The sequence below is a fragment of the Vidua chalybeata genome, chromosome 7 (genome assembly GCF_026979565.1).
Source record: "Vidua chalybeata isolate OUT-0048 chromosome 7, bVidCha1 merged haplotype, whole genome shotgun sequence".
NCBI classification, from domain to species: domain Eukaryota; kingdom Metazoa; phylum Chordata; class Aves; order Passeriformes; family Viduidae; genus Vidua; species Vidua chalybeata.
In genome coordinates, this window is record NC_071536.1 from 1182711 (window position 1) to 1465931 (window position 283221).

The window sequence follows — 283221 nt, forward strand, 5'->3', positions numbered from 1 at the left end:
AGTAGCTCAGTTAATTCCTCTTTGGATTTTTAAAAATTTGTTTTTTTTTTTTTCTTTTAATTTTATTTTTTAAACTGGCCACTTCCTTCATTCTGAGGCTGACAGCCCCAGAGCTGATGTCTCCTTTTTCCTGGGTCATCCTTCATTTGCCCTGGTGATGGAAAAGGTGATACCTGGATGTGAAATTGTTCTTTCTGCAATACTGAGGAAGACTATTTGACCCGTGAATGCTTCAGGTTTATGAGAATCACACAAAACAAGTGCTGGAGACACTCTGTGGCCTTCCAGTTTTTGGTGTGAGGTGCTGAGGGTGAGCACCATGTAACCCTGTCCCTCTCCGTCTGTCTGATGCTGCCAAATAATTTTTGATTTTTAGGGCTACCTTTGCAGAAAACCTGAATGCCACTGCAACCAAAGGTGCATTTGCAGGCTCCAGGAGCTGCACAAAGGTGTTGTCCCAGGATCCTTCCTGCTGCAGCCTGCTCCTCTCCCGTTAGGAATGGGTTTCCAGAGTAAACTCTGGCCTGGCTCTGCACATTCACATGATCTGGCCCTGTTTAGAGGTGATTTTTTTCCCAAGGCAGTGTAGGAATGCTGTTAAGGTTGCTGAGCTATCTCAGCTTGAGGAGCTGAGTTCTCCTTCAGTTGCAACAGGCAGCCCGCCAGGCATTTTTCTTATAAATATTTTCAGCATTTCTTTGAAGCCACATATTTTGGGGCGGTTTCCACCCCCCTCTCCTCAAATTGTGTCCCCCCCACCTCTTTTTTTTTCTTCCCCCTGCCGTGGAGGACATCTTTTGGTTTCAGGAGATCCCACTGAGGGCTACAGCCCAGGAATTCCTGCAATCCTGAGCCACTCTCTGAGTGTTCCCAGGGCTGGATTCAATTGACAAGAGGCTCTGCAGCCAACCCCTTGGACTGCACATGTGTTTATTTAAATGTCAGTGGCCCACACAAGCTGAATACCTATTAGCTGCAGCATGCCTCAAATCCAAAGCAGAGCTCCAGTTCATATTTATTGTTCAAAGTACAGATCCCTTTATTGTTGTCATTTCAGTCCCCTCATATTTATGGAATTATTCAGGCAGCTCTGAGAAGTTAACTAGCACTTTGCAGTGTTTCTTTACTGCCAGGGTATAATATCTGTCTGTAATAAATATGTAGGTAAGGGATTTCAGAAACAAAACAAAACAGCAACAACATATTGCATGTGAAAACTTTACTAAGCAAATAAAACATTCCCTGCCAGAGATGCAGAAAAAACACCAGCGAGCTGGTACCATCTGAAGTCAGTTAATGAGCAGGAGATGGGTAATTCCACTCTATTCTTTTAACTGTTGTTTTCTGCCATTCTCCAGGGCTCCTCTGCAAAGCACCCAGGCAGAAAGGAAACAAATTGCTAAGGGTTGTAACAAGAGGTTTTTTAAGGGCTGGTGGGAGCTGAGGGTTCTACAAATCCCTGACAGGAGGGAGCAGCCAGGTGGGAGTCAGGTTACAAGAGACTGGACAAGTGGGGACGGCCTCAAGCTGTGCCAGGGGAGGTTTAGACTGGATATAAGGGAATGCTTCTTCATGGGAAGGGTTGGCAGAGGCTGCCCAGGGCAGTGGTGGAGTCACCACTCCTGGAAGTGTTCAGCAGCTGTGTGGATGTGTTTTAGTGGAGAACGTGGTGCTGGGTTGACAGCTGGACTCAGTGACCCCAAATGTCTTTTACAACCTAAATGGTTCTTTTGTGACCTCAAGGCAGTTGGGCTGGGTGTAAGGGCTGCTCTTCTGGTGTTGGGACTTTCTGGGCATGAATAACATTGGAAATGCCAGTACCTGGTATGAGCAAAGCAGCCCAGCAGAGACAGGGAGGGCTTGTTTCTGCCAGCAAAGCTCACGGTGGCCCTGGGAACAAAGGGAGCAGCTGTGGATAATGGGTGAGTTTTGGGCATGGTCACCCCTCCATGACACGAGGAGCTGCAGTGTCCTCATTTCTCTAGGCTGGGTTTATCTCTTCCGAAGGAGGAATGCAGACAGAAAACATCTTTTGCACTCGATAGCCTAAAAACTTGCCCCACTTCAGTTCTAACAGCTGGCTCAGTGAAGAGGCATCCAGCAAAAAAAAAAAAAAAAAAAAAAAAAAGATGCTTTCTGCTAAAAGCAAAGCTATCTCAAGTCAGTTTTTAACTTCACTGGCAGCATTCACCTGTGATCTTTCTTAGTTTGGAATGAGGAGAATGCTTCCATTTGATTTGAGAGAATAACAGTTTAATTAAGGGGGAAGAAGAAAAAAAAAAAACAAACGAACTTTCTGTTTGGCTGGGGTAGTTCTGCTGACGTGAATGTGAGTTACTCCAAGCGGGATTTTGGGCTCAAGTCCAGAAGAGCAAAAATGCTTCTTTAAACCCAACTGTAAGGCTGCTGTTCTGTAAGGGGGGTTGTCCTGCTGGCTCATTGAAACCCACAGAAGATGGGATGCCCTGGGAGCAGGGATCATTTCTCTGCTGGTCTCAGTCCCATCCAGGCTGGCAGCGAGGGGAAGCTGCCAAGCTCTCCTGTGGTTCCCCGGTGGCCTGGCCCCCGCTCCCGGTGCTCAGGTGTGTACATCCCAAAACCAGCACTTCACCTGGTATCCTTGCCACCAGCCCCAGCACACAGAGCCCATTGACTCCATGGAACAGCCCTACAATTTTGGGATTAAGCCTTGAAGGCTGCTGCTGAGAAGGGCTGGCGAGGTGGGCGGTGGCAGCTGGCTTTGCCCCGCGGGACAGCAGAGGAAACCCAATATCCACGGCTGCCGGCTTTGCAGCTTGGATGAGCGAGGGATTCACGGCTTGGAAAGTCAATTTCCCAGGGTAAGTTGCTGTGCAGACATGCAAGGAAGTTGTGGGATCACTGTCCCTGGAAGTGTTAAAACAATGTGCAGGTGTGGCACTTGGGGGAAGTGGGTTGGTGGTGAGCTTGGCAGTGCTGGGTTCAGGGTTGGACTCGATGATCCTGGAGCTCTTCTCCAACCTTCCTGAGTCCATCATTCCAGGAGCTGCAGATATGTATCCTGCCAAAGGTGTGACCTCACACTCTGTAAAGTTGCATGCTAAAGACTGAGGATGCCTTCGAAGAGGTTTCCAGGTCTGACTTCGGTTTCTGCACGAGGAGAAAACTCAGGAGAGGTTTTTGGGGTGTGACTTCAGAGATGGATTTTTAGACAGTCAATAACTGAGGCACCCCAAAATGATGGATACTCTGGGAATTCAGCTTGGAAATATGTAAGAGATCTTCAGAGAACTTCTTTCATGATGGCGCAGGAGTTAACCTCCCAGAATTCTCAGTCTTGTGGCAAGATCCCTATGGCCAAGCACGGGAAAATGTATCACTGCAGATCCCTGTCACATCCAAACGATATTCTTGTACCTGTGTTGGACATAGCTCCTTCCTCTGGTCTGATAACTGCAGTTCCATTAATTTTCCAAATTCTTCTTTTGTTGTGTTAAGGCTATCCAGCTCCATTTTATTTTTGGCTGGCTGTAGAGCACCAGCCTGCAAGCCAAAATTTGATGGTAAATCTGTGACAGTCTCTATCAGGAAAAAGGATAATGATGGCACCCAGGAGTTTTATCAGCCTCAGCTGTTGCACTGTTTGCTGGAGAAATTGTTCTTTGAAATATACAACCAAAATAAAGAGCCGAGCATCTGCAGCACTGTGGATAATTTAACAAGTAATCTCCCCTGAAAGAGCTGTCTGGCTTTACCAACAGCAAGGTGATAAAAAGTGTTCTTTCCTATGGTTGGGAGTGTTCACCCTGGAGAGAAGGGAGGAGGCTCTGGAGAGAGCTTAGAGTCCATTTTAGCCTAAAGAGGCTCCAGGAGAGCTGGAGATGAACTTGGGACAAGGGCCTGCGGTACCAGGACAAGGGGAAATGCTTCCCACTGGAGTAGGATGGATTTTGATTAGACATGAAGAAGAAATTCTTCCCTGTGAGGGTGGTGAGGCCCTGGCACTGGGTGGCCAGAGAAACTGTGGCTGCCCCACACCTGGAAGTGCCAAGGCCAGGCTTGGAGCAACCTGGGATAGTGGAAGGTGTCCCTGCCCATGGCAGGGATTGGCACTGGATGGGATTCTATGACTCCTTTGACCAGCAGGGAAAAAAAGCCCCAACACCTTCTGTCTCCTCTGCAGTTACACAAAAGCACATCCCAGTTCTGAGCCAACCACACTTTCCACCACATGATTGCTGCTCCTTGGTCACTGTGTATGAGCAGAACACGTCCTGCCCTCGTTCTGATACAAGACAAAGGCTCTGCTGATAACTCAGCTTTTAATGTGCAACAGGCCACCTGACAAGCAGCTCCTGATGAGGGTGAATTGAGGTCCATGTGCCTCATCTCCTCAGATCACAGTGTGAACATCCTAAACCAATCCCACTGCTAGGCTGCACACACATCCCCATTGCAGCATCACCTCTAGGGGAGCCGATGGAAACCCTTCCTTTCCCAAAAGGAGGGGTACACAGTCCTCCTTCTGCAGTGTGGGTGTTATTGATCCGTCTATCAGCTCCTCACATTCCACCTCTGGGCTGGTCCCCATTGCCTTGTAGCTTTTTTTAAAATAACTCTTCCGTTTGAGTTTCCATCCTATCCTTGTCAGTCCTGTCCTTGGATCTAGTCCAGGAAACCATGGGGTTTCTGTGATCTGCCCTTTTGAAGAATGGGAAGTCTGCCTTTTTTACTCTCTTTTTTCCTTGTGGAAGAAAGCTAGAGGGACCTCCTGGTCTTTTACAGGCCTGATCTTGCCTAGTGATCCTGGAAGAGGGAAATAGCTCTCCTTTCAGCCTGTGTTTTACAGTCACACAGACATTTCTAGGGCTGCAGAGGTTTTTTACTCCTCTGACCTCTCCTCTTCATACAGTCTAAACTTTATTTTTGTCATTAATGGGCCAGCATTCACTTCTTGCATTTCTATTAAACAATGTATCTGCAAATGAGGGCCGGATTCCAGAGTCCCACCCAGCTATTTAACAGGGTCTGAGTATAACCCTTCAGACTTTTCAGACATTCCTCTCATTATTTTGATGCCACTGTTGCTATTCTGGACACTTCTGCTGGCACATCTTGCTCTGCTCTGATGCTTTTTAAGAACTCGGTGAAGGTGCTCGTAAGGAACACAGATTTTTAAGATATCACATTTAAGGAGCTTGCATTAGGAAAAAACTTCTTGCTCCTTGATAAGCAGATAGAGAAAATTTGAGGTATTTTAGTGCTTTAGTGTATTCCAATCCAAAACTGGTTGCGGTTTTGGTTTTGCCATAGGAAAGGGAAAATGGGTCAACTGAGGTTTTGTCAAATGCAAAGCAGAGGTGCTTTTTGATAGGTATTGATATTCAGGAAATGCAGTGACCACATGAAATGAGATTAAACAACCCTTAGAGCAGCAAAACAGAGGAGGGAAAAATTAGGAATTTGAAAGGTCCATGCAATTTTGTCCACACACATCATCTATCAGTGCTACTTTGGTGTCAAGTGCTTAAAACTGTGAGATCATCTTGGTACCTTATTATGAAGGCAGCAGTCAAGTGGCTTCTGGACTGCCAAGCTCTAAAACACCTTGGTGTTCTGTCGCTGGTTCCTTCAAAACTCATCTAAGCTGAGATCATGGGAAGATGATTTAGAAGGAAATTCTTTAATACGAGGGCAGTGAGGCCCTGGCACAGGGTGCCCAGAGCAGCTGTGGCTGCCCCTGGATCCCTGCAAGTGTCCAAGGCCAGGCTGGACAGGGCTTGGAGCAGCCTGGGACAGTGGAAGGTGTCCCTGCCCATGGAGGAGGAACCCGCCAGGCAGAAGAGGGATATGCACTTGGATCCCCCACACAGTGGTTGTGTGCTCTGAACTCCAATATGCTGCAAGCTCTTGGCATCTCCACGAACACTCCAGGGACTCTAATTCAGCTTTTGAATGGGAGAGTGAGCTGTGGGTCCCTGGTGGGTGGCAGAAGCTCCCTGCAGGCCTTGGTGAGAAGCTGTGTTTAAGGCTTGCTCCTGTGCTCAGCGTTCCCTGTGGAGCGGCTCTCAGCAGCTGCATCCAGAGCACGCTGAATCAAGGCCACTCCTCGTGCTGGCCTTGGTGGATCCCATCCTGTCACATCCTGAATGTCTTTGCATGCTCCCAGAGAGCCCTGGGTTCCCTTCCAGGGGCTGCAATTGTTGGCTTGGCTTTTTATTCCAGATTTGTCCCGAAGTAGATTGGATCCGCGACAGGAAAGACTCCAAGCATGAGCTCTGCCAGCTGCTCGTCGTCTGCAAAATCTAAAAGTTGCTGCTCCTGAAGCCAGGCATTTTCATTTGCATGAGAAAGCTGTAGCTGACTGTAAGATAGTTTGTGATCTGATTTTAAAAGAAAAGGATAAAAATAAGTCTAATTGTGTTCTTGTTCTGCCTCAGTTTAGCTGCTGGCCGTTCTCTTTTGTGCTCCCCACATTTCTGGAAAGCTGGTTGACACTTATTTAGGTTGGCACAAACTAAATATAACCAAGTGTGTGTGAAAGAGCATGGACTGGGTCACAGCTTCCACAGCAGCAGAAAGAAGCATTTTGCTTTAAAATACAAAAATCCAGCTCTTTCTGAGACAGCTCAATGAAACACACACAACCTGAACAAAAAGCGAGCGCTCCATTCAACTCCTGAATGCTGCTGAAATTTTTATTTTTTTTTTTTTGCCAGCTTTTACAGTCCACAGCCTTCTCATTCAATCCTGAATAATAGCTTTGAATCGGGCTGTAAAAGCTTCCGAAGTTTGAAATCTTTTGACAAGTTAATTTAGCTGTATGGTAAAAAGTTTTTCCCCCAGATAGAATAAAGCCATCATCTCATGAATGTAGCAGTCAGCCAAGGGAAAGAAAACACCATTAGGATTAGAAATGATGGGCTTTCTGGAGATAGTTTGTGGTTTAGTGTAATCTACTATCAATATTTCAGTAGAAAAATATCTTACTCGTCATCCAGCTGCAAGTCAGTCTCTTCACGTAAAACCAACACCCAGGGGCCAGGCTGCAAATGTTTTTATTTCTATTTTTCTTCTTCTTTTTTTTTTTTTTTCTGGTCAAATTTTTCTTACATTTATTTAGATTTTAATTGTTTTTCACCCTGGATGTTTTTTTTTTCCTGGTTGAAAGAACAGAAAAATGGATCAATATTTCCTTGAAGGTTCTCACTACAGAGAGACACACCCCACATTTTTCTCCCAGCAGCTGCCATGGATGAAAAGAAATATAATAAATTGATACATTTTCCTTTATTTTTAGTATTACGAATTGGAAAATGAGCGCTGATAAACTAAGTGTATCCATCAGTTATTCTAGCCTCGATTTCACAAGGATTCCATATTAATTTTAGACTTACTTCTGCTTTTTATCTCAATTTAAGCCTTAATGTGCTACTAAAATTGACTGAACCAAAAAAAAAAAAAAAAAAACAAAACCCCATTGAGGGGGGAAAGAGATTTCTTTCATACTCTTAATTCTTCAGTTTAATTTGGAGGGATGATGACACCATAAGAACTTTTGGGCGGTGGTTTGTAATGGCCACAGAATAATTTTTCTCTCTGCAGTAGGAACGATGATCCTTGTGGATGCCCTCCAAGTCAGGATATTCCATAACATAGTTGAGAGCATAGCTGCTAAATAAATAGGAAGCTCATAGAAATCCAGAAAAATACTGAAAACAAAATTCAGCAAACAGTTTTATTTTAAAAGTGTATTGTATTCAGTCATTGTAAAATGACTGCCATAACAATCCAATGTATCTCCATCAGCGAAAATAAAGTGTAGCTATGGAGAAGAAAGCAAACTTTACATTGTGACCTCCACTTTGAACTGCACTTGCTTGTTTTTCCCCCCAAGTGGGTGACAGGGACTTGATTTTGCCCAAAACAACAGCAATAACTTGTTTCTAAGATTCTGGCTCTTACTGCTTCAGGATTTCAGCTCTTCAGGCCCTGAGTGCTGCAGACTTGATGAAGTGTTGGGTGTGCAGACAAGCTGGGAAGCGGCTCCTGCAGCCAAACACAGGCGTGGGGGGCTCAGAAGTGGAGGAGAACCACCTTGTTGTGGCTCAGAGCCAGCTGTGAGGCAAGGAGAGAACGAGGAGTTCCAGCTGAAGCAAAACTCACCAGGATTAAAAAGCCAGGAACAACTGAACAAAACTCCACAATGAAAGGTATGCTGGAGGAAAACACGGGAGGGGGCAATGTAAATTTAACATTCCCTGTCCCATCAGAGCTGTGCTGTAAGTTATGGGGATTTGATGGGGTTTTCCTTTTGGTGGCAAAAAGGAGTAAATCAGTGTACTGTGGGACAGATGCAGAACAGGGAATGGGAAATAAAGCACGGAAAGGTGACAGATAGGACAGGAAAACCAAGGGAGCTCAGTGATGGAGACTGAATGATCGGGAGGAAGGAGAGGGAGCCATCATCACGTTAGAAATTGTGTCTAGGCTTGACTTTTCTCCAAGGACCCAAGTGTCACTGCCACTTGGAGTAGATCTTTGGTGTCTAGGCTCCAGAGGAAGTTCTTGCTGGCTCTCTTCCTAACTCTATCCTCCTTTTTCTTAGGCTGTGGAGTGGAAAACTAAAGCACCCTCTTTTACTTTCACCAGCTCCATGTGACTAGCGAGGGAAATTAGCTGGAGTGTTGTGATGGCTGTTTCCTGCTTGAGAACATAAAAAATGGAATCATTCCTGACAAACAAGGAGTTCAGCTAAAGATGAGGTGGAGGTAGGCGGGAAGTTCTGTAATTGCTTTTTATTTAAATCTTTATGAATTAGCTCTGCCAGGGTGTTGGTTTTATTTTAGATTTATATTTTTTGCTTCAACAGGCTTCTGAGTAAGTTTTTCAGCTGCAAATACACTAAAAACAGGCTATATACAGCTATAGCCAATATGTTGGATTTAACATATAGCAAGAAGCCTTTCCCTTGTGAATCTCTGAGGTCTAATTTCCGTGAGCAACGACAAAGGTTTAATTTTCTGCCATTATGCACAGGTTAGCCTAGACTGGGTATTAATAGAGACACGTACTCACACCCACAGCCACAGGTACAGCATCAATCAAAACCTGAAGGTAGAACTTACACTCCATGGCAACTTCCAGGGCACAGTTCTCTCCTCTCGTTTCCTGTTTCCAAACTGCTCCAGCAGTGCAGCGAGGGAAGGCAGCTGGGTTGGTTGTAACCCATGTTTGAAGGGTTTGGGACCAAATCTCCTCCTGGCTGGAGCAGAAATGGGGACCACAGGGGAGGGCAGACACTCACCTGGCTGCCACAGCCGTGCCCTGCGCCAGCCTTGAGCAGCAGACCTGTTGCCTTGGCAAATATTGCCCTGCTTTGGTAACCTTCTGGCCCTGAAGGCCTTCCACCCACAGGTCTCTTGGCACTCCAAACTAATTCGGGAGGTTATTTATACACACGTTCCTTCCCCCATCCATCCGAGCGCACAAGTTGGCCCCGAATAAAGAGGGCAGAGCAACTCTGCAAAACCTCGCCAGCCAAAGAACAACAAACAAGCTCAGGAGCCTAAAGAAGCTGCAAATGAAACAAAAAGGGCTTCGGCTTCAGGCAGAAGTGGTGTTCTTAATGCCAGTGGTGCTCTCAGGTGTGTATTCCAGGGAAATGTGACCATTTCCTGGAGCCTGTCTACAACGTGGAAAAAAACCCAGAAACTTTAAAGGCCGGATCAATATGGTAAGGGCTTTTGTAAGGGCGGCCCTTTCAAATGAAAACATCGGTGGTAATTATCTCCAGAAAGGTAAAAGAGAAAAGGAGCAGTGTTGATACACCACCACGTATATGCAGAATTTGAGAGAGGGACAAACTTGTTAGCAATTCCCATCAGGTCCCAGAATTTGTGTAAACCCAGATGGCTGAATGACAGGAGTTCATTTTTTTTTTTTTTTTTTTTTTTTTTTTTTGCTATAAGGGAAATCTGGAATTTTTAAAAACAATTTAGCAAGAGCCAATTAATCAAACCCACCAGAAGCGTGCTGGGATGGCTGCCTGCGAGTAAGGAATGTCATGTTTCAGCTTGCCTTGGGCAAGGATGGGAAGAAACTCCTTGGAAGCTTAGCAGGAAACCTCCTTTCCACTATCCCAGGCTGCTCCAAGCCCTGTCCAGCCTGGCCTTGGACACTTGCAGGGATCCAGGGGCAGCCACAGCTTCTCTGGGAAACAGAAATAATGGAATAATACATGGCCAGTGGGATGTTCCCATCGGATTGTGTCCCACAGGATGAACTTCTTGCAGCCAATACTGCAGTATTTGCCTTCCCATCATCTGGAACGTTTGGGAGCAGGACTTGGGGAGTTTTGGGCACTGCGTAAACCAACAAAATACGCTGAGTGAAACGAGACGTGTCAGCTCAACGGGTAATTCCACGTACAACTCAAAAATCAATCAATTGCAGCGAAAACGGGGGTAGAAGGAAGCATTGCCCGACAACTCCTTCTTATTTTCATTTTCTAATTTCCTCTCGGCAATTCAGGCAAATACGTTGAACCGTGCCCTGCCCTGTCTGCCGTTTGCCCCCCGCTTCAGCTGTTTGCTGTTACGGGCGATCCCTGACAGATAACACAGAACGGCCCATGAGGGAGCGGGACCGTGGCTGCAGAAAACCGCGGGGGGGGGTGGGTGGGTAAAAAAACGCCAAAGTCCCACGTTTTATCGCAATACGGTCGACACGGCATGGATCGCAGCTGCTGTGGCCTCCGGGGGTGGGGGGGGGGATCAGGAACCCGGTCCTGCCTTCCCGACCCCCGACCTCGATCCCGGTGGGGCCGCGGGCTCGGTGCCAACATGGCGGCCTCTGCCCCGCCCCCCCGTCGCCATGGCGACGGGCCGCGCGCCACGGGGCGTGGCCGGGGGCGCGCGGGGCGGGGCCCGATTGGTCCCCTTCCCCCGCGCGGCTATAAATAACCCGCGCCCGCTGATTGGCCGCGGGGGGAAAATGGTCGTACCACGTGACTCCCCATCTAAAAAAAAAAAAAAAAATTTCCAAGATGGCGGAACCCGTGACGGGCTGAGTCCGTCGGTGGCGCGCTCCGCGCCGGGGGGGCCATCGCCGCGCAGCGTCCCCGCCTCGCCCGCCGCCCAGGTCAGTACGCGCCGCTCCGCCGCCGCCGAGCCGCGCCGCCCCCCCGCCACCGGGCCGCCGGCGGCGCGGGCCCTTTAAGGCCGCTCGCCTCCCCGCCCGGCGCGCTCGCGGCGCGGCGGGGCCGCTCCCGGGGGCCCGCTGGTCGCCGCTCCGCCGCGGCCGCGGGAGGGGGAGGTGACGGGCAGCTCCCGCGGCCAATCGCAGGCACGGGCGCGGCGGTGGCGGGCGGATTTGAGCCGCGCGGCGCCCCAGGCCGCGCGCTGATTGGGCGGCGCGCCGGGCGGGGCGGGGCCGCCGCGCGCCGTCGGCCCGGCCCGGGCGGGGCGCGGGGGGGGGGCGTGACGGGCAGCGCCGCCGCCCACTCAGCGCGCGGGGCCCGCTTTTTTTTTGTGAATGGGGTGGGCGGGGCCGCCGCTGCCCGCAGCTCCGCCCCCCCGCGCGCTCGCCCCGCCCCTCCCGGGCGGCCGCGGCTCCGCCTCGTCCCCCCCGGCGGCGGCGGCGCTCGGTCCGTGCGGGCGAGGCGAGGCGATGCGGGCAGCGGTGAGTGACCGGCGGGGCGAGCGAGCGGCGGGCCGCGGGCAGCGCCGTACGGGGGCCCGGCCCCGCGGCTTGGCGGGGCGGGCGCGGCCCTGCGGCGGGGGCGACGCCCGCGGCGGGGCCCTGCGGCGCCGGGCGGGCCGCGGCCCGGGGTCGGTTCTTCCATCCTCTCCTCCCGCGCCGCTTTCCCTTGTCCTTATCCTGGGAATAACGCGGGACTTCGAGAAAGTTTGCGTCCTGTCGCCCCGCTCCCCGGGGCTGTCGGGCTCGGGCCCCGCGGCGCTCACCTCCTCCTGGAGAAAAAGCCCCAAAATGGCTTTTTTTCTGTGCCCGGGAGGAGCAAACGGGGGGTGCTGCCCTCAGCAGCGCGGCGCTCTCAGGGAGCCCGGCGGTGGCAGTCGCAGCTCCGAGGCCCAGGGCTGCAGCCCCGCCGCCAGAACTCCGGTTTTGGGGGGTTCGAGAGGGGATAAACCACGTGTGCCGCTGCGAAACCTCAAGCCTTGGCTTGCACGGGGAGAAATGAAGCAGAAAGAGCCGAGCTGTGGGGCTGGCGGAGGATCGCGGAGAGAGGGAGGTGTTGCCCGGCAGCCGCGTGTGGGTTTTGCTGCAGGGATTTATCAGGGGAAGATGCTGCGCGGTCCCGGCGCTCCCCCAAAATATTGCCCGCTGCCCCCCAGATGTGCTCTCAGGGGTGTTTGTGACAGCTCGGCGGAGCAGATGGATTTACATAACAATAATTTGACGCTGTCAGTGCTCGGCGCTGGGCAGCGGCTGGAGGGGAAGGGAACCTGCCCTTCGCTCAAAGCACTTGCGTAATTGTGTTGTGCGCCCACTCCGCGGCAGGGGAAGCTGCTGGTTTTGGTGTTTTTTTTTTTTTTTTTTTTTGCCTGTCAATAGACTGTTTTGGATGATTTGCATAAATCAGACTCGTCGCCGCTAACGCCCGTACGGGAGGATTTCGTGTTCAAGCCTTGCTTCATATTCCGGGCTGGATTACAGCTCTGAAAACGCTCCCAAGGAGTGGGGATCTGTGTCGGGAAGGTGTGGGTGGATTCAGGGTGTGAAAATGCCTTGTAAAACCCTGGGATGGGGCGTGCAGCGAGGCATTAGCTCTCTCGCGTCTTGCCGCTTCTTTCCCACCAGGCAGCTCGGAGCCGGGCTCGTTTCCCCCAGCTGCATCCCCTTGTCCTCATAGCGCCGGTGTGAGGCCGGGGAGATGGAGCAAGCGTTATTTTGGCCCCGGGAGCCACAGCGAGTGAATAATCCCCCGGACCATGCATTTTGATTTACTGGTATTATGCCCCGTCAATAAATGGGACTCGTGCTGCATTTATTCCCTGCCCTCAAAGTGCTTTGCTTGCTGCCAAATCTACCTGGAGTTAATTATCTGAATTGTGCTTTTTTCTTGTTTGTTGTTGTTGTTGCTGCAACGGCAACATTTTTAAAAGCTAAGGAGCTCTGAAGTTTATATAATAATCTGGTTCTTGGCCGGGTTTCCTGGTGGTTTTTTTTTTTTTTTTTTTTTTTTTTGTGTGTGTGTAACGCGGTCGGTCGCGGCGCTGAGTTTTAATCATTTCTGATCTTTCCAGCACCACTGTTTGGAGTTCTCAGCCTAAAAAGCTGCTGCTGTCGCTCCGCAGCCTCGCTGGAAGAGTTGAGGGCATTGAATTAAAGAAAGCTCAGCTGCTTGTATACAAATATACAGCAATTACAAGGCAACAAAGTTATTGCAGAACCCTGCTGTCGCCATGGCAACACGCTCACTCAATTACATTTGGAAATGTAAAATGCCACCCAGTTAGAGTAAGTTTTAGTGACTGCAGATTTTCTGGGTAAAGTGAAATGTGGAAGATGCTGCTTTCCAGGATTCTCTGCTTTTCCCCTCCATCCTTGGATGGCATGTGCATCTGACAGATTCCCAGTGTTGACATTAAGCTGTGCCCTTGGTGGGCTAAACTTAGGGAAAAAATACCTTTAAATCTTCACAATTTTAACTTTGCCACCCTGCTTTTTGTTTGTTTTGCTTCAGAATTTAGCTTTAGAAAGGAGACAGATTAGAGAAAGCATTTTGAAAATCAGCTCAGAACACCAGAAGAATTTGTCATTTGCTCAGCGGGATGGAGGCGTGGAAGGAAGCACACGTATGGCATGAAAAGCTTGTATTCCCTTGGGAGGAGATGTCTGTTGGGCAGCCTGTGTCTGTGTGCTGCCATCTCCTAAAGTCTCCTAAACAGATTATCCTAAAGTAGAGGAGAACAGCTAGGTGTGAATTACCAAGTTCTTGAGAGGTCCAGGGTGGAAGATAACAGGTGGAGGAGATGCAGGTCCTGGTGCGGGATGCCAGTGACCTCCACAGTGGAAATTTAGTTTCACTTTCTTGCTTGCCTTTTGATGGTGAATCACCAGGAAAATAAAGGCCAGGTTGGAGGGAGCTTGGAGCAACCTGGGATAGGGGAAGGTGTCCCTGCCCATAGTGGGGGGTTGAACTGGATGGCCTGTAAGGTCCCTTTTCACCCAAACAATTCCAAGACTAGATGAAAACAGTAAGGATAGTTTCTTGCATAATCTTTGTGCTAGTGAAGATGCAACTCTCTGCTGTGCTTATGTTTCACAGGCAACATCCCAGTAATGCAGAAAAGATAAAAACCAGCAGTGCAGTAACAGCAGGAAAAGGTAAATACAAGAATGAGGGTTTTTTCTTAAACTAGTAGTGATGTGTTTACAGACACCTGGGGATTGATGAACTCCTGAAGAAGTTACCTGGTAGCAGGACCTGATAGGAGATATTTAGGTAGGTGCAGATGGCAGTGGGTTGTCTTGAAGAAACATGTCTTGCCCAAATCTTTAAGGGCTTGAACTCCAGACTGCCTCCTGAGCCCTTGGAGCATCTGGACTGGGAAGGTTTGCATTTGCATGTTCCATGAACCTGTGTTAGCTGAGGGATGATTTTCGGTGGAGGGTTTGCCCAACTTGCCAGGTTGTTCTGCTTTCAGCACCAACCTGTGACGTGCCAGCCTTGTGGTTTGCCCACTCCTGGAGGGCAGCAGCTTGAGCAGAGTGGCTGCAGCCCCCATGGTCAGTGCCTGTTCTTCTGATTCCATACAATCATGGAATGGTTGGGGTTGGGAGGGACCTTAAAGCCCATCCCATTCCACCCCCTGCCATGGGCAGGGGCACCTTCCCCTATCCCAGGTTGCTCCAAGCCCCATCCAACCTGGCCTTGGACACTTGCAGGGATCCGGGGGCAGCCACAGCTGCTCTGGGCACCCTCACAGGGGAGAATGCCTTCCTCCCATGGGCAGAGGTGGAAGCACAGGAGCTGCCTGTTCATAGCCTGCTGGAAAGCTGGAGTTGAGTCTTCAACCTTAAACCCCCCCATGGGACTGCAGGGGTGAGGAGCAGGACTTGTTCAAAACAAAGGTTAAAATTGCCTGTGGGTTTAGCTCAGTTTGCTTTCTTTATCTCTCTTTCAAATGCTTTGTGCTTTTTAGGGGATAGACTTTTTAAAGTCAGCTTAAGGTGTATCTGCGATCCAGAAACTTGCTGCAGTACCTGAAACTTGTCCTCGAGGTTCATTTGCAGGTTTCAAATCGGGGGAAGCTGCAGACTTTGTATATCTGAAGTGCCCAAACACATTGCAAATGAAGTGTTGAGGCTAAAACTTGCCTGTAAATACGTAAGATGGGATAAATAAAATATTTCAGGAGTTTTCCTTCATCTTCCAGTGTTCCCCTCATGCTGCTATGCCACGCTGTGCCTTTGTAAGGTCACTGTAACCAGCTGTCCCCATGTGCTGTTGAGGTTACCCTGGATCTATGTGGGTTGAGTGATGCTCCCTTCAGGGTCTGAGAACCTGAGTGCTCACTGCCCAGATGTGCCAGCTTAATCTTGGGGTTAAAATGTTTCTTTGGTGTCCTCCTCCAACTAAAGGAAGTGTTTTTGCACTCCTCGGCATTGTGTAATTATATTTATATATAAAAAATATGAACCCCAGCTCTTGGGACTGTATTTCACTTGTCTTGTACCTGTGGTTGAGTATACACAAAGGAGTTTATTTTGCTCAGTGGGATCTGTTGCTGGCCTGTTTCAAATGGCAGAGCTTGTCCCAAACCACAAGGAAATATTAATTGAACATTTTATTGGGCCACTGGTAATGACATTTGTTAAATATTTGCCAAGTATTCTTCTTGCTGGCTTCTTCAGTGGTGTCACATTCTACTTCATTGCTCTGCCAGTTCACCTTTAGCTTGTTTCCAGTTTTCCCATCACTTTTCCATCATCTTTTTCAATCCTGCTAACGAGTCTACGCGGGATTAGATTTTATCAGAATCCTGCTGGAACCCCTTGAGTTTGTGCTTTTGCAAGGATATGTTTCACTGGGCAGAGATGCCAATGGGATGTGTCTTGTCACTGAATTCACAATTGCTTTTCAGTTTTGAGCCCCCTTCCCTCATGGATAGCCTCTCCCTTCCATTTACCTTTTCTTCCAGCTTCCCCAGGTCCAAGCATGCCAATGCTCCAGAGCTGTGCAAGGTTCCCCTCACTTGCTGAGCTTGGGGGAAAAAAAACTCCATAAGAATATGTTTGCCTCAAATAGCTGAAGCTGACAAACAGCAGAAACACTAATGCTGTCTGCTTTGGTAATTAGAAATGTGACAATATTAGAGACCGTAAAGGGGTAAATAGTCTTTTAAAATATTAAAGTAAAAGCTGTGTGTGGTGGGGGAGGAAATGGCTGTTAGCATTTTGGTTCGATTTAGGTTACCTCAAATATATATATATATATATATATATGTGTGTGTGTGTATTTATATATATATGTATTTATATATATTGCCTATATTGAATCCTTGGATGAGGGAACTGCTCAGAGCCCCCTTGTAATTAATGCCACTTGCATTTTGATTGTGTTATGCACAAGCCCAAAGTGGGCCAGGTTTACTTTCTCCTGCAGTGGACCGTGTTGATAAGGCAATATATAACAGATGATTCATGAAGTGCTGCTTGTCATTGCCAGGGCTGCTTGAATAGCGAGCAGATTTTGGGCAATGCTTCTTCACCGGAAAGATTTGGGCAGTTTAAACTGAGAGGAGGAGGAGAGAAAAATCTGCACTGTATTTCTGACTGTCTTAAAGGGGCTGCCTCAGAGCATTTAGAAGAAGTTGGTGGGGGGAGAAGGGGTGAAATAAAGCAGGGGGTAGAGAAGCAGGAAAGCACACAGAGGTTGCATAATGATGTTGAAAAAGAGAACAATTAGAAAAGGACTGTAAAATCTCTTGGAAAGCTTCTGTGGTTTTCCCTTTGCAAGAAATTGCAGCTTGGCCTTCCCTTCTGAAAATTCAGGCCTTCTCTCTGGCATTCATTACTGGGCACATCTTGATCAGCTTCATTTTTTTAGCTCATTTTGTATTGGGTATTACCTCACAGAAGTTTGATTAAAATGTGCCTCAAAGACACATCACCCAGTGCAGAGGAATGTGTGCTGGCATGTGGTCCTGGGCACACTCAGCCCTCTGCCCCACCCCCCATCAGTGGGTGAACCCTTGTTCCTCACATAAGACGCATTTAAACCCCAAAAAGTTGCAATTTGAAAACTGGATCTTTGGGTCATGAGAATCCTTATTTTTTTAGTTTGGCCAAAATTAGGTTATCTTAATATAGTTTGGTTTTCTCATAACAAGCCAGTTGTTTCATCTATCTGTGTAGCTATCTGTCTGTATCTGCTGGAAGAAGAATTGTGTTTTAGGGGTTTTATTTTCTACCATAAAAATAAGTTCAAGGGCTGAGCATCTCAGCCTGGGTTTTGGCAGCACAGCAATGTGTTGTTTTAAATGTCTTTTTAAGTGTGTCACTCCTTCATTCTGGGGAGCAGTGACATCCAGCTGAACCAAACTCCATGTATCTTTCATGAGCAGTGAAAAACCCTGATATTTCACACGTAGGAAATAATTCACTTCATTAATTTTTCTGAAGAAGTGGCGCTTTAATGAGGTGTCTGTCAGCGAGACTTAATTACAGTTAAATTCTGGGAGCATTGGTACACTGTGTCTTGTTCCATGTAAAATGAACTTCCATTTGTCACGTGTCTGTGGGAGCATTGGTTTGCTGATAGAATTTGTGTTAACTCCACTTTGAGGAATAGCAGTTACTCATAACTGGGCTGTCACATCCTTCTCCTGCCTGGATTTTCCTGATGTGCTCCAACAGCTTATGTTATGTTATGTTGCATTTGCTCAGGGGAAATAATGCTCAGGCTGGTTTCGGGGTTATGTTGACAAAGTTTCGTGTCCAAGAAAAGGGTCCTCAGTGTGAGCCTGAAATAAGGAATTAATCCTGGCGCTGTACCCAAGAAATTCTCAGGAGTGTTTTTCAAAGGATTTGGAAGGTTACATTTTCCCCCATGTTTTAACAAGTTACCTAATTCTTGTTACTGTTTGTGATGGATTCTGGTAAAATCCTCAATAATATAGGTGGTTCTCCTGGAGAGCCTAAAAATGGGCTGCCTTTTACTGCAGGTCCATATGCCTGTGGAGTGGTGAGATTTGCTTCTCTGCTCAAATCATGTGCACAAGAGTGAGGAAAAATTGCATTTTTCACACCTTTATAACAACGAGGATTGTGCAGACTGGAACAGTCTGTCAGCATTGGCCTTGGGAGCTCAAGGCAGGGAGAAATGGGCAGGTAATTGTGAACCCTGGTTTAGAAGGAGGTGGGATGAGATGGAAGATGGGCTATTGGCCTTGACTTTGGATGCAGTGGGTCCAGCTGCAGACAGACAGGGATGCAAAGATCATGGAATTCCCAGGGAGCATTGGAAAGGGAAGAGCTGTGTGCAGACTTGAAGGAAGAATTCATGGGTAAAAACTGAGCTTTCCTGCAGGCTGGGTTATGTTTTACAGCACTGCATATGTGGGACTCATCTCTTCAAGTGAAGAGAGTTGTTTTCTCCAGCCAGCAGAGACCTGCAATAAAATGAAATTGCTGTCTGCAGTGGTGTGGATGAGTCAGGAGAGGGGACCTGTCCAAGGCCCAGCAGGAACGAGGTCGCCAGGACAGTGACACCGAGCTCAGCCTTGTGCAGCACGGTGGGGTGTGCGTCTTGCTGGGAAGCCTGGCTTATTTCTTCAGCCTGCTTGGGGAAAAAGGGAGCACAGAATGCTTCAGAATAACTCAGAGGATACTGGATCATGTTTCTTGTGGAGGTCTTGCTGGAGGGGGCTGAAGGCTGGCACGTTTTTAAAGCTGGGGAGGGCAAGAACACAGTGAAGTGCAGCTTCCTGCTGCCTTCCCAGGGAGATGGTGCAGTTTGAGTGTGGTTTGTGCTGCTGGAGCATCTTCAGGGGCAGAGAAAGAAACAGACCTGGCTGAGTTAACAGTTGGACTTGATGGTCCTAGAGGTCTTTTCCAACCTTAATCATTCCGTGAATGTGAGCAGGATCTCTGTTGGGTTTTTGCAAAGCTCAGCCTGTCTTTGCTTCCTGTGCAAAGCAGTTTTTCCTCACTACCTGATGCATGGGAAAAAAAAAAAATTACTCTCCATGTGGATTCTGTTGTGCATTTCTCCTACCCAAGACAGATTTCCTGTTTGAGTCAAATAGCAGGGCTTTGGTTGGGAGGAAGTGTTCTTTACTTATTTATTTCCACAACTGATACCTGCTGTCAGATCCTGATGGAGGCTGAAAGATACGTTTGAGTCAGGACTGCCTCTCACAAGATATTGACCTGGAAGCATGATCAAAGGAGAAGGGAGAGGACTAGAAACGAGTATTTATTCTGATTGTACATGGTAGGTGCCTAATGCTTCCCTGGGGGTTGTGTTTGCCTCTCCTTGTCAGGCTTTTCTTCATCCCCTTGTTCATCTCTGTGCCTTGATGGAGCCTTTGAGGATGGGCTTAATCATAACAGTGAATGAAATATTTAACATTAGGAACAACACTTCCTGTGTGAAGCTTTGCAAAAACCGCTGGCTTGTGACAGGGAAAAGTAATCTGGGGTTTTCTGTTATAAATTATCGAACCTGCAGAAAAGCTGGAGACTTCTGGGTCAGTGGGCAAAAAGGCTTGATGTGATTTCAGGGCAAAGTGTGGCTCTGTCAATGGCTGCTTTATGCCTTGGAGAAGATGGCCTTGTCATTGCAATCTTGTTCAGGGGGACATTCTGTGAGCTGTTGAGAGTAGAAAAGACTTATGCTGTGCAGTTTTCTGAGCCATCCCTGCAGATTTTGGGTGGATTTACACAGATTACGTGGTTTTGTTCATCTCAGTTGCTGTATCTGGGTGTCTCTTGCTGCTGCTGCCTCTACTACAATGCGCCTCTTGCTACAATGTGCCTCTACATTGTGTTCTGTCAATGGAAGAGGTGGTGGTGCTACCTGCTGGATCCAATTCTATTATTCTATAATTGCACTGGAGCAACAAGCCATAGTCAAAAGAAGGCAAATATTAGTATTTAGAACTTGAAAACCCCCTTTGACCCCAGAAAGCTGATGATAAAGCTGGGCAAAAAAAGCACTTTGTATATTGGGGCACTTCTCCTTGTCTATATTGGTGGTTAAGGGCTTGATCCAGCACCTGGTAAAGACAGCAGGGATCTCCCCTTTGCCTTGAGCTGGCTGTGAGAGGTGACCCCAAACTGCAAATGTTCTTGTGGACCTGCAAGGAGGAAGCTCTGGGCTCTCCTGGGCCAGCACAGTTCTCTGTCCGGATATTTAGGGTGGACATCAGGAGGAATTTCTTCCCTGAAAGAGTTGTCAGGCTTTGGAAGGAGCTGCCCAGGGAGTGGAAGAGTCACCATCCCTCATGGTAGCCCAGGGCCACTGGTGTGTGCAGCTGGGAGAGCCCATGGGCCAGCAGTGGCCCTGGGTGGCAGCCACGGAGTCACACCAGTGTTGTGTGGCCATCAATCCCAAGTGTCCTCCTGTCAGCTGACAGCATTAGAGTCACAGCTGAATTCTGTTTGGCACTGAAAGTGTGCTGCTTCTGGGCTTTGCTCTAAAAATGCTGGTCTAAAAATAAACTGCTGTGCAGGGATGCTGGAAGCAGGGGAGCAAATGGAGAATTTGAGCACAGAACATAAGGCTTGGCTGACTGCAGGGATGGGATCGTGGAGCAGCACCGGCCCTGGCAGCGGCCAGGCCAAGGCAGAACAGTGCTGCCCAGGGGAATAATTCCCTGGGAAGGAGAGGAGGAAGTGAGGGAGCTGAGAGTGGCAGGTAGACATTGAACTCTTCCGTCGGCCAGCGGGGCTGCCACACTTCAAAGGGAGCGGGCCATAAAAACCCCAACAGCTGGGTGAGGAAAATTGCACCTCAGATATGAAATCCTGCTGTGTAACAGCTCAGCCAAGCTGGCCTCGTGTGGGTCCTCTCAGGAATGGGAGTTTGGGCTGCTCAGACAGTGCAGCAAAAAAAAAAGCACTCATGTTTAATGAGGTGTTTAGCTCATTTAAAATGGCAGCAAACCCGAGCAACCTGAGCTGTACAGAAATGAGAGCATCTCCTTGCAGCAGGCTTATCACCCTCCTCGGGACAGGGATATCCAGCCATTGTACACTTCCTATGCCTCGATCTTCCCAAGTGCCAGTATGAATGACATTCCCCACATTCTTTCCTTAGCTGGAAGGAGCTGATCAGACTCAGAGGTTGGGAGTCATGCTGGAAGCTCAGAGATAGCTCAGGCTTTAGCTGTTGGCCTTTCTCTTCCCTCTTCCCGAGGGTATTCCTGGTGTGGGATGCCTCAGTCCAAGGAGCTGGATATGGACATCTGGTCCTGCTTGCTGCCTTTTTGCTCCAGTAGGAAAAATCTTCAGTGTCTGCGTTTGCTGGCGGAATGTCTAAGAGGAGCAACTTAGACTATATTTAAATAAATAAAAAAAAAAGCAGCATATTTTTGGCAATAATTTAGACTTTTGCTGTAAACTGTCTACATTCCCTGGGGGATGAGGTCTCCTTTTGAGAAAATCTGTTCTGGATTCAGCATGTTTGACAATTTCTTCGTGTGACTACCTTCAGGTTTTTGTTTTGGAGCACAATAACGTGTGTGTGCTTCTAAGTGCTCAGCTTGGGGGTTTATTTCTAATTTTTTTCTTTAAAATATCAAAACCTTCTCTTCAGGATACCAGGACTGACAAGGTTTGCGTTCCAGTATTGCAACACAAGGTGTTCTCTGTTTCAGACTGTAAATATTTATCTCTTGTCAAAGCAGAGCAGTTACTATTGGGAACTGATCTGGCATGTGAAAAGGTTTTCCTTAAGGAATTTGTTTCCTTTTATTTACAGTGTTATCATATATTTAAATTCCAGGGCCTCAGCATATAGCTCTGAGGCTCTTTCCTAGCACTGGCAGCTAAAATGGGAATTATGGCAGCCTCGGGATAGGGATAAGGGAGTTCTGAGCATATGCTGGAGCCAGCCAGCGAGTGTGGCTGTGAAGCCCAGGCAAACACAGGCCAGGTCCTGGTGTTCTCCTGCCAGGGCAGTGCTGGGGCTGGCTGCGATGGAAGGGGCATGGACTGAGCACAGGTGTTCCCTGGGCTGGCATTTCCCAGCTGCTGGGCTGTTCCCTCCTCCCTCAGCTCTTTTCTCCTGGAGCAGGCCCTCTCAGCCCTGTCTGTGTCTCTGCTTCTCCTCCTGCCAGCAAACCTGCTTTGTCATAACCTTCCAGCAGCACTGGGAGCTTTCTCCAGCCACCTCGTGTTGGATTGTTCTCTGCTGTGTTTGCCACAGCTTTGGGGATGGGCTCCTGCTCCTGGGAATTCCTGAGGCTTCCCTGCTGGCTGCAGGTCCTACTCCTGGAGGGCTTGAGCCTGCTTTCATCTCCCTGCAGTGCCTGGCATTGCTGGGGAAATTCCTGTTGTATTGTGCCACACGTGGGAGGCTTGTTCAGCCTGCAAAGGTCTGGGGTTTATTTTTTACATCTCCCTAGCTTCTGTACATGCTTGTTTTTTGATGCTGGTGGTTGCTTGAAGTTCTCGATACTCTTGCCTGTGTGCTGGAGTCTCGGAAGAGCAGCCAAGGGCTGTCGGGGAGGGCTGCAGGTTGTACTCTTTTCCCTCTGTAAGGGAACAGCCTCATCGAATGGAATTAGTTATTGAGGCTGAGTTCAGCCCCTGCCATGGCAGGGCAGAGCTGCTTTTACTTTTGTTTAGCAATGTGCAAAATACATATCTCAGACTAGAGCCAGCGCTGGCCTTTGAGCTCATCTCGCTGATTCAGAGGTGGTAGGCAGATAAAACGGGGTGAAAATAAGAAATGCTTTCTTTGCCTCTGGTGTTTGAATATGCATCTATTTATTTCACATGTATATACTTCATATAAATGAGAACAAATCATGTCTGTACTTAATATTTTCATGCGTCTGTATTTCTGCCTGGTGTGTCTGTCCAAACCCCAAGGACAACAGATGGATGTCCAGGGAATGTTGTTATCATCTCCCGAGTTTATCGTTGCTATCAGGTCACATCAACTTCAGTTCTTCCTCTGTAATCTTTGTCTCCAGGGATGCACACTCAATACACCCTTTCTTTTTCTCCTCTCTGACATCTCATGTGAAATTTGCTGCTTGTGGCTTCGGGGCAGCAAGCCCTGTCTTGGTTTGGGGAAAGGTTTGTGACTGGGACTGGATGGTTGCGGCTTTTCCAGGGTGGTTTATGGCTTTATGTAGAGTTTTTAATAGGACTTGCAGTCAGACTACTAAAAGGTAAATGGCCAAAGTTATTCGTAAACACTGTGATAGTCAGAGTGGAGACTCTGAATAGAAAGCTTTGTTCAGGATTTCCTGGAGTGAGAAGTAAAGCTGTCTTGGTCAAAGGGAGTTGCTCTGTGTGGATTCAGCGCCGGGCTTATCTCTCTTGTTTAATGCAATATATTTTAGCAGAATCAAAGTTGGTTCTGAGTGTTACTGGCAGAAATGGCAGCCTATTTGCATATTTACTGACTTCTGGGAGTCTAGATATGTCAGCAGCCTCTGCTCCTTTTCACTCGATCTTATCTCAGGAAAAAATTCCTGCAATCTCCTTTACCACCCCCCGCCCCCAAGTGTGCTTTGCATGCCGAGTGCTCTGAGGTAATGGGACTCGTGTTTGCTCTGCAGTGGCCCTGCGATTTGCTTGAATGTAAAGCTGGTGCTGAAATGTAAATGTTCAGCTGCCTGACCCGAGGAGGTGTTTGTCTGTCAGAGTGTGCTGAGGCTGTGCATGCTTTCCCTCAGGAAGGGGCCGCACTTGGCTGGAGGTGGCTGCAGGCATTGGCTGTCAGGCCATTTCTTCCCCTCTGCTATAATATAATTTATTAATCATCATGTTCATAGAAACACAGAATCATTTAGGTTGAAAAAGTTCTATAAGACAATCAAATCCAACAGTTGCTCCAGCACTGCCATTAACCCATGTCCCAAGTGCCACATGCACATGGCTTTTAAATCCCAGGGATGGGGACTTCACCACTGCCCAGGGACTGACAACTCTCTTGATGCAGAAATTTTTCTAAATATCCAACATTAACGTCCCCTGGCACAACCTGAGGCTGTTTCCTCCTGTCCTGTCACTTGTTACCATGGGGAAAACACCAACCCCACCTCGGTACCGCTTCCTGTCAGGTACAAGATGGATGCAGATTAATGCTTACACGCAGAGTCTTTGGATTTGTTTTGTTTTCACCTTGTATTCTTTCCTGGTTCATGTATTTCAGAGTATCCCAAGCAGCAGGTGATAAGGTGAGAGGAGATCCTGCAGAGCAGAGCTTTGGTGACTAACGCAGCTTATCTTGAAAGCCCAGCAATTCCTCCTGGTACAGAAGCTGGAGCTGTTAGCCAGAAGTTACAGGAGGATATTTAGGAGCATGCAGAGGTGCAAGAGCTACAGGAAAGCGAATAAAAGACCCCGAAGGTTGGGCTTTGATATTTTTACAGGCTGAAGAGGTACAGAAACAGGTGTAAATTACTTTGCTTCATTCCCAGCCTGAAAGAAGAGCCAGTTGCAGGGAGGAGTCTGTGCTATTTGGTGTGAAAAGCCGCAAAGGGAGTCTGTGCTATTTGGTGTTGGTGGATGAGAAGCTCAGCATGACCCAGCAAAGTGCTCTGCAGACCAGAAATCCCAAACCCCCAAATCCTGGGCTGCATCCAAAGAACTGTGACCAGCAGGGAAGGGGGGGGTTCTGCCCCACTCAGGTGAGACCCCACCTGCAGAGATGCCCCAGCTCTGGGGCCCAGCACAGGAAGGACCTGGAGCTGCTGGAGTGAGTCCAGAGGAGGCCATGGAGGGCTGGAGCCCCTCTGCTCTGGAGCCAGGCTGGGAGAGCTGGGGGTGCTCACCTGGAGAGGAGAAGGCTCCTGGAAGAGCTCAGAGCCCCTTGCAGGGCCTAAAGGGGCTCCAGGAGAGCTGGAGAGGGTCTGGGGACAAGGCATGGAGGGACAGGACACAGGGAATGGCTTCCCACTGCCAGAGGGCAGGGCTGGATGGGAGATTGGGCAGGAATTGTTCCCTGGGAGGGTGGGCAGGCCCTGGCACAGGGTGCCCAGAGCAGCTGTGGCTGCCCCTGGATCCCTGGAAGTGTCCAAGGCCAGGTTGGATGGACTTGGAGCCACCTGGGACAGTGGAAGGTGTCCCTGCCCATGGTAGGGGCTGTAATGGGATGGGCTTTCAGGTCCCTTCTGGCCTAAACTCTAAGTTAGGGCTGTAAGGCTTCCTTGAGGACACAGAAATCCTTTTCTAACTGGTGACTGGCAGTATTGTAAAACATACCTTAAAAAGTCCCCATGGCAGGTACTGTGTCAGTCCTTGAAATATGTCCAACATTTTGTGTGGCTTTACAGTCCAGTTTTCTTACTGCCTGGAACAATTCCAGTTTGCCTTGCTAAGTTCACATTGTTCAAACAGGCAAAATGGGCCACATAAAATGTAAATCCTAAAGTAAATGGATCTCTTCCTTCTCACTCAGTTAAAGAACCACTGTGAGGTTGGGAGCAGCACCTGGAAAGTAATTTCCCAAAAGTTTGCTGGCCTTTGTCAAGGTAACCTGCAGGTACTTCTTTAAAGGGTTTTGCTCCTCTTTGGTTTTGATGGTGTTATAAAACAGATAAATATATAATAAATGACCTGAAACCTCCTCGAGTCTGAGTGGTGCCAGTTGTTCCTTCCTTGCCTTTCTTGCTTGTCAGCTTTTAAGACTGAAATATTTGCCTGAAGATTCTAGTTTTCATTAAAGGATGATGCTGGTCATGAGAAATGTAACCCTGTCAGCAGGGGAGCTTACAGGTTTGTGGTGACTTACTTGGTTTTCTATCCTGGCTGTGGATGTGGCTGGAAAATGTGATTTAAAACTAAAAATGGTGGAACCCTCACGAATATAAAACTATATATTTATTTCGGCTTCCCTTGGGGATTCCTGCCCCTTCAGTTATCAGCAGTCTGGACTTGGAGTCTCAGCAGCTTTGGCAGAGGAGCCAGGACTGAGCAGAGTGCCCAGGACTACCCTGTGATCATCCCTGAGGGATGATCCTGTCAGCAGAGGGATGCTGGGACTGGTTACAGGTTTTCCCAACAAATAAAAGTAAATTATGTTGCACTTTAAAGGCGAAGTTGTGAATTCTTGCTTTCTGTTTGGTGCATTATCCTTCATGCCTGTATGCAAAATTTGGATTTAGGTAAAGATCCTTTGAGTAAGATGCACAAGTGCACTCATAGGCTGTAAGACATTTTTACTGACTGTAGGAAAACAGTCCCTTTAAAAGGAGAAATGGCAGAGTGGCATCACACGTTGGGGTTCAGATGAGAAGCTCTTTCAAACCCAAACCATTCTGGTATTCCATGATCCTGTGCAGTTCATTGGGACTGGGGTCTGGCTGCTTGGGTGGCTGTGGGAAGGGCCAGTGTTTTGGTATCGTTATTGGCATTCAGTGCCAGACAGGAGGGATAAAACATGCAGAAATGTAAACTTAGGAGCCTGTGATGAGGTCCCAAAGCTTTTTGTGGGTGAGGGTGTGCTGTGCCCGATGAGCTGGGTGCCAGCCAAGGTTGAGGGTGCTCGCCTGAGCTCTGCACACATTCCTGCAGTGGGTTGGGAAGCACAGCCCGGTCTGGGGGGCAGAGTTATGGGATATTAGGGGACAGGAGTGACATGGGATGTCCTCAGACAAAACAGTTTTTTGGACGTGGGCAGTGTTGGAGCCAGTAACTGAGGCATGGAAAAATGTAACAAACGCTGAGTTGAAGTGGCTCCTCCAGAAAGAGTAACTGGACGGGGGTGAGCAGGTGTGGAGAGGGACTCCTCTGCTTGGAAGGAAGGTGAGCTCATGCAGGGGCCAAGGGGTGATCCCAGTCAGCCTCTGGAGCAGGGGGACAGTCCAGGGGAGTTTTGCATGGCACCATGTGGCTCCTGACTGGTTTGATGTGCTGGCAGAGGCTCTGCTGCAGATGAGAACGGACAGACTGCCGTGATCTGTGCCTGTGTCACTGTTTTGCAGCCGACAGCAGAGGGGCTAAGTGTCCACTCCACGGTGATGCAACATGTTTGTGGAGACCTTGGGGCATGTTTCTTTCCCAGAGCATGCCAAAGGTCGGGGCTGCCAAAGCCACGGGGGCAGTAGGTGGGAATGGCAGCGAGGTTAACACGGGGCGCTGGAGAGCAGCACAAAGGTTCTGGATCATACTGGCCCTTCCAGAAAAAAACTTTAGGAAATGTCTCACCAGACAAAAGAACTGCACGAGTTGGGTGGCAGGCTTGCTTGAGTGTTCAGACCAAATTATTTTCCCTTGGTAATCAGATAGCATTCAATTAAAAAAAAAAAATAAGAGAACTAGGCTGACCTTAAACAATGTTTGTTCTTTAAAAAAAGTCAATATTCTTTTTCCAAGTTAATGAAAGTAATTAACAGTGATTGATGACACATGTACTCAGCTATTTTCTGTTGGGAGACCAGATGGGTTAGGCACAGCTAGTGACCAGTAATTCTGATTCTTTGTCAGAAGGAACAAGAAGTTCAGATGTGGCTGGAACAGCTCAAGTATGTGAAGAGAAAAGGTAAATGTTTTTCTCTCTGCCTTTGCCTACCTGAGGAACTGAAAAACAACCCCAGGTAAAGACTTGCTTTCAGCCAGTGAGGTGAGCTCCCTATCTGCTGGCCACACAGCCTCTTCCTGGCACTGAAAATGCTGCTGAGGAAATTCTGCTTAAAAATAATACGGAATTATGGAATTACAGAAGGGTTTGGGTCAGAAGGGACATGAAAGACCATTTAGTTCCACCCCCCTGCCATGGGCAGGGCTGCCCCTCACTGGTTCAGGTTCCAACCTGGCCTCAAATACTCCATTTTTAATCACTTGTAAGTCGAGCATTTAAAAGGAATTTTGATTTTTCTGCTGCTGAGTGTGTGTAGTGAGGGTGATCTGCAAGGCAGGGATGAAGAAACGGGATAAACTCCCAGTCTGCATTCACCTTCTGTCAAGCACTACTTTCAGCTATCTGATTTGGACTCCTTCAAATGTGGAAATAGTAGGATGGAGGAAAGACATGGAATTGGGAAAGAAGAGGGCCTCAGAAAAAGCCAAGACAGTCGATTTTTATAGGTAGCTCTGCCCAATTTGTGCCGACTCCTGCGAGGCTCCGGTAGCAGCTGGAACAGGCTCCCGAGGCAGACTTTTATCCTTTCTCCCTCCCACGCGGATCCATCTGTGAGACTGCTTGTTCTTGCTGCTCTTGCTGAGAAACTGGATTGAGCTCAGAAGCATCCTGCTCTTTCAGACCCTCTGCCAGAGCCTTGCTAGTCAAGGAGGGCTCTGTATTCCTGCAGATTCGCACAGTCCCAGGTTTCAAACAGTCGCTTGCATTTCTGAATCTGCAGCTCTTCCTGCTCAACTCAGAAAAAAATTATCTCCAAGCTGTTGGCCACTTTAAATTGGAGCTCCCACGGAGTGAACATGAGGTGGTATTTCCAGATTTGCTTGGGATCTTTTGTTCAGAGTTTTGGGTGACGCTTGGGACGATTTAGGTTCGCTCCTCATGCAGTTAGTTGTTCCCAGAGTGCTTTTGCTTCCCTTTGTATTTGGGATACCTGCGGTGGTTTCAACATCAATACTTGTTGAGGTCTAAAACCTGCTGAGAGATCTGCCCAGTGGTATGGCTGTGAATCATGTGGATGCTCCTGTGTGTTCCTAGCAAGGAAGGAGAAAGGGCACAAAACTTTGGTGGTTTTGGGTGTCTGCCAGAAGAGTTTTCTTTCTAGGCTGTGGAGGCACCTTTGGTTTTCAGAGCAGCTCTAAGTGCTGGTCAGGGTGGTGATTTGCATGTCTGTGTAAAGTACCATGAGGGATTTCCTCAGTTTGAAACTTGAGGGAAATACTGCCAGGGGCAAGCTCAATAATGTCAGTTTTGTGTTAGTTTAACATAGAAATGGGCAAAGGGTGTTTTCACTTAGTCACTGAGATACCATGTTTTCAGTTTGGGCTGATGTCTCAGTGCTTGGACTTCCAGGGGTGCAGCACTGCCACCAGAGATCAGTCTGAGTGCCTGACTTTGAGACACAACTGAGAAGAGCCTGGGAAAAGCAACTTTACTCAGGGAATCTGCGTGCCCTGGAAATCCAGTTGTGGAGCATTCCTTGAAAATAAGAAGGAAAAGGATAGGAAACTGTAGAAAGTGTTTTCCTTGATTATTTTTGTAGAGAATTTCTGTTAATTAGATTAATTATTTCCACCTAGGTTTTCCATCCTTCCATAGCTGTGGATTAGTTCCATGTTAATAAAGCAGCTCATAATTAGTTAATACTGTCTTGCCATTTGTGGCTCTTCATTTTGTTTCTGACAGTGACTTCAGCATGTGTAGCACTGCTTATATTGCAGGGACTTGCTTATGGAATAATGGCAGGATTGCTCCCAGGGACTGTCCAGGAAGGCACTGCAGCTCCTGGATGAAGTGGGGAAGTTTGGAGCAGGTGTTGGTTAGTGCTGGAATCTTGGTGTACACATGCTGTAATTTAAGGTGTAGGACAAACGTGCCCAGAGATGGAATCCCTGATGGTGTCACCACACAGGACCTGTCAGAGGTCACAGTATTCGGTGAGAGCAGCAAATCTTCACCGTGTGTGTGAGCTGGAGAGTGGAAGTTGCAGGGAGAGATGGAAGCACAATGTTTGCTTGGCTCTGGGCTGTCATGTGAGAGCCTCTTGTGATGGCTGGCTGGGAAAAGTCAGCATTTGCTAAACAAATGCACTGGGGCCGATTCCTTGAAGTTTCTGAGGTGCTCTGTGTGTTTGAATCACTGTGCTGAGCTTTTGATCTCAGACACGGGCACCTCTGGTTCTGGTGCTGCAGGGAAATGACACGTTTGGCAAAGATGGGATGTCCTGGCAAAGAGGGCTGGACTGGTCAGTCTGGATCCTCCTTACTGGGGCATGTTTGTACCTGGTGTTCCCTTGGAGAGGAGCTCTTGGTAACAGCTGGACTAGGTTGGGTTTCCTGTTTAATTGTTGCTTACACAGTTGTAACTGTAGTGAAGGCTTCAGTGCTCACACTGCTTGTGCTCCCTGTCCCCCTTCCATGAGGATTCCTGAGTTTTGTATCAACACTTCCACTTGCCAGTATTTCCCTTAACTTTATGAGTGCAGGTGTGGAAACTGGAAAGAGTCTGATAATGTGATTTCAGTGCAATATAGAAACTTTTACAGAGCAAAATTTATATTTTGTGAGATGGGGCTGTCACATCTGTGTGGGACAATGCAGAGCTGAGTTGGTTTAGTGACTGTAAGTTGATGTCCAGGTGAGATTTTAAGGTCTTTAAAAGTACTTGATTGCCATGTTCTCCAGCAGCATCCAAGAGGATGCACTTTGGGAGGCCTTTCACGACAGGACATGCACATGGTGACACTTCTCAAACAGTGACTTGTCTCATGGGTTTCCTGGCCTCGTGCGCTTGGTGTTTGTTCTCTTTTATAAGAAATTTGTCCATTTGCTTTTGGAATTCAGGAGAACTTTTGCTTTTTCCAGCACCCCAAGTCAGAGTTTCTCAGTGCAGCTAAGGAGGAGCAGGTAATGCAGAGAGCACACTTCGAATTGGGCTTTTTCAAAATTGTGGACCCTTCCCTTCCTCCTGGGTCCACTCAGCTTCTCACCCAGCAAAAGTAGGGGAAAAAGTTCTGGCTCTGACAGAAATAGATGGAAAGCTGAATGATCGGTGATTTTTCTGTCATAATCATGATTCTGCATCACTGTGATATCTTTAAGTCACCTCTGTCTGGGCTGCAGATTTATTATAATCTGCTTCACCTGCATGAGAAATGTGTACCACACCTCTGATGGTTTTCTTGCCCTTTTGAAACTCTTACACTGCGTACTTGGAAAAGGAAGGGGAGTGTCCAGATCTGCACAAAATCCATGTGGTTTTGGAGGAACTGGGCTAACACAGCAGCAAATTCACTTCTTTATTTTTATTTTTCATTATTCCATCGTAATCCAGTTGCGCTTCTGGCCACAGTTGAGCATTAAGCTGATAGTAGATTTTACAGTGTCACCTGCTATTCTCACAGTGTGTGTTTAGAGACAGAAAACTGCTTAGAGACTCCAAACTCTTTGAGGGGGGTGTTTGAAATTTGCAAATATATTTCCTGGAAGAGATCTGAGTATTGCTGGAACCGTAGGAAAAGCAGCACTTCTGGGCAGTGGGCAGTGCTTGTGAAACCTGCTCTCCCAGGACAGATCCAGTGAAGCTGTATTCTGCTGCAGAAACAGGAGTTCTGGGGGTCCTAGGGACTGCTGCCACTCTTTTTGTCACTGGGAAATGGTGGTCCCTGGAGGGGAGGTGAGCTCAGGAGGCTGTTTCACACTGGCTCTGCTCTAAATAAAGCAGCCTGGCCTAGTGGAAGGTGTCCCTGCCCATGCCAGGAGTTTGGAGTGAGGTGGGCTTTGAGGTCCCTTCCCGCCCAAGCCGTTCCATCATCCTGTATAAAGACGCAGGGAGTAAATCTCCCTGTGGTCACAGTAAATTGTTTCCAGGCACTTCTAAACCTCTTCCTTCCCTCCTCTTTTCGTGTATGGATCCTGTATTGGCAGTATTTTATAAACAAACCCTGAGAAGCAAAGGCAGCTTTCCCCCTCTCTGGTTAAAGTGCAGGATCTGTTGTCAAAGGAGAGGTTTAATCGATAGAGCTCTGGGAGAGGCTGTGCCTCCCTTCAGGTCGGTGTGTTTGTGTAAACCCTGGGCTGTTTGCTTCTAAATACAGCAAGGAAGGTAATTTTGGGGAAAAACATAATGATCCCGTTGTAATCAACCTGTGCCAGGCAGAAGGATTGGCGGTGACGCCTTTTGGAAGGTGGTGGTGGTGGTGTTTCCGTGGCTTTTGGAGAGCAAACCCCATGGTGCTAGGGTGCTGCTAGAGGAGAGCCAGGATATGGAAGGCCTTCTAGCATCCCTTTGCTCCACTGAGCACTCCAAGGGATGCTGGCAGCAGTGCTGCTGCTGTGTCAGAGAGAGCGGGGCACCAGAGCTCCTGGTCCTGAGTAACCTGGCTGAGTGAGTGCTGAAGGCCCAGCCCCAGTCCAGGATTCTTATCGGGGCTGGAGAGCAATTAAAGCTCTGAAAAACTCTGTAAAGAAAGTTCTGTGGTGACTGTCATTAGTTGCTGCTGCACATCTGGGCTTGTGATGGCACAGAAGCACATCTGGAAGGGGCTGGGAGGAGGAAGGTGAACGTTCATGCTGCCACAGAATCACAGAACCATAAGGGGTTGGAAGAGACCTTAAAGATCATCTTGTTCCACCCCCCTGCACCTTCCACTATCCCAGGTTGCTCCAAGCCCTGTACAACCTGGTCTTGAGCAGTGCCAGGGATGCATCCACAGGCTCCCTGGGCAACCTGTGACAGTGTCTCACCACCCTTGCAGTAAAACATTTCTTCCTAATACCTAAACTCCCACTCTTCTCAGTGTGAACCCATTATTCCTTGTCCCCTCACTGCAGTTCCTGATGCAGAGTACCCTCTTCAGCTTCCTCAGAGCCCCTTCAGATAATGGAATGTTGCTTTGAGGTCTCCACGCAACCTTCTCTTCTCCAGGCTGGACAGCCTCAGCTTTCTGAGCCTGTCTTTGATGAGGAGCTGCTCCAGGCCTCCTATCAACAAATCATTCTTGTGGCAGAACTGTAAGATTCTTATGTTAAAAAAAAAAAAAAAAGAAAAAAAAAAAAAAAGCTTTCTGTTGGGGTAAGAGAAGATCTGGAACTACTTTAAATCCAGGGAAGGCGCCTTGCGAGGGTTAGTGGTTTGCTGAGGCACCAAACCAGGGAGAAACGAGGCACTTTGGCAGGGGCTGCAGCCCCTCAGTCTGTCCTGCAGGAACAGAGGCTCGTTTGGGGCTGTGACAAGGAGGTGACAGCACTCTCAGACCATGGCCACCCTCTGATCCAGGGATGTGATGAGGATACAGCTGCTGATGCACCGGCCCCCGTGGTTTGGGGAGCCTGTGCTCTCAGGTATGCCTTGCTAGAAGCAAGCTGAAATAAACAGGCATTAAGTGGTTCCTTGTGCTCCTGTTCCTGAGATTTTTAAAAATCCAGCAGTGGCCAGACTCTGAAAATTCTCCTGTAAGGCAGGAAGCTTGATGATGCCAGTGCTGGTTAAATAATGTTCGACAAACCTGCTTGTTAGAGCCCACAGTTCTGCTGGGAACTTCCTGCGGTGCCACCCGCTGTCCTGTGCGTGGCTGCTCTCCCGAGCCCTTCCTTGCTCAGTGCCCAGGGACATGCCAAACCTGGCACGGTGCCCGTGGCCCCGCTTGCTGTCTGCCAGAGCAGGTGATCCTGGGGCTTGTGGCATGCTCTGGCTGGCTGTGCCCATCTCTGCTCCAGCTGGGGTCCAGCTTGGGGAGGCTGAGGTGCCCCCCAAGAACCTGGGGTGAGCCTTGCTGCGACCCGTCTGGCCAAGGCAGCGGGGTCTGAGGCTCCCCCTGTGTGCGCAGTGGCAGCGGGCAGGCGGCCCTGAGCCAGCCCCTGCCCGTGCCAGACGGGAATGTGCCTCTGGAGTGATGCTCGGCGTGGACTCGCTGTTCCTCGGGACAGAGGTGATCGCCCTTGTTCTGGGAGTCACTGGGAGCAGAGGTTAAACAAACTCGGCTTTGTTTTTCCTTTTAATCTTATTTTTTTTTTTTTCTAAATGAGATAATTTGCTTAGAAAAACCCTCTAGACCTCCTGATGTCCGAGGCATAGGGAGAGACAGCGTTTCACTTCTTTTAATTTAAGGAGTGTTTTCTTTGAGATGGTGGCAAAAGGACAAATTTACAGAAGAATTGTTGCAGGTGGAGGCCTGGCAGCGACTCATTGGTCTGCATGGAGGTCAGTGCAAGAGCTACCTGAAAATTCCAGTTCGGGAGGCGGTAATTTGAGACAGGACTGCTGTGTCCTGGAGAGAATCATGGAATCACAGAGTGATTGGAAGCATGAAAACCCATCTCATTCCACCCCCTGCCATGTGCCACTGTCCCAGGATGCTCCAAGACCCTGGCCTTGAACTCTTCCAGGGATGAGGCAGAAGTAGGAATAGATTAAACTGGCGGTGCTGTTGAATGGTTTTGGTGCTATTCATTCAGTCCAGTTTCTTTGGGAAACTTTCACTGTTCACGCTCATATTTTCATTCTTGTGCTGGGAAAATGAGGACAGGGAGATCTGGTAACTCCACTCCAAATCCTTCTTGTCTACAGCTGAGATGGCTTATGCTACAACAGTACCTGCTGGTTTTAATGAAAATAAATTATGTTAGTATCTTGCTAATGCCTGGTATAAGCTGACCCAGCTCTGTTTAACAGGATGTGCTGATTAATGGGACTGGAACATCTTGAACATTCGGGATGGCAGAGACCTGCAGGGATTAGAAATGACATTTAAGTGATTTTCTCTCGAATTTGACGCGTAACATGGAATGCGTTCCAGGTCTCTAAGAATGCAAGATGGGCAGAGAGGAACTTGGAGAGTGGTGATGCTGAGACACTTGGGCTGCAGAGAAACAGCCAATTAAAGGAGTTTTTTAATGAAGCACAGCAAGGAAGGGACTGTGTTCAGCAGTGCCTTCCTGTGTTCAGCAGTGCCCAGGCATTTTCCTGCACATCAGGGAAATAACTTTAGAAAGCCCCTCCTGAGCAACTGCCGGTGCTGGAAGTCTCAGACCTGGTTTTGCTTCTTGGAAAGGAACACTCAAATCTGAGTGTGCTAAGAGCTCTTCCAGGAATAGCCAGCACTGCCTGAAATGCTGTGGCACAGCTGCACTGCGGACAGATGCTCCTTGTGCAAGGCAGGAGCAGTCCCCATGGCAGCTCCCAGGAGCCATCCCCCACCCCAGCGGTGCTGCAGGGCACCACTCCTTGGGAGCTGCTGCCAGAGCAGTTTGGGGTGAGCAGAGTCAGCTGGATCCGTGGGGATGGGCTGGAGCTGGCTGCTGCCAGCAGGGTGATGCTGCCAGCAGGGTGACCTCACCCCAGCGCTGGGTGATGCCTGGCCAGGCAGGAGGAGCTCCCCTGAGTACCCAGGAGGGCTGGGCTGCTGGTTTTGTGGTGTTTTATGGTGCAGAGAAGGGAAATCACCTGTGGCAGTGGGGTACTCTGCATAAAGAACACAGCTGGGTTCAATCTGGGCCAGCGGCGTTGGCTGGGAGCTCGTGCCAGTGGCACAGCAGAATCCCTGAGACAACCTGCCTGTAAAACAGGGATGCTTGGGAATCCCAGAATGGTTTGGGTGGAAAGGAACCTCAAAGCCCATCCTATTCCATCCCCTGCCATGGGTAGGGACACCTTCCACTATCCTAGGTTTCTCCAAGCGCAGTGCAGCCTGCGCTGGGATGCTGCCAAGGACAGGAAATACTGGGTGTCACTTGGTATAGTGCCAAAAAAACCCTGACACCCCCCCCTCCCAAAACTGAACTTGAGCAAGTTCTTTCAGTGTAAGGGTGGCTGGTTAGGTCAGCATGGGTCTCAGGTGGGGTTTCTCCAAACCAGGGTATCTACTGCTTCTATACTTCCATATTTTGGGTGGCTGGGGCCAGGGCTTGCTGACTCTGTGGGTGATTTCCCCTCTGTTCTCTCTCCCTCCCTCTACTACACAGCTTCAAAACCATTGGGAATGGTGGATTTTTTTCCCCTGGGGCAGTATGGAGCTGCTTCTTAGTAATCTGCTGGAGGCTTGGGTAGAGTAGGAGTGGAATTGATTGTGTGGGTTTTTTTCCTTCCTGCTCCAAGACCACTTCTTGGCACTGAGGAATTTTTCTTTAGACTTCTTTTGGGGAACAGATGCATGAAGTACAGTTACCACTCATACATATGGCTTTTAAAATATGGAAGCTGTTGGACTGAAGTGGCTTCATATGGTGCTGTTGGAGGATGAGAATTAGCATGGAATTTTGGGTTTCTGAGACGTGAATGTGTCGTTGGAAAGTTGTTTTCTTTAATTGTTTTTTTAAAAATAATGTTAAGTATTAATTTGCATCTTTATGGTTATTAATCAAAGTAACATTTACAATTCTGAAAATTACTCTCTCTGCAGCCCTTAATGCCTAAAATAGCATTGTAGTTTAATCTCAGGGATAAATAGGTTATATAATGTACAATCTAAATGGCTGTTAATCTTCATTGCTAACGCAGACATCTTTTTCTTTAATTGCAGGTTCCCATTTTAAAAGCTATTGGAAGACACTCTGCCACCCTCTTGGATTACTTCCCATACGACTCAGCATGTCACTGTGCCCTGGATTTTACAAGGTGGCCATGATTTAATCCCCACTTCCCACTCCTATGTATTGGTGAAGCACTGGAGCTCTTTTGAGCTGCTGTTACTCCCGTGGGAACTGATCTATCTCCAATCCCTTCTCCCAAGGACTAGACATTGCCAGCAATGAGCTCCCAAAGCCATCCAGGTAAGGGTAAGGCCACTTGGAGTCCCAGCAGTGACCCCAAAACACAGTTTGTTGCATGAACACACCTTTTAATTGTGCTGAAATGGTCATCCGGACCCCCTCCCTTTCCTGCTTCGTCTGAAACTTGGTGTGAAGGTGGAAAGTGCTGTTGGTGTTACAAGGAAGTTTTACAGTTTCAGACTTCTGGTTGTTCTGAAATTTGGGTTTCTAATCATTGCATCAGTGAAAATTGGTATTTTCTGAGTCATGAACCAGATATTTAATTTGTTAAATCTGTGCTGATGAGCCTTAAGGATCGGGAGTGTACTTCCAAGGAATGGGCAGGGTTCTGCTGGTGCCTTTATTGATGTTTAAGAAAACTGTTGGACTTTTTAACAGGAAGGAATAGTTTTGCTGGAACAAAAGTCAATTGATCCACCTCAATGCTGTCTGGGGGATTATCCCTAATGTGTCTTGTAATTTGAGGCATGATTCATCACTACTAAATTGTGCATTTCTTGTCTGTCAGAAGAATCTGTAGCTGCTCAGTTACCTGCTTCCCAGCTTTAAGATGCCTCACACATTTGTTTTTAGGGAGTCTGGGGCAACTTTCATGTGAGGCAGAGCTTTGTAAGAGGAATTTTAATTGTGCTTGGGCTGTTTCAGTTTATGGTACAGAACTGGCTGCTGGGAAGCAAATAATCCAACAACAACAACGCACGTGGAAGGACTTATTTCACTCTGCCTCTGAGAGATTACTCTGTGACTTCAGTTTAATCAGGTTGAGGTTAACAATTAAGGCTGAAATGCTAAAAGCCAGAGAACAGCTCCTAAGATTTAAGGAGCCGCTTGTTTGTGGGGGAAGAAATCCTGCAATAAATAGGGGTGCTGGAGTCTACAGGCAGCAGGGGGAGACCTGACCCTCACCTCACAACTGAAATGAGTTTAGGAGTCTCTAAAATAATCAGAATTATCAAAAACAAACAAACAAACAAACAAAACCCCAAAAAACAAAAAACCTGGCCTCTGCTTCCATAACGTAGCAGTCTTAGATTTGGAAATTTGTTGGTACTTTGAGGAGTTGAGAAACATGTGTTTGTATGAATGCAGGTGTATGAATGCAGACACAAATGCAGAGTGATGTTTTTAAGGAGCTCTGTTCTTCAGATAACACATAATTGTTGTTTCAGTGTTTTCATGACTCAGGAGTGAGGCTGGGAGCTGTGGCTGCTTGCTTTTCTCTCGTTGTGGTGGTGGGACACCTTAAAAACCCACCTGCAGTCCCAACCCAATGGTGGGTATTTCTTGGCTTCTTAAGGAGCTGCTCTCCAGAGGTTTGGGGAGTGGTGATGTCCTTTCTGGTTGGGCTATATGATGCTGGTTTGCCTTGCTTCCTTTCATAATTCATCACTGAACACATGTTTCTCCTGCCTCTTTCTGCTGCTTTGGCTCAGCGTTCCTGTAGATCCAAAAATCAGCTCGAGCTTTGTTTTTCTAACAACCCTGTCTAGAATGGTGCTGAGAATAGTGGTCTGATCAAAACACAGGGTGTGGCAGCAGGGCAGGATGGTGTTGGATTCCCATGTGCCCTTCCTGGGTGCTGGGTTCTTACTCTGGTTGTACTTCCAAGGCTTGGGTTGGAATTCTGCAGTGTTTCCTGGTGGCTTTTCACCCCCGGTGTTCTTGCTGCTCGTTTCTCTTTCAAGAGTCAGTTGTATAATAAGGAGCAGAAATATTTCTCAAGCCTTGCCAAAGATGACATCTGGACTTCTCATGTCAGTTGTCATAGCCATGTGGATTATACAGCTACAGGTAATTATTCCTAATGATGGGCATTGTTTAAGGGAAGGCTCTGGCTTAACTCAAGAGCCTATTAAGCCTTGCTTCAGTGGGTTCAAGCTTTCTTCTCTAATCTTCTCCAAGGCCAGCACTAATGGGATGTTTTAGGAGCTGTGCCATGAAATTGTTGCGGCATAGATGAATGGAAGTGGTTTGGGTTGGGTTTTTTTTCTGTGCTTTTTTTGATTTTTTCATTTCACTCTGCAAAGTTTTTGTGAGAAGTGTTGGGCACTGAGAGCTTCTCGCCGAACAAGGTGGAAAAATATGGAGAAGGTTTAAGTTAGGTAAGAAAAGTGTGACTTCCTCCCCCATCACTGCCTCTTCTTTTGTTGTGTTTTGGACTCAGATTCTGTAGGGAATAAGAAATAGCTTTTGGAGAAGAAGAATACCCAGGTGGAAGAAAACTTCCTGGGAGGCATCACGTGGCCTTTGGCTTTTGGCAGAGGAGTCGCTGCCTCTTCCAGCGCTGGAACAAAGCTGGAAAAAAAGATGCTGAAATTGTGCTGTGAAGGCTCAAGTTGCTGCGAAGTATAATTAAGACAATTAGGCTAATTAAGATAACATTTAGGATTATGACAAAGCTTGGGGGGGCGGGGGAAAGCATGTTTAGTTTCACTCCTTAACCTGTTCACATTGGCCACAATTTAAACTTGCCTTACATAACCTGTGGTGCTCACCTTACCAAGGCTGACTGGGTTGTGAGTAGGTGTGGGGTATTTTTATAGGTTTTTTTTTTAATGTTTTAGGGTTTTTCCCCTCTCTTATTTACCTTAAATGATTCCTTGCAGTCGCCTTCTACCTCTCCCCTTAATTTTCAGTGGCTTGAGTTTCACTATCGTTCGCTTCTTTAATCAGTAAAGATTGTTCTGCTGATACTAGTTATACATAAAGATTAGTTTAAAAAAAACAAAACACTTAAAGTTAATCACTCAACTGATTTGTATTTGTTTAAAGTTCACTTTCCTTTGTAAAAGCTGAAAATCTCCATGTTCAATGAAGCATTTTGTTTATGAAATGTTATCCTGCAGGAATTAACCAGTCTGAATGCAAATGCTCCATCCTTTCTTCAGAGCCACTCTTGCAGAGATGCAAATTTCAGCTACATTTTGCAGTGCTGAATGTTTGATAATTAGGAATATTGAAGTTTTGAGAATGAGCTGCCTGGCTGATAGGGGAAAATCTGCAGCAGGGATCATTAGGGCTGAGAGGAGCTCCCGGAGGAAGCAGAGAGCTCCGGGATCACATGGCACCGGGAGAACTAGTTCGGGAGTCACGTACTGTGATTTGCTGGGTAGATAAGGACTTCTGTACGGGGCTTTATCTGCAGCCAGCCACTCTCCTGCCCTGCTCCACTGCTCAGCGAGGCATGGAAAGCCATTTCATGCAGCACACACAGAAGAGCTCTCCCCATGAGCATCTCCCAGTGTTTTGCACTGCCCGATAAATATTTGATGTGTTCTCTTTTTAAAGATTAAGAAGTTTCTGTGGAGATGCATTTCAAGGTGGCTTTAAATGACACTGACCTACTTTCTGGCAGCAATGAGGCTGTCTGGGGAAGTTACCTAGGGGCAGGAGCATAATTTCAAATAAACACAAGGACTATGGGGGTAAGCTCCAGCCCTCCTGTAGCAGGGCTGGGCCAGGGTGGGTACTTGGTGACTGTGGAAGAACATCTGGACATGGTGTGTCATGGAATGGTTGAGTGGGAAGGAGGCATAAAGCCCACTCCATCCATGGGCAGGGACACTTTCCACTGTCCCAGGTTGCTCCAAGCCCTGTCCAACCTGGCCCTGGACACTTCCAGGGAGCCCTGCTTCCCCTTATCAATCTGGTGCTCTGGTTTTACTGGATTATGCTAGACTGGGAATTCAGAGATGGTTTCCCTGAGCAGCCTGGTCCCCCAGTTTTGGGGGGACTTTGGGATTGGCTGTGGGGTAAACTCAGCAACAAGCTCTGGTTGGAAGAGCTGGAAACTCCAGCAGATGGAACTGGCCATGTCTCCATTCACTTTTCTTTCTCCAGCTCACGACAGAACACCTTTTCCACCTTCATTCCTGTTCTTACCCGTGTGGGAGCTGAGCCTGTCCTGGACTTCCTCTAGGAACGGTGTAATTTTGAGGTCCTTGAAAGTTTTAAGTCTGCTCCCACTAAACCTGTGAAGTTTTCACTTTCTGGAGCATCAAATAGTTGGGACTTTCTGTGCAAGAGTTTGATTGTACCCTCAAAAGAGAAGAATTGTTTTGTGCTTCAGCTTGGGGTTCAAGATGAAGTTCCTGCTAGGTCAGTGTCCCTGCCAAGTACATTCCTCTCATTTCTGCTTTTTCTTTAAATATAGTTCTTGCACTTAGGAATTCTTTAAAAGCCTGTTTCTAAAGTAAGTTTTTTAGCCTGTGATGTTTCCTGCAGTGCAAAGATGAGAAGCAGGTACTTGTGATGAGAGGCAGAGAACTCTGGATTATTTTGAATGAGGTGCAGGGTAGGCAAAGGATATTAAAAATGTTGTACTTTTAAAGTCAGGTGATTCTGTAATAATGTTTGAGATGGTCCTTGGGATCTCGTGTCCCACTTGGAAAGGAGACAAACCTTTTTCTATGAGGTTACTGCATTTTTGTTACTCACTTTTGGTCAACCCTAGTTTGCCCTGTGTCTCATACTTCCCCAAATTCAATTTGTTACCAGAAGAGCGAATAAACAATTGCAATGACATTTCTTCTTTTAGTGTAGTGTTTAGTATATCTTTTTCATCCTCTGACATCTGTAGAAACTGCCTTTACAGTCAGAGGATAGCTATGAGTGAGTGAACATGGAGTGGCAGGTGCCTGACTGGAGAATGAACAGTTGTGGAATTGGTAATTCTCCCATCCTTCAGTAAAGGTTTTGCCAATCCCTTTCTCCTCGTAGCTTGCCGTGTACTAGGAATTCCCCCCCACCTTTTATTTATTTATTTTATTATTTCTATTTAGGCCATTAAGCAGGGAAGGCCTTGACACCTGCACCGTTTGAGCTGCCAGGTGGAGTGGTCAAACCACTGAGAAATGGGGCACACAATTTATTCTTCTGCTAAGAAAGCTAAAATTAATCCATCAGCAGGTCTTTTAAAGGTTTTGTTTCCATAACCAAAATCAAAGTAGTGTTGTTTCATCGGTTACTGGGAAAATCAGATGCTTTACCTGCAGTGCCCTGGCTTGCTTTGAGGTGCTCAGCAGCTCTTGGGGTTCCCCCTGGGGATTGCTGTCACCCTTTGGCTTGATGGACTGATTTACTCAGGTATGGAAGCAGATTTTTAGCCTTTCAGAAGGATGAGGCTGATATTAAACTTCGCACCTATTGAAAAGTGAATTCCATATGGGAATAACTCCAGGTGGGCTTTTCTGAGGCCCTTCTGTCTCAGCTGGAAGCCACCCGTGGTGGCAGCAGTGCTTGTGGGAGTTTCCAGGAGCCCCTGAGTGTGTTTGGGGTTCAGTGGGGCATTGCTGGTCCTGCTTTGAACCCTGGCAGCACAGGCTTTGCCAGGGAATTCACAGGCCAGACTTAATCTTCTCCTTGTTTGTAGCTGCCCCGCTCCACTTTGATGTTGCAAGAAACGTTTTGGAAGCTTGAGTTGCCAAGTGTGAGGAGGTTCTGCCAGGATGGCTGGGCAGGGTCAGCCCGGGGAGACAGGAGCCTGACCACAGCTACCTGGGGATACGTAGGGAAGGGGGGAAGGACAGGTAGGATTGTGACAACAGTCATTAAATACACCCTCTCAACCTCTGCTCATGTGTGATGTGGATTTTTTTTTAGAGTAAATTTTACGTTTGTTTGTTGTTCTGTTGTTTCTTGGGGTTTCTTTTCTGTCATTTTGGTTGTACCAAGGGATGAACAATCCCAGCACTGAAAAACAACTTCTTTTGCTGACTTGCCTGTGAACAGAACAGAAGCAGAGTGCCTCTCCACCAGGAGAAACTTCCAACCAAGGTAGAGCTGCTTGCAGTGGAGGGGACTGCTGGAAACCCCCTGTGCTCTGTGGGAGGGCTGGGATCAGCGTGTTGGAGAAATCGCAGCCGAATTCAAAGAAATCACTTGTTTCTTATAAAAAAAAAAATCAATCCTGACCCTTTCGCTATTCTGGAACCCATGTACTCAATGCTGTTTGTAGCTGTTGTGCTGCCAAACCACATAAATAGCTTTATGGGGCAAATGGTGAAGGGAGCGAGGTCTGGTTTGGGAGCTTTGAACTGCCAGCCTTGGCCTCAGGTACCTGTTTTGTCCTTCGAGGCAGCTGCTTGCGGCCGTGTGACCTCACCGGGATCGAAACCATGGAGCACAGGGCGAGGGGCTCCGTGTGCCCCCCACGGGCTGTGCTGGCTGTGCTGTGGATTTTGAGTTTCTCTTTAGCAGCTGCTGCCGTCCATGAGCTCGGTGTGGTGACTCTTTGCTTGGCCCGTGATCAATAGCCCCGGATCAATGCGGGTGCTCGGCCGCGCGGTTGCGGCCGGCGAGCTGGGAGCAGCTGGGAGATGGGGAGAGCTGCTTGGGTGGGTTATTTGCTCAGAGATCTGAGGGCAGGTTTTTTCTTTTTTGTCTGCTGCTGGAAAGGTGGTTTCGGCAGTTCTGATCAATTGACAGCTCTTCAGGCAGGAAACCCTTAAAGCCTGGTGATGTTAAAATAATCCATTGAGAATTGTATTTTGCTCTTCTGTTCCGGCATTCAAAACTTGCACTTTCTACTCAAACAAGGCTTGACCCTCTCTGTTAACTGTGACCTTTATTTTATGCTGCCTATAAAGAGAAACAGTTTTAAACGTTTTTTTCACTCCTGATCTAGAAAATGCTTGAGCTGCTCCTGTGGGAAGATATAAAAGCCTGAACTAGACCAACCCTTTCTTCTCTGGTTATAAAATCATCCAAAACAGTAAGAAAGACGACCATACACCAAACTCCACAAGTCCATCCAAGTACTGAATCCTTGGCGTCTGTCGCTTCAGGAAAAATCTCTGAAACTTCTCAGAACTTGCTTTATTCTAACTAAGGTGCCAGTGGTCTCACAGAACCTCTGCCAGGGGAAAGCATGTGATTCTCACAGCTTACCAAACCCAGGAGAAGGGCTCTGGCATCTCTTCCCTGCCAGCAGCAAGAATCTGATTGGCATTAGATGGCTTTTTCCCTTCCTTTTTTTCCTTTCCAGCAGGTGCAAGGCCTGTTCTGCAGGCTCGTAACTCTTGACAGGTTTATCGTGATGTCTTCTTGGCAGGTAGGGCTGATGCTATTCCTTCAGCCTGCATTAAAGATGCTTTTCTTTTTCATTTTTTTCCCTTCAAAATGGAGCTCTGTGCAGTAGCTATTTCAAGGAGGTGATGGGACTGTTGCCTCTGGTTTCCTTCTTTTTATCTGGAACTGCAGCAGGTAGAGCCAACCTGAAGGGTCACTACACCTTCACCACCATCTCCACCTCCCCCAGCTAAACTTGAGACAGGTTGATCTGAGCAAACACAGCACCAAGTCGTGTTGACAGAGGTTTTGGAAAGCTCTGATTTTATTCCTCTAATGTATTTTCTTTTTCACAGGGAAAGGCACGCAGGCAGGATCTGCTCAGGCGCTGCCTGATTCCTGAATCTTTCTGAAGAAGCTGCTATGTGGAAGTTGCCCTTTTAATTTTTTTCTTCCTCTCCTCTCTTTTCAGTGGTGTTTGTCATGGGAGACCTCAGCCTGTTGTTTTTAGCAGCTCACCAAAGCGCTTAAGGAGAATTCCTCCTCCTCCACTGATTAATTTCTGGCATGGAGCACAAAATAGCTCTTGCGTCAATAAATCGTCACAGCCTTTGCTTGTCTCTGTCAGCGTAAATACAGTTGGACTCTAACACGCCCCCAAGTAGGCCAGAGGTTGCTAGTTTTGCAGCTGCACGGTGGTCAAGTCCAAGAGTGCCTGGCTGGGGTGTCAGAGCTGCTGCAGTTCATGTTGCGAGCCCCTCCGCCCCCCACCCCTCCTTAACGTCTTACCTTCTGGAATTCTACTCTAGTTATAAAGTTATTGTTCTGCAGCTTAAAGCATAATGATATTGGGTGCATCTGTTTGATTTACTGGGAAAGCAGGAGTCTGTTTGTGGCTGTGAGCAAGGGTTCTGCTCAGTGACTCCCAGCCCTCATTTCACTGCTTCACCTCCCATCACTTGGTGGGCTCCTTTTCAAGCTGCTTGCTCGGACTTGTTTTTTTTTTTTTTTAATTTTTCTTTAATTTTTTTTAATTTCTTTTTTTTACTGGTATTTCTGATGTTTGCTTTTCTTGGGGAAACCGTGGATAGCAGTTGCACAAAAGAACGTGATGTTTTGGGAGTGATTGCCCAAATCATTGGGCAACAGGGACTTGATCTTTAGATGTTCCAGCCATCAGATGAAAGAAACTTTCTGCAAAGCCATTTGCTGGAAAAACTGTTGTGCAAATGGGGTGGTGAATGCTGCTGGAAATTGGGAGGGGGGTGAGAATCCTTGAAAGTGGGTCCATCCTCCTGCACTTGGGATTCTTGCAGGGAAGCTTGAGGGAGCTGCTGGAGAGGCTGGGACCATCCATTGGCAGCTTCTGAGTCAGAGAGTAGGATGGAAACTGCTGGCTTTTTACAGAGGTTTCTCCTTGGAGAGTGCCCTGATGGAACTGCTCTCGGGGCTTTCCTGGAGCACGTTCCTCCTCCCACTGGCAAGGCTGCCCTCGCAGCTGCCCTGTCTCTAAATGGAGCAGTTGAGCAGACTTGAGAATGAGAATGATTTAGAAATGTTTCTAAAATTTAGATTTTTAAAAATTGTTATCTTTTAATCTACATCTAAATACAAACACAAACTGCTGGTGGAGGGGTGGGGGAAAACTCCTCAATATCCCACCTGTGGATGAAAACTCTTGGCAGATATTTTTGCCAGTTTTGAGAAGCCACCTGTAGCTTCTGTAGACTTCTGCATGTATTCCTTCTGTCCTTTGAAAAACAATCAGCCTGTGCATGCCAATGGATCGACACTGGAAGGGCAGGCCTTGATGTGATTTGGGTTTGGAAGAAATTCCAGAAGTAGAACACCTATTTTGTGGAGAAAACTGTCTGCTCAAGGTGACTTGCATTGCCAGAAAGGAGAGCACAGCTTGCTCTCAGCCTCATGCAGGGATTTGATAAACTCTCTATTTCCTAGGATTTCTCATCTTGTTCCCTAGGCCTTCTTCCTCCTCTCTGGAGCTGTGAACTAATATTCACTAAGAGATTTATGTGTTTTGGCCAAAATGCAGAATGTGTGCAAAGAATATGCCCGCTGCCCTTTTTCCCCATAAGAGCTTGAGGTTTGAGAGTGAAAACACAGGTTTAAAAGTGTTTTCCTGATCAGTTTGTTTATTCCTTGGTCTGCAATGCGCAGGGTGATGCTGGGGGGGCCACAAGGGGTTGAGGTTGCAGGAAAAGGCAGCGGTGGTTGTGCCACTGGAGCTCTCTGGCAGCTGCCTGCCCACGCTTGTGTCGGGGTGCAGGCTGCCTGGGCTCTTCCTGCTTTTCTCTTTCTTGTTGTTGATGCCAGGGTGGTGTTTTGGCTCTGCAGTGGGCACAGAGCAGCTCTCCTGATGTGGCTGCTGTGTGTCTGTCCAGGCTCCTTCTGTCTGAACTGGCCAGAGTTTATTCCTTAGGGCTGGGGCTGGGCTTTTCCACAGCCTGGTGTTGGTTCAGGGTGTTGGGGCCTGCTGATCTCACACCCACTCTCTCATTTTCCCATCTCAGGTGTCTGGATTGCCTCTGAACAGAGCATCATGTGGCGTGCTGTGGGCAGCGAGGGATGCTGGGGTGAACACAGAGCTGCAGTTTGCTGAATGAAGCTGTGTCAGCTCAGGGTGTGCTTGGCTTTTCCTCCTCCCCCGGACCTGGGTGCTGGAGAGCTGGAGATCCCCACTGATCAGGCTGGGACCTAGGGAGGTTGTTGGTTCTGGGAGCTCTCTGGGATGCCCATCCCACATTGAGGAGTCTTTGACTTCCTTTGTGCCTGAGGTCGAGGTTTTTTTTTTCTTGTAAAGCACTGGAACAGGCTGCTTGGTGCAGTGGTGGAGTTGCCATCTCTTGAAGTGTTCAAAAAAACATGTGGACTCTAAAATTAATTATTTCCTTCCTATTTCAGCTTACGTTTCATGGCTGGGGCTGCTTTCTTCAGCAGAAGCAGGCAGGAGAGTCCCTTCAGGAGCCACCAGTCCCCAGAGCTGGGTTCTGTAGTCGCAGCAGCCCAGCTCTGCAGTGGGATAAGCCCTCCCTCCCGGGGAAGGTGAGCTAGGATAAAGGGGTGTGCTTATGGTGTCTTGTTTGGCTTTTCAGGCTCCTGAGGCCAGAGAGCTCTGCAGAAGGAGCTTGTTTTTATTCAGAAATAATGATGCAGTAGTTGGTTTAGGCATATAAACATCTGTGGCTTGAGCAGGCAGAGATATGAGACACACTTGCGTTGGGAGATGAGTCCTGTCTCGCTAGAAACTCCTTTTTCCTCTTGCAAGAAACAATGTGGGACTATTTCCTTTGAACATCAGTGGGTTTTTCACCCTTCCCCCCCCCCCAAATCTTCAACTGGTTTTATTTTGCAGTAAGAAGCAGTAGGTAGTGTTCAGGAACCGTTGTTGGTGAGATTGTATCTGGCAAAGACATCATCTCACCAACAGCTTTCAAAGATTTTGAAAAAGGCAGAATGCTCAGTACTGGCTCCTTTACTATATTTTCTTACTGTTTCCCACCAAGCCTGTATTTCCAATCTTGTCTGTGAGCTTCACTGGTTTTGTCACATTTGCAAGTTGTTAATAACATCTTGGTTTGTTAATATATTCTCGGGATTGGCAAATTCTACGTGATTGATCTGCTTAGATCCGCGTTATTTACTGCTCTGCCTCTTCCAAGTTAATAATTTCCCTGACTAAGGATACCTTTGTGCACAGGGAAAGATGCAGGGAGGAAAAATCCCCCTCGGCTGTTTCTCCTCCCTCCTCCTCCTCCCAAACTGAAACTAGTGGAGGCTGCTGGCCACTTTCACTGGTCATCCGCTGAGTCATTTAATTAGAACGTTTCTGATTCTGAGCTTCCACATCTCCTGGCTCAGACCTTGGATGCAGGCAGAGGCATTTGAGCTGCGCTGTCTCTGGTCCCCAAATTGTAATTTCAGCTCAAGCCCTTTCTTAGATGCTGGGGAAATGAATTGAAGTTTTGTGTGGGGTGTTTTACCCCTCAGCTCTGGGGGGGCTCACGAAATGCTGCTATGGTTGCAGGATGACAAAAGCTGTGACATCTAACGAGGGATCACTCTGAGCATCCCATGCCTTGCTGTGTGGCTTCTTGGAGCTGCTGACCTCTGCCGAGTGTCCTTGGCTGTGCCAGCCTGGCCACGTGCTGGCAGCTGGGAGATGTTTTGTCTGGCAGCAGGTAAAACTTGGTGCTGGTGGGAAGAGCTGAGAGGGCAGAACGTGCGGTGTGCGCCAGGTTTGGGACGGCCAGCGGTGCCTGGCATGGCGGTGGCAGCTCTTCCCTGGTTGCCAGAGATGCCACGAGTGCCAGAAGCTCGGGGGGTGCAGCCCAAACGGGACTGGGGCTCGCTGGGCATGTGTGGCTCTGGATTAATTGTCCTGTGCTCTAAATGAGTGGTTGTACATGGAGCAGGCACGTGGCACGGCTCTGCTCTCAGCAGGTGAAGCTACAGCAGGAAAACACCTCCGGCTCGGCAAGACACAATAGCAGAGCACAGGGAGCTGGGCTGAGGCATGTGAAGGATGTGGGATCTGTGATACCGGAGGCTTAAAGGCAAAAATAGCATCATTTATAATAGTAAAAGCGAAGGCTCCTGTGTGACGCCTTTGCATTCTGCCAGTCTGTAGTGAATGGAGGAGTAGTTTGCTTACAGATGACAAGCAGGGATGAATAAGCATTTAAAATTTTTGGTGATGGAGAAGCAGCTTTTCCATCTTGGCCCCCGAGGTAGTCAGCCCTGCAGTCCATTTCCTCAGAGTGTCACTTGCTGCTTGAAATACAGGTGTTGGGAAGCATGGAATTAAAACTCTGTCCACATCCCTTGGCCTTCCTGTGGGGTTCCCTGTTCTGCCCTTGGCATGCTCCAGGACGTGTTTTGACTGGGCTGTGTGCTGATTTTGGAGAGGACCCCTTTGCTGCCTGGTTTGCCCCCCAGCAGCAGGAGGAGATATCCGAAGCACAATCCATGACCTCGTTCACACACTATAAACATGCCATCACCACAGACTAAATCCCTGATGTGTTTTAGTGGATGGACACCTAGGATCGCCTGGAGGTGAAATGAAAGAATAAACACATTAATTTGGATGCTTGAAGAAGAGCAGTGAAGTGTGGATAGGTGTAAAGTTATGTCCTGGATTAAGGAACTGCTGTCCCTTGAGGTCTCAGTGCTGGGGCTGTTGGCTACAGCATCTCTGCCTCTGCTGCTGCTTTGTAGGTTTTCTAAGGACTTAGTCCAGGGTGGAAACAGAGGGAAAAACACCTCATTTTAAGGAGTGGAATGCAACTAGTGCTTCTAAGTCAATACTATTAATTGCTTTCTTGCTGCTTAATGATAGATTTGTTAAGATGTGGCCAGAAGTGGTTCTCTGGCCAGGAAAATGTCCTTTTTGCTGTTGTGTTTGCCCGAGCTGGCAGTGGAGATACCTGTAGTACCTGAGGAATGGGCCTCCTGAAAACGGGTATTTTGGAGCATTTTTCCACTTACCTGCCCACGACTAATGCCTGCACCATTTCTCGTGTCATCCTCGCACCACGGTGCTTGGATGTGTGCAGATTCGTGTGAGGACAATGTGAGGAGAAAAGCCTTTGGAAACCAGCAGGCGTTGCAGCAATGTCCATCAGGGCTTTTATTGTTTTCATATTTGGCTCCAGCTTAAATGTCAGTGACCTCCTGCTCAGAGAGGTCCCATCCACAGGGAGCCTTGGCAGGCGTTTCCCAAACATAGCATAGGGATCTTGTACCCTCTCACAGGATACATTTTACACCCTTGCATTGCAGTTGAGAGAGAGTGCTATGTTTACTTCCTTCAAAAATAAGTTGTGGTGGTGAGGTTGGCAAGTCCTTATGGGAACTGGTCTCTCCTGAAGGTATGAATCCAGTCTTAGGCTGGGTTGTACCTTAGGAAGCTGAATGTTACCCTGAACAAGTGTCCTGCCTGACAGTCAGAAGCACAAGGTGTTTTGGCCTCTGAGAAGCAAAACAGAGAGCCCAAAATGAGAACAGAATATAGAATCATATGTGAGATGAGTTTATAATTCTGGCCATTTTGGTGCTTGCTAATCTGGCGCTTTTGCTGGCCCAAAAGGTGAAGGTAAAGAAGGCTAGGTTGGCAATTAAATGTGCAGTGAGAAGCTTAGGGGAGACTTAAAGTTTGGGGCTACTTGCTGTTTGTGTGAACTGTGGAAAATACTTTGTGAACAAAATTTTCCATTAATAAGGGGTTTGTGAATAATTCAGGATTATTGCAGATCAAATTTCAGAGAGAAGCACCGAAGCATCATGAGCTCCGTGATTTTCCAGCTCTTGGTGTGTTCATTCCTGCGTGCTGGTGTTTTGGGGAGGGAAGGGGGATTCTCTGGGACCTGAGCTCAGCTGAGTCAGCTTTATTAGCACTGCACGACTTCCTGAATTGCTGCCGAGGAAGGATGTGCTGTTGACTCAGAAGAAAGTCTGTGATGTCTGGGGACAGGGTCATTGAAGCGGATGCCTGAGTTCCAGCATGCTCTTGAGGCTGTGAATCACTGTGACAGCTGAAGTGAGTGAAAAGTGCCATTTTCTTTAAAAAAAAAAAGAGAAGGTGGAGGAAGGCCTCAGAGGTCACGCTTGGTTAGATAACAGGACAGGGTGGAATTTGTGGTTTGCATCATTAAATTTGGCACTGCCTTCACCTGGGTGTTTTGCCCGGCTGTAAACTCATGCGTTCCCTGTGGCTCGCTCCTGTAAACTCCGTCTGCACAGCTGCGAGCTCCGTCGTGTGCAGACTCAATTCCTGAACTGGATCCGGACAGCGGAGGATTTTCTGTACGGAATCTTCTATTAAAAACACGCCCACACTCCCCAATCAGCCTTACTTTTCCTCTGCGAACTGCTCATTTGTCTCAGAGTGCTCTGTCTGCCTCGAACATGCCTGTGTGTGTGGCATAGCTTGAATTTTTATGCCAAGGAATGTAAACACCAAATCCGCACAAGACTTGCTGAAGAACTCTGGGGCTCTGGTGCATCATCTGTTTGTTATGTAACCTGATAGAATGGGAGCGAAATAGAAACCAGATGTCAAGGCAGAGCAATTACAATTTTTCATCTGCGAGTGTTACAGTAAATGCACTTTGTGTTCCTTCCCCCCCTCCCCGAATGCAGGGTTTTATTTGGGAAAGTGCTGCGGGGGACCTTGGAGCTCTCAGCATGGCTCTTGCTTAAAGACTTTGTTATTCTGTACTTGTGTTCCTTAATGTAATTAGAGTTTCTGTGCTACTCCAGATCCACGAGCCAGCGTTATTCCTAACTGGAAATGAGCTGGACACAAGGGCTGAGTCTCAGGAGAGCCCCTCCGCATGTCCAGCTCTGCGGGTTACACGGTCAAGTCGCACTAAATTTAGCATTCCAAGGGAAGCTGCTTTGCTTGTCATGTTTAAATTTGGCAAGAGAATCCCCTCAGAACAGGTTTGGTGCGGGCTCTGCTGGGGATTCCGGAGCTGGAGGAACATCTGGGAGGGGAGCAGATGGGAGCTGCAGTTAGCTTGTTTGCTCCAATTCGCCGTACAATGAGGAGGATAAAAGGGAAAATGGATAATCATTGATTCTCTCTGGTGGGGAAATGGATTCTTCCACCGCTAGTTTATCCCAGAGGTTTATCTCTGCTGTCTTCCATTAAATAAGGCAAGCCCTCGGTTGAGAGAGGGATTGATGCACGTCTGTCTTGCTCTTCACATGCATCTTCACGAGCTGAGGCATGTGTGTGATCTCACCAAGTAGGAGCTGATGGGATTTTTCCTCTTCCCTTCCCTCGTGTTTTTCATCCTCCTGTGCTGATATTTGTTCTTTTGCTGCTGAAGATTTATTTCCTTCTGTCCATTTAAGCTTGGAAGCCCTCGGCAGCAAGTCTTTGCCTGTGGAGTTTGGGCTTGGTCCAAAGGGGCTGGGGATCCAGTATTTCGATGGGAGCAGAACACATTTTGGGCATCCCTCTGTTAAGTACAGATAACTTCAAGAAACCCTTAAATGAGTTGTACATTCCAGATGAAGGAAGAATTAAAGGTTCTTGCTCCTCCTAAACAGCAAGTTTCTTCCCTTAAAACCAGCAATCAAGGCGAAGAGATCAATGTGAGTGCTTGCTGCCAGCCATTCCCAACAGCATCCAAGTTGTGCCACCTCTCCTTTCAAGGACAGCATGGAAAGAGGACTTGGGTGCGTGATAGGTCACTGCTCAACTCTGCCAACACCCAGTAGTGACTTCTGCATGTTGCCCGTGGAGTCTGAGCGGAAACTGAAGATTTAACGGTTGGAGACACTTTTCCCCCACATGAAGCATTTACAGAAAACTTTACAACTGCAAGGAAGCAGCAGAGCCTCTTGCACCCATGAAGTCCAGAATCAGATGTTCCCAGTTTGGAATTGCTTCCTTTCCAGCTCTCCTTCTGGAGAAGAGGAGACTCAGGAGGGGCCTCATGGCTCTCTACAAGTACCTGACAAGAGGTTGTGATGAAGTGGGCTTTGGGCTCTTCTGCTGTGCCTCAACTGAAAGGATGAGAGGAGGTGGCCTCTCAGGAGAGGTTCAGATTGGGTATAGAATACTGGATATAGGAAAAAAAAAAAATCACTGAAAGGGTGGTCGGGCATTGCAGTTAGTTGCCCAGGAAGCTAGTGCAATCTCTGGAAACATTCCAGAGGCACCTGGGGGTATCACTAGGAGCAATTATGGTGGCGCTGTGTTGGTGTTTGGACTGGATGATCTTGAAGGCCTCTCCGACCTTGAAGATTCTGTGATTTTTTTTTTTTCTAAATGGAGATCACGGAGAGCCCAGATGTGGCCACCATGGAGAACATTCCCTCAGGTTGGTCACAGTGGATGTCTGACCAGCTCTCTTGTGAAGGTGTTGACGCTCTTCTCACTGAGCTCTGCAAGGCCTGAAGCTTGGGGAGCTCTGTGCCGAGCTCGGGTAAACACCGCTGTGTCATTGACACCCGGCCTCAAAACCACGGGAGTGCAAAACGGGAATGTTGGCCAGCGGACAGGAACGACTCCCTTCAGTGTCAGTCGCAGAGGACTGGTTTTGAGAAGGAAAACAGGTCCATCAAGGAAGCGTGGGGCTCAGCTCCTCTGCCGTGTTGGTGCTGAGCAGCCTCCGTGACCATACCCGTGAGCCCGGGGATCCCGGTGTGTGCTGGGGACACAAATGCTGGCAGCGGCGGTCACATGTCCCCGGCAGCTCCTCCTGCTATAAAAACAGCAGCTCCGCCGACAGCGACCTTCAGCATGGCTCCCAATGTTCCCCGTGTTATTTTTAACCTGTCTGGGTAAATTTCCAATACAAAGGCCGGTGCCAATCTGATGTGCTCGCTTTTCCAAATCCTTATCTTTTGCTTTCTAGTGCACTGACGCATCAGATGGAACAGCAAGTTTCGGTAAAGCTTTGCTTGTATGGCCGCAGCACCAGAGAGAAATAAATATTTCAGCTCTGTTTTACTGCTAAATACATTTATTTTTCAAAAGGATTTTTTTTTTAAGATGGGCTTTAACAATTTTTTTTTCTTTTTAAAGAAAAAAATACTTGAATTGTGGTTTAAAAATAGCTGAAGGCTGTACTTTGATTAGGTTGCTGTGGCACTGACGTCAGCGGGTGACATTTATCTCTGTATGGATTTGTCGCCCTGTTGACTAAGGCTGTATTTACACAAATGGGGATATTTCTGTCTGCTGTGGGGGGAACCAGCAACAGCTCTGCCCCAGTTGTGTCCTTGCCCTCCGTATTCCTGAACTCTGCCTCTCTCCTGTGCTGCTTCATTCTGTGCTGCAGTGGGGATTTTTTGGAAGTGTTCGAGGGTAGTTTTAGGTATTCATTTTGCCATGAGGGTCTAGGCATGATGATGATGATGGCTCGGTGGAGGAGGACACGGGCAGAGAGATGCTGAACTTGCCTTGGTAAAGCATCAGGTATGAGCCTGGGTGGGTCCTGGCTGGATGGCTCCATGAATAGACAGGTAATGGATGTTCTCCAAGTAGGAATTATAGAAAATAGGCCCTGAACAAGTGAACTAAATGTGAAAAAGGAAGGAAAAGAAGTGAGCAGTTTCAGCCCAGCATGGCTTTGAGAGCAGTGTATTTCTCTGTCACTTATTGAATGTTTTCATCTAGCATAGTTGTAATTCACTTTTTTTTTTTTTTTTTTAAGCTTTAATTATTGCTCTCAGGGTTTCCTTGGCCCCAAATCCCACTGTTCCAACAGCAGCAGAAAGCACTAAGTTTCCTAGAAGCGCTTGTCTAAGATCTGGTTCCTGGAGCATAAGGTTACCCAAAAGGAAGTTTTCATAGAATACCAGAATGGTTTGGGCTGGAAAGGACCTTAAAGCCCATCCAGTTCCATGGGCAGGGACACCTTCCACTGTCCCAGGCTGCTCCAAGCCCTGTCCAGCCTGGCCTTGGACACTGCCAGGGATCCAGGGGCAGCCTCAGCTGCTCTGGTCAAATTTTCTCTAAGTTGTGCCTGTTTTAGGGGGATGCACTTGGAATAACTTCTAATTTATCCCTGACACCAAGACAATAATAAAGGGAAACCTTTAGAAATTAACTTAATTAAAGGCTGATACAAATTAACTTGCAGACTTTGTCAATTTATCACACTACTCCAGTCTGTTTTCCAAGGAATCGTGGGTTTAAATCCGTGAGTCTTGTCAGCTCTGCGGGGAGGAGGCAGCTGATGCCGGCTGGCTTCAGGAAGGCATGAAATGTGTTTGTGTCTTCTGGAGCTGTGAATTAACTGTGGGACTCCTACGTGATGGGCAGCCAATCACAGATTTGGCAGATTAATCACACTGACTTGTGCAGAGCTTTTACCTGGCCCTCATCCCGTGGCAGGAGGGAAAGGAGGACTAATTAACATCCTGGACACAGAGCCTGCTGACACAGGAGTACATTTTGGGGCTGGTTTCAGGCAGCTGGTAATGTACGTGTGGAATAGATTTTCCCCAAATTTCATAGTGGATGAAACCTGTGGAGTGAAATGCTGTTATCTCCGCTGCTAACCCATCTGTATTTGGGGACTTTTTTCTGAAACAGCAATTCTGTGGGCTGCACTCACCTGCAGGCTCACTGCCACTGCTGCAAACGATGTTTTCTCTGCGAGCTGGAGCATGGCACAGAGTAGCTGATTGTTTCACATTTCACCCCAACGCAGTTACTCCTTTCTAAACCTCTGTAATCTTCTCTTAAAAAGACAAGGGATCTGTGAAGAGCTGCTGCTGGCATCCGTGCTGGGAGGGAGGGCTTGCTTTCATCCCCTGCCACTGTCCCCCCAAATTCCAGCTTTTCCCGTGTCTTGCCTCATAAGTGTCTGGATGAAGACTCTAAGGTCAGTCAATAGAACAGGAGTTTGATAAATAGAAATTTCTATTGGCGTTAGATGTGCTTGGATGTCCAAAACAGGTACTGAATATGGATATTTATGCACAAATATACCAATGCATAGGTGCATTTCCTGTGCAGAAAGCAGCATCTAGGTGACATCTCTGTCCATGGCAGGGGGGTTGGGATGAGATGATCCTAAAGGTCCCTTCCAACCCACACCATTCTGTGATCCCATGAGCTTGTCTCCATCCCCAGAGAGGGACAGCAGCCAGCAGTGAGGACAGTACTGGTTAAATACAATATCTTGCATTCACTTGGCCAGGGCGGACTTGAGTGTGCCTTTTTTGTATCTAAAGGAATGAAAAAAAGTCTCCTGGGCACTTCTTGTTAAGATGTGAGGAGGAAAATGCCTTCTCACCTGCTGAGGCTGCAGCAGGATGTGTGTGGAGTGTGTTAGCCTGGAGGTTGAAGGGTTTATGACTCTTTGGGAAAACTCTTCCAGGCTCAGAGGGGGTAGTAATTGATATTTAGTGATTTTCTGTTGGGGTAGGTCTGCTGTTTTGGTGCTGGCTGAGCTCCTCTGGGTTTTAAAGCAGCTGCTCAGGTGAAACCTTGGGATCCCTAATGCGATACACTGCTGCCTCAACTGGAAGAGATGAATTTTCTCTAGCAATGCTCAGCATTAACTTCTGCAGTTGTGACAGAGGTCGGAGCGTTGCTCAACAGCCCCGCAGCCCTTGAGGTGCCTGCTGGTTTTGCAATGCACAGCCAGCAGAATTAACCTGGGTACATCACTGGGGGGAAAACAAAGGCTTGCTGGTGGTTTTTCCCCTCTTTTCCAGTGGCTTCTGCTGTAGATGAAAGCGAGTTTCAGGGCCCCGAGCCCTGGGTGTACAGTAAGCAGGCTGCAGCCTTGGCTCTCTCCTCCAGTTTGTCATTAAATTTTAAAATGGAAAAGCGATAAGGAATCTCTGTGCAGGGAACATTCCTCATACCGTAGAGTTTAACTGCAGCTTTTGGGTCCTGCTCTGAAAATCTGATTGACCCGAAAGAGATGAGGTGTGCCCTGGATGATGCCAGATAAAGCAAAGTGCTCACATGTGTGGTTATTGCTTCCCTACCTGTTTATAGCAGCTTCCCAGTCTTTATTTGCTCTGATAGAATCATTGGAGAATGCTGTTGGGCAGGAGCAAATAACTACTGAAGTAGAAAGAATAGCCTTCAGAGAAACTGGACTTTTCCAAAACAGAAGCTGGATACGGAGCTTCCCATAGAAATCCTCCAAAAGGCTCGTGCAGATAGGCTTAAACAAGGATTTATGGTGAGTGAAACTGAGAGAATTTGCTTTAGGCATTTTTAAACAGCAGAAGAATAGCGTGGAAGGAGATTACGGCTCTCCTCTGCCCACATCCAGCTGCATGTGACGGCTTTTGCAGCTGTATTTTTGGAACATCTTCCCCGAGCTCACCTAGAATCCCCAGCTCGAGGCGTCGCAGCTGCTGCCAGCTCTGCCGCCTGCAAGCAGCTGCTGTATTGACAGGCACGTTTTTACCCTGGGAGATGCCGGCGGTGTGGAAATGAGGGAGAAACAACTGTTTATATAATCCGCCTGTACAGATCAATTCCTGGGAAAATAAGCTGCTCCCTGTCTGCAGCAGCAGCGGCAGCACACACCTTGAGCTGCTATAAATAGTTCCAGTGCTTCTTCCAAGGGCCAGCTCCAAGGCCTTTGTCTTCTGCTGGGGTGGAAAACTGCTCAGTAAACTGGCAGTGATTCCCACCACGGGGAAAGCAGGGACTCAGAGTCTCCCTGCTCCTCAGGGATTTTTTGGGAAAGTGCCCCTTCCCTACCTGGATCTCGGCTGTACTGAATTTCAGGGAATTATGGAATAGTCTGGGTGGGAAGGGACATTAAAATGTATCCCATTCCTCACCCTGCCATGGGCAGGGACACCTTCCACTATCCCAGGTTGCTCCAAGCCCCATCCAACCGGCCTTGGACACTTGCAGGGATCCAGGGGCAGCCACAGCTTCTCTGGGCACCCTGTGCCAGGGCCTCACGACCCTCACAGGGAAGGATTTCTCCCCAGTATCTCATCAAAACCTGCCCTCCTTCAGCTTAAAGCTATCCTTTCTTGTCCTGTCCCTCCATGCCTTGTCCCCAGCCCCTCTCCAGCTCTCCTGGAGCCCCTTTAGGCCCTGGAAGGGGCTCTGAGGTGTCCCTGGAGCTTTCCCTTCTTCAGGTGAGCTCTCTCCCCCCAGCTCTCTCCTTCCCCTAAATGCCAAATTGGTATCCAAGTGATGTAAGTGGTTGATCAGCCAAAGCTCTTCAGGAATCATATCCCTGACATATCTGGAAAATTCTGTGCAGTTTTACAGTAAATATTTGGACTTGGTGATTCTTTAAGTCGCAGTCAAAACCCTGTGTACCAGGAACATGACTGGGGTCAGCTCTGCAGACAGTTCCTCGGTGATGGCAATATTTGCTTTATTTGGGTAAATGACATGTTTTTAATCAAGACAGAGCAGCACAAAATGAACAAACAAACCAGTACTGAGCGTTTCAGCCACACAGAGCAGAGCAGAGCTGAGGTTCTGCAGCCCTGAGCCACGGCATTTGTAGTGGTCCCCAGGTTTTAATGGCTTTGTCCCACGTTCCTCTCATGGTCTGGTCACTCATTACACAGGCGGTAAAATTCTGTTCCTTGATCATGCCATGAGCTGGAGTTCCAGGAGAAGCTCCTTGGAGCCAGGGGAAAACTCTGCTCACTGTGTCAAGGACTCTGCCTTTGCTGATCTCCTGTAAATTAGGATTTGTGGTTTTTACCATAGTGGAGGCTGTTACCTGAGTGTTTTCGTTGGAGGTGGACTGGGGAGTCCTGGGAGGGGTTTGCTGTGCTGCAGGGTCACTTCCTTGGGTGACTTCTCTCTGCTGCAGCACTCTGAGAGCTTAGCAAAACCACATTTTCTTTCCACAATCATAATTCCTTACTCTTTCTCTCTTCCTTGTCCTTTCTCTTCTCTAATGCTGGACAGAGGGGCTCAAGCAAAATCTTTTAGGGGTTTTGCATTTTTCCTTTTTTTTAATGAAGCTTTTCAACCATCGCTCCTGCTTAAAATTTCTAAAAGGAAGCAACCCATATTTCTGCTGCAGATTGGATAACTGGAAATCACCCACAGGAGCTCTTCCAGAGGTGTGAGCACAGTTCCTTGGGCAGGTGTCTTTCACCTGGTTTGCTGTTCCAAGATATCCAGTGTGAGATTAGATCCCTTAGTGCTGCCTTTGCATTTTAACCACCTCTTAATATTAATTAAGGTGGTGCTGTGGAACACCCTAAAAAAGATCTGCACCCTGAACAGGATTGTCATATTTACAGAGGATGCGATTTATTGTCTGTAATTTTAAAATGTGGCTGTTACATAGACTGGTCCTGTGGAATCCCAGAATGGTTTGGGTTGGGAGGGACCTTCAAGCTCATCCCATTCCACCTCCTGCCATGGGCAGAGACACCCTCCACTGGACCAGGGTGCTCCAAATCCTGTCCAGCCTGGCCTTGGACACTTCCAGAGCTCCAGGGACAGACACAGTTTCCCTGGGAAGCCTGTGACAGTGCCTCACCATCCAATCCCATTGGGCAGCACGGATCCTGAATTGGCTCGATATTTTTAGGATTTCACACAATCCAAGTCCTATCATTAGAAGAAGCATCTGAATGAGGAAAGATTCTTGTAAAACCATTTCTTTAGGGAACATTGTGTGCAGGAAGATTTTAAAAACCACACCAGGTTTAAGGGATGCCTGGCAGGATGAAACCTTTAGGAGCTGCTGCTTCCACTTGGAAAATTGTTGGAAGGATTTTTGGGTACCAAACAGCAAACTAGTTCAGTGACCTAAAGCCATTTAACTTTTAAAATCTTAGTTTTTTTTTAAATTCTTTTTAAATGACATGATTCTTTTTTTGTAATTTGAGGTGATTCTTCATCAGCTTGAAGTTTTGGAACGCTTACATCACAAAGTTTAACACTGTTGAAGAATACAGGATATGTAAAATACTGATAGGACAAGGGGTATGGGATTTAAGCTAAAAGAGGATTGATTTAGATCAGATATAAAAAAAGAAGGGTTTTTTACTTTGAGGGTGCTAAGCCCCTGGCACGGGGTGCCCAGAGAAGCTGTGGCTGCCCCTGGATCCCTGGCAGTGTCCAAGGCCAGGTTGGACAGGGCTTGGAGCAACCTGGGACAGTGGAAGCTGTCCCTGCCCTGGAATGAGATGAGCTTTAAGGTCCCTTCCAACCCAAGCCATTCTGGGATTCCATGCAAACAAGCTGGACAGTGGTTATTCTTGATGATGAAAAATCTGTGTCTGTGGTTGTGCAAAGTGTGAAACTTCTCATGCAATATACTAGGAAAAGCTGAAATACAAAGAGGTGATGGAATTGCTTTGAAATAATTCTTTTGGTCTCTTTTCTTGAGGTGTCAGTGTGTGCATTAAGCATTCTGTGCAGCTGGGAAAAATGTTTTGTTTTTAGTTTTAGCCCTGCTAAGTCTTGTCATGTATGTCAATGAAGCAGAAAGAAAATTACTCCAGAGCTAACTGTAGGTTGTCATTAAAGCTGATTTCCTGTATTAAGCCAAAAACAAGGTAAGATTTTCATTTCTGGACTTCCTAAAGATGTTAGTCACGTTGACAGTTTCCTAAGCCCCAAACCCTGAGAGCTATAGAAATTTATCCTGTATATGAAAGTATTTGCTCTTGTCTGTCACCTTGTCCTGATCTTCACATGTTGATCTCCTGCTGCCCTCTCTATTTTTAAAATAATTTGCTTCAGCTTCCAGCTGTTGACTCTTGCAGGCAGCTGCTTGCAGGGTCCTGCCTGCAGAATCCCTTCCTGAAATAAGAATAAGAAGTGATCTGTTGTTTGGAGAGCACAGCTGAAGGCACATCCTGCCAGATTCCTGGGCAGCAGTGCCGGGGGAAAAACTCCTGCCACGACTGCATGGGCACTTCTAAACTTCAGGAGGGTTTTGTCTTTGAGTCGTATTTGGGTTTTTTTTTTTTTTCAAAAATGACTAAGCCAGAACCTGAGGAGGGGTGACAACTGCAGTGCTGTGGGATTAAACTTTGTGTGCTTCACTCTTTCGTGGTAATGTGTTTCCGAGAAATCTCTCCTTGTGTTCTGCTCCCCATCCCTCTCTATTTTCACCCTCAGGAGTTAGTTCTGAAATGCTGGAGCTGATGGAATGACTTCTCCTTAGGCTACTCCAGCTGCAGCAGTGCACAGATGTTGAAGGCATTTTTGAACCAGGTGGAAGGGTTGTGTGGCACTGGAAGCTCTTTCAGGCTTTGCCCTTCATTTAAAATCTCTTCTCCAAAGTGGAGTAGCACTGTTTCCTAGAAGCACAGAATCTCCAGAGCTGGGAGGGACCCACAAGGATCACCCAGCCCAAGGCCTGAGACACAAAGCAGAGCCCACTGCAGGTGCTGTGTCCCAGGAGGTGCCCGTCCAGAGTGCACTGAGCTGAGATGTTGATGTGGATGTACCCTGCCTCTGGTACTCTCTGCTTGGAGTCTGCCTTCTCACAGGATCCTGGAAGCTGCTGCCAGCTTGGTTTAGGGTTTATCTCCAGCTAACCACAAGGCAGAGGTCGGCGGAGCTGAGCCTTGTGGAACTGGGAGGGAGGACACTTCCACTGCTCATCCCGAACGGAGCTGCTTTCCCTGGGTCACTGTGGGGCAGCTGGGCCCAGATTCCAGCTGGGATGAGAGGTGAGGGGCTGGGAAACCCAGGTGGTGCTGGGAGAGGCTTCAGAACACCAGGAGCCAGAGGGCTGTGAGTGATGCACGGATCAGGGCAGCTCTTTGGGAAGCTGAGGTGCAAACATGAACTTGTTCCAGCAAAGCCAGCTCAGGATCCAGAGGCTTTGGCCTGGATTGTTGTACTAGCAGAGCTGAAGGCTGAGGAGTAGAGGTTTGATGCAAGCCTCTGGGCAGATCTTGACACCCTTTTCCACCCCAGTGTGTTCCTTGGATTCATGAGTGACCTCAGAAGTCATGGATGTTAGAATTTTCTTACCTACAGTCACGTTTGTCTTGAAATGGTTTATGAGAAAATTAGAATGAAACAATGTCTTCAGTTTATTTTGTGGTGTTGGCAGGATCTTTGTACATTCTCATTTGTCTTCTAATTGTTTGCAGGAACGTAATGGTGTCATTTTCATGAGTTAATTATGGTAGAAGTTTGTTTGCTCTTTGTGTGTGGTGCAAGAGCTGCAGCAGCATAGTACCAGCCTGCTGCTGGTGGCAGGGACCCTCCTGTGGCCCAGCAGCTCTTCCCCCAGTTCCCACTCTTTTCCAGCTAGGAGAACTGGGTGTTTGTGATCTGTGCTGTTTCTCTTGAATTTGTAAATCTTTTAGGTAAGTTGGACTGAGATTCACAGAGTATGGAATGATCCTTGTGCCATGTGCTCCAGGATGATCCTGCTTTCCAGCCTGACCCATTCTGTGATCCCAGCTTTATCCACACCCGTGACTACCCTGTGCAGAGCTTCTTGGAGTGTGAGGAAAGTGGGGCCAGTTCGGGCCCAGCACAAGAGCTGCAGCCTGGGGCTCTTTCTGAAGGCTGCCTTATGAAATGGGGGAAAACTTTTTGTCCCAGCGCCAAACCAGCCTGGCCCTCCTCTTGAGAAGCTCAGGGGATAGCAAAAGAGGAGGGAAAGTATCCTTACTGTGGAGAGAGAGGGATTAGGCTGGGGTTGGGCATGGAAAGGTCAGAGCACGTCCGTCAAACTGCAGGAATTGCCTGGGGTGTGGCCATAGGTTCCCCCTCAGCTCCGCTGGGATTATGCCTTTACTTTATTTGACACACGAACTTCCCTGCCGAGCTGTGGGGAGGTAAAGCGAGGTGCTAACTACACATTTGCGCCCGAGGATTTATTACAACCTGGGAAAATCCGGAATGCCTTTTTGAGGGGGGGAATAACCCCTCCCTTCTGTCGAGGGGCCCGGTTCGAGTGCGGCCCCACAGCGCTGGGCGGTGTGGGACCCATCAGCGAGCCCGTACCGCGCTGGCTTTGTGCGAGCCGTGAATCACCCGCTCCGCTCCTGATCTGCGTCAATCAAACCACATTTAAGGGCGCCTTTGTTCGCAGTTTGGAACGCCAGGCCGGGGCAGCGCTGCTCCCAGCGGCTGGCTCCTCTCCGGCAGCCCGGGCTCAGCTGCGGGGACAGCGCCTGTGCTTTAGGGGAGAGCTGGGCACTTGCTTTTCCTTTCCCTTCCAGCCCTCTCCCGCTGGATGCTGGGTGAGAGGTTTCTCCTTGACCCAGGTCTCAGGAGCTCTCAGAGAACCTGTCTCACACCCGAGGCAGCTCAGCTACTTCGAATGGCACCAAATTAGCAGGATGGCTTGTGAGAGACAGTGTTGGAAACGGAAAAAGTTCTAATAAAAAAGGCAAAATAACAAAGCTCTTACAGAGAAAAACCCGAGCCAGGGCAAGAGGTTCTTGCTCCTGCTAAAACACTCCACAAAAGCGATTACTTTCTTTGTTCTTTTTCTAGGGAATTACCTTGGCGGGACCTTTTGGCCTCTGTCCAATTGGCAGCCCCAGGTCTGAGGTGAAATCCCCAAGGTCCTATGAGGTGTCTTTTTAGCAATTTGAGGAGAGAAACTTCTGGGCTTTTTTTCTTTTTAAGCAGACAAGGGATAATTTGGTCACTCTGTCAACAGGGGGCACATTCCCACAGCTGGGTCTATAAATTCATCTTGGAATGCACAGATTTGGGCTAGTCTTTGAGAGGCTGATCCGTGAGGTCTTGGTGTGGAAGCACAGGGCTTCTGCCCAAGGTTGCTGTGATGGGTGTTTTTGTGTGAAGGGATGCAGGTTTATCTTTGCATTTCATTACTTGTGGGTTTCAGTTTCTTGGTTTTTTTTCTTAATAAGAATTTCAATCGAATTAAAATTTCTGCAGGACAACGCTCTCAGGCACAAGGTGGGATTCTTGGGGTTGTCCTGTGCAGGGTCAGGTGCCAGGATGATCCCTGCGGGTGTCTTCCAATTCAATAAATTCTGTGATTGTTACAGAATCCTCCTTCTGCCCTAGAAACTGTGACTGCCATGGGATCACGAGCCAGGCAAAGGCAGCACCGAAATGCAGCTCCCAGCTTGAGGGGGATTGCAAGCCCAGGAATAAATCCCATTGGCAAACTCAGCCCTGGGGTGGGACACGACTTGATGCTGCTGCTGCTGTGCAGGAAGGCTTTTGGAGAGGTGCTAAAAACCCCAAAAAACAGCCAAACCTCACAAGAGTCTTCTCTGCTCTTCACTTCAAATCTCTGGTACCTTAGAGAGGTTTCCAAGCTGGATACAGAGCTGTTCTTGGGAGCTGGCTGAGGTTTTGTGGGTTCCCTTTGAGCCTGCCTGGTGAGGGCAGATGGTGCTTCTCTTATGGTGTGCAAAGTCCACTGGAAATCCTCCTTTCTTTTCCACTTCTAAGTATCCCCTTTCACTTGTAACTGAGTGTGACAATATTACCTCCTGTCCTCTCTCGTCCCAGCCTTCAGGGCTGGCAGTCCTGAGGTCCTGCCTCACTCCCATGTCCCATGTCCAGGCATTTCCTCCTCTCTCTTGTCCTAAATGCACCCCTGACCCAGTTCATTCCCAAACCACTTCCCTGCCTCTTCCACTCTCTGTGCTTTCAGCCCATTGAAGTTGCTTCTCCTGCTTCCCGTCCCCCTCTGGCACAGGTCCTTGTGCTCATCAAAACATTGATCTCATGGGCTATAGCCTTGCCAGCATAATAAGGCCACTGCTCTTCCAAGCACTTTTTTCCCCCGCCTCTTACAAACACAGAAACTATTTTTATTTTTATTTTCTTCATTGGGCTTGCTCTTGCTATTTTTCAGGCTGAAATTAGAGGATTAATTCCTGCTTTCCTGCTGACAGTTGTGAAAACGAGCTAATTTCCAAGTGTCAGGATGCTGATCCTTCTCTCATTCAGTTCCCAAAGAAGGTAATAAAAGAACTATAAGAATAAATCGCTGTAGCAGATGCAGCACATGGGCATATGGTGGTCTATTAATTCCCCATGTTCCACCCAGCTTTTAAAATAAATCAATAAATGTTGATAAAACACTAGAGAGCATGCAGGGTTTTTCCCCTCCACCCATCTTTTCCTGGTCTGGACTCTCCGATCGTTAATTTTGGCAGGTTTTGGACAACCTCAGAGTTTCCCCATGGAAATGAACACTCACAGGCCTGCCTGCCTCATTCTCCACACTTGGGGATCTTGTTCCCAGCTGCTTTTATTCCTTGGAGGCAGTCCCTGGCACAGGCTGTCCACAGGGCAGTGATGGAGTCCCCATCCCTGGAGGGATTTAAAAGACAAGTGGATGTGGCACCTGGGGACATGATTTAGTGGTGGCCTTGGCAGTGCTGAGGGAACAATTGGATTCAATGATCATAGAGGGCTTTTTTTTTGATTTTATGGCTCTATCAAATAGGTCTTTTCTCTGTTTGGAATTTTGTACTGATCTTTGGCCCTGTTTAAAGGTGTGTGAGAGATGTTTAGGAGCCCCCGCGGGAGCTGCCCTTCCTCAGCCTGGCTGGGGTGGGAGACAGGTGGGAGACAGGGAAGCCCTCTGGAGTCAGGTGGATCCCTAGGGCAGAAGTTCTGCTTGGGTTTGTGGGTTTTTAAACAAGTTCTAATTGCTCTATGAAGCACCCCAGTGGATTTCTAGCATCTTCTGACTCACCTTGTCATGCAGGACAAGTGGCTGCTTAATGCCCCAGTGTTTTCATGGATCCTTGACCACCTAATACTGCTTTCCAGGCTACCCAAGCCTCAGGAATAGAGGCTAAGGCCTGAGGGGAGCTGGGGACCTGCCCAGACTGATGCTGCTGCTCCCCTGCCCAGAAGTTACCAGAGCTCAGCAGTCACAGCTGCAGGGACTGGATTGTTTTGAAGCACCTGCCGACCTTTGATTTATGAACAGCTGCATTTTGAAAATTGGGGATGGCTGCAGTTAAGGCTCAGGAGTGAAGGAGAGGGCAGCCTGCACAAAAAGGCAGAGACATCTTCCACTATCCCAGGCTGCTCCAAGCCTCATCCAGCTTGGCCTTGGGCACTTGCAGGGATCCAGGGGCAGCCACAGCTGCTCTGGGCACCCTGTGCCAGGGCCTCAGCACCCTCCCAGGGAACAATTCCTTCCCAAAATCCCATCTGACCCTGCCCTCCTCCTGCTTAAGGCCATTCCCCCTTGTCCTGTCACTCTGTGCCCCTGTGACAATCTCCTTTCCTTGCTGTGTATCATGAACAAGCTGAAAAAGCAGGAGAGAGAATGCTTTTTCCACCCTCAACCAAAGGAAAACTTTTGGTAATTCAGTAATTCAGTGGAAATTAAAGTTCAATCTTTCTATTAGTTTGACTTAAGTGGAAATTGTTAAATACTCCAGGATGCTGTCATTGTTGAACTTAGGACTGCACTTGGAAGTTTTTTGGGGATGCTTCTGCTTTTTTTCCACCATTTTCTGGGTCCTTGATTTGCTCCTCAAGTTTTTTAAGCTCTTCACAACAAAAATTCTTCGTGTTGGGTTTTTCTTTATTCTTTTACTCTTCTAAGTGCTACTTGTGAGTTCCAACGTGTCAGTATTAACACAGAATCCATAGGCCAGGACCTTCTGTTTTATGCTGGTTTAGTGAGTGATGTTCCCTTTCATTTGAGAACTGCAGATGCTTCAAGAAGCCTTTTACCCTTTGGCAGCAGAGCTGCTGGAGTGCTCTTGGTGGGCAAGCTGGAGCCTGGCTCCTTGCTCTTCCCAGGGATTAGACAGACAAAAACTGGTGAAAAATCAAATGATAAAATCTCAGGATTTCCTGAGTTGGAAGGAGCCTCAAGGATCAATCCAGTCCAGCTCCTGGCCCTGCACAGGACACCCCAGCAATTCCAACCTGTGCCTGAGGGTGTTTCCCAAATGCTCCTTGAACTCTGGACTAGAATTTCCATGACTAGGATTTCCAACTGGGATTTTGGCTTGAAATGAAAATGGTTTATATCTGAGAATCTGTGCGAAGACTCTTTGTCCTTTGGAAATATAAATTCAGCTTTGACTGACTTGTTCCTGGTACTTCAAAATAATGAGTTTTAATTTGTATTAGATTGTATTAGATGTGGAGAGGGGTTGTTTATTATTATTTTGTTTTAATCTTTTGCTGGTCTGCAGGCACAGTTGTTTTGCTCCAGTCAAAAAGTTATCACAGAGGCAGAAATGAGATGCAGGAGCAAGATGGGAAAGGGAAGGCTTCTGACAAGAAAGCTGGAGAGGGGCTTTTCACAAAGCCATGGAGTGATGGGATGAGGAGGATTGGCCTTAAGCTGAAGGAGGGCAGGTTTTGATGAGATACTGGGGAGAAGTCCTTCCCTGTGAGGGTGAGGAGGCCCTGGCACAGAAGCTGTGGCTGCCCCTGGATCCCTGGCAGTGTCCAAGGCCGGTTGGATGGGGCTTGGAGCAACCTGGGATAGTGGAAGATGTCCCTGCCCATGAACACCAGCTCCACACTGGTGCTGTGTCTCCTTAAGTGGGCAGATCCCTAAACTGTGGGCAAACAAGAGCCACTTGGATCTGTGCGTTTCCAAACTGCACGTTCAAATTCCTTTGTGGTGGTTTTTACACAGAGCATCTACTTCTGAGGAGAGATTGTTATTTTGTGTGTGCAGAATAAAACCCACCAGCTTGTGTTTCTAATGGTGTCCACAGAGTAAAACTAGCTTGGCCTCATGTGGTTTTGTTCATGGTTTTTGATGTGTGCTTAGGGAACCTGGCCTAAGGTGCTGCCCCAGGTGGGAGCTAGCTCAGCTCCCCCTCTCTGGAAGCCACACTGGATTCCTGGGGTCACTTCTGAACCCCTCATGACAAGAGGGACACCGAGGGGCTGGAGTGTGTCCAGGGATGGGAACAGAGCTGGGGAAGAGGTTGGAGCCTCAGGAGAGGCTGAGGGAGCTGGGAAGGGGCTCAGCCTGGAGAAAAGGAGGCTCAGGAGGGACCTTGTGGCTCTGCACAGCTCCTGACAGGAGGGGACAGCCGGGGGGGGTTGGGCTGTGCTCCAGGGAACAGGGACAGGAGGAGAGGGAACGGCCTCAGGCTGGGCCAGGGCAGGTTTAGGACATTGGATATTAGGAGAAATTTCTTCCCTGATCAGGTGCTGGACCAGGCTTCCCAGGGCAGTGGTGGAGTCACCATGCCTGGAAGTGACAAGGTGTGTGGATGTGGCACTTGGGGGCATGGTTTGGGGCCTGTTCTGAAAATACCCATTTCTGTGCCCCCATCCTGGTACCTTTTTTGCTCTGCCTTTCCCCCACTAGCTGAGGTGCAGTGTCTGGTGTCTCCAGCACTTGTGGCCTTGGAGCTGCCTGTGCAGTCACAGCTTCATGTCCTGCAAAGTCCATCCTACCCAGGAACAGCCAGAGTTTGTTTGAGTAGGAATGAAGTGAATCAAGGAGACACCAGGCTGGAGGACACCAAAGAAACTGAAAAAAGCCCCCCCAAAATCCCCCTCTCTCCTACATCTCCTTCCAAGTGTGGAGGGAATAATTCAAACAGTCTGAACTAATCTCTAATCCCACACATGTCTTTGGCGCTCCACTTAGCCCCAGATGATGGAGTTTGTGGTGGTAATCACAGTTTAAGAAGCAGTACAATAACCTGGCAACCTGTTGATAGTTTGTTCTCTTCTTGGCACACTACAGTTTTTAATTTCTTGGGATGAAAAAATCAGCCATCCTTTCAATACTTCAAGGTGCTGCTTCTGCTTCCTGCTGTGTTTTTTCAGGACATGGTACACTGACTGAGAGGACTGTGTGTGCAGCATATCCCAAACACGTGCCCTGTGTTGGTTTTCAGAAAGGCAGGGGAGAGTAGGAGCAGCCGGTCCCTGGGTCATCCCCCCTCTGGTGGGACAAAGCTCTGCTGATGGCTCTTTCTTCTTTGGCTGCTTTGCTCAAAAGCCTATGGGTAGTACTGTGAAGTCTCCCTTTCACAGGCAGAGCTTCCCAACCAAAGCTGAAACCCAGCTCTTACCCCCAAGCGGGATTAGGAAGGTGTTTTAACCAGCTGTGTCCTATTTTCTTACTTTTTTTCACCTTTCCTAAAATTTGTGCTGCCCATCTCCCTTCTCACAGTAATTCCACATCCTCTGCACTGGGAGCTGCCTCCTTTGCAGTCAGCTCTCAGTTCCTTATCCTCTCTTTACCTTTCTGCGGGGTTTTGGTGGCTGACACTGATCAATGGATATTATTGATGGTGGACAAGACAGATGGAGTGTGCATAGCAGGAGTATTCTAAGAAATGAAATTGCTAAAAGCAGAGGCAGATGCTTCTGATCTGTAACGGTGTTGTACAAGCACATTGGTGTCTTGTGCTGGCAATATCAAAAGGTGATTAAATATAAAATATTTTGGATCTCACCCATTCATTATAAATGGCAGATGAATTTGTTTTGAGGCAACGTTATTCCAGACTGTGCATATGGCACTTGGGGATGTGGTTTAGTGGTGGGGTTGGCAGTGCTGGGGAATGGTTGGGCTTGGTCTTAGGGGTTTTTTCCAGCTTTAATGATTCCATTATTTGGTAGGAGACCAGTGACTGGCAGGGTGGCAGGTCTGGGGTAGGAGGTCTGGAAAAGTGGCTTGGGGAATGCTGCCATTCCTTGAACTCAGCCTTTCCTCTTTGTGCCCATTATTTTCCATGTTAATAAATGAGACGCATCAAAAGGGGTGATTTGGGCACGGGTGTTCTGTAGCACTGAAGGGCATTTAGGGCTGAGGAGAAGCCAAAGTTTGTGGTACCTGCACGAGCCAAGCCCAGGAATACAAATGTCTGAGGAGGATCATTGTTATCCACAGCTGGTCATCCTTATCCAAGAGCCTGTTTCTGCTCTCATACGGTCTCACAGGATGGGAGTGCTGACAAATCATGGAATGGTTTGGGTTGGGAGGGACCTTACAACTCATCCAGTTCCACCACCTTCCACTGTCCCAGACTGCTCCAAGCCTCAGTGTCCAACCTGGCCTTGGGCACTTGCAGGGATCCAGGGGCATCCACAGCTGCTCTGGCCACCCTGTGTCAGGGCCTGCCCACCCTCACAGGGAACAATTCCTTCCCAATATCCCATCCATCCCTGCCCTCTGGCAGTGGAATCCATTCCCTGTGTCCTGTCCCTCCAAGCCTTGTTAGAATCCAGAGCTTTGGGGTTTGGGTGTGCGTTGTAAGTGGTGGATGTATTAGGAAAAGCGTGCCTGCCTCCCTCTGGAGGCTGGATGGGAGAGGAAGATCTGCTCCAGGCTGGGGTTCCCACAGCCTGGGAACACACTGAGGCTCTGTGTGGTGCTGAGACAGCTGAGTGGAAGGGATCCACATAAATCAAGGATACCAGGAAAACAAGCACGGCATCTGCAGCACAAAGGAAAAGGAGAAGCGTGAGGCTGGATGTGTGGTGGGACGCTTTTGGAAGTGTCTGGCTTTCCTTCCTTCTGTTGGAAATCCAGCTGCTGGGCTGCCTTTTTTTCTTTTCCTGCTGCATTCTTCATTTGGAGCATTGTTTGTGCTACCCTTGAACAGTGACTGCTGAAGCTTCTTCACTTGTGTGGGCAGCTCTGGAAGTCTGTTTTCCATCTTTCAAAAGATTCCAGCTAGTTAGGGTTCCTTTGTCAATCAATTTTCTCTTGTTTACCAGGGTATTAGGAAGCTGGAATAGAAGCAGTGTGTGTTTTGCCTTAGGAAACAGCAGCAGCCCAGTCATCATTCCAGAAATTCCTCTCAACTTGTTTTTTTCCCTATCTGTAGCAAAGCTCACAAGGATTGTGAACGCTGTAAATGTAAATCTGAAAAGGTCAAACCTCATGTATGCCAGAGACAGGAGTAGAGGATGACAGCGATGCAGGGGTACAGTGAATTTTAAACTGTGGCTTGAGAACAAGATGCTCAAAAAACCCTGTCCAAGGACATGCCTTGGGTATCGAGGAGGAGTTTGAGGGAAAGCAGTGAGGATTTATTTGTGTTGCTCGATGGCCTTTTAATGTGCAGCAGAGAGGGATCAAACCAAAGGTTGAGGCTGGATATGAGGAAAAGGTTCTTCCCCAGAGGGTTCTGGGCACTGCTCAGGCTCCTCAGGGAATGGGCACAGCCCCAAGGCTGCCAGAGCTCCAGGAGGGTTTGAACAACTCTCTCCGGGATGAACAGGGTGGGATTGTTGGGCTGTCTGTGCAGGGCCAGGGGTTGGACTCTATGGTCCTTGTGGGTTCCTTTCAGGATGTTCTCTGGCTCTATGAAAGGCTTTGGATTGGATGAGTCCTCGTACAGAGCTACAGCAATGCTGGGACCAGCTCTGCCTTGATGCATTTCCAATAGCAGGAGTGAACACCCGTACCCAGTGCTGAGGGAATCTTATCTGCATTGACAAATGTCAAGTGTTTTCAGCTGCTCCTTTGCTCGTGGTGCACAAAGGATGAACGATTCCTGCTGGCTGGGTGTTGGGTGGGGGATTGAAATGTGGGCCAGGATTGATTTTTTTGGGGAGGCCATTGATTGGCGCTGCTGGCTTGATGGGAATGTCAGCGTGGCGGTGCCTCCAGCCAGCAAAAGGCAGAGGATGGATTCTCCATCAGTGGCTGGAGGAAGGCAACCCAGAAGTAGCTGCTGGTGTAAAACACTGGAGGATGCAGCCAAAACTAATGGAGGTATTTGCTATTTAACAAATTTGCAGTCACTGTGGTTTATTATTTTAAATAACATCCGGGTCGGATAACACGTTCAGGCTCACAATGTGCGCTGGTTCTAGAGAATGAGAAAACTGAGCCTCCTTTTCTCCATGTCCAGCACATCCTGGTTTATTATGTGGAGCCCACTCCCCTATTTGCTGATCATATTTTCAATGTTTTTCCCCTCCCATGATAAGCAGGGACCTCTTGGCTGAAGAAGCTCTAAAGGAATTCTGATGGATTTCTGGGAGGTATCAGCTGGATATGGTAGGCATGGCTTTAAGGCGAGAAATGGGAGAGAAATAACTCCAGATTAAGAAAAAAGCTCTGAAAACGAAACCCAAAATCATCCCCTTTTTGCCTGACTACTTCTGAGTACATGGTGCCTTAAGGAGTAACTTAAGTAGTAAACCCAAGTATCTTAATTTACACTTTTCTACTTGGCAGTGATGAAGCAAAACACAACATAATGACACAGAAATGAGTTCAAATGAACTGGAGCAACCTGGGCTAGTGGAAGGTGTCCCTGCCCAATCCAGGGTTCCAACCCTGGGAGGTTGGAACTGGATGAGCTTCAATGTCCCTCCCAGCCCAAACCCCCTACTCACAATTACATCCGGAGACCTCTGCCGAGTACTTTTTAGAACATCTGTTTCCTTTTGTAACACACAAAAAAGTGTTTCATCATGCTGATTGTTCCCAGAGGGATCCTCAGGGACTCAGAGGTCCTCTGGGTGTTGCAGCTCCTGAGATTCCTGATTCCCTGTGAAGGCTGTCTCCAGACAGACCTGGAGCAGTCCATCATGACAGTGCAGCCCATGAGGTGGCTTGGTGCTGTTTAGCCCCCTGTGAAGGCTGTGCCTTGGGGGTAAAAGTTCTGTGCCCTAAAGGAACAGACAACAATACTCATTAAAATGCTTTTTAGTTTATTTTCTCCTCTTTGTCACATTATTTTGAACATAAAAGTCCACCGTTGAGGCCACACTTGGGGACGAGGTTTAGCACTGGTGCTGAGTTGATGGTTGGACTCAATGGTTATCTTGGTGGGCCTTGTCAACCTTTTCTGCAAGTCCACGATTTTGGATTGGCCTTTTGTTAAGACAAACTTGCTTCTCCTTAGCTTGCGAGCAGGAGTTGCTCCTCTACACACCAGGAATTAGAAATACCCATTTTCAAAATGTGCCGTTCTCGTGTTACTGTGTTTAATGCAATTTAAAATGCTTTTACTAAAGCAAATCCCTATTACTGGTATTATCTACTATTACTATATTAGATCGCCATGGAATAATGATCCATTGTGGTAAGGAAAACCCATTATGCATTGCAGGAGCATTTCAGCTTGTGTGAACCCCTTATGTGCCACAGAACCAGAATAAAGGGAGTTTTTGAGCGTGAGGGAGTTGTGGATTATGCCTTTCTGGTGGCAGTAGTGAGATTTTCCTCTGTTGGAGCTTTCAGCTCCAACATCAGGATGAGTCAAAGGAGGTGCTGAGGGTGGGTGCTGGGAGCTGTCCTCTGAGCTGGGATTTGGTGGTCTCCATCCAGAGTTCTCTGTAGAAAGTGTTCAGCTTCTTCATGGCTCTAGTTTAAGGGCAATAATTCCCACAGAAATACTTCATTTGCATATTTTATAATAAAACAGTCTTTTATTATTTATGACTCCACGTTCTTACCTTTATTTAAAAGTAACCATTGGTGCTTGGAACTTTTAGGGGGGTTTGTTTCTTTTGAGGGTGAAGAGCCAATGGTGAAGTTTGGGATATGGTCACTCTGGACATGACCGGTTTTAACTGCATGATCAGTTTAATTGCTGTTTGTTTGTGTACTTCCAGGATTGTTGCACTGATGATTTTGATTTTGACCAAGCACTATCTCCAGTTTTGTTTTGAGCACTCTGAATTAGCATGTTGGGATAGGATTTTGATTTCTGGGTGCCAGTTATTTTTGGCCAAACTTTGTGCACAAACTTTTATGTGCACCTGCTTGAAATGTGAGCAAAGCAAGGAGAAAACTTGTCCTCCTCTCTTTTTGAGAGTGTGGGTGGCACTCAAACTTGTCATGGCATGGGGTGACTTACAGGCTGCTTGTAAGCATGATCAGCTAGTCTGTGATCCTTAAAACACTAGACCAAAAGGATTTTTCCCTGATGAACCAGAGATGTTATGCTGTTACAGGCTTGGTTGTGATATTGTATGTGAAGATGAGTTTTCCATCCTGAAAGATGGTGTGTGTAGGAGAAAGGGTCGTGGAGCACTGGGAAAGGTTGTGGCTGAAAGCTTTTGGAGCCTGACAGCCACTGCTTCATCAAACCCAAGGTCTGATCTGTTTGCTCACCATCCTGTTTCCATGTCTCCATATTTATTTTCCTCAATGAAAAATCCCCCCCTTTTTTTCCCTCTGCTCTTTCCAATTCTGCCATGTGCTCAGGCATCTCCCAAGGCCAGAGGGCATCTGCTTAGACCTGAAATCCTGGATGGCTCCCGTCACCAGCAGTGTCCAGGGAGGGCTCCAAGCCTCAGTTTCCTTTGCCTCAGTTCTCCCTGCAGTCTCTGCTGCATACAGGAATTTCTCCTGGGTTAGCATGAGTGTAGTGGGCTGCTGAATAAGTGTCCTCATGTGTCCCTTTTCTGCACTGGAGAGGATCAGAACCTTTGGATGCAGCCTGTATTGGAAATAGTTCATGGAATCATGGAATTGCCAGAGCTGGAAGGGATCCACAAGGATCACAAAGTCCAACCCCACAGTCACCATCAGTCCCACCCTGGGCATCCCTGGGAGTGGTGTTCAAACACTCCTGGAGCTCTGGCAGCCTCTGCCCATTCCCTGGGGAGCCTGGGCAGTGCCCAGCACCCTCTGGGGGACGAACCTTTTCCTGAGATCCATCCTGAGCCTCCTCAGAATCATCACTTGTGTGGAACAGCCTTATTTAGCTCATGTGCTAGCCAAGCATGGGTCTGAAAGGCAAGCCATGCTCTTTGCTTCCCATCACATACCGTTTGTTCCCTCCTGGAAGGAGGGAAGCCTTTTCTTCCCATGGCGTCTCATTAGCTTGAACATCATGTCCTGTGAGCGTGTGGGCAGGAGCTGGAGCCTTGTTTGAAGCTGTGGAAGAGCCAGGCTATCTTTCAGCTGGATTTCTTCCTGACAGTTTATTCATCCAGAGAGAAGGGAAAATTTAGCAGGCTACTGAACCTTCTCTCCTGCCTTGAAAATGCGCTTCGCCTCTCTCCCACTGCTGACAATTGCAGATAATTTCAAGGTGCTTTCCCCACCCCCCCTCCCTTGCTTCATTCTTGTATCAGCAATCAGTTTTGAAAAACCTGCTGGAACATTTGGATCAAAGGGGCATTCTGTCTGTGGATTTGTGGCTCTCCAGTGGGGATCCGTGTGTTCTGAATAGTGGGTGATTGGGGAGTGGCTGGGTGCCAGCAGCGCCTCTCCTGCTGAATGCTGAGGGAGTCCTGGGGAGTTGGCTTTTTTTACTGTGCTGAAGTTCACAGGACCTGTCTCAGCAGATTAAACACCTCACTTTGATAACGATGATCTCCTGGAGAAACATTTAACTGGGAGGTTGGAATCCTGCTTTTATCCTGTTTGCCTCCCAAGAAGGATGGAAAATTTTATCCACTTCTGTTAAAAGGCTCCGTTACAATTTAAAACCAAAAGAACCCAGCACCACACGGGGAAAAGGAACATTTTGCAGAATGGCTGTGGAAAGAGCCTGTTGGTTGAACATAATATTCCAGAGTGAAGTTAAATGCTTGGACTATGCTAATTTCTTGAGGACAGTCACCTTTTCAGATGGATTGCACCCTGCAGATGGTGGCAGATTGTGCCCTCCTCCACTCCTGCCAGGAGTGTGTGCTCACTGACAGAATCAAAGCAGCAAAAGGATGAAGCTCTCCAGAAGAGTTGATGAATCTCTTGCCTTTAAAATTGAAGTGCTTTGTGCCAGGGAAAATATCTATGAATATATTTATAGTCATGAACAGTGGAGTCTCGGCTCCTTCATTGCAAGTGGGAAAATTGCTGTTCCACCAAGTCTGTGAAAGTGGAATCTACTTTTAGATTCTTTGAAATGGGAGTCTGTTTTTTTTTTTTTTTATCTGGGATTTAAAAATATCTGAAGTCCAAATTTTAGAAATCTGTACATAATTGACATGAAGATGATATATACAGACAATCTAAAGCTGGTGGAAAATGGCAGTTATTATAGAATCACAGAGTCCCAGAGGGGTGTGGGTGGGAAGGGACCTTAAAGCTCATCCAGTCCCATCCCCTGCAGGGACACCTTCCACTATCTCAGGTTGCTCCAAGCCCTGTCCTTGGACACTTCCAGGGATCCAGGGGCAGCCACAGCTGCTCTGGGCATCCTGTGCCAGGGCCTCAGCACCCTCCCAGGGAACAATTCCTGCCCAATATCCCATCTATCCCTGCCCTCTGGCAGTGGAAGCCATTCCCTGTGTTCTGTCCCTCCATGCCTTGTCCCCAGTCCCTCTCCAGCTCTCCTGGAGCCCCTTTAGGCCCTGCAAGGGGCTCTGAGCTCTCCCTGGAGCCTTCTCTTCCCCACCTCTCCCAGGCTGGCTTCAGAGCAGAGGGGCTCCAGCCCTTGTGATAAGGAAATTGTGTCAGGAGCAGGTCAACAGAGATGTTTTTCCTGCTGCCTGCTGTTGATCCTGGTGGCTCTCTATGGGATAAGGGGGATGTGCCATGCAAAGTGCCAGGCTGATCCTGCAGGCAGCACCTCACCTGGGGCTGAGGTAACATCAGGACACGGTGGGTCCTGCAGATCCCACCTTGAGTCTCGCAGCGTTGGGGTTTGCTCTGCACTGGGCAGGAGGAGGTGTTGGGTGGCCACCAGCAGAGTCCTTCTGTCATCGTCCACAGGAGAGAGCCTGAAATAGAGCCGGCTCTGGGACACAGCCCCGTGCCTGGGAATGTCACCCCGGGGGTGGTGCCTGCCAGGGGAAAGCAGCGCTCAGCCTTTCCTGGGGGACACTGGAGAGGCTGAACGGGCTGGGCAGCAGAGCACCAGGGGCTGCACTGCGGCTCCTGCCCCTCCGGGCACGGTTAGGACGCTCCACGGCTCCGTGGGCCCCACACCTCTGTGGGAGGCTGTGTGCCAGGTGGGTGGGAGCAGGTGCATTCCTTGGGTTTGCATCTCTCCTGAGCCGTCCTCGGTGTCCGAGGTGCCACAGGTGATCTGCGCGTTGTTACTTTAGGTGTGTGCTTGAGCTTAGCCCTAATTTTACCTGGCTTTCCATAGTTACTTCCTATGGACCAAGTGAGCTGATTTCAAAACCAGCTACAGTAAAATGGAATGAAAACCAGCATTAAATGTGTGGGGCTTTTTTTCACTTGGAAGAAAAAATAGGCATAAAAAATGTTGCATACATTCTCTTCCTTTAAGATGTTTTATTTTTCCTTCCCTGCATTCTTTGTTGGGGGCAGCGGAAAGGCTGGCTGTGGGGGGTTCTGGCTTTCCTTGCCCGAAGGGGAAGGGAAAAAAATCTGCTGGAATGGGCAGCTCCTCCTCGTTGCTGTAATTATGCCAGGGAGCGTTAACCTCTTTGATGGAGCGGGTGGGTTACTCCGAGCCTCTGCTCACTTGCATCTGCATGTAAAGGTTTATTTTATTCCCGTGGATTTCCAAAGTGACACATCTCAGTTTTGTGTGGATGAAGTCATCGGAGTCTGCTGAGGAGGCTGAAGATTGTCATGTTTAGGAGGAGTTGCTTTATCCTCCCACTGCAAAGAATTAAGGAAAATAATGGCATAGGAAGTGGAACACAATGCTTCCAGGGTTTAGCATTTGAGAAGTGGTGTCTTGTCATTTGGATATCAGTCTGTCAACACCTTGAAGACCACAGCTTCCTGTTTAAATGCTTCTTAGGTATTTTGGCTTATAGGATAACTTCCTAGTAATAAATTAAATGTTGCTTTTTGTGTTAACAGCTGCTGAGCATTAGAGTCCCAAGAGGGTTTGGGTTGGAAGAGACCTTCAAGACTGTGCAGTTCTGCCATGGCCAGGGTGCCACTCACTAGATCAGGTTACTCAGAGCTCCATCAAGCCTAGCCTTAAACTTTTTTTATTTTTCCTTTTATGCTTTTACCTTGATGTTAACCAAACTGTGATCTGCTGGATTTATCTTTATACAAGGTCCAGGGTAGGAGAGCAGTACCAAGCTCTTGTAAATATTGCACCCGGGTATCTTCAGATTCTTCTGAGGTATTTGTGTGGATTCTAATGGAAAAGAAAGCTTGAACCCCATCCTGGTTCTCTCTAGCAAGGTGCTGGGTGCTGGGTTGGACTCCTGGGTTTGGTGGAACCCCCCCCACTGACATCTGGACTCTGGAATGTCTCTGGAGCAATCAGGATTGTCAAGAGCATGAGGGGGGTTTGGTGTTCCACATGTGCCAGCCTCTTCCAGAACTGAGGAAGCCACCAGCCTGACCTACTTTCTACTGCATCCAAAGCAAGGAGTCAGAATGAAGGCAAATTAAATATATATACACCAGACCATGCTGGTGATGGTGATGCATGCTGTCACCCACTGGCAAGGCAAGATGGCTCACTTCAATATTATCTATAGTTGTAATACTCCTAAGAATTAAAGAATTACCCCATATGAATGGGATTGGAGTAACTTTCATCTAAATGGGTGTTTTGGTAACTGACAGATCTGTCTTTTTCACTTGTCTCCCCTCCTCCTGTCCCCCGTTCTGCCCCTGCATGGCTGCAGCGTTTTTATTTTTACCATGCACCTTTAAAGTAGGAGTAAATAGTGCTTAAACCCCGGGTTTGCTTCCATGGAGTTCCACCAGCCGGGCGAGGCGCTGGGTTTTTACAGCAGTCGCAGTCGGTTCCAGTTGAAGCCATAACTGGTATTTCGGCCTGATAGCTGCTGTAAATCTCTGAGAAGGGAAGAGAAGGATGCTCTCATTTTGTTAGGCTGCCTCTCTTTCAGATGCAGAGTGCATCTTCCAGCTCTCTGGGCTAATTAAAATGCCATTACAGTACATGTGGTGCTACAATACAGTCTAGGGAGACTTCCAAAAATAGATCCTTGAGTGCAGACAAATTAGAGAGGAAATATGCACTGAGCATTTTCTCATAGGTTTAAAGAGAAATAATCCATTTGCTGTCCTAATTGCTTTCTTGTAAATGTTGAAAGATTTTTTCCCCCCCTCTGTAAATTTCAAGTGAGCAGACAAATAAATAACGCATCCATGATAATTAGCATTCTCATTACTAATATTGTAACTTGTCACACACGCTTGATATGCAAGTCAGGATGTTCCAGTGGTCTGTGCTTAACGGTCAGGGGTGGAGATTTTTTATTCCTCAGCCAGCCTGTTTTAGCTGCCTGCTATCCCAAGGCTCCAAGGGCAGTGCATGATCTGGTTTTTAAATTCAGCCAAACACTCGAGCAGAGCCACCCACGGACCCTCCCCAGATCCTGCCAGGAAGTAACGCAGAGAAATCCTGTTTGCACATTGTCCTTCCCCCAGCCCAGCTCGGGTACAAAATGCAAGGTGCTTTTTATAGTGAGATACGCTGTGGATACTGAGAGCAGGGGGGAAAGAAGCCCCACGTTCCTGTGCCTGGAGGAGATCCATGGAATTGCTGTGGGCTGACATGTGTAACGGAGACAGCACAGAACTGCTGGGCAGTGCCAGGACCAGCCAGGAGCTCTCGTGTGCTACAGCCTGGGCCTCTCTGTCAGCAGCCTGATGGAAAGGGATGAGGCTTCTGCTGGCTTGTAGAATCCCAGAATGATTTGGAGCCTCAAAGCTCATGCCATTCCACCCCCTGCCTCTGTCCCAGGTGGCTCCAAGCCCCGTCCAGCCTGGCCTTGGACACTTCCAGAGATCCACAGCTCTCTGGGCACCCTGTGCCAGGCCTGCCCACCTTCTGAGTAAGTTCCCTGCCTGCTCAGAAGCCCCTGGTTGCTGTGCAGTGAGGTGCTATCCAGAATATTTATGAGCAAAGGAAACAGAAGTTAGTTGAGTGGCCTCAATTTCTGCTCAAAAAATGAGCAGAAAACTGCTCATCCTGAGAAGTATCTCTGGGTCACTCTGTTGTCTTCCCTCAATGGAGAATAGGCTGATGCTGGCAAAACTAAGTTCTGCAGCCTCTCTGTCTCATTTTTAAAAATCTTCTCTCTGAGGTTTCTCCTTGGTTGCTCACAATTCATCTTCAGGTGTTGAAGCTAAAGCTGTGGCCACCGAGGCTGCCATGTCCCCAAGGCACATCCAGGAGGGATCTTGGATCCTCTGCATCATCACTTCATGTGGACTGCTTGGTTTTGGAAAATCCTTTGGCTTTTCCTTCTTCTGGCCTTGCTTGGCCAGGTATTTCCCATTTTTAGTTGTACTTTTTTTCTATTGTTATCACAGCGAGGACGTTTTACTCCTTAGTCACTGCATCTCTGTTTTTTTTAGCTTTAATTCTGCATTTCAAGCTCCAAAGGGACAAATCTGAGTCAGTAATGCTGATTTTCTCTACCTCTTGCTCCTGCCTTTCTCCCTGTCTCTCCTAAAGTTTTACTTCTACGCGTCTGTAAAACTTCTCCTCTGAGTGTCCTTTAAAGATAATTTTTAGTTGCTCATTGCTTTGCTCCAGGAATTCACGTAGGCCAGGGTGATTTGCATCAGGTTGAAAGATCTGAATAAATGGAAAACTATTTAAATAACCTCTTCGTTCCCAGTTCTGCCCTGCATTTTTAAGCTCATCAGAGTTAATTACAGTCAGGCTGCTTGCAGTTTTCTTTAAGACCTCATTGAATGTTTCAGCCTTCAATTTCTCTTCATTTCTTGTCTTTTTTAAGTGAAGAAGTTGTATTTCCTTGTCTTCATCTGGTTTGATTTTGCCCTGGATGGACTTAATGATCTCAGAGGTCTTTTCCAATCTTGACAATTCTCTGGTTCAGTGAAATTGTTCGTTTTACTGCTTCATCTTTTCCGAGGGTTTTTATCTGTCACGTTTCTGGTTTATTCTGGACTGAACTTATAAATATTTTGCCTTTGTTTTGCTATTTTCAATTTCTTTAAAACCTGCAAACTCAGCTACTTCCAAACCTGTCCTGGCTATATTTTCTGAATAACTTAAACAACTCTTTGGAACAGATTAAGATAAAAACCAAAGTGTTCAAGTTTCCATCAATGAATTATGGCTTCATCTTGTTAATTAATGAGTAGAAATGCCCATCTGGAAACTAAGCTACACTAAATGTTCCCTGACTCGAGCCATGAATCAGCCAGGCTGGTGTCTGCTTCCCTTCAGGCTCTGTGGACAGAGCACTTTGTCGTAGAGTTTTGGGGAAATCATCAGACTGATTCATAGAGAACCAATTTGAGAGGATGTTTTCTTGCCAATTCTGTTTAGCAGCTTAGGACCAATTTGGCCAGCAGAGAGCTGGGGAATATTTTGTAGCTTGTTTGGGCTGTCTCAGTATTCAAACCAGGGTTTGTGGCTTGTGAGGAGAGTCAAGCCCTGATTGCACGGCTTGACCTCTTTGCAGTGCTCCAGAAGCTCCACATCCTTGTGTTGAGGGGGGACTTAGAGATTTAGAGCTTTATTTTCTGTATTTTATTTTATTTTATTTTATTTTATTTTATTTTATTTTATTTTATTTTATTTCATGGAGCTTTATTTGGATAGCAAAGACAGAACCTTGGTCTTGGATAGCTCAGTTTTGCTTCAAGTGTTTCAGGTGTCAGTGCTTTAAAAGATGTTCCTGAATGTTCTGCTCTGATTAATCTAATACTCATTTTGAAACAAAGACTGCAAAGCATTGGTTTGTGGGTTTGAGGTTTTTTTTTTAATGAGTGGAGAAATTAATGTACTTTATTTCTTAGAATTAAACAAGTCTTAAAAATCCCCCAAATTGACCTGGATTTGTTTCACAGAGCACCTGGGTGCTGCTGCAGGGTTCTGTTTTGTCCATGGGTTCTTCTCCCATGAAGGAACATCTTTATCTGAAACTGCCCAGCAGAGAAGCTGAAAATCCTCTGCTCCCCAAGAAAACGGGGAATTCTCCTGGGCTGTGCTCTCCACTGACTCTGGAGCACCTGATGGCTTGATTATATTTAAAATAGTGATGTTTTGCTCTTCCTCTTCCATCTGGTTATGGTCACTGGAGGTGAACACAGGCAAGACATGGGGAAGTCCCCAGCTGTACTTTCTCTCCAGAAAAACAGAGAAAGCAGGGAGAAGAAAACAAATATTAACATTTTTTCTAACACTGTCCTTTGCCTGAGAGAGATGGGGTGGCTTCTTTGATGTCTCCAGACAGGGTTTGGCTTGATCCTATCAGAGCTGCAGCACAGAAAGGGGTTGGAAGGGAAAAGTGAGACAGACTGGCAAAGGTGGAACAAATAGGTTTGAGATAAATTTTCTGTGTCCCAGGGTTCGTAATTACACTGAAAACATAATTTAGCATTTTTTGCTTTGGCTTTTCTGGGAGGGGAATGGGTGACTAGAAACTCAGGTGTGGCAGTCTCCAACACTGGTTGTTCTATTTAACTCTACCTGGATGCAAGATACAATCTTGGAAATATTTTAAATAGGGAACTGCTTCAGCAAGATGGATTTGTGCATCTCATTTACAAAGTATGTTTTTAATGCCTTTCTGAAATCTAAACTTATGCAAAATGGGGCTTGTTATGCATGTCTCTGCATTTTAATCTCCTGCAGTGATTTGTCAGTTTTTCTTAACGTCTCCCTGGCATATTCCAGCCATTCCTCAACTTTGCTCCGTGGGGCTGCATCTCTGTCTTAGCTCAGTTCCCCCAGCAAGGAAGGAGTCACAGTTTCCTCTGGTGAGGTTTGTGAGCTGACATGTCTTATTTCCTCAGCCTGGGATCAGCACCAGTTGTGGACTTAAAAGACCAGGAAACCCTGAGTGTAATTCGGGATAGAGTCTCCTTTATTTTCTGCTTTAGCTGTCCTGGGAATGTTCTCATTTCCATTGATTTGTGCTACTTGTGTTTCTGCTCTGCATCAATAACTGGTTGCTGATTTTTTTTTTTTTTCTGCTTGGAATGGCTAAAAATAGCTCAGCTACCCAAAGTGTTGATGTGATTTTATTTTCTTTTTCCCTTCTCTTTCCAGATGGGCTTTCTGGCAGAGATCAGCCAGTGGAGCTGTTGAATCCACCTCGAGTGAACCACATGCCCAGCTCTGGTAAGGAAAAAACCTCCTATTAAACCTCATTCCTGTTCTGGGGTGTGCAGGAAAACGTTCTGCAGCTCTGCCTTGCGAGTAGGAGAGCAGAATGCAAATGCAGAGTGCTGGAACAGAGTCTGTTAGGACTTGCACACCTCTGCTTTTCCACGCTGGGAGATGGGATTTGGGAATCCAGCAGCCCTGGGAGTCTTGCAGGGGGCTCAGGGGAGCCCAGCCTGGTGGGAGATGCTTGGTTTGCCTTGGAAAGGAGAGGACAGGAGAACAAAGCAGCATCTGAAGGAGTCCCTTCCCAGCCCAGAAGGAGGTTTTGGAGCTGCTGCTCTCATTAGGGAGAAGGAACAGGGGGCCAAGGCTGGGCTGATCAAAGTGTGTCACGCTGGGCTCTGGGCTGTTTGCTGTTCTACCTCTTCTAATGATCCTGCCACAGCATCTCCTGGGGCTTGGCCTCCTGCTCCTCATGCTGGCTGCTCCTTGCCAAGCTGGGAGAGCTCTTCAAGCTCAGGGCTGCAGCTCTACAAGTGATGGAAACCAAAGTTCTGCTCCCAGTACATGGAATTCTGTGGGAAACAATCTGCTGCTGGCTTTTGTGTTTCCCCCTTCTCTCTCCCTGGTACAAGCAGATATTTTTACCAGGGGTGATAGGATATAGCAAACATTATCTGCTCTCCAGGGAGCAGCTCAGATCTTCCAAACCTCCAACTTTCCCTTCTCTGTTGCCTTCCAAAATGCCCTCAGGCCCTTTTCTATTAAGGATGAGATCTCACAGAAGATCTGAGCACTTCTGGTAGTGCCAGTTGGAAAGATGTAAACGAAGTTTATTCAAAACAACTTTGGTACATTGGGAGGGGGGAAAAAAAAAAGTGGGCTGCAACCTTACCTAGATTTTTGTGGACTTGAATGCCTGTTTGGAGAAGGAAACTTTCAAGAAGGTAGAGTTGTTGCACTGGGGGAAAAAAGGAAGAGATGGTTGTTTACCAGGCACGGGTGTTAGGCTTTGGATTCTGAGAAATCCCTCTCCCACCATATGCTCCCAAACGTGTCTGTCAGGAAAGGGAGGTTCTATTTTCATAACCCTCAGAGGGATTCTCATTTTAAAGTCCCTGTGGTAGCACAGGTCAACTTACAGGTTTTACTGTCCACCTCAGTCGTGAACCGGGGTGGGTTTTGTGGCTCTGTGGATCATTGGCCAGGATGGTGAAAGGGATGGGTTTGAATCTTCTATCCCTTTATTTTGGTGTTGATTTTGTTTGCTGGTTAAGTTTTATGTTTCCTTTTGACGTATTTCAGGTCAAAGTCTGGAGGTGGTTGAGAGCTTGGGGTACTTGATAGTAGAGTCTGTTCTGGCTGCTTTTCCCCAGGTGAAATCAGGCTGTTTGATGGAGGCATGCAGGGAGTTCTTGTTGTTTGGACTCCATTTTGGGCATTTTTAAAAGCTCACCTCTCTGCTTTTGGGAAAACAATGAGGCAGGGATCCCTGGGAGCTGTGCTGGGTGAAGTGGGTGAGATGAGAGATGGGCAGCACTGCCTCTTTGTCAAATGGTTCTCCCAGTAACTGAGCTGTGGGAATGGAATTCAGGCTGGGGGTGCTCACCTGGAGAGGAGGAGGCTCCAGGGAGAGTTCAGATCCGCTTCCAGAGCCTAAAGGGGCTCCAGGAGAGCTGGAGAGGGACTGGGGACAAGGGATGGAGGGACAGGACACAGGGAATGGCTTCCACTGTCAGAGGGCAGGGATAGATGGGATATTGGGAATTAGGAATTGTTCCCTGGGAGGGTGGGCAGGCCCTGGCACAGGGTGCCCAGAGCAGCTGTGGCTGCCCCTGGATCCCTGGGAATGTCCAAGGCCAGGCTGGATGGGGCTTGGAGCCACCTGGGACAGTGGAAGGTGTCCCTGGCCATGGCAGGGGTGGCACTGGATGAGCTTGAAGATCCCTTCCCACTCAACCCATTCTGGGATTGCCGTGTCCGGCTTTTATCATTTTTGTCTTTAGGAGTTTGCTGCAGATCTTCCTGAGAGAAGGAAGGAGAAGTAACACCAAGCATTGCTCTGGAAAAACAAGTTGTGTGTGGGATTGTCGGGTGGTGTTCCAAGTCTCAGGCATGACTGAAATAATGGTGTTAAAAACAGCATCAGGAAAAAAAAAATTGCTTGATTTTTGTCTTGGGATATTTTGTTTCAAACATTCTCCTTCCCTAGTCAGGGTAAGGTTGAATAAACTTGAGTGGTCGATGAGCTTTTATGCTGCATTTCTATTTCAGATAAAATCACTGTGGTGTGCTTGTAGGAAACCAAAATTTTTTTCTCTTCACCACGAACCAAGTGAAGGAGAGGTTTGACCCTTGTTAGTTGTTTTTCTCTGATGTGAAATGGTGAGAAAGTTCTAAAAATCCTCCTTCCTGCAGAGCATTTCAACTCCAAACCAAGAAATATTTACAGCAATTTTATTAAATGGTTTTTAGGAACTAATTTGGTTGAATAGAACTGAGTTCAGTCATCAGCAGTGAAAATTATTTCTATCTTCTTTTCTGTATAAATTAAGGATTAATTGAAGGAAGGGAAACATTTTTCGTTTCCAAAGACATATCACCCGTAATTGGCGCGTCTGAATTTCTGAGGTGCTCGCAGAAGTACAACAAGACAAAGCCCCCAGAGCACACGTCCTGCTCTGGAGTACAATAATCATCGTTGGCTAACTCTGCCTGCCCTGCCTCGGGCTGCCTTTGGCCCGGGGAAGGAAAAGGAATAAATTAACTTTATTGAGCAACCTTGCTTCCCTTAATATTTTAATTTTTTTTTTTTTATAATCAGAGCCTGGTACAGATTTCCCAGAGCAGCTGTGGCAGCCCCTGGATCCCTGGAAGTGTCCAAGGCCAGGCTGGACATTGGGTCTTGGAGCAGCCTGAGAGAGTGGAAGGTGTCCCTGCCTGTGGAAAGGGGCTGGAAAGGCATGAGGTCTCTTGCAACACAGAGCATTAAGTGGGAGATTTCAGCTCCTCGCTGCTTTTTCTCCATGCTAGATCTAGTTATCCACTTTCACTTCCACAGTAATTTGCAAAAATAATAATGTTGATGTATGTAGGAGTAAATGGTTTGTACGAGCCTCTGGACTAATATTGTCCCTTGGTTTTGCAGTCAGAGATGAATCCCTGTCTGTGAGGGAAAAATGTGAGGTTTTGTCGTGCCCCAGAAAGGCTCCTCCTCAGAAAGGCTTTCCTTTAGTGTTAAAAATATCCTGATATATAATATGGAGATGTACATGAAGCCTGGGATGGGGGAGAAACCCATCCAAACCCTGCAAATTATCATCAAAAGTGAGTTCTGTCAAAAATCCTTGTGATGTTACAAAGTACACTCAGCAGATTCGACCCTGTTCTCTCGTTAGGTTCTTGAAAAGCTGCAGCTCTTATTGTCAGCCTTGGTGTGACAGTTTTGCCACCATTTAGATGCTCTGGTGTAAGATAAGATTCCCAGAGAAGCTGTGGCTGCCCCTGGATCCCTGGAAGTGTCCAAGGCCAGGCTTGGAGCAGCCTGGGCTAGTGGAAGGTGTTCCTGCCCTTGGATGGGTTTGAGTCCCTTCTCACCCAAACCATTCCATGATTCCAAGGTAGCAGAGAAACTGCAGCTTAAAGCCTTGAGAGTTAAAATCAGCTCAAGACTGTATTTCCTGCAGTACTTATGACTTATTAATATTTGTCTTTAATTTCCAACCCTGAGCTAAATGGACGAACTGTAGCCCATGCAGTGACAACCAAAGGAGTGTTTCACCTGCTGGAGGCACTCCTCAAGCCCAGCTTCAGAGCCATTCCCCAGCAAGGAAAGCCCTGCACAGCCATTTCAGCCAACTCCCTGATTTCCACAGAGGATTTGCTGAATTGTTGTGCTTCTATTAAAAGCCCTCTGCAGTCAGCAAATTCGGGGTTATTTATGCAGGAGAGGGAAGGGAGCTGCCACATCTAGAGCAGAGGAGCAGGGAAGTTCAAGCTTCAGAACCTCTTTTCTGGATTATTGCTGTCCCCAAACTCATGTTCTGTTGGTGATGGGATAATTTAATGACCTTCTAGCTCTGCTTTAGCACTTTGTGCATGTGCAGGGGTGTATGGAAGAGGGATGAGCTTTTTGGCCACCTCTGTCTCAACTTCAGCATTCAATTCCACATGGAATTAAACCACTCCTCTAGCCAAGCTGAGAATCAGAGAATCACAGACCTGTTTGGGTTGGAAAGGACCTTAAAATTCATCCTGTCCCATGGACAGGGACACCTTCCACTATCCCAGGTTGCTCCAAGCCCTGTCCAGCCTGGCCTTGGCCACTTCCAGGGATGGGCAGTCCTGAATCTGATGGTGGAGCCTAGAATGTGAATATCCTGATCCCTGTGGGTTGGGAAGAACAGTAGCCCACAGCTCCTCAGCTCTGCTTTGTTGTCTTTTGTCTCAGAAAACGTATTTATCTGTCATGATTTATCTGTCTCCTTTCTTACCCATGAGGAAATGGTTATCAATTGGAAGAGCTGGCATGAATTATAAATTATTATCCCTCTTTTAACAGCTGAAAGCAGCACTTAAATGTGAAGCTCTTGAATGCAACGCTGGTTTCCTGGATGAAAGGCAGGAAAGTTTGCTCTGCTGCAAGCCCCAACTTGCTGGTTTTCTTTCTTCTTCCCTCACCTTGCTTAGTTCATTAATTCACACCGATCAGCTCTGGAATTCACTGGATTCTCTTAGTCCTGACTCTTCACCAAATGTTATTTTCAAAAATAAGAATTCTTACCGATTCCCTAGCACAGCAAAGGTAGTTTTGTGCTTTTGATTTATATAAAAGCAGGTGATGAAGGGAAGAGCCTTTGGATGCTAGAACTCTGTGAAGAAAACTTGGGGAAGGAGGAGATGGCAGGATGCGAGCAGGCGTGGAGGGGCTCCCTTAGAGGGTTATTCAGGAATTCATTCCCATTGCCTCTGGTTTTGCTAAAAATAACAGTAATGCGTGGTGAATGAAAAGTGATAAATGTTTCATGGAAATAGATCATGGATTGAGGCCTTCCTTGGGGAAAAAATTCCTTGTGCCTCAGATGGGATCTTGGAGGCCATGTCTTGTCTGCCATGTGTGTTTGCAGCCTGGGTGTTTTACCTGGGTTTGCAACCTCAGAGGGGTAATCGGGGTGAAATCTCTGTTGTTTTGCTTTGATTTCATTCTCAGTCCCTTCACTTTTTGTAGGTAACACTCGTCCTGGGCCTGCAGTGGTCCAACACACCCTGTACTCAGTTCCTTTTTTCCATCAGCTTCCCCGCACAGATGGATGCCAGCCTTGGCTGGAGGATGAGGATGGACGGTCCCGTTATTCCCAGGGGCTGTGTTTCCTTTGTCTGCCTGCCCTTTTCATGGCTGTGCCCTGCACTGCAGAGCTCCCCAGGGTGCTTTCTGCCAAAATTAACTGGGGGTAGTTTATTGCCGAAGGGGAAAGAGCAGCCACCTGCGTTCCCAGGATTTTAGGAATTCCTCTTCTAGCATGACACGTGTTTATCATGATCCTGGAGGCTCTTCCCCAGTGTATATTGATTTTCAGGGCTATATTTGGCTCTGCTTTTTCTTCGGGCAGTGGAGGGAATATCAGGTGAATGTTTTGTGCAGCGATGCCTAAAATACAGCAGCAGTCTCCAGATACTTCCCTGGGGAATTGCTGATGGTTCATTAAAGAGACCTCTCCTTGTTGCCCAGGGAAGCTGTGAATTCCCCATTGCTGCAAAGTGTCCAAGCCAGGTTGGAGGGGGCTTGGAGCAGCCTGGGATAGTGGAAGGTGTCCCTGCCCAGGTGTCCCTGACAGGGGTTGGAATGGGATGGGCTTGAAGGTCCCTTCCAACCCAAACCATTCCATGATTCTGTGATTAAATATCTCCTCCTTTGGCTTAACTAATATCTTGTGATCTAAACCACTTAATCATCACTACTTTTCCATCTGTTTCTCATTCAAGGAATTGTGTCATATCAGATGATTCATTCATATTTGATTAGAGATTTCATTATAGCTGGCCTGAAGTTTTTTATGATCTAATGAAAGGCTTTGGAATCACTGATTTGGAACTGCAGTTGTAATGTGCAGAATAAATGTACTGCACATTTTGATGATACTTTTCCTAGGTACTTTTTAAAGCTCTGACAGCTCTTGCCAGTGAATTGTGTACATTGAATTTTTGAAAAAAGTTTCTGGTGAAATGCAATGATCTTTTCATTGGAGAGAAGAACTCCCAAGCTACTATAGGACTTCTTCAAGTTGCATTGAATGACCAAACAGTGAAAGTTAGGTCAAAACTTGCCTTTTTTGATCCATTTATAATCCTGCTTGTAGACAGTCATGCTGTAATGATATTAATGAAACTCCTGAAGATCCTGAGTTGTCCTGCTTAAGTGACATATGGGAAGCTTTTTATTTTCACTGAGGACAGTCATCTACCACCTGTGTGCAAATTGTTCCTCAGATTAAGTAAACTGCTACAATTTTTTTTTCAATTTTTTTTTTTTCAAAAAACAGATGAAGTGGTTGCAATAATGTATTTTAAAAAAACATTAATGGGGGCAGAGTTGGGGGTGCTTGCCCAGGGAGTGCTGTGACTCTGACGATAGGGATCTGGCCAGGCACAGGTGGGGTTTTGTCCCTCTGTTTCTGAACCCCTCCTCTGAAAAGCAGCGGGGTTTTCTGTTTGTTCCCTGCTGGCAGGAGGGGCTGGGGCTCAGCAGCAGGTCAGGGAAGGTATTTGTGACACACTGAGGGGGAAAGGGAGGGCAGCCAGCTCCTGCCTGTCCCCAGTAATCCTGGGAGCTGCTGTGCCTGTCACTTAAGTGGGACCTTCCTTAGGCCAGCTCGCTCTGCCCCAGCCCAGCGTGGATCACAGGGGTTTTGCTGAGCTGAGCAGCAAAACTCAGCTCAGAGAGTGGCAGGGATTCCCTTCACACAATATGCTGCAGCACTTGGACAGGTTCCCCTCACAAAGGTGGCTGGCTGAGCCCTGGGCTCCAGCAGCACACTGACCGGACACCTGCAGACACTCAGCAATCCCAGAATCCCGGATGCTTCAGGTTGGGAGGGACCTCGAAGCTCGTCCCATCCCACCCCTGCCATGGGCAGGGACACCTCCCACTGTCCCAGGTGGCTCCAAGCCCCATCCAACCTGGCCTTGGGCACTGCCAGGGATCCAGGGGCAGCCGCAGCTTCTCTGGAATTCCATCCCAGCCCCTCCCCACCCTCCCAGGGAAGAATTTCTCCCCAGTATCCCATCTAACCCTGCCCCTCCTTCTGCTTAATGGCTTTACAGTGGGAGCGGGATCTTGGGAGCAGCTCCGAGCTCTGTCCCTGGAGCTCAGCCAGACCATGGTGTCCAGGCTACCACTGCAGTGGAATTGTGTGTGTGTGAGTGCATTTAACCTCACAAATCATGTTTTGGGCTTCAAAGCCAGCTCAGATATTCCAGAGGGAACGGCTCCTTGTCTCCCTGTCCTGCCTTTGAAAGCCTATGGGGTCTGAAAAGCTGCCAGCTTTTTCTGGTGGGAAACACCAGGCCTGAACTTCAACCAAATGTTGTGCTGGCAAAGTACAACTGGAATATTATCAAAAAAATCCCCCTAACCTCGGTATTAGAGGTTTGATACCATGTTTGGAGGTATCAAACATTTTTATAGATGGAGAAAATAAAATTCCTTTCACGTTCCATGTAAATCCCTGATACAAGGACTTGTATATACTTCTATATGTACATACATGTGTATATATCTGTATTATGCTTGTATAATCCCTGTCCCAGGGATTTACCATGTCTTGAATTAGTGCTAAACAAAACTCAGATCCCTCTCCCCCATCCCTAAAAGTCTCTAAAGCCTCAGGAGTTCAAAACCCGTTGGGTTAGAAGATAACACTGTGTAAAAGGCAGAAGGAAAGGCTGGTACTAAAAAATAAGTAAATAGATTTAAAATAAAAAATCCCTTTTGGGACCTTGAGGACTTTACCTTGGTGACCCCACGCTGGTGTGGAGTAATCCTTAAATTTACAGAGAAGGAAATTCTAGAATTCTCTGGAGTTTCCTTTCCAGGATGGCGGCGCAGGGAAAGGTTTAACTTCTGTTTTGGCTCTGGACACATGGCCTGGCCGTGTCCCGAGGCTGATAAGGGATGGGAGTGACATGGCAGGGAAGGTGCTGGCTGTGTTGACACGAGTATCAGGTGTCCTGGGTGAGCAGCCAGGAAACTTCATCTGGTTCCACGTGCAGCCAAACGTGCAGCGTGTCCGTGAGGAGCTGTTCCACCTCTGTCCGTGCCACAGGGCATTGGGAGAGCCACCAGGAAAACTCCACTTCTTTTTGGTTTGGGAACATGTTGCAGTAAAGCAGCTGGGGCTCAGTTTCTTCACGCAGAAAAGCCAATTTTTTATTCACAAAGCTCATATTTATAGGAAATACCAGAAGGCACTGTGTTAGACCTAACTGGCTAACAATACACTGACACTCAGTTTCTTGGTCTGTAAATGGCCAGGGTGGACGTCTGTCAAACCTCTCTATTTTTGGTTAGTTCACATATTTTGTTCACTGATTCCCATGGGACAGATTTCTTGTTTATTACAGGTGCAAATGGTTCTCTTACCAGAATAGTTTGTTGTGCTAACTGCTTTCATTCTTGTGATTTTTCACGTGGCAAGTTACAAGCTACCTGCTAGCTTAGCTAGAGTAGCAGGGCCTAAACCATATTTTAGAAGGCCTTTCTTCTATGGTATCTTTACCTGTATGGAACAGGAACACATGCATGAATCCACTTTGAAGGGGATTTCAATCATTCAAGACACCATTCCCCCCTCCCTTTCCCAAATACTCACTCACAGGTGCCAGCTTTTCACTGTCATGGTCGATAATGTGGGGTTTACTCATATCCCAAACCCTCCATGTTTGTTGGATAATCTCTGTTTTCTCTTTAGTTTCAGCATCAATTTGTGTTCCTCGGCACAGAGGGGGAGCTTTGGAATTGTGCTGCTGTTTGCTGGGTTGGAAAGGGTTCGTAGCAGCAGAGAAGTACAAAATGCAGTTACTTGGCAACTTGTCTCTGTACATCACCAAACCCCACCAAGTTCCTGCAGCTTGTAAATACTCATATACTCAAATATTCATGGACATTTGCCAAAAGGCTTAACAGTATATACTTTTCTATGCTGTCTCCTTTGTGTTTTAGTTTTATTCTTTCTTTAGTGTTATTTGGAAATCATTTGGGCTTCAGTGCAGAGATTTGGCTACGTGTTCTAACAAAGTTACTGCTGCTGGTCAGGATGCTGGTGCAGGAACTACACCACAGTGCTGTTCTACAAGAGAAGAATGACTTTTTAAGTGAGGTGCATGAGGTGGCAGACAAATGAAAATTACAGGTGATTTAAAAATCACCATAATATTAAGACAAATTCTAGTCATTTCAAAGCAGCTTTAACAGGGGTTTCAGACAGTCCTGGACCATGTTGGATATGAAGTTTTTGTGCAGTTTAGAATGCGCTTTACTCTTTATCCCATAAAGGATGTTCTTGCACAGGATGAGAATTTCAGCCTCTGAGGAGCTATTACATAATGCAGGGTGCTATTTATGCCTTGGGATTAAATATTATGCTGGTTTCTACCCAAATACTGCTTTACATCTGAAATCCTGAGCTGTGCATCTCTGGGTGGGTATGGCAGGCATTGAGGACAGGTTTCATTTCCAACCCAAACCATTCCATGATTCTTTGCAGCGCGTCACTCCAGCTTCTCCTTTACCTGTCAGCAAATTCAGACTCCCTGGGCAAAGCAGTCTGAAGGAGGGCAGCATTTTACAGGAAGCTGAACTTATTTATTCTTTAAGCCACTGCAAACCAGATCTCGGCACAAATGCTAATTTTGAGATGCTGATCTCCATGAGCAGCAGATATTTAGTCTTACACGCGCCAGATGGGTTTGCTGCTGGCATCACTTGTGAGATTATGGTCAAAACAAGGACAAATCCACTGTAGAATTCCAAGACCTGACTGAATAATTTTGTGTTTGCCTTCCCAAGGATCAGCTAGTTGTCACAGCGCTTTCCTTTGTCACTGTCAGTGCGGTAAAGCTCCCTCAGGCATCTGAGATGGGTCGGCAGTGGGAGGAGAGGCCTTGCAGTGAAGGATCTCTCCCACCTCAGGTTTCATTTACTAATAAGCTTTGTATATTTTTTATTAAGGTTATTGTAGAATATTGCCAAACTTTTGGGCCTGCAGGAGAGCCAGAGAGGGAGTTTTTACAAGGACACTGAGTGACAGGACAAGGGGGAATGGCTTCCCGCTGACCATCCCCAAGCTTTTGCTGAGCCCTTTTCCCATTATCCAGGAGTATTCTGTATTTCCACTGGAATGACACAAAACCAAGCTGCTGCTGGTTCTGACATCTCCCAGTTCATGTGCGGCACGGAGGATTTCAGAAACAACACTTTCCTTGAGCAGAAATCAAGGCAGATGGTAAAACCAAGTGACCTACAAAACATAACAAGTTTTCTCACCAGAAATGTACAGTACAAACAAATGTACTGTCACCTAAAAATACCGAGATGGCATTTCTGACAGAGTGATGATCGTACGGGGAAGTCAAAGTTTGGGTAAGGTCAGGAATGAATTTTGCATCCTCTAAAAACACACTGGTGATCAAACTGACTGTAACGTGCTTCAGCCTCTTGTTTCTTCCTCCTTGGGACTTGGTTTGCTTGGGTTTGTCTGGTTCTGTTGGATCTGTAAAACAAATTATTATCTAAAACTGCCTCTGCTGATGTGAACATCTCAGTGTCTTGTGGCCAACAGCACTGGTCTGGACAGCTTGTGTTATTTGCCTCTGAAAATTGCCCCAACTTCCTTTCTGTTAGTATCTCATGGATCCTTCCTCACATAGGACAGAATCATGGAATCACTAAAACTGGAAAAGACCTCCTGAGTCCAACTGCTCCCCCAGCACTGCCACCACTAAATCATGTCCCTAAGTGCCACATCCACATGGCTTTTGAACACTTCCAGGGATGGTGGCTCTGCCACTGTCCTGGGCAGCCCATTCCAAAGCCTGACCACCATTTCAAGGAAGAAAGTTCTCCTAATTCCTCCCCTGGCCCAGCCTGAGGCCGTTCCCTCTCCTCCTGTCCCTGTTCCCTGGAGCAAAGCCCAACGTCCCCAGCTGTCCCCTCCTGTCAGGAGCTGTGCAGAGCCACAAGGTCCCTCCTGAGCCTCCTTTTCTCCAGGCTGAGCCCCTTCCCAGCTCCCTCAGGGAGCTCCAGCCCCTTCCGCAGCTCCGTTCCCTTCCATCGACACACTCCAGCCCCTCGGTGTCCTGCTCCTGCAGCTTTGATGGCTCCCTCATTTTTCAAGCATCGCTTCTGGACCCCAAACCCCTCGTGCATGGACAGTGCAGTCTGTATGAAATCTCCAGGGTTTGGGATCCGTGGCCAGGAGCTGGTGCTGTCTCACGGTCCCCGCCAAGGCTGGGCTCTGCAGTTCAAGGCTGCTGCCCTGAGAGAAGCAAACTTGAGGCAAATCGGCTGTGAAGTGGAAACTGTGGGAATGAAAACAGGCGAAATCATGGGAGGATTAGGCTGTGGTGATTTAAGGCAGCTTTATTTCGGGATGGAAACACTGACGCAGGATTTAACGCGCTTGGAGTTTGGCTCGTTATCTCCCTTGTTAAGAGGGGTGGTCTGACACAGGCGTGTGCAGGAATCCATCTCTTTGCAAGACCTTTCTATATGCAAAAAAATGGTAATAATGGCATTTTGGAAATGCTGTTCCCTGTGCTGGCTCCTTGGGTTGATCAGCTGGGAAAGCAGAGGGACTTTCGTAGGCGTCATGTCCTGTGGGTTTCTGGAACACTGGGAGATGCACAGTCTGGGATTCACATAGAAAATTTGGATACAGTAACCTGGAATAGTGCAAGGTGTCCCCTGCCCATGGGACAAGCCCTATCCAACCTTGGACACTTGCAGGGATGGGGCAGGCACAGCTGCTCTGGGAAGCATTCTCACTCATGGTGTTCTGTTCTAGGAATGTTTCAGCTGGTCTGGCTTTCCCTGGAAGAATAACTTGTTTCTGTAAGCTTTTGGAGGAATGGGCTCCTAAACCTGAGGGATGACCCTGCAGAGTGCAGAGCTTCATTAAACTGGCCTAAAAATCAAATACAGTTAATGTAAGATGTGGTTTGCCTGGTGGAGAAGGGATTAGCTGTGTATCAAGCAGGAGTTTTACCTAAAGAAGATTCTGGTAGTGATTATCTATATTCTTTGGAGCTTCTTTACACAGTGTTTTGGCCAGGAGTGTTGAAGTGAACCTGGATGTTCCATTTCCGTCATTTATTGCTAATACCCAGGGTGTGTAGTACTTCAGGGAGGCAGCAGATAAGCCATTGCCATCCCTCCTTGCCTTCAGATACCACTGAATCAGATTTAACCTTTGTAGACTTGCTTTTAAAAGCCTTCCTCTTCAGCTTGCCTCCTGCAGCTGTTCCTCAGCTGCTGCCTGGATGTCCTTTTCATCTCTTTCTCCCAACTTTCCAAGTGCCTTTTGTCCATGGTGTCCTCCTAAGCCTCGCTTGGCTGAATCCCCGAACCCTCTTCAGGTCCTTCCCCGAGTCTTTTATCTTTTCCCAGTGCTCTAAAAAGTGAGTCACTGTTATTTTGGGTATGTATAGGAGCTCCATCCTTATATAGATATTTTATGTCTCTCACCTTCGGGCTTCTCACAGCATCCTGTTTCTTTTTGTAGAAGGAGCAGGCTGCAATCGACTCCTTGGCAGGGAAGTTTAGTGCCTGAACGTAGCTGGAGCAGAGTTGTAGCCTCCCACTGAAAGAGACAGCCACCATTTAATTTGCCAGAATCCCTAAACCCTGTATTAGGTCCAAGTCTCGCAGCTGAAGTGGCATTTTTAAGCAAGATAATCCAGAATTTATCAGAATTTTTGAGGGAGGACTCGCTCCCCTCTTGCTGGGGTTGTAGGAGATGCAGTGTAGGTGTGATGTGGTTTGGGAAGCTGCTTACCGTGCTCAGCAGGAGACCACCCAGCTCAGAGCTTTTAATAAAAGAAGCAGGAGGTTTGAGACTAGAAGCTCCCAGGGAATAAAATTAAGTTGTTCTCTTTGTTCATTCATACAGGTGTTTGTTCCTTAGGAAGGCAAGTTTAAAATGAGTTGAAAAACAGCATTCAGAGAATCACAGAATCCCAGACTGGTTTGGGTTGGAAGGGACCTTCAAGCTCATCCAGTGCCACCCTCCTGCCATGGGCAGGGACACCTTCCACTCTCCCAGGTTGCTCCAAGCCCTGTCCAGCCTGGCCTTGGACATTTCCAGGGATCCAGGGGCAGCCACAGCTGCTCTGGGCACCCTGTGCCAGGACCTCACCAGCCCCCAGCCAAGAGTTTAATCCATCCCTGCCCTCTGGCAGTGGGAAGCCATTCCCCATGTCCTGTCTCTCCATCCCTTGTCCCCAGTCTCTCTCCAGCTCTGGAAGGGGCTCAGAGGTCTTTCTGGAGCCTTCTCCTCTCCAGGTGAACACACCCAGCTCTCCCAGCCTGGCTTCAGAGCAGAGGGGCTCCAAATGGCTTTGGCACCCTCTGGACTTGTTCCAGGAGCTTCACATCCTTCTTAAGCTGGGGGTTCCAGAGCTGAAGGCAGCTCTGCAGGTGGGCTCTCACCAGAGCAGGGTAGAGATGCAGATTCCCAGTGAGATTCCTTGTGAGAAGTATCTAAAACTCTTTACAGACATACCTGCATTTAACCTGTTGTGTGGTGTTAAAACTCACCCTCAAGCTGATCCCTGCATGGCTCTGGCTCTGTTTGAGGAGCAGCACCTGGCTGGTTCTGCTGAAGGAAAATGCCACAGGCTGGGCAGATTTTCAGCAGAAGCAGCACTGAGTTTTTGTGCCATGTCTAAAAGGCCACCTGGTGTCATAAATGCCAAGAGAAAGCTCACTTCGAGGAGAGCCATCCATGATGTGGGGAATCCTTGTCATGCTGGCATGGGGAATGTAGGGAACATCTGCCCTCATCCTTTAGCATTTGGGTAGCAGACTTCTGGGTTTTAACATGTTCAGTTCTTCTGGTGGGTCTTGGGGAGAAAAAAATGGAAAATGTCTGTTTTTAAAGAGAAATCTTAGCCCAGGTGTGTGTTTTGGTGTATGCATCCAGGAAGGGCAACCCCTGCCTGCTCTGCCAGAATAAAAAGGTGTTGTTGTGCCATTTCTCTGTGCTGTCCAGGGCTTTGAATGGGTTGAGGTTACTTGAATGTCTCTGGGAAACTGCCTGTGTTTGACGCTCTCTTAAAAGCCTTCTTTTTTTTTTTTTTATTTTAACATGCATCTTCATTGTATTGAATAGAGAACAAGTAGAGTCCTGGTCCTAACGCAGCTGATACCTGAGTGTATCCATTATTTGGAAGTAAAGCCCTTCCAGAGGGGGCTACAGTAAGCTGTGGGCTACTTGCCCATTTGGATGGGCTTCTCTTCCACCATGGTCTGGATTTCTACTCAAAACTGCAGCCTTTGAGCTATCTATGAGTTTTCAAAAGCTGTGGAATAGCATTCCTATTACAATTTGCTGTTTAACTGCTCCTTTTGCTGCTTTATTCTTGTCATGATGGAGGACATGGCGTTGCACATTTTGGGGCTTGTTGGACAGCTGGGAGTCCCTTGGCTGGTGACAGAAATGGACTCACTCTCCTGCTAGTAATAACCATTTATTTCCTGTTTGAAATACAGTGGGACAGGAAATTCCTCAGAATTTTATTTCACGTTCTCTTTTGGCAAAGGGTAATGGCCTTAGGCTGAGGGAGGGCAGAGTTGGATGGGATATTGGGCAGGAATTGTTCCCTGGGAGGGTGGGCAGGTCCTGGCACAGGGTGCCCAGAGCAGCTGTGGCTGCCCCTGGATCCCTGGCAGTGTCCAAGGCCAGGCTGGATGGGGCTTGGAGCCACCTGGGACAGTGGAAGGTGTCCCTGGCCATGGCAGGGGGTGGAATGGGATGAGCTTTGGAACCCAAACCCTGCTGTGCCACCAGGTCATCAGCTGGCTTTATTCCTGCCATTGGAGAGCTCACCCCTTGGGAGGCTTCAGGGAAAACTCCAGAGGACCAGTGGGAATGCCCAGGTGTTTGTCTAACCCCTCCTTCACTGAGAATTCCTCAACTTCCCCATGCTGACCCAACCAGCTTCATTTTTTTTTTTTTTTCTCATGGGAAGTTTTTCATGTGTAATCTCAGGATGAGACTTTCTGGCTCCTGCTCCATCTCTTCCATGTTTAATTCTCTTCTCCAAAGTGTCATTTTCCCTTGAAGGAAGCTCAGAGTGAGATTAGAGCGAATCATGTGAGAAATCCGTGTGGGTGTGTCTCTGCAGAAGTGCAGCTGGGCTTCCTTCAACTCTGCTTTTTGTCCTGGGAATCTGCTGAGGGGAGAAGTTTCCTGTTCTGAAAGCAAGACTGATGGATCAAAGAGGTTCAGTTGCTGGGTAATGCCTGAAGCAAAGAGGCAGGTGAAATTCCATTCCCAGGAATCACACAGTCCTGAAGTGATTTGGGTTGGAAGGAACTTAAAACATCATCCAGTCCCACCCCCTGTCATGGACAAGGACACCTTCCACTATCCCAGGTGGCTCCAAGCCCTGTCCAACCTGGCCTTGGACACTTGCAGGGATCCAGGAACAGCCACAGCTTCCCAAGCCTTTTTAGAAGAGCCATACATTCATTTTTGTTGTTTTCTGTTTTATTATTTATTTGGATGGGGTCTTTTTCAATGGAAACTCAAGTGGGTTTTGCTTATCCACTCCATGTAAGGAAACTGCAAGGAAAGGTTTCCCACAATTGTGTGAAGTTTGAAATGAGAAATAGTCCACACTGACTCCTTACATTCCATTATCTTTAATTTCACAAAAAGCTCTGGCTCCATCCAAGACACTCATTTGTTAGAGATGTCACTGATGAAACCAGCGAAGAGATGAAGTGGGATAATGGTTGAAGAGGAGGTGGAGAAACTGGAGTGTCTCCCTTTGGAGCTGCTCTGTCCTGCACAGGCTCATCTGTTGGAGACATCTCTGTTGGAGACGCCTGTGCCATCGAGGGTTTGGTGCTGGCCTTGAACTCTCCTTATTCTCATTAAGTAAATACCCCTGGATATTTATCCATGGGAGTTTATAATTTTCCAAGCTCTGATGTCCTGCTCTGAGGCGAGAGGGGTTGGAACGAGATCCATTCTAGCCCAAGCCATCTGGGATTCCTTGCAAACACTGGAAAATGTTGTTTTCTGTCTTTTATGAATGTAGCTTGGTGGGTTTTCATTTTCTTCAAGTGAAGAGACATTTTTTAATGCTTTGAATCTAAGATGGAGACAGTAGGATAAGTGGTCTGCTCTTCAAGTTTTGGCTTCCTTATATTGTCGTGAATAAAATTTCTGTGTAGGTTCCTAATAAATGCTGATGAGGTCTGTTCAGGGCAGGAATTGGGCTCAGGAAAGCTGGATATGTAGAAATCTAGAATCTCTGCACCCTTATTATGTTTCCAGGTCTCGACAGTAATCAGGGAGAAGTTTCCTTGCAATGAATGAGTGAGTGACATTTAAAGCTCCATCTGTTGCCTGCGGAGTGCTGCCTCACGACGTGTTTCCATGGCTGATGGGATGATTAATTTCAGTTCCCATTCACAGAGCAGGAAATATTCCCTGAGCAGGGAGTGACTCCAGCCCTCACTGAGCTGCAGCGTGTGTGGAGCTCGTAAGAAACCTCGGCTGCTGTTTACTCCGAGCTTGTGCTCCCAGACAGGATCCAGGCTGCCTTTGCAGCCACCCACCTGGGCTGTCCCGAAATTCCTGGGGACTGCTGGGTTGCTGACCTGCCTTTGGTTCCAGCTGGGCTGTGATGCTCAAGCTTGTTGGCTAATTCCAGCCCAGAATACCCTCCCTGGGATTCTGGTCCTTGGAAATGGGATAACAGAGGTAAGAATTGAGTGAAACAGAAGTAACTCTTTCCTCCTGCTGTCCCACCCAGCAGGAGTTTGGAACCAGGTGATCTTTAAGGCTCCTTCCAACCCAGGCCATTCCATAAATCTGTGATAGTTCTTTAATTTGGTGTGGATCCACGGAGGAGCAGGACTGTGCCCTCATCCTGCCCCCACATGATGCTTGGGATGGGCTCCAGAGGATGTTGGTGTCCTGCCGTGACCTGGTCCCACCACCTGCTCTTGGACAAGTTTGGGATTCCTCTAGTCTAGCTTGGCACAATCCTTGTCTAGAGAATAAAAATTCAGAACTGAGTGAAGCTGGTAACGTGTTGGTCTTCCCCCCCCCCCCTATGAATTTCTCCTCCTAGGTGGGATGGGTACTGTGCTGGAGATGGAACCAGCTCCGAGGGTGCTGTGCCACGGCTTCGTTCCGCTTCCCCACCAAATCCGCTGCTTTTATCCCGGCGCTGCAGTCAGATACTGCAGTAGCTCAGTGCTATTTATAGCTCTGATCTCACCGTCTCGCAGTGTTTTGGGGGGGTTTTAGCAATTTGGGAAGCGGGAGCCCCGCTGGAAAGGATCCCTGGGTCAGCCAGGTGGCAGAGGGGATCCCAGTGGTGCTCCAGCCACTGCCGGGAGGGGGGATGGATTTAATTCACAAGAATCCAGTGATGCTCGACTGACACACATCTTCCTGCCAGAATAAACCACCTCAAGTGCTCCCTTGGCTGTGCTCAGAGTCAACAGTAACTGTTCACCTCCCTTTCCAGGCTGATTCTGAAGGAAAACTGGGGTGATGGGTTATAGGAACGGTGTTCCAAGGATTTGGAGACAGCGGCAGGCTCCCCACATGTCCAAGGCATTCCTGCCGGCAGCAACTTGGTGTTTAAATGTCTTTCAAAACACAGGGAATTATTTAAAAATCCAAAACTGCTGCTGGACGCCGAGGACAGCCCTGAGGAATAAAGTCAGGGAATAAATGCACAATTTCTTTGCTTTTCCCTGGGGATGAAAGAGCTGGAAATGATGCTGAGAGGGGGAGATCCAGGCACACACTTCCTCAGCATCCCGCTGGGTGCTTCAGTGGGATGGGGATTATCTGATGGCAGCAGCCAAGAGTTTGGGATCCTGAGCAGATTCTCTGGCTTTGTGTTTGCTTTTTGTGGGTGCCCAAAGGCTGGCTGCTGCTCTTGGCAGAGCCTGGCCCGAGGGCAGGGCTGGCACAGCAGTAATTAAAAAGCAAACTCATTAGCTGGGAATAAAGCCCCAGCCCGGAAAGGATGGAAGAGAGGGAGAAGCTGAGTCCATGGGCTCTGGAAAGCCCTCGCTGGGGAGTGTCAACCACAGCCAGCCCCAGGAACATCTCATTCATGGAGGGCAGTGATTTGGGAGGGCACCAGGCACTGGAGAGTCACTAGAAGAGGTTGGAATGCTCTTTTCTTGGAATTTTGGGAATCTCCCAGGCTTGCTCTGTCATGGGCAGGTGGGATGTGTCCTCGAGTGGGAGCTGATTTCCTCCTCCAGCCTTGACCAGACTCTTATTCCCAGGGTTTTGCAGCAGGTTTGGGCAGGTTGATGGGATTTCTTTCCCTTCTCCAAAGGGAATTGTTGAGGAAAGAGGAGCTGGGAAGGAGCTGTTTGTGTTCAGTGGGACTCACTCTGTGCCAGAGGGAGGGAGAGCTCGGGGAAAGCATTTCCTGTACTTTCCCTTTGAAGGTGATGTTGGATTTCAAATGCGAGAGGCAGTTTTCTGTGCTGCTTAAATTTAAATTTAAAAAAATATATAAGATCAAGGAAAAAAAAAAAATAAGGAAAGGAAAGAGTAGTTTTGGCAGCAGCATTTGATATAAAAAACCTGCATTTTGATGTCTAGTGGAAAGTGTCCCTGCCCATGGCAGGGGCTGGGATGTGATGGTCTTTAAGGTCCCTTCCAACAAAATCCCTCTGTGATTCTGGGATTCTGTGAGTATTTTTTAAATGAACCTTAAGTAAAGGTTATGCTGAAACAAGGTTTGAATTTAAATATTCGTTTGGTGCATCTCATACCGAATTTTTGGTTTAACATTTTAATGTGTTTTCAGGACTCAAACCTGTATTTCCATCCTTTAAAGACCAGCATGAAAATGCTGTATCAAAGGGAAGAAAATTCAATTATTACTGTTAGTTTTATTGAAAAGTATATTCACAAGTTTAGTGTCACCTTCCCCTAATCCCTTCCAAAACACTTGGGACTTATGGAGAAGATATTTTCCATTTTGGAGTGTGGGAGAATCTACACATACAAACTCCCCTGATAGTGTCTTATGTGAAATGTAATGTCTTTATGTGAAATGTTTTTAATTTTTCCAGTGGAGCCAGGCTGGCAGAGCTGGGGGTGCTCACCTGGAGAAGAGGAGGCTCCAGGGAGAGCTCAGAGCCCCTTGCAGAGCCTAAAGGGGCTCCAGGAGAGCTGGAGAGGGACTGGGGACAGGGCGTGGAGGGACTGGACACAGGGAATGGCTTCCCACTGCCAGAGGGCAGGGATGGATGGGATATTGGGAATTAGGAATTGTTCCCTGGGAGGGTGGGCAGGCCTTGGCACAGGGTGCCCAGAGCAGCTGTGGCTGCCCCTGGATCCTTGGAAGTGCCCAAGGCCGGGTTGGACAGGGCTTGGAGCAGCCTGGAACAGTGGAAGGTGTTCCTGCTCGTGGCAGGGGTGGAATGGGATGACCTTTAAGGCTCCTTCCAAGCCAATCCCTCCTGTGATTCCATGATTCAATACTTTTTGTAGGAAGTTCACTTTGCTTTCATGTCAGAGATGGTCACTTCATTTCCTTGTGTTTTGGGTTGTTCCCCTCAGCGTGTTATGGATGAGCTGCGAGATGTCAAATTCCCAATCTCCATCAGCAACCGAGGGGGACTGAAGTGCCTTAGGTCTTAATTAACGTGCAGCATGCAGGCAGGCTTTGATGTAAAGCCATGTTTTATTTATTTGGGAAGGGAAACACCAGAAGAATGGTTCTAACTTAATATAAAAATCATCGTAACATGACCATGGAATCAAAATCAGGCTAACTTGACCACAGGGAAAAAATAATTCCCTATATGCCAAGTGTGGGGAAAAAAAAAATTAAAACTGATGGTTTTCTGTTCCTACAGGGAAGAAATAAAAGCAGGGAGAGACCGTGAGATAGTTTGTTATTCATAATCAGGATCTTGTCTAATTCATGGCTTTGGCATTTCTCATGCCAGCCCTGAATATCGTCTTTGTGCCTTGGCTCACGTCACGACTCCGATTGTGCTCGTGCGTTCTTGAGGCAGGACCTAGAAAAGCAATTTTCGAGCGTCCCTTCAAACTCTCCTGGAACACAGGCGGGTTTTTGTTGTGGGGCTGTGTTCATTGAGCAGGGAGGGCTGGCTGGGGCTCAGCAGGGCTCTGTGGGTCAGCGGCTCCTGGCAGGGCAAAGAGGGGATTTTTGGAGCCTAAATAGTCAAGAGTCAGGGATGACGCAGCCTCTGCCAGAGCCCTGAATAGGAATTGTGGTCCTCATCCTTGCAGCTGTGGGGGGATGATGAGTCCCATTGGATGGGAAATGGGGGACTGGTCAAGTTTTCTTAGGATTGTTTTCCAGCAGGGAATGGCAACTTAAGGCTCTTTTTTGGGGAGTAAAGTAGGAGGAATGGATGTCAAGCCACAATCACAAGTGGTAGGATGTTCCTTCTGCTGAAACTGGGTTGATTTTTGCATGCTTGGGAGGGATGGGGGTGTTCAGCCTGGAGAAGAGAAGACTCCAAAGAGAGCTCAGAGCCCCTTCCAGTGCCTGAAGGGGTTCCAGGAGAGCTGGAGAGGGACTGGGGACAAGGCCTGGAGGGCCAGGACAAGGGGAATACATGGGATCCCAGGATGGTTTGGCTTGGAGGGACCTTAAAGCTCATCCAGTCCCGCTCCTGCCATGGGCAGGGACACCTTCCACTGTCCCACGTGGCTCCAAGCCCCATCCAGCCTGGCCATGGACACTTCCAGGGATCCAGGGGCAGCCACAGCTGCTCTGGGCACCCTGTGCCAGGGCCTGCCCACCCTCACTGGGAACAATTCCTGCCCAATATCCCATCCATCCCTGCCCTCTGGCAGTGGAAGCCATTCCCTGTGTCCTGTCCCTCCATGCCTTGTCCCCAGTCCCTCTCCAGCTCTCCTGGAGCCCCTTTAGGCTCTGGAAGGGGCTCTGAGCTCTCCCAGAGACCTCAGACGCAGTGTTAAGGTGAGTTTGCATGGTTATCTCTGCGTCAGAGTGTGCTGCTCTGTTGCAAAAGCAGACGCCGCACTGCTCTCCCCAAAATCCCTGGCTGCGGCTCGGAAATCAGTCCATGGCAAGGAACCTTTGCTGTGGTCCTGCTGGGGAGAGAGGGGAGCTGAGAAAAGGCCCCAGGAAGGAAAACAATAGGGAAGTGGAGGGAAGAGCTTGTGGGTTGAAGAATAGCAACACTTCCAGTAATGTGACCTTTTGCTGAAAATGTTTCCATCAAGAAAAGAAAGTCTCCTCCTCCTCCTCCCTGGCTGAGCCGGGTGCAGGCAGGGGTGACCATGCTCCTGGACCTCTGCTCCATGAGAGTATTTGGGAAAAACCCTGTGAAAACTCTCTCCCTGGGATGGATAAAATAAATGTCCTGACAGAGGATATGGAGAAAAAAACCGCACCTTTATTTTCCAGTTTTGCTGAAGCTCAGTGTTTCTGAGGAATTAGCCTTTGTTATCCTGTAACTGATGTTCATTCAAAGCTCTCAGCAGAGTTATTGAGGGATTGCCCCGGGATTGGGGGCGGGGGGGGGGGGAAGAGAGAGAGAGAGAGAGAGAGAGAGAAAGAGCAAATGTTGTAAATGCAGAATACCTGTGAAAGACAAAACTGTCACTCAGGTGGAATTTAGAAGGTTTTTAGTCATTCATGGGGTGGCAGTAATGTTTTTTTTTTAGGAGAAACAAGCTGTGTTCAGTTATTGCAAAGGGGTTGTGGCTTGCCTTTGCCAGAGGGCAGTGATGGATGGGATATTGGGAAGGAATTGTTCCCTGGAAGGTTGGGGAGGGGCTGGCACAGGGTGCCCAGAGCAGCTGGGGCTTGCCCTGGATCCCTGGAAGTGTCCCAGGACAGGTTGGATGGGGTTTGGAGCAGCCTGGGACAATGGAAGGTGTCCCTGCCCGTGGCAGGGGTGGCACTGGATGGGCTTTGAGGTCCCTCCCAAGCCAAACCAGTTTGGAATTTATTATAGAACACATTGTGGTTTTTGCATGAGTTGCTTAAAGGGAGTCTCATGTTCCTGACCACGGCAGTACATCAGTTCATCCATCACAAGTCAGGATTAATCCTTTCTGTGAAGTCTCAGATTACTCTTTATCCTCCTTATTTCCAGTGGTGCTGGTTGAGTGGAACAGAGTTCTGTGTGTGTGTTTGGAAGGCACGGATGGGTCACACATGACGCTCTTTGCTTGTAGCAGACACACGGGTTTGTGGGAGGTGGTGCCTGGTGGAAAACTTGTTGATCCCTGAATTCCTGTAGTCCTTGGTTACCCCTAAGGGAACGGTGTGAATTTCATGCTGTTGCTCTTGATTCAGACCACGGTTCCTCCATCCTTTGCTGGATGAGGCCCACGCTCACCCTGCTCTTGCGTTCTCCCCCGCAGTTGATGTGAGCACAGCCCTGCCCTTGCAAGTGGCACCGAGCTCAGTGCCCATGGACCTGCGGCTGGACCACCAGTTCTCCATTCCGGTGACGGAGCCCACGCTGCGGGAGCAGCAGCTGCAGCAGGAGCTGCTGGCCCTCAAGCAGAAGCAGCAGATCCAGAGGCAGATCCTGATCGCGGAGTTCCAGCGGCAGCACGAGCAGCTCTCTCGGCAGCATGAGGCGCAGCTGCATGAGCACATCAAGGTAAGGGTGGCCGGGGACAAGGGGATTGTGGAATTGTTGAGGTTGGAAAAGGATTCCAGGATCATCCATTCCAACCATCAACCCAGCAGCACCACCACAGTCCCCAGGTGCTGCATCCCACACAACTTCTGAACGATTCCAGGTGTGGTGAGTCTACCACTGCCCCGGGGAACCTGTTCCAACGCCTGGCCACCGTTGCAGGGAAGATATTTTCCCTGATCTCCAATATAAACTTTCCCTGGCATGGCTCGAGGCTCTTTCCCCTTGTCCTGTCCCTTGCTCTTCACCCTCCTCTCAGGGTGCCAGAAGGTTCCCCCTGAGCCTCCTTTTCTCCAGGCTGAGCCCCTTTCCCAGCTCCCTCAGCCTCTCCTGGGGCTGCAGCCCCTTCCCAGCTCCGTTCCCTGCCCTGGACACGGAAAATGCCTCAATGGATTTGACCCTAGCAGGAGGTTACCTGCTACTGTGGTCACACATTTTAGGAGTAGTGGCACGGGAATTTCTCATTGGATATTTGCCATCAGCACAAGCTTCAGACTGAGTGTGGGACGGTGGTGGGACTGTGGGAGCAGGGAATGCAGGGGCAATGCCTGCAGGTGGGTCTGGACACGCTCAGATTTTTCAGAGTTAGACACCAGGCAGGTGCTGTGCCCTGCATGGGACAGGGAGGAAACACCCAGCAGGGTCAGTGGGCAGTCCAGTCTGGAAGATGGCTGTTGCAAGTGAAAGCATGAGACATTATATAAATATTTCCCAGTGCTGGACTATTGCTATGGCAACGTAAGCTTTCCGAATTGGTAATAGGCTCCTTTTTTCAAAGGGGGATTAGTGCTGCACATGGTAAATAGCCTTAATGTAATATTAAAAAGCAACCTCGATTCAACCTTATATAACTTTCATTTCAACACAAAATGCATGTCAGAGTGGGAAAGATGGGATTAAAAGTTAATGGGGTGTTATTTACAGACTTCTCAGTACAGAGAGGAGCTGGGCTTTGTGAGAAGTGTCCCTGTTTGAAGGTGGATTAATAGCAAACGCCCCTGTCCCTTGGGGAGTCCTCTGTGCTGTGGCCAGGGCAGAGGTGAGAGGTGCCTGGGTGTGAATATATTGATACATGTATCAATATATTCACACGGATGGATTCACACATGGATGCACAATATGTGCATCTCTGGGTGTGTGTATGGAACGTTTACATATTCCCACGTTTCTGTGGTTGCACATTTGCCCGTGGCTGGCACAAGCACTTGGGGTGGGGGAAGGATGGGGAATTCCTGTAACAAATATTTCCATTATTCCCTTGTAATTGTCCATGCCTGTAGTTATTTCTCTATGAAAAATCAGGCTGGCTCGTTCCCATTTAATGGCCAAGCTCAAAGCACTGGTGATAGGAACGTATTTGCTCTCATTTGTGTCAAAGCTTTGACTGACTCTGCTCAAAATCTATGTAAGGAGGAAGCTGAGCTCTAATTTTGAGACACCACAGTGTATCCAGCCCGTTAGGTAATGAAGTTCTTGACTTGTGTGTAAGCTTGGCTAGATGAGAGCCTTAAAATAAGGATGGTATAATCCTGTACCAAAGGGTGGCCTGCAAGGTAATCTCTGAGAGTAGTAAGTGTGTCAGTGGGACCAGAGTTGCTTTAAAGATCTAACAGCACCTCATTGAAAAAAGCCCTGTGATGCCTCACAAAGAGAATAACCCCCCCACACTACCCCAGTGTGTGACTGTGGTGCATTTTCTCTGGGAAAACATCCTGCTTGTCTCTGTGTCCCAGAGTCAGCCCACATTTAGGTGACTCTTAGAACTAGCAACTGTGTTAAGTCCAGTGGCTGTGAGTGCAGGGAAGCGATTATTTTGCCCAGAAAATTAAAATATATAACTTTAAATTTGGACTTGGAGCTGCCCAGCTCATGAAGAAAGCAGGGCGGGGATGTTAAAGCAAATAAAACCCATTTATCTTCTGCAAGTGAAGCACTGGAGCTATGCAGTTTGATATAGAAGAAGTCCTGAGTGAAGATGCAGAGCTCTTTTTGGAGAAATTTATTTAATTTTTTTTTTTAAATCCCATGTGCACACAGGCATGAGCACCCCATGGCAGGGGTTGGGAGTGGGATGAGCTTTGAGGTCCATCCCAACCCAAACCATTCTGTGATTCTGTGATAATGTTAAACCCAGAATTGCTTTGGAAACTGCTTCAGTGAAGGGGAAGAATTTTTGCATTTTACTCTGTTCTGTGTATGTGGTACTGCCTAGAATTGATTACTTTGGCTTTTTCCCCTACAGCCTGGCATCCACCTTTAATCAATGAGTGCAAAGCATTTATTTCATAAAATCCCTGAGAGCTTTGGGTTGGCAGGGACTGTAAGGATCATCTAATTCCAACCCCGTGCCATGGGCAGGGACACCTTCCACTATCCCAGGCTGCTCCAACCCCCATCCAACCTAGCCTGGGACACTTCCAGGGATCCAGGGGCAGCCACAGCTGCTCTGGGCACCCTGTGCCAAGGCCTGCCCACCCTCACAGGGAACAATTCCTAATTCCCAATATCCCATCAATCCCTGCCCTCTGGCAGCGGGAAGCCATTCCCTGTGTCCTGTCCCTCCATGCCTTGTCCCCAGTCCCTCTCCAGCTCTCCTGGAGCCCCTTTAGGCCCTGCAAGGGGCTCTGAGCTCTCCCTGGAGCTTCTCCTCTCCAGGTGAGCACCCCCAGCTCTCCCAGCTGGTGAACCTTTCAAACAGCTCCTTTGTTTCCAGTGTTGACTCCTTTGCTAGTACAGGAGAAGTCATGGTTTGGGGTTGTTCTATTTCTTTTATCGCTGTGGTTTTGGTGGGAACAGAGGAACTGGTCTGACTTGAGAGGAACTAAGTAGGGGTGAACCCCCTCCATCCCATCCTCCAAACAAAGCAGGAGTGTAAGGAACACTTCAGTGAGTGAAGTTTGGCCTGGAACATGCTGGCACGATTGCCTGTTTTTCTATCCCAGCAGATAACTTTTTCCTATTGAGAGCTGAAGTTTTGGCTTTTTCCAGAGCTTGGAATTGCTTCCATCAGCTCAGTTTTAATCAACTGACCTAGTGCAGGAGGAGAAGGCGATGACTGCCTGAACATGTGATCCTTTCCCCAGCATGTCCCAATCCTTGCTTTTATAGACATTATGTTTTGGCCTTCACATAAAAGTGCCAGATTCCCCAAGATGGTGCAAGGTGGAGAGAGCCAGGAAATGAGTGAAACAGTATTTGTGGAAGGGCTCTATAATGGACATAGAGCTCGGCACAGGGGAGGAGTGGGAGGATAAGGAGAAAACACAGGCATGGAGAGAGAGATAGGAGAAGGGGAAATGGCTTTGAACTGGAAGAGAGTAAGTTTAGATTAGGTATTAGGAAGAAATTAGTGATGAGGCACAGGGCTTGGAGCAAACTGCTCTAGTGGGAGATGTCCCTGCACATAGCAGGGGGTTGGAATGGGCTGACCCTTAAGGTCCCTCCCAACCCAAAGCGTTTGGTGGCGATTCTGTGAAAACCCTGACGTGTTCGGGGAAAATAAGCCGAGCCTTGTATGGAGCAGGGCAGGCTATTTCTTTCACAGCTCCAGAGCAGCTCTGCAGATCGCCCAGGCCTGGCTCCGGAAAGCACCGAGGGAGAGGCCAGAGGCTGGAGGCACCGGCGGCTGCTCCTGCTCCTCTCTCCAGTAGCCACTCACCTTCAGCCAGGTGGATTTTCCACTCCTCTGTGCATTCACCAGATGTGGGACAGTATTTCTGGCCTTCAAATCTGCATTTCTGAACAAAACCAAGGATGGAATAAGAGTCCTGGCTCTCAAGTGAGATGGTGGAAAGCCTCTCCACAGGTCCCGCTGTGAGCTTTGCCCGACCTTTGGTCGTGGAGGAACAGGCAGGGAATTTTTTCCTTTGTGAGTCACTCATTCCCAGCCAAGATCAGCTGGAAGTTACCAAAGGCTTTTCCGTTTGCCCTTCTGGTCAAGGGCTGGCTGGAAGAGGTGCAGGATGGGCGCTTTGGCAGGGCCAGAGGCACCTCGGGTGCTGTGAGCTCAGCAAGGAGGGAAGGACGTCGTGGGGAATGTGGTTCATCTGCTCTGTCCGAGCTTGGAGCAGGCTCTTCCCAGCTCTGGCTGTTTTACAGCCACAGCCAGGAACTTCTCGGGGATGCTGACGCACGTCAGTGGCGGGATAACAGCACAGGGAGGCAGCTGAGCCTCCCAGCTCCTCGTGGGCCTGAAATCCTCACCTGCAGATGTGCAATCCCATTCCGAGTTTTCCCACCATCTGAGAAAGGACTGTGTGCATCCGTAGCACAGGGAGTGCTGGGCTGTGCATGCAACATAGACAGGATGGGCAGGGAAGCAGCAGCAGAGAAAGGAGCTTTATGAGGGTGTTTGCTGTGCAGTGATCCTGAAATTGTTCTTTTTCCCTTGACCAAATGAATTCCTATGTTGAGTGAGGGATAATAGCATATCCAAGGGATCAGCCTCTTGTTCAGATACACGGTGTGAAACTCCTGGGCCATTCCTTTGGTTTCAGGGAGTGAAAATCTTGCAGGAAATCTTCCAGACAGATTTTGCTGTACTGTAAAGAAATGTAATTCTTTCCCAAAGATGTCTAGACTTGATAGTTGTCATGCTGATGCTGAGGGGAGAAACTGCTCCTTGCTTTCATGTGGAGCCACCTGTCCATGGAATGGCAGGTTTGCCTGCAGGATACCCCTGGAGCTGCTCAAGGCCAGGCTGGATGGGGCTGTGGTGGAAGGTGTCCCTGCCCATGGCAGGGAGTGGAACTGGATGATCTTTAAGGTACCTCCCAACCCAACCCAACCCATTCCATCATTCCATAGTAGCTCACTGGGCCCAAATCTCATCGTCCTTTAGTGGGGCTGCTCTCAGCATAGTTCTGACAGTGCCCAGTCCTTCTCTTTGGTGGCCTCTCCATGCTGATTCCATGTTGATTTCTGCTCAGCAGAAAAAGCTGGGCATGTTTCAGTTCTGCTGCTGGGGTTGGTGTCATCTGCTGATCCCCTGTGGCACCTTCCCCATTCCCCCAGAGACACTGCCGGCAGCACCGCAGCTCCTGCAAAGCACCTGCTTCCCTTGGGCTCTGGAAGGGCCAACTTCCATCCACCCCCTGATATCCCAGCTCCCATTCCTGGGCCTGTCTGCTCCGTGCTCTCTTCCTGCAGCAGCCGGCGTGGAGGGGCTCCCTCTGCTCGTTTTAGTGCCACTCTTCCGCGGCACACCCGTTCCTCACAGCCCAGGTCCCTTTCAAGAGGAGCTTGAAAAGCTCAGAGATACCAGGTGTCCGCCTCTGTCTGGATTCTGGGATGACAGGATTATTCATCTTATAAAGCTGCAGCTGGGTACAGTCATTGGTAAAAGACCAGACTGAACATTTTGTGCCTCGTTACTACTCAAACACCTTGGAGCTCGCGCTATTTCCAGATGGCTTCTTGTTCTTTCTCAGTGACCTTGCCTCGCTTTTCTGGCACACCGAGCCCACTCCAAAACTTACACCTTAGATCCTTCAAAACTTAACTTCTGATGGAAGCAACCCTGGGGAAAACTTTTGGAAGATCAGAGCGTTTGCTCCCTTTGAAGGGGGTGGGTGGTGACTTTTCCTCAGCCTCAAAGTCAGGAACTTTTGTGAGAGCAGTGAGGACAAACCTGCACATGGAGGGGTTGGTTCTGTCAACAAATCCACGGAGCAGCTGGGACAACTTTTACCCCATCTCTTGGTTGAAGGAGTCCTGCATCAGGCTGGGATAATTCAGGCATCTTCCTGCCATCCAAGCACTGCTGGTGGTGTCAGGAGTGAAGCTGGAATGCTCATCCAGGGAAATTTGTCTGCTCTGGGCCTCACAGAGCTACTGGAAATTGGTAGAAGAAGCATTTCCTTTTGGTTTCTTCTGGGGTGGGCCATGGTTGGTTGGCTGGAAGGAGCACAATGGGAACTCCAGATGTTTCTGGAATAAAATACGTGTGGGGCACCGTGGTTATTTTTTGTCAGTTTATATGTTCAGAGTAAATGGCAGCAGAAGGGATATTTTGGCAGTTCCCACACCTAAATGTTCAACTCCAATTTTATCTTCATTTTGAACTTAGAAAATAATTGGAAGTAATCAAAGAGAATACAGAGAATCAGGGCAGGAATAAAAAAATACCTCACTGGATCCTGTTGTTATGCCAGGAATATTTACCTGTTAATGTACAGGTAAATATTCCTGGCATAACAGGTTAATGTACACCTGGTGTACAGGTGAATGTACACCACTGCTGATCCATTCATGTCCAGAAATGTGGAATTCCTGTAATACCCAAAACACCCCAAAGCAGTTCATAGAGGATATAACTGCTCCTCCAAGGACCAAGGTCTCATCTCTTACTTAGCATCAAACATCTAGGGCTCCTCCTTTGCAGAAATGTATGTGATTCTTCTGTTTACAGGGATTGGTTTAAGTAAAATTTTCTGATTTACTTATTGCCATCTGTGCTGGAATGGGCACTCCCTGCTCCTGATTCCCTCCTGTTCAACAATAACCACATAAAGCCCACCAGAGGCAAACTCAAAGTTTTCCTCAGCTTTAAAGGGGAAAATTGGAGGGGGAGCTGAATGTGCTGGATACTACAAACGGAGCTTGCTGCTTTCTGGAAAGGCTGTTGGATATTCTGCTTCCAGAGGAAGGGAAAAGTTAGACTGGAGTGGGAGTCAGGGAGCAAAAGGCTCATGCAAAAGTGCTGAACCTTTGCAGGTATTCAGGGCTCAGAGGGCTTTTCCAGCCTTTTGGGAGAAGTAATGGCATGGGTAGGAGACTGGGGTACAAAATTCCATATCCATATGTAAAACTGCCAAGGTAAAAATATGGGATCTTGTCACCTGGAGCTGGCGTGAAGGGAACCTCGCCGTCATTCCCGGTCCTGGAGACAGTTTAACCTTGTAAACCTGAGCACCAGACATTCTCAGGACAATGTGTCTGACTGAGATCAGTCTCCTGCCCAGGGAGCTGCTGGCTGGGAGGGATCATTCCCCTGCAGAAAATTCCCTGCCCATGGGAATTTCTGGCACGGATTAGCCGGCTGTCAGCTGCCCGATGGCGGGAAGGGGGCACGTGCGATGCATGTCCCAGAAAAGAGATGAGAGGTGCTCGTTCTCCCACATTGTCAGGGTCTGCTGGCAAGACCCCAGCAGTATGAAAGTCCTTTTTTCCCTAGCCCGGCAGCCAAAGAAAAGGTCTGGAATGCATGAAGCCGAGTTTTCAAGGTTGTTTATTTCTTCTTATCTAAAAGATTTTCTCTGTGACCTGCCGAGGTCCGGTTAGTACAGGAGCCATGGCAGTCTGCCCCGAGCCCCGGGCGTCTCCCACATTATCTACCCAAAGTTACATGTACCATGTGTACAGTTCCTGTACCAATACCTAAAATCTGTGTTGGACAGTGTGTCCCTATCCTAGACCAATAGAAAAGTGTCACCATCACACCAAGACATGGAGGACAAGAAGAAGGAAGAAAGGCTAGGGCACGCCCAGATTCCTCCATCTTGTACCCCTGAATTACATTCTAAAAAACCCCAAAATTCTACTTTTCCACCCTGTGTCAATTCCCCTATTACACTACTCGATCCCTTTTGGCTTGTAATTCCTCATATAAGGTTGGCAACCTCTCCCATGGGCTAAAATTGAAGCCACAGGTGTTTTGGACTTCTTGCCAAGGTCCCTGAGCCCCCTGCCAGGGTCTCGAGGCATCTGGAGCAGCCAAAGGGATGCTCTGGACTCCGACACCAGATCTTTGTGTCTTGGCTGTTACTGGAAGCCACAATGTTCCCCCCTCCCCGTCTCCCAGCACAGCTGATTTATTCTCCCCGGTGCTCCAGGAGATATCCCAAACACGCCGCCACGGAGCCAGGAGAGCACATCCTGAAACTGGAGCACAGCCTGAGACTTCAGTAAACAGGATGGGGGGAACATGAAGCACAGAGTCCAGCCAGCATTGGGATCACTGTGAAACAACCCAACAGAGCAGTGCTGCCAGAGATCTGTCTCCCAGAAATCCATCCATCCATCTATCTATCTATCTATCTATCTATCTATCTATCTATCTCCCAGAAATCCATCCATCTCCCAGAAATCCATCTATCTCCCAGAAATCCCAGCGCCTGTGCTTTGCTCACACCCATAGCCAAGGGTTTTTCAGGGGGTGATTTGAGGTGTACTTTCTTGGAGAGTTTTTCTTCATCCTCACCTATTACTGGACTTTATTTTTACAGAGCCTGAGCCCAAAGATCATTTTGAATACCTGATTTAACCCCCCAAAACTGTAGAATTTAGCCAGGACAGGTGGTAGAAGAACCTTTCCCTGATATCCCCCCATGCTGGAACTGATCTCAGGTGTGGATTGAAATGCAACTGGGAGCTGGGCACAGCAACTTTGCATGCCAGGGAATATCTATCAGCCAGAAGCATTCCAACTTCTGTTCACCCAGGCTTGTGCTTATTTCCACAATTATTTTGCTCTCCCTTCCACTAATTGCTGCTATTCAAAATATCTCTTATAAACACCCAGGAGCCAGTCTGAGCCGGGGGGGCAGGAAGGATCTCTTTGCTTGACATCTTGTTTGGCAGCTGGAGGAGTGGTTGTGGAAGTCCTAATGCAGTGTGTCTCCATGAAATCCATCCTGGTTCTCTCTGAGAAATGGGATCTTGGTGTCAGCACTCCACGCTTCCTGGGAGGGCACTGCAAAGACTAAAGAGAACCATTTTTGCTGCATTTTCCTTAAAGAAAGGTCTCTCTGTGACAGTTTCCCTATTGATAAGGTGTCAGTCCCCTTCCCAGGCAGACAAGCTGGAGCACTGAAGACAATTGAGGAATGTGGTAGCAAAATCCTCTGGATTGCTGAGTCCTCACGGTAGGCTGACAGTTGATAAATACCTGGAAATGCTCTGCATCCTCCCTGTTACCTTTATTAATATTAATTTATGCTAAAGGAGCACCAGCAACACTAACTGCAGGTACAGTTGAACATTTGTGCAGTTTTCAGAAATAGTGGGAGCAGTGACATTAAACATATGCAGGAATCCCCATAGTTATGAATATTTACAAATATTGATTTTGGCAAGAGCACCTAATTCAGATGTTCTGAGCTCCCTAATGCAGCGTGTGTGTGTCTGTCACACAGTGCTCCTCAGACTTGGGGCTGAGCTAGTCTTAGATCCTGGGATTTCCCTCGGTGAATCACTTTGTAATGAAATTTCAGTGTTTGGGAAATACAGCTGGGGAATAAACCCCCTGCCCCAGCTGTGTGTGGTGAGCACACAGGGTCTGAGTAGGCAGTGCCTGCTCAAATTTGCCTCGATTGCTTTAAATGAACCAGAAACTGGTGTTTTTCCTGGCACCCCAACAATCCCAGCCTGTACATCCCTGAGAGCATTGTCCAAATGCTCCTGGAGCTCTGGCAGCCTCGGGCTGTGCCCATTCCCTGGGGAGCCTGGGCAATGCCCAGCACCCTCTGGGGGTAGAACTATTTCCTGATCTCCAGCCTAAATTTTTGTCTTCCCATAACATTCCTGTTAAGTGTGGAGAAATAACCCAGAGAAGACACCCAAATAGGTTTTTTTCTTTTTTTCTGTTCCCAGGCTACAGCAGACACCAACAGTGATATCTTTTCATTCTTCATGGGCACAGTCAGAGACGTGGCTTCATTATTCTTTTTAAATTTTTTTTTCCCAACTTTGAAACCATTTGAAAAACTATATTAAGAATAGGCTTTGTGGAAACTGGGGTCAAAATGAGCAGAGACAATACATCCCTAATGAAACTTCCCTAAACCATCCAGCGACAAATTGGGCTTTTCATTCTCATTTCACTCCAGATGTCAATGAAAGCACAGCTCCTTCTAAAGCAGCCTAATGTATGTAAACCATTGCAGGAAGCAGAGCCCGCAGAGCCTAGGAGACTGCAGATGGAGAGAAAAGGCTCCTGATTCCATAAAAATAACAAAACCTGTTTTACCATATTGTGCATTAAATATTGTTCATTTGCATACTTTCCATGGCGAGGTTCTCAAAGCCCACCATGTGGTGGACTTGTTGGAAGTTGGGAAAGAGACTCTTTCCCCAAATGGAGACGTGTTAGTAGAAGCTGCTGCTTAATTAGAAAACAAAAATAGCTGGTTTCCTCTATTTTTTTCCTGCTTTTCTAGTTTTGTTTTTGTTTTTTTTTTTCAGTGTCGATTTTTGGTTGTTTACATATAATTCAATAGAATTAGGAGGGGAAGCAGAGGTGCAGTCACTGCAAAATAACTGGATTGCTGGTGTTTTACAACAGCCTGCCTGCTTGGAACAGGCAGCAGCAGGGATTCCTCCGTGGAGAGTTTCCAGCAGATAGCCAGGCAGATTGTAAATAACTCTTAGATTGTTTTTTTTTTCCATCTTTATATAGAATAGTGTGATTGTATTTATTGTGCATCCACAGCTGAAGCATTGGGCGGTGCAAATGTGCAATGCCACAAATTAATCAGAGGAGCGTAGAATATCCAGAGCTGGAAGGGGCTCACAAGGATCATGAAGTCCCACTCCTGGCCCTGCACAGGGCACCCCAAGAATCTCAGCTAAAGGGATTAAAAGGAAAATGTGCTCCAGGAGAGGAAAAAACTTTGGGGTGGGAGTCTTGTGTATGCGGTAGCTGTCAGGGTTTGGAGAAGGATGGATTGAGATGTTCTTGGAGAGAGCAGATTCCCTGTCTTAAAAGCCATGGCTTGGAGCCTGCCCACAGCAGGGGTTTGGAACGGGGTGATCTTTAGGGTCCCTTCCAACCCAAACCATTCCACAGTTCCGTGCTCCCGACCCTCTCCGCCTCGGGGGTTCTGCGGGAGCGGTGGGTGGTATCCGAGCACAGGCCCCCATTAAGCGCAGCCCCGGAGAGGCCGGGCCGTTGAGGCTGGAGGCTGCCAGCTCCGATCAATCCCTTGGTTTATAAGCTGCCAACGTAAAGAGTGCGGGGTGGGCGCGCGCTCCGGAGGGCTCTGGAGGCTCCAGAGGGCCGCGGCATTCCGGGCCTTTGCGGGAGGCCCAGGAGCGGCCCACGCTCTCGGCCCGGCCCGCGCCTTGCTGGGCAGGGTTGCAGATCAAACTGGAAGGTGGGAAGTCATCGTTTCGGCCCTGCTTTTTCAAGAAAAAGCGGTTTTTAGCCCCACAGAGATCCCTTCGCTCCTCTCCAGGCTGCTGGGATGTGCTGTTTGTACACCTGCTTTTCCAGAGCCCCGCAGCACACGGAGCGTCCCCTCACACTGAAGCGATACGTGGAATAAATAAATCGACTCCACAACCTGGGGTAGTTATGAAGTGGGTATGTACGTCAGCGCCCAGCACAAGTGAGATAGCTCTCCAAAACTTGTGCCCCGAGCCTCAGTCTGACCCACACCTTTATTCCCAAAGATGTTCCATATGCAACACATTGCACAACTTTTTCACGCATATTCAACCCCTGCCCCGCCTGTCCTCGCCTCTCATGTTAAGTAAGTCCACGCCCTTCTGGGCACGCGTGGTTTGCTGTGGTGGTCGCACGGGGGTCTCTCGGTGGTCCTGAGGCTGAAGATTTTGGTCTTCCTCAGGGCTGAACTTTTGAACTTTTCCTCTCTGCGCGTGCGCTTTCGGTCCTTTGGCGCTTATCTGAGTACGTCTGTCAGTCTTGATAGGCTTGGAGACAGAGGAGCTTCTTTATCTGGGTTCTTTGCCTCCTCTGGTATTGTTCTTTATGCAAGAAGCTTCAGGATTTTGCATTTTCCTATGCCCTTTGTACCAGGCAGAGGTTTCTTAAGTAAAAGGTTAAACTCTACAAGCTAAAATATACATGCTTAATTCATTTTGTTAATTTAAGTAAACTCCAAAAATCTCTATTTCAGCATGAGCGCATCAAACTGCCGCCCCCAGCCCCGTGGGAATCCCCTCTGCACCCAAGCAGGGTGCTCTGCGCTGGGGATGCACCCCACGTTTCTCAGGAGCTTGGTAGGGGACACTGACACCTCCCAGCTGCTGGGACTTGGGGAGCCCAGGGCGGGACTTGCACTGGGGCAGGAGCCTTTAGTGCTTCCAGCCTTGAATGTCGCATCTGATGGAAGCTTTGCAAATAATTACCTTCATTAGACATCACGTCTCCTGATTATTCCCATGAGTGTGGGTGAGTGGAGAGGGCCAGGGAAAATCCATCCTGGTGGAAATTGTTTGGGGAATTATTTCTTTTATTTGTTGGAGCAATTTTTTTGATAATTAATCACGGAATCTCTGTGTTGTTTGAGTTAGATGGGACATTAAATTCCATCTTGTTCCACCCTCTGCCATGGGCAGGGGCACCTTCCACTACCCCAGGTTGCTCCAAGCCCCATCCAGCCTGGCCTGGAACACTTCCAAGGATGGGGCAGCCACAATTTCTACAATTTCTCTGTGCAACAAATAATATTGAGGGTGCCTTAGTGGGGTTTTATTTAAAATCAGGTGATGCAGATCAAAGGAGGCCCGTGCTTGTCCTTCTTGCCATGAATGAAGCACTGTTGTCACCTGACTGCAGCCTCTGTTTTGGCTCTGGGAAGGCTGCTGGTCTTAATTTACTCCTTTTCCCTTCCCTTCTCCGCAGCAGCAGCAGGAGATGCTGGCCATGAAGCATCAGCAGGAGCTGTTGGAGCACCAGAGGAAGCTGGAGCAGCACCGACAGGAGCAGGAGCTGGAGAAGCAGCACCGAGAGCAGAAACTGCAGCAGCTGAAAAACAAAGAGAAAGGGAAAGAGAGTAAGTGGCCAAAGCACCACTGCTTTGGGTGGTGACAGGCAGATGGGAGCCGTGAAGGAGCCTCAGAAAGCTGGAGAAACCTCCTTGAGGGCACAGGGAGCTTGTGGGAATTGAGGGGAAGAGAGAAATGCATTTCTCCGCTTTATCTTCATTTTTGTCTCACTAAATGCCATTTTAGCATTTTTCAAAAGGAAGCGTATTCTCTCTTCCCTTGATTTAACATTTTTTGAAGTATTTTTGGCAGCATTCCTAATGGAGGCAGAATATTAAGCCCATAAAATACACCAGATGCATGCTGCACTCCTTTTCTCTTTCTGCTGCTCTGAATTTCACTCTTTTTAAGACATAGCTGAGTTCACAGCTCTCCCCTTTTTGAAGCATTTCCATTCATGAGGGGATTTTTTTCAGGAGGTTACAGCTTGTGGATGCCTTCCCCACTCTGTGTCATTATGCACTTGAGGAGATCATTGTGGCCTCACAATGTCCCTTATCAGAGACACTCTGGGCTGCTTGTTCGGGCTTTTTCTGCAAGTGAATGGGAGGAAAAATACCTCGAAATACCTCACCAAGTTGTGCCATCAACTCCTCAGGTCTGGTTTAAGATGGGAAAAGTGGTGGAAGGAAGATGGGATGCTGGCTGAGAACTAGGAATAAGATAAAGCTCCAAGAACTTTTTCAGTAAGGAAAAAACTGGAGTCTGGGAGACCTTTTAAGGGCTAGAAAGACCAGAGGTTCAGAATCCCTAAGCATTTGCACTTCCCCCTGCTGCTCCCATCAGCTGCTGATGTTTGATCCATGTCTTGCTGGGCCTCTCCTTAGAACCAATACCTGGCCATAGTCATTAAAGTAATCTGAAAAGAAATTAAAATGCCTGAATCTCTGGAAAATGGAAGCAAAGCGTCTTTTAGGTGAAACAAAGGAGGTGTAGAGGAAAAAAACACAGAATTTGGGGATGTTAAGTTGAAGATCCTGTTCCCATAGCTACAGTTTTATTTTTAAGTTATTTTTTATTTAAGAAGTGCTGTGGTGTAGAATCATTATCGCACCTCAGTGCTTAAGGATACTTAAGTTATTTTTCTCACATCACAAAATTTGGCAAAGAGAAGCTAAAATTGTCCTGATCTGAAATATGAAGAGAGTGTGAGAGAGGTGGAGTTTGTTCTCCTTACTTGTTAACACCTCTGGTCTGGAGCCAGGCTGGCAGAGCTGGGGGTGCTCACCTGGAGAAGAGGAGGCTCCAGGGAGAGCTCAGAGCCCCTTGCAGGACCTAAAGGGCCTCCAGGAGAGCTGGAGAGGGACTGGGGACAGGGCGTGGAGGGACAGGACACAGGGAATGGCTCCCAGTGCCAGAGGGCAGGGATGGATGGGATATTGGGCAGGAATTGTTCCCTGTGAGGGTGGGCAGGCCCTGGCACAGGGTGCCCAGAGCAGCTGTGGCTGCTCCTGGATCCCTGGGAGTGCCCAAGGCCAGGTTGGACATTGGGGCTTGGAGCAGCCTGGGCTAGTGGAAGGTGTCCCTGCCCATGGCAGAGTTGAAATTAGATGATCCTTAGGGTTTCTCCCAACCCAAAGCTCTCTGAGGTTCTATGATATCTTTCAGCTTCCAGTAAAGGAGGTAAACCTTACACTCCAAAAATATTGAACTTCAAGTCTTCTAAGTAAGGGGTTTATGCCAGCCTGACAGAACACAGCCAGGTTTGAGTGTTCTAAGGATGCTAATGGATTAAGGATGACAATTTTGGAGGGACAAGGCTTTCAAGCATGGATTTGTCACCCCTTCTGCTACTCAGGAATTTATCTCCAGCTCTTTGCTTGAACTTTCCACCAAACCTGTGTTTGTGGAGCTGGTGAGAAATACAGGGCTCCAAAAAAAGGGAATTTTTTCGCTTTGATGTTTGAACCAATTTACAGCTCTAGGAAGTGCCTTGTGGGAACACTGCAGCTCCCTGCTCTTGGAGAGAGCAGGAATTGTTCTCCCAGCATGTCAGACGTCACCTCGTCATCGAGCAGGGCACAGGACACAAGAACACGGCAGGGTGATCTTTTACTTCTTGTTCCCAGCAGAGCCGGCAGCTTCCCTGGCCTTTTCCTTTCCTCTCAGCCCAGATATTTTCCATTGGAGCTCCTGCCTTACGCCACGGTGTGGATGAACCATCATTTTCCACGTGTCCCCTTGCCAAACTTGGGCTGCCTTGATGGAGCCCTGCCTGGGAGTCTGGGCTGTCAACCCGATGATCACTGGGATCCATCATGGCAGGGGAACAGCCCTGCTCTCCATTGTGCAGGAAATCATGATTAGGCATTACACACTTGACATTTTAGCTCTGCAGAATGACTGACTCCCTTTCTTTAATTTTTTTTAAATGTTAGGTTTTCTATCTGAAGCGAGAGATCCGCGCGCTTGTAAATGAAGCGAAATGTTACGTCGGCCGTGGTCGGCACAGAGACTTGGGAACAAAGAGGCCCCTGTTTACAGGAGCTTTCAAGAAAAAACCTACACATGAGCCACTGGGCTCATTCCCCTTTTTTAGATGTGACATTTTACAACTTGAGGGTGCACAAGACCCCTTTTCTTAAATGACTTTGGTTCAAAGAGAGCTGCGATACTCCAGACAAGTGCTTTATTCTGAGTGTGCTTCTATGCAAGTGTAACATCCTCTTCTGGTGAAATAAACCCAATTTCATCTGTGTTTTCAAACATAACTTGTGAACCTATGCCAAGCTAAAAGGATAAAAAGGGAGAGCTCCTTACTGGAGGCACTTTGTTCTTCTCTCTTTAAAAGCAAAGTCCTTTTTTTTTGGACTGGAAACGAAAGATTTGATTTGGGATCTATTTTAGAAATTTAAAATTCCTTCAAGCGTGTGAATTGATTTAATAACCTCTTTTAATTTTTTTTTTTTTCAATCGCAGGTGCAGTGGCAAGCACAGAAGTGAAGATGAAATTGCAGGAATTCGTGTTAAACAAGAAGAAGGCTCTGGCCCACCGGAATCTCAACCACTGCATATCCAGCGACCCTCGCTTCTGGTACGGGTAAGTGGTGCTGGGCTTTCTGCAGGGCTCAGCCAGTGCCACCTTTGTCCCCAGTTCCCTGAGGGAGCAGACCTGATGTGCTTGTGCGATGAGCCAGAGCAGTGACAGGATCCCTGGGCATTCCCAAAACGCGTTTTCCGGAGGGCTCCAGTGTGAGTGGGTTTTGTGTCTGCTGTGATGGTGTCAGAGTGCTCTGTGTGTAGAGAGAGGTCTTCGTGTCATCTGGAATCCACAATTATTCAAACTCACAAGTTCTACAGTCAGAGATCAGCTTTTATCAGTGCTCAAGCTTTTTCACTCAGGATTTGATCCCACCTGGTGTTATAAAACTTAAACTTTAGTCAAATGAGGAATAGTTTTTTTATGTTCAGGAGCTGGAATTTGATGATCCTTGTGAGTCCCTTCCAACTCAGGATATTCTATGATTCAGTGAATTCCTGCAGCTCAGGATAGTTGAGCTTTGCATTTTAAAGCTTTTAAGGCTTACTGTTCTTCTTAATCTCTCAAACTTGGAAGTTATGCTTACTTGGCTCTTACTGGAACCATCTAGTGGGTCCAGTCTACACTTTCAATCACAACTGCCCCAACATCTCCATTTTCAACTGAAAATATTCAACTGCTGGTCTCCAGTTTCAATTTCAGAAATCAACTTTTTCATTGTACTAAAGACACTTAGAAATTTCACGTGACTTGGAAGTTTCCACTGCTATGATTTTGTCGCTGTCTTTACTAAATAAAAAGCCAAAGTGCTTTGGATGTTGGCTTTAGTGACCTCAAAATTCATGAAATTTTGAGTTACAAAAGTCATTTCATTTTGCCATGAAATTAATGTTCAAGCTGAAGCACTGGCAGTGTTTTTAGTCTTAAGAAATGAACGTGTGTACAGGGAGGATGAGGTCATAGCCAGAAGATGCTTCCAAATTCCAGACACTGAGCTGCAATGAAATTGGAAAGCTATCCCAGCTCTGAGCCAGGACAGAAATGCTGAAGTGGAGTTGGCAGAAGAATTCAGATGTTATTGGAGGCAAAGTGAGATTGAGCAGCTATAATACATCTCTGAAAATCTAATCTGAGACTTGGGGATTTCATTAAAGGTGGTTGAAGACTCTGAGCCTCCATTTCTTAAAGGGATGGTTAAAATAACAGTTAATGCAGGAGTGGTACGAGGTCAGTTAGAATTCAGGGTGCCCGGAGAAGCTGTGGCTGCCCCTGGATCCTTGGAAGAGTCCAAGGCCAGACTGGACAGGGCTTGGAGCAACCTGGGATAGGGGAAGGTGTCCCTGCCATGGCAGGGGGTGGAATGAGATGAGCTTTAAATCCCTTCCCATCCAAACCATCCTGGGATTCTCTGTGATGCAAGGCCTTGGCTGCTGCAGGTTTTTAGCCACGTTGTGTTTGGGGTTTCAGGATGTTCCCTCAGCTGATGCTGAGAACTTTCTGAGTGGTTTGGGTTTGTTGTGGCACTTAGGCATCCTAACACCCCTTCCCTGTCATGCTCCAGGGGTGCCAGCAGGCAGAGAACACAAAAACCATTGCACAAAGATTTCAGGTTCTGCCATCCCCTCATTTTCCATCTGTTTTGTGGTGGGGTGAGGATTGTTATTCTGGATTCTGACCCAAGATGGACAAAGCCTTGGGGCCTCACAGCTCTTTCTCAGTGCTGAATTGTCCTGCTGAGCCCTCAAGGAGTGCAGATGGCAGCAGCACAGGACTTTTTAAAAGCACCCTTCACTTGTTCAGGCAGAAGTTGAGGACTTTTTCCTTTCCATTCTATTTTTTAATATTTTTTTTTCCTCAAAAGGAGAATCAACCTTTAAATTCCTGCTATATTAGTATTTATTTATATGGCATCTCATAGGTTACCAGCTGAGCTCTGGAGACCTTCCTGTCCCCGCATAGCTGTGCTGTGATGCAGTTGGGTGGTGGCTGGGTTGAGCACACACGAGCGGGGCTCGCAGGAGATCCACTCCACGCTCTCACTGTGAGCATGTGAGGCAATTAAGTGGTAACAGATGCTGGGAGAGCCTCTCGAAGCAACACGCCTGCTTTTAAGCACTTCCCTTGGTCTTACTAAGGTTTGTGAATTCCTTTTTAAAAAAAAAAAAAAAAAAATGGAAAGCATTGCTTGGGGGAAAAAAAAGGCTCCTAAGGGTATTGAGCACCATAATGGTCTGACATCAGTGGCTGTGACAGGAAAAATGTTCTGCTGGCACAGAATTACAGAGGTATTAGAGCTGGAAAAGACCTCTAGGATGATGTCCCAGCCCTGGAAATGCTCAAGGCTAGGTTGGACAGGGCTTGGAGCAACCTGGGATGGTGGAAAGGGGTGAACAAGGTGGTCTTTGACATCCTTTCCAGCCCAAACCAGTCTGGGAGGTTCTTTGGAACTGCATTGTCAGACTGTCCCTCCCCTGGATTCTGAACACACTGGGCAGCTCAGCTCCCAGGAATTTCTGCTCTCCGTGATTTCCCTGGGAAGCTGTCAGCAGTGCTTGGGAAGCAGCCACTCCGTGTGCTAGCAGCCATGGAAGGGAGTTTAACTGAGTGTTTTTGCATGGTGAGGACGTAGAGAGGTACAATTATATTTTAAATTACACATTGAATCACACATTGAATGATCCCAACATCCAGGCCTGTGAACACAAAACATTCCAGCACAGGTACACATGTCTGAATGTATGTTCAGTGCACCTTGCTGAACATGACTGAAGGATGAAATACCAAGTCATGAAATCATTAAGGCTGGAAAAGACTTCCAAGATCCTCTCTCCAACCTTTCTGTCTGTGCATGTGGGTGTTTGAAGGAGCTCAGGGAACGGAGGATGCCTTGAATGAAGGGATGTGCTTTCAGGAATGTCTGCAAGCTCCATGCAGTGTCCAATTTCTTCTCCTCCCAGAGCTCTGACATTCCTGAAGGGGCATGCAGACCAGTGCATGCTGCTGGAAGCAGCGTCAGACCCCAGTCCTGGAGCCAGGGAATGTATTCCTGTTTGCAGAGCTCAATATCTGTCATTCAGCAGCCCTGGAACACATCTAAACAGGCCCTTTGAATTCCTGCATATTGCCTGATAAAGGGATGAAAATAGCTTAAATGTACTCAATTGTGCTGCTTAGGTCATGATTACAAAAAAAAAAAAAAAAAAAAAAAAAAAAAAGAGGGGAAAAAAAAAAAAGTCTGTTGCTCATAGAGAGCCAGAACTGTCATTGTGTGACTTGATGGGGCTCAGGGCTCTCAGATCACAGCAGCCAGGGTTCCTGGGAGTGAAACACCTCTGTGTGCTGCCTTGCAATGGAATGAGCAGATCCCGGCAGAAAAAAGCCACGTCTCTTCCCAGGAGGGATTTTTTTTTTTCAGTTTGTCTCTGTTTTGATTGCAGGTGAAGATTGAAGTGTGCGTGGGGGCATTCAGGGATGGGGATGTGGCACAGCATGGGGTGGGTGTGGGAAACACAGCCCTGCAAGAGCCCCAGAAATAATTTTTCTTTATGTACAGAGAAATCTGGATAATGAAGAAGGAGGGTTCAGAAACCACAGTCATTCATACTTCCATAGAATCCCAGAATGGTTTGGGCTGAAGGGTCCCTAAAGCCCATCCCATTCCACCTCCTGCCATGGGCAGGGACACCTCCCATTACCACTAGAAGGTCTGTGGGAGTAGAAAATGTTGATGTTCAAATAAAATTTGCGGAAGGTTTTTTTTTTTTTTTTGTAATAATGTAGAAAATTCAATGTATTTTCCTAGTATTTCATTAGCTCCTTATTTTTTGAAGGCTTTAACTTGCAGTGGAATTGATGCTCTGGATCTCAGCAGCCAACTTTTGAGTTGAACTTGCACTCAAGGGATTAGTACTGCTCGAGAAACTGGTGTGAATTTGTGCAATTCTCAGCTGGGAATGGCTTGTTTTGGTTCCTTGAAGAACCTTTTGTAGGAGAATATTTTCAGCTTGGTTTTTAGGCAGTACAAAATTTCAAATAGTCACTTTTGGTTTTTTCCAAAACGCTTGCTTTCCGTTGTCCCAAATCCATGAGTATTTATAAGAAATACGGGGCTTAAATTCTGTTTATTTAAAGTGAAGCTGTGAGAGCCCAGTGAGTGTCACCTGCATGGCTAAATCAGTCATTCTGCTGATGGAGCTGCTCTGCTGGCTGGAGCCTTCTCCCAGGCTGGTGGAGCTCCTGAGAAACAGCGGAGCTGGGCACAAGTCATTAAGCAGGAAAGATGCAGCCAACAAACTGGTAGGAGGCTGAGAAAACTCATTCATTATTTAATATCCTCAGCAAACAGACTGTAATTTACTTCCAGCAGCCTGCTCAAACAAAGCCATAAATTATCATCTCGGGGAAGTTCAGCTGGGAAGGTGCTGAGTGCTTTGGCCCCGTCTCTGCTGAGCTCCTGGGACGGGAGGACAGGCAGGAGGAAAGGCAGGAGGCCACCTGTGTGGCATGGCTGCTGCTGGCCAGGCGCAATGCTTCAGCCTTGGATTCTGTCTGCTAAGCCCGGGGTTTATTTTGGGGAGGGAAATGGTTCACTTGTGCTGAAGTGAGATCTCACCTGTGCTGAGATTCAGGAGCATGATGTAGCAAAACCCGGCCCAGGTTACAGTCTTAGAATTTGTCCTCATGGTTAAATACCTGCATGAGCTGAGCCAAGGTGGAGTCTTACACTGAAAACTAAGTTAGCTACCTTCCTGTATATTGGGTTTTAGTTGGGTTTTTTGTAGGAATGCCCAGAAGGAGAAAGCCAGAGCCTTTGCCTTTGCCCCATTTCCCATTCCCTGAGGTGGCAGGCGCTGCGCCCGTCCCCTCTGCGTGTCACTGGTATAAAGCTTGTCCCTTCTCCTTCTCTTTCCTTCTGTGCAGGAAGACCCAGCACAGCTCTCTGGACCAGAGCTCCCCACCCCAAAGCGGCGTCTCCGGCACCTACAACCACCCAGTCCTGGGGATGTACGATTCCAAAGACGACTTCCCACTCAGAAAAACAGGTAGGGCTGCCCTTCCCTCGCCACGCTGCCAGCCATCTCTGCCATCATGCTCATTCCTCTGATCTGATTTTCCTGAAGAAGAAGGGATGCTGCCAAAAAGCTGGATTCCAGGCCGTGCTTTGTTTCCCAAGCCCCCTCTCCCATCTGCTCCCCCTTCACCTGTCACTGTACTCCCAGTGTTCCAGGGAGCCTGGAGCTGCTCCAGGGTGTTTGAGGAGTGCAGGAGGCAGCAGAGCCGTGTATCGAACTTTGGGAGACGTTTTCCCAAACCCAAAGCTCTCACAGAGATCTGCGTGTCTCCAGCCCAAGTATGTTTTGCTGAGGGAGAAAAGCACTGAGAAAAAGTTCATTTCTTGGGAGATCTGCATTTTATGTACGAGTTTGTACCTGAGGTAAATAAGGAGGTTTGTGCCAGGGCGAGCACCAGGGCTTCCTGCGAGGGTTTGGTTCACACCTAGACAGTTCTCTTTCAGTCTGGCTTCTCCCTGCATGGTGGCTGAGCAGGTCAGTTATTCCTCAAGCCTGTATTATGTAAACCAGGTTGTTTGGCTTGGCTGTGCTCCTCAGATCTGTAGCACATGCCTGAGCCAGCACAGCCTGGGCTCCCAAACCCGGCCAGCTTGGGGCTGCTGCCTTCGGGGAACGGCTCAGCTGTGAGGGCACAGCCTCGCTCAGGGAGCAGTTCTGCTCACTGGCCGTGCTGGGAATCACTTCAGGACAGCAAAAAAAGCTTCTCTGGAAAGATCACACAATCATTAAGGTTGGAAAAGCCCTCAAAGATCATCCAGTCTTCAACCAGCACTGCCAAGGCTGCCTCTAACCCATGGCCCCAAGTGCCACATCCACAGGTCTTTTAAACACTCCCAGTGATGGTGACTCCACCACTGTCCTGGACAGCCTGTTCCAATGCCTGACCAGCCTTTCAGTGATGAAATTTTCCCCTTTTGGGAATTTCTCACTAGGAACCATAGCACCTACCCCATTATGGATGGATTCCCATCTGTGCAGTTGTCTCTGGTCCCCCTTGGGTTGGTTGCTTGATGAGTAACAAGCACTTCAGCTGCACAGGAACCCAGTCAAAAATTGGCTCCAACATGAGGGTTTTCCCTGGGAAAGGTGCCCCTGTGGCTTTGGGGATGGTACTTTTGACTGTGCCCTTCCTGGAGGACTCCAAAAGCCAAGCTTAGAAAACTGTATTTGCTGAAGGACAGGGCATCCTCTCCTCTCTGCTCCTGGGAAATGGAAGAGCTTCCAGGCTGCCCTGGGGATTCACAGCGTTTCCACACAGGGAAGCATCGCTTGGCACCAAACTTATCACTTAGGGCCTCTGGGCAACCTGATTCCAAGAGATTTTTAGCTCTTTCCTATGCCTTGTGATGCCAGGTGATCCGTTCCTACCCTGTTAGCATTACCACAGTAAAAATGGGCTTTGACATGCTCCCAAACCTGCCTGGCTCGTCACCTCAGGGCACCTTGTCAGATTGGCTTTGAGCAGCAGTTGCCCTTCTTGCTCCCAGTGTCCTGGAAGGGAATTCCTGCAGGAGAAGGAAGACATCTGCACATCTCACCCTATGCCACTTCCCAAACTGGGATCTCACCAAAGCTCCTGCTGGATGAACTCCTGCTGTCAGACAGGGGGAATTAAGGATGATAAATGGAGCTAATCACATTATTAAAGAGTGAAAGCCACCAAACCCATTGTTGTTTTCCGGCAGGAGGATGTTCTGCTGATCTTGGTTTGCCAGAATGCTGGTGCTTGTTCTTTTTGGGCACCAGCATTAATCTCCTGGGCACTGGTCTGGGATACAAACGAGCTCACTTTTGTAAGGTTCAGGAGAGAATTTTTTTTTTTTCATTGTTTTCTTTTATTTTCCTTTCAACGCAACAGCACATCAGGCTCTGGCGCAGCAATATCCTGCAGAATTCCCAGTGCCAAGAATGTTAAGTTGCTTGGAGAAGAAAGGCTCCTGAACAGTCTGGTGTAAACAAAAGGCAGGGAAGGCTGGAGCCCATCCTAAATAAAGTTCTTTATTACGGGTGAGCTTTTCAGATTTTTGGCACCAGGCAACGCTCTGGCTTTGTGTTGGTAATTTAAAACCGCCATATCGTGTAGTCCAATTTTATTAAATTTGATTAAATATTTGCAGCTCAAATAACAGAACCCATCACAATACAGCTCTGATTACCAGGGCTGGAATCCAACCAGCACCGTTGCTGGAGAGAGGGCGGCTTAGGGGGTGGTGGGAAGGCAGTTGGAATTATCATTTCTCCCAGTCTGCAGAGCTGGGAGTGTGTCCTGCAGGTTGAGACATTTTTGGGAAGAATAAATATTCCCCATCCCTGGAAGTGTTCCAGACCAGGTTGAACAGGGCTTGGAGCACCCTGGGATAGAGGAAGGTGTCCCTGCCCGTGGCAGGGGGGTTGGAACAAGGTGAGCTTTAAGGTCCCTCCAACCCAAACAATTTCATTATTCCATCAAATTTGCCATTTCCCTACATTTTAGCAGTACTCTGTGTCTTTACTCTAATTTCTAGCATCCTCATGGTCACAGGTTATGGGAGAGGGAGGATGTGCAGGAGTGATGCCTTTAGAGTGCTTGAAAGCCTTCAGCAGGGGGAACAGTCAGCTCCTGCATCGTGCTCCCGATGCTTCCCATGCCCTGAAATCCAGCTCTCTCTGATTTGTTTTCCTAAATTGTGCTCCAGTTTCTTGGCTGTTTGGTTTCAGCATGAAATTGTTTTCCTGGTGCAGTTACTAATTGCTTGAATCCTGTTCTTAGCCTGGCTGGTGGATTGATTTGACTCTGCTCCCTCTCTCCAGCCCTTTGGGACTCTTCCTTTTTTTCACTGATCTAAGATCGGTTTGGTTGGTGCTGCTCCTGCCTTTGCTGTTAAATACCTGGATTAGCACAAGAATTTTTATTTCCCCTTTTGGGGAGTTTACTTTGTTCTGTGTGGGATTTAATGTCAGAGCTTTATTGGCAGCTTTTGAGAGGGGAAATTCTAAGTGACCTCTTCTGCTCCCAGATCAAGGTTCATGTCTCCCAAACTTAATAACATTTGTTATGTGCTGCACTGGGATCCTCTAAGGAGAATCTCTGGAGAATCCTTATGGAGTGATTTTAGACTCTGGGATGGGGACAGCCTGTTTCGATAACCCCAAGAGCTGTTTGTCAACACCTTTCTTTGGAGCTGCTGAAGTGGGTTTTAGCAGAGCTTTTCAGTTTTGCATTTCCAAGGAATCCTGTCCTCGTTTTCTCCCCAGGAACGAGGTTGTTGATGGCATTCCCTGCTTTCTGAAATTTGAGCACTGGATGAATTAGAACATGCTGTTACTTAGAAAGCTGACACCACCACCATCATGAAGATTTAAAGGGAATTATTTCACTTCTCAATATGCTTTTTCTCTTGGACTCGATGATCTTAGAGGGTTTTTCCAACCTAAATGATTCTGTGACTCCGTCTTTTTCATGCAAAAAAGAGGAGCCTGAGAGCAGAAAGCATCCAGCATCCCATGATGTTGGTGTTGCAGAAAACTGGAGTTGTTTGGATATTATTTGCAGCTAAACAGGTGAAATTGGTGTGAACTTGTTGCATTTAGAAAGAAATAAAAGGGAAAATGAAAGGATTTGTCAACAATTATAATGCTGTATTTGTCAAGGAAAGCGTAATGTCCCTCTGAACTGGTCCTGATTATTGGAGTGTTTGGAGTGGTTTGTTTTAGGACAAAAGGTTGTTTGGGGGAAAATAGACTAGTGAGAAACCCTGGTGTAATGTGGGAGTATAATCCAGAGGAAATCTTGGAGCTCTGCGTGGCATGGAGTGTCACTCCAGTTCAAGAGCATCTCTGCCTCCCCACCCACGTTGTCCTTCCAGCCAGCATGGATACCTGGCTTCCCACAAACCCATGCACTGAGAGGAGGCCCTGACCCCTGGAGAAATCCCTGCTGGAAATACCCTGTCCTGCTCCAAGTGAAGGATGTCAGTCTGTCTGATCCAAAAATAACACTTAGCTTGGATATCGGGGAAGATTTCTTCCCTGACACGGTGGTCAGGCACTGGCACAGGCTGCCCAGGGCAGTGGTGGAGTCACCATCCCTGGAAGTGTTCAAAAAATGGGATGTGGCACTGGGGGACATGGTTTGTGGTGATGGTGGATTGATGGCTGGACGAGGTCATCTCAGAAGTCTTGTCCAGCCTAAACAATTCTGAAGATCATGAAGACACTTCTTGTGAGTGGTGCACCAGAAGAGAAATCTCTTCTAAGAGGAGACCAAACAAAATCTTGTGGTTTAGTGTCACCTTTGGGGGATCCCAGTCACTCAGGGAACCCACCCTCCTCCTCCTTGGTCCTCCCAGCTCCATCTCTGCTTCCCTGGGGCTGCCAGGGGCCTGCACTGTTCATAGAATTCCAGGACTGGAATTGGGTTGGAGGGAACCTCAAAGTATGTCCCATTTTACCCTTGCCATGGGCAGGGACACCTTCTGCTGTCCTGGGCTGCTCCAAGCCCTGTCCAACCTGGCCTTGGGCACTTCCCAGGATCCAGGGCAGCCACAGCTGCTCTGGGCACTCTGTGCCAGGGCCTGCCCACCCTCACAGGGAGGATTTCTTCCCAATATCCCATCTAACCCATTCCCTCCTTCAGCTTAAGCTCCCTCTCCTCATGGAGTTTTCTCATGGATGTTAGAAGGAAGACCAGATAATTCTGTTGGCTTTTGCCTGACTAGTAAATCTTCGTCTGAAAAAACAACAACAACAACAACAACAACAATAATAATAATAATAATAATAATAATAATAATAATAATAAATGTCCCTTTCCAGTCCCCAGCTACTGAAATGAAGATGTTCAAGGACTGGGAGCAGGGGTTTCATGCTGCACTGTTTGCTTTTATTCCTCAAATGTAGACAGGCAGTGGGAACAGGGCAAACTCTGCCCAGGACTTGGTGAGGTTTTGACTTCCACAGACTTAATGTCCGATTAGTTCAGCAGCTTAGGGGGCTGCAATTCTAGGAAAAAAAACAATGGGAATGACATAAATGTTGGAAGAATTGGATTACATGTGTCCTGCTGCACACAGTGATGTATAAGAGGGTTAGCTTTGTTTGCAGCCTGTGAAAACCAGGGAAGCTTTTGGCTTATGTTCTCGTTATTAATTTACTTGGAGGAAAACAAAATATTCTTTGTATAAATCCTTATTATAGGCCAAATTAAGTATGTCAGTGCTTAAGAAATCCCACTGGCTTAGTGGGAGCTGACTCAGATTTGGGCATGGGCTTCATTTGTTTGCTGAACGGGATTTTTTCTAATTTTATAGCATTTGTTTTAAATACTTCACCTGGAGATGCAGAGGAGCAGTAATTTTTTAACTTAGGTTTGGTAATTTAGTCTCCAGTTTTTAAATGTACTCCAGTTAGGAAGGCTTTGTTTGGGCATATTGCCTGGCAGGGTGAATCTGGGGAGATTTCCAGTGGAATTGGTGCTCCTGAGGCAGCATTGAACCTACACTGACTGTCAGGTATTGATGTTTCTGTGTTGTTTAAATTCCTGTTTTATACTTGTGAAAGATATCTCTCTTCACCTTTAAAATATTTTTATTATATAATAGTTTTAAAAACCATGTGAACAAACCTAAATTATTTTACTATAAAATAGGTTTTATGTAAATTCTGAGAGTCTGAGGCTGTGCTGTGCTGCCTGTGCTGAATTTTAATTCACCTACTTTGGCCTCTGGAGCACCCAATTAAATCCATGTAGGGATTATGCTCTCTGAGGTCCTGATGCCATGTTAGATTTGGGATTATATCAGAGGGATAAACAACAAAATCAGAGCAGGGCTTTAAATAGACCTTTTGGTGTTTCAAAACTCGATCCCCTAGCAGAAGGGGAAAACACAGAGTGATTTTGCCTTAAAATAGTTTAATCTGGCAAATTCCAATACGTTGCTTTGGCAATCACTTACACTGGAGGTATTTTCTCTTTTAATGCTGTCATTTTCTATTTTTGTTCACCTCTTTGTTATATGGAAGGAGCTTTTAATTGTGGCTTTTAATATGGGGTCTGTTAGGTAACCTGTGACCCCAAATCTTTTGTTTCCCTGCCCACTTTCAAGATGTTTCAAACCGATTCCTTCTCTGTATTTAAAAGCCACCTAATTAATTGTGTGTTCCCAACAGAAACCATCCCTCATCTGAACACCAGCAATAAAATTTGGGCTGAAATACAGTTTTTATTGCCATGTTTTCCTTTGTCAGAGGACAGATCCTTCCAACAGGTGTGGCATGGGCTTAGATTTCCTTGTTTTAAAACAGACATATCAGCATCCAGCTGTGGCATCTTCCGCTTCCACAGAATCCCAGAATGGTTTTGTTGGAGGGGACCTTAGAGATCATCTCATTCTAGCCATGAGTGTGGGATCCAGGCAGCTATTAATGCTCAGAAATTGGGACAAATTAAAGCTGGGAATGTAAGGATGTGGGATGAGGTGTGTACCCAAACACTGCTTTTAAAATCATGTCAACTTCTGTTTAGAAGAGAACTCTGAATAGTTGCTGCTTGGAGCCTGAGCTTGTGTTTGAACTGGTCCAGTCTTTAATATTGCCCTGGGAGCAGATTTGCATTCAGTCCTCTGCCATTTTATATGCAAATTCTCTCTCTAAGATAATTCCCCCCTTGCTAATGCACTTCATTCAGCATTTGAAGTATCATCTTGAGGAAGCACTTTTTTTTTTTGTGCTCCCTTTATCTCTTGCTGGTGTTTTTCTGTCCAAAACATTCACAAAAAAGCTCTTTCTTTTATTTTTTAAATTTTTCTTCCCCCTCAAAATTCCATCAAAGTGCTGTGTTGATGGCTTAATTTCAAGCATTTGATCTTGAATTCATCAGCCTTCTGATTTTTCGAGCCCTGCAATTAACGTGGACAGGCTTGATCTTTGACGTGACCTGGTGGTCAAGGGAAACATAGCTGCAGCCAGACTGAGTTAATTCAAATCAGTTTGTAAACCCTGCTTTAATTCTCCTAAAGAAATGTAGATCACAGGCCCTGGAGCGTGTTGGTTGGTAATGGAGTGAGCACAGGAATTGCTGGTTTGAAGGGATTAAGCAGTGGAGTTGTTGAGGAAGGGGAAGGATGGGGCTGGTTCACTCAGCTCCGTCAGGAGCCCTCAAACCCTACAGCAGGTGTTTCACTCAGGCCTCAGGAGATCAGAAAGCTCCCAGAGGAAATCATCTTGCAGGAGGAGTCTTGAATTAAAGCTTCGTGACCCTGATGGAGATTCGGTAACGCGTGCACTGTCACTGGCTGTCCTGGCCCCAGGGCCACTGAGACTTCCCAGGAGCTCTGCCTTGGCTTTTTGGGATCCCAGGATTTGTGTTTTGGAGGGAGTCTCTCAAAAGCCTGGTGTACACAAGGCTGTGGTCACAGGAAACGCATCCACACCTGCCCTGGGAAGTCTGGAACTTCCCAGGTGTCTGATGTGCTGTTAGATTGGGCTGAACTATGGGGCTGTGATGATGTAACCCCAAGCTGCTTCCCAAACAAACAAACCCCCTCCTCCCTCGCAGTGGCTTCCCTTGGCTATGCTCTCATGCCCTTTCCCTTGAGTTGACACTGGCTCCAGCCGACACAAGGAACCAGCAGGGAGAAAATCACCTGATTTGCCTGTGGGGCTTGAGTTTGGTGTTTTCTTTTCCCATGCCCTGGCGGCCCTCCCTCAGCGAGCTCTCCCTCCCTCAGCGAGCTCACCCTGGGGTCGGATGACTCCGAGGGTGTGGAGCTGCCCATTCCAGCAGCACATCAGAGATAACCAACAACAGCATCTCAGCTGGCTCAGCCATTCCTCTGCTGGATCCCATCAGCTGGGTTTGCCACTGGTCTGGGCAGAGGTGGGAAACTTTGCACTAATCCCGAGTCTGTGTCTTCGTTCGGAGAAGACTTCGCAGGATGACCGTGACATTTTTAATTCAAACAAACGCCTGTCGTCATTGTAGTTGAATTCAGACTTTGCATGGGCTGGGACCTGTTTGTTATACTAAAAATCTGTGTTCTAAATATTTGTTAGCAAATGACTTAATTTAATTTAGCTTCCTGCAAATGCTCGGCTGCAGCCAGCTCAACTCAGCTCAACTCAACATAGCTCAGCTCAGCTCAACTGCAGGCTGAGTAAAACACTGCTGAGACACTCCTAACACTGCTTCCTTTTCCTGGCCAGCCTCTGAGCCCAACCTGAAGCTGCGCTCCAGACTAAAGCAGAAGGTGGCTGAGAGGAGGAGCAGCCCCCTCCTGCGCAGGAAGGACGGGCCCGTGGTGACGGCGCTCAAGAAGCGCCCGCTGGATGTCACAGGTACGGCGGGTAAGTGACAGTTCCTCCATCCTTCACCCCCTTCTCCTTCACAAAATGTCTTCCTGTCTCCTTCGTGTGCTTCAGCAGTGGTGGAACCAAGCTGAGGGCACTGGAGTTGTCCAGCCTGGGGGAGGCAGAGGTCAGGCCTCGTCCCTATCCGCAGCTCCTTCATGAGGGGCAGCTGCCATCTCTGCTCCCTTTGACCAGGGACACACCTGGAGCTGTGTCAGTTAGGATGGAAAATAAGAAAAGGTTCTTGACCCAGGAGTTTTATACATACAGCTATATAAAACTTTTTTTTGACTACTCAGCTGACAGTTTCTTGTTGAAAAGTCCTGTCCTTCCACGACCAAAGTTTGCAAGTGGGATCAGATTGATGAGATTACCATAAAGTTAATTCTTAGCACCATCTAGGGATGTCTCTGTGCAAGTACCACCCAGTGACGGCTTTGCCAGGCTTGTCTTGCTCTGAGGCACGCGATCATCACTCCATCAGACTCAAAGTGAGCTCCCTTTAGACAGGGGCACGGGGTTGGGAGACCCTGGGGTGCCTCAGCACTTCTCTGTGTCAGAGCCTCTCTGTTTGCAAAGGGGAAGGAGGATTTCAAGAGCTAAAAGTTGTGGAATCATAAAATATCCTGAGTCAGAAGGCACCCACAAGGATAATCCAGTCCAACCCTAGGCCTGCACAGGACACCCCAAAAATCCCAGCCTGTGCCTGAGAGCATTTTCCATGAGTTCTGGCAGCCTTTCAGACCTGAAAATCCAATTTCCTTCACTCACACAATGCTATATGGCACGTGGCTCCTGGGATAAATCAGCCTCTGCTGGCTGACCATTTTTCCATGCAATGACTTCAGAAATGGCAGTAGAAGCTCCCATTTCTCACTGGCATGGGCACGTTTCAGGAGGCCAGCCTGGAGCCTGTTAGAAAAGTATCTGAGTTGTGGTAAGAGGGGACTTTTAAATGGAAAATAAGTTTTAAAAACAGTCCCACTTTGAGGAATAGAAATTAATGTGTAATCCCTGAAGAGCACAGGGGGTTCTAGTGGGACACCTTCCACTTGACCAGGTTGCTCCAACCTGTTTTTGAGCACTTCCAGGGATGGGGCAGCCACAGTTTCTCTGGCCACCCTGTGCCAGGGCTTTATCACCCTCAGAGAGAAGAATTCCTTCCCACGATTCCCTCTAAGCCTGCCCTGTGGCAGTGGGAAGACCTTCCCCCAGTCCTGTCCCTCCAGGCCCTGGTAGAAATTAGCTTTTATTCCTCCTGGAGCAATGAGGAACCTGCTGCAGCCTCAGCCACTGCAGCTGCTGGGAGATTCTCCTCCTGCAAATGGGTGGGGATGAGGAAAGTTCAAACAAAAAGGTTTGAATGTTATTAACCTTCCCAAATAAAAGGAGGAACACTGGCAGCTGTGCCATACAGCAGGTGAGAGACCTTCTGAGGGAGGTCTGATGCAAGGAGGTGTCTTTAGGGTTAGAGGGAAAGAGGGTGAGAGAGGCACTTCCAGAAAAATGAAGCAGAACAGCTCCGACATCCTCCAGTCTGACCTCTTCAAACCTTCCATGCCTTTTATTATCTTTCAATCAAATTTCAAGTTACTAATGCACTCTAAGAGAAATCCCTATGGGGAGAAGACTTAAATATGCTGAGTAGGTACTTGGATAAACCATTTGAAAGTGTTTGTTGCTATTTTAAGAACCCTGGGAAGATTTAGGGGGAAGAAGGGGAGGAGGAGGAGGAGGGCTGCTTTCGATCAAAACAAAACTTGAGGGGTAGTTATCTGTCTAAATACCATCACAGAGATGGTTTCTAATGTTAAAAGTTGGTTGTGGATGTGTTTTTCAGACTCTGCATGCAACAGCGCTCCTGGATCTGGTCCCAGCTCTCCGAACAACAGCTCCAACAACATCAGCACCGAGAACGGAATTGCAGGATCAGTCACGAGTATCCAAGCAGAGGTACAGAGCCTTCCTTCCCTCTGGTTTGTAACACCCATCAGCTTTGGGAGACTCTGGGAAATAAACCACACGAAAGGAAAACCCCGACTTGTGACTTGGAGCAGACTTTGGGAATTACCTCTCAGCCTGCAGGATGCCTTATCTGTTTATTAAATCTGGTTTGGACCAGCTCACAGGCAGCTTGTGGTAACTTGCAGTGGTTTTGTAGTGAGGAGAAAGTAAAAATAAAGGGATTCAGCAAGGTCAAATGCAAGTATTTTAGTGTTTGGGGACTTTATTCCTGTATATAGGGTGGATTTATTGTGTGCAGTAGCCTGGTCTAAATATGACCAAACCATAACTGGATTAAAGGGAATGGATTTAAACTTTTCCTCCACAACTGGGGATCTGCAAGCTTGGTGCCATGTGCTGGTTTATAATCCCATGAACTTTCCCCATCACTTGAGGCATCGCTGGATGCCCAGGGCAGGGTGTTGGCCTGGGTGAGGTGGGGTTGGATTAAGCACAGCAGCTCCTGTGTTCAGCAATCTGGGAGCCAAGCTTTTCCAAGGGGTCTGGGCCATGTGAGCTGGCTCCCACTATAAACTGTGCCTGTAGAAAACCAGTGTGGTTGTCTGATGTTACTGGTGCATTTCTTTTAATCCAGCTTCCCTTTAGCTGTTCTCCCCATGAATAGAGTCTGTCTTAACACTAGGGCTCCAAAAACAGGCTGAGGCTTGTTCTCCACAAATATTCCTTTAGAATTGAAAAGGCCTTCTGATGGTGGAAATGTCAGTCTTCATTGCTTTCTAGTTTTGTGCAGATTTGCACTTTATTTTTATTTCTAATGTAGTGTAACAGTATTCAATATGAGGAACATGTCTCCTGCTCCATCCTCTTCCCTGCCAAGTGATCCAGCATACATTCCAGCCACACTAGTCCATCGTAAACCTTGCAGATTTAGGTAATTTGTGTGAAGATTAAGATGGTGGGAGGTGGGGGCTTCACTTGCCCCAGGAGGACAAGCACTGAGTTTTGATTTTGCTGATCCAGGAGCTGTCAGTCTTGTCTGTCCTTAGGAAACTGCAAATTCCCAGTTGCTGCTGATGGAAAAACTTGTGGATTTGACAATTTTTTGTGACGTAAACAGAGCAAACAGCTTCCCAAAAGTCCCTGCAGGGGATTGGAATCAGGTGGTCCTCAAGGTCCCTTCCAGCCAAAACAATTCCATGAAGTCGGAGTGAGCTCCTGCAGGTAAATATGAAGCTGGAGCATCCTCCTCATCCATTTGATTTTTCAATTTAATAATTAGAGCTGATCATCTGGTTCTAGACCACCAACACCTAATCAAATGGACCCCGACCACAGGAAAAAGTCTTTCCATCAACTGCTTGTAATGCAGCAATTTTGTGACTTAGGCTGAGGCATGAGCAGTACAAATTATTTGGGGAAAACACCCTGTCTTGCCCAAGCCTTTCCCTTTCCCTAAGAAAAACAACTCTGCATTTTATTTCAGCATTCATGTCATGTAATCCCAGCTAATCCATTGGCCCTTATTTGGGAAAAAAAAAATAAGTGAGGTTTGGTGTCTTTAAAATCCTCTTTAGTAGGAGTTGTATGACCTGGGAGCTCAGGTACTGGAGATTCCTTTAATACCAATGGACCAGAATTTCCCATGTTCCCACCATTAAATGTTTGGAAATATTTGAGTGTTTCTGAAAAGATAATATTGTGTTTCATTCTTAGTTTCATGTTTCACTTTAAATGAGAAGTATATCTCACTGCTTCTTAGTTTGCTGCATCAGCCCTTGAACCAGGTGTGTTGGAAGATAGTGCCCAAGTTCATTATTTGAGTGCCTTCAGTGCTGAAAGACTGCAGCCCTGCCTCCTTTAAAACAGACACTTTTTGTTTTGAAATACTGTTTTTAAAGGTTTTTCCCTCTCTGAAAGGCACACAGCATTCGCTGCCATTGCAGTTGGTACAAGGCTGTAAAAGCTCCTGGAGTACAGCTGCAGAGTGTGCAGAAATGGCTGTGTGCAGTTCAGCCCAGAGATGGGAGCTGTGTGTTTAAAGTGGTGATGATGCTGCCAAATCCCATGTGCTCAGAGCATCAAGCCCCGCTGTGTTCTTCTCTCCTCTGTTTTCTGTATCAAATCCCCAGGAGACACTTTGTGGCACAACTGCAGAGTATTGATTGTTCAAAGGGAAAATGGATGTAGTTTTGATTCATTTATGGTATCAGTAAAATATTTCATTCCTCTGCTGACAATAAGTATCTTATTTTCAATGGCACACTGACATTATGTAATTTAATTTAAAGCAAAATTGCCAGGAGTGCTCAACTTGGAAGGAGAAGTGTGTGGGTACAAATAATCACATTTAGAGATTAGAGAGAAAAATGAAGTTTCTTTACAATGAGTCTGTTAAAAAAAAAGGCACGGCCTGCCCAAAGAAGCTGTGCCTGCCTCATCCCTGCAAGTGTCCACGGTCAGGCTGGATTTTGGATTTGGAGCACCCTGAGACAGTGGAAGGTGTCCCTGCCCGTGGCAGGGGGTGGAACAATCTGGCCTTGAACAATTCCAGGGATGAGATGGCCATGACTTAGGTACAGATTGCCCCATAATAGAATATTGAGTTAAACAAAATCCCCTTTTTCACAGCAGCACCTGAGTTTAAGAGACTTCTGTAGAAGTCTTCTTGAAGTCTAAATTCTATTTATGTTGGAAAATCACCTGCAGAGACCTCAGGGTGATCAGAACACTGGTTTCCTAACAGGAAAATCAGGCACTTTATTGTAATTTTTATAATGGGTTTTTTAGTGCGTAGTTCAAATCAGTCTTGTTTAGAAATTAAAGGTATTTTTGCTAAAGTGTTCCTGCTTCAAATGCCTGTAAGATAACTGAGCAAATCTTGCATTTCACCCTGAAAGTCAGGAAATAGCTCCATAAATGCAACCTTGAGGCTTTTGGATGAAATTTTGAAGTCTGATTTATGCTAACACACGCTAGTAAATAACATAAATTGTCTGTTATTTGCTAAAGAGAAAAACACCAATTGTAAAGCTTTTTTTTTTTTTTTTAAGATAATTTGTTTTACCTTTAAAGAGGCAAATTCTTGAGAAGGGCAAGTACCAAGGGAATAGCACATAGATGTTCCAGGGGAGGCTTAGGCTGGAGATCAGGGAAAGGTTCTTCCCCCAGAGGGTGCTGGCACTGCCCAGGCTCCCCAGGGAATGGGCACGGCCCCGAGGCTGCCAGAGCTCCGAGAGTGTTTAGACACCACTCCCAGGGATGCACGGGGTGGGATTGTCGGGGTGTCTGTGCAGTTTTGGAGACTCTGTGTCCGTCCTGCTGCCTTGTCCCAGTGAGTGCTGTCAGTCTCTGGGGATGGGCTCTCATCGGGGCCCCGTTTTCACTCTCCTTTCCAGACCAGCCTGGCTCACAGGCTCGTGAACCGCGAGGGCTCTGTGACGCAGCTCCCGCTCTACACCTCGCCCTCTCTGCCCAACATCACGCTAGGACTGCCTGCCACCGGCCCTTCCAGCGTAAGTGGGGCTGGGATCAGCCTCTGGGATGTCAGCGGGGTGGGGATCAGCCTCTGGGATGTCTCCTAACCCCCTGTGCCATGTGCATTTGCAGGCAGGACAAGCGCAGCCGGACGCGGAGAGGCTCGCGATCCCAGCCTTACAGCAGCGGATCTCCTTATTCCCTGGCACTCACCTCACTCCCTACCTGAGCACTACAGCGTTGGAGAGGGATGGGGGAACTGCACACAACCCTCTCCTGCAGCACATGGTCCTACTGGAACAGCCAACTGCACAAACGTCCCTGGTCACAGGTGAGCACTCTGGGGGCAGCGCTCGGGCACCTGGAAAAGAGAGGAAACCAGCAGGGATCTGTTGGGTTGTTGTCAAGGCAGCCTCAAAGTCTTGCATCACCTGTACACCCTGCAGGTAGAACACAAAACCTTTGTTGATTCATTGATTAGCAGTGATTTTTCCAAATTTGGATCTCCCACCTCGTTTTGGTGAGATGAAAATAAATACTGTTATTCCACCAGGACAGCAAAAGTTGGTTGGTAAAAGTTGAGAACTCTATTTGTTTACAGTTCTGACCAGTTCAGATCAAAGTGAGGGCAAAACTGTTGCACCTTAATGATTCCTGTTTTCCATGGATGATTTCTATTCCGTGAAAGTATGAAAGGCATACACTTACAAAATCACAGGTTAAAACACTTCCTTTCCATCATTAATATAAATAGCAAAACCGTGGCAAAATCAGCTGCCTCCCAGCAGATTGTATTTGTTTGTGTGCGTTCCCTTTCCAGGATGTTAATTGCCGTGAGTCACTCCCGCTGCTGCGTTTTCAGAATGAACTACCTGTGGGAAGGCCTATGTGGCTATAAATAAGCTGGATTCAAAACATTAATTCCCACTGGGATGTGTTCCTGGTTTCCTGTGTGTGGTGCTGGGACAGAGGATGTTCTGCCTCAGTCACTGACGTGTTGGTTTTCCTTCCCTTCCTTCCATTTCTATTAGAAGTTCTTGGGCGGCGTCAGCCCCTGCAGCATTGCAGCTCGTGGCTGGTTGTACATCCAAACCCCAGGAACATCCACGGGGTTGGGATAAGCTTGGGAGCACATACGGGGAGGCTGATGCAGAGAAGTGTGGTGTTTGCTTCCCTCAGTTTCCAGCATACTGTGTTTACCTCCAAGCCAATTCCTTCTACTCCACCTGCTCCGTGCAGGGCTTTCTGAGCGAGTACAACGTGTTACAGCCCAACACGCAGGAGAAAGAGTCAGCACAGAGAAACAAGGAGAAACACACGTTCCAGAGGCAGCAGCTGAGAGGCAGCAAGCTCACACATGGTCCCCAAAGCCTTGAGTGCACCAGCTGCCAAGCTGCAGCTAATATTTGGTAACTCCTTGGAAATAAAGTGGAGTTTATTAGGATTCTGCTGGAGAGCCTTGAGCTCTGGAGATAGTCCCCTGACAGCTGCAGAACTAGCCATGATGGCTCTCTCTGGGCTGGAAGGTAGACATGGCCAGTTTGGGAAGCTAGACTAGAATTCCTTAGCTGTGCCATTCCTCTTGGGAATGGTTACTCTGGGTAGTGTCCTCCATGTTGTGATGCATGTCCTGATGTTCCTTATTCCTGGTGGAACATACCAGGGCTTGGAGCAGCCTGGGATAGTGGAAGGTGTCCCTGCCCATGGCAGGGGGTAGAATGACATGAGTCACAAGGTGCTTTCCCAGGAGCACCTTGGCCATTGCTTTGGAGGAAGGTAGTCTTCCAAAATATCCTCTGCAAGCTCTGCTGTCTGATTTGAACTTTTGGGAGGAGCTGTGCTCTCAGGGAAAAGGAACACATCTTTCCCAATTATCCATTTATTCATACTCAGACCTGTGTGTGTGCACACCGACATCTGCAGGAACATGCATTTATAAAATCAAACACCCTTTCACATAATCCCTTTCAGAAAAAGCAGAGAGTGGGAGAAGCTCTGTAAGTCTACCAAGAAAAGAGGCTTTCCCATGAGTCAGCTCCTTCCACGTAGGGCAGTTCTGTGAATTGGTGGGAAAGGAGGTCTCATCCTAGGACACAAGTGCCAAGGTGTTTCTAATCCTCAGCATCCAGCTGGCTGCAGACTTCTGGGCAGCTTCTCCCTCTCCTAAACCAAAGCCTGAGGAGAGCAGAGGGCTTCTTGCCCAAAAGTGACTTCAGCCCTAACCACGCTAGGGAGGCAGCTGGTTCCTGCAGCTTGAATTGAACCTGGGATCAGTCCCTAAACCAAGGTGAGCTGTGAGGTTTAAACTTCTCCAGGCCAGTGTGGTCTCATGTAGCGACAGAAAGGTCGGTAAGGTGTTGCTGGTTTCAAGAAATGTTTCCAGAGGGTCTCTGAGTCACCAAGCAGACACAGAATTCAAACCAAGCAAAGCATTGCTCCGTGCAGTGGTGATTAATGTCTCTGTTCTCTCTCAAGGCAGCTCCAGCTCTAGATGGCGAGGTGGCTGGGTTTGTCATGGTATCACTGTCACCGTCAGCGTTACTCAACAGCCGTTTTCTCCTTTCCTTTCTTCTTCCTTTTGTTTCTCCTCTGCTGTTTTTTCCTCCATATTATCTTCAGACTGGTATCTTTCAGGACTGCCCCTGCATGCACAGCCCCTGGTGGGTGGAGAGAGGGTCTCCCCTTCGATCCACAAGCTGCGGCAGCACCGCCCGCTCGGGCGCACCCAGTCTGCTCCCCTGCCCCAGAACGCCCAGGCCCTCCAGCAGCTGGTGATCCAGCAGCAGCACCAGCAGTTCCTGGAGAAACACAAACAGCAGTTCCAGCAGCAGCAGCTGCACATCAACAAGGTAGGCACAAAGTTTTCAATGCCTTTTTACCTCCACGGCAGCCTCAAGCGCATGATTTCGGGGTCTCTAGTGCAGGTGTGTTTGTGGGCTCTACCTCCAACATCCCTGGGCCTCTCATCCTTGGACCTCTCTCAAGCATGACAACACCAGGATGTATTTGTGAGGGAAGTTACTCAGATACACTGAAACATTTGCTGAAAGGCTGAGAGACTTAGGGGCATTCACCTGGAGAAGAGGAGGCTCCAGGGAGAGCTCAGAGCCCCTTGCAGGGCCTAAAGGGGCTCCAGGAGAGCTGGAGAGGGACTGGGGACAGGGCGTGGAGGGACAGGACACAGGGAATGGCTTCCCACTGCCAGAGGGCAGGGATAGATGGGATATTGGGCAGGAATTGTTCCCTGGGAGGGTGGGCAGGCCCTGGCACAGGGTGCCCAGAGCAGCTGTGGCTGCCCCTGGATCCCTGGAAGTGTTTAAGGCAAGGTTGGATGGGGCTTGGAGCAGCCTGGGCTAGTGGAAGGTGTTCCATCCCCATGGCAGGGGGTGGAACTGCATCATCTTTAAGATTCCTTCCCACCCAAACCATTCTGGGATTTGTACTGTTTGAAGGCTTTCTAAACACTCCTCCCAAGGAGTTTCAGTGGAGGCTTTCCTTGGGACAGCAGTAATTCCAGCAGCAAGTCTGGGGTTCAGGACAAGCCCGTGGCAGGCGGCCGTTCAGATCGCTGCTGTTTCTTTTACGGCAAATATTTCCACCGTTCCAGTCCTGTGAGAAAACACAGCTACTGAGGGCTGGATCAAAGAGTGGAAGTAGCCACAACCCCCCCACACACACACCACCCCCAACCCCTTGTTTATGGGCCGGGGCTGAGGCAGGATGATTACACAAGTCGCTGACGTCAATGCTGTCCTCCTGGAGTGCTGCCACCACGGGTGCCAGCCCTGGCCCCGGCTCAGCCCCTCACACGGGGCCCTGGGGAGCTGCTGCTCCACGGGGATCCCATTTCCTCCCCCCTCCAAACACTCCCTGGGAGCAGGGCCATGGGGTGCGGGGCAGTGAGCTGGGGTTCTTTGTTCAGGGGAGTTGTCAGTTGGAGGGATTTTTGCGTGAAGGTTTTTAAAGCTTTTCCAAAGCCTTGGATGTGACGTGACCACTGAGCTCATTCAGACTTTCTCCTGGACCTCCCAGGAGCTGGAGAGCCACTGGAGCACTCTGACTTCCAGCTTTGTCCATCGCTCTTCACTGCAAAATCAGTCAGAGTGAGTTTAATTAAACTGATTTCCCTGTGTTTGATTTATAGGAGTCACGAGTTAAAATCACTTCAGTGCTAGTGCTGTGTGCATGTGGTAGATTTATCCCATGGGATAGCATCCAAGTGCTGACATGGGAAAAGACTTTTCCCAGATTGGGGATATTTTAGGACCTTCGTGTGTGTAGGAGTGTTAAGGGCAGGACTAAAAATAAAATAAAAGATTATTTAATTTTTAACAGGACCGCTAGCACTGCCTGTTATTTTTTTTTTATTTGCAGATTCCCCATAAATAATACTCCTGAAGTATTTTATATATTTCTATACTCATAAATCAAGCCTTTCCTAATTCCGTGTGATTTTCCAAACACTGAGATTATGACCCTAAGTGTTCCCTTTTAGGTATCTGCAGCAGATGAAATTTTTGAGGGGACTGCAGCCAAAGCAAGTCTTGCTGTTTCCAGGAAGGCAACTAAGGAAAAATGTGTTGTTTTACATGAAAATATTAAGAATAATCATCTGAGTAACTGTGGCTGCCCCTGGATCCCTGGGTGTGTGGAAGTGTGGAAGTGTCCCAGGCGAGGTTGGATGGGGCTTGGAGCAACCTGGATCAGTGGAAGGTGTCCCTTCCACAGGGGTGGAATGGGATGAAATTTAAGATCCCTTCTAACCCAAACCATTCTGTGATTCTCATTGAGCTGATATTCCACCATCAGCCTGTGCTTCTGTTTCCCACCTTTTTTGCATGTTTAATGTTGGAAAGGGAAGTGCCAGGGGAGGTTTAGGTTGGAAAAGATCAGAAAAAAATTTCTGCATTGAAAGGGTGGTCAGGCACTAACACAGGCTGCCCAGGCAGCCTGTGGTTGTCTGAACCATCCCTGGAAGTGTTCAGACAACCTGTGGATGTGGCACCTGGGGACAGGGTTTGGGGTGGGTTTGGCAATGCGGGGGAAACAGTCGGACTCAATGGTCTTAAAGGGCTTTTCTAATCTTAAGGGTTCTGTGATTTGTAATATCAGAAGAAGTTTTGCTCCAAGCCCCATACAGCCTTGCAGGTGGGTTTTTCTCTCTCCCCCAGGCACAAAAGCTCCACAATCTCCAGGTCCTTCCAGCTGGAGGACTGAGGCTGCCTCAGACAGTTGTTTTTCCCCTGCTGTTGCATCACTTCAAGGAAAAAAAAAAAAAAAGATCAACAGATTTCTGTAGGCTTTGGCTGCTGCAGAAAGCTTTGCCAGGCACTCTGGTGCCCAAGTCAGCCTCTCCCCATCATCCCTTATCATCTCTTTTTTCCCCTTAGTCTACAAAAGTTAAAAATCAGATCCCAAAGGGAACATGGGAAGAGCCATGTTGAGTCGAATGAGTTCAGCCTCTATCATCCTTTTTTTTTCTTTTTCCAGTTTTTTACTAATTTTCATCAAAGCTGTGTCTCCAGCTGTCCAGAAGTTGTTCTGTTTCTTCCTTGAGTTCGTCCTTCCCCTCCAGAGGGAGGAAAGAGAGGATTCTGCTGACTTCTGCACATCATGGCATGGTCAGGGCTGAGCTGGCATCCTCCTTTGCTTCCTGGCTCCTCTCTTCCTCTGGCTTTCCTGCTGTGCCACCCCACCGATGGGGATCGGGGTCCCATCCAGCCCAAACCACTCTGGGGTTCCATAGTTTTTCTGCAGGGGTTCATTGATCTCTGATGTGTAAATAGATGTCTCTGACCTGTTGGTAGGACCTTCAAGGTCTTCAGTGTGCCAGGAGCTTGCCCCTGTGGAGAAAGGTGTCCTGGAGGAGATGGTATGGAGTGATGGGCATGGCGATGCTCAGATGTTGGATTTGATGGTCTTGGAGGTCTTTTCCAGCCTTATTGATTCTGTGATTCTGTTTATCACATCTACTGGTTCTATTTATCACATCCACTGGACAAATCCAATGCCAGCTGAAATGTCACTAGCGAAAAATGCAGCTTTTTTTCCCCTCATGAAACATTCCACAGAAAAATGATGAACTCTTTGGTTTCCCCTGTATTTATGACCTGACTTTACTATGTGGTTTTTTTGCTGTGGTGTTTTTTTAGTTCTTTTGGTTTTTTTCTGCGTTTTGGTTTTGACTTTTTGGTGGTTTTGTGTCTTTTTTTGGTTTTTTGTTTGTTTGTTTGTTTGTTTTGTTGTTTTTTGGGTTTGTTTAGGTTTTTTTTGTTTTTTGTTTTTTTGTTTTTTTGGTTGGTTGGTTGGTTTTGGGTTGGGTTTTTTTTTCATTTCTGTTCTTTGTATTTCAAAGTTGTGGAGGAGAAATCTTGCCAGCTGTATGGAGCCTTTTAAAAACGCTTGTGACTAGAGAGCTGTAATTTATTCTGGAGTGAAGTTGTTATCTGCCCAAGGCTGGAGAGGCAGTGCCTTTACCAGAGGTTTATGGTGGCAGCTTGTGACAGCCAGAGGCCACTGGGTATGAAAACAGAGGAGTAACCTTGTGGCAGAGGAAGCCAGAAAGCTAATTAAGGGATGGAGAGGTTATTTATGGTGCTTTGTGCTTACTATTTCAGCTATATTCACAAGCATTCTCAATACCACCATTACAGCCAGCCCCTCACACTTTTATTCCCTCAGATTTTAAATTGCACGAGCACGTGCTCGTAAAACTGCACAAATGGATGATTTTTAGGGAGTTTGGATGGGCCTGGCATGCAGATAATGGATGTAGTATGTGGAATGTGTCTTCTCTGCAGTATCTTCCTTTAAGGGCAGGGTTGCAACAGCTGGAACTGGTGACAGACCAGGAGACTGCCTTTGCCAACAGAATGTCTGAAATGTCCTTGCCATTGACCACTTGGTCTTCTCAACCTTCACCGTGGTTGTCATTTAATTCTTACATTTTTAAGGAATAGGAATAATTTAAAACTTCCAGGGAATTACACAGCCTCTCATTCCTATTGGGTATGACAATGGCACTGTAAATTATTTTTCCCAGCAATTACCTCGTGCAGTTCAGAAGTTCAAAAGGCATTAAGTTCAAAAGCTTGAGACCTTCGATTGAAGCAGGGAAAAAAACCAAAAAACCAAGCAGCAGATGGTTTATGATAATTTAATTATCTTTAAAACAGATAATATTCATCAAGCCTAAGAGGGCTTAAATAAAATTGGTAGAAGAACTTCTAGCTTAATGTCGTTTGGTTATTCAGTGTGTGTTCTAAGGAATGAAACTGGGGTGGGGCAGGGGGAACCTCACAAAAGTCCTTGAGGAGTTTTGATCCCTGAATCTTTGCAGGAACCTCCTGAGGTCACTGAGGGCCCTCTAACAGGTTGCCCAAGTGTCCTGGTTTTGGACAAATTAGGGGAAAACACCTCCAAAGGAGCCCCCTATAGGAAACCAAACCCTCCGCAACCTCCCCACCACCACCGGGTTCGGGAGGAATTCCTTCAGAGGGGAAAGTGGAAAAAACTTGTTTATTAAGGCACAACAAAAAACACTCCCCAGCACAAGAGAAATAGCCCGAGATGACCACAGATGTTTTCACCAGTCCAAGGGGGTTGAGCTGTATCTCTCTTCGCCGCAGAGGGTACGCAGCTTCTTTCGCAGACCCCGGGGAAGCTCCTGCCCGGAGTAGGTCCGATGTCTTCGGGGGGGGGGGGAAAGGGAACAACGGAAACCGGGAAAAAGGAAAAAAAAAATGGCAAAAAAGCAAGCCAGCGAAAAGCAGAGAAAAAAGAGAGGAAAGCAGAGCCAGCAAAGCATGCAGCCAGCAGCAAGCAAAAGCAGCAAGCAAGCTAAGCGGCAAGCCAGCAGCCCGCCGGGGGAGGGGGGGGCGGGGGGAAGGAAGACAAAACAAACTGAGGACAGGGAACAAAAACCACGATTGGGATAATGAGCATGAAAATGTCCTGTCCCCACGACACCAAGGATCTCCAAGGATGGAGACTCCTGAACCTCTCTGAACAACCTGTTCAAGTGTTTGACCAACCTCACAGGGAAAAAAAAAAAATTCATTGTGTTCAGAAGGAATTTTATGGGTTTTAATTTGTGCTCATGGCCTCCTGTCCCATCACCTGTGAGTGCAACCCATGAGAGTCCCTTGGACTTAAGGATATCCAGGTCTTTAAGTGTTACCTAAACCTGGCAATTCCTTCGCCAAGGGAAATTTTCCTTGTTCGAGACTTTTCCTCTGGTGTCAGAGTCCTGGGATTCCTGAAGGATTCTCTTAAATAAGGCACTAATTTTATCTCATGTGCCACCAGGTGCCTTCCTTCATTCAGCAGTGGCACCAGGATCTCCTTCTTTTTCTTTTTCTTTTTCTTTTTCTTTTTCTTTTTCTTTTTCTTTTTCTTTTTCTTTTTCTTTTTCTTTTTCTTTTTCTTTTTCTTTTTCTTTTTCTTTTTCTTTTTCTTTTTCTTTTTCTTTTTCTCTTTCTCTTTCTCTTTCTTTTTATCTTTCTCTTTCTCTTTCTTTTTATCTTTCTCTTTCTCTTTCTTTTCCTTTTCCTTTTCCTTTTCCTTTTCCTTTTCCTTTTCCTTTTCCTTTTCCTTTTCCTTTTCCTTTTCCTTTTCCTTTTCCTTTTCTTTTTCTTTTTCCTCTCTCCTCTTCATGTCCCTTGCTAGATTCAACTCCACTCTTGCCCTTCTGCCTTGCTTAGGTTATATGGCAGAGTCTTCCTTTCTGCTTTTGGGGGGGAAAAAGGCTTAATTCCAGATTGGAGCCACTATTCTTCAAAGAGCAAGTTACTGACAAATAGTTCCCCCTCCTGCATGTGTTCAATAACCATGTTTTGACTTAGCTTTATTAGATTTAAAATCAATATTGCTTACCATACCAATGACCTAATTCTCATTAAACCTTGCCCTGACAACTTTCAAAGTGCAGCAGTTTCTTTATAAGCCTGTGAAACAGGGGCAGCCTGAGCTCTTTGAAAGGGAGGAAATAGATTGGTTTTCCTACACTGGAGTTAAAAACAGGTCACATTTGTTTTTTTTTTTTTTATATCCCAAATAAAAATCATAGGCAGTCTGAGACAGAGAACTGTGAGTTTTATCTTGCCAAAGAACTTACAAAAAGTCTGAGTGAATTACAGTGAAAATTAAATTGTTCCTTTAGGTTTAGGAGCTCCTCTCTGAGGCGTTTACTGTGTCTGGTTAGCAAGGTCAGGTTAGAACAATGCTGCTCTTGAAGTTTGCTCTCAGCTGCATGTCCTGAGTTTCCTCCTAACCAGCTCCATAAGACTACAGATTTTCAAGTAATCATTATTTCAGCCTCACAGAAAAATTCAGGGAGTGATTTGAGGCGATGTTGAGCAAACAGGCAACAAAAGCCCTGTTGGAGGGTTTGTGTCCCCTGTATTTGTTCAGAATTTAATTGCCAAGCATCTCGATGGTTGCTCTGTGGGTTTGTGAATGGAGTAGCATCTGGGGGCATGCAGGAACAAGAGGCTCTTATTCCTTCAGAGGGAAGATGAAGTGGAAAATAAGGGGGTGTCATTGCTTGGGACACGGGGTTTCGGAGCCCTCGACGCCAAGGTTACCCTGACCTTTCCCTGCGTTGTTTTGGGCCTGGATTGTGAGCCAATAACTCAAAACTGCTCCTTCCCACGAGCCTGGAAAGCAGAGCGAGCTTTCTCCGTGGTGGGAGGCAGCTCTCTGATGAGTTTGGGGTTCTTGCAGATCATCTCCAAACCCACCGAGCCGGCGCGGCAGCACGAGAGCCACCCCGAGGAGACAGAGGAGGAGCTGCGGGAGCACCAGGCCCTGCTGGAGGAGCCCTATGGCGACCGGGCCACGGGCCAGAAGGAGCCCCCGGGGCTGGCCAGCGTGGTGCAGGTCAAGCAGGAGCCCATCGAGAGCGACGAGGAGGAGGCAGAGCCGCAGCAGGAGCTGGAGTCCGGGCAGAGGCAGGCGGAGCAGGAGCTACTCTTCCGCCAGGTCTGGCACTTGGGTTGTCGTAAGACGTGGATTTGGGCTTGGAAGTCACCTTGTGCTGCTCTGAGGGGGAGACTCCGAGGGGAGCCAGTTCCCGAGGGTTGGCTGGTTATGGGAACCTGATGTAAAATCAGGTGATTCCTTCCCTGGAGTCACCTGCCAGCTGGCAAACCCGAGGGAGGAGAGTCTGCATCACCTGCACGAAACACAGTCACTGTGTTTACTGAGCCACTTCCATGGGTGTTGCTTTGGGAAGATCGAGTGTATCCTAACATTTCTGAGCACTAGCCACCAGCAGGAGACTGTATTTTGGTTTCATGATTTAAAACTAATTTCTCCAGAGAAGGACTGAACAGGGGACAAGTGGACGGTGTTCCTGTTTCAGAATTAGAGATCCTGGAGCCTCCAGCCAGGCTCACTTTTGAGGGAAAACACCCAAGGCTTGTGGATTGCAGGTGATAAATAAAATAACAAGGGAGCACAGTGTAATGGAGCTGGTCCATGTCCTCCAGGAATGTCATTGGGATGTTGCTCAGGAGCTACATTTGCCCAGGAAAACTGTGGCCACCTCATCCCTGGAAGTGTCCAAGGCCAGGTTGGATGGGGCTTAGAGCAACCTGGGATAGGGGAAGGTGTCCCTGCCCATGGCAGAGATGAGCTTTAAGGCCCAAACGATCCTGGGATTTTCTAATTCTGTGTTGCTGATGATGCACAATTGTCAGCAATACCATTCCTCTGAAGGTGAAGCCTCTCCACCTTAATCCTGAATCCATGGTCACACCTCAGGAGTCTTTAAAATAGTATGTCCTTTGCAGCTGTTCTGCATCAAAGCAGGAGGGAATTTATAGAGGGAATGGGATGCAACAGCCATTCCTTCTCATCAGGAGCCTGTCCAGCTGATGGTGTGGCTGCACAGAGAAACATCTCCTTGGTTCCCCCAGTTAAGAGCTCCCTCTCCAGGCTGGGATCTGGTTGAGGGGGACTTGTTCCATGGCCTAGAACGTTTCACTGTTAAATGTCCCAGAGCAGCGGGGAGGGAGCACAGGGGGAGGAAGATGAGGGAGCTGTGGGGGAGGATGGAGCTGCCCCTGGCAGTGACCCTGTCAGTGTGCACCAGGCTCAGGCTGGGGCTCCGTGTGTTGTGCTGGTCTGACTTGGCCCTAGAAACGTCACATCTTCCTTTGCTGCACGCAAGGGACAGGAGGAGAGCCTTCAAAAACCCTTTTGGGAAGGCCCTTTCAGCAACTGCCTGCTTCTCTTGCCCACAGCAAGCCCTGCTCCTGGAGCAGCAGCGGATTCACCAACTGAGGAACTACCAGGCGTCGCTGGAGGCGGCTGGCATGCCCGTGTCCTTCGGGGGACACCGGCCCCTGTCCCGGGCACAGTCCTCCCCTGCCTCGGCCACCTTCCCCATGTCCATGCAGGAGCCACCCACTAAGCCAAGGTTCACAACAGGTGAGCTTTTTGGGGGCTGTGGGCTGTGGGGGGCTCTGGTGACTGGTTTATTTTATGCTGAGCTGTTCTGTGAGGGCACGGAAAAGAGGGAATGGCTTTAGGCTGGGAGTAGGGTTAGATGGGATATTGGTAGCAAATCCTTCCCTTTGAGGTTGATAAGGTTTCCCAGAACAACTGTGCCAGCCCCATCCCTGGAAGTGTCCAGGGATGTGCCAGGGCCCAGGGCTTGGAGCACCCTGGGATAGTGAAAGGTGTCCCTGCCCTACCCACGAGGTGAGCTTTAAGGTATTTTCCAACCCAAACCATTCCATGGTGATGATTCTATGGTTTTCTTCCCCATCCTTGCAAATCCATAAGCGTGGGCTCTGCATCTCATCCCCGTTTGGGCACTCCATAACATCCTGCCTTCCTCAAGGAGCAGACTGAGTCATCCCTGTTGTCCTGCTTGTCCCTTCTGCTGAGCAAAAATACCCTGCACACAGCAGCAGCAGCAGCACAGCCCTGGAGCTGTGTCTCCAGGCAGACAGAGCGAGTCCCAGGCTGTGACAGAGCTGATTTAGAGGCAAGGCAGGGAGAGCCAGTGCTCCTGAAGGACAGAGTGCCAAATGCAATGCTGGCTCTCTTTCCTCCACCTTCTCCAGTTCCTCCATAATCTCATGCCATCACTTATCCACTCCGGGCTCCCTGCCAGCCTCCCCTCCTCCTGCTGCACAGGAGTCTGTGCCTGCAGGTTGGGAAAAACGAGGTGAGCTGGTGATTACAACTTGTCTTGAGGAGACACAGAGACCAAAGGATATTTGATTACATGTGGAGGAAAATGATGAGTGCAGTCCTGCATGTGTCTGGTGAAAAGCACAAGTGCAAAATAGGTGTTGATCCCCATCCCTTGGAAGTGTTCACAGCCAGGATGGGGCAGCCTGGGATAGTGGAAGGTGTCCCTGCCCATGGCAGGGGTGGAACAAAATGGGCTTTAAGGTCCCTCCCAGCCCAAACCACCCTGGGATTCTGCGATCTTCCTACCAAGATTAAAAGTGAAAAACTTAATTGTTCTTCCTGTATCCTGACAGCCAACTTTTCTACTCCGAAATCCTTTCTGCTTCTTCAGTGCCCTTAGCAACAGCTCAAAGTTGATTTTCCATGCAACTCCCCAAGCCCTGTGCTGGGTTAAGGACTGATTTCAAAGTCTGCCTTCTTCCCCAAACATCGGGCTCGTCACATTGACTTTGTGAATGAACAGTTTGCAACGTGGTGTGTTCCCTGGGAAAAGGAAATGGAAAAGGAGGGGGAGGGGAATCCACAATGCGCAAATAAGAGCAACTTAGGATGTTATTTGCCTTTCACTTCTGCTTTTATTGCATTTTTAACCTACACTTTCTGCACCACTCAGCTCAGTGCTGTGAATTGGGTTTATTTTCAGGCCCTGGTGGTGTAGTAATAGTGGCATGTTCAGTGCTACTCAGTTCCTGGCTGCAGGCAGGGTGGGAAGCATGTGCTGTCAGTTCTGGAAAAGCCCAGGGAATGGCTCAAGTTTTGCAAATCAGCCCTTTAAAGTCCCTACTTGTTAACTTTTAACCCAGAATTTTAGCAGAACTGCATTTCTAATGCAGTCGGTTCTGGCCAGATTAAAAGATTTTGGCTTTTGCCAAGGGTGCAAGGAAAAGTCCCCTGGCTCAGGGGACACAAAAGAGTTCAAGATGAAACTTGAGCTTCTAATACACTTAACCCCAAACCTTGAGGCTTTAAAAACAAGGAAGCCTGGCCCTGCTTGAAGGGATTATTCATTCCTTCTCTTTCTTCCCTCCTCCTCCTCTGCTGGTATTGAAGCTGCCCAACATACAATAAATAACATTTCCTACCAAAGGATCTATGTTTGACTCAGATCTGTGCCTCTGAATTTCATTCAAAATTGCAGGCAGCAGTAAGAGTGCAGATTTGAGAGCTGTGCTGCTTGGAAAAGACGCTGTTCCAATATCAGGATTTATTTTCCTCTGAGGCAGGGTTTGAAAAACTAAAAAGGCGGCTTAAAATAAGAGGTGGAATATCACATGGCTTTTATCCAGTACTGCACAGAGTGATGGGGTGCAGAATGCAGGTAGCTCACCTGTAAAATACCATTTTCACAGCATTTATCCACGTTAAGATTCCAATGGCTTGACTTTTCTTTTCCCTTCAATCTCTGCATTTATGCTGGGTGAATGGAGAAGGAAAAACACAATAAAATCAGCATTCACTGGCACTAATTAAAGTGCAAAGCATAAAGGTAAGGCCTCTGTACTAGTCCTAAAACTAGTCCTAGGTCTGGTTTAATTAACCTGCACTGTCTGCATAGGAGAGGCAAGGGGAAAAAAGCCCGCTGCCATGGGCATGAAAGCAGGAGAAAGGGGAGGAAAGGCATTTCAGCTGCTGAGCATGTGTATGAGTTAAATTGCCTCATGTTTTGTTGGAGTTGTCCACGGTGGCATGTCGGAGATTGTGTTTCTGGAGGTGGATGCTAAAGCTTAATCAGCGGGATTGAGCTATTCTTTGGAAGGCAGGAAATTAAAGTCTTGGGTGTTTTTCAAAAGCAAGTACTGCTGAAGTGGATCAGGCTTCTTTTTCCTGAGAGGAAAATCCATCTGGCTGATAAGTGCTTTGGAGACTGATCCTAAGGCAGAGGAACGAGGATTGGAATTGGTGTGATGGTTTGGTAAGAGGGCTGCAAGGAGCAAACTTCATTGAATGGCCCTAATTAAGCCAACCGTGATCACTCTGGATGTGAACCTGGCCCTTAAGAGATCATTGTCCAGCAGACAAAGGAATTGTTCCTCCTTTTCACGTTTGGTACATTATATAGAAATAATACAGAGAGCTGATGCCCTCCCTGGACTGAGTTAGCTCCAGACAGCTGGAAGTTCTGGGGTTGATGTGTATTTTATTTCCCTGTCTCTCTCAGTGACCAGCACCTGAGACTTCAAAGGTCCGGGCCAGAGAGCCGCATCCTGCAGCTCTCAAACATGATGTCCATTACTCCACATCAAAGTGAGAGCCGTGCCCTTCCTGGATCCTTCCAGCAATCAGTTTGATGTCCCGAAGCATGACATTTAATTTTCCTTCCTCCCAGAAAGCCGGTCCTTGAACTCGCCCTCTCTAGCTCCAGCAGCCCCTGTGACTTTAATGAATACTCATGCCTGCCCTGTTCTACACACTTGAATAAGGATCCTCAGGTTAGACCATTAATTTGCATAGCTCCAATTATCCAGTCTCTGATCTCCTGCAAAAATGGGTCCACAAATTATTCTGATGTTCTGCATTAAAGGGTTTTTCCTTTCAGATGAAGGCATTTATTCTCTCCTGTGCAGAGCAGTATAATTATCTGAACCTCAGATCATATGTTTATTCTGCCAAGAAAAGCCAGTTGGTTTTGCTTTAGTGCTGACCTTTAAAAATTATTGTTCTTATGTCTGAAAAGAGTCTTGCTTCCAGCACCACTTCAATTAACTTGTAACAGCCAGTGTAGTTTTGTATTTTGAGCTTAAATCGCCGAGCTTCCCTTTTTTTTTGTGTGTGTGTGTGTGTGTGTGTGTGTGTGTGTGTCTGCAGCTGAGTGTCCCCAGCCACAAGAAGGAACTGGGAACAGCTCCCTTTTCAACTGGGCTGGTTTCTAGGAAAGAGAAACTATGAGTGATTGACACTGCTGTTACCAGTGAGCCCTTGGGAAAGGAGAAACCATTGATGAACCGAGTTCTGTGAGCACCAGGTGTGGAGTGGGATAGATTCCTTGAGCGGTTTGGGTTGGAAGGGACTGGGAAGATGATCCAGTTCCATGGGCAGGGACATCTCACAGTATCCCTGGCTGCTCCAAGCCCTGTCCAACCTGACCTTGGACACTTCCAGGGATGGGACAGCCAGGGCTTCACCACCCTCACAGGGAAGAGTTTCTTCCATGAATCCAATCTAAATTTCTTTTAGTTTAAGACCTTACACTAGTTCAGTTAAATTCAGACTGGGGTGAAAGCTTCTCCTCAGGTGAATTCTGAGCTTGCCTTGGCCCAGCAGCTCCTGGTGGTGTTTGATGGTGTGAATCAAACACGGGAAACCTTGAGAGAGCTTTTCAGCACAACCTCCTCCAGGTGAACTTCAGCTGACCTGAGGGCAGCCGATTACCAGGGCTCTGTTCTCTCCCTGGAACCCATCGTGGTTTGGCTTCTGGGGGGTATTTTTTCCCTCTGCACTCACCTACAGCAGAGTGAGGAGCTGCCAGACACCTCCCCTGAGGCTGCAGAGTGCCGGGGCCAGAGTGGGGAGCCAAGATTCCAGGTGGCACAGCGCGCCCACACCCAGCCAGGAGGTGGGACTGCAGCTGCAGCCAGGCCTAGGAACGTGCAGGAGCACAGCCTCAGCTCCAGCTGCTCTCATGGCTCCCTGCGAGCCCCTTGGAGCTCCCAGGTTGTGCTGTGTGTCTGTGCTTGAGCTGGGAGCACGGATCCAGCCATGGGTGTGCTCGCCCGGGATTGCCCCGGAGTGCTCTTGGCTGGGGTGAGAGCACATGGGGAGCTGGGACCGGCCCCTGCCACTGCTGCCCTCAGAGGCTTTGCATTCTCATCTAGACCTTTGCATTCCATAGAAATCATGGAAAACTTTGGGGTGGAAAGGACCTGAAAGGTTATCTGGTTTTAAGTCCCTGCCGTGGGCAGGGACACCTTCCACTATCCCAGGCTGCTCCAACCTGGCCTTGGACACTGCCAGGGATCCAGGGGCAGCCACAGCAGCTCTGGGCACCCTGTGCCAGGGCCTGCCCACCCTCACAGGGAACAATTCCTAATTCCCAATATCCCATCCATCCCTGCCCTCTGGCAGTGGGAAGCCATTCCCTGTGTCCAGTCCCTCCATGCCTTGTCCCCAGTCCCTCACCAGCTCTCCTGGAGCCCCTTTAGGCCCTGCAAGGGGCTCTGAGCTCTCCCTGGAGCTTTCTTTTCTCCAGGTAAGCACCCCCATTCCTCCCAGCAGAGGGGCTCCAGCCCTTGAAACAACTTTCATACAGATACTTCCTGCAAGAAACCCTTTTCTTGGGGAAAAAACCCCAAACCAACCACTTTTATTCTGTTTTCTGGAGCTTCTGGCTGAAGGAAAGACAGATTAAAACATTTGACTTCGTGTCTTTTGCTCAAGAGAAATGATTGAATGTCTTCTGTCACTGGGGAGGACCTGCTCTTTTCCTCCGGTTGGAATATTGGCTGTGGAATCCCAACTTCCCCTCCAAAATCGTACCCAGGCAACTCTGGAGCATGAATCAAAGCCTCCTGCGCTGCCATGCTGTAAATCCCTGGGAATGCTGGGGGATTCAGCTGCCCTCGTTGCCCATGTGGGCGCTAATGGCCACAATTAGCAAATAACCTCGAGGACTGCACGGGCTGCTTGTGAAACACAGCCGGAAAGACTTGGTTCTTCTGGGTTTGATCCCAAGCCCTGGAGGGGTTTGGCAGCCAGGGGAGAAGCCCCAGAACCCATCCTCTGCGCTCACATGGATGTCACCTCCCCCTGGCATTTAATTTCACATCTTGGTACTGATTTCCTTCTCCTGTCCCTTGAGGGTTTCCGTGGGAAGGGGTGGATGCAGGTCAGGGTTTTCATTTCTCTGTGGCTCCCAGTCGAACACAGTTTTGGGCTAGAACTGCTGACTCCATAGAGCAAAACACACTTTTTTTTTTTTCTCCCTATAACTGGCCATTTTTTGGTGGTGTTTTTTTTTTAACCCGAGAGCAATTCTGTCCCCTGTGCCGCAGGGCTTGTGTACGACACCTTGATGCTGAAGCACCAGTGCACCTGTGGAAACACCAACAGCCACCCCGAGCACGCAGGCAGGATCCAGAGCATCTGGTCCAGGCTCCAGGAGACGGGGCTGCGGGGCAAGTGTGAGGTAAGGGAAACCAGGAAAGGCCACGTGGCTGGTTTTATTAGTATTATTAATATTATTACAACACTATTTTGATTATTATATTACTATTATATTGCTATTATGCCAAAGAAAAGAGCAAGATATGATGTAACCCTCTCATTTGTTATCCCTCCCAATTATTCCAGCAAAAGCAACAGCTTTTCTGTGGTTTAATAACTTCTTTTTGTACTCTTTAATAAGTAATGGTCAAGCTATGCTGTAAAAGGAGTGGGGGTAGGAAGAAAGCACTGAGCACCATTCCATCACAAGAGGTTAAATTAGATTTATTTGATATATTTTAAGAGCCAGCAAATGGAGAGAAAAGCTTAGATATTAAACAGAAAGAATGAAGGTTAATAATAAAAATTAACGAGCGGCTATTAGTTACAACTAACAGCAGTGGTGATAAATGGGGGGTATAAGTGTGTGTTCATCAATTCTTTGAGCACCTGAGGGGACTGAATCCCAGAGCATAAATATTTCAGCAATGTCAGGATCGGGCTGGGAATGTTCCCTCACCATCAGATAAGACATCCACGTGGTGGCAGCATTACCATTGCCTAAATTTCCCTGTCCTGCCCTCGTTTATCCCTTTCAAACCTGTCTCTGTCTGTGGATACCTATTTAATCGAATTTTGGGATTGTTTGGGACCAAATAAACCTCACTGCTAATTGCCTGGCCTCCTCAATGGGTGTTAGAGATATCCTCCAATGTATAAGTTTGTGACTGTAAGATCCCAGGCAATATCACTGACCTTAATTTCCTATTGATTTCCTTAAAGAATATTTATTTTCCTTAATTTCCGTGCTTACCTTTGCTTTACTTGGTTGCTTTCACGATGGGAGCTGTTGTTGATCTTCACCTGCTTTCCAGCTGTGTTTCCCTCCTGACCACTGGTGAGGAAGGCCTTTCAGCCTCACCAGACTCTTCTTTTTTTTTCTAAAAATAGTAAATTTCTGCCTTAATTCCCTGCTGGCTTTCTTCAAGCTCTGCCCTGCCATTTCAGGATGCACTCCCTTGTCTCTCTGGTCACCTTTCCTTCATCCCCACCACCTCCTGCCAGCACATATCTTAAAGTTTCCTTCTTTATCTTGAATGTATCTGAAGATGACTTTCTATGTTGAGCAAATAAATGTCGCGAGTAAGGGATTAACCCAAAATCTGAATTTTTCCACCTCGGGATCCATTTTAGTGTTTTGTTGTCCGTCTTGATGGCTTGCTAAGGAAACAAAATAGAGAGGCAAGCATTTCACCAGAGGCTTCACTAACCTTTTGCTTCCCTTCCAGTGCATCCGTGGCAGAAAGGCCACGCTGGAGGAGCTGCAGACGGTTCACTCAGAAGCCCACACGCTGCTCTACGGCACAAACCCTCTGAACAGGCAGAAACTGGACAGCAAGAAGCTTCTAGGTACCATTCCCTGGGGGGAAATCCCCCTTCCTGACCTCTGGGTGAGGTGCTGGGGCTCCCTTCATCCTTATGCACCTCCAAGCGGATTGTTCCCAGCTCCATGCACAAGATCCATCTCCCTCTCTTCAGGCAGATCCCTAAACCCTAGAGAGCTTAAACCTCCTTTCTTTGATGTCTTCTGAACCTAAATGGCTGTTTTCCTGAGGAGGAAAGATAGTTCAGGCAGTTTGTTTCATCCTTGGGCACTCTGTGTGTTAGTTATCCATGGGCTAGGGAAGGAACTGGAACACCCTCCCAAGGATTTGGATCTGCAGCCCCCAACCAGCTGCACAGGCATCAACAAACCCCTGTCAGGTTTGGACAGTCAGCAAGAGAGATGCAGGGGCCTCTGCATTTGTTTAATGTGGAGTGGGATTGTTCATCCCTTTCATTGGAGACCAAATCTTCCTGAAACAGGGCCGTGTCTGTTGTAAAATACAGACAAAAATTAAAAAATATTTTCCCAGCAGAAATTCTAAGGGATGGATGTTCAGATAACCAACCCTCCAAAGCAACCAAATGATGTGGATTTTAGTACCTCCGTGGAGTCATCATCACCTCCCTTTACTTCCTGCCTTTTTGCAGCAGCAGGCTGGAGGGACGATTTGGGATGTTGTCACGTGAGGATCTGAAATTAAAAAAAAAAAAAAAAAAAAAAAAAAAAAAAAAAAAGAAGACAGTTCTGGAACCTAGACATTGAGAAAGTTTATTTTGGGATTAGCCTGACTTTGGATGATATAAAAAGAGGTTTAACTCCATGAAAAGAGGTTTAACTCCGTGGCCTTCCCGATGTAGTGGTCACAGCAAAGGAGCTGGAAAGATTTTGCTCAGCGTGTCCATGAGCTCCCAGAGAGGGAAGCCATTAGCCAGTAGTTAAACATGCAATTAGCACGCTATTTATAGCTCACTTCCCACCTCTTTAAGGCCAGAGAACCCAAAGGTAGACACTTCCAGCTGAATGATAGATCTATCAGGATGTAAACTTTCAGGAATGTATGATGTCATATGCTCGGGAGTGGAAACCCACAGCCCGAAGGAACTTCGGTAAATCTTCCCTGGGATGTCTGAGAAGGTTCTCTTGGGATACTTTTCCGCTTTCTCCTTGGCTCTGGGCACAGTCTGTCTCAGCAGTTCCACAGATGCCTTTGGAGATACAGTTTATTTGGATAGCATTTTTGGGGGGACTCCCAAATTGCTGAACCATTCCTGATGGTTTCTGTAAAGAACCTGTGGGGGAAGCAACCCTTGCCCTGCCTCTGCTCCAGTGGTTATGTGTCCCCCATGGTTTCCATCACTGATTTAAAAGTGTTTGCAGAGGTCAAGTTTAATCCTATACAAAAGAGAAATTCTAGGGGCTTTCCAGTACAGAACATTCCCTGTTTGGATACAACTTGCAGAAAAGCCCGGGAGCTGTGGGAGGTCAGGTCCCCAAGGGTCTCTAGTAGGAGGGGATGTCCAGTAGCTCTTAACTGGGATTAGACCTGGTTTCCTAAGCCCACCTGGCACCATTTTAGCCTGGAGGTGCTGACCGTGGCACTGGCTGCCAGCCCACATGACCCCCTTTTCTGCTGATGGCTTCCATAGGGCAGGAGCTGAGCAAGGATATCAAGGAAAAGCTCCATGTGGTGAGGGGAACGTGCCTGTAAAAAACCCCTCCTTCAGCTGTCCTCTCCCGTTGGGGGATTAAAAGGCTTTTAAATTTACAAATCAGCTTCCCGAGGTTCTTTGAAACACGTTAGGGGGTGGGTTTAGGGCAGGTTTGAACGCTGAGGGGGAAGCTTTGTGTGAGGTTTAGGGATGCAAATGGGAGTTTGTTAGGGCTGTGTGTCTTGGCAGGTGTCTGATGACTCCGTGTAAACTTTTGGCCTTTGATACCTCTGTGAGGAAGAAAAAAGCCTGAGAAGCCTCAGCCTGGAAGGGAAAAGGCTTTTCAGGACAAAGGATATTTCTTGTTAAGCTCCTGCAAATGAAAAGGGGGATGTGCCTTCACGGAATCACAGAATCCCAGAACGGTTTGGGTGGGAAGGGAGCTTAAAGCTCATCTCATCCCACCCCCTGTCATGGGCAGGGACACCTTCCACTATCCCAGGCTGCTCCAAGCCCTGTCCAGCCTGGCCTTGGGCACTGCCAGGGATCCAGGGGCAGCCACAGCTGCTCTGGGCACCCTGTGCCAGGGCCTGCCCACCCTCCCAGGGAACAATTCCTTCCTAATCTCCCATCCATCCCTGCCCTCTTTTAGTTTAAAGCCATTCCCCCTTGTCCTGTCAAGGATACAAAATACAAACCCATCTCTCCCTGGGCAGTGGAAATACTTGGAACCTGTTGGACAAGTTGAAACTTAGGCAAATAAGGCTGCTTTTAATTTGTGGGGAGCAATCATAAATTGTTGTCAAGAAGATAAATCTGGAAATAATGGGTGGATTAGCAGTGAGAGATGTGACAGGAGGTCTGAGGCAGGATGATCTTAAGAATTTCCATGTGGATCTAATCAAAGAGAGCATCTCACTTTGAGCTCAGATGAGTCCAGATGCATGAACCCCTCTTTCAGGAACAGAATCCCAAATGGTTGGAGTGGGAATGGACCATAAAGCCCCTCCAATTCCACTCCCTGCCGTGGGCAGGAACACCTATCACCGGACCAGGTTGCTCAGGGCCGCACAGAATTCAGAATGGAGGATAATTTGCTCACACATGAGCCCAGAAAGTGATGTTACATTTCCTACAGATTCAAAATTAGCCCCGCAGATGGTCTTCTCAATTTTTCTCACATTCTCCTTGTTGGTTTTGCTATTTCAGTCAAAACATATGGGTTTTGGTTTTTTTTATTTTTTGCTTGCCACTGGTTTATTTTTCTGTCTTCCTCTTTTATGAAGCCCATGCTCTCCAAAGCCATGTAGTAACTGCAGATGAGTGACAACTGGGGAGTTTTTATGATTTCCTGTCCTCCCGCAGTGGGAAGGGGTTAAAGTGCACATCTGAGAAGACACGCTGAGTGATTGTTGGTGGCATCTTCCTCATGCATAGTCTTGAAACATCAGGCAGCACCCACACCTTGCCTAAGAATGAGTGATTTACAGACAGCTTTTGCACGAGCCCAGGTGTGCACATTGTGTGTGTGCATGTGTGCCTGTGTTGTAACAGGGCTGGCTGAAAATGGGAAGAAAACCCCCAGTCTCTGTTTCTGTGCTTGGAAAGATTGCAGAGTTGCCACAAAATTGGCCCCAGAATCTGGTGACCTCTGACGTTCTGACTCAGGGAGTGCATTTCTCGTCCCCCCACAGGTTCCCTAACGTCGATGTTTGTCAGGCTGCCTTGCGGTGGTGTCGGGGTGAGTACCTCCCTTTAATGTGTAAATAATGTCCTGTTTGTTCTCTCCCGGTCCCCTCAGCACCAAAAATTGCTGCCTTGCATTCCTTGGGTGGTAATTGCAGCCAGATGCTGCCCATGAGCAGGGGCTGCCTGGGGCGTGGGTGCCGCGGCCTCACGTGCCTTTCTTCAAAAGCAGCCGGAGCATTTCGGAGCTGCTCCGCAGAGCCTGAGCGTGAGGGACACTCAGAGGCACGTCCAGGAGGGAAAACCTCATTTCCCAGGCTGGGATCTTCAGTGGTGAAGGGGTTGCTGTGTTTGGAAGCAGCCCTTGCATCCCAAAGTGCGTTTTTTCCTGCGTGGAAAGCAGGACGTGCTGGTGCTGTGGAGCTGTTCCATCCTCAGTCCTGGGGCTCCAGAGCTGCCTGCCTCCCACAGCAGGTGGGAAACGTGGCCATGAAATAGGACAATATTTGGGAATGTACATTTTCCTGCGAATAGCAAGTTTGCTGTTTCTCTGCCCTGGAATGAAACAGCATTTGGCATCTCTTATTCTCCAGCTCCAGGATAATCCACATGGATTCTCCAGGAGGTGACTAAAACACCCCTCCATCCCTCATGGAAAAGCTGAGCGTTACTTTTCAGCTGTCAAATTTCCATATAATCAGGCTTTTTGCTACTGTTCGTTCCCATAAAGCCAAAAAAACCCCAAACCCCAAATACCTTGTTTTGAAGGTTTTCTTGTTTTCCTTTGAAGCCTGAAAGCTTAAAAGTTTCCCTTTCAAGTCAGACTTTCTGCTCCAGAGTTTCTGTGGAGGGTGACAGGACAGAAAATCGTGGAGAACAGGAAGGGGAAAAGAATGAGAAGAGACAATAAAAGGCATTGTGTTTGAAAATTCACAGTGGTAGTTCTGCTGCATAATTGTAGCTCATGAGGTTGAATTTTCAAGGTCTGGATTCTGTTATGGAAATGAAACAAAATTGTTTTCTTCCTGAGTCTTTGCAAAATCGCTGCTTTGAAAATTATCCCGTCAGAAAAAAAAGAAAAAAAAAAAAAAAGAATAATCGTCGTTTATTCATACCGCCACTCGTGGAGATATTTTATTTTGTATTGTAAATATGCTGCAGTCGCCTAATTCATGGCAAATTTTTGGCCAGAGCTTAAAAGGTTTGGATTTACTCTGCCCTGCAGTCAGGCATGCCATTCAAAGCAAAAAAAATTATCATTTGCAAATGAAGACTGAATGGTAACAAGTAGAGACAGTGTCTGAGCCCAGCACGGGCCCAGAAGTCTTGCATTAAATCCCAAATCAGGGCAGGAAACGCCTCGGTGCTGGTATTCCTGATATGCTCCCAATAAAGATGGTGTTTGCTGCTTGGTTGTCTCCACAGACCCTTAATATTGAATATTTGCTGACTCTGGTGCAGTGTTTTAGCAATCCTATCAGCAAAACCTGTGCCAGGGCCTCCCCACCCTCACAAGGAACAATTCCTTCCCAATATCCCACCTCACCCTGCCCTCTCTCAGTGGGAAGCTATTCCCCATTGTTTGCCAGATATTTTTCAGAGGGCAAACATGATGTCATAAAGTCAAAAGGAAAGGGAAAAAAAAAATCAAAAATCAGTAGAATAATGTGGGACAGGTCCTCCTTTGGATTTATACTGGAGCAAGATAAAGCAGAATGATGGGTGATGATTGGAATTCAGGAGCTGAGGGTGTTGTGTGAAATTATGGGCTGGAAAGCCTTGAAACCAGGCTCTTTTCCTGCAAACAATCAAGTGTGGCTCTCTTCCTTTGGGGCTGTTGTGTAAATGATAAGGAAGGATGGGTCTGGAGGGGGGTGCAGGGCAGTTTTGGGGGGGAGAAGCCCTGGAGAGCCGTCTTGCCTCGGGATAGGGTATGGAGCTTGGGCAGCCATGAGTTCTCCTCAACAGTGAGTGAAACGAAGGACAGGCAAGAGAGTAAATCATAGAATGTCCAGAGTTGAAAGCACCCACAGGATCACTGATCCAACCCCTGGCCCTGCACAGACACCGCAACAGTCCCACCCTGGGCATTCCTGAGAGCGTTGTCTGGGAGTGAAGCAGCAGGAAAACAGTTCAGAGCAAATCCCTTCATCTCATAACACCTTTCAAACTCTCTCTTTAAATGAAAAACTCAGTCTTGGTGTTGAAATCAAGGAGAGAAAGGCTAAATTCATTCCCAGGTGCTTGGAAACTCTTTTTCTTTGTTGGTTTATCCCAAAAAGCCTTCCCATGGCTGACAAGCCTCCTCCCTTCTGCAGCCTTCTGGTCCTAGCAGGAGAGGAAGAAAAAAAGCACAGAAATCAACAGGTGTGAGCTCTGAGTGAAACATCACTCATTTATTTCTGCTGATCACTTGGGAATTTTGCTTAGCTTCACTTCTCTGCAGCTCACACCCCTTTTTCAACATCCGATTTCCACACACCACGGCCTTCCCTAATCCAGGAGAATTAGAAGAAGGTTTTGGGAGAAAGGAGTTTAAGCTTTGACAATGTGCAAGATCATCCCAGCTATAGTTGCATCCAGATTCTTTAAAACACTCAAAGGCTTGATTTTAGGATAGCTGATAAATTTGTTTTCTTTACTGTGTAGCATTTTGCTGCGCACATTCTAAAAATATCTGAAGACCTGCATCATTTTTCTGCACGTGTTCTAAAAACTCCAGAGGTGTTTGTGTTGTTGATCTTCTCCAGAGTAGGTGATTCTATTTTTGGGTGCAAGGGCTTTGATTAGAGCATATCAACAATTGTAACTGTGCAAGCAAAGTAAGTTCTCGCAGAGCAGAGAGCACAGAAAGGACTTTTGTGGAATGGAAATGAGGAGGAACTAATTAGGGAGTCAGAGGAACAGAATGTGAGAATTATTTAATTGAGAGCAGGAGGAGACACGGTGGGGTGTCTTCCTCTGTGAGGGAAGAGCAGAACTCCTTCACTTTGCAGGATCTGGAGCTCAGGTACAACCTGTGTCTACCTGTCCTGGTGCTTGATTTCTTACCTGTGTATTCTTTCAGCAGAATTTTATTGTATTTTTATCTAGTAGAATAGTGTATTTCTATTCAGTAGAATAATGAAATCTTCTGTGAGGTGCTCATTTAATTCTGAGACAGCTGCACATTAGTGGATAGGAAAGTTTACAGCGTTCATAGGAGGAATTTACAGTGTGAGTAGGAGCCTCATTGTGGATATTAATAAAAATACCTCAGGTTTTCCTTAAAGGAAGGAAATAACTGTAAGGAAATTGTAATTTTTATGATGAGGAAGGAAAAACTCTTTGGGTTTCATTTTGGACATTTCTTCCTGGAATGCTCCTGGCAGGAGCCTGGTTTCTGCTGGGGCCTGGACGTGGCAGTGCTTGGCTCTGGCACTGAAGAATCCTATCTGTTATGGGAAAAACTGGCCCCAACAGCCATCTGAGGGTCTGTTGGCCCCTTAGGACACGTGAATTTGGGTACTTTGTATTTCCATTCCTCTGGTGCCTCACAGGGAATAAAGAGGGCCCGTGGAAGGAGCCCTGAACTCGCTGTGTCCAGGCAGGAGGGGAAGCTCTTCCCTGCTGGTGTCCTGAGGTGTTTTATTCCAAAGACCAAGAAAAATGGGCTAGGTTTGCTCGAAGATGGGTTAAATGAGATGGGGTGGATATACTCATTGGTGGTTAGATCCAGTGACCCGAGGCCAAAGATGGGCCCTCACAGAGCACCAGTGCACTGGTCTGTGGGGAGAAGCAGCAGCTTGGGCTTCTTCCCACCTCTTCAGGGGCTTTTGGAGAGACCTGGTGAGGGCAGTCCTATCTTCTGCATGTGTGCAGTCCTGAGCCAGGATTCCTGGAGCTGTCGTGTGTAACTCAGACTCCATCCTCCTGCTGTTCCCATGTTACTGCCCAAACTTCCTTTCCCATGTTACTGCCCAAACTCCTCCTCCAGAGGAGCCCTGAGGCCACAAGTAGTCACTGCAGGGCTCTCCCACAATGCAGGGGCATTCCTCAGAGGCATTTGGTGTTCTCCAAGCGCTTTCCTAGTTTATTGTGGCTTCCAGAGCATCCTCGGGGTGGATGCTACCAGAAACCATCACAGAGCTGGAATCACTTCCAATGACAGCTTCAGCATGGCTGGGAAGGAGGTGGACCAGTCCTCTGTGGGGCCACTTGTGTCTCCTCACTGCTCAGTGAGCCAGGCACAACAAATGATCTCTTTCTTCCCATCTCTGCTTTTTGCCACTGTTTCCATAAATACACTCGGGGCAGAGTAATATGTGAAAAATAGCTGGTGGTCCTTCACGGTGAGGAATGTCCCTTTTATCTGGTGACATGATCTGGAACAGCAGCAACACGGGCATGCCTGCAGGGTGCTTTGCCTTGCCTGTGGCCTGTTTCCACATTTTCAGGGGGGGAAATGTGGTGATCTGTGTAATATTTGGTGTTGAAGCAAATCTGTGTGGTCAGCACGGGATGCTGAAGGTCTGTTGTTCGGGTGGGTGAGCTCGTGGCTCCCCAGGGAAGCTGCTGTCACTCCTGGGCAGTTGTCTTTTAAATGCCCAACACTAAACATCCCTCTTTATTGTGGATTTTTTTATTTTAAAGGATCATTGAATTATTTCATAAACCTTTTTATTTCATCTTGGATCAGCAGCAATTAAAGAGGAATGCTGATTCCATGGTCACAGAGTCACAGAATCACAGAACGCTTTGGTTTGGAAAGGACCTTAAAGACCATTTCAGTCCATCCCCTGCCGTGGGCAGGGACACCTTCCACTAGCCCAGGTTGCTCCAGCCTGGCCTTGGACACTTCCAGGAATCCAGAGACAGCCACAGCTGCTCTGGGCACCCTGTGCCAGGGCCTGCCCACCCTCACAGGGAACAATTCCTTCCCAATATCTGAAAGAAACACCCTCCCTTTCAGTTTAAATCCATTCCCCTTATCCTATCACCCCTTCTGAGTGATGTCTTTATAAGATAGGGGTTTCTTGATTCCTGACTGCCCTCCTTGCTCCTAACCTGGTTCCTGTGTCTCCCCATCAGGTCGACAGTGACACCATTTGGAACGAGGTGCACTCGTCGGGCGCTGCCCGCCTGGCCGTGGGCTGTGTCATCGAGCTGGTGTTCAAAGTGGCCACAGGAGAACTGAAGGTATGGAAAGAACCCTCAGCTGTGCTCTGTGCAGGGCTCTGCTCAGGGCTCTGCCATGTAGCAGCTCCAGGACCTTTTCCCCCTCCACAGTGAGGGAAAGCATCGTCCACTGCTATGACCTTGTGAGGAATACATCAAGAGCAGCTCCAGAGTTCCCAAGCAGGATTAAGGCTTCTGGCTGCAACCCCTGTGTCCATCCTTGTCCCTCTGACCTTTTCCCTTCCTTGTTTTTTGTGTGCAGAATGGATTTGCTGTTGTCCGGCCCCCGGGTCACCACGCGGAGGAGAGCACACCCATGTGAGTATGGGGTTCACCGACTTCATCCAGGGCTCCTTTGGTGAGGGATCCACAGCTGGAAACACCAAAGGAATTCTGTTAGGTTATCACTGTGGCATTTCTGTTTATTGCTAGATGAGATGTGTGGTGTTCAAAGCTCCCCAGATTCTCTGGAGCAGGGTAAGATCCTGCTGAGTGCTTTCGGGGAGTGTTTCCTAGCAAGGATCAGCACTGGGCTTGGGCAAGTGTGGGACATTCCCTGTTTCCCTAGAGCCTGCTGCTGGAATTCAGCACTTCCAATGGGAAATAGATCTGGTGGAAGGTGTCCCTGCCCATGGAACGAGATGAACTTCAAGGTCCCTCCCAACACAAGCCTTTCCATGTTTCCAGGAAGAAGAGCGAGAGCAGAAAGATCTCCTACTTCTTGTGTTCTGTCTAGGTGATGGGTGCAGTGGGACCACGGGAAGCTGTAATTGACACCTCTTTTTTCCTCTTGTCTCCTCTCTCCAGGGGTTTCTGCTATTTTAACTCTGTGGCAATTGCAGCCAAGCTGCTCCAGCAAAGGCTCAACGTGAGCAAAATCCTCATTGTGGACTGGGTGAGTAAATGCCCCTTCTTTCCCTTTGGGAGAGCAGGTGGAAATTATTCTGGGTGTGTTTCTTCTTGCAAGAGCAAGCTCTGTAAGTCAGTGAAAAACTTCTTGCCTGTTGTCTGCAAGCCAAAATTTGGGTTTTTAATCGAATACAAGTGTTCTAATCAGAGAAAAAAATCCTAAAGGGACCAGAATTTAAAAAAAAAAAAAAAAAAAAAAAAAGAAAGGGCTTCTTTGGGATTCTGCTATGGCAACATTAAGATTTTTATTTTTTAATAGATTTTCTGTGGCTAGGAAGGCATTGGAGTGACTGGGGATCAGCCAAAAGTTTTGTTTCTGTTGCCACAAATAACCCACGGGTTAAACCCACCAGTTAAAATGCATTTATTTGTCTTTTGGACTTACTGGATGGATGTTTTTTTCTTCACTTCCCACCTGTTTTTCATGTCAGAGAGAGGCATTTGAAATAGCTGTCCTGTCACAGGCTGTGTTTGTGCACCACACAGCTCCCTCAATAGGGGAACTCTTGTGGGTTATGTTGTTTAACCTGGATCCAACAGATCCAATTTGTGTCAGTGTTCACCCCACAGACTGACTAAAGGTGCAGATCTGGGGCAGCAAATATCCCAGTACCTCCATCTGCCAAGATCGGTATGAATCCAGTTCTTTCCATCCAGAAATGAGTCCTCAGTTCGATAGACATTTGGGATTGTGTTAAACAAGGAGTGTAATCTCAAACTAGGTGTGCAAAACAGGTTATTCCCATTCCCCATAAACTGCTTCAGCCAGGTTGGGAGAAAACAAAGCTCAACAGCAAGGAAAAGCCCTCCAAATCCCGAACTGATGCCTTTAATCCGTGTTTTTACTGAAGGATTAACCTCCCTGGTGTGATCCCTGTCCCTGCAGGATGTCCACCACGGGAATGGTACTCAGCAGGCCTTCTACAACGACCCCAACGTCCTTTATATCTCACTCCATCGCTACGATGATGGCAACTTCTTCCCAGGCAGTGGTGCTCCGGATGAGGTGAGCACATGGATCCCAGAGTCCTGGACTCAGAGGAGCTCCTGCCACCTTGTCAGAGCTCCTCAGGGCTTTGTGTTCCCATCTAAGGACACGCCAAGTCCGTGTGATGCAGCAGCCAGGGCACGGCGTCCTGGCCGGAGCTGGTGGGACGGCAGCAAATGAGTCACTGCAGTTAAGCTCTCCAGCCCCTGAGGGACAACCTGTTCCAGAGGAGCCCTCTGCCAGCTGTCCCAGCACTCCGTGTTCTGTTCAGGATTTCCCGTTCCTCAGCAGAAGTGGTTTCTTAGGTGCTGAAGGAACAGATTGTCCATGGCTGCACCACCCACACTCGGTTTTCCCGGCACAGCCATGGAGCCTGTCCACCTCCCCTCCTCCACCTCCCCTTCTCCACCTCCCCTTCTCCACCTCCCCTTCTCCTGGCCCTTCTCCACTTCCCCTTCTTTCTCCTGGTCCTGTCCAGGCATCGCTTGCCACCACCAAGGCTGCATCTCTACCCCAAATTTGTGGGATTTGAGGGCCAGTCACGATGCTGCTGGAGCAAACCCCCCTTTCCTGGTAGTGTCCTCAGAGCCTGCAGCAGGAGGACTGGGCCAGTGGAGATGAGAGCTGAGCTCTGGATGGATGCATCCTTCCTTTCCCTCTGACATGGCAGGAAATATCATCCTTCAGAGTGATTTAGCAAGGGGAAATTTTATGGAATACTTAGAGTGCTCCGAGACTCTCCAGGGGACATCTGAAAACTTCTCCCCCTGTCAATTTTACGTTTTTTGCTTGAGAAAACATCAATGTTTCCATTTCAATCTCTAAAGAAACTTAAATGAGATGTGGTGCTGCTCCATCACCCTTTTGTAGTGAATGAACATTAGCCCTTTGTATCATGCTTAATTCATGCTTTTTAGCAATCTGGTTTGCAAAAAGAGTCATTTTTAGATGTGTCATTTCAGACCAAATAAAAGAAAGGGTACAAAACAAGTTTGATTTAAGGCAACGGTGGATAAATAACCCACCCCTGTGTTTTTCTAGCAAAAATATTTGCAGCAGTACGAGGAATAATGTGCAATAAAAGCCATGCAGTTTTATCCAGCTGTGCAACACATTGATTTTTCACGTTTTAATTCTTTTTTTTTCCATATGCAAAGGCCTTCTTGGCAAAAACAAAAAACAAAAAACTGGAAACCCCTGGTTTATTTTTCAGTTTTCCCTTCTCTCAGGTAGTTGCAGGCAGGGCAGATGGGGACATTTGCAGTACAAGCAAGGAGAGGGATGTATTTACATCTCCCACCCACAAGTCCCTCAACCAGCCAAAATCCCCTTCTCTGTGAATCCTATTTTCCTCCAGCAGAGGGGGAGCTCACTCTGATTAAAATACACTTTTTCCTCCAGTTGCAACTGTAGTGAAATATAAATTATACTCCTGAAACAAGTTTAAAATGAATTATGGAAAGGTATTACATGCAGCACACTCTGATGCAGAAAAATCAAGAGGGTGCAGTTGATGATGAGGTGGTTTTTTGGGTGAGCAGCAGTCAAACAGCACGAGTCCTCAGCTTCCACAAAGATCTGAGCGTGGAGGAGCTTTATTCTCCCTCTTGTTTCAGGGACCAGAGATTAATCGACCTCACTACTGAATCCAAATTCAAATTCAACTGGGAGAACATCAAAACAGCAAAGATGTGTTGCTAGAATTTGCTAATTAAGAGTCCCATTTCCCTTTTTCAGGTTGGCACAGGAGCAGGAGTTGGTTTCAATGTTAACATGGCATTTACTGGTGGTCTGGATCCGCCCATGGGAGACACGGAATATTTAACTGCCTTCAGGTACTACAGAATTTTCCCTCTCACAAATGCATTTTTCACCTCAGCTGGGTTTCTTTTTCCTCGTGCCATCCTCTGAGATTTTGCTTTTGATAAGCTTTAAAATTTTGGTATTATTCATCCAAGACAGGCCCTGGCACAGGGTGCCCAGAGCAGCTGTGGCTGCCCCTGGATCCCTGGAAATGTCCAAGGCCAGGCTGGACATTGGGGCTGGGAGCAATCTGGGCTGGTGGAAGGTGTCCCTTCCCACCCAAACTATTCCATGATTTTTCTAGCCACTGTCCTGTCCCACTCCTGGCTCCCTTGTGCCATGGGTCCACCTGGCCTCTCCTTTAACAATCTGAAGTGCTTTTCTGTCCTCACACTGGGTTTAGTGCACCTCTGGTGGCCTAAATTCAGGCAGACACACACTTGCCATAAGACAGGGTGTGAATTTCTGGGATATCACCTTCGTGGAACAGCATTAAATCCAGGAACATTATTTTCTGCCCTTCCCTGTTACATCCTGTTAGGCTGAGCAAAAAAACCCTTTTCCCTCCTCTTCATTCTGCCATCATAAAGCCCCCAGAGAAAACACACGATTTAAAATGACACCAAATCACTGCCATTTGTGTCCCTCCTGGCTCAAGAAGGCAGCACTTTGCTCCAGAGTGGAAGCCTGGCTATCCCAGCAGTCCCCAGGATGGATCTCTTTGTTAGCCAGAGCACCCAGAGCTGGGGACATTAAATATGAATTGAGTGTCCAGGCTCCTGGAAAAGGCTCAGGGCTGCACACAGAGGCCTTTGCCAGCCACTCCTGGGCTCTGCTTGCCTGGGCACTGCAGCTATTTAGGGAGCAGCCTTTGGAGTGGGTCACGGCCCTTATTTTGGGGAGTTCTGGGGGAGCTGAGGGATGCTCCTCCCCGAGCCTGCACACCTTCAGTTTAACCATAAGTTAAACGAGAAGCTTTTTTTTCATCCTATGCCAAGTTTGGCCATGATAGTACATTATCAAGTGACCTTTTTAAATCTTAACCAGCTCCTTTGAAAAACAATTTTCCCCCCCACCCCCTGAATCTTTCTATTGATTTTAATGTAAAATAACGCTTTGAAGTTTGCAATTTATAGTCTCCCGAGAGTTAGAAAGTGAAGGGATTGGGTCATATATCCTATTTTTTCCCCCTTCTTTTCTTGCTTTAGCCCCTTGAGACAATACATGCCTTCAAGGCAGCACCTTGTTATTCCACCCCGTCGAATGCCACGTTGCATTTGCTGGGGATCAAACCGAAGATGAAGAAAAGATAAGAAAATTGGCCATAATGAACTCCAGAAGCAGGAGGCATTTTCACCATGAACTTGGAAACTCACAGTGGAGAACTGAGCTTTAATTCAAACCAGTCCGAATGCCAAACTGTGAGGCTTTGAAGTCTGGAGAGGAATCAGTGGAAATCCTTTGAGCTAGGCAAAGATACTGATAGACTTTTTCTTTTTTTTTTTTTTTTTTTTTTTTTTTAAGCCTTAACTCTTCACATGCCTGTCTATTTTTAGGGGAAAAAAAGTCTTTTTTCTGTGTAAAAGGAGCAGATTTAAATAAGCAACGTGCTCCTCATTTTTTGTTGTTGTATTTCAGGAAAAGCCAATGTGTGGGTTCGAGAAATGAAAATAACTGAGATAATTGTCCTTCTAAACAAGAGAAATGAGGGAGTAAATAAATCCCAGTGAAACCTCTCATCCCCACACTGAAAACCTGTTTCAGAGTGGGTTTGCTCCATTCAGGAAAGAGGTGGGAACTCACATCAGTGATTTTCATCCTCTCTCAAAATATTATTTCCCCAGTCTTGGGGTGCCCAAGCTCTCCTGACTTCTGGATGGTCCATAATGCCATTGAGATGTATCAGAAGTGAGAAGAAGAGTTAAAAATGAGGTTTTCCCTGCTCTTTGTCACTTGTTACCCTCCTGACTTGGGGCTGAAATCACTACCTGCCCCAGCTCCAGGTTGGGGTGCCCTGTTTTTGTGTGTGTGTGGGGGGGGTGATCAGAAGGGATCTGGGGAGTTTTTTGGGAGCCTGGAGCTCCTGCACCCTGTGGTAGCTGTGGCTGTGCCAGAGTCAGCTCCACATCCCACTCTGAACTCACCCCCCGAGTGTGTGGGCAATCCCAGATTTCTCAGATCAGGCAGAATTGGGGTCAGTTTAATGGGAAAAATGCAGGGCACGTCGTTCCCAAAGTCCTGAACTCCTCAGAACGTCCCCGGTGCCTCTGCTGTTGTTCGTAGTTACAGAAACAAACAGTTGTAAAATTCAGAGGGGTTTTTTGGACCAGGATTTGTTGTTACCTAACATTTTACATGAGCTGAAATCCTGTTTGCCTCTCTCAATCCTCCTGATCCAGGTGCAAACCCGGCTAAGAGACCTGCAGGAAAAATGGGAAGGCTCCGGCTGGTTCCTTATTACACAGGAACAGCAATTAGTGAAATTAAAAATGTTTTATTTGCAGGAGTTTCCCTCTGAATTTACTGCAAGGAAGTTTTCCTGATGTTGCCAGCAGTTGTGTTGTGTCTGAGAATTTCTTCCCCTGTCCCAGTAATTCCACCATAATAATTCCAGCCACAATTCTATGTACAGCTCGATTCCACATTCGACTTTATTTAAAACACCTCAACCAGAAGGAAAAAGCCAGGACTGCGCTTCCCCCTCCTCCTGCTGCTTTCAAAAAGCATTAAACAAGTTCAGAAACCACTTTTAGGGGCATTTGGGTTTTTCCTTCGATCTATAAATCATTTCAGGAGCGAGGAAGAGGATGAGGGGGAAGAGATGATGTTTTGCCTGGAACAATTGTTGCTGTATTTTCAATTTCATGCTCTCCCCATGCTGATTTCATCCCCAAATTCCTAATCCCTTTTGACACAGTAAATGACCATGGAGAAGCAAAGACTGGAATTTTTGGGAAGCCGGTTAGCCTGAGGAGCAGTGGATAACATTTTTATTTTATGTATGTAAAATATGTAGCGTATCTAAAACCATACATACATAACATATATAGAAATACACACATGATATATACAAAATATAAAATACATCCATAGATATATAAATATATGCATAATATAAATATATACACTTAACATATATAAATTTATACATAGCACATATAAAATATATATATAAAACATACATGTGGCCAAGAGTGGGAAAAAGTCTCTAAAAAAATGTTCAGCCTTCTAAGTTTCACCAATTTACTCGCTGCAATTGAGCATTTAAAGCCCAAATAACCCTCTGTAGGATTGTTTCATCTACCTGTCATTTATTAGGCATTTAATTGGGGAATTGGCTAATACCAGGCTAAAAATTGTTCATTCAGCCTTCTGGAAAATAGATCTAAAATTGCATTTATTTTTTTTTTTCCTCTCTCCCAAGCAATTGCAGAACACAGTGGGGAGGCTTTGCTAGTTGCAGCCATCAGTTTGCTCTCGTGTAGAGCTGTACAGCTCAGCTGTAACCAAGCAAATAAAAGGATTTCATTTATTTAAAGCAAGCAAAGCAAGCTTCTGAAATTAGGGAAATTTCAATTTCCTTGTTTTTTAAAAAATTCTACATGGATTGAATGAATATTCAGTGTTAGGAATATTCATTCCTCAGTGAATAACTTTACAGCCACCTCAGCCATTCCTTAAAAGAACCAGTTCCAGGCAGAACTGCTTATCTCCTGGGTAATAACTGGAATTTCTGGCTTTTTTAGAGTCTCATCAGCAGAGCAAAGCCACGGGTTTGTTTGCAGTTTAATCCTTGTTTCCTCTGAGGGTTTGGCTTTCCTGGGGTGGATCTGAGCGAAGGGTTTGGTTTTATCTGTGGACAAGGGAAAGTTAAAGAGCGAGAAGCTGAAAGAGTTGTGTCCGAAACGTTGTCCACAGATGGAATCTCAGAAACGCAGCAGATTTTTGTCATTTTTTCTTACAATTAAAAAGGCAAAGTGAGGGAGTTCTGCCTTTCACCCTCCTGGATCAAGTTTTACAATCATGGAGAGCATAAAACAGAGTTGGGGCTGTGGCTTTGGGATGCTGCTATCGTACTGGAATTAGGAGAAGGGCTTTTTCTCTCCTAAAAGGGGCTTTTTCTCTCCTGGCCCTGGCAGGGTTCAGGGTCCTGGGGGCTGTGTGGCTGTGCTGGAGGAGTCACTCTGTCACTGTCACCCACAGCCACCTCCAGCTGAGGGGTCACCAGCTGTCCCATTCCTCAGGAGCCTCTGGCAGCATTGGACACCCATGCCAGGGCTTGGAATGAGATGGTGTTTAAGGTCCTTCCCAACCATGCTGTGCTCCACGAGCTGTCCCCCCATGGATCCATGATCCCATGGGTTGCTCAGTGCTGATGGACCATCCCCACACCTTGGGGGTGCAGGTTTGGGCTGGCTCTGGTGATCCCACGCTTCCATGAGATCCTAGCAGCTCCCACGGCATCGGAACTTGGGGAGGGCGGGAAATAAATCTGATTATTTGAGCAGTTTTCCTTGGGTTAGGAATGAAAAAGCTCAGGAAAAAGAAACCCTTGGCTGCTGCACTTGCTCTGGAATTGCTGCTTCAGGCCTTGGTGAGGGAGGTGGTTTCTCTTAAAAAATTCTGTGGGTTCCGCCAAACTGTAAACTCATGAGCCAGAACTGTGCTCTTGTCTTCCTCACGGAATCATCCCCCAAGGACAAAATGGAGAGGGGCAATCACGTCGTTAGAGGAGAGAATTCAAATTCCTTGTTGGGATTTTCTGCGTATGAAGGGAAAATGATATCCCTTTTTTCTCACAGAGTTCCCTGTGTCTGCACACGGAAATCAGCGATATTGCAGGAGGCTCTGGGGTTGTTGTGGCAAATAGTTGGGAAAAAAATAAAGCTAGGAGGTGTGGGGGGGGGTTTTGGTGTCTGGGTGCCTGTCCCTGCTCCGTGGTGGCAGTGGAGACTTGGAGATGAGTGTGCTCAGTGCCTGGCAGAGGTTGATGCCCTGTTCTGTGGAGGGGCACAAGCTCAGCTGGATGTCACGAGCTGCTGACTCTGGCAGATGTCTCGTGGCTGTTTAATATCCTCATGGCAAAACCTGGGAGCTTTTATGAGCGTTCTGATAGCACTTGAGCCATCTCAGCACAGAACAGGCCCCCCTGGGCTCTGTTTTTAGAGCATCACATAAAGACTCGACTCAATAAAGTGTGAGGCTCTCGTGTGTGCAAAGATTTACAGGTCCGTGCTTTGGGATGTGGGTAAAATAACTTCAGTTCCTGCTGTAGAAAGTTATCCTGACTGGTGGCTGTTCCTAGGATGGGGAAATGGGAAAATTACAGGTCAGGTTGCCCTAGGGATACATCCAGAATTCAGTAGGGGCAGTTACAATGGAAAAAACATCATTTGGGAAGTGTGTCTTGATGTGGGGAATGGGATGTTTGCAACCTCGTGTGGGTTTTGAGGAGAAATTGGGGAGTTTGGAGAGAGAAAAACCAGAGGTAAAAAAGGTCTTTTGGTGAGAAACCACAGGAACAGACCCCTAGTTTCATTGAAATACAGCTTCAGCAATCAATAGGATGGGGATGCTGAACAATTCCATCCATTTTTTAGTGAACAAAATGTCAGAGGATGGGGAGCTGGCATTGGGAGAGGTGGATTTGGGTGGGCTATTTGCATTCTAAAGCTGTTCTGCTCCATGGGACACTCCCAGCCTTTCGCTGTGGGAAATGAGAAGTGCAGCAAGGGAGGAAGGAATCACATTGCAAAGCCTGGAGGAGATGTTTTGGGTGAGGACTTGGATAATGCCTTGGGGTGAGGTTTCCCAGGTAGTTTTGCAGCCTGTGCCAGATGCCCTCTTATTTTACCCTTATTCCCATGTATGTAAATCAGGATGTGATCCCAAATGGAAAATGCAAGGGTTGACAACTCATTTCCCTGCTCAAAACAAGAGGTGGAGGAAATTCCAGGGAGTGCAAGGAGTTCTTCCAGCCAGTCTCTCACCTTGTAGGGAAATAGGTGGGCTTTGCTGCCATGGAATAAGGGTTTGGTGAGAGGGTTTAAGCACGCCTACCTTTGTTCAGGAGCCCCCCTAACGTGTGTGCTGTGGATATTCTGTGTTGCAGGACAGTAGTGATGCCCATTGCCAACGAGTTTGCCCCAGATGTTGTGCTGGTGTCATCTGGTTTCGATGCAGTGGAAGGGCACCCCACACCCCTGGGAGGATATAATCTGTCAGCAAAATGTAAGTGGGGGCTTTACTTCTGCTGCTGTCTTGTGGATTAAAGGACAGGTTCTCAGATTTTACTTTGCAGGCTCTATTACAGATCTTTCATTTCAATGGCAAAACATCCATCTTTTTTCTTGGAATTTTCATGGCATTTATCTTATAATGCATATTTTGCCCTGGCTGAAGCCTTAATTTTTTTTTTTTTTTGAAACGTTGCATATTTAAACTTTGAAATATTCAATATGTACTATTGTGTAATCTATTTGTAGTCACATCTCTGGTGAATTAAGAGAGTTATGCTGGCATTAATATAAAATTGAAGAAGAAGGCCATACCAGCTGTAAACACTCTCATTGCTACCACAAATCCATTTCTTCCTCCAGGACACCTTAATAAAATTTTGAGTTGAACATTTTTGCTCTCCACCTTTGAATTAATTACAGACACCCACAAACCCTCCTTTTTGCTTCAGGTCTGGGATGTTTTTGGGAGATGCACTGAAACCGCCCCCACCCACCCCCCCCCAGGTTATGTGGAGTTTACCTGGCACTGTTTCCTTCAAATTAATCCAGAGGACAGTTTTTCTTGCAAAAAGGGTTTTACTATTATTTTTTAAGAGTTTGTTCCAGCCAGGAAAGTTGTTCTCTACAGCGAACTTTAAAACCTCGTAAGGGAACTGAACCTGTAAACTTTATGTAAGAATAAAGTGAAATAGGTTTACAAGAGGCAAGTTCCTTGAGATATGCAGAAACCTTCGGAAAGGAAAGGTCTTGTTTACCTGCTGGTTGAATTTGCCATGTTCTGCTCTTCTCACAAAACCAGTTATGGGCTCTGCAGTGGATGGGTTTCTCTGCCTGTTAATTTGTTAATTTGCCGGCTTGCAAAGGGGTTCGCTCCAAAGCAGAAAGCAGGCAGTGGAGAGGGAGGGTAGAAATTCCCTGGCTTTTCCTTTGTTTGGTTTTTTGATTTTTTTTTTTTTTTCCCTCCTGGAGGGGGAAGGTTGCTTTGAGGACACGTTTTTTAAATCCTCGCCGCTTGGTTCTGTTTTGTTTAAAGGGGGCAGAAATGTATTGTGTGTCATCTGATCAAAGTGCCGGGTGCCCCTGGAATTTTTATAGCATATTATGGACGGGAAGAGCTGTCTGCTGAGAACGAGATGTCAAACCTAAATCTCTCTGGGGCGCTGCGCTGCTGCCATCCCGACCCAAGCTGGGCCGATTCCCCTTCCTCCTCCCTCTGCCAAAGCAACATCCAGCAGAAATCCACCCCTTTCTCTGCTTCCAAAGGGAATGTTGGCTGCTGGCTTTAATTTGGGGTGCTGAGTGGTGGCAAGGGGAGGATGGTGATGCTCTCAGCTGGAGTGGTGCCGGTGGGGGACACACAGATCCATCCCAGGGAAGCCGCAGCTGGAATCGCGCGGCGAGCGCGTTAAAGCCCAACCTGGCTCGTGTTATGCGCCGAGCCTTTTCAAATCCCCGCTGGGTTTTTAATATGATGTAATTCCTCTCCCTAATTCTTTGATCCTCCGCCAGGAGCCCAATTCCAGCCGCCACCTTTGCCCTTCTCCTGCATTTCCTCTGTTCCCTCGTTGCAGGCTTCGGGTACCTGACGAAGCAGCTGATGGGCCTGGCCGGGGGCCGCGTCGTGCTGGCCCTCGAGGGTGGCCACGACCTCACTGCCATCTGCGATGCCTCGGAGGCCTGTGTGTCTGCCCTGCTGGGAAACGAGGTACAGGCACCCCCAAAGCCCACCCCCGCCTCGGGTTTGGGCGTCTCATCCTCCTGTCTACCAAGTTTCTGTCATTGTTTTGTGTCCTTCTGACACTTGGTGTTTAAAAGAGTGTTTGTTTTATGCTTAAAGACCACCTGTGCTTTGCAGTCCGTGCAATGAGTGAAACAGCTAAGAATGATTTTTGAGTTTGTTTTTCTCCAAATAATTTGCTTTGTGCTCTTTGAAAAACAACTCTTTTAATTAATTTCTGAATTCATTGTGCAAGTCTTCCCTTGTCTTTGCTCCCCTCTCTAGTCCTACAGTCTGTGCCTGCTACATGGGGCAGCTTGCTTGACACGGTTTGCAGCTGGATTTTTTCCTAGGAGTTGCATTTTCTATTTTCTGTACATTGCTGTGTAGGAAAAGCCTTAGCTGTGTCAGAAAAATTGGCCAGAAAGGTTAGGGGGCTGGTTGCAACATAAGAGCCAGACAGAGAAATACAGCAAGATATTGGATTCTGAAGAGCTCAGGGTATTTTCCCACAGAGAAAATTTTAGATACTCCATCTTTTCTGCCTTTTCCCTCCACTTTTAGTGTCAGTGGGATGAAAGAAGGAACACTACATCTACACATCTTCGAAATCCTTGCAGGGGTGTTGATTCCACCACTGCCCTGGGCAGCCTGACTGAATGCCTGAGCACACTTCCCATGAAGGAATTTTCCCTAATATCCAACTTAAACCTCCTCTGGTGCAACTTGAAACCATGTTTGAGGGCTTTTGATACAGTTACTTTGGGCTGAGGTGCAGCACCAGAGGAGCCGAGCAGTGGGTCTGTCTCCAGTGGGAGCTGATTTCTGGGGAGGGTTGTAGTTCAGTGGCCATCAGGTGTCTGGGAAGATGGAGAGGGAGCTTGGATCTGCATGGAGATGTGGAGCAGTTTGACTTCCAGCCTGTTGGAGAAGTGTTCTGTCTTGGAATATCCACACTCAGCGTTAGGTGGGAGGCTGGAGGAGCCAGGCCAGGAGATAAACCTGAGAAGCAGGAGATTCATGAGAAGCACCTTCTTCCATCATCCAGCATCCCAGCTCCCAGTGTCCAGGGAGCATCCTGCTCCTTGTGCTTGGCCAGGCTGTTCTGAGAAGGCTCTGGGCACGGAGAATGGCTCCAGCCTGCACTCAGCCCTTGGGACAGCTGAAAACTCAGGAGGCAGCTGCCATACCAGCATGGAAACAGGGGGGTTCCAGTGGTGGGACACTGGCACAGGTTTCATAGAGAAGCTGTGGCTGCCCCTGGATCCTTGGAAGTGTCTAAGGCTGGATGAGGTTTGGAGCAACTGCTGGGATAGTGGAAGGTGTCCCTGCCCCAGGCAGGGGTTGGGACTGGATGAGCCCTAAGGTCCCTTGTAAGCCAGACCTTCCTGGGATTCTGTGAGGTGTTTATTGCAGCACCCATATGTTTTAAGTGGTCTCTACAGACAATTCCTCTGGCTCCAGCCACCTTTGGGTGCAGGATGCACTTTGAAAGGGAAGCAGTGGGAATAACACCTGGAGGATGTTGTTCCTCCGGCTCAGCGTGCTCCTAGGATCACAGGAGGCTGACTGCAACCACAAGCAGTAAATAAGTGCTTGATGCAAGCCATGGATGTGTTTGGGAGTGTGAGGCTGTGGGGAGAGCTCAGCACTCAGGATACCTTGGATGTTGTGAGCTGCCTGAGTGATTTCATTGGGCAGAGGAAATATTGATCCTTAAAGGTAAAAAACATTGATTATTTTAATCGTGGCTACAAGGACACTTAAACACAGACCTGCTTCCACTTGTCCTAGGTGGGCTGTGCAGATAGGGTAATATTTCCTGGCTTACCCACACATCAGAAAGCAGGAAACGCTTGTTTTATCCAGGTCTTTCCTCGAACCTTTTGAAGGCAAGGGAGCTGGGGGGAGCGGCTGCAGCTCTGTGCTGCGGCCCTTTGATGCGGTTTGATCTACAGCGTGTCGGAGGATCCTGCCTGCACACACATGGACAGGCAGCTGCGGCCAGGGCGGGCTGCAGGGAGCTGGGCCGGCTCAGGAGCCGTCCTGGAGCTCCACTGGGGCTTTTAGGAAATGAGGGGAACAGTGCCAGTCCCCTGAGCACGGCGTCCACCGGCGGAGATCAAAACTCCTGCATCGGGAGAAGCATGGAGCGAGCGCAGGAGCCAGCTCCTTTCCAACCTGCCAGGAAATTAAACCAGAGCTGGGGCTGTGCAGCTGATTACTGCACTGGGGAGGGGGTCAGGGCTGGGGAATGGACCTGCACTGCTGTGCTGGCAGAGCTTTGCAATGCTCACAGGGCTTCAGTGGATATCAGGGGTGGGAAATCAGAGAGAGACTGATACAATCTGAGAGAGTTTGGGTTGTTCAGCCTGGAGAAGGCTCTAGGGAGAAGTCTTCCCGTGCCTAAAATGGCTCCAAGAGAGCTGTACAAGAATTTTAGACAAGGTTTTGATGGGACAGGAAAAGGGGGAATGGTTTTAATCTATTTTAACCACAGAGGGTGGGGTTAGATGGGATATTGGGAAGAAATTCTTGGCTGTGAGGGTGGGCAGGCCCTGGCACAGGGTGGGTGCCCAGAGCAGCTGTGGCTGCCCCTGGATCCCTGCAGTGTCCAAGGCCAGGTTGAACACTGGGGCTTGGAGCCACCTGGGATAGTGGAAGGTGTCCCTGCCCATGGCAGGGGGTGAGATGAGATGAGTTTTAAGATCCTTTCACACCCAGCATTCTCTGGTTCCATGATTTCGAGGTCTGATGATGGCAGTCCAGAGCTAGCCACCGTTCCTTTCCCCTTATCTGCAGAGCTGCTTAGTCCATTGTGGGCATCACCAGCCTCTGCCCTTCAAACAAGAAGGTGATAACCAGGTGCCTCATGCCCAGAGGTTTTTTGCTCCCTTTTCCACAGGCTGAGGCTGTCTGTGAGTGTTATTTCAGGAGGAGAAGTGAGCTCTGGAATCAGGAACATGCTTAATCTCAGTGTCAACCAAGAGGTCTTGGAAAGCTCTTGCTCGAAGACTTACCCAGGAATTGCTTTTGCCTTCACTTAATGTCATACAGAAACCAGTTTGGAGCAGAACTATTTTTAGAGTGGAGAATTAATAAAAAGTGCAATCTATAATTACTGAATCTGGAATGCAGCAACCCATGAAGTACCTATGGAATGGCTACCATGTGCTCATAAGAGCAGTCTTGGCTGCAGCTTCTCTTGGCTTTGAGCGAAGTTAAACTTTGCCATAGATATTTTTAACTGTTAAACTCTGGCTGTTCTTTGCTGGGGAACAACCGTGGTTGGGTTGTTTTCAGCACAGCTAACAGCAGTGGACATCTCTTGTTTTGGACAGCTCACCTTGGAGGTTTGGGATGAATTCTTTCATTAGTGGAGAACCTGGGAGGGCAGAGGTGTCTCCTCTTCTTGAGTTTTTTCTAAAGAAAACCAAATAAATCCTAAAACATTCCTCCAGCAGTGCTTGTCAGGCCTTTCCCTGGGATGGCACAGGCACGTTCCCACTGCAGAATGATTAGTGGAGGGTGTCCCTGCCCATGGCAAACATGGAGTGGGATGAGCTTTAATATCCCTTCCCACCAAGACCATTCTGGGATTCAATGGTAACATTCCTTTGGTGTTCCTCTCTCTCTCTCCAGCTTGACCCTCTTCCGGAAAAAGTTTTCCAGCAGAGAGCAAATGCTAACGCGGTGCATTCCATGGAGAAAGTCATCGAGATCCACAGTGAGTGCAGCCCCTCCAACCCAGCTGGTTCCCTGGGGGACACCCCTGGGGCTTCCCCACCATTCTGCCAGCTCCATGCTCCCACCTCCCAGCTTACTGGTGGTCCCTGCACCCTGAGCTGGATTTGTGCAGCCACAAACTGGTGTTACTGTGGATGGAGCCATTCCCAGTAGGGCTTCAGCCTTTAGGGAGAATTACAGAATCGGAGCACGGGTTGGTTAGGAAAATACATTCAGGAGGATCCAGTCTAGCTGTTAAGCCAACAATAATTAAAAGCTCTAAAATCTCTGTAAAGGACAGATTGTCCTGCCCTTAGAGGGTGCTCTTACTTCTTCAAAAGCAATTGAGCATCTCTGAAAAACACAAGTCTTGTGTTGTGGCACCCATTAATTAGGAGTAGATAGGCATGGAAGTGAAGCAGGCTCTCAGGCACAGGCTGGGATTCTTGGGATGTCAGGGCCAGGAGTTGGACTCGATGATCCCCCCCAAGGGGTGATCCCTTTCAAGGATATTCTGTGAGTTTTGCTGGCAGTTGTTGATATTTCAGGTTTATTTAGCTAAGCAGTCTAAAATCATTGCATTGAACCTTGGATGGAGAAATTATTGGAAATCCTTCTGGAGCCTTCCTAGTGCTCTTCCCAATGCAAAAGGGTGTCAAACTGCTGACATAAAAAATACTTCAGAGGTTGAAGCTTGGACTTGGTGGTCTTGGAGGTCTTTTCCAACTTTAATGGTTCTAAATACATCTTGGACTTCTTTAGTCTTCAGGGATTGTCCACTGAAAGCAAGTGGCAGTCAGCAGCTGGATCCAGACCTGGACTGCATCCTTCCCTCTCCTGGATTTTTTGGTAGAGAGACATTTCCAGGCACATTTGTCCTTAGGTCTAGAAGTTTCTGAGGAATTTGAAGTAGAAAAAGAATTTTTTTTTTGAGCTCCTAAGGCCCTTAAAGTGAGAGTGTGGATCAGATGAGTGTTCCCTGGGTAGTTCCAAGCCGGCAGCCGGGTTTGGGAAAGCAGGAGCTGGAATGGTGCCCTGATGGCCCTGTTGTCACCTCTCCCCCAGGCAAGTACTGGCATTCGCTCCAGCGTTTTGCCTCCACGGTGGGATATTCCCTGGTGGAGGCCCAGAAGTGTGAGAATGAGGAGGCAGAGACAGTGACAGCCATGGCATCGCTGTCGGTGGGTGTGAAGCCGGCGGAGAAGAGGTCAGTGCTTTCCCATCACATTTCCAGTCTGTGCAGCCAGGAGGAGCAGCCTTGCAGGTTAATCCTCTCCTTTCAGCCACTGCTGCTGCACTCCCCACATCCCCTGTCCTCCGTGGGTTCCCAAAAGACTTGCCAGGCTGCAGGAGAACAGCAGAGCCATGAGCTCTGTGCGTGCACCCTGTGTCTGAGCCTTCTGTTCCGAGCGTGGTTTTGGGCCACAAAAAGAAATTTATTTTGCTGGGGAAAATCTTAATGTTGCCCAAGAGAGATTGTCCCAAAACCCTTCTTGGTGACAAGTTTAATTCAGGTGATCTCAGCTGGCTGGGTGGGAAGGTGATGGGAACATAAGGAGTGAGACTTGGCACCACAAATTGTCCAACTATGTCACGCCAAACCCTCTTCTCTCTCTCCCCTCCCTGTCCCACCCTGCCTGGCTGCGCAATCCCTCAGACCTGAGGACGAACCCATGGAAGAGGAGCCTCCCCTGTAGCACCCACCTTCGACCTGGAGTTCTCCTATCTGTTCGTCTTCGTCTTGAAGCTCTGCCAAGAAGCTTTCTCTTGTTACTCCTGCGTCCTGTCACGGTTATTTCCCGAAAACGGAAGGACAGCCAGGTGTAAAGCAAAGCAAGCGACACAAAAAAACAAATCTCTCCGCATCTTTGAGTCTCTTTTTGCTGAAAAAAAAAAACGCTGGTGAAGAGCAGCAAAGGACTGACACGTTGGGCACTCTTCCTCTGGTCCTCACCGGGAGCAGAAAGAGGAACGATGCCCGGGAAGTCTTTGGCAGAGTTGCCAAACAAAAAAACAAAAACAGAATGCGAGAATAATAAAGAAATCAAAGATTCAACAACACAAATCAAACAAACCTTAACGTAAAACTGGTGCTTACAAAGTTGATTACCCACAACTGAGCAATCTCTGCTTGAACCACTCAACCCATCGTGTACTTTCATTTCTTGGATATTTGGAAATGGCTCTTGCCTGCCTGTGAGTCAACGACAGCTCTTGTCGGAACTGGAACGTTGGGAGATGATGGTGAATTTTTAATGGGGAGGGACAGGGAACGAGGGACTCATCTGACACCTAAAGGAAAGGGAAGCAGAATGGGGGAACGGTAGCCCAGATGGAGTCGGCTTTATTGTCTCCAAAGCCATCTGAAGATGAGTTTGTGCCTTTTTTTTTAATTGATGGATTTGGTGCAGCTGGATTTTCTGAAGTTTGAGGAACAATGCCTTAAGTAAAAATTAATTAAAAAAAAAAACAAAACACACATGAAAAAAAAAAACAAAAAACCAAAAAAAAAAAAAAAAAAAAAAAAACCAACAATAACAAAGAACACAGCAGTTCCTGAATATTTTTCCTCTGGTTGGGAAAGCCAAGGACTGCCATCAGGAAGGAAGACTTTTTGGCTTGTGCTGGCATGATGGTGGGAAGCAGGCATCAGCTGAACAGAGTGTCTCCAAAAACTGTCGACAAGTTTGGATTTGTTTTGTTTTCTTTCATTGCTGTTTCAGAGAAAAGGAAAAAAGAAAAAAAAAAATTAAGGTAGTTGCCAAAAAAGTGGCAAATACTGTTGGGTCTTTGAAATTCAACCATTTTTATCAACCAATTTTCAAATGTTTTCTCTCTCTTCTACATTATCTAGTAATTGAACTTATCAATTTGGTTGTCAAAGCATGTATTAGACACAAATGCAGGTTTTAAGACTGGAATGCTTTTTATTAAAAGCAACTAGCATGAGATATTGCTTAAATTGTTAGGTATAAATATATATATGTGTATAATGTATATTCCAAATGTATTCCAAGCTTAGAAACCGGATTCCTATGAATTATTGAGAAAAATATTTATGATGCATTTATAGAAAAAAGAAAAAATATATGTAATAAATGCATACTCTAACAGTAGCCATTGGAAGCTCCCTAGGGACAGATTTGGGAATTGGAACGTCAAAGGTGCTTTTGGAAAAGGATCTAGGTTGAAACTCGAGGACTTGTCAGGCGACAGGTTGGGAATTTTTTCAGAAAGCCAACACTTTAGCCACTGGGCAACTACCCTAAACATTTGTATTTTAATTTAAGGTTTTTCTAACAAACATGAGAAAAAAAAAGTTTTTTATAGCAAAGACGCTGAATTTGCTGTTAATTTTTATATGGATATTTCCCGAAACCCTCCGGAAGCCTTGTTTGTGTGACTCTGACATTTATTTTCCATTTGGCAGGTTTCCTTTCTGAACGGCAATAGCATCTAAACCTTTCTTCCTCCCTCTTTTCTTGCTTATAATACATGGATTTTCCTTTTTTTTTCCTTTTTTTTTTTTAATTTTTTTTTTCTATATTGTTTTCTCTCCTTTTCCTCAACTCTTTTGTACAGTGAGCAGCTTTCTGCAGGTGTAAGGAACTGTGGGCAGACCAACAGAGTTTGTTTTTTTCCGGGAAAGGGCGCATTTTACTGAGGAGGAGGAGGAGGAGGATGAGGGACCGTGATGGGCTCCTTTGTTGTACTGATTCCACTGGCTGTATATTTCCTCAGCTCTCTTGTAGTAGCTCTGTAAAGAAAATTAGGAATTTTCTTACCTGGTAACGTTCAGTGGGCGATGCCTTTGTCCTGCCCGCGGCTCCTGGCGCTGCCTGCCCTCGGGAAGGCTCCTTGGATACTCCGGGACCGACGGCGTTTTCTCTCTGCTGAACATGCCCGCAAACTTCCCACCTCCTCTCTCCCTCTTTTTCTCCCCTCTTCTTCTTCTTCCCAGCACTGGGAGGGGTTTTGGAGGCTTTTTTTGTTTGTTTTTTTTTTTTTTTGCCCCCCCCCCCCAACCCCGAGGAGGTCATTGCCTCCCGGGAACGCCGGGTGGGAGAGGCCGCGAGCCCTGCCACGGAGAGCGGAGCATCTTCGCGGAGACGGCGCTCCCCGCGTGCCTTCCTCCAGCAGTGTAGGACCGCACATGCCTCTTCCCAGCACAGCTTCTCCTTAACCACCCTTCCTTCTTTTATCCTGTTCCTATGGTGGGGTTGCTTCCAGTAACTTCTCTTCTTTCCAGTTCTCGAAGCAGCTGCTTTCGTTCCGTTCAGGACTCGCTCGCGGGAGGAATTGGGAGCGTGACCCCACACTGGAGGTTTTTGTTTCCTTCCTCAATTTCTAGTGCAGTTTCAGAACCAGACACTACAGTACTTGAGTTTGCAAACCCAAGTACGTTCTAAAACCCCAAAAAGCCCCAGTGGCAAGGGCTGTCCTTGGCATATCCTAAAATCCCCCCGTGTCAGAGCACTGCGTACCTGGGGATGTTGTGGTTTGGGGTTTTCTTCCATCTGACCACACTGCTGCTGTGATCTCAAATCCACCTGACTGCCGAATTTGGTGACTGACGTGGGGTTTTGCTCCCTGTGCCACGGGGCAGTGCCTGTGTTTACACCTCCCTTTGTGTTCTCAGCTCTTCCCCAGAAGGTTTTTGACATTTCTGCTCCCAGTTGTGGCAAAGCTTTTTCCTTCCTTTTTGCTTTCCTGGGAGCCGCTGGCCAACAGTGCTGAGCCGGTTCCTTTGGAAAATCTGGAGGAGCTTGTCGGGGTGCCACCTTCCTTCCTTCCTTCCTTTTCATCCTTTCCCTCAGTTTTTTGCCGGGATGGGAAGATTTTTCCTGAGATGACAGGGCTCGTCTCCTCTAAACTCCCGGCGATGTGGATTTGTTCCGCAGCATCCCCCTTTTCCCTGGGAATGCTCTTCCCTGGGCTGTGACCTTCCCTGGGGATGCTCTTCCCCCGGGAATGCTTTCCGGGGCCAGTGCAGGCACGGAGAGAAGGGAGGGAGCCCTCGTTTTGAGGCTTTCCAGGGGGATTTTTCACCGTTTTGAGCCATTAAGCTTCTTCATTTCAGATGGCTTTGCCACGGGGCGGCCGTGCCAGTGGAGTGGGAGCCTGGGATGCTCCTGCATCCCAGCACGTGCTGCCCAGGGCACCCTTTGTACCTGCTTGGGAAGAAAAGGAACAGCTTTCAATCCTCTTTACAGTGAAGTGAGGCCCAGTTTGCAGTACACAAGTAACCATTGGGGGGTTTTTGGTTGTTTTTTTGTTTGTTTGTTTGTTTGATTTTTTTGTTGGGGTTTTTTTTTTTACTTTCGATACAAAACATTCCTTTTTTTTTATTAGTCACGGTCATGTACTCATTCCATTCTTCCTTTTGTAAACTTTTTTGGGCCCATGTTCTTTTACGGGCATTGATATATATAAATATATATATAAATATATATGAATATATTTTTTTAAGTTTCCTACACCTTGAGGTTGCATGGTCTGTAAGGTTGGCATGTCTTTATATTGTATACAGATTTTGCACGCCAAACTTGGCAGCTTTGAAAACAATAATGAGAAAAAAACAACAAAAAAAAGAGATGGTTTGGGGTTTCTTTGGGTTGGATTTTGTTTTGGTTTGTTTTTTGTTTTTTTTTTTTTTTTATTTTCCTCTCGTGGCGTTTGTGGAGACTAAAGGTTGGAATGTTGTTGTCACACACACTCACTCACCCACACAGCTACACACCAAGGAAGGAGAGTGGGAAATTTTTTTTTTTTTGGAGTCTTACTGAACTTAATAAGAAGAAATTGTGCTTTTTATTGCTAAAAAGAGTAAATAAATAAAAAACAAAAAGGACTATTTAAACATTTCTCATTTTAAGAAAAAAAGAAAAAAACTAAGACGTTTATCTAGCACTTGTGACTTACCAATTATAGAGTTTATTGTATTTATGTGGAAACAGTGTTTTTAGGGAAACTACGCCGAACACACCAAGTAAACTGCCTGTGTCATTATTATTATTATAATTATTATTATTATTATTATTTTCCTTTGGGTTGGTGTTTTTGCTTTGATTTCTCGGCTGGGTGGGGAGGTTGGATGCAACCCTTGTGTCAACACACGGAGTCGTTCATTCCGAGGAGCCGGATGGATGGATGGATGGATGGATGAGGAGGACTTTAAAGAGTTAACTCTTCAGCACAGCTGCGTTAACTTTTTTAAGAAATTACTTTTACATGATGTATTTTTGCTCGGTTTCACTTTAAGCAGTCGTGTACTGTGCAACACTGTGGTTTAAAAACGAGACTTTACAGCAAGAGGCAAAACATGTTTCTTCATTGTCATGAAGTTGGGCTCATTCTCAGCTCATCTTCACTTTGTCTTTGATATTGATGATGAAAAAGAAAAAAAAAAGTATCCTATTGAAAGAAAATAAATTAACACTTTTTCTGTGCTCCATAGTGGAGGCGCTATTTTCCAATTTATGAGGATGACAAACTTATATATATAATATATATATAAAAGTGGGGGCAGGGAGGGGGGGAAGGGGTTGAAACATTATTCACCCGAGAGCTTATTACAGATATGTAGTATCAAAAAGTTGTAACTATATTATATTCTACTTTATACCTATACATGCTCAGTATGACGTCACCATTGGTAGCAGCTACCGGTTTACTCTGTAATTTAGACAAGTTTCACTCTTCTTGTATGGACCTTACTTTCAGTGATGGTAGCATTCTTTGTGCTCAACTTTCTGACGGTCCTTTCTTTTAAATTGGTGGAGTTGGAATATTTTTCTCATTCTTGTTTTTTCTTTCTATGTTTTTGTTTATTTTTTTTTTATTTTTTCTCTTTTCTCTTTATTTTGTTTGGGGTTTTTTCGGTTTCGGTTTTTTTTTTTTTTTTTTTTTTTTTTTTACTGGCCAATGGTGTCTTTCTCTGACAGTACCGACTTCAATTTCAACTTTATTAGGAGTCCAGTATTTTGTACCACATTATGACAACTTGTTATTCTTGTGGTGTAAATAAAAGAAAAAAGTTAATTATAGTACCACCCGGGTTTCTGCTGCTGATCTTCTTTCCTTCCTTTGCTGGGATGGGATGTTTCATCCTCTGGGTTCTTGGTGTGTCATGGACGGGGGTCTTGGTGCCAGAGTGGTTTTTTGGGCAAAATATACCCATGTCTATGTTGGGGTGTTCATGGAATAGCTCCTGGAGAAGTTTAGAAACTTTGTTTTAGAAACCAAGCCCGTTTCCTTGCGGCTCCCCAGTGCATGTTGACAAGTGCCTGCAAAAAAACCAATTGACTTTCCAGGTGAAGCAGCTCCAGCTTTATACCTTTCACGGCCTTTTTCATATGTGTTTTCCCTCTAATTGGCTTCCTGCTTGTCCCTGGAGCCTCCTGAACCATCCAAAACCCATCTGCTCCATGTGTGTCACCTGGAATTGTCCTGTGGTCACAGGGGAGAAGGCCACGCTTCAGTTCTGGGCTCCTCCCCGGAGCAGCAGCAGGTTGGTGCTCACCAAGGGCTCCTGGTTGGGGAGGGATGGGGAGAGCTCACAGGGAAAACGTGGGATGCTCAGGATTCCCTCAGCAGTGAAGTGTCCCTTGCTGCTTCAGCGTGATTCATAGAATGGTTTGGGTTTGAAGGATCCGGGAGGTCTCCTCTGATCCCACCCTCTGTCATTCCAAGGACACCTTCCACCATCCCAGGCTGCTCCCAGCCCCAGTGTCCAGCCTGGCCTTGGGCACTTCCAGGGATCCAGGGGCAGCCACAGCTGCTCTGGGCACCCTGTGCCAGGGCCTGCCCACCCTCCCAGGGAACAATTCCTGCCCAATATCCCACCCATCCCTGCCCTCTGGCAGTGGAAGCCATTCCCTGTGTCCTGTCCCTCCATGCCTTGTCCCCAGTCCCTCTCCAGCTCTCCTGGAGCCCCTTTAGGCTCTGGAAGGGGCTCTGAGCTCTGCCTGGAGCCTGTATTTGTGTGCAGAGCGTGGGTGTGGGGATTGCTTTAGGACCATGATCTGGGGGTTCCAGCCTGGCTGGGAGGGCACCTGCAGCTCCCAGGAGCTCATTTCTGGCAGTGAAATCCCACTGCTGGGTGGCCCAGCTGAGGCAGAGGCCTTATTTTGAGGGGTGGGGGCTGTTTCAGACACTATCCCAGTCCCTGTGCCAGGCATCATCTCACCTGGAATGCTCTGAGCTCACTGTGGCACGGGGACATAAACCTGAGGGGAGGGTTGAGCTCAGTGCTGTGGCAGCCACTGCTTTAGCCATGGGAATTTTTACAGCCAGAAATCTGCTGATCCCAAAGAAAATGACATTGTGCTGCAATGAGTGTGATCCAACAGGATTTTGAGGTGGTTGTCTCGTGGCTCCTCCAATGTGTGCCCATGGCTGGGTGTGATGGATGGATGCCCAGCCTGGCACTGGCACACCCTTCCCAGCGCTCTCACTGAATTTAATTTTCTTAATTTCACTTGTTTTCCTAATATTTTTAAAGGAGGAAGAGGCAGTTTCTCCCTCTGGGCAGCAAGTCAAGGCTTTGTGCTTTAGATGAATTCCTGTGGCAGTGGGAGGAAAAGGGTCCAATATTAAATGTACAGCCTGAGCACAAGGGGGGCAGGAGTTCATTCTGTGCCGGCAAAACGTCCCAGATTTATGATGGGATTTGGATCTGTGTGGAGTAGAAACTTTCTCCTGGGGTTGATCTTTTAGGGAACTCTCTGAAGCTCACTCAGGGACCTGAGAGTTCATTTGTTGTCCCTGCCAGGATGTGATGTGTTGATGTGACCTGCAGAGTTGCCCTGGGGTAGAGAAAATGCTGGGGAAAAGGGCATGTGGAGCGAAATTCCAGGGGATGTCAAAGGGACTGGGAGTTCCCGGCAGGGAGAGGCTGGGAGTTGTTTCACACTTTCCCTGGAGGAAAATACTGTGATCATTGATGGAAAGGTGCAATATCAGGTCACATGCAGGAATTCAGGACCTTTCTGTCTGGCTATGGGAGAAAAGGCTGGAGCTGGGCTGAGGCTGGAAAAGGTTCTGGACCTCTGGAGGTGCCCGGAAAACCAGGACTCCTCAGCCAGGCTGTTCACAGAGCAACATAGAATATATTTTTAAAAATTGTGGTAAAAAACACAGCTCCCCAGGCTGTGGGGAAGGCACGGTCTGCCTTTTTTCTAGCAGCACAAGCTGGCAAAGCCAGTTCCCGCTGAGGATGGGGAATAGTCTCCCATCCCACTCTGCTAACGGAAGGCTTCAGCAGCAACAGAGCAAATCCCAGCCTAATTGAGGGAAAGGACTCCTGGCTGGGGGACACAGAGAGGGGCCATGTGTCTTCTGGATGCCCACGAGGGAAAAGCAAACCTCTGCCTACATTTACAGCAAGTTCAATGGTTCAGTAGCAGAAGGAAATGTTTGGGGTTGACACAAAACCACCCCAAAATCTCACCGCTGCACAGCAGAAGTGGGGAAAGCATTTTCTGTGTAGACTGGATCACACAGCCAGAGCATCAGTGTGCACTAGCCACAGACAGGTGCCCTTTATCTCCTTTATTACAGGCCTTTTTGAGTCTTTTCCATCTAATTTTAATTAATTCATTCCCCTGCCCTATGGTGGGAAAGTTTGGAATCACAGAATCACAGAAAGGGACTTGAAAGACCATCTTATACCAGCCCCCTGCCATGGCCAGGGACTCCTTCAAATTCAGTGCAATTAAAGGGGAAAAAAAAAGTGGGGGGCTGGGGTAGGGGGGAGAGGGGTGTTACTGTATTTAGAAGGATGAGGGTGCAGACAGAATTGTGCATTTGTGCTATATCAAGGCACAATTATCCAATGGTCAACAGCTTCAGAGTGCCTGCAGGAACAAGAAACCCATTTCCCATTAAATCAGGAAGGGAATGGGGAGCAATTCCTGGGCTTTAAAGGCGATTAAAGAGTCCTTGAGCAAGTTTTCAGAATTTCACTCTTCCGATTACATGCTTGAGTTTGAAAGGGGAAAAAATATAAAAAATCTAAAAATCCCTCCTTCCCCACTAGCAGAGAGCAGTTCCTGCAATCCCCCCCAGTCCCTGTGGATAATGCAGCCAGCGCAGGCTCAGCAGCTGCCTTTGAGCCGCCTGGGGTCAGCTGCTGGTGAGCGGCAGGGATTCCTGGAGCCGATTTATCCAGGAGCCAATTTATCCTGGAGCCAGTTTATCCAGGAGCCGATTTATTCAGGAGCCAACTTATCCTGAAGCCGACTTATCCAGGAGGAGCCAATTTATCCAGGAGCTGATTTATCCAGGAGCCGACTTATCCTGGAGCTGATTTATCCAGGAGCTGATTTATCCAAGAGGAGCTGATTTATCCTGGAACCAGTTTATCCACGAGCCGATTTATCCAGGAGCCAATTTATCCTGGAGCTGACTTATCCAGGAGGAGCCGATTTATCCTGGAGCCAGTTTATCCAGGAGCTGATTTATCCAAGAGGAGCCGATTTATCCTGGAGCCAGTTTATCCAGGATCCGATTTATCCAGGAGCCAATTTATCCAGGACCCAACTTATCCTGGAGCTGATTTATCCTGGAGCCGACTTATCCTGGAGCCAATTTATCCAGGAGCCGATTTATCCAGGAGGAGCTGATTTATCCTGGAGCCGATTTATCCGGAGCCGATTTATCCAGGAGGGGCCAATTTATCCAGGAGGAGGTCCCGGCGCTGCTGAGGGCCCCCGAGCTCAGCCCAGCCCTGGCAGGGCGGCCTCGGGGCTGCTCCCAAATCCTCCTGTGGTGGGCTCCAGCAGGAGGAAAACCGGGGCCAAGAGGGATGCAATACAGCTTTGGGAAAGGCAGAGAGAGCTCTCTCTGGAAGGGAGGGAGGCTGGAGCGGAGACGGGGGAAAACCTCGCTGGGAGCATCCCGAGCCCATCCCGAACCCTGCCAAGGCTGGGGACCGCCGGGCTAGCCAAGGGAACAGGGGCTGCACCCCCCCAGCTGTTTTTAGGGAATGTTTGCAGCCAGTGCCCAAACCACCTCCGGGGGATGCAGCCTGGGAGGAGGAGGAGGAGGAGGAGAAGGAGGCTGCGGAATACCTGCACATCCAAACCACAGAGCGGCTTCCCGCAGCTCTGGCTGGAAGCTGATCGGGACTGCCTGGCTCCCCCTGGGCTGCTGGATGATGGTCCCTGGCTCACTTTCCGTCCTTTTTGGGGACTGAGGATGCTTGGCCTGTGGCTGGTGAAGCAACTCGGTGTCGGGGACAGCAAATTGCCTTGGCCAGGTTTATCTGCTGGCCTTTGGCAGGGCCCTGTGCTGTGCCAGACCCTGGGAGTGCTGAAAGTGGGACTGGAACTGAGTTATTCCACACAGGCTGCAGGCTAATTCCTCTTTCATCTAAAATCTTCTCCTATTTGACCTCTCTCCCCTTTGTCTGCGATGGGAAATTCGATTTGCACTGTTATTCCAAAACAATTCCTCTCCGCTCCCTTTGTGAGGCGAGAAAGACAGGACTGCTGCTCCAGGGCTGCTTCCCAGCTCTGCCTTGGAGAGGCTTGGAAGGTCATGGAGGGAAGAGGAACCCAAGCAGGGAAGTGTCTGCGGATTCTATCAGGGCTCCTCCACGGCGCGTCTGGGATCCGCTCTGGGAGACAGCTGGACCGAGCCCTCGTTCCCAAGGATCCTGGCTCACCGTGCCCGCGCTGCTGGGCTGCTCAGCCAGCCCTCCCTGGTGCAGAGCCGTGCTGGAATTTTGTCTGCAGGCAGGGAAGTGACACAAAACCACAGAACTTGGCAGGTCCCAACCTCCCCTCAGTCAGAATAACACGGTGCCTTGGATTTATCGTGGAATCACTTTGGTTGGAAAAGCCCTCTCAGACCACAGAGTCCAACCATTCCAGCCGCACTGCCGATCCCACCAGTGCCCCATGTCCCCAGGGGCCACATGCACACGCCTTTTCAATCCCTCCAGGGGTGGAGACTCTACCACTGCCCCGGGCAGCTGTGCCGGGGCCTGACCTCCCTTTCAGGGAAGAAATTTTCCCCAATATCCAACCTAAGCCTTCCCTGAGGGACTGAAGGGAATCCCATTCTGGAATTCTCTGGTCCTCCTGAGCAGAACTGAACCACGTGGACAACCTGCAGAAGGATTAAAGGTGTTTCTGGAGACTTCCATGTGAGTTTTTGCTCTTCCCCCCTGTCCTGCTGTAGAACAGATTTCTTCTCCTCCCTTGCCCTACCTGAAAGAGGTTTTGCCTGTATCATCCTCAGCTTTGGGACTTTGGGGAGTTGAAGATTCACAGCACAGCAACTTCCAAGATGAGGGAATGAGAACTCACAGCAAAAATGCCCTGAAAAATTCATTGGCTGACTGCTCAGGGGTGGCTCTCGAAGCAACATCTTCCTAAAGAAACTTAAAAATAATCTCCCAGTTTTGTGTTGGGTTGGGTGTTGGTTTTTTCCCTCCCTGGGCACAATTAAATCTGTGAGCTCAAAGGAACACGTTGTATTTTGACTGGTTGCTGGAAAAGTCAAGTGGAATGGGAAAAGACACCCTGGCTGCCACCAGGCCCATCTGTTGGCTGAGCAGCATCACACTTGTCCCGCTGGGTGGTTGGGGAGAGCCAATTTGAGACTCAAGTGCTTTCCCAACCTTTAGCTGGATTTTCTTCTTTTCCAGACAACTTGGATTTCGCTTGGAACCTGTCTGGCAGCGTTTGGCTTCCTGCCTGCTTGGAGCCAGGGCCTGTGGAGATTAATGACATAGAAAATGAGGAATGCTGGCCGTAAAACTCTGAAATTGTGGGAAAAAGGCAGCTTAGAGAGGCAGCCTCTGGTGAGAAGGTGTGCGGCTGCCTCGGGGGTGGGGTTTGGGAAGGCAAAGGCTCTGGCAGGATTATTTTCCCCATCTCTGGCACTGTTCAAGGGCAGGTTGGACAGGGCTTGAAGCAACCTGGGACAGTGGAAGGTGTCCCTGCCCATGGCAGGGGGTTGGGAATGAGATGAGTTTTAAGGTCCCTTCCAACCCAAACCATTCTGGGATTTGGAAATCTTAAAAAAAGTCACCTCACAAAGGGGCTGGAGTGCCTTGAGTACAACAAATCCTTCCTTTCCCCTCACAATGGAAACGTGAAAATCCCCTGGGTGAAGGGTGCCTCCCTCCAGCAGCCAGCTATGGTTAATTCCCAGCAGGAGAGAGGAAACCCATGAGGATTATACCTGGAATTTTCCATGAGTTCTGTTCCCATGAGCTACATGGGACCCACCTTGGCCTCCCTGCACCCTGGGACACCCCCTTCAGCCCCAGGGTGTGCATGGGCTCCTCCTGGACTCTGGCTGCGTTCTGTGCAGAACGGGAGCACTCGGCTGTGAAATGGGGTGACGCATGGAAAGGATCCAGGAAACCCCAAATCGGTGGGGATGGCACGTTCCTTAGTAATCCGTGCCTGGAACTGGCATCCTAAAGTCCTCAGGCAGCAGAGGCAATGCCAGCACCCCCTGATTCTTGCCAGAGCACTGGCTAAACAAGAGGAGAGAGCCCTTCAGGAGCTTTTATTAGTTACAAAATTCACCTAGAAACATTTTACTTATTACAAAAATTCACCTAGAAGCACGTTTGAAGCTTTGTTGTCCTAAAAGAAGGGGCTTGGTGACCTCTTGCTGGAGCAGGGCAGCTTGGCCATGGCCAGGGAAGGCGGGTTTGAGGTGGGTGCAGCAAAGCTGGAGGAGCTCTGTGGGCAGGGATTTGGGATGCTGGGGCACAACCCTCTCTGATCGTGACCCTGTGAAGGTGTGGGAGGAGGGACGGGGCTGTTTGAAGTCCCAGCCACCCAGCTTCCCTTTCCAGCCCTTTATACCGAGGCTGAGCTTGATCAAAACAGCATTTCCTGGCTGGAAGTGGGGTGAGGACAGGCTCAGTGCTCCTGTGGCACCCACGGAGAGCAGCACCATGCAGCATCCCCACCCTGGAGGGGACGGATGTGGGGTTTGGCCCTTGGATTATTTTCTTTAGCCCAAACTCAGGCCAACAGAACAAAACCTGGTGGGTAGGAAAGATGAGGGTGAATGAGTCTTTAGATGGGCAAAGGTAGAAATCACCTGGAAAGAAGAAATATATCTATTATTTATATATATATATATATATATATATATATATATATATATATTTTATATGCATAAACATATATAAAATCTGACCCAGCCCTGAACTTTTCTGGCAGGGAAGTGATATTCATGAGGAAATACAGCCCAGCCTGCAATTCCTCATTATATCAGTGGGAGCCACGTTAGTGGGGCCAGTAAATCTGCCAGATGGCAACGGGGGGATTAGGTGGGAAGGTGGGACCCTCAGGAGGGTGCTGTGCCTGCCCTCCCCCAGCCCCTGATCGCACTCACCTTCCTCGTTAAGGAATGTTAATCACCCCGGCTCCCAAAAAGCTCACAGAGGTTTGTTTATAATAAAATCTTTATGGTGCTCAGATGGTTGGGTTTTTTTGGTTTTTTTTTTTTTTTTTTTTTTTTTTTTTTTTTTTGTTTTGGTTTTTTTTTTTTTTTTTTTTTTTTTCCCTGTTGCATGGGAAGGGGTGGGAGGGGTGGCAGCTCCAAGCAGCTGGGGCTGCCCCTGGATCCCGGGAAGTGTTCCAGGCCAGGCTGGATGGGGCTTGGAGCAACCTGGGCTAGTGGAAGGTGTCCCTGACCCTTTTGCAGAGACGTTCAGGAATTCGATCTCTCTGAGACCGCTGCCCTTGTCGAACAGGATGAACAGGGAACGGGCTCAGGGGTTATCCGGGTGGCAGGGATAAGGAAACCAGCAGACAGATACAATCCCCGAAGTCTCGTTTGCTTAAGTAACCAGCCCCAGGCTGCCAGGGTGGGCTCAGTCCCAGCTGTGTGTTGGCTGCCCCCGTGCCCTGCAGAACTCATGACCCATCCAGGAAAAGCCTTTTCAACCAGCAGAGCTAAAGAAAGATCGAGAAAAAAGAAAAAAAAAAAAAAAAAACAAACCAAAAAAGCCCTAAAAATCAAGGGACTGGCAGAGAACAGAGCTGGCTCCTTCCTCCCTGGCTCTGTTTGTTTTCCATAGTCACCGACGTCATCCTGGAAAAACCATGGTGTAGCTCTCCATCCCCAGCCTTCCTCCTGCTTTCCCTTCCGCTTCCATGTCCTGCTCTCCCTCCCTGCCCCGTGAAGGAAGAAGGACGAGCTACGAGGGATGAAGGACGGGCTGTTTCTCCGGAGGGGAGGGGGGAAGAGCAGCGCAATTCCTGGTGAGCGTTCACAGGATCCATCCTGGCAGCGGGCGGGCAGGGCTGTGCCAAGGGATGATATCACAGCAGGGGCTGATGGACTCCAGAGCTGCTCGGGGGATAAACGGAGCCCTTTTGTTCGGGATGGGGGAGGAGGGAATAAATGAAATGCTGCAATGACCTGACGGGGGGGGGGGGGGTCACAGAATCCCAGAATAGGTCGGGGTGGAAGGGACCTTAAAGCTCATCCAGTTCTATCGCCTGCCACGGGCAGGGACACCTTCCACTGTCCCACGGTGCTCCAAGCCCCATCCAGCCTTGAATGGATGCATGGATGGATGGGCACAAGCAAAATATTGACCTGTTCCCTAGTGGACAAAAAGATATACTCCTGAGAGAAGCCTCCACGTTTCCCATTTCCACAAAAATACGAAATGAATGGGATAACTCTGCCTCCCCACCATATTTTTGCAAAGGGAACTGTTAAATTTGGTTTATATCTTAATATTGTAGTTCTTTAATAATGGCCTCACTGTGGGCTGGGAACTCAGGGCAGTAAAATGTAAAATGTAGGTTTCCCCAATGGCAAAAGCAGAAAAATTCCTGGTGTCCCAGACCTGGCACTATATTCCCTGTACATGATGTACATCTCCACCATCCCCAGCATTTCCTGGTGACTTGTGCTTGGGCTGGCTTGGACACACTGAGACATACACTAAATTATTTGGAGAGCAGAAATAAAAAGGGCTTCCAGACTGAAGGAAAAAAAAAAAAAAAGTTCAGCCTTTTCTCCATGTTTCCTCCACATGGAAATTTGCTCTAATCAGCACAAGCCTTTTATTTAGGGTTCATTTGAACCCTTTCATTGGTTTATTCTATGATGCCAACAGGACAAGGAGCCCAAGCTCTGCCTGAGGGAGCACATTGGGCAAAACCTCGCTTGGTGAATCCCATGGTCAGAGGAGCTCCTGGGTCACCCCGTGGCTTTATGTCCCCTCTGATGAGGGACCATGGAGGCCCTGAAAAGCCAAGATTGACCACAGTGAGCTCCATGGTGCCTGTGCCATTGGATATCACTGGGAAAAGGTGAGCTAAGGGACTGGAAAAGTTGGAGATGGCCTCTCACAGCTCCTGATGAAGGATGGCCTCCTTTCCCATGGGGGAAAGACCCATCCTCTCCTGGGCCTGTGGTGCTTTCCTCTTGCCTGAAGGATGTGGACAACAGTTTTCACATCCCATGTGGCTCCTCCGTGCTGAAGGTTGCTCCAGCATCCTGCTGGTGCCGTGGGGTCATGGGAAAACCTTCTCACGTGGATGCTGTGAATTTTGGGTGTGGTGGACACCCAGAGCTACGGAACCTCCCAGCCCAGCAGCGTTGTTCTTCCCAGGAGGACACAACCATCTCCTCAACTCGCTACCTTCCACTCCCCTCTAGTGGTTATGGAGCCCGTGGTGGAGCCAGGGAGGCAGAGAGGAGCTTGGTGGTGCAGGGAAGTGGCTTTTTATTCATCATCGATGCCATCTCAAGGGCACAGATGGGTTCCTGCACAGGGCCAGACAGACATGAACCTGTGTGACACATCCCAGGCTGAGCCGGGGTGATGGAGATGAGGGTCACACCCTACACCTTCCTTTCTTTAAAGAAAAATAGAAATTAAAAAATAATTTTAAAAGGTAATTCTCTTTTCTCCTTAAAGAGAGAAACTAGAAAAATGTAGCTACAATTGGCTACAGGGCATTAACCCTGTTGTCCCCATGTCCCCCATCTCTGTGTCGAGCCCGTGGCATTCTCAGGGGTTGGTTTTGTTCACGGGCTGAGCCGACTGAAGCGTGTGGCCAAGAGCCTGGAGATGAAAGATGTTGTTAATCTGATGCTCCGGCCTCAGTTCCTGGTGCTGTCAGCTGCCTGGAGAGTCGAAAATGAGAGGATGAGAACGGAGCTGAGATGGGATAATAAATATCAGGCAAGGACCCCCCTCAGTCTCTCCGCTGTCATCCCAAGAGGTTCTCCCGGAGCTGGCGCTGATCCTTGCTGAGCAAACATCTTTGTGCTTGTGCCTCCTCCTTGCTGAGCACTCTCCGAGCAGAGGGCAGGGAGCAAGACACCTGAGATTCGGCACCAGGGCTCTGACTTTGTTTTCCCCTCTGTGACCCAGCAGACCCTGATTTGAGGCACCCCAGAACTTGGGGGGCTCCACCCAAGACCCAGCTGGTTCAGCTGGTTCAGGTAGCGGTGGAGGGACACAGAGTTATCCCACAGCTCCTGCCCTAATCTTTCACCAGCTGGCAGCAGCGTTTTTGGTGCATTCCCATGGGCATCTCTGCTGGGATGGCAGATCCCTGCCTCCAGGGATGGGAGAACAGCTGTCCTGCCTGCACAAGAAGGTGCTGGGACAAGCCCAGCCTTGGAGAGGCACCCACAGCTGTCACCCCCATCCTGCTTGGGGACATCTCCTCTGCCAGCCCTCCTAGGGACCACCCCATCCAAGGCCGCTTCCCTGCCACCATGCTGTCCCCAGCCCTTCTCCCAGCACGGGTCTGAGGGTCTAGGGACCTTCATGCTTGCTTGAGAACTGAGATTCCTCTTTTTTTATTTTTTCCCCCCCTTTGGAAGTTGGGAAGTTTCCAGCATGAGTCACTGCCCGCCTCCCCTCTGTAATTAGTGCACTGGGAGTTGCATGGATGACTTTGGGGTAGGCTCCTAGAATTAATCAAAGTATCTTCCACATTTCCGTGCAGTAAAACCATCATCCGGCCAAATCCCTCCTGACTGGCACAGCCCTGTCCCAGTCCCTTCTTCCCCTGCTCTTTCCTCCTCTTTATTTTTTGTTCTTGGTCTCTTTTATCCTTCCCTCTTAGCAGCATTTCCCACAAATAACTCGTAGCCTCTTTCCCCCTTAAATTTGGCAGAGCTCTTCTCAGGGAGGTTTGTTTGTTTTGTGCTCGCAGCCCTTTTCTGGTGTCCATCAATGTGTCGCTGTGGTTGGGAAGTTTGGGCTTTGTTTTGTTTGGTTCACAGGCTTTTGACATCTTAAATAACAGGATGGTTTCACCATTTGACAGTAGGAAAAAAACCCCAGTGATCCACCCCATTGCTGCTTTCAACTCGCCATTAAAGCCCCTGTGGTTTTAATTGCTTTCAGGATTAAACAAATGTTTTAAGGATAAAAAAAAAAAAAAGTGATTCTGAGCATTTTTCCCCTCTCTTTTGGTCACCTTGTTCTGTAAGAGCCGTGTGGGTAGAAGAGCTCTGGTTGCTTTGCTGATGGGAGTTCCATGCATCAAATCCCAAATGCTTTGGGTTGGAAGGAACCTTAAAGCTCAGCTCAGGTGGACAGGGACACCTTCCACTAGTCCAGGTTGTTCCAAGCCTCGTCCAACCTGGCCTTGAACACTCCCAGGGATGGGGCAGGAGAGAGAGAATGAGACAGATCTGATGGGGGAGGTTCACCAAATAAATTTGTTTGACCCTTGCCTTGATGAGCTAAAAGCTTTAGGTTTAATTCCCATGAAATCCAGCATTGCCCTTCCTCTGAAATCTGTGTTTGAGGGCAGAGCTGCTGAGATAAAAGGCACACTGCAGAAAAGGCTGGATCTGGGGATTTAGCAGTGCAGGTAGGAATGCTGAAAGCTTGGAGGGGGCTGGTTGTCATCCGGTATTTTTCCTTGTGATGATGAAATGTGTCTTTCCTGGAAGCAGAGTACAGATCCCGTGTCTTTTGATAGCTGTGGTATCTTGAATTCCTCCTGGATGGCTGGCAAGTTCTTAAAGACAAACTTGAGAGTCGGAATTTTGCGTTCCCTCTTCATTTATCCAGCTCTGTTTTCAGTTCTCAGGGTGTACTTAGATATACAAGCCTTGACTTTTCTAGCAGCAAAGCTCCAAAACCTTGAAATAATGATTTGGGGTGAAAAATGAAATGATGGAAAACTCTGGCAAACCAAAATTTAAAAAAAAAAGAAAAGGAGAGAAAGAAGAGACATTCTTTGTAAAGAGGTGTTTCAGTCAGCCTGAAATGTAATATTTTACTTGAACAGTGGTTTATATTGTAAAATTTCTTTTTAAATCAGAATTTTCATTTAGAAGTCCTTCAAATATGCCTTATAATTTTTTTTCCTCTATTTTGCTGTTGTTAAACACTCCATGACATTTTTGAAATTTTTTGTGATTTTGGAAACATGCTTTCAAGAAAGCATCACCCACCTCTACTTCCCCCAGGCTTTTCACATCTTCCTGAATCCTCCATGTAGCATTCACCAAATAATGAGCTGCTCCCTGCAATCCAGGAGCTGCACCTCTGCAAGCCAAATTTCACTTGTAGGTGAATAAAGCCGAGGACACAATCAGAGAGCCAAGGAGTTAATGAAGATGATTTTTGGCACCGGTTTGGGCAAACATCTCCATCCAGCAGCCTGTAACATGTGCTCAGACACAAATGTACACCTAAATCCTATTTGGCACGTGCTGGAAGCACTCTGCTGAATTGAGGCCTTGAGTTTTAGCCTCCTAAAAAGTCTTGGCAAGCCATGAAATGCGCTTAAAGACCAGAAATGAAAACACGCCGTCGCTGGCAATAACCTCTTGGTTCTGAGGGATGTTCGTTTTATAGGTCAAAGACAGATGGGGAAAATTCGTACATTTCCCAAATAACAATGGGAAGGAACCATTTAATCTGAAGCAGCGCCGTGGGGCTGGGTCCTTCACGGATTTTGGATGCAGGTGCTGCTAAACCGGGCTGGGACGGAGCGCCAGCTCGCTGGGAATGGACGTGCCCTGATGGATCACCGGAGATCCAGGAGATCCTGCCTGCACCTGCAGGTGCTCCAGCCCCATGACAGCCAGCACAGGGCCACTGAGGGCTTGTGGCTGAGCCCTGGCCACCTGGTGCATCCTTTGTGCCTCTTCCAGAGCCAAGATCCAGAGCCATCCCGGCAGAGCCAGCAGGACTTTGAGGGGAAATCACTCTGCCAAGTACTCTGCAAAGACCTTTTGCAGAGGAATTTGGTGGGAGGGGGAGCCAAAAACATGATAGGGCTGGACAGGCCTGGAGTGTGTCTGGGAGGTGCAGGGGTGGGAGGGAGGCTGGACAAGCCCTCAGGGAATCCCCTGTGGGACCAAGCTCATCCCCACTCCACGTGTCCAAGGGAGTCGGGGCAGGCTGCTCTCCATCACAGCCAATGGGCTTTGGGAAGGAGCTCACTGGAGTTCAGTGCTCCACTCTGCAGGATAATGGGAACATCCCAGCCAGCAGGGCCTGGTCTGGGATTTTGACTGTCCAAAGGAAACCCCAGGCTCCTGATCTCTTCTTCCCCCCTGCTTGTAATTTGGCTCCGCTTCAGCTCCAGGCTGTAAAAAGCAGTGGAAAAATGACATGGAGGAGCCTGATTGCACATCCACTGTGTCAGCTGACCCCAGAGTGGCAGGACCCTGTGGACCCTTTATTTTTATCCTGGGCTGGGATTGCTCCTCAGTTTTGCAAGAGTTGGAGGTTGGGGACTCTGTGACTTCCAGGACAGGATGCAAGCCCAGAGTGCAGAACCCACCCTCTGCCAGAGGCCAAAATCCACGGCCTGATTCTCCTCCAGGTTCAGGAGTGTGTTTGTGTTGGTTGACCAGAGAGTCCTGGAGATCCTGGAGGGGATGAGACAGGCATGGGTTGTGTTCCAGCCCTGCTTCCAGCAGGAAAGCAGAGTAAGGTACAGCGGTTTCAGCTTCTGGGCCTTTGGCAGGGATCTAAATCTCAACCACTGCTGCCTTCCTTAGGGAAAACTCCCTCTGGGCATTTCCCTCTGGCACCAGGAGAAGCTGTAGGGTGGAAGTGGTGCAGGGGGTGCATCCTTTCGCTGATTTATTTATTCACCTGCTGGAGGAAGCAGCACTTGAACCCATTGGTATCTCTAGGAGACAACCTGGTTTAGATCCAGACTTGGACAATGCCAGATTTGTCCTTTTCCCCAGTGTTCTGCCTTCCACCTCTCCTCCTTCTTCTCCTCTTGATTGCAGCTGTATCCACACGATGGCACCAGCCCCCAGGCACTGTCCTTCAGGCTGAGCTGGGATGGGGAGCTGGGGATGACCCAGTGAGGGGGGAAAGTTTCCTTGACAGCAATCCAAGAGGGCTGGAAAAGCAGAGACAAAGCAGCAGTTTGTTCCCTGGCCAAGGTGATGCAGGAAGATCACAGAATGGTTTGGGGGTGGCTTGGAAGGGACCTCAAAGCCCATCTCATTCCACCCATGCCATGGCCAGCGATACCTTCCACTATCCCAGGGTGCTCCAAGCCCTGTTCCAACCTGAACTTGAACATGAACCTCACAGCTCAGAAATCACCCCCTGGCTGGATTCGAACAGCCAAATCTCTTAAACAGTTCTGAGGTTATCTAAATCACCAAATTCTTTCCCCACGCCAGCTGAGCTGTGAAACTTCCCTGGAAAGAGGAAGGCAGATCCCTGAAAACCACTGCTGGGAAAGTTCTGTAAGAGATTTCAGGACCAGTAAAACAATGTTAGGGCTGAAATTTTCGGTAGTCTCAGAAAAGTCCACAGAAACAGAGGGGTCCAGGACGAGGAGAAACACGGATGATGCCTTGCACTTTGTCTCCCAACTCGTTTGGGTTGCCCTTTTCTAGGGCATGAACGAGTGCAGGCAGCCAGCCTGGAAGCCAGCTGCATCTCCTGCTTTTTTTTTCCCTTGTTTTCTCTCCAAAGCAAAGCAAGCATGTGCTTCAGACAGTGGGGTTTGGTTTTGCACTTTCCAGCCCCTGGAACATCAAACAGGGCCCTGATCCTGTGGGAACACAGGTGGGAGAGCCATTAAAACCAGGCAGTGGGACCAAGAGACAACTGTGGGGTTTCACCTCTCTGCCCCCTTTATTTTTCTCGGGCTGCTAAGTTGAGGCATGGGGCAGGATCCCGGCCAAACTTCCCAAAAATCTTGGGACTCAGGGTAAGAAGGAGCTGGTTTCGGGGAATGAAATACCCCTCTTGTTAAAGAGAACGTAAAATATGGGGGGAGTAATCTTGGTGGTACTAAATGAAAATTTATGAGGAGGAGGAAGGTGGAGGAGGAGGAGATTTTGTTTAGAAGTGAAATCATCGGCTCCCAGCCCAACCCCAACACTAGTGAAGGGGAAAGGGTCTGGTTGTTCAAAGTTGTCACAGCGTGAGGTTCAGGGGCTGAGATCTGGTTACAGAGATGTGCCAGAGCTGGCTGCTCCCAGCCCGGGCAGGGGCTGGACGTGCCCATCCCACCCCTGACAGGGCTGGGCTGTGTCCTGCAGCTACCCCTCAGATCTGAGCTCCTGTCTTCATCTTCTGCTCATCCCAGACCACTGTGGAGTGTGTGGAGTGAAAGCCCTGCAGATCTGATGGACATTTTAAAGAATGTTGAGGAGTTTGGCCAGGGAAGCTGTGGCTGCCCCATCCCTGGAAGTGTTCCAGGCCAGGATGGATGGGGTTTGGAGCAACCTGGGATAGTGGGAGGTGTCTCTGCCCATGGCAGGGGGTGGAACGAGATGAGCTTGGACATCCCTTCCCACCTAAACTGTGCTGTGATTCTGTGAATTTCTAGCAGGAAAGAGAAGCTTCTAACATAAAATCCCTTCTCACCAACACAGTGCTCCTGCAGCGTTTGCAACAAAAATGTTGTCCTTTTTGGTTTAATTCTATTTTAGTCCAGTGCTAACAAACATGGGCTTAGCAAGGCACTGCTGAAGTCCCAGTGCAGAGCAGCAGAGCTGAGCAGGGATGAAGGGATCACCTGACACACGGATACATGGAAAATTTCTTGGAGCCTGTAGGAGCTGTCCATCTCCACCCTGAGGTCTGCATGTGTGGTCTGGAAAGGGCAGATCTTTGTCTTCCTTCCTGTCTGTACTTCATGCTAATCCTCTTCTTCCTCTGCACCTCTCTCTTCCTTTGCACTCCTGCTTCCTTTTTGGTTTTTTTGTGGCGTGACTTCAGGAGGGACAAACCTCGCGTCACCTCTGCTCTTATGTGAGGAGTCTGGGGCTCAATTTAATATTAATATATTATGGATATTAATTCTTCTGCTGACTTTTACCTGGTCCAAGTGGCCCAAGCAGCTCTGTCTCCTCAGAGCAGGACGTTCTGTGGTGGCAACTGGCAAATGAAGCACAAGCCCCAACCATGGCAGGAGGAGCCCATGGACCACCAGTTGTTGCAATGTCCCCAGAGGTGATGGTGGCACTCAGGATGCTCGGATGTCTCTGATGGTGATGACGATGCCTGCAGGGAGAGCGACCCAGGCAGTAACTCAAGGGAACATGTTCATGCTCCAGTCAGCTCCTCTGACTTCCTGTACCCCAGGGAAAACAAGAAAAAGGAGAAATAAAAACCCAGAATCCCACATGAGGGGCTTGGGATGCCACGAGGCACCAGGAGACCACCTTGGATAGATCTAAAGGGCGGCCAAGGTTGGGGTTGGCCTGGATGTGGCTGACTCTGGGTGTGGTGGGTGCGTGTCTGGCCCCACCAGACTCTGCCAGCTTTGGCACGTGTGTGGTGTCCCAGGAATGTCTCTGTGCCTGCCCCTGGACCCCTGGAAGTGTCCAAGGCCAGGCTGGATGGGGCTTGGAGCAACCTGGGACAGTGGAAGTTGTCCCTGCCCATGGCAGGGGGTGGGACAAGATGACCTTTAAGGTCACTTCCAATCCAAACCGTTCCATGGTTTCTTGGTGAGAAGAACTGTGGCTGTGGAGGTCCCTGCCCAGCATTTTGGGTTCATCACCCCACCAGGACTGCCCTGCCTGATGCTTGGATGGACATTTCCCACCATGAGCTGCTGTCCCCTACGTCACCAGGCCATGCCAGCTGGTCCCTCGCCCAGCTCCTGCTGAGTTCCCACCCAATCACTAATTTGGGAAAGCAAGCCACGGTTTGGCAGGGCCCCTCTGAACGAGGGTTTCTGCCATAAGGGATGTTAGGAAATTCCATTAGGGATCTCCTGCCAGCGAAGCAGGAACGGGTTTTTTTTTCCAGCAAAGTGCCCGGACAGCTCCAAAGACGTGATGAACTGCAAACGACCCGTGGAGCCCATTGTCTCCAGGAGCTGGCGACAAAGCCACAGCAGCCAGGCAGGGATGTCACACCCGGCTGGAAAACAATGATGCTGGAAGTGGTGGCGTGAGGCCGGGAATGGGGACAGCTCCCTTCCAGAGCACGGAGCGGGAAGAACGCACCGGTGACAATGAGGGGAACCCAGAGTGAGCTGCGCACATCCCCAGCCTCAAGCTGCCTTTGCATGGGAGCAGTTTCACAGCCCTCAACTGGAAGCACATGCTCGGGCCGTATCCATCATCCAGGCCAGAGCAGGGATGAGGGAGGAGAACCCTTTTGTAAGTGTTGGCTGGGGGAAATATGACTTATCTTGGAGAAATGAATCATGTTTCAGCGAATGCTTCCTGCAGAAATATTTTTCTCACAGCCTTTGTTCGGGGTTTTGGCAGATCTGGAGTTTGCTGGCGTTAGCAAAAGCCATCCCTCCCGCCCACTGCTCCTGGGGCTGGAGTAGGAAATAAGGAATAAAGGCAGAGGGGACATGGAAGGGTAAATCCATCACCCCTGCCGCTCTGCGCTGCAGCAGGATGTGGAGCTTAGAGGAGAATTTCAGAGGAGATCCCCGGATAAAGTCCAACAGAGCTCAGCGCTTGGCTGCTCTTGTGGAGGTACCTGTGCTGGGCAGTCAGCTTGGAATTCTGACACTTGGACAAATCCCTGTCAGGTGCTGGGGCTTGTTGGAAGTCAGCCCTCAGTTCCTCCCTTCTCTCCTGCAAACCTGCATTTTGGGAGGGGGAAAGGGCAGTGTCTCCTGTTAGTATGTGTGGTTAGCCCCAGAAAATGAAAAGAAAATGAGAAAAAAAGCCGTGTTTTGACATGCAAATCAATCCTGAGCTCCTCGTCTCCTTCTCCAAACGCTTTGACAAGGATCCTGTCTGCCTTCCCACCATTCACAAACATTGCTCTGGGTCACAGCTCCAGAGGGGAGGGAGGAAAAATGCTCATCTTGGTTCTGGAGAACTTCAAGGATTTTTCTTCCCAGTGGTAGGGAATTTTTCCTGGGAAGGCAATTTCATTCCTGGGCCTGGTAGGCTCCCTAATAATTTTAAAACAGACCCCTGAGGGGAATAAGGCCTTTAAAAGATCCATTTGCTCCCAGTCATTTTACACAGTAACCCAAGCTGAAGTGAAGGATCTTTATTTAAATATGAATTAAGCCTCAACCTTCCCCTTTACTGCGTTATTTTCCTTTGAGGTTTACTTTGATATTATTTCAAAGTCTTGAAGCTAACAAAATGCTGGCCCCTATTTTAAATGACAGGAGAGTTCTGGAAAAAGATTTAGGAGGCAACTAAAGTCTTTCAGCGCAGGGCTCCGAAACAGGACAGGAAATCATAAAAGGGCTGAGTGCACTTTACCAAGCTCCAGACAAATCCTGAGACTACAAAGGCAAGGGGAATGGCATCGAGACCACAAAGAGCATCAAGATGCGGCTGAAAAACCTGGACTTATTCCTTAAAACACGGGCAAAATTCTGGCAATAAGGGAATCATCAAACCATGGAATGGCTTGCCTTGGAAGGGCGGTTGAAGATCCCATCCCCTGCCACGGGCAGGGACATCTTCCATTATCCCAGGTTCCTCCAAGCCCTGAAGTCCAACCTGGCCTTGGACACTTCCAGGGATTCCAGCCACAGTCTGTGGTGTTTGCTTCTTTTTGTGGTTTAGGTGAGCAACTTTTGCCCAGCTTTGGTGCAGGAGGTGGAAGAAAGGTTTAAAGATGAGACATAAATATGTGATTTTTAAGTGTAAAGCAAAGAGGCTGTGTCTGAGTGACAAAGGATGGGCTGTGTCTCCTGCTGGGGCTGACATCTGCTTTTGCTTCCCATCGCTTCCAGAAGCTACAAACCTGCTGGAGCAGGTTTTGTCTGCCTGAAGCATCACAGAATCCTTTAGATTGGACAAGCCCTTTAAGAGCAGAGTCCATCCATTCCCCCAGCACTGCCAAGGCCACCAATAATTCCTGTCCCCAGGTGCCACATCCAAGCAGGCTTTAAATCCCCCCAGGGCTGGTGAGTTACTTTCACATCACTTCTGATTTCAGTTTTAATCTTTCTGCCTAAGCCTGATTCAGGTCCCTTTGTCACTGCACTTTCCAACAGCAGGAAACAGAGGATTTATCCTTGTCAGGACAAGCTGCACGTGGGTGCTCCCTCCTCTCCCAGGTTTGTGTGGGATGCAGATTCCCCCAGCCAAGATCTCCGTGCTGAGGTGACACCGACCTCTCTTTGCTGTCACCCTGCAAGGGGGGCCTGGATTTGCCATCCCAGAAACGGTGCCTGGGTGGTCCCAGCCAAACCAGCACTTCCAAGTTTACAAGGATCCCTGGGAAAAATCTTCAGGGCTCCCCCCTTTCCCCATCCCTCCCTGCTGTCAGCGCTCCTTGGTTTTGTGTGGAAATGGGGTGGCCAGGGAGAACAGACATCCCAAGGGGTGGGACTTGGGGGCTGGATTTGTTTGGGTTTTTTTAATAGTTATTATTTTTTCATGCGGACTTTGGCTGAAAATGCAAAAATCCTTTTTTCCCCCTTTTAAAAATGGAGGGGTCGGAGGTGATAAGCTGAGCTGGGATTGAGAAAAAATTATTAAAAAAAAAAAAATCAGTGTGTTTTACATCCTCACCTCAGTGCTTGGCTTCTTTCCAGTGAATATTTTGCTTTGTGGTTTGCTGGAATAGTTTGTATTGGTTTGTGGAGTCCTTTTGTAGCCTTTCATGTGCACAGAGACCAAGAAATTCAGGATCACTATTCAGCCAGGCTCCATGTGGGCATGTGTACTGCCACGAAGGATAAATCCCATTGTTGGGACCATCTAATCCTGCTGCTTTTAGGGATTTCTTGCTTTCATCCTCTTCTGCACAAGCCACCCTGCCCCTGCCCTTGGTGACATCCCTTAACCTCTCACAGGGTGTTGTGGCATCACAGGTGGGGTTGGGAAGGACAATTTCAATTCCCTCGGGAATAAATGCCGTGGAAAAAGACTCCTGTATATGGAAAAGAAAATTTAAATACATCCATGTGCTGCCCATGAGGACACAGATGCAGTTTGGGGTCTGGGTTTCCTGACTGCCCAGCTCACGCCAGACAAACTCCAAGTGCACAAAAAGCCTTCCCAGCAGCTGATTTCCTATTTTTGCTGAGAATTGTCTGCCTTCTTCTTCATGGAGTCAGGTGTGTTTGCTGTTAAAAATCTGTTACCCAGAGAGTTCACAGCTCCCAAACTTTTTGGAGCATTTTATGGCCTTGTTTCTCTCCTCAGGAACTGAATGCACCCATCTGAACCCCATAGGATGGCTCTCTCCTGACCATTTCAACAGTTACTCCCTTTTCTGCCTAAAAACAAATTGTGTTGTGTCCTAATTCCAGGCTCCAAATTTACCTCTCCAAGGCCATGCACTCACAGGAGCCTCAGGTGACCCCCAGAATTCATGGAAGAGGTTCCAAAGGCGCTTGCGAGCATTGATTTTTGTTTAAAGTTGCAGGGAAGGGTCAAAGACTTTGATCTCCTGTGACAGTTCCTTAAACCCACGGTACTGGAGCTCGGGGGAAGCAGTCCTGACCCCCTGGAGCAGCGAGCAAGGCACATGGCACAGATCCTTGGGGAAATCCAGCCATGTCCTCCCCCTGCTCCTGAGCACCTCATGGCACAGCAGAGCAGCACCACAGGCTCCCTGACAAGCCCTCAGAAAAGCTGGGTTTGGATTTTGGTGCCTGTGCTTGAAAAAAAAACACCACTCCTAGTGGTGAAATGACAACCTGGAGCCCAGTTAGAGATTCCCAAAATGGCAGTAACTGGTGTAAAAGCACACATTCCTCGGGCGGGAAGGAAGTCATTCCGTGTGCTGCACGGTCTGACAGCTGTTAAATTCACCTTCTTAAATGGTGCTTTTGGCTCTGCTGGTACCCAGAGCCCAGACTGAGATGTCATTTACTTCTAAGTAAGAGCTTCTAATGGATGTGATGGATTTTCCTCCATGCAACGAGGCTTGTTTTAAAATAAACACTTGGCACTGGGGCTCAGAAAGCTATCAGGGAATTAATGCATCTGATGCACACACAGAGAGGGTCGTGATTTGGCATCTTAAAATGTTTCCCCCCAAAGCTGGTTTGGATGGAATGGCATGATTTATTTTTTAATGGCCCTGGACACCACAGCAGGGAGTTTTTGTTGGTTTTTTTTGGGTTTTTTTTGTTTTGGTTTGGTGGTGGTTTTGTTTGTTTGTTTGTTTGTTTGTTTGTTTTTGTTTAGTTTTCTTGGGGTTTCTTTTCGTCTCGTAGTTGATGAGGAGAAAAGGTCATTTGGGATAATTTTGCCCCATGTTTCCAGATCCTGGTCTAGTGGAAGGTGTTGGGTTTTAAGGTCCATTCCAAGCCAAATAATCCTGCAGACATCAGGCCGGACAAGTGATGCTCACACTCTCTGCACCCCATCACCCCACTCCTTGGGAAAGGGTTTTTACCCAAATTTCTGAGTGTCAAAACATTGTGGGGCACAAGGAAGAGTCTCAGCCTCTGCTGGGGGCTGTGGAGTCAAGAACATAAATCTCAAACCCTCGGTAGCTGCATGACATCTTTATTTTTACTGGCAAGAGAAGCAGTATACACAGCGACATTGCAGTCTCTTAGCTCGTTAAAAATATCTCAATAAATAAAACAAATAAGCAACATATACACTGGAACAGAAAATGAAAACAAAACAAACGAAAAAAAAAACCTTTAAAAAAATAAAAAAAGGGGGAAGGGGATGAGCGGTAGCAAATCATGGAGCAATAAGGGAGAGGTGGCAGAGTGTGGAGGGCAGTCTGTAATCCAGGCTGTACTTGAAATAAATCATGCAGGGAGCTGGGGGCATAGTGGGCTTTTTTCCTTCTTTTCCTATTTTTGCTGAGAGCCTTGGTCCAGTTTTGCCATTACTGTACAAGAAATCAGGTGTGGAATTAAAAAAAAAAAAAAAAAAAAAGAAGAATACAGTTAAGGGGAAGTAAAACCCAAACCCAAAGATGCCTCATAAATGCATTCCTGAATTGTTTCCCAAAAAAAAAAAAAAAAAATTAGCAATAAAACACCAAACGCACAGACAGACACAAAATCCCAACAACAATGAACAAGCAGGAATGTTTGCTTCTCCTCTCTTTGGTCAGTCGTTTTGGGGAGAGATGTTGCAAAGTCTCAGCCCCTTCTCTTCGGTGCTGTTTTGCTGCTCAGTCTAAAATGCTCTGCAAGAGTTCAGAGCGAGGGAGGTCAAGAGGGGTCTTTTGGACCAGTTTTCTTGAGGTTTTTAAGGTTTCAGAAGCTACAAACTTGGATATATCCCAATTCCACTTCAGTCGCAGACACTGGACAGTCTGGAGAAAAGGAAAAAAAAAAAAAAAAGAAAAGAGAAGAAACATAAATACACCAAATGGAGGACATCTTTCTGAGATAGGTTGTGTGGGAAGGGCTTTTTCCCTACAAATCCAGGCTGTGGCTCATCACCAGGTGTTGAATCCTGCCCCTGGTTCCAGCAGCATGTAGTTAATCCAGGCACTGGGCAAGATCCAGTGTGCCAGGGGCAAGTGGAAGCACAATTCCTTAGGGTTTTGGATAGACAGCCTAAATTCAGAGTCTGGTAATGTCACAGCCTGGTTTGCACTGGAATTTAACATGGTCAATCCATAGGCAGGAGCAATGCATCCATCAAAACATCACAGAATCCCAGAATGGTTTGGGCTGGAAAGGACATTAAAAGCTCGTCTCATTCCTCCCCCCTGCCATGGGCAGGGACAACTTCCACTATCCCAGATTGCTCCAACCTGGCATGGAACACTTCCAGGAGCAGGGTAAATTCTGTGGGACAAACTCCATGACCCAGCAGTGCCCGTGGGATCCCCCATCCTGCTCAGGGCAGGGATGGCTTTGCAGTCAAAGGTGCTGTTCCTGCCTTCAGCAAAGCCACCTCAGCTCAGATATCAAAAAGCAGATATAATTATTTCCTCCCACTGAGGAAAGCTTCCATTTAGCTGATTTCCTTTCCTTTCCCTCTCCAAGTTATTAATTATCTAATTACAACCACATTCTGCAGACCAGCTCGGGGACTTGTCAGGCTGCCCAGGACCACTTAGGAGAGCTCCACCTCTCCCGGTGGTTTGGGGATGCCCATGTCTGACAGACTGACCCTTTCCCCATCCAGGGAGGGCTCCAGGAAAGGAAAATAAAATCCAGGCAGGAGAAAGATACCACGGAGCAATTTGCTGATTCTATTTTTTAAAATTTATTATTTTTTCCAGCTAGCAGAAGAAAGGGGTGGAGGATGGTCACACGAGGTTTTGCTATGCCCTGCTCTTCTCTGAATATGGCTGACACGAAAACGAGGTAAAACCAGATAAAAAGCTGGTCTAGTTCCAGGGATTTTTTCAAATCCCACCCAAGAGCAGAGAGCTCAGCACAAAGCTGCTCCCAGGGCAGAGCTGACGTCTTTAACTCTGGCTGAGACCCCCTGCTCTGGCTGCTGCTGCCCTGAGGCCTCTCCTTCCCACTGGTTCTTTCTGGTTTCCAGCTCCAGCTGGAGAACTGGGAATTCCACAGCAGTTCGGTGCTAACGGGCTGATTTTCCTCCCTGTTAGGGTGAGGGGATGGTGATGGCCTGCCCTGCGGATCGTAGACTTTCCAGAGCTCTAGGATGGCTCATTCCATCTCATGCTAGTTCCATGGAACTGGATTGGCTTTTTTGAGGTGCCTTTCGACCCAAACTGTGCTGCGGTTCTGTGAAATCACACTCTGAAATCAGACTCTGAAATTGCACTCTGAAATTAGGCTCTGAAATCAGACTCTGTATCTAGCTTGTGATCCTCATGTCAGCAACCTGGTCCTGCTTGCTGCAGTTCAGCTATTGCAGCGGGAAGGAAGGGCTGAGCAAGAGGGAAAATGCCCCAAAAACCTCTGTGAGCCATCCAAGCTGGCCTTGCACACTTCCAGGCATGGGGACTGCTTTCTCCTTGGATTTCTCGGGGATTTCCAAGCATTTCTCTTACCCTAACACAGAACCCAGCCGTGATGCCCTGCCACAGTGCAGCTTCCTCTGTCTGAGGCCCTGCTGATCCATTTTCCCCTTGTTTTTGAAGCACTTCCCAGACCCACCAGGAGCATTTCCCAGCCCAGCATGGATGTCACGGGAGCAGAGAGCTGCTGGCCTGATGGAAGGTGGCAGCAAGAGCACGGCCCTGGCTGCAGGAAATTTCACAACAGGTCCCCCAGGCCTTTGCCCATATAGGATTGGAGTGGGTTTAGTTACAAAAGGATTGAAATAATTTCCATGGCTGAGAGTGCAAATGAAATGTGAAATGCAGGAAAACTGCTGGAATTTGTTTGGTTTTTTTTCTTTTTTTTTTTTTTGGTTTTGCTGGTTTTTTTTGTTTTTTTTTTTTTTTTTAAGGTAGCTTTTCCAAGTTCTTTTAAAGTTGAAGGTGTAGAAAAAAGGCTCTGCCCCCAGGGCCTTTTTTGTTTTCTTGCCCTACATCCCAGGCACATTTTAGGGTGAACGGGGAAGGAGAAATCCCATGTGGAGTTGGTTCTTCTCAGAGGTAAGGACCAAACAAGATGGGACAGAGCAAACACATCAAGGTGAGGAAAATGTGGCATTCATGGAATCCCAGAATGGTTTGGGACGGGAGGGATTGTAAAGCTCATCCTGTTCCATGCCTGCCATGGTCAGGTACGCCTTCCCCTCTCCCAGGTTGCTCCAAGCCCTGCCCTTAAACACTTCCAGGGATCCAGGGGCAGCCACAGCTGCTCTGGGCACTCTGTGCCAGGGCCTCACCACACTCAGAGTGAGGAATTTTGTTCCTCACTGGATCTCTCCTCTTTTTAGTGTAAAAAAATCATTCTGGAATAGCCCCACCAGTAGCTTCAAGCAATGCTGGGTTACAGCACAAAAGGCAACGCTCCTGCTTTAGGAAATCACTAAAATCCCATTCCTGAGCTCAAGAGCCATCATTCCTAGCTGGAATAACTCCTCTAAAAAGCCCTGTGGCACAGATCAATCAAAAGATCCATGGTCAGGTTTGGACACTTGGCCTCCCACCATTGCATGGGGCGTGATCTGCTCAAAAACCTCCCAAAACTTTTGCTGCTTGAGCTCAATAATTTCCATGCCCAATGGTGATTCCTTTGTTGCCATTGTTTTTGTCTTGTGGGCAAATAAAAAAATGGCCCAGCTGCTTCAGGGTGTGGGGAGAGTGGGAAACAGCTGTGCTCCAACATTGCTGATGGAGGATCACTGCTGAAGGGATGTTCCCAAATTATTTCATGGAGTTCTCAGCTGTCCCTGGAGCCAGAATCGATGGTAGCCACTTCACAGGGTGGTTTGGGCTGGAAGGGCCCTTAAAGCTCATCCCATTGCATGGGCAGAGACACCTTCCATCAGACCAGGTTGCTCAGAGCCCCATCCAATCTGGCCTTGCTTAAATTTAAAGAGCTCAAATTCATTTAAATTTAAGCTCGTTTAATTTAAATATAAACCTGTTTCAACTTAAGCCTGTCCTTGTTTGAATATAAAACCATTTTGTGATTTGGGTGGCAAAAAAAAAAAAAAAAAAAAAGCGCACCTTAAAACAGCAGAATTCCCTTGATTTTTTGGGATGTTTCCCACCACAAAAGGCTAAACCCAGCAGAAATCCCTTGATTTTTGGGGTGTTACCAGGAAAGGATAAACCCAGCAGAAATCCCTTGATTTCCACAAGCCAGGAAAGGATGGAGCCCTGGAAAAAGCAGCAGGGCCAGGCTGCAAGGCTTCAGAGGGGAGGAAGCGGCGAGAAAGGAATTCAGATAATTGTGTCCGTGCGAGGGGGTGGAGAGAGGGCCAAAATCAGATCGAATGCTGCGGGCAGGGACAGACTGAAACCAGATCCCCTGGCTCGGGCTGAGCTGCCTCTGCTGCTCTACCCTTATCAACCATCCGCTCTTGAAGTCTCCCAGATGAAGGGAAAGCCACAATTATGTGCATCTTATAGCTGGGAAACTGTTTCAAAACACATCCCTGGCAGAGGCTCATTCCTGAGCCCCGGGGCCCCCCTGGGACCCCTCCTCAGCCAGGGAGAAGCCTCTCTCTGACTCACCTCAGCCTTTGCAGAGCTTGGGGGATTTATCTGCTCGTGGCTGGTTGGAGGTGAAACATCCTCCCTGTATCCTGCAGCTGCCCAGTTTTGTTGTCAGGAGCAGTTTGATGGGTGTGTGGTGTGAGGAAATGGAGATTGGAGCCTTTTCTCCTCACCCTGAGGCTGTTTCTCCCTCTCCAGACCCTCTTGTGCATCCACTGCGTGGTTTGCTGACACCTCGCCTCCGGGGAAATCAGAGGATCCTAAAGAGATGATGCCACAAGAAGAAGCCAAGGGGAGAGCCCTGGTCCTTCCTGCCTGGGTCTGCTCCCAGCCATTGGAGCAGGATGGAGCACGGCCACAAGGCTACGGACCGGACAGAGAGCTCCAGTTGTGAGTGATTCTCTCACATATTGCCAGAAATTACTCCATCATTTTGCTTTAAATATTTTTTTTCCCCTTCACACAGCTGAAGAAAGGGTTATTGGTGTCCATAGAATCCCAGAATGGTTCGGGTTGGAAGGGACCTTAAAGCCCATCTCATTTCACCCCCTGCCATGGGTAGTGACAGTTTCCACTATCCCAGGTTGCTCCAAGCCCAGTCCAACCTGGCCTTGAATGGAAAGACCCCCTCAAGAAAAAGAGAGGGATGCTCACCAAGGAGAGGAATTCAATGGCTTCTACCTGTGGCTTCTACTCAACAACTTCCCATGGAAAAAACTTGTCCTTTGTCCTCCTAGAAGGAGCCAATTCTTCAACATTTCAGGTTGTAGCCAGCTAAAATCAATCTTGTGGGCCTGTGCTCACCACAGGGAGTAGAAGGAAATGCTGACAAGTGAAGCATTTTGCTGCTGGGATGCTCAGATGTTCTCTCTTGCATTCTGCCTCCCTGCAGCAAAATTTGGGCAGCCAGGAATGTTGGCCCCAAGGTGCTGTGTCCCTCCCTCACCAGAAAGTTAAAACAAATATAAAACCAGCTTTAAACCAGCATTTAAAAAAGCTTTAAACAGAAAAGGCACATTTCCCCCAGGCCTGCACTCCTCCACAGGCCGAGCAGGGCTGGTGGCAGCTGGAGGAGGAGGAGGCAGGTTTGTGGGAGCCCCCTTTTTAAAACCTTGGCAGCACATCACTGGAATGGCAGCTCAGAATTGCCGAGGGGCGGAAGCCACTAATGAGCAGTCGGAGCAGGGAAAAGCAACGGAGCTGCGCCGGTGTTTGGGAGTTGGGGACAACCAGGAGCTGCGTGCCTGCCCGGCTGCCTCGTGGGTGGCTGGGTGGCTCGGGGCAGCAAGCACGGGGGCAGAGAGGGGCAGGAGGTGGCTCCCACCAGCCCTTCTGGCTAGCGGAGCTCATCACCGCTTTGTTTGGCTCCAATCCACTCCCCCACACAAGCCACCGGAGAAAGGTGTGGAACAAAGCGGGGGAAAAGGCAGGGAATGAGGTGCTCTCCTAGTGCAGCTCCAGGGAAATACCCAGGGCTGGGGAGGAGAGCTTGCACAGACACAGATGTGTCCCTGGAAAGCGGCTCTAAGGCTCACACCAAGGGAGAGAGCAGCCACATCCCAACTTCCTCTGCCTCCTGGGTCCCACATCCTACGGCCCTCTCGGATCCAGGCGGGCTCCAGCTGCCAGAGCACCGGCAATTCTGGGCAGGCACTGCCTGAAATGCACATCCAAAACAGGCCCAAAAGCAGTGGGAATGGCTGGAAATCAGGGAAGGAGGGTGGAGTTGTCACAGGTGGCCCATCCGCTTCCGCTGAGATGCTCACAATGACAGATCTCACCCTGCACAGTCACAGCTCACAGCCCGAGGGAAAATTTAATTTAATTTCATTTAGGACAAAGCTGGCAGTCACTGGGACATGGTTGCTGGTCCCCCTCTGCCTCTGCAGGGATAAACACAACTGAGATATGAACCGGGCTGTGAGAACACCCTCCTGCTCCACCCCGTTTCAGGAGAGCAGATATTACTGGCCAAAGGGAAACCTTTCCTCCTCCCCCTCAGCACTCCTGCCAAAATAATACAAATTCTAGGAAAGACACCTTCTCTAAAAATAAACATATACATCTGTGGCTTTCTTCTTTTTCCAAGGGAACTCTGTCGGTCTGGCCTGCTCAGCCAGCAGCTCCTCTGCTCTCACAGTTTTCCTGTGTGCAGCTGCAGTTCCCAAACCCCAGCAGCAGCAGCATCCCTGTGGGATGCTCCGGGATTTTCCTACCCCACAGATGAGAGTTTTCCTACCCGTTTCCCCACTTTGCCTGTCCTTGCATACATTAAATATTTTGCCAGCAAGTCTGGCTGTACCTGTGGCTGAGCATAAGGAGTTTTTTTCATCAGAGCAGCACAAAGGCTCTGTAGTAACCTCTACTCCTAGGAGTAAATCAGGGGAAGGATGACAACCATCCATTATGGCTGACTCAGCTGTGTGGATTAATGCCAGTGGAGTTAATAGCAACAAAACCCCCCTGTTTTAAAAGCATCTAGGGTTTAAACTCCTTCTTCGAAATAAAATAATAATGGAAAAACAAACAAAAAAAAAAAATTGAGGCCACCCACTAAAAAGCAGAGACATAAAATCCATGGAATTCTGGGGGCTTCTGGGAACAATCCACGGGACAGGTACGACTGCCCCGGGAACTCGGGGTGCTTTTTCATGTCCCTGACAAAGAGCAGCTGAGACACCTGCGGGCCAGATGTGCACAGCTGTATGTGTGCTGCTGCCCATCAATCCTCGGCTCCCACTCCGCTCCAGATGCTGGCCCTCACAAACACAGCCTGGAAGGCCGGGCTGGAGCGAGGGAGCTGCGAGCCCAGGCATTTCCCTCTTCTCAGGAGTCTCCTCCGCACGCAAAGCCCTCAGTGTCCCCTTGGCCTGCACGATGCAAATTTGGGGCAGAGACCCTCAGAGGACATTTGGGGAGAGACACTGGCATTCCATAGCTGTGAATTTTTAATGCCCCTGCAGGAGTGGCAGGGGTAATAAAAATTGCCCTTAGTGGGGCAGGTACCACCCTCTCTGCGTTTAAGATGCACAAACTCATCAACACCTGCCTTGGAATTGTTTATCCACAGTTTTGCCATCTCTCCATGGGCCCACGTGTGAAGGATTTTATCTTTTCCTGCAAAAAGTATGGCACTTGTGCCTACAGCTCTGGGAAGCAAAATTTTGCCTGTCCTGAGTTAGCCTTGGAGATGATTGCTGAAAAAAGATCCTTATTCTTGGCATTTGGAGTAGGAATGAAGCTGTGTTTGCTTCGCAAAACTGCCAAAGAAAAGCTGGGGCAGCTTCCCTGAAGCATGGATGGATTTAATCCTGTTTTTACTCTTATGGATCCTTACAGAGCACCACAAAAAGCCTTCAGTGGGAAGAAGCCAGGAAGATTCCCCATCTCCTCGCCCACTGTGCTCAATGCCCAGGTTTTGGGCTCCCATCCCAGGTGACATTCCCTGATGTCTGCAGGAGAAAGGATGCTACTCTGGCATCTTCCCCCCACTATAAGGCACACCCTGAAGGTCCCTGAATTCCTCAATCCCAATTCCCTGGCCCAATGTTTCCCACATGGCAGGTGCTGTTCCTTGTTCCTCGAAAACCACCCGGGCTCTGAGCAATGGAGGTGATTCAGTCCCAGGACTTTGGGAAGGGATTGTGCCTGGCCAGGTCTCCATCTGGGATTAATCAGCATATCTTCCTTGAAGTCAAGGGGCCAAATTCTCACTTGGAATAAACCGGCTTAAACCTGCTGCAGTCAATAAAGGCCCTCTGATCTTTTTTTTTTTTTATGGCAAGAATTGCTCAACTCTTTAAAATACCTGGGGTTAGAGGGTGCTGCCCTCGTGAAGAGGGAGTTATATTTTATATGGCAAACAATCCTGCCGGGGGAAGGACTCCTTGGTAAGGAGCGAGCCACTCTGGATTTTGTGGGGCTGGGGTGAGTCATTGGGACTGGCTGTTTTGGCACCCTGGGAATGGTGACAGTGACTTGGAATTTGAATAGGTGTGATAGGCCCCGCTGCCTTATCTCCTCCTGCCCCGGGGCTCTTTCTCTCCCTTTTCCTTGGCCTGGCAGCTACATCAGCACCACACAAGCCCGGCAAAAGCCACCCTGAGTCCCACATCTCTCCTCAGTCCCACGTTTCTTCCAGCCTTTAATACAAGTACCACACAGTTGTTTTCCTAAACTTTACAGCTGCTGTGTTCCATGCAGATGGCTTTGCCCATGCTTAGAATCACAGAATATCCCATTTAAACCAGATCTAAAACCCTTAAACCTTGGCTTCTTAAACCAAGCCCTCTGGATTTCAGCCCCAGCCCTTTAAGGGCTCTCTGCCCTGGTGTTTATAATCATCTCTACCCCTCTCTTTCCTCTTCCTCCTCCTCTCCTTGCCAGCCTCTTCCCAAGGGCTTCCTGGGGGTGCCCAACTCCTTGGGATCTCTTGTGCAGAGCTGGGAGTTGGACTTGATGCAGGCAACAGCAGAGTGGCTGTGAATCTTCCTCAGGGCTGGTCAGGGTAGGATATTTTATCTTTATTCCTGTGGGTTTGGATGCTGCCATCCTCCTCCTGTGGTCAGCGCATCCCCCTGGTCCCCGTCCAGGCTCTGAGCATCCATGAATCATTTTTCCAAGACTCCCAGGAGCAGCATCACTGCCTTGAGCCCGGAGTGGGGCTGGCCAGCTGCTTTATGGGCTTCCCTGAAACTGCTCTGCGGGTCGTGCCAGGCAGGCAAACCACGGCGAGCGGGACAGGGAGCCAGATCTTACTCACAACCTCTTCAGTTTCCAGCCTGGATAGCACCAGGAGCTTCCCAACCCTGTGCTCTGCTCCAAAAGCCTCCCCTCCCATAAATGAACACCTTGAGATATTTAATTCCTGAAGCAATGACTGACTAATGAGTTCTAAAATCTCGTTTTATTCTGCCTGCTGTCTGTGCCGCTGCTCTGTGTTCCTTTCCTATCAATAAATTATCCCCTTCAGAGCTCCTGTGTCACCTTTTCATCACACTTCTGGATTTTATGGCTTCACGAGAGGTAAAACAAAGTTATCACTCCCTTGCTGCTGTTTTCAAAGGGGAGCAAACAGCCTCGCTCCAGCAAGTTCAAATTTTCGGAGGAAGAAGCATGCAGAGATGGAACCTCTCTGCTCGAGGAGCAAACAAATTGGCTGGTCTGTGTTTAGCAGAGGACGTAATCACATGTTTAATATTTCAATGCGTGCTGCTCACCCCGCTGCTGGCCGGGTGGGATTTAGCACATGCTCTGCTGACTCAGAGCAGCCCAGCCAGCGACTCCCAGGAACATGATTTGTGTGCAGCACGCACTCAGCAGCCTAGGGGAAAAAAAGCCCTGGAAAATCAGTTTCTACGGTCTTTTCCAGCCTGTCATGCTGCAAAAGGGCAGATGTGTGTTCTCCTGTCTGCAGTTGTCAGGTTTTTGGGGTTTGGGTGATTAAACGAACGGGTTAAGTGGACGAGTGAGTGCGGCTGACTCAGCTCGGCAGCAGCTGGCTGGCCTTGTTTAGGTTTGCCAGCTGCAAAAGCTGGACTTGTTTGAGCCTCGGCGAGTGACCCCTGCGAGGTTCCCGCTGGGATAATAACCTGTGGCACTGATGCAATCCCTACTCTGGGGGGAGCAGGAGGAGCTCCCCACAGCATCTGCTCCCAACAAAGGCTCTGTGCTGGAGCTTGGCAGTGCTGCTCCTCTCTGGGCTCCACGGCAAGCAGAGCTGAGCCCAGCTGAGCCAAGCTGGTGCTGCTGGGAGCCCGGAGCTTGCTCAGAAGTTGCTGATGGGCTCCACTGCTCAGGGAATCTCAAAATGGTTTGGATTGGGAAGGACCTTTACAGGTCTTCTGATCCGACACCTCCCTCTAGACTAGGTTTTTCCAAGCCCCATCCAAGCTGGCCTTGGATGTTTCCAGGGGTGAAGGGAACCTCTGGTTGATGCTGAACAGCTTTTCTGCTCTGTACAACTGAGTTTTACACACAGTTTATATTTGCAGTACAAGATATTCAAGTTTCGAATTCTCCAGGTTAAACCAGCGTGTGATATTTGTGAAGGGAGGGAGGCTGGGTGTTACATCTGGTGACTGAAACGAGGGTTTAGAGGCTTATTAGGAAATCATATTGAATGCAGGGAGAGAATAGGGAAGCTTGGATCTGTCTCTGTCTAGAGAAATGTGTTCATGCTTCTGCACACAACACACAGATCATCTGTGATCCCAGATTCAGTTAAATATCTGGGTGTGGAGGATGCCTGGGGTGACTTAATTTAAGAACTTTTCACTCCTGTGTGTGCTTTTTACCTGTTAAAAATGCTTTGGTTTTCTTTTGAAATTTCTAGTTGCTGTTGTTACACAGGCACAGATGGGCCTCATCATACCACAAAATCACAGAATTATTTGGGTTGGAAGAGACCTTAAACCTCATCTTCTTCTACCCCCTGCCATGGGCAAGGGCACTCTGCTATCCCAGGCTGCTCCAAGCCCAACCAGCCTGGCCCTGGACACCTCCAGGGCTGGGGAAGACCTGTATCTGTATGTGCACTGCACCTTTCACCTCTAATACAGCACTTCCCCTGCAGTAAATATCGGTGTGAATCTATGCACAGACATTCAGACTAAAGGCTCCCTAAAAGCAGCAGTAATTGAAATCAACACCAATAAATGAGATGATTTTCCCTGAAGCGGGCAGAAGAAATGCAAGTGCTGGGCCACGCTCCCCTCCTGGAAGTGCGCGGACAGGAAACCTAACCTGACATCCCACACGCTTTGGCTGAAAAAAGTGATCTCTGCCCTCTCCATACTTATTTATATTTTCAGTTGACTGCATAATCTGGCCCTCTAGAAAGTCCCTTCAGGAGGTCACGCAGCTGAAATAATAGCTAATGAATTTGTAAAAAAATTATTTCAGACTTATTAAATGCTTTCTTCCTTCCCTTCCAAGTGTTTGCATGCTGTTCCCAAGCTATGTAGGGTTGGAATAAGGAGGCTGGCAGGACTGTGCCAGCTCCAGACACTTCAGGAGAGCTGCTGGCATTGCTTTTCCTTCCAGAGATATCCTCATTCTGCTCCCATCTCCTCACTTGGCTGTTCCACCTCTGCTTTTGGGATGGCCTTAAGTCCAGGGGATGAGGCTCTTGGACTTCTCCAGTGTTGCACCATCCAAATGATTTCCATCCCTGCTCCATTAATCATGGATTGGTTTGGGTTGGAAGGGACCTTTGAGGGTGGAAAGACCTGAGCTTTTTCCTCCAGTGCCTGGTTATACAAGCCAGGCCCTGACTGCAGGAATTGGTGATTTCTATCTGCTCTGAGGGGATCTGCTCTGCTTTTCCATGGATGCCAAGATCCTCCTATGTGCATGGGCTGGGGACAAGGGGCTTAATTTCTGGGGACTCACTTCCTGGCTCCCTGATGAGATCCAGCCAAGTCATCTTGTTGGCTGAGCAAGGGAATGCCTGTGGGATTTTCCTTGCCAGGAAAAGGAGCAGAGACTAGACATGGAGACAGCCTGGGACATGTGGGGACAGCTCTGAACCAACTTGTACCTTCACTTGCACTTGAGCTGTGTATTCCAAACCTGACAATGCTGCTTCATCCTTACTTGTGTGTTAGGGATTTTAGTTTTTCCAAGAGATCCAAAGAGTAATTAAATGATAAAGGCTGCTGGATAGGAGTTTAGGCTGGAATTCTCAAAAGGATCAAGAAAACTTGGTGTATTTCAAAACCCTACCAGCTCTGGAGGGGCTCTAAATCTCTTTGGCTTCAGTCTGCCCATCATGAACCCCAAGAGATTATTAACTTAATTAATCAGTTAATGTAGTCTTTTTAATAGGGTAAATTTCCAGCCTTTGGGTTTTAGGTGGAAAAGCTTGAGCACATTATCTTTGAGTTTTAAACTAGGAAAAAAGAGCTTAAAATACATTTTCTGGAATCCTGTCTCAGTTCATGTCTGATTAGGGCTGGAAATTGCCTTGGAATAGGGAGGAACTGGAGGAAGATTACTCCAGGAGGTATTTGGACCTGAATTATCCAGCAGCTCTACTCACGCAGCTTTCCCTGCCCTGAGTTTTACATCTGTGTGCTGAGCAGAACGGTGACTTTTATTTTTATTTAAAGCATCCCCATCCCTACAAAAACCTCTGGTGGTTTGTGAACCACAGCTCTGCCGATTTAAATCACGCCTAAATATTTCAGGCGAGCCTGATTTATGCTGGAACTGCTGGCCCATCAGCTTTCCCTTTAATCAGTGGGGTTGCTGGGACTACCCAGCCCCCCTTGGTCACTTTGCAGGATCCTGCTCAAACCGGAGGCCTCGGGATGGCTCCAGCCCAAGTGACCTCCTCAGGATCCTGGTGCAGAATTCTCCTGGTGGTACCCTGAGATCAGCAGATGCTGGCCTTTCTCTCAACTCCCACTCAGTGCCTCAAATCCCAGGGAAAGCTCTCCTTCCGCTGCTACACCCTCTGCTTTGAAGACAAAAGATGATTCAACAAGATATTTGAAGTTGGGGGGGGGAGTTTGGATGGTTCAGCTGCCTTCCAAAACTCACAGGGCTTTCCAATTCTAGAATTAGGACATTTCCAAAGCTGAAATCAGGACATTTCCATGCACAGCTTGCCCTCTCCAGAGCTGCCCTGGCACTGACGCATGGCAAGACCTGTGGCAATGCTAATTCTCCTGTTTGCAATTCTTCTGCCAGTCCTTCCCCAGTTATGTGGCTGAGATGTCCTCTGCCTCCCAAGAGCCCCCAAAAAGCAGCCTGTGGATAAATGATTTGGGGTCGTGATGGATGTGATGAGCCTGTGCAACTCCAAGGAGAGTCTGGTTGCACCAAGTGGGTGCCTGTGGAGCCAGAGTCCCGCTATTGGTTTGAGCTGTATTTTAGTTTATTCATGGCACAGCCTCTCTCTGCTTGTTTGGGAAGTTACTCCCTGCCTTTGCTGCCTGGAGCAGATCCCAGAGAGCAGCACAGCCTGCTCTCCTCATTATCTGCCCCACTAATACCTCTTTTTTATTTTTCCCCTCCCTCCTTAGGTCACTTGTTTTGGGTCACTTTATCCTCAGAGCTGAACCCACGGCAGGGTTTTCCAGCTTTGTTGCTTCTGTGACTCAGGAGGGATGTTTTGCTCTCATTTATTAGTTTTTCTGGACAGAATACAAGAGGTTAAACACTTTGGAGAAGCTTATTCTGTATTTACAGCCGAGGTAGGTTTCTAAATCAACAGTAGGTCATGTATTGGAGTGACTCACAGAGCTGCTTAACCTTTTTCCTTCCGTTTTTGTCCCTCTCCAAATCTGAGGCACAGCAACATCTGCAATTCAGATCTCTGAAATGAGAAGCTGTGAAAGGAATATAAAGGGCTGAATGTAAATCCAGCCTGGTGGCATGTGAATCCCTTCCCTCTGCTGGCAAGGTCCTGCCTGCTGGGGAAGGGCAAGATGGGCACTGCAATAGTTAGTAGTTGCTTTTCAGAGGGGAAACTGAGGCACCATCCACCAGCCAAAACTGCAGGGCAAGGTGGTTTTAGGGCACGGTGGAGATGAGCCCAGGGTAGGCTGGGGGTGCAAGGAGAGCAAAACCCACTGCTGCCATCCCATAAATGGTCCATGGTCACAAGAGAGATGTCATCCTCTCAGCTGGCCCAGAGGCTCTGGTGGGAAGTGTCCCCACAAGAGGCACCAGCTGGAAAGAGCCCCAGCATCCCGTGGCACTTCTGCTGCCTGCCCAAACCAGTGGGAAACAGGCTGGAGGTGACCAGAGAGATGGGAGTAAGCCAGGGGCTCCCTCCTCACCCATCACCTCTGCAATCCGCTGTGCTCCAATGTGTATGTGGGGTTGTTGTTTGGTTGTATTTTTTGGGTACATTTAATGAGTATGTTGAATAAAACAAACATTATTGAGAGAGAAATAGAACTAGAAACAAGTTTCAAAAAATAACGTTACAAATAAGACTAGATACTTTAGAGAAATAGCTAACTTCTGATTGTAATAGCATAAATTATAACATCTATATGTATTGTCTTACCCTTCTCATGAGACTAAAAATAAAAGTTTTCAAAATGCCTCTCAATTACCCCATCTCTAAGTCAGAAAAGGGTATAATCCAACACTTCAAACCCCCCTTTTCCAGTCTAGAGTTACAGACTCCCCTTGTTCCTTAGCAGCAAAGCAGGCCTGAGACATTTTCACTCCCAAATCACAACCAAACCCCTGCATTTCCCCTGCCCAGCAGCATTTAGCGACTCTCTTCTAAGGGATCTGTGGAATCTCTCAGATTTTGGGGTTTGTCCCTCTCCTTTCCCTGTCCCAGGATCTTCAGGATGGTCCTGCCAGCTCTCCTGTGCAGTTTTTGGGGTCTCAGCCTGTGCTGAGGTGCTGCAGGAGCACCGTGGGCACAGCATCTCTCTGGGGTCCAGCTGCTTCTCATGCACCCCAATCTTCAGATTTCTAAGGAAGCCAGTCCCTCGGGGAAGGGCAGATGCTTTCTGTGGGTATCAGCAGCTCTGGAGGATGCTTGTCCTGCAGGATTAGGGCTGGCCTGGGAGGTCTTGTTCCTTGTGTTCAGGCCACAAATTGCCTTGCCTGCTCTGTGTGGTTTTTCCCTCATGAAAGCACTGAGCTGCCCAAACCTCTTGGAGTCATCTTTAAAAATTTGGGTTGTTTATTGAAGGGAATGGGGTAGACCTGTGCTTTTTGTGTTTGGAGCTAATTTAAAATCTCCTAATATAGAGGAGGACACGGCAGGGTTAATCACATACTCAGGGAAAACACAGCAGAGAAATGAGATTTTTTTTTTTTAAAGATTTTTTCTATCAGAAAGGCAGCTGTGACTGCAAGGTGGAAGCTTCTCTGGTGCCACACTCTGACCTTAAATTAAATAAGCGGGAGTCTGCTCCCTTCATGATCACTGACATGGGATTTGCCCAGTGCAACATTTCCTTTTCTTGGGCAGTGAGACAGCTCCTGGCTGCTCCCAGATATTCCACGTGCTCCCTGTTAGACACACAGGAGATGTTCCCTTTGGATGCGACCCCAATGCTTTATTGAATGCAGTTCACCCTGCCCTCTAGTGCCAGCAGGTGCTGAGTCAGCAGCTCCCGTGGTTTTCCACCTTTTCCTTCTCCCAGCCTGGGAATCTGCCGCTGCTGGGGCTGCCAGGGCGGGGAGAGACGAAGGAATGTGGCCAGAAATGTTTGTGCACCGCGGGGATGTGTGGGGAGTGGGTACCTCAGAGTAGCTTTGGAGCAAGCACGGGTGCTTGGCGAGAGCTTTTGGAGAGGTTTGCAAGGAAAATGAGCTTTGTGAGGGGAATGGGAATACACGTGGCAGGCCGAGCGAAGGGAGGCTTTGGAGGCCAGGAGGTTGTTTCAGTGATGAGCTTCAAATGAAATCTTCAAGCCTGGGAAGTGCTTGGAGATGTAGGGGATGGGGTAACACCTGGAGGTAGATCTCTCGCTTTTCTCTTGAAGGAAAGGGGGGATAATTTTCTGTTTAAGAGGACAGGAGAGCCTTATGTCCCTCTCTCTGGGAGGGGAGGCTCCCCCAGCCACGGCCTAGGCTCTGCAGGCACATCAGCGCTTCCCAAATCCCCCCCAAGCCCACCGCACCTCCCTCCCTCCTTCTGCTGTGACCCTCCTGCTATTTCGGAGACCCCAGCAGAGCAGAACTGTAGAATCTGGAGTGCAGTCCCACCTTTGGTCCCGGCTGCCCAGCCGGGCGTCCCTGCGGCCCGCCGGGCGGGACGGGCCCGCCGCAGCTTTTGCACAATTTCCTGGGTTATTTCAAGCTGTCGGGAAGGTCCAGCCGTGCTCGGGAGGGGCAGGCAGGGCTTTGGTACGCAAGCAAAAATGGAAAAACGGCCTCGGATAAGTCTCCTCCTCCCCTGTCCCCTCATCTTGGATCCGAAACTGGGGAGGGGCGGGGGGAACACCAGAGCAGCGCCCCGAGCCTGCGGGGTGAGCCCTGGTTTCGCTGTGCTGACGCTGGCAGAGCTCTCAGGATGGGTTTGTTTCTTTAAGGTGTCTCCCAGAGGGAGGATCAGCCAAATGCGATGTGGCAGCTCTGGTAACTCCTCTTGGCTTTCAGCACAGCCCTAGCTGATCACACAACTTGCTAGTGAAGAAGGTACAGCTGTCCAGGCCTTGGCAGGCATCCCCACCCTCCGCTCGCTGCCAAATCCTCGCTTGCTTTTTTATAAAAATTCTTAAGTTTCCTAAGAGAATGGAAATGGAGCAGCCTCATCTGCCTCCCAGCCCCATCCAATGCCTCCTGGACCTGCTGGAGTAAAGCCTGGTGTCCCTGCATCCCTCTGTGGTGCTGGGATGTTGGCAGCTGGGGAGAGGGAGAGCCCAAATTCCAGGGCTCCCGTCCTGCTCCCAGGAGCTGGGGGGGATGACCAGGGTTAAGGGTTGGGGTCCCAGCAATGCCAGTGCAGGGCTGGACCTGTGACTGGGGGTGGTTTGGCATTCCTGGCTCAGGCATTCCCAGCTCACCTGGACCCCTGGGAGAAGGGAACCAGCTGGAAGTGGGGGTAAAAGCAAGCTCGCCACCGGCCAACAACTCTCCTGAGTTCTTCCCTGGTTGTGCTGTGGCTGCAGGGCTGGAAGTGCCTCATTGTCCCTGTTTGCACCTCAGTGGAGCAGCTCCGAGCACCCAGGTCCCAAATTATCCCAGCAGCTTTTCCCCTGAAAAGCTTTAAGCACTGATTCCTGGCCCGGGCTCCCTGTGACAGCTCCAGGAAACCTTCATCTCCTCCTCTTCCTCTTTCAGAAATGACCCAAACCCCCCTGGTTTTGGAATATTTTAGCCCCGTGTGTAATTTTAAGGTTGTGCCTGAGCTGCAGAGAAGCTGCAAGGCAGCCTAAGCAGTTCAGTGGATGAGTAATTCAAGGCAAGCGGGGAGCCTATGGATTTCCTCTCCAGAAACAGCTTTTGGATCTTCAAACAACACAAATGTGGCTGTAGCTGTGTGAGAAACTGTGCAGTAGCATTTCAGCAAAAGATTAAGGAAAAACAGCACTGGGGGACAAAAATACATTTCACAGCTGGGGAAATGATGGCATTAGGAAATAACTCTGAATGTGCTCTAAACAAGAGGTTTATTTTCTGGAGGAGCAGGGGTGAGTGGGCAGATCTAAGAATTGTCCTTGGCACTTGTACACGTACCTCGGGCATTGCAGTGGGCACGAAAACCTTGCTAATTGCAGCAGAAAATGAGCTAGTGATGCATATGTGAGAACAATAAACCAGTATGAAAAAGGGGGAATAGATTTGCAGACTGTTGTATTTAAGGCCAGGAGCTTTTCTTTCTGATTCTGACATGATTATCCTGAAAAATCATACAATTCCATGAATTGATTCTGACATTATTAGCCCGAAAAATCTTACAATTCCAAGAATATGCACAGCTAAGGAATAGCTACAATTTTCAAAGCCATGTCTGTTTCCCTCGGCAACTTTAAAATATTTACCTTCTTCCACTCGTTGAGGGTGAAAGTATTGCCTGGTTTACAAAATAACAGCGCTGGGAGGAAAACTTCCAGATTAACTCGGTCCCATTGAAAATCAGTGTGTTTTGAGCTCCCAATTCCATACCCTCAGCCCTCTGGGCACATGGCATTGCCCTGGGGGGTGCCTGGAATTGTGTTTTTGGTGTGACAGGGTCTTTTTGAGGTGCTTTCCGCTATCAACTTCCCCGGAGTGAACAGGGAAAGCAGTGGTGGGCTATTCCTTTGCGCGTGTTATAACGAGAAATATTGATCATTAGGTTGTTTGATTGTAAAGTTTCCAAGGGAATCACTGGAAAGGGATCTCTGATCTACCCTGTTCATGAGATGCAAGCTGTTTTAAACAGTTCAAAAGCCTGAACCTCTTCTCAGTCCCAAAACCCAAGTGCAAACTCATCACATCACGATGGAGACAAGAACACGGCCGCTCTGCCGCACTCCAGCTCCTTCCCAACAGCAAACGTTTCAGCCCCATCTGGTATAAAATAGATTCTTTAGTGCTGGCAATCCCAGGGATCTCTTAAACAGCCCCTTTCGTGGTCAGGGATGAAAAAGCCCTTGTAAAATGTTGGGTTGTTCTGTGCACAAACTCCCACGGAGGTCGAAGGGAGCTTTGGGACCGTGGGGCCATGCCTGGAGCGTCACGCTGGCAATTACCGCAGCAAAATGGGCTTGGTGTTATCAGAAATTTCCTGGGCTCATCAGGCAAAATAATAAAGCAAAATAAATCAAAATATGCAGAATAGTCATCTTATCTAGTGTACAAAAGTACAAGTTAATATGCTGTGTGCAGAGCGCTTTTTAAAAAAAAAACGGGTGTTATCTCATCTGGCCTGTTTTTATTATGTGGTTTTATGCCATGGTTTCTCACTGGGAAATTTCCAAGAGGGTGATTCCCTGGCATTCCCAGAGGCACTGCCATGGGTGAAAATGCTCTGCTTCCATGCAGAAGCTCAATTCCTGCCACCTAGCCTATGCTCTGGAGTCCACTGGTGGGCAAGCTCACCTGTGTGTCTGGGGGAAGAAAGACTCCAACTCACAAGAACTGGCATAAAAGTGCCTGTGGGATGAATTTTGGGGGGTTGTGGCCTGGAGATGGTGCTGGGCATCCCGGTGCGATGGGATACATATGAGAAGGACAGGGAGGCAGAGGCTCAGCTGGGACAAATTGAAAACCTATTTTCCCCATCCAAACCCCTTTGATTAATGGCTTGTTAATAAATTTCATTGCATCTCCGTCCTGGCCATATTCAGAGAGGGATTTTTATGCTGCAGGGCAAGCGTGGTCCTGACAGCAGCCATGGGTGATGGTACTGGGGTTTCTGGTGGGCTCAGGTAGGTTTTGTGTGGGTGGATTAAACTATAAACTCCTTCCTTCCCTTAAGAAGGTGGTTTATCTCCAGTTACCAATGCCAGGTTGTTTGCTGGGAAGCATCTCCCTGTTCACCTTCTCATGAGTCCACAATTTTATTTGTTTTATTCCTCGCATTTCTGAGCTTCCCCTCCCAGACAAGAATTCTGCCTTAGGAGCCCCATCACACGGAGAAATCACACCGTGATGTGCATAAAATTTGCCATGAGGGTCAGCCTGAAATGTGCATTTTTGTGTCTTTGGCAGGTTAATGTTGTTGAGGAGCTTGGTTTTGGGGACACTGGGTGTGGATTCCTCAGGGATCCCCCCACCTCCAGCCACCCAAAATACTGTTTTTTCTATGAAAGCTTCTCCCTGGCTCCATCCCACCCTACTAAATTTTCCAAGCTGGATTAACTAATTATTTTTAATAGGAGGCTCAGCACAGCCGTGATTCCCCTATTTCAGCAGAGCAATTTGGTTTATTTACATTTAAGCACAAACATATGAGTTTTAAAGGAGCCCTGAACAGCTAAAACCGAGGGCATAATCAGATAAATGACTGAATGAGCATTTTTGGTGGCCAAACTCACCCAAAACCCCATTCGTGTGTTTTAAAGCGTGTGTTTGGCAGGTCTAATATCTCTTAAGGAAATGCTTCTTGGGGGTGGCAGCTAACAAGGCAAAACTATCTTACTAGGAATTCAATTAAAGCTAGGCCAGGCTTACTGGACCTTTTCCAGTAAATATATATCAAGCTGAACCTGTAGACATCTATCTCTTCTCTCGCCCCCACCTCGTCCTTTTTCTGTTTTCCAAGCTGTGGTTGAAAGGTGGAGAGGAGATGGGAGGAAGAGGAGGGACTGTCGCTCACCACAGAGTGCGGGGCACAAGGATTATTTTCTGTTTTGGTGTCTGACCACTTTTGTAATCTGGGAGAGAGCAGATCTCCCTCAATCCCACCCCTTGCCAAAGCACAGGCATAAAAAAAAAAAAAAAAAAAAAAAAAGAAAATCCCAAATCACGTAATTATAACAAAGAGAGGTTGAATCCAGGTGGATCCCAGCCCCTGGGCAGTGCCAGACACCCTCTGGCCGCTAGTTTGGGAATGAAGAATCCATGCTGCCTTTCCTGTGCTCGTTTTGGAGTATTAGAACAACAAACCTTCTCCATCCAAAAGGCTCAGGCCATGGGGAGAGCCGCCCGGAGAAGTCAGGGAACAAATCCGGAGAATTCAGGGATCTAATGGCCACTTTCAGATTTTTGTTAATAGCAGGGCTTAGGAGTTGTTGTCGCTTATTTCACGTTTTTATGGGACTGGTGATGAAACCTCCCTGTTCCGTTTCCACCCTCCTCCTGCTAGGAACCTGTCTCCAAATTCCTGACGCTGCTTCCCTTGATGTGACAGAGAAAGACTAATTTTTTTTTCCCCCATTCCCGAGCGAAAACCCTTGTTACCGCTAAACACTGAAAACCTTGGGCTCTAGGTAGCAGATCACAAATAAAATTCAAAGAAGGATCCTCTATTTTATCCCCCAAACCCCTGCTCTAAGGCGGGGAGAAGAAGCACATCCCGAAGAGCTCCCAGAGCCCTGATTCCCACAGCTGGCAGGAGAAGGACAAGGACATCGGGGCTGGGGGGACTGGCTGGGCCTGGTGTGGAAGTGGTTAAAGGGATGGGTCTGAGGGCAAGGGCTGCCTTGCCTTGATTTATGGGCTGGCTGAGTTAATTTGCTCTTTGTGTGTGATTAGTTGTTGTTGCTGAGTGGTCATCGTCCACAACTACAAATCTAATTAATGCCAGGATGCCAAGTGTTGTTTTGGTGTTTTGTTGTTTGTTTTTTTGGTTTTTGCCTTTTTTTTTAATCCTTGGCAAATATTTCTACTGTTTTAATTCTTGAGAACTGATCATGAATTAGTACGAGTCTGCTAATATCCAGCTGGATGGTTTCTTGGTTTTCGTCACTTCCAACTTTGCCTGAAGAAAGGAATCAGGAGCTCCGAGCAGCCACCGAGGTTTCTGGTGGGATCAGCGGCTTGCAAGGAGCAATCTGCTTTTCCTTCTCCCTTCCCAATTTTCTGCAAAACCTGGGAAGAGGGGTGAAAAAGCTCCCTGAAATACCTGCTTTCCCCAGCCAGCTGCAATTCCCTGACGGCATTTACAGCTCGCTCTGTGTTTCGGGGCTCTGGTGCCGTCCCTTTCCATGTTCGTGGCCTCATCAAACCCTTCCTGTAGCTCTCTCCAGCAAGACATAAATTCTGGAGGTTTTGGGCTCGGAGATTTCAAAGTCGTGCTGAAGCACATGGAAATGATTCTGAGGGCTACGGCTATAAAAATAATTATATTGCCGGGGGAAAGAGTGACATGAAATGTCCCCAAAAGAGATCTCAGCGGTGGTTACAGGTTCTGTCCCAGCTCTGTAAGAGCCCGCTGTGATCTCCGGGGCTCATTTATCACTGCTACCTATAACTGCAGGAAATCTGCCCCCAAAAAGCACTGTAGGAAGGAATGTGAGGGGAGGTTGCTCAGGAGAAGCGTTTCAATCTCTCCCTTTGTTTTAATGAGGTTGCTTTGAAAATTAGGGCTGCTCTGCAGAGCTGAGCGGTGTGAGGATGACTAATTTGGAGACAAATTAGGTCTACTTAGCCGAAATGTCTGCCTCGATTGTTCCCTTAATGACCCTTCAACGCGCATCTCTCCCGATAGGAGCTTCACCGCAGCTCTGCCTCCAGCAGATTAAGTAATAACATGTTTTTACCACTTTTCTAAGCGTTCCTTCGGACCCAATCCAGCATTTTCCCTCTGCCATGCGTGTCTCCAACTTTTTCTGATGGATAATTCATTTATTTGCGTCTAGCCCCTGGCAGATTTGTCTCTTTGCATGTCTCCTACTCCGGAGCATTTCCCTTGCACCCTCTTTTTCAAAGATCCCTGAGCCTGAGCGGTTTTTGGCTGACTGCAGCGTGTTTGGTGTCTGCTGGGTAACAGATTTATCCTTTCCCAAGGAAAGACACGAACGTAAACAGAGGATCCAAAATGCATTTTGCTGGGCTTTTTAAATGCACTGAGATGAAACCCCCACCCCTCCCCGCCGCTACAAGGCTATTAATGTAAATACCAAACTTTACAATCCTTCCTGTCAAGGAAACTTATTTACATTTTTTGAAGGATGCGTATAAAAAAATGGGGCTTTTGGGACAAAAAAGGGCTTCGTTCCAGTGTCACTACACCCCCAGTTAACTGTGCTGCTCTCAGACACTATAGAATTAGGTTTTGTTCCCAGGGCCAGCAGAGATAACATCTGTTTGCTTCTTTAAGGAGAAAATGAAATAGGATGCTGGTGTTTTACACTGGAAACAGCCCTGCTAGTCTGAAGGGGCGATGGGATGAGGGCTCTGGATTGAACACACGCGCTAAACGTGGCTTCTCCAGCATGGAAAAGGTGGGAAAAGCAGTTCCCAGCACCAGGGGAGGCAAAGGGCTCATCCCCAGTGAGTGGGAAGGAGCAGCAGACTGGTCTTACTGGTGCGGGGCTCAGGGCTGTGTTGCTGTGCTGCTGGTCCTGCCATCCTGGCTGGACAGGCTTTTTCCCTACTAAAAGGAGTATCAGGAAACATACTTTTTTCCCCAATTTGTTCTTTTCAGTTGGAACTGTTGGCCTGTGGAACATTTTGAAAGCAAAAGGGAAAGGTGGCTGCAAGGGGAAGGTGAGGATGGGGAGATTTTGCGGGGAAGGAAGGCTCGGCTGAAACATCCCACTGCAGTCCTAGAGGTGCAAAATCTGTGCCTGTTTCTCCTGCAGCTCCCAGAGTCAGTTGTCTGGAATTCCATGGAGCAGAACAGGAAAAGCTCTCGTGGCCGGGGGAGCGAGCAGCAGTGACCTGCTGACGTTCGCAGGGGCCAGGTGGCATTTTCCCAGTTCCCAAGGCTCTGATTTTCTAATCAAGCAGCTCCTCTGATTTTTGTTTTGCTTGCAGCCAGAGGGGAATGAGCCTCCCTCTGAAGAGAAAACCCTTCCTTGCTTCTCTCTCCCCAAAACTTCAGGAAAAGGGAGGATGGCAGCCCAGCCTGAGTGGCACTCACCCCATGTTAGCAGTTCTTACCCCCTAGGAAAGGCGGGCGCTGATCCCAAACCCACACAGCAATTTCTTATGGATTTTTTGTCCATTGAGGCAGCACAGGCTGCTCCCCTCTAACCCATAAAAAGTCCTACCACCCAACTAAACTTGCCTGTTTCCAAGGGTTTCTTGAGGACCTCGCTGTAGCTTTATTTTTTATTTTCTGGCAGCTGTAATTTCTGTCGCCATAAACGATAGAATTTGACACCGCACCGCACCAGGCCATTTGTCAACAACCTTTTCAACAGTCCAACCACACGCGTGTTCCTGCACAGCACAGGCACAGGGAAAGGGGGAAAGTTTGGGATCTTCCTCTGCAAGACCCCTCTCAGAGCACTGGGTTGGAGGTTGGGTTACGGTGAAGGAGTCGAATTCCTATTTCTTCCAAATCAAACCAAAACGTGCCGGGGTTTGGTTCTGCATTGTGATTTTTCCATTATATCCATACATTTTTTTGGGGACAGGGACAATCTGAGCACTACCCATAAAGTCTGCCTCATCAGAGCAACGTTAATAATAATTTAATCAATGTGGGGTATAAAACACGGTTTAAAAAAGGCAGGTTTTGCCCCGTGTGCTAGGAGGGTTGTGTATTAGATAACAGATTTCCAACCATCCTTGGCTAATGGCAACACATCATTTGGGAAACAACAGAATCAATGCATTGTTCCAGCCCAGCACTTTCCTATTCAGCCAATCTAAACTGCTGAAGAAATATGTGTTCGGGACATTTTACATCTGGTTTTGACAAGAAGCCTGGGTTTTTGTGTGGGTTTTTTTGTTTTTTTTTTTTTCTTTTTAGTCTGTTTGCTGCAGTTTTTTAGCCAGATTAGCATGGGAAAAGGCTCTCTGTTTTATAAACGGGTGGTTTTGCTTTTGAAAAACCCACTCAGTTTTGGATTTTTGCAGTTGAAATTGGGGCACGATGTGCAAAATATAAGAACGCCAGCGATGGCCATAAGCCCCACAACAACAGTGTTACCTATTTAAATAAAGCTAAACAACAGGCAGCTCGTGCAATGAGTAGAATAACCAATTTTGAGACTTTTTGAGTATTTTGGGGAATCACTAGAAGAGCTTAATTCCAGCACCAAAGTGCAAATTCCAAATCATTTCAGGATGCAAGCAAAACATTTACAACTAAAATGGTTTTAAGTCTGTTTTACACCACTAGTAAGTCCTGGTTTCACCTTTTTTTAGCTTTTTGAACGGAGGCACTACAATTGCATCAAGTTTTTGCCTGGTTCTGTATATTATTTATTCAAAGGGGCTGCTCGTTGCTGACCGAACAAAGATAGATTTGCCTCTTTAAACAAGCCCGGCCAGTGGGCTGGGATAAAATTTCCTCTTCAGCTCTGCACATGATGAAATTATTTCATTTTTACATCATAAGGGTGGCGGGGAAAAATGTCCCTTCAGAGTGTTTGCTTGGTGAAATAGGTTCATGGGCTCTGTTTTATGTAGGGAGCCCCAGACAGTGCCCGGCCAGACCCAAACTCCGGCTGACACTACACAGAGCTGCTCTGCTTAATTAGCTGGAGATGAGGGTGTTATTAAAAGGCTTTTTCCCCCACTCTTTTCTCACTGTTTATTCCTCCTTCCCTTAATATTACAAAGGCAGCTGAAGAGGAAGTAGTTTTCTGCTAATGGAAAGTGACAAGGAAGGGTTTGGTGAGGAGAGTAAATAAGAAACTGCGCCTAACACCAGCCGCTGCTTTACCGTCACTTTGGGGAAGGGAAACTGGACAAACCCAAAAATTTAGCAGAGTTTCTCCTGTGTCTGTTTGCTTTTTGCTGTGTGAGGGGAAAGGGCACAGCCCGGGACTGCAGCCGACATCTGCTGCTTGTTTCTTTTAAGAGAAACACAACCTGGGGCGAACCCGTCGCCAAGCCCTGCGTGGGTCCTGTTGACCCCCGGACCCCCAGCTGGGAGAGGATGTGGCCACCACGGAGCTCAGCACTGGGGTTTTTGGGGTGCAGACACCCATGGAGCGGGGTAGCAGCTGTTTTGGATCCCTTTGTCAGCCTGTTGTGGCCATCACCTTTTCCTCACTGAGCCCTTCTCCGAAGCAGCGCTTTCTGGCAAATCTCACGCGGTGACGGTTTCCCCTCTGTCCCTCACCTTCCCGCTCTCAACACCATCCCCCTCTTACTCCCCATTCCGACAGAGCAAAAGCATGCTGATTATTATTTCCCTCCCCCATGCCCCAAAATTTTGGAGGTATCTCATTTTTGCCTTCCTGGAAGCTCCATTTATTTGAATTTCCTCTGGTGCGGGGGGAGCAGGAGGAACTGGACGTGCCTATGCTGCCCTCCAGGACAGCGACCCCAAACCCATCAGCATCCCCAGCATTCCACAAAGGGCAAAGGGAAGGAAACAGACCCAGACCATCATCCAGGAGAAGAGAAACAGGTACCTACCCCTTGGGCTGGCCCGGCCGGGGCGGTGGCTAGTGGGAGGCTGACATGGACCACGCTCCCTCCATCCTCCACACGGAGAAGGCATAACTGAGCCTCTCGTGAGCCACGTAACTGCAGCTCGTCATCTTACTGTCCATCTCGTCGCTCTGTAGCACCTGGTAGAGGAAGTCTATGTACCGCGCCGCCAGCTTGAGTGTCTGGATTTTACTCAGTTTGTCAGAGGGCAGCGTGGGGATGATTTTCCTCAGGGCAGCAAAAGCTTCGTTGAGCGACTGAGTCCTCTGCCTCTCTCTGACGTTGGCCAGGATCCTCTGGCTCTGCAGTTCTTCATAAGATTGGGAGCTGGGACTGGACTTTTTCCCCCTCTTCCCTGGGTTGGGGCTGCCATCTTCGCTGGACTTCTTACTGTATCTTCTCTTCCTGCCAAATCTCTTTGGCTGCCTTTCCAGCTCCTCTTCACTGGTCCCCAAGCTATCCACAGGGGAAACAGGAGAACTGGAGCTTTCTTCCATGCTTTCTGCAAGAAGGGGAGGGGAAGAGCCTTTCCCCCCCTCCTTATGTTATGTGAGTGTGTGTGTGTCTTAAATGTGCTTTAAATTCCTGAGACAGATCCTTTGGAAAAACAGGAGGACTCTTTTTTTCTTTTTTTTTCTTTTTTTTTTTTTTTTTTTGCTGACCAAACGTTTTCCAGGTTGCTTGAAGGGCTCTTATTTCAAGGACCGAGGTTGTGTAAAAAAAATTGAGGTCTTGGAGAGAGGAAGTTATTCTAACTTTTTGGAAACTTTAGCTGAGCTCAGTTGCTAAATAGTTGTCAGAAGTGAGGGAGGTGCGGGCCTCCCTCCTGATTGGCCGGCCAGGTCGGTGGGAGGAAGGCTTTTCCCCTGCTAAACTTTCACAGTTTTATGTTACACTTAACTAAAATCTTGGGAATGCACCTCGAATCAAAGATAGCTGGCGAACGCCACCCCCCGCCCCCGGGGATGCTGGATTTGCAGCACCCCTCCAGGATAGCCCCCTGGGTTTTTTGGGGTCCCACTCCCAGCTCCGTGGCCAGGCTGCAGAGACTCTGTGCCCACATCGGGGTGCAGAGGCAGCGAGCCCTCCCACGCATGAGAGCCCTATTTCTACGGAATGGGGCCCTATTTTCCAGCCCCTGGTGCTGGGGGTCCTGCAAACCCCCTGCCCTGCAGAGATGGGGTGGGGACCTGCCTCCCCGTCCCACAGGATGGCCTCGGAGCGGCAGAACTTCCCTGGGGCACACTAAGCTTGGGAATGGTGGAGATTTGGGGGCAGAGGGGCAAAAGCCCTACTTGGGGAGTGGGGAGCATGGGAAAAACTCCTCTTGGACAAACACAAAATGTGGATCAGCTGGAAAGCAGCTAATAGTTTATGGAAAAACCCATGGAGAGGACCCTGGAGAAGCAACACTGGGTATGCATTGCCATTTGCTCCCAGCTTTCCCCCTCTTCTAGTGAATGCTAAGCAGTACATTTTAGGGAATCAGCAGCCAAGGTAGGTAGGAGGACATTTTTTCCCCCTCCAGAATATTCTGCTGCTGAATTCGTGGTATCCCAGCACACAAAAACTGTGATAGCAGGATTTTTGATCTATCCAACAGAAGACAACAGGTCTCTTTCTTCCTCTCCATCATGCCATGGGGGGATATGTGGGAAAACCCTGCTTGCTTCTGTGGAGCTAAGGCAGAGAAAAATCAGATTTGGACCTCCGATTTCAGTCACAGCCCAAATTGCAGGAACAGATGCATTCCTGAGCAGCAAAGATCATGTTTTCAATACGGAGCAGGGAAATAAAATAGAACAACAATAATAATGAAAAGAAATAAGACAAAAGAAACTCATAAAACGTCAGTGTTGTATCAGAAGAATTAGTTTAGAGTGGATCTCTTTACAAAGTTTTCCAGTAGGTATCAACACTCATTAACGGAAAAAATAATGTCTGATTTGATTGGAAAGTGTTCCTTGGTACGAGAAGGAATTTTTGGCTTGCCTGGGGCTGGCTGCACTGCTGGTAGGTAATGTTTATAGTGGAAAGCCTTCCCCAGGCAGCCCCCGGGGAGAGCCTGTATTTGCTTTCCAAAGGAAAGGTTTTCAGGTGCAGCACAGGAGTCGGAAAGCGAGGCCGTTGTGCAAATAGATTTTTAATCCGATTTAAGACCCCGGTGAGCTGGGCAGGGCGGGTGCCGCTCCCGCTCGCACCCCAAGTGCCGCTTTCCAGAAGGGTTTGGGGCTGGATCCGAGGGTTGGTCCAGCATCCGAAACCTGGACTTCCATGAGTGCAAGTGGGCTGGGATGGTGCCTGCCACGGACCTCAAAGCTGATGCCACCCCTTGTGAGGGGTCTTTGGTTTGTGCTGGGGTTATTTAGGACCCTCCTCAGGGCCTGGGATCCTTTCCAAGTATTGAGGGAAGCCATCACCGAAGGCTGGAGGGGCACTATTCCTGGCTTTCCCAGCAAGCAGGTTCCTGGCTCACGGCACCGTGTTTTGGGGGTGAGGCGCCATGGGTTTGCAGGGATTCATGGAGCACGGGAGGGCAGGGGGGATGCAGGGCTGAGCTCCTGGGGTGCCCTGCCCAAAAGGGCTGCATTTGCCCTCAAAAAGCTGCTCGGGGAGGGAGCAGGGATGTTTTGGGCTGTGTTTGAGAGCACCAGGAGCAAGGGAAGATGATCCCAGCTGGTGAGGAGGGCGAGTGGAGCTGCTGGTTGTGCCTCTCCTCTCCCCCTGCCCTGCCAACATTTATTTTCCAGCTTTTTATGGCCCTGCCATGACCACCGAAAGCGGGGTTTGATCTCCCGGGGTGTGAGGTGTTTCCATGGGGTGGGATTTGATCCTACAAGTGACAGAGAGGTTCTGGGGCTGGACTGTGTGGATGGATCTCAACATGCCCAGTTCTCAGCTGGCACAGGGTGTTTGGGATGATAATCCCATACAAGCACAGCCACAGCTCCTGGGCTTTTCACTGGAGCCGTGCTGGGAAAAAGCTGCGGCCACGTGGCATGATCCTGGTCCAGCCGAGTGGCTGCTGCTCCTGGCACTCTGGGATGTGCCTCTCCAGGCTGCACGGCGGCAGCAGCAGAGCAGCCCCGCGCTCCTCTGGGTTAAACAGCTAATATTAAGTAAATAAATTAAATAAAAACCTGCCTCGCTTCAGCAAACGAGGCCGAAGAAGTGTTTGCAGGATCGAGGCAGGATTTCTCCCTAAGGGAATTGCTGCTGTGCATAACCTTTAAACGTGCAAAGCCTTTTAGTATCAGGCAGGCTTCATTAGGGGAAATTTATGGTGGGATTTGGCCGTGGGGTAATTATGGAGTCTCTGAGCCCGGCTCCAGCGAGCATCACTCTGGAGCTGCTGTGTGTGTGTGTCTGGACCCTCCACTGCTGCAGTGCTTGGTGCCAGGACTAAGTCCCGTGGTGACAATCCTGCAAATATCTGCCATGGGGCAGACCAAAGGCGCGGGACCAGCCCCGGCTGAAATGTGATCTGGCTCTCCTGGAGGAAATGGGAGTTTGGGGAGATTTGTGGGGGAAGCAGCACGAAGATGCCGCTGGCCAAGCGGGCTGGACTGGATCCATCCTTGCTCTCCCCGCGGCAAGGTGGGAGAGAGTTTCGGGAATAAACATAAGAAAGTGGTTTTAGTGGAATTGTAGTGCCCTATTTGAAAGTGACACAATATTATGTTGTTCCCCTACCTTTAGCAGGGTCACAGATCTTTGTCTTAGCAGGCAATAATGAGTGTGGATTGGGATTTGGGGTCGGTGCTTGTTCCCCATAGGAGGCCTGTGGTCCAGTTGTCCCGTGGGCAGGATTTGGCCAGAAAATCACCCTCTGGCCTCTCTGTGCTGAAGAGGAGAAGGTTTGGATTTTAGCCTCCTGCCACCCCTCCCTCTGCTTCTCGTGGGAAGCAGTAAAAGATTGGATGCCTTGACAGTGCAGGTAATACCCTTTCGGTACATCCAGGCGGCTCTTCCAGCTCCCCTCTGCTGGGGGAGCTGCCAGGGACGCCAGTTTTTGGAGCAAACTGGAGGAAAACCAGACGCTGTTTTGCTTTTTGCTTTCCTCCTCCTCGCTACCTCCTGCTATAGAGGAGAGCAGCCCTTCTTCCAGAAACATCCCGCTCCCAAATTTCACCCAGTATCGAACCACCTCTACTGCAGCCAGATCTGATTAAGCCGATTCATTGTTCCCCTCCTCTTTTAAGGGGATAATTCCTCCGTGCTTGCGCAGCACCCACCGGGAGCGACCGGGTGTGAGCACCTTCCCGTGCTGCCTTCGCAGCGCCAGCCGGGACTGTCCCTGCTCCTTCTGGTGCCTGGGCTTTGTTCTCTCGTGCCTTGTGTCCCCCAGAGCCCTCCCCCTGCGGTGACAAGTTCATAATCAAAAGCAAAGGAGCGGCGCAGATAAGGGGCGGGAGGTGCGGGCAGCGGGGCTTTAGGGATGAGACGCTCGGGGCGGAGCACGGTTCCAAAGGAATTGGATACGCTCCGGCCGGAGTTCTGTGCAGGAATGTACATCTGTTTCTGAACTGTTACCAGCTGATGTGCCCGCTCTTCCCTTCTGCTTCCTCCCCTTCCAAACGCCCGGAGCAGCGGGAGCGGTGGAGGAGAGGCTGGCCCGGGGCAGCGGCTCCCGCTGCGGGGCGATCCTGGCAATGAACGCGGCAAGGTGTGCTTGGGATCTCCCTGGCAGGACAGGGCTGGTGCCAGCTCTCTCCTTGTCCCGTTGGATCCACCTGTGTGGGAACCCAGGGCAGGGGGAATATCCCCCTGTCTGCCCTGGGGTGCTCTGACTCCCAGCAAAACACTGGCTTTGACTCTCGATCATGGAGAAGGCCTCCAAAGCTTCAAAGTAAACACTACAAAAGTGTGAAATAGATTGTAGGGATTGTAGAGAGTAGTGTAGTATGTCACACGGGTGAGAAATTTAGGTTTTCGGATTTTTAGTATGTTACAGATGGGCTCAAGATGGAGGATACAGGGCATTGTCTCGAGTTCCCTTCTTCTTTCTTTCTTCTTCCTCTTTCTTCTTGGGTTTAGGTGGTGTCTTGTAATTGGGAGGAAAAATCCGCATTGCTGGTCTTTAGGGGTCAGTTATTGGGTTAGAAAGGAAAATAATGTAGGTGTCACTTCTTAATTGGGTAGCTTAGTTTTTGATTAGACTTAAAAGGCCTTGTAACAAGAGATTGTTAGCCGTTTTTGTGCTGTTTTTCCTGCATGCAGAGTCTGGTGCAGAGACTGTGCTGAAGTTTTGATAAGATAACAATAAACAGAAGCTGAAGACCGAAAAAGTGCTGTGCGTCTGCTTTTCCTGACACAGAACTGCCCCAGGAGGGTTTCCCCCTGCCAGGGGAGCCCTCAGGGAGTTGTCCGACGTGGGGCCTGCAAACTCACACACCTGGATGCCTCAGCTTCATGCTTGAGGAGCCTGGAAATTGGGATCTTTCTAAGCAAGACTTTGCAGGAGGCTGACAGAAAAAAAAAAAAAAAGGCAAGGGAGGACTTTGAGATTTTCTCAGAGGATGTGTCTTTCTCCCAGGAAATGCCCACAGGCCCTTTGTCCGTCTCCTTTATGAGGGTGGCAGCTCCATCTGAGCTTTGACCAAGCAAGGTGTGAATTTCAAGTCTCATCCTGGAGAAGAGAAGGCTCCAGGGAGACCTTAGAACCCCTTGTAGGGCCTAAAGAGGCTCCAGGAGAGCTGGAGTGGGACTGAGGGGACAGGACACAGGGAATGGCTTCCACTGCCCTGGGAAGGTTTAGATGGGATACTTGGGAGAAATCCCTCCCTATGAAGGTGGTGAGGCCCAGAGAAGCTGTGGCTGCCCCACCGGAGCATGTCTTGGAGAGGAGAGGTACTTCTGAGCCCTTTTAACTCCTGTAGGACACAGGCAGGTGTTTAAAGTTATGGATATATTAAAATCAGGCCTGGATTTCTCCCCCTCTGGAATAAGAAGGGAGATCTTCAGTGTCTTCTACAGGTTTTGGGTTGGGATCTCAAGCACGAAGCTGTTGGGGACCCATTGCCATCTGCACGGCTGTCAGTAGGATGAGGAGAATTTGGGCCAGACCTAGTTCTGCTTCAAACATGGGGTGCAGCATTTCAGACCTGATCACAGCTTTCTGGCAAGATGAGAAATCCGTGTAATTCCCCGTGTTGGCAGCACTGGGATGGCAGCGTGTGTCTCGCCACAGGAAAGAAACCCAAAGGCAGCGGCGTGGCTGTTGTGGATTCTATTTTTAATGACAGCACACAGCAGAAAGAATGGGTGTTCTGGGGAGTAAAACGTGGTGGCTATCACCATTCCAAAAATAACATTTCTATTTTGGATCATTTGCCTGAGGCCACGGCTAATTGCAGATCAGAGTGGAACTTCTCCCTGGGAATCCACAGGCAAGAAACTTTTTCTTTTTTTCCCCTCTTTTTGGAAGGTGGAATATTAATAGTGGCTGCTGCAGTAGCAACTGTAGCTTAAAAACCTGGGCTAGGAAAAATGAAAATATTGTTTCATGAACTGGAAGATCAAAGCATGGGAAATATTTCATTCTCCTCACCTTTTCCTCCCCCATTTCCAGCCTTGTTAAATTGGGAAAGAAGGGCTTCCCACTAATATAAAGGTGAATCCAAAGCCACCCTGGGTGTTCCAACAGCATTCAGGAATGGCTGGAAGGGTCAAGCTTCTCTTAATGCTTTTTTGGATTGCACCACCACCTTCACAGGGTTGTTGCATCTTCCACTACACCAGGTTGCTCCAAGCCCGTTGTTTGAATTCCTGTGTTCCAATATTTTTGAGGATTAACCAGAATCCTAGAGGTGGACCAGCCTTGTAGTTAACAGCATTGAGAGGTGAAAAGATGAAAACAAGGTACTGGGAAAAACAAAGGAGAGCCCTGGAGTAATTAAGCTGCTGTTGCAATAAATGGTTTTCCTCATGGGTCCAGGGAAGAACCTCTCTCAAAGCAAAGTTTTAATCGCTGGGGATGGAATGGAACTGTTGGCTCTGGAATTTAAGCATCAAGGAGCAGCATCTGGCAGGTCAGATGCTGGGGAGAGGGAAGCCAAAACAATGAACCCGACCTGGTAACTCTGCCTGCAGAGGGAAATCTGCTCCCACGAAGCTGAGTGCATCTGCTGCAGCCCAATGGGATTTTGGGAATTGCCACCATTTGGAACGGTCACAATTTTGAACTCCAGGGCCAAACAAGGGAAGATTTGTTGGGGTTTCTCAAGCAGGAAAAACTGAATTTTCCTGGAGAAGATGATGGAGTTGGTTAAAATCAGTCTTTTGCGGGTTCTTTGTCCGGCTCTGAACTTCACCTTGGCTTTGGTGAAGGTACCTGAGCAAGCTACTCACAGTTTGCAAGGCCTGGAGCTCTCATTTGCCTGGATAACAACGAGCAACCTCTGCCCTCATGTCTCATCCCACAGCACTGCAATTCCCCTATAATTTCTTCTTTCCCAGCAGTGAGAAGTCCTGCCTTTGGGGCACTCCTGTGCCCTGTGGGATCACAGAGATGAGACCTGGGTTCCCTGTACCAGAAAGAAGAGTTCTGCTGGTTTGGCAATTGGGCTCATCTCGCCTGAATATTCATCTGCTAAAACCAGGGAGCTCCACCTTCTGCCTCAGGGTTTGGGTTCTCTGGGCATTGCTTTCCAGGATTTAAGTGGCCTGGAAGAGGGAAGGGACAATGCCCTGGCTGACTGGTGAACTTCTCTCCAAGGAGATAAAGAAAAACCTGACAGTTACAGAGGGGAAAAAAATGTTAGTTTTCTAAATAGAACAACATTTTGTGGAACATTCCAGAATTCCTAGGAAAATATGATTTATTTTGGAAAACCAGGCACCCTGAGTCCTTCACCTCCATGTGTTGCAGTTTAGGTTTCTGCTGCAGCAATGGGTTGGTGCTCTCTGATCAAATTTCTTGGCTACCAGCTGATTTGGTTTCACTTTGGTGTTTAATTTGATGCTGAAAGGTTTAAATCTTCCATTCAAGGAAGAAAAAAAATAATTACTGAGTAACTACACTCACAGCCTCAGAAGGGAGAGCCAAAGCTGCTCAGCTGAGAGAGGAAATTATTTTTCTTAGACTGATTAAAATGTCTGCTTTTTTCTTTGTTTTTACCAACACCTGTTTAACTGAGCACCTGAATAAACTTCGAGGAGAAAAGATAGTTTTGTTACAGGCTCAACTGGACCCCCAAAAGCTCGAGTTCCACTTCTGGGACCCTCAACAAATCCAGGGGAAACAAGGCTTGACATTCCTAGTGAGATCTGGGAAGGAAAAAGCAGGAAAGGCCCATTATTTATTTCAAAAACAATTAGGTGGAAAAGCCCCAAGCCAAACAAACAAGTCCTCAAAACCTGAGGCTGTTTGAATTTAAGAGAAAAAAACTACAAAAATTAATAAAATTAGTGTGGTTGGGTTTGAGCTGTTGTTCCAGAAATAGTGAGTGGACTGTTTCCTCAGGAGCAACAACCCTGTTTGTTGGGATGTCACGAGCCACAGCACGAAGTTTCCTGGATGAAGGTGTGGATGAAGGTGTGGCTGGAGACACACGACCTGGGGACACCAAACTGCCGTGAGGGAATGTGTGTGCAGTAGCCCAAACGCTGGGAATGAGATGATCAGGGAAACAGCTGCAGCCCTCAGAGGCACAGGAAGAGCATTCCTGCAGAACATCTGTGGATTTGCATGTGTAGGGTCAGGGGAGATGTTTGGATGAGGCAGCAGGTATGAACCTCCCAGGCCTGCTGCACCCAGGGTCCGGGACATCCTTTATCCTTCCCATCCTTCCCTGGTGTGCTTGGCTTGGCTTGCTCATTGTTGTCCTTGAATCCCAGAATGGCTTTGGTTGGAAGGATCTTGGAGGTCCCATCCCACACCTTCCACTATCCCATGCTTCTCCAAACCCTGTCCGACCTGGCCTTGGACACTTCCAGAGATGGAGCAGCTGCAGCTTCTCTGGGCACCCTGTGCCAGGGCCTCCTCACCCTCACAGGGAAGAATTTCTTCCCAATATCCCATCTAACCCTTTCTGTGTCAGTGTGAAGCCATTCCCCTTTGTCCTGTCACTCCAGGCCCTTGTCTGAATTTCCTCTCCAGATTCCTTACTGGCCTCCTTTAGGTATCCTGAACCTCAGCAGGATTGGCTGGTGGGAAGCAGTGCTCCAGCAGAGTTCCTGGGCTCTAATTCCTGTCCCAGCTGCCCACACCCTGCCTGCAGCATCTCCCAGGAGGGGTGGCCTTGAGAAACACTCCTTTGGCTGAAGCTGTAAGGTGCCTTCCAGTGCTGTATGCATCCTCGGTGGGACAGGTTTTGCTCTCAGTGGGAGAGAACAACATCCTGCGTGGTCAGCTTCAAATGTATAAATCATTGCATGAAATTAAGGAGGTGATGCATGAGCTCAAACCTTCTCCAGGAGATGATCTGGGCAATAGCTGCAGCCTGTGGATATGGACTAGCTTCCATGTTCTCCAACCCTGGAATTAAATACTGCTCCCTAGTAGCTCCCTCCGCCAGGAGGACGAGCCGCTCAACCTGTGGTGGATTGCAGAGCATTGCATTTTTGTGTATTTCAGCTCAAAACGTCCTTGAAGTGGCTGCTGGAGGAGGAGAGCTATAAAATATACCTGTCCTCGGCCTGAGCCTCCCCCAGCTTTTTCATTATCAGTTGAGCTTTGCGATTTGTTGGGTTTTTTTGGTGTTTTTTTTGGTTTTTTTTTTTTTTTTTTTTTTTTTTTTTTTTTTTTTTTTTTTTTTTTCTGGCATCAATACGGCAGTGAGGTTTCATTTCCTCCTCCTTGGCGCTTTTGGCAAAGCTCGAGTTTGCTGTCGGTTCCACTCTAGGCCCTGTCAGGTGACTCGGAGTCTGATCCACAACCTGCACAGTCAGCAGAAAACTTTATGTTGCTCTCAGCAGGCTTTGCAGCGACCTTTAATAATTCCCTCCTTCCAAGGGGGCTGGAGCAGGGATCCAGTAGGCATTTGTCGTGTCTCGCTCTCCTCAAGGGCCAATAATTCCATGCAATATTTTTGTAGGCCTTTGATCCATCACTGTTGCTTGATGGTGCTTTGAAGCCTTAATAGCACTCCATATCCCGCACTTATTAAATTCAAATTCTCCAGTCGCATTTCCCTGGAAGATACATAAAAATAACACATGGAGGAAATGGAGCTGGAAGATCCTCTGTATGAGCTGGCTTACATCTCCTGTGTGGGGAAGACACCAAGAGTGTTGCCTTTGCACTCGTGACAGAGCCATCTGCACAATTTTGACCGAGTGGGGAATATCTGAAAAAGCAATAATAGGCTCAGGGAGCTGCGAGCCGGCTTCAAAGCCTGATTTTCAGGATGCTGCTGGGGAGCCTTTCATTTAGAGGGAATTAGCTTTGGAGGCACTTCACTGCACAGGTTGCCCTGGGCTCTGGAAATGGATGTGTCTGGTGGGCTTTAATGCGGTTCCTCTGGAGTTCTTCATGGCAGATATTTATTTCGGGGTTGGGATAAGGTGCCATCGAGGGGTCTGGAATCAAGTTGGACTCGATGATCTTGAGGCCTTTTCCAACTTAAATGATTCTGTCTCATCGGAGAGGGAAGGGTAAAGCAGTGGGATGAGCCATTTGCTCGGGGACAGTAGAGAATGAAGTGGGAGATGCAACAGATTTTGGGTGGAAACTCAGGTCCAAGCAGGAGGACAGATGATCCATTAACTACTGGAAGGACTGGGGAAAAAAGCCAGGAATGTGTCGAGGATCCTCAATTTACAAGACCCCTTTATCATCCTGCTCAAGAGTGACATCCTGGGAACAGCACATTCCACAGTGAATCAGGGAAACGCTTCTCCCTCTTGATTTTTTTGGAATCTCACTAAGAGGCAGGGGGGGCATTTTTGATAAATTCCAGCAGAACCACCTGATTTCCATGCAAAGTCCTCCATGAGGACCAAGCGATTCGCAAGCACATGAGCAGCCACCTCCTCAGAGCTCACCTCCATAAAATCATGTTTTCTCTGGAAAACTCTCCTCCCTGTCTGAGCAGGGAAAGCAGCCTGAGGAGAATGCAGACAACTTGGCTGCACCAAAAATAAAAAGGGTAATGAGCAGCTTTGGGTGGGGTGTGACGTTTCCATCAGCTCGGGTGTATCCCGGGCTGGCATTGCCTTGGGAGCTGCGAGATTTGGGTGGCTTGTGAAGATCCAGGGTGTCCAGCTCATCACCACGCAGGCACAGACAGCACTTCCCAAACCTTTGGCATGGCTGGTGGGACAAATACCTTCTGGCTTACGAGGCAAAGCCCAGATTAACAGCCAGAAACCTCAGCGTCTCATGGTGTGTTGTGCAACCAGAGCTCTGATATTTTGTAATTAGTGTTGCTCCCTCTTTTATTTTTTCTTTTCTTAAAGCGGGGCCTAATATTTTTGCGGGGAGCACATGGTGAAAAACTGATTCAGAAAGCAAATAATAATTAAAAAAAAATGTTTGCAAATAGACACCTTGTTTTCAAGGAAGCTGACAACTTCCTAAAGGAAGTTTTCACAAGTCTGGAAATTTCTCTTTGGTGGAAAGCAGAAGTTCGATGCAGCAGGGTCGCTGCAAGTGTTACAAAAGATCAATCTTCAGCATGACCTTGCTGACATGAGAATTTTGAAAGCCCCAAAGTGCGACTGCTCTACTTTGTGCAAAAACACTTCTGGGGATGAGGATTGAGGGAGGTTTGGTGGTGCCTTGGCAAACACAGAAACACAACATGCAGCTGAAGATGTGTGGGCCGCTGGAGGAGATGGCTTTCATGTGCTGTTTTGTGATGATGGGAACCTGCTGGTGGAAAAATGGGCAGAAAAGTGGCAATTTTGGGTCAGCCAGTAAGATGTGCTCAGCGTGTGGGTGCTGAATCCTGACACCCCCAGACCTTGGGCACATCTCAGTGCGGGCACCTTCGCTCTGCTGTGTGACAGACTGTGAATGCGGAGGATTGAGATGGGGTGGGGTTTTCTCAATCCCAGTGTGTGTTCCCAGCACTGCTGCCAGCTCCGTTCCAGGAGTGTTGCCCCCGTGGGGAATGGGGACCACCAGCTCCCGGTGAGCACTGCAGCAGCCAGGTGAGGCCGGTGCAGAGCGATTTGCAAGCAAACATCTGCCGGGCACTGAGCACAGATAAATCCCAAAAACAGAGCGGAGCAGTCATGTGATGAAATCCTTCCAGGCGGAGGGGAGGGGGAGGGGGCCAGCAATCCAACGTGTCCTAATATTTTCATTATAAAACCCAGCGTATCAGAAACGCGCACACGTGAAGCTATGGGAATGCCGGGCCTGTCGCCGTGCCATATGTTTTAAATATCATCAAGTAGGCCGGTTTTGGGGTATATTTGATATTCTGGCTGTTGTCACTAGGACTGGACCAACTGATTCATATGGAATATGAATTGGCCTTGAGCTCGGTCTAATCGCTGACCCAAGGAGGGTTTTGCAAAAGGCATTTCTAACCTGAGGAATGATAGGCTCGGTCTTGCACCGGGGGAGGAGGGCGGGCAGACTCTTGACCTAGATACAAATCTCTGGGGTTAAAATCCAAGAGGCTGTTGGATAGCAGGGACCAAAACATGTCACTGATAAGATTTGTTCTCTCTCTCACACTCTCTCTTTTTTTTTTTTTTTTTTTTCCCTTTTTTTTTTAAATGTTTTTGCTGGAAAATGCACCTCGCACAAAAATCCTGATTGTTGTTTCTTGCAAGTTGCAGTTTTCAATATTTTCTCTTCAGTGTTTCTCACCACGAGGAAGTAATTTGGAAATTAACATGAAACTCCCAGTTTCTTTCAGGTCCCCCGCATTCTTTTTGGGGAACAATTAAATATGGAAGAAATCTTACTTCTTGTGTTTTTATGTCTTCTTAAAAAGAGGGGAACCCCATCCAAATCTTCATTTTGAAATATTCACATAATAGTCTCCCAGGTTTAGGAGAAAAGCAGAGAAATATTTCTGGGGACAAATTCTTTAATTCCTTTGCTCTGTTCCCTTTTGCTTTTCCTTTGGGAAGGTCTCCCTGTTAGCAGAAAGGGGATAAAGCAGAGAAAATTGGGGAGTGGAAAAATTAGATATATTTAAATTTTATTATCAAGCAATTCCTGGTTCTCTCCGTTTTTATTACTTTTTGAGGAAAGGAAGGGTGAATGATGTTGGGAGGGGGGTAGTACATGACAGATCCTTTCCCCTCTTGCCCCCACTCTTGGCAAGGAAATGGAGTTCATGGCGAGTTGCAGAGGAAAGCACCGTTCTAGGGGAATTTTTGGGGTGGGAAAATTCGACTCCCATGTCTCGGCAGACCTGGTGTCTCTTTGCAAGACGTGGGCCGGGACCCGAACATCTCGAAGGGCTCCTTCCTGTTCCCACGTCCGTGCCAGGAGTCGGGCTCGGCGGGAGGATTTCGGATAACGTGTCCTGGGAAGCTGGGAGCCAGCGGGGGATGGAGCTCCCTCTCGCAGAGCCCGCCTGGATCTGCAGCTCCAACACGCCCAGCCTGGTTTTGCTGCTGGACTTGGCAGATTTGTGTGCGGGGAACTCGCAAGGTGCTGTTTTTACAGACGCTTTGCTGGCTACAAAGAGAGTTTGGGTTCACCCTGCGAATCCTGGATGTTAAAGACGTGGTTTTCCCCCAAGGGAAGCCTGTTTGCTCTCAGGTTAGTTTTGCTTTGGTGCCATTGGGATGTGCAGAATTTGCTCATGGGTGCAGTCGAACACACAAACACAGATGTGATTTGCTGTTTCCCTGAGCCTTTCCTTCTTTTCCTATCAGCTCCTGCTCAGGGAAATCAGCGCAAGGGAGTGGAGGCAGTGGATTTGTGTGACTGTAGCTCAGCCTGCAAAAATTGCGTTGCCAGTGACGCAGAACCAAAAGGCAGAAAAAAAAAATCACCCCTCACCCTGATTTTTAACCCTCTGTATCAATCAGTCATGGTCATTTGCTGCCAGCTCTTTTTGCTGTCACAGCTTGCGTTTTGCCTCCCAGGTTCCTGCTGGGTACAGAGGTAGAATCTGTGGGCACTTCCTTGTGCAGCTGAGGGAATCTGGGATGGAGCAAACCCTGCTGATCTGATCGGTGATCAGATCTGGCGAAAATTCAGGCTTGGCCTCCTGGGAGCCATTAGAGCTCTTCACTGATATAAGCAGGAAGTTTAATGCCAGAAGGGACTTTTTGATCTCTTGGACCTGGAGAACTTTGGTGAGACAATTCACTGAGGTGTTTGCCTAAAATTTGTCACTCCCTACCTCTTCCTGTTTATCTTTACCTACATTTTATATTCCCCTCGTGTTATTTTTCCTTTCAATCCTCTAAACAAGGTCTGTTAAAAGAGCAGCATCGCTGCCAGGATGGACCTGTCTCACCCAGCCCCATCCTGAGCCGCTCAGCCTGTGACAGCCTTTCAGTCCACTGAGCCAGTGTGACAAGAGCAGTGCTGGCTCCTTCCCTGCAGTGACTCATAAGGACAAGTTATTAAGGTATTAAGTCCCAGGATGGGGGCCAAGAGGGTTCAGACACCGCCTGCACCACTGTTGCTGTCTCCATCCTTCTCTGGGCCGTGTTTAGAGATCAGCTGGAAATTTCCTAAATAAGTTGATTCTATCCATCAACAAATCCCCTTTGGATAATGCACATTTCATGGCAGTTTCCAGTGTTCTGCCTACAGGAGGATATAAAAACTCCTTTTGTTATAATATAGCCTCCTTGGCAGCTTGTAACTCAGTGGGAAAGGCTCTGGATTCCTGGAGGAGCGCACTGTGTCAGCGATTTTGGGGATTTCAGGCAGAGGGAGGCCTCACTGGGGAAAAAAAAGGAAAGCCCAACCAAAACTGTGCTCTCCTTTTGAGATGAATGGGTAAAAATTAGGTTGAAGATAAAAAGAGTGCGAGTAAGGGGTGTGAAAAGATGTTCTTGTCTCAGCAAATCTGGTGGGATTTTGCAGGAAGCAGGAGCACTGGGTGTGTGTTGGTCAGATTTCATCCCAGAAGGGAAATTCCAGGGAGCAAAGGCTTCCATGCACCCTTTTTGTTTTGTCACCCAAGCAAGGTGGTGGCAGCAGTTCCTCCATCCCTGAGTGGGTGCATCTCAAAGGGAGATGCTGAGGAGCATCTAGAACTTGGGGTGTGATGACACTGGAGACTTCTGTGGTCTCCAGCGGTGTCCCCAGCCAAGACTTCTTCCAAGAGTTTGCCATTCTTCTTTTTCCCAAAGAACATTTGCATTTCCAATGCAGGTTGTTGTTTTTTGTTTTTTTTTTTTTTTCCTGAATTCAGCTGATCCAACCCAACAGAGCATTCAAACAGGGATAAGTCCCCTGGTGAAATCAATTCCCCTCATCCAATGAATTTTTTTGCATTATCAAAACTGTTTTTCTGGAAGGGGTCTCTTTTCCCTAGAAATTTGAATTCATCTGGAAAAATGCCTCCAAAGGTGGGCAGAGGAGGTAAAAATTTTTAAAATTTAAAACCTTTCCTTGTAAATTTATAATTTTCACTGGAAATCTAACCCTCACAAAGTATGGACTTGGGGAAGAAAATTTTGACTGGGGGCAGTTTTATGGCTTTCTCTTTTTCTTTTTCTTTCTTTCTTTCTTTCTGTCTCTTTTTTTTTCTTTTTTTAATTTTTTTGTTTTCTTTTCCTTTTATCTTTCTGTTTTCATGTTTCTTTCTTCTTTCTCTTTCTCTATTTTTTTCTTTCTTTCTTTCTTAAATTTTAAAATTTAAATCCACACAGAGCCCTGTTCTCTGCCTCCATGAAAACCCAGAGTGTTCATGTAACCATCCATAAATTGCACTGCATCCTTTTCCGACTGATTTTTCACAGAAATGGCTTAAATTTTAGTACCTCAAAGGAAAAAAAAAAATACAATGATACAGTGATTTTTTCATCTTCCTTCTTTTGCCCTTTGCTGATCTGCACACAAAAAGTATCTTTTCAGACCAGTGCTGGAGATGTTGTGAGTGCCTCCCAATGAAAATACTGCCAAAGCAGGGAAACTTTCATAGAAATTGAATATGGTAATGTTATATTTTTTTTAAAGGTCTTCTGTGTTTTTCTGGAACCTGTGGCTTGTGGGATGGGTGAACCTTGGATGCTCTCAGATATGCAGTAGCTCTTCCCTGTGATGTTTTTAAGTGTGGAAGGGGCAGGTCATCCCTACTCTGAATTCCAAGTTGACAAGGAACTTGAAATATCATTACAAGGTGGGAGAAAATCCTGGGAGATGAATTTAGGATGGGCCTTCCCAGCCCCTTGCTCAGGGAAGCAGTGCAAAAAGCTGAACTCCTTGGGAAAGTGCTCTTACAAGTGCTTTTGGTCTTTTAGCTGCCATATTAAAAATGAAAGAGAAAGATCCTCCAAAATATTTCTTTTTCATAAAGTACCTTCTGTCAGCAACAGAAAAAGATAAATCAAAGGAATATTTCAGGCAGCTGCTTTTAATTAGCTCACGTGACTGGCTGGTGGAAGAATTAAATTAGAGGGGTCGATTTTCTTGGGGAGCAGCGAAGGTGAGAGGCAGAGCAGGGCCTGCCCAGCCGTGGGGAGCCTCCCTCGGACTCCAGCACCTCCCAGCTGCTCCTACTGGCAATTTGGCATCTGCCTCTCCACTGGTCAGCCCCACACCTTCAGCTGGGTTTATCCTACACGTATTTACGCCCAGCCTTGGTGCTGCCTGGCGGTGGCCCGTACAGCCCTACCGTCAGCGCTTTTTTTGGGGAGATAATTACCCCAGTTCAAAGCCCCCTCCGCCAATCGTGTCCTGCTATTCATGCGAGCTGTTTCATAATGCTGTTTTGAACCCTGTTGGTGGCATAATTAAGATTTAATTAAATACAGGAATAGAAACATGTTGTTCATTTGACCATCTGTGAGTCAATGACTGCAGTGGTTTTCGGAGTTTCTACGCTACATGCTGTTAGTGAGTGTTTCATATTATTTTCCATCTCCCCAACCATACTTGCACGTTTTCGGAGCCACCAAAGAGCAAGAGCAGATATTATGATGTTATTATAATCTTGTGTGGGTGATCATCTCTTTCTGCTGCTCTTTGTTATCGATCCTGTCCCTCAAATCAGGCCTCAAGTGTAGCTGGAGATGCTGGGACCATGGGGAATGGGGATGCCAAAAGAAAGATGGCTCAATCCAAAGATAAAAAGGAAAAGGAGGGGAATTTTGTTGATTTGTTTTGTTGGTGAAATACAATAATGATAATAATGATAATGATAATGATGATGATAATGATAATAATTTTCTTAGTGTCTTCTACAGCACCTGGCACAAAAGCAGCCTAGGACAGACCTGGCAATAATCAAGTACCCAAAGTGCACATCAGGACCACAGAGTGGCTCCTCCTCCAATCAAAGACCAGGAAATGTTGAGCTGATGTGCCCAAATAGTGCATTTTTCAGTTTGACAAAAACCCTTTGTGAGTTGGTGTTGAATATAAGTCACATCTAAATGAAAAGGGTGGGGTTTCCCCTAAATAAAACTGGTTTATTTCTGAAACTTTAGATGGGAAATATTTTGAGTTCAACAAAATATTATGAGGCTAAATTTGGTTAAATGTTGTGTTTTTAAATAGTGTAAAATTCACCCTGAGCCAAAACTGAAACATTTTGTCTCAGATACAATGAAATGTCATGTTTGATCGGAACATTTTCTTTCCCTACTGTTTGCTGGCCTAAGGGATGAAAGCAAAATAAGTTTAACTCAAACAATATTGATGCCTTCTTGGATATTTCTTGGGGAGGAAGAAAGAGGTGTGTCAATGACCCTTCCCCAAAATAAATGCTTTATAAAGCTTGTGCTGAAGCACCTAAGAAAGCCTGGCAAGATTTTGCCTTTGCTCCTCTTGATTCCCCATTTTACACTGCCAAATTAATCTACTTTTTTCATCACAATACTGCTTCAAAAATCAGAATCTTAGTGCAATAATTAATTTGTCTGTATTTTGTTTGTTTGTTTGTTTTCACTCATTTTTTTGGGTTTCTCCTTTGGGGCACACATGAGGGTAACCAGTCAGGTTAGCAACAGTAACAGATACTTCCAGAGATTTGAAAAATGTTCGGGAAAATGAACATTTTCTGGAATTGGGAGGGAAATAAGTGGGAAAAACACTGATGGTTTATTTCAGACTCAATAAGAGTGGATCCATGTTCTTCTTAATAGAGAAGTTTGGGTTGAAGTTCTGTGGTGATGTTCTTCCTAAAGATGCTCTATGAACACATAAAGCACACGACTGTGACATCTCCTCTGCCTCTTAATTTATCTCAGTTCCACGAATTTTCAGATTTCCAGGAATCATTGTTAGTTGCCATCTTCCTCCACCTCATTCCAGCCTCTTCCTAAATGGGAGGTGTAGAGGGATCCTGGTGTTCCAAAGGGACATTTCGGTCTCCACCATCACTGAGTGGTGACAACCACCCGGTGATCCCAACTTCCAAATCAATCCTACTCTTCGCCTGCTCCAGTATGTCCCAACCATCTCTGGCTTTGCTGTTGTTCTTTGTGCCTTTTCATCATCCAGGACACATGGACGGCTCGTGGCTTTCCAGGGCATCAGCAGGTTTTCAGGGAAGACATGATGGAGTGTTCCAGGGAGTTGCGGGAAGGGACTGAGAGAAGGCTCTGAGGCAGCAAGGAACTGGTTTCGTTCTTATAGATAATCTCATCCCAATTTTAATGGTGTTTGGAAGTTCCTGCTGGGCTCAGTCCCACTCTGTGGCAAGCCCTGAGATTTGGCAGGTGCTGGGACAGCAGGAGTTTCAAAATGTTTTGCAATCTGTCTCTGCTCCCGTTGAAATCGCTGCCTTGGAAAAATCCCACTTTTGTTTCAACTGGTTGCCCTAAAAAATGAGCGGAAAGGGCTCATTTTGCCCCACTGAGTGGCCCTGGCAGATGGGACAAGGATGGGACATTGCTCATCTCCAACCTTGATTTCCAGCAGCCGGGAATTTGGCTCAGCACTGGACCCAAATGGAGCCACTGGCCCCGTGCTGGGATGGGGATGGACAGGGTCCAAGGGGCTCCAACCTTCCCAGCCCCACAGGCCTCTCCTCTGCTCCAAATTGCCCCAGGAATGAGCAAAACTCTGGGAAATGCAGAAGCTCATAAACACCTGAAATCCTTTTCAAAGGGCACAGAGAGAAATTTATCGCTCAGCGAGAGATGTAATTTATTCCAAGTGCTCAGCCTATGATTTGAATATTATTTGACTTTGGAATATCTTTTCCCTTCAATAAAAACCCAAACGCACACAGTGCATGGATATTTCTTGTCCTCAAAGTGGAGCTGAGCTACATTCTTGCCATCCCTTTAACTCATCCCTGACACGGTGTATTTACAACAAAAAAACACACATCCAGCACGTGTGGCTGTGAAGCAGAATTCCCTCTGGGAGAGTTTGCCTCTGGACAGATGTGGTTCAAGCCACCCTTTCGTCTGACAGAGCAGAGGAGCTCCGGGAGCCCAACTTCCATAGGCAAGGAATGATGAGAGGCAGAAACGGGACCTGCGTTATTCAGATTTTCACCCTTTCCCAGCTGCTCTTAGAAACATCTGTTTTTAAAGATTTCTATTTTTCCCAGCAAAACTAAATTTTCTGTGTAAGAGGGTGTTTGTGTAGGTTTTTTCCCTGCATTTTGAATGCAAAATTACGACTGTGAAATCAGAAAAACACCGTTCGTTATAAGCAAAAGTCGGCTCAGTTTTTATGAAACATTTTTAGTGTGCCGTAAAATCAGCATTTGGCTTCTAAAAACCCAGATATTGTGGAGGAAAACTTTGCATTAATACTGGGATGGGTACACCTAATTTCATTTTTTAGAGTCAGGATTATAAATCTAATTAGACTTTAAAGTAGAATTCTAATTGGGCTTAGAATTCTAATTAGACTTAGAATTATGATTAGACTTGGGCATAGAGTTATAATTATACTTGGATGTAGAATTCTAATTGGACTTAGAATTCTGATTAGACTTGGACTTAGAATTATAATTGTACTTGGACCTAGAACTGGAATTCTAATTAGACTTAGAATTCTGATTAGACTTGGACTTAGAATTATAATTGTACTTGGACCTAGAATTGGAATTCTAATTAGACTTAAAATTCTGATTAGGCTTGGACATATATTTATACTTGGACTTACAATTCTGATTAGACTTGGACGTAGAATTATAATTAGATGTGGACTTAGGATTGTAATTAGATTTAGAATTCTGATTAGACTTGGATGTAGAATTATACTACAATTGGACTTACAATTCTGATTAGATTTGGACTTAGAATTCTAATTAGACCTGGACTTAGAGTTAACATTCTAGCCAGCCGCTAGAATAGGAAAGCTGACGGACATTTCCCTTGCAATAGCTGCAGTTTTCAAGCATTTCTGAAGTTGTAACTTCATCTCTGACCTAGTGGAGGGAAGTGTTTGAGCCTGGCTTTATTTAGGATCCTGCTTAATCCCTCTCTGAGTGTGGAGGGTGTAAAGATCCCATGAGCTCTGGTTCTGAGATGGCCGAGACCTCGCTGAGGTTTTTCTCTCTCTGCATTGAGATTCCCTGAGCTCGGGGGGCTGCTCAGAGGGAATAGATCCGTGCATTATCAAATAATTCCTGGGAACTGGGCTCAGTTGCAGCAGTAACGCTTTCCAGGTTCGTGCCTCAGCTACCACCTATCCACAGGGCATCTTCTCAACCTGCTTTGACTCCTGCATCGCTTTGAAAGTGTAGGATTTTGGGAGGAATATTCCCTCTCCGATGTGTTTCCTCTCCCTAAGTGGAGATGTCAGTGTTTGTTTGCGAACAGCCGGAGAATGCTGTGGTGTTTTCTCTTTCCTTTTTCCCCTCAGGTGTTTTTTTTGGCACAGCTACGGTGTGATTTGAGATAAATAAATAAATAAATAAATAGATAAATAGATAAATAAATAGGCTCAAATGTTGAAAGCCCCAGCGGTGTGGCTGTTAGAGGGACCCCTCCCGCCGGGCACCCCCGCTCCTTTCCATTACCGTGACGCTCTCCCATTTTCCTCTGAACTCTGGCACTCCGCATTCCAGGGGACTGGCACAAACAGAGTCTTTATTCCGAGGGAAGGCCGCCGGCTCAGGTACCTCACATCCTGGATCAATAAGGATGCCGGCAAGGCTGGCTTCCCCTTCCCCTGGATCGCTGTGAGCGGGATCTGCTGTTGGAGGTCTATGGAAGATGCCGAGGGCTGCTTTGCACTGGAGGTAGGGGAGCAGGGAGGAAGCCTTGGCTGTTTGCTGTCTGTGCAGGAGCTGCATGATGTGCTCGCATCCTGGCAGGTTTGGAGCCACGTGCCTGTGTTTATCCAGGCTTTCTCCTGCCGATGGGAAACTTCAGGATCGCAGCGAGCCGTGGGTTAAAGCTTCGTGCCTCCATCTCTGCTGATAAGAGCATTTCCTGTGTTTAGGCACAGTTTAAACTGAGCTATCCTGAGCTATAGGTGGAATGAAGAGTTATTCAGCCCTGTGTGTTATGACAAAGCTCATTTTCAGAATATCCTGTCCCATGTCCAAGTGGGCAAAAGTCAGTTCCAGATTCAGGCGTTTTCTGGGATCAAAGAGGGTCCAGCCACAGTCATTAGAACAATGTGTGCACTGAGCATTTGGGAACACCGATCTCTGTGCCTGTAACCTGGTTTTATTCCTAACATCTCGTTTGGGATAAATTGTCAGAGCAGCAGGTGTGTCACTCCAAGCCTATCTTTAATTTGATGCGCAGTGAAACATTTCAAAGCGCTCAGATGTCTTGTAGGGAAAGATGCCATGAAAGAGCGAAGTGGTTGCATCGGATATAAAATATGAATAAAGGGGGTTTTGTTTTGTCTCTGTCTTCAGGGAAGCAGAGATAGAAGAGGTCTCCTCCAAGACAAGTATATTTCTATGTTAAAAATAATTTGCCGAGCAGAAGTAAAATGATGCTCCGCAGCAGCAGAACAAAACAAAATTCCTCTGTGAGCTTCCCAGTAGAACATATATTTTTTTAATTTAATGGAGTTAAATCCTTGTTTGTTTACCTTCTTGATTATATTAACCAGCAAGATAGTGATTAAAGGCAGGAGTGTAGCTCATGCTAATTATATTTAAAGCCCCTGAACCTGTTTCTTTTTAGTTAGAGATGATTACAATAAACACACCTGCACTATTTTACAACAGGCTCAGCCCTGGCTTGGGGTGCCAGGAAAGGCCAGGATTTAACCCTGCTTGGCACTTTGTATGGCGATACAAAGTGGGGATTTTTTCAAGGAATCTGGGAATTGCGGCGTGGAGGGACTGGAACGAGTGGCTGGGCAGGTCTTGAAAATAAACATGGATTAAACACTAATTAAATTCACTGTATCGTTCAGCAGGTAAAGCAGAAGTTAAATGTGCTCCTGTGTGAACATTCTTGGGTGTGTTGGTCAACATCAAGTGGCTCTGCAGGACCTGTTCTGGTCTTAGCCTAAACCAGTACAAACCATTGCCCCTACTGGTTTATACAGGAGCTGGCTGCCTTAATCGTGGAGCACAGAAATATTCTCATAAAAAGTAAATTTCCCCTTTAGAGTGCCGGGTTTGGGTTAATATGTGGGGGTTTCAAACAAAAATAAGACTCGCAGAAGTTAATTCACCGCAGCAGAGTGGTTTGGGGAGATAACATCTTCTATTCCTGCTGTTTAATTAAACCCAGATTTTTATTTGCTATACCTTTTAATTAAAGAGGAATAAGATATTTGCCCTCCTAAGACATCTGGTTGATTTTATGAAATATGGGGTTTGGGGTTTTTTTGTTGTTTTACTTTCTAGTTTGAGATTGAAATGCGCCACTCTGCTCCAGCACATTTTTTATTGAAGGGAGGTTAGGCAGCTTTTCCCCAGCTCTGGAGGCTGGGAGACAGTCACAACCATGAAATTCCCCTCCGGATTCGAGCTGATCTGCTCACAAAGCAAGGAGGAATAATAAAAAGTCCTCCCTGCAGCTGTGAACTTGAGCTAGGAATAAGTAGCAAGGTAACAGATATCACAAAGCAAAAGAAGTGGAAAAAAAAATCAAGTACAGTAAAAAAACACTTCCCTTGCTATTTATTCAGGGGCTTAAATTTATTTAAGCAGTGAGAGTATTTTAAAAAGTACTTATTTTGCATTCATATGGTAGTGAAGAATTAAAACAAATTCCCTGAATGCGTTTTTAATGCGTTTTTTAAAATGCTTTTTACTGCTTGGAAAAGACCAGTATTTATATTATTATGAATTTGATCTCACTATTTGTGCTAAACACCTTTAGAAGAGAGGCTTCTCGGCTCTTCCATGTTTAATTTTATGAAATCTCTCAGAAGTTAAGGGCAGCACTTTTCAACCTCAAAATAAGATCAGATCTCTTCAGACTTCCCTTGAATGTTCCATGTTATTTTTGTAGGGCACAATTCTTCCTCCACATTATTTAAGATGCCTTGAAAGTCAATAATTTCTGATTTTTTTTTTAATATATATCAGCAAAACTTCCAACGCTTTTCCAGCTTCTTCTGCCGATTTGGTTTCACAGTTTTATGGGATTGCAGAGTTATTATTGATTTTTAACACTATGAATTCGCTGGGAAGGTACCAACCACGTATTACTTTCATTTTGCAGAGCGGCTGAGTTCCAGCCCTGGCTCGGAGTCGCGTGTTTTCCCGATGTTTTACCCCAAGGAGAAGGGTTTGGCTGTGGAAGAGCAGCACCGGGAATGCTTCACAAAGATGTAAGAGCCGGGAGAAAAATATAATGTGGAAAAAGGAAAATTGAGTTATTGAAAGAGCTTTTTTTTTTTTATTTTCTGGTTTTTGTTCGGCTCGGGGATTTTTCACCCTCTGAAAGCAGATCCATCACTCTGCTGGGGCAGTGTAATGTTTCTGAGCCTGAAATTCCTGTCACAATGTGGCAGAAATCCTATCCTGGGGTTTCAGAAGGAGAGTTGGATAGTATCTGTTGGAAACATAGTGATAATATGGAATTACCTTCCTGGAAAAGGTGGATTTAGGAGTGCAGCGCGTATTCCAACAGCAGAAAGGAAAACTGATAAGTTGCTCCCTGTAAGGTGTTGATCCATCCCAACACAGGAGTTTATCCTCTGTGCTAATTGCACCCTCATGTCAGCTCTGCCTAATTTAAGTATAAGCGAGGCTTCTATTTAAACATGTGCTTTGTCACTTCCCTGGCCTGATAAAATGGGATTAAATGCTGCAAATCTGCCTGTTGGATGTGCAAAAATCAGTGCAAGGGCTCCTTACAGCTGGGAAGTTCCACTGCATCGCCCAAAATGCTTGAATGGGTTAGTGTGCACCTCCTCAGGAGGGGGAAGTTATGGAATGGAGGGGATAAATGCAGTACCAGAAGTGTCTGTGATGTTTCAAACAGCACCAGGAGAGAGGTGCTGGCTGGAGAGCGTCTGCGAGCCAAAAGCCTTGGGAACCGCAGGCCAGAATTCCAGGTACCCGAACAACGGGAGAGTTGGACGCTTGTTGAAAGGCAGGTATGGGATTAACTCCCTGGCTGGGCCCGGTGCTGTAACCTCCAATAATGGCTGTTCCACTTCATATCAGTTTATCATCCCCCAGAGAGCCGCGGCACTGCGGGCTGGGGAAAGCTCTCCCGCGCGCTCCGGCGGGGGATCGGGAACACGCTCCCTTCTCAGCAGCTCACTTAGCAAAATGCCCTCTCTAGGATTCCCAGCTGGAGCCATGAGCTGGGAATGGGGTTTGGATAAGCCTCGTCTGTCAGTGGGACTTGTTGCTGGAAGGGCAGAGAGAGGGGAACCCGCGGGGCACCGGAGAGGCTGCAAGGAAAGGCCCACCAGGCCAGTGTCACTTCATGACTGATAGCAATTCCTTATCTCTGTGTGGAAGGCTTTATTATTCTCTCTTTTCCTGTGCCACATTTCCAGGAGACAGGGATGCTAACGTGAGCGCACCCCAAACAGCCAAGACCTGGGGTTGCCCTTCCTGTTTCTCCATTTCCATCTGCGTGCAGCAGTGTCTGACAGGAACGGCCTGGGCTAAAATTTTCCATGCTCGGTGTCTGCCTCAGCCTGATTATTTTTGGAAAGGGCTTTTGGAGGAGATGGCTTAGCCATCCCTGGGAGTGGGATCAGAGAAAGAGGCATCTCGCCATGGCGCATGCAATTCCAAGATGAGAGCAGAGGGAATGCTGTGCTGCTTCCTGAGGGTGTTTAGGATCAGTGGATGCCCTGCCTGGAGGCTCTTTGTGCCAGCTCATGGCATCTTGGCTCCCTCAGGGAAGTTCTTCCCTGATATTTCAAAGCATTCAGGCACTGCAGAAGGGGGAATTGTAAGGGTAAATTTTTTTATTATTATTTCTTTTTCTATCATTCTTTTTCTCTATGCAAGGTGTGTAAACAGGACGTGGAAAAATGCATAAAGACGTCTTCAGAAGGATAAAACACAAGGGTTTGGGGTGAAGAGGCATAAAACATGATCTAAGTGCAGGGATAGATAGCTGTGCACAGCCTTTATATGCAGTTTTTGCAGCAGATGTTTCTGTTCACTCTGTTCCCCGAGGTGATGATCTGCTTTCCCGGGGCTGAGCTGGAGCAGGGATGCTGGCAGGAGCCATCCTCTGCTTTTGGAAAGGCGAGATTGTAATCCTGGACCACGAGAGGGCACTGCCTGCAGCTGGATTCCCCTCAGTTCAAGCACCGGCTTGGATAGTGAATCCAAAACATTATCTGCTTTTATTCCCGTCCCCCTCTCCCCCTCTCCTGGCAAGGAATTCTTTTTGAGATTGGAATCGCTTTGGCGCTGGAGTTTCCCTGTTCAGATGCACTCGGGCTTCAGCAAACAGACTGGGTGGGAGTCATCTAAAATTAGCCATCGTGGTGGAAATTACACTTTGTTCCCACAAAAGGAGCTGATGTGGCTTGGAAGGCTCTTCCCAAGGTCAAGGCTTGCTGGTGGCCCCCGCAGCCTGGGTGCCTACACATGGATTTATTGCGGGGGTGCAGTTGGGAAAGCAGAGCCGAGTTGTTGCAAGGGGACTCCCACAAGGCATTTAGGATGCTGAACCAGCTCTGAAAAGCCACCCCAGGGCCTGTTTGCCTCTTTTGCCACCTGTGCAAAGGGACTGTCCTGCTCCAGAGCGTAGCCTCGACCGCAGGGATGGCCGGGTCCACTCAAGGGAACAGGTTCATTGCTTCCCTCCCAGTGTCTGACCCAGGAGCAAACAACTTCTGCCACAGGATGGCAACCCTCAGGCAGCCGTGAGCTCCTCCTGCTGATTCCTTGGGCAAGCTTCCCCGGGTCATATCCCCTGCCCATGGAGAGCATGGACACAGCCCAGGAAATCCTGTCCCAAATGGCCATCACTGGGTTTAAGGTGAATGAAGGTTGTGATGAAGTCCCTGCCTGAAGTCCCACCTGTGGGCACACCTTGGTGGTAGTGCTCTCCAGGTAAGGGATTTTGGGCATGAGAGGTACAGAGAAACTTCATTTTTCTCTGCAACAAGAAGGAAATGAAGGAAAGAACACCTGGGAGCTCCTTCATTAGCTGAAATTTTCCCAAGTATTCCCATTCCCTTGCTTCCCTGTGAGGGTGGGCAGGCCCTGGCACAGGGTGCCCAGAGCAGCTGTGGCTGCCCCTGGATCCCTGGCAGTGCCCAAGGCCAGGCTGGACACTGGGGCTTGGAGCACCCTGGGATAGTGGAAGGTGTCCCTGCCCATGGCAGAGCCTGGAATGGGATGGGATTTAAGGTCCCTCCCAACTCAACCCCCTGCCATGGGCAGGGACACCTTCCAGTACCCCAGGTGACTCAGAAATGAAAACTTGCTGTTGTGGGTCTGTGGCCAAAAAAAAAAAAAAAAAAAAAAAAAAAAAAAAAAAAAAAAAAAAAAAAATTAGAAAACCAAATTGTCCTTTCACTATCAAATTGTCCCTGAAACTACCAACACCTTCTCAAAAGAACAGCTCCCAGTGGGATGTGGATGTGATTCCTTTTGTTCCAGGGTTTCCAGGTTTATGGAGAGCCACAGAGTATTGTTCCAGAAAGGGTCAGCAGTTTACTTTTGGAAGAAGGAAGGTGTAACAAATAATTCTCACATTTCTTGGCAAGGAGAGTGGCGGGCTGGAAACGGGGCTGTGTTTGGAATGAGCAATTCTCCTGCTGCTCTTGGGCCCCTCAGCTGCTCCTCAGAGGCTGGAGACCAGGGCAGAACTCCTCAGCACCTCCTGGCACCCTTCCATGGGAGGTTTGGCTGTGGAATTGCAGAGGAAGCAAGGCTGAGGAAGACCAGCAAGGTGGAGCCTGACCCTCAAACCAGGTTGATCACTGATATTCCCTGTTTGGGAATGTGCTGATGGACTGAGGAGCCTTGGATAGGCCTTCATAAAGTCATCTTAGATTCTTGATTTGTGCAAGGGTGTCTGGGCTGCTCTACAGTCAGGCTGTGTGTGTACACCATAGGATTTGTGTCATTTATTCCTGGAATAAAATGTCAGGGTTCAGGACATGAGATGAAGGAACAGAAAAATGAGGGTAGCTATCAGTTCCCTGTCAGAGAATCTCACTGTGCTGCCAGTCAGGCCTGTTGGCAGGAGAGTTGTGACCCAAGGAATGAGCCAGAACTGTGAGGGGAGAGGATGGGTGGGCATGGAGCATATCCACAAAATCCACACTCAGCAGTTCCCTGGATAGGCACGGAATGTGAATGTCCTGCACAGAAATAATTTCCCCCTCATCTTTCTGCCTGGTAGTCCACATCCTGGAGCTTGAACAACCCTGAAAGGGCAGGGTTGTTCAAGAGCAAATGTGTGTCCAGCCCTGGAGATATTCAGGAATGGCTTTCCTGGAACAAAATCCCTGAAGAGCCAATTTGCTTTTGCCCAGTTTAGCAGGAAGGGAGCCATAGCTCCAGCTTGGCTTCCCACAGCCAGAGAGGGCTGATGTCCTCTTGATTTGCTTTTATTTACATGAAGTTAATGGCACCATCCGAGACTGACCTGATTCTGTGACAAGTTCAGCATTTCAGCAGTCAGTTGCATCCATATGATTTAACAACACATCACCCAAAAAGCGACCCTTGCCATAGCAATTTGGGGTGGAGCATCGTGTGGAAGAGCCTGGCAGACTCTGGGTAGCTTGGGGAGGGCAGGCAGAGGTGGACTGTCCCCTCCAGGCAGCACCAATCAGCATAAATCAAATGTGGCTTTGCTGAAGGTGATGGAATGGCACCAGTGTCAATCGGGTTGTGCGTGAGGAGAAACATCTTCATCAGTGGTGATAAATGTATTGACTCATTGATTCAAGAGCCCAAAATTAGGGTTTCAGCTCCCAAAAGGAACATTATATTTCTGATTTTGACTCCAGCCCAAGCCCCAGTCCTTACATAACATAACCTGCTGCAGGGTTTATTTGCTGCAGTTTTTCCAAGCTCGGAGTCATCATCGAATTCCAACAGCTTGTTCCTCAAAGCCCTGCTTTGTGTGATCATCACATTCGTGTGATGATTCCTTGACAGCAGCAGGGATAGGTGGGAGAGACCCCACAGCAGGCAGAGCTTGCCAGCCTGCAGACCCCAGCCCAGCTGGCAAATCCTGTAGGAATTCCAAGGTGGTGCTGGTGGAGCTGGGCTGTGGGAAGCTCAGCAGATATTTCTGTTTGTCCTGGCATTGCTGTTTTGAGTGTGGAGCACCAGTGATGGGTGTTTGCACCTCAGAGGACTTCAGCTTTATCTTCCTGTCTCAGCTGGAGGCACCACGTGAAGGAAAAGCCCTGACCCAGGATAATTCTTCCTGCTATGCCATTACGATGCTTTTGGTACCAATGGCTTCTCCAGCTTTGCTGTCCATCCAAACAGGCACTGCTTGAACCTGAAAGATCCCCAAAAATCACCTTTCTGTGGATGTGCTTTCCTGCTGCTACTGCACAGGTATCCAGCTTGCTTCTAAAGCTGTTATCCCTGATTTCTAGGCTGGAGCAAAAGGAAAAGAAAGAGATTTCTGCTTGCAGCCAGGTGCCTGCAGCAAATATTTGTTTCAGGATGTGGCATTATTATCCCATGCCCAGCACAAAGTTCTGCTGCAGGGTAGAGAAAAGCAGGGCAGAGATTAAAATCTTTGAAATGAGGCATCTCTGGAGACAGGGATTCTGGATGCCCAGAATTAGCTTGGGGTAAAGGACTTTTTAGTCCTGATGGGAGATGATTCCCCCACGAGCCATGACAACCCTGGAGAGGCATTTTTGTACCTGATGATTGTGGGGTGTGACCTGAGGGGTCTGGCTGAGGGCAGCTTGGAGGGAGGAATCCCAAATCCCTGTTGCCCTCAGTGGGACCTTGCAGAAATAAAGATCCTGTTGAAAATCCACGGAAAGCCCTACTGGGATTATTTGGGCACTCTTAGGGCCACTGAGGTGGGTATGGAGCTCTCAGGCCTGGCTAGGGTCCCACTGAGCCCTCATCTCACCAGGAAGGTGACAATGTCATAGCTGCTCCAGTGACACATTGATGACATGGAGGATCAGCATTTCCAGAGTAGAGAACTAGGTAAAAGTAGAAAAATGCATTTTCAGGTGTTTTGTTTTATTTGTTTGCTTGTTTTTTAAGATTTTCATCTTTTCATGTGCTGTTTCCTGTAAAAATTCATCCAATTGTCTTAAGCAGGAGAGAAAGCAGAGTCAAAATTTGATATTGAATGTTTTATTCTAAATTGACTGAAATACATTGTTGCACCCAAGGTGAAATTCCCCTTTTCGTTTTGACCAAAAAACTGAAAAGCTAAAAAGGTTCTTCACAGTTTCCTCCTCTTCACTTTCCCCAAAGCCAGAACCAGAGCAAAAGCTCAGTTCCTGACGTGCTTTTGCTTCGTAGAGATGAGAGATGTGAGATGAACTAATAGGAATTATAAATAATAAATACACTTTACGTTCTTTTCTGCTACAAAATGCCACAATAAAGGACATTAAGGTGAAATGGTTTCAGATTGAGGGTGGTGAGGCTCTGGCACAGGGTGCCCAGAGAAGCTGTGACTGCCCCTAGATCCCTGGAAATATCCAAGACCAGGTTGGATGGGGCTTTAAGTGCCCTGGGACAGTGGAAGGTGTCCCTGCCCATGGCAGGGGGTGGGAATGAATGAGCTTTAAGGTTCCTTCCACCCAAACCTCTCTGGGATTCTGTGAAGACATGAAAAATTTTGGGTATCTACAGGGCCATGTCTCACCTCCTGGACTTTGACAGTCTCTGAATCACTGGTGACTTTCACAACCATCACCCTGGATATATTAAGCTAAGCACCAGATTTTCACAGGTGTTGCTTAGGTTTTTTTGTTTGTTTGTTTGTTTGTTTTTGTGGTTTTTTTTGTTTTGTTTTGTTTTGTTTTGTTTTGTTATGATCTTGTTTCTCACTTGCTGGAAATGGGATTTGGACATAATCCTCATCCAGTGGAAGAGAAAATGTTGGGGCTGTGGTTGTGCTGGCACTGGTTTTCAATGTTTTGCTATTCTTAAGTGAATGCAGGTCTATCAGAGTGAGAAAGAGAAGCAGAAGGCCCCAAAGAGCGATGAATCAGCAGAGAAAGGGGCTGGGTGCTGGAAATGTGGTGGGGAAGTGCTCTGGGACAATGACTGAGATCCTTGGCGACTCGTTCTCTCTTGCAGTGCTGGGAATTGAGCAGCTGGTACCCAGCACTCCAGGTTTTGCTGCCTCTAAAGGCCTTTCCTTAATCCCACTTTACCCAGGACAGGCGGGCTGTCAGATCTGCACAGGGGAGAGAGGAAAACACGGTCATTTCAACATTTAAATTAACCTTTAACAAGTCAACTATCCAGCCTCTCCAGAAGAGGAGGAACCTCATTCAATTGGATCTTTCCAAGTGGAGCTCTTCAGGATGGGAAGTGTGGCAAAAGGGGGATCCCAACGAGAAATATTTGTGTTGTTTAAAATCTGTTAAAAGCAGGGGAAGCTGGCCACTAAAATACAATTTTTTTTGTAGTCAAGAGAGTTATAATCAGTGGTGTATCAAGAGTCATTTTCCCAGTCATCCAGATAATGGAAATGAATGGGAAAGGAATAAAAACTCAATTAACTTTTCCTTTCAAGTAAAGCGATTGCTTTTCCTCTGCAGGCTCTGTCCCTTTAGCACTTCCCTGTAATATGAAAGAGGAATATTTCTATTCACTGACTTTCCTCTTTCCTTACTTGTGCTGTACTTTTTGAAGGCTCATTTTGAAGGGCCCTTCCCAAGATCCAAAGGAACATATACAGTAAAGGAAAGGGGATTAATTAACTTAAAATGCAAAGTACCAAGAACTTTGCCCCCCGCCCCTGCTCCTCCCTGCTCTAAGCAGCACAAAACCCATTGCTTTCTGAGATTGAGGCCCTGTGTTGGGCAGTTTGGGCAATTTCCCATCTTCACTATGCAGTGGCCCAATGAAAAATATATTCTGGAGGAAGAAAGGCCTAAATTCATTCCAGCTAAATCAGGGATTAAGTACAAGCCGAACAGAAAACTGAATAACAGCCCACCACTTTAAAATAGAAATAATTATATAAGATTGTAAATTGAAAATAGACATTCACTTCCCCATATTTTGAAAATAGCTTGAAATTTGAACGCTCTGTCTTGTGTATCCTGGTTGGTGTGTTGAACTGTAACCTTCGAGAAACTCTGGGTTACTGGAACATCTGTATTTTAAGAAATGAAAAGCTGTTTGTGTCCAAACCTAGGTGTTTTTCTCAGCCAAGTACAAGCTAAAGAAAGCTTCTAAAGAAAACGCAGAAAATCCCTACGGGCTCCATCAGAAAAGAACAATTTCGCACAGAATTTTTAAAAATGTCTAAAAATATATCCTGAGCGTAAAAAATCTTTCCTGTTTCTAAAAAGAACCTTAGCAAGTTGCTTTTGGTGGGGGGAGGGGGGGGTTGTTTATTCAATTTTTTAAAGAAAAAAATTCCTCCTTAAAAGAAATTCAGGGAAGAGGGAGAATTACGATTTTCTGCTGCGACTTGATTTAGATTCCCTCTTTTTGAAGGCCATTTCTGTGCTGTCTCAGAGCTATTTGGGTGTGACAAGCAGCTGCCCAAAAGCAGCCCCCGGGGGCTGCTCTGCTCCCCCCAAAAACACCGCCCGCCCTCGCTCACCGCTCGTGTTCCAGGCTGCCCGCTGGGGGCTGCGGCCGCCGCTCCTCAGGCACTGCTCCACGTAGGCCTTGGGGTGGCAGCCGGACAGGAGGATGTCCCCGAGCAGGGCGATGTAGGCGATGGCCAAGCGCAGCGTGTCGATCTTGGAGAGGCGCCTCTCGTAGGGGAAGGTGGGCACGCGGCCGCGCAGCTCCTCGAAGGCCGCGTTGATGCTGAGCATCCGCCTCCGCTCGCGGAGGTTGGCGGCGCGGCGCTGCCGGGGCTGCCCGGGGGGCTCCGGTGGGACTGGGCGCTTGTCCAGCTCAGCATCCTCCGGCCCCGGCCAGGAGGGCTCTGCCAGGCACTCCAGGAGAAAGTTCTCCAGCTGTGCGTCAGGATCTGCCGGCTCCCAGAGGAGACATTCTGCAGTGGGGTCTCCCTCCTCGAAGCTGTAGCAAAGCTCCTCCATGCCCTGGCTCACCAGGCTCAAGGGATACTCACGACTTCAGATTAAACAGGTTTATCGAGAAAATGGGGTTCTAATTTCATTAACACCCCCCACCCCACTCCCCAGGGAGTTCTGGTTGTGTCCTTGGGGAAGATTATGGAAAGATCTTTCACGGTTGCAAATCCATGTGGGACTCGGGATTTAAATACTTCATGTCTTCTCATCAGGGAATACTTCATGGCTCCTCTTCGCCTCTCAAAACTAATTAGTACATGTGCCTCCCTTTTTATTAGCTGTCCACTACAAAACAATATGAATTAATTGAAGAGAGAATGAGATTTCTATTGACTTTCTCCTGAAAAATCCATTGAAGCAGTTATTGAGCCCTTCCACAGGTCCAGTCTCTCCACCTCCTGTTTAGAGGAGGTTCACAGAGGGATTATATTTGGTGAGGAGTGGTTGGAGGAAGCAACAAAATAGTCCTTTATCCTTTTGGTGAAGCATTAATAGCCCCACAAAATGGGGACAAACAAAATGCTATTATATTGCTGTCACAAACACATGGTCCTGTGTTTGACAGCACAAGACAGTGGCATCTTCTGCTCCTCTGGAGAGGGAAGCTGTGGGATGCACTCCTGTGCAAAACTGGGGCACAGTGGTACCTCATTAAGTGAGGCAACACCACCTCCTCTGGTCGCTGCGTTTCCCGTTTACACTTGAATCACACATTTGCTCTGGGGACATTCGATGCTCTGTCTCACACCAGGGCTGTAAAAAACACACAGGATGCATCCTGGAGTGGTGGAGCAGGTGGGCCACACCCCTGGAAGAGCTGGAAACTGGGAGAGCAGCAGGTATCAGCATCGCAGGGATGGGGTGGAAGGTGTTAAGCACCACCAGAGCTTTAGGGCAGGTACATAATGTGTGTGCTTCGTTCTCTTTTATTTCCACAATGCTGATGCCAATGAATTCAGAAATAGTTCAAGGCATGTTTTTAAGGACTTGAGTGAATGGAAAGGAATCATGTTTAAAGTTAGAGCAAGCCTAAATGCTTTTCCTGAAACAGGTCATAAAGAACTTTTATAAAGGTACTTAATCACGTGCTTGACTTTGCGCACAGGCTCCCATCCTGCTGCTGTGTGGTGAAGTTTCAAGAGACACCTGTGAAGTTCGTGAGCCACAGGCAGATTCCTGACAGGACAAAGCTCAGCAGCTTCAGGTAAAGAGCCAGAGAGCAGAAAACGACCTGCGTTTATCATGGATCCCGAAGGATTCTCAGGTTCTCCATCTAACAGTCTCTTAGGGTGCAGTCCTGGCAGCTTTGCCCTGGGAAAAGAGGGATTGACTTTAGGATAAGGCACAGTCTGTTAAGGTCTCTTCTTAGCAACCTGGCATTTCCCCTTGTGGCAATTCTACCTGTCCCAGGAAGCTTAAGGCAGCAGAAAACAGGCTTTGGGAAAGGCTTTTGCAGAGAAGTTGTGAGAAGGTGACAGTTTAGGAAATATCAGTGCCACCTTTGTTCTCCTTGCTGTGCAAATTAAACAGGAAATCCATTAACTGTAAATCTGGGTAAGAAAGGAAAATGCCCCGAGTTAAGGCTGGACAATAGAGGACAAATGGCTGTTAAATAATTCGAGTTTGTCTTGCTTCCTCTGGTCAGCTCAGGGTATGAATTTTGTCCTGGTTTTGTACAAAGACCATAATTTGCTCTGACACCAGCATGCCAAGGAACACAAAATTTTGGTGTAGTGAAAGTTCACAGAGACAGACACTGAATCCCAACAAGGAACAGGGAAGGAGGGGATGGATGCAGGAATGGCCAACAGTGAGGGGTGGCAAAGATAAGGCTTGAACTCGGAGTGGTCACTGTGGGATTCACTCTGCAATGGTTTCTTTGAAGTCACGAAATCATTAAGGCTGGAAACAGCCTTTAAGTTCATCAAGTCCAACTGTGGCCCCAGCTGTATTTCCCGGTGTCCTGTCTAAGCAGTGCTCCCAAAAGAAGCCACTCACTCCAGGTTCTCCTCCAGACACTTCTGCAGCTCCCCAGTCAATATGGAGCTGAGCATTGGTGGTGCTCACTTGGCACAAGCAGAAGACATTTGAAAATGCCAAACTGGGAAGAGAACAGCTTCTGGGAAGTGCTCTGGAGGAGGCAGCTGTGCACTGGGAACAAGGGGCAGAGAGCAGGGGGCTCAGCAGATAACTCGGTGAGTTTCATGTGCTGGGTTCCCCTCTCTGAGCAGATGCTTCTCCAGTGCTCCAGTTCCCTCCCAGATCCATCACTGCTAGCAGTGTTGCCTGGGGATATGTCTGGCTCCACAGATGCCGAGCAGATGTTCCAGCAAGCCTCCTTTTAGCGTGTTCAAGGGGAATTTGGCTCTCTTGGAGAGACTCTGGACAAAGCAGGAGGGGGAAGGGGAGGGGAAGAAAGAGAAAATAAGAGAAGGTTTCCCCTTGGAAAGACAGCTATGAAAGAGGTCGGGTCTCTGGAGAGAAGACGAGGCTCCTATACCTCACAGGAGCAGCCCTCACCACAACTCCAAACCTGCTGCACTCCCGGGGTTTCTGCAGCTCTGCTCATCAGAGAGGGAGGGAATGTGCAGATAATTGGGCTAATTTTTCACCTGTCTGGAAGTTGTTGGTTAAGGAATGTCCCAAAGGGATTAAGGGAGCGGGGCACCACCCTGAGCAGGGGTGCTGTCGCTTATGACGTGTTGTTATAATTTAAAGAGCTGCTCTGCTGCTGTTTTCTCCCAAGGCCCTTCAGCTCCAGTGGGATCCAGAAATGACATTTGACTGGTGGTCATTTTTAATGAATAGGGTCTGATGAAAGCAAATTCTTGAGTCAGGAACTCTGCCCTGGATTTACGTCTGTGACAGGCAACGGAGCCATCATGGTTTGGGTTTGGATTTTCCAAGTCTGGATATCCACATCTGCCTTTAAAAACTGTCCTATTTATGCTGGGAATGCCTTTCTCAGCCTCGTCCCCCTTCCTCTGCCATCTACACAAATCCACCCACAACCAACTCTGTGATTTCACAGATTTTTGGGTACACACCTGCTTTCAGGAAATATTTCCACTGCAGTTTTTCTTCCTTTCCAGTACCTTAGAAGCTGGAAGCTGTTACCCTGTACCTGGATCTCAAAGATAAATGGGTCACCTGAGGTTATTTTGGAATTAGATTTTTCTCTCTCCTTCTTGTTCCATTTGCCTTATTTCGGACTCAGCTTGGGGAACCTTCCCACTGATAAAAGTGATAATTATTATTAATACTTTCTGCTCTTTTTTTTTTTTTCCTGTGAATTCAGCTTGAATATGTTTCCATAGTCTTTAATTGCTTAATAAAGGGAGTCAGCCCTTGGCCTGGACAAAGAACAGATGGAGAAAGGACCAGATGCTTCACTTTCAAGTGAGATGACTCCAAAGCACAATTCCATCATCTCATAGCTGCTAATCCAATGTTACACTGTGCAGCTCATCCTCAGAACTGGGAATTGGGGCCCAGATGAGCAGGAAAGAGCAGATGAAAGATGCAAAAAAATTCTGGGGAAGGCTTTGTCCAGGTGGGACTGTGCAGCTCGTGGTGATGTGGTTCCCTCCACATGCGTGAGTGAAGGCACTGCCAAAATGCAGCTACAGAGGGATCTCCAGGGACTGGCTGGTGGAGCTGCCTGGAGTCCCAGCCAGAGGGTGGACACCAAGGTCCTGGAGCTCCTCTGGAGCCCCACCAGCCAGGCCTGGGACACCTGAATTGCTGGGCACATGGTTTGAGAACACTGGGGGCAGGAAAAGTGCAAGTATTATCATTTAGCAATGGAATGTGCTGCTTTTTAACCTGAAACGATTGTGGATGTGAGGACAATAATGAGAAGCAGAGCAAGGACTTCCAGGGCAAGAGCATTTCAAAGGGCTAATGGCTATTCCTGGGATGCTCCAGTAATTGTGAAGATTTGCAGGATGTTGATTTAAGTGAAGAAGGTAACAGGACCTTTATTATCCGCTGGGTAGAAACCTCAGATGTCAGAGATTGTGGAGGAAGACCGTGGTGAGTGGTTGTTAATATAACTTTGATTTATTTCAAATGCAGAATAAATGAGTCAAGGTAGTCCCTGCTTTAAATGCCTTTGGTGTTTAAAAGTGAACACAGTCCCTTTAACCTTTTGCAGAGTTACAGAAAGTTAATCCCAGCCTCCAGGAGAAGGAAGGTATTTTCTCTCATAAAAACACTCACTGGAGGTTTCCCCTTCCTCCCAGAGCCTTTTACATGTCGGGGGTTGACCTCTGGGCTCCTGCTGCCAAGTGATTCCTTATCCAAGTCACTGCTCTGGGACTGCTTGTGCAAGGGAATGGTCATTTTAGGGAAATGCCAGCCTGTGCTTTGATCTCAAGGGGTGTGGAAGTGCTTGTGGAGCGCCTGAAGTAAAGTGGTGTTCCTTGTGGGATGGCCTTGAGAAAGCTGCTTGCCCAGAGAAGTTGTACCTGCTTCATCCCTGGAAATGCCCAAGGCCAGGTTGCACGAGGCTTTAAGCAACCTGGGATAGTGGAAGGTGTCCCTGCCCATGGCAGAGGGGTGGAACGAGATGAGGTTTCAGATCCCTTCTAACCCAAACCATTCCATGATTCTATAATGCTTGAACCATCTGAAACATCCCCCCAGCAAGTTAAAATAATGCTGGGATTGCAGATAATTCCCATGAATAACCCTGTGTCCGTATTCAGTGAGAAATATCTCTAGAGAGAAGAAGGTTTGTCATTCATGTGACATCTAATGCTGCTCTTAGTGGTTTTATTTGGATATCTCTAAGTGGTGACTTTAGGTACCTCGCTCCCAGAAGGTTTGGGTTGCCTCTGTAGAAAACATGCTTTCTGCAAGATGTTTGTACAGTTTTTATTGAGGTGGGTTACCCATCCCTGGAGGTACAAGAAATACTGAATATCTGTGGGCTACATCATTACTTAATGAAAAAAAAAAAAAATACAGAGAAAAAAAAAACCACAACCCACTGTCTCCCATACCTGTTCCAGGGCTTTTTTCCTTAGTCTTCCTGCTTTCCCAGAGGAAGGAGCTGATGAGGAGACACAGCTGGGAACAGCCAAAAGGATGAGACAGAGGAGAGACCCATGCTTGCGCATCCTCAGCTTGCAGCCCTGCCAGAAATCTGGTGATCTTTCCCATTAACGTGCCACTTTTGTGGGATTTCGGAGCCCGAGTCTCCCGCTGTGCCCGCAGAGAGCAGAGCCTGCAGCCCAGGCCGCGGCTGGGCTGGGACCCTTTCCCCAGCTGCCCCCATCCCTGCTGGCTGCACCTGCACAACCTGGGAATTGTAAATCCTGCAGGTGGCACCTCGTAAACCTGCCTGGAGACCCTGGCTCTGCACGCAGCGTCCCCCGGGCAGCTTTACAGAGTGATGCCTGCTTGACTGGCAGCTGCTGCCACTTTATGGGAAGCCAGCACATGTTCCCACTAAAAACCGGGAACGGCGGCTTGGGAAAAGCTCCCCGCCTGCGTGAGAGGCCTCAGCCCCACTCTCCATCTGGAAGGTAGCTCTTCCCAGCTTTTTCCAGCCACCTTGGATGTGCCTTGGATGTGATTCAGCGCCTTGGTTGGCTCTGTGGACACGGTGGCAGGACGGAGCACACCCCAAACCTGTTTCTCATGGAGAGCTGTCACGCCAGGTCATGGTGATGCTGAGCTGGGCACACAGGGGAGGGTTGGGTTGCAGAAAAGTCTTTTCAAAATTAAGAGGCAAAAAAATCAGAAATCTGGGAACGAGGTTGGGTGCCAGCTGTGATGACAAACTAGTCCGGAAGAGAAAATCCCATCCCAAATCTGGCCAAAGAAAGGAGCAGATGGGGGCAACTGGAGGGTCCTGCTGTAGCCTATGGAAAATGCAAAGATTAAGTCTTAAAGAAATTTTGGAAGCACTTGGATGGGCTATTTATTGAGTACAGTTGGTGAGGACACCACTCTGGAGTTGAATCCCACACCAGCATGCCCTGCCTGGGAAGTTTGGGATGACTCACATCCTGCAATGTTCAGGGATGATGATCCCACTCTATTTTTCAATGTTTCCTCCTTTTTCCAGCTGGCAGGTCACTGCTGAATCAAAGAGGAGCCAATGCTCTCTGACAGACAAGTGTCACAGCCATGAAGGGGGAACCAGAGTCTTGGGGACAACCACCAAAAGATCTGGAGATGTGGACAGGCACTTTTTTCCTGTCTTTATTCAACAAGACCCCAAGTAAGTTTATTTACTCAGGTTTTGGCCATGGGAGTGTCTGCAAATGCCTGATTCATTCTCCACCCCTGTGCACGTCTCCTTTGCTGCCTGGTGCTACTCAGGCTGCACCCTCAACCCATATGGAAAAAAACCACTGACATTTCAAAGAGGGTCGGGGAATCCTAAAGGTTGGAACAGCCCTCCAAGATGATCAAGTCCAACCTTTGACCGAACACCCCATGTCCACTCGACCATATCACAAAGTGGCATGCTTCTCTGTTTTCTGAATGCTTCCACAGGTGGTGACTCCACCACTTTCCTGGGCAGCCTGTTCCAATGCTTGGCCACTCTTTTAGTGAAGAATTTTTTCCTTCTATTCAACCTGAACCTCTCCTGCCATAACTTGAGGGCGTTTTCCCTTGTCCTGTTGGTATTTCCCTGGGAAAAGAGGCCAACCTCACCTCTCCATAATCAATAGTTGCAACCACAGCACAAAGCAGCCACATCTCCAGAAATCCTTAAATTGTTTGGTGGAGGCTGAAGGACTGTGCCGGGGAAATTATCAGCAGATTGCTGTGCTCTTTCCAGTGCTGGCAGAGTGTGGAATTCCTGGACAGGCACAGTGTGGCTGCTCCTGTGAAATTCAGGGACAAATATCTTTTAATGCCAAGCAGAACTGGTCAATGAGGTGATGATGTTACTTTGAAAAAGCATCTGAGTGCATTTGGGGAAGGCTGCTTGTCTTTAGGGTTATGTATTCTGATTTTCCCACCAAAAAAAAAAAAAAAAAAAGATAAAAACAACAACAACAACAAGAAAGAAACCTGAGCTTTTCATGCAATCTTCTGTTTCAAAAATTGGCACTTGGAGAGAATTATCAAAAACTATTTGTCAGGCACTGACATTTGAGTCAGTCTTCAAGGAGGCAGTGAGGGAGGCTTATATGGGAAATCTCTGGAGAAACCCGTGTGCTCTGGGAGTTCTGGGCGAGTTGTGTTGAGAGCAGCTTTTGGAAAGCGGAGCTGCGAGTTCCACAAGCCACTGACAGGAATAACAGAGCATGGGGAGATGTTGTGCAACACTTCCAGACCTCAAAGGCTCAGCAGCTCACCACATTCCTGGGAAAAGCTTGGCTCCATTTCATTACTTATTTTTCCTGGAGAGGTGCACTGAACGTGGCTGGGGTATTGCTGGTGAGTGGGTCATGAGCTGGTGTCACCAGCCCAAAGGAGCCACGGGACATCCTGATCCTATGGAGAACCCCTGAAATGGAGAATAATATTTTATGCATTGAAAAATCTCATTCCCAGATGGAGAAACTGAAGCACCACCAGCATGTGGAGGAAGGATTAAATCTCACCAGGCTCATCCTAGTTCCAGAGTTGAGCTCTTGGTTAGTGCCCAGAAGGTCCTGGCTTCTTTGTGTCTTGGTGTAGTGCTCTCTGTGTGATATATCCTTCCAAGAAAATGCTGCTTGTTTAAAAGAGTGAGCCCCCTTTTTAAGGCATGATTTATGTTTTTGAGTGTAGGTCAAATAGCAGACACTTCTGATTAATGCAACGTCGAGAGATGGCAAAAAAGAAATAAAAAATAATAATAAAAAAATAAAATCACATGCCTCGGTGGGAAAAAGTATAAAGAACAAACATCCAGTGCTGTTCAACATTTTGGGAGGTGGGGAAAGGAGCAGGAAAGATCATACCTAAACAGAAAGCCAAAGCCAGTGCTTGCAATTGCCAAGACATCAGCCAAAATGAAAGCACAACTGTGATGGCAGTAAAATCATGTATGAGTCATGATGGGCCAAGAACAAGTTTGCTTTCTTTTCCCCCCTCATTGAACAGATGATGATTAAAAGATAAATCATGCCTGGAGTCAAATCAAGTGATTGGATTAAAGTTTAGTTGAGTATTTAGAGACTGTTTGGGACACAATGGAAAGCTAATTGAAAACTTACATTTGTGAGACCCTTGAACTCTCCAGCTCTTAATAAAATACTACTGCAAAGTACACAAGGGTTCCCTGTGGGAGAGATTCCTCTCCACAAGTGCTTTTGCTCCTCAGGTATGTGGAGAAATGGAATTCATTTTCTCGACAAGTTCACCAAAGAAAGGCATGTTCGTGATCGTAACTCAGCTAGTGCTCATGGTGCAGTAACTTAATCTGTTCAGCTCACTGAAAAGCAGCAAAGCAAGACAAAGGAAAGTTATTTCTTGGAAAAAAAAATTAAAATGAGAATTTAAACACTTCATTCTTTTAACTAGACTTTGTTCTTCTGAGCAGCTGGTATTCCAGAGCAACTGGCTGCCTGTACTGGGCTGAAGGGACTCTGGAGTCTTAAAAACGATGTAAAAATTCCTTCTAGATGTGCTGTAGTGGGAGATGTCATGCTTTATTTGGGCTAATAATGTAATTGTACTCTGGAATTACCCCCAGTTCTTAAGGAACATACCCAGCCTCCAAAGCATTGTCCTTTCTGGTGGAAATACCAGTGAAACCCACAAATGAAGAGAATAAACTCCCCTATGTCCTCACACACATGAACAGGCAGAAATGGAAAACCTGGCTCTTCATGTGACTTCTGTGACCAAGCACGAGCCTTCCTGGGGAATTCTGTAGGGAAGCTGCAGAAACTCTGTGGCCAGGTTCATTTGCCCCCTTTGCACTGTGATTCCCACGTACCAAAACTGGGTGATGGATGGGAGCATGGCAGAATTACCTCCTCCACGTGTGCAAGGTTTTGTACTTCTCTAACTACTTTGACCTTTGGAACAGTTGTTTGGGTTTTGTTTTTGATTTTTTTTTTTTTTCCCTGCAGTAGGATGTATTTGTGCAGAGACCACAGGTGGGAGAGAAGGTTTGGGGGGCAGAATGGGAAGAAATTATGATGATGAATGTAGGAAGCCTCAAAGAGTGCATTCCTATTCTTACTGGTAGAAGACATTTCTTAATGTTCAAAGTGGTTTCTTGCCTTGTTTCTGCTAGTGTCTGTGACTCCACAGTCTGTTCCCAGGTTCTGGTTTCCTCTGTGCCTTTTACTTAGCTGAAGGGCTTAGTGTGGCTCCCTATAATTTTTCACCCTATAACTTTTTCACCTTTTTAACTTCTTCACATGTGTCCAAGACACCCTGGCATTCCCTTTCCTCAGGTCATGTAGTCACAACCTCACCTTTTCTAAGGCAAGAGCAGGTATGTCTGACGTCCATGGCTTCATGCAGCTTGGCCATATCTGCTGGAGACAGCTGAGGCAGGTGAAGATAAGGAATGCAGGGTTAATATTTTCAGGAAATTCAAGTTACCAACTCACTTCAGCAGAGCTTTCACTGCATTCTGTCTCACATGCATCAAAAAATGAAAATCTTAAATTAGTCATAAATAAATGCCATGACAGACCTTCTGTTTGTGCTAATTAATGTCCATTATTTGCATCAGAACAGGCAGTTCCTGCACTGGGCAGCGGTGCTGTGCCATGTGCCCAACGAAAGCGAGGCCAGCATTTGCTTCTTCTAAACAGCTGTGCTTTGTTCTTCACTAGAAAGCTTTACTGTGTCTTAAAGTGATTCATGTGTTCTGGGAGGACTGGCTAAGAAGCCATCAGTCACAAGTTATGGGACACTCCTTGGCAGATTAGAGGGAGATAGATCGGGAAGATTAATACATTTCTTCTCTCCATTGTTGCCAATTCCAAGAAGTTTCTCCCTGGAGATGAAGCACGTGGGATGGACACAGCCCTGGAGGTGACACCGTGCCTTGCTCGAGGTCAGTTGTCTGTGTGTGAGTTCTCTGTGTGGAGCTGCCAGGAACAGGATGGAGTGAGGGACATTTTGGAGCTGGAGAAAGCTGCTTTGGGGGCGATGGTGCTCACAGAGCGCTGGCAAGAAAGGAGAAGGCTCAGTGCCTAAAGGGGCTGTGAGAAGCCTGAAGAGACAAGAGAGAATGGCTTCAAACTGCCAGAGAGCAGGATCAGATGGGATATTAGGAAGAAATTCTTCCCTGTGAGGTTGTTGAGCAGGGTGCCCAGGGAAGCTGTGGCTGAACTGACTGAGGTCATGGCGCAGAGCATTGCTTTGCATGGGAAAATTGCCTTGAATTTCCTCCTGGCCATTGGGAAATGAGGAGCTGAGGGGCCTTTTGATCAGGTCTAGGTAAAAAAGAAAACTTACCTGCTTTCTAGCACGTTCTGAGCTTGGGGAGCACCTCTGGAATAACAAGTTGAACACAGCCTGAGACCATAGAATCCTAGAACAGTTTGTGTTGGAAGGGATCTTAAACACCTCCTTGTTCCAACATCCTGCCATCCTTTCCACTATCCCAGGTTGCTCCGAGCCCCATCCAACCTCTCCTGGGACACTTCCAGGGGTGGGGCATCCACAGCTTCTCTGGGCACCCTGTGCCAGGGCCTCACCACACTCTGAGTGTGCATCAACTCTGTGTAGGAGGCCATAACTAGGAGCAGATTTGAAGTCCTGTGTCTGAGGCTGTGATATCTTGTAGTGTGGCATTTTATCAAATAACTCGTGGGTCTCCTTCCACCACAGCCACCGGATTTGATGAGCTGGGCTCTGTCTGAGTGCTTTGACTCAGGCCACAGCCTATATTGGGCCTCATAAAAAAGGTATGCGTGATTTCAGGCTCTCCTCCCCTCTTGGATAACTCATCTCCTCCACTCTAATGAAAGTACTAATAATTATAACAATAGGAGATATGCATGATCCTGAGGGCCTGTGCACTGCGTGCCCCCCGAGAGCTCTTCTGTCAACTGCTCTTAATATTCCTGTGCTCTTTGCAACCCTTATGGTTAGAAAACCTCCATGAGGGGGAAACACGCAAAAAACACGACCCAGAACTGAACAAATCATGCTGGGTGGAGTCTGGGGACACAGAGCCCTGGATGGATGCTCGGAGGACAGCACGAACATCTTCCCCCTGCTCGGAGAACAACTGGGTTCGATTACGCGTTGCGCAAACTCGCTCTGGTTTGGTTTTCCCCTAGGAAGGCGAGGGCAGATGTTGTGTTCTAAGGCTGCTGTGGGGTTCCAGCCCCTGGCCTGCATTTCAGGACCGAATCTCCCACTTTGTGATGCACCTTTTGGGGGTGGCAGGCAGCTGGAAAAGGGGTTGGGAGCTGCTGGATGTCTTTGCTACCCACCAAATGGCCTGTGCTTAGTGCCTATGGAAGTAAAGGCAATCTGGGGCCAAGGGACACCAAAACCCAAAGCATGAACATGAAGGGATGTCTGTGCTGAGCTCTGGGGCATCTCCATGGAGTGTTACAGGGTACTAATATGTGTTTCCTTTGGGGAAAAAAAGGAATCTCCTGGCTGTGAGAGCCCAGAGTTTGCGCTGTGGCCATGGAAGTCCTTTGAGAAAGCCAAGCACGTGTGTTGGCCTTCCCCTCAAAGCAAATATTCTTTGTGCAGGCTAATAATTTTAGCAGGGATTCCTTTCTTCCTCTTGAGGAGAGTTAAATGAAGTTATGGGTCAGTGAGAGGGCATCTGTACAGCATAGAGGAACAATTTCCAAGCCTTGAGTGTAGTCCCTTCATTTGGAAAAGGCCTGGTCAAATTGGCTTTCCAAAACATTTTCTTTATTAAAGATTTTATTGGTGCTTTTTGCTGGTTTGCAGAGGCTGTTAAGCCCCTCTGAACTGGTAGGACTCAATGGATGGAACTGACAAGAAGCTGAGGGAAGTTTTAACCATTTCCATCTGCAAAGCAGAACTTCCCGGTAGTTTCCACCATACTTGTCCAAGTTTCTGGATACAAATACTGTGTCATTTCCAGGAGTGAGTGATGTTGTTCCTCCTTCCAGCTGGTAAAAAGGCATTCCCATCTAGGCCTGGAAATGCCAACACAGGTCCACTACGCCAAGTCTCTTCTGCATTCAGATTCTCAGGCTCACCCCAAGTCCTTTTTGTTCTGAAAGAGGAGATTGAAAGCTCTCTGAGCAACTTCACTTATAATGTTCAGACCTCCAGTGTGTAGGAATGGGGCAGACAATAGCTCTCCTTGGGGCTGTAATATCCTCACTCAGAAACCACTTTAAATCAGAATCGAAGCTCGATGAGGACTGTGCATTCACCAGTGAAATTAATAACTGGCTGTTGAGTTTGTAGTTCCCTTGAAATGGCATTGGGTAAAAAAACCTGACCCGTGATGGGAGAATAGGGGCCAGAAACTGAAACTAATCTTAATGAAAAAGGGTATCCAACAAGCCACAGGGCTGTAAAATCTGCCTGATCAAATCTCCACTGGACCATACTTCCTTGCGTCCCGATTTTGAAAGCCCAATTTCCTGCGAGATTGCATGATTATTATTTTTTAATCTAAAATGTATGGCCGCATGAAAAAAAAAAAAAAAAGGCATTTTAAAATAAATAAATCTGGCGACGCAAATGAGATCACGGAGCGGTTTGCGGGAAATGCCGAACATTGTGTCGCCCAGAACTTGGCATTTATGGAAGTGACCAGCGGGGAAGAAATGGAATTGTTCTCATGGCCAGTGTCAACTTGGATCATCAAGCCATGCCGCAGATTTGGCATCCCTGATGGAAAAGAGAGGCTTTCCAGGCCGGTACAATCCCGCTCCAGAGCGTCAGCCGTTGCGTAGGTTGGGGTCGGCGAGGATTGACAACAGGGAGGGACAGCATTCTACGAGTCTGGCGCTTTCTTGTCCCAGATTAATGATCTTCCAATCTGGTTTTCAGGCACACAGACTCAGTCACACGTAAATAAAAAACAGAGGGAAGCTTTTAAGAGACTCAGATGCTTGGTATTCCAAGCAACAGCGAGAGCAATGCCTTGCGAAGACGCCCTGTTGAGTGAGAACATAGTGGGCCATTTGTGCCTCACCTTTTCCCTGGGATTTCTCTCTGAAGGGATTCCAAGCTCTTTTTCCCACTGGGCTGTTTGTCCTGGTTTCAAATTAAAACTGAGTCTTTCCTTAGCAGGGCTCTTCAAAAGACAGGTGCTGGTGGAAGGTGGTACGGCCTCCTGAAGGTCTGATCTGGCCCCTCAGGAGGTCTCTTTGTAGGGAGGTGAAATCTACGGCAGCTGCTCTTCCTTAACTTGCCTGGTGTGGAGAGGTCCCTAAGGCTGGAGAGGATGGACCCAGCTTCCTGATGTGTCAGGAGCTGTGGTCCAGGAGGACACAGCTGTGCCAGAGGTGCAGGAGGCAGAAGCTTGTGGTGGTGGTAGTGGGTCAGCACAGGACAGGAGCTGCATCTAAGCAGTGCTCAAGTGCTCAGTGGCTCTCCAGGCATTTCTCAAATGGAATTCCAGGCAGAAAACCAGGCAAAGAAGGCAAAGCTGTTGTCATGTGGCCCCTCTTCTGTTTGATATTTCATGTGCCTCTGGTGGAGCAGCCACACCTGGTCTGGTCAGGATGTGCCAGCACTGTGGGCCAAAAGTTGTTGTTTCCAATTAAAAAGAAGAAAAAAACCCACATGAGAGCTGTAGGAATGGCAAAGCCACAGCTTGGCAGGGGACGGGCTTGAGCACCACTTCACTGCAGGAACAGCATTAAAGCCCCATCCTATTCCCACTGAAATTGGTGGCAAAGCCCCCTCTGACCTCAGTAGGAGCAGGATCAGCCCCCCATTCACGGTTGGGGTGCTTCCACCAGGGCTTCACTCTTGTTTTGGGGTCTCTGGCTGTTCCAGAGAGGCAACGTGGTGAGTGTGGGTCAGGACAGGAGTTGCGTCTAATCAGTGCCCTGTGGCTCTCCGTGCAT

General features: G+C 47.8%; 3 protein-coding genes, 1 long non-coding RNA gene and 2 pseudogenes across 13 annotated transcripts; 3 read left to right on the forward strand and 3 right to left on the reverse strand.

Moving 5' to 3' along the window:
* Positions 1-7703: 7703 nt before the first annotated feature.
* Positions 7704-9377, reverse strand: LOC128790454 (uncharacterized). Its single transcript, XR_008431759.1, has 2 exons — positions 9287-9377; positions 7704-9191 (listed from the first exon to the last, which is right to left on the reverse strand). It is a non-coding gene; the product is annotated as an uncharacterized LOC128790454 (long non-coding RNA).
* Positions 9378-11017: 1640 nt separating this feature from the next.
* On the forward strand, positions 11018-188965 carry HDAC4 (histone deacetylase 4). Of its 10 annotated transcripts, XM_053947187.1 has the most exons (29): positions 13258-13461; positions 13688-13799; positions 14273-14331; positions 36288-36537; positions 81778-81849; positions 104481-104725; positions 117351-117501; positions 120413-120533; positions 125394-125515; positions 133727-133867; positions 135711-135823; positions 139231-139347; positions 139442-139640; positions 141929-142158; positions 149033-149290; positions 150556-150742; positions 156505-156638; positions 157945-158065; positions 161386-161432; positions 166448-166555; positions 166797-166852; positions 167342-167429; positions 168330-168449; positions 170169-170266; positions 176347-176465; positions 178045-178178; positions 181833-181917; positions 182982-183123; positions 183574-188965. In XM_053947187.1, the coding sequence occupies exons 4-29, from the start codon at positions 36516-36518 to the stop codon at positions 183611-183613; spliced, it is 3270 nt and encodes a 1089-aa protein (XP_053803162.1). In that variant the 5' UTR covers positions 13258-13461; positions 13688-13799; positions 14273-14331; positions 36288-36515; the 3' UTR covers positions 183614-188965. The 10 variants fall into 10 exon arrangements, with proteins under 10 accessions (XP_053803166.1, XP_053803161.1, XP_053803165.1 ...); XM_053947191.1 differs by lacking the exons at positions 13258-13461; positions 13688-13799; positions 14273-14331 and adding an exon at positions 11018-11121 and having other exon boundaries at positions 120413-120527; positions 133727-133858; XM_053947186.1 differs by lacking the exons at positions 13258-13461; positions 13688-13799; positions 14273-14331 and adding an exon at positions 11020-11121.
* On the forward strand, positions 187614-188965 carry LOC128790453 (uncharacterized; annotated as a pseudogene).
* Positions 188466-193039, forward strand: LOC128790631 (uncharacterized; annotated as a pseudogene).
* A 17729-nt stretch (positions 193040-210768) lies between these two features.
* On the reverse strand, positions 210769-237426 carry TWIST2 (twist family bHLH transcription factor 2). The gene is made up of 2 exons (XM_053948359.1): positions 236680-237426; positions 210769-211557 (listed from the first exon to the last, which is right to left on the reverse strand). Exon 1 carries the CDS (start codon positions 237189-237191, stop codon positions 236709-236711), a length of 483 nt encoding a protein of 160 aa, XP_053804334.1. The 5' UTR covers positions 237192-237426; the 3' UTR covers positions 210769-211557; positions 236680-236708.
* A 29989-nt stretch (positions 237427-267415) lies between these two features.
* On the reverse strand, positions 267416-269284 carry LOC128790714 (helix-loop-helix protein 13-like). Its single transcript, XM_053947714.1, has 2 exons — positions 268837-269284; positions 267416-267453 (listed from the first exon to the last, which is right to left on the reverse strand). Exons 1-2 carry the CDS (start codon positions 269282-269284, stop codon positions 267416-267418), a joined length of 486 nt encoding a protein of 161 aa, XP_053803689.1.
* Between the last annotated feature and the right edge of the window lie 13937 nt (positions 269285-283221).

What these genes read in the sequence shown, in the direction of transcription:
- HDAC4 (XM_053947186.1), top strand. Translation starts at nt 36,516, where the DNA reads ATGAGCTCCCAAAGCCATCCAG. An exon ending in GACCCTCGCTTCTGGTACGG is followed by an intron (nt 120,534 to 125,393) that starts GTAAGTGGTGCT and finishes CCTTCTGTGCAG; the next exon opens with GAAGACCCAGCACAGCTCTC. An exon ending in AGCAGCTGCACATCAACAAG is followed by an intron (nt 142,159 to 149,032) that starts GTAGGCACAAAG and finishes GGGTTCTTGCAG; the next exon opens with ATCATCTCCAAACCCACCGA.
- TWIST2 (XM_053948359.1), bottom strand. Translation starts at nt 237,191, where the DNA reads ATGGAAGAAAGCTCCAGTTCTCCTGTTTCCCCTGTGGATAGCTTGGGG.
- LOC128790714 (XM_053947714.1), bottom strand. Translation starts at nt 269,284, where the DNA reads ATGGAGGAGCTTTGCTACAGCTTCGAGGAGGGAGACCCCACTGCAGAA. An exon ending in GGCAGCCTGGAACACGAGCG is followed by an intron (nt 267,454 to 268,836) that starts GTGAGCGAGGGC and finishes TCCCCTGTGCAG; the next exon opens with ATCTGACAGCCCGCCTGTCC.